The 280,564-nt window shown below is 39.2% G+C and overlaps 4 protein-coding genes and 2 pseudogenes across 7 annotated transcripts; 4 read left to right on the top strand and 2 right to left on the bottom strand.

Annotated features, from left to right (window-relative positions):
• Positions 1-50,466: 50,466 nt before the first annotated feature.
• On the bottom strand, positions 50,467-106,083 carry HELLS (helicase, lymphoid specific). 3 transcript variants are annotated; one of them, XM_053585706.1, is made up of 22 exons: positions 105,960-106,083; positions 105,430-105,551; positions 99,789-99,911; positions 95,655-95,711; positions 92,142-92,178; positions 91,994-92,058; positions 87,282-87,323; positions 82,994-83,221; positions 81,548-81,730; positions 80,832-80,975; positions 77,932-78,128; positions 74,629-74,725; positions 71,647-71,808; positions 69,011-69,150; positions 68,673-68,811; positions 66,456-66,539; positions 66,259-66,378; positions 64,115-64,231; positions 63,491-63,650; positions 59,127-59,223; positions 58,969-59,045; positions 50,467-51,043 (listed from the first exon to the last, which is right to left on the bottom strand). In XM_053585706.1, exons 1-22 carry the CDS (start codon positions 105,988-105,990, stop codon positions 50,949-50,951), a joined length of 2,517 nt encoding a protein of 838 aa, XP_053441681.1. In that variant the 5' UTR covers positions 105,991-106,083; the 3' UTR covers positions 50,467-50,948. The 3 variants fall into 3 exon arrangements, with proteins under 3 accessions (XP_053441681.1, XP_053441682.1, XP_053441683.1); XM_053585707.1 differs by lacking the exon at positions 99,789-99,911; XM_053585708.1 differs by lacking the exons at positions 87,282-87,323; positions 91,994-92,058; positions 92,142-92,178; ... (2 more) ...; positions 105,430-105,551; positions 105,960-106,083 and adding an exon at positions 86,043-86,076.
• A 4,243-nt stretch (positions 106,084-110,326) lies between these two features.
• Positions 110,327-110,978, top strand: LOC128581110 (lymphoid-specific helicase-like). Its single transcript, XM_053583506.1, has 2 exons — positions 110,327-110,456; positions 110,811-110,978. Exons 1-2 carry the CDS (start codon positions 110,340-110,342, stop codon positions 110,976-110,978), a joined length of 285 nt encoding a protein of 94 aa, XP_053439481.1. The 5' UTR covers positions 110,327-110,339.
• A 15,166-nt stretch (positions 110,979-126,144) lies between these two features.
• On the top strand, positions 126,145-145,747 carry LOC128581537 (cytochrome P450 2C42-like; annotated as a pseudogene).
• Positions 145,748-153,526: 7,779 nt separating this feature from the next.
• TBC1D12 (TBC1 domain family member 12) lies at positions 153,527-270,247 on the bottom strand. Of its 2 annotated transcripts, XM_053585230.1 has the most exons (13): positions 268,776-270,247; positions 223,098-223,221; positions 209,093-209,208; positions 192,569-192,651; positions 187,463-187,580; positions 184,344-184,450; positions 176,736-176,816; positions 172,974-173,062; positions 172,011-172,082; positions 164,544-164,672; positions 163,918-164,027; positions 157,445-157,703; positions 153,527-155,579 (listed from the first exon to the last, which is right to left on the bottom strand). In XM_053585230.1, exons 1-13 carry the CDS (start codon positions 269,720-269,722, stop codon positions 155,514-155,516), a joined length of 2,301 nt encoding a protein of 766 aa, XP_053441205.1. In that variant the 5' UTR covers positions 269,723-270,247; the 3' UTR covers positions 153,527-155,513. The 2 variants fall into 2 exon arrangements, with proteins under 2 accessions (XP_053441205.1, XP_053441206.1); XM_053585231.1 differs by lacking the exons at positions 209,093-209,208; positions 223,098-223,221; positions 268,776-270,247 and adding an exon at positions 208,626-208,709.
• Positions 205,256-205,720, top strand: LOC128581898 (ubiquitin-like; annotated as a pseudogene).
• An 8,703-nt stretch (positions 270,248-278,950) lies between the features above and the next one.
• On the top strand, positions 278,951-279,654 carry LOC128581900 (40S ribosomal protein S24-like). Its single transcript, XM_053585232.1, has one exon. The coding sequence runs from the start codon at positions 278,966-278,968 to the stop codon at positions 279,320-279,322; it is 357 nt and encodes a 118-aa protein (XP_053441207.1). The 5' UTR covers positions 278,951-278,965; the 3' UTR covers positions 279,323-279,654.
• Positions 279,655-280,564: the final 910 nt, after the last annotated feature.

Here is a 280,564-nt window from a genome sequence, read left to right as displayed (position 1 = left end):
ATTGTGCTTTAGTTTGTATTTTTCTAATGATGTTTAAGTTGAGCATTTTTCATATGCTTATTTGCCATCAATATGTCTTCTTGGGTAAGGTGCCTGTTCAGACCATTGGCTTATTTTTTAATTGGTTATCTGATTTCTTTTTTTATTATTATTTTTTATTAAATCATACACACATAGATCATGTATACATGAATGCATTTATGGGGTACAATGTGCTGATTTTCATATAGAATTAGGAATGCTTACATCACTCTCATCTCATTTACTCAGTTATTATGTTAAGACATTTATACTCTATACTAATAGATCCAACATGTACCCTTGCATTATGCACCATAGGGTTATCTGATTTCTTATCACTTATCTTTAAGTATTCTTTATATATTTTGGATATATATACATCCTTTATCAGATGTATCTTCCTCAATTACAGTAGAATCTTTGTGATTTGACCACCCAAGGAATTGTAACAAATCAAGATGGTGGACTAGAAATACCTCCTCACTGGCAATTCTCTGTGCAAATCAGGTAGGGGGATTCCAGCCACTTCTTACCAAACTACTTCATGGAAAAAACCGTATTGCCAAGTCAAAGAGAGATAGTGAGGGACTCCAGAAGACCAAGAGATGGGGAGAGGCAGAAAGCCGCTGTGAGTGAGCTGGCATTCCAGGAACAAAGACTGCATGCTGGCTCCAGAGGGATTAAACCAGTGGGAGCCTCTTCCCCATCCCCTACATGGCACTCCAAAGGGTAGGCCAATTGTGATAAGTCTGAGCTTCAGGAGCATTCATCCCTCCCGGCAAAGGGTCTGGTAATTAATCAAGAAAGTGAAGGCAAGATGGCGAACTAGGAAGACAGTCAGGCCGAGTTCTTCTAAGCAACTGAGAAACGAGTTAGTTTGGCAGTTTGGAGTGATCATTTTGCCTGGAGCTATGGTTCAGGGTGCGCTGGGAGCCAGCAAGGTGCTGGTTGCTGTATGTGAACTGGAACAGGGATACAGAGATCTGACAGCTAGGCAAGTCTTGCCACAAGCCACAGCTGGGGAGGTACAGGATGTGGTGAAGCCTTTTTTGCAGCTTTGGGTTCTCGGGGAAAGCGCATGGAGCATGGAGCGGATTGCCTGCAGTATACAGCAGCCAGATTTGAGGGCTGACTGGAGTGGATTTGCCACCTGATTAGCAGCAGTAGAGATGGCCAGTCTGGGAAGGTCCTGATAGCAAGGGGTCGGCTATTATGGCAAGGTCATGAGAAGGTCATGCGCCAGGCCCCCTACAGGAAGATAGCCATTTTGGTTCCACCTCCTAAGATCAGTCCCCTAGTCATGATAGGCTCAGGGACTCTAGCACCCAATAAGAACTGTTGTCTATGGGCTTGGTGAGACCAGCCTTTGAACAGGATTCAGGAGAGATCTGAGTTCCCAACTGGGCAGAACCTAACTGCTGAAGAAATAATCAGGTTATCGCTGTGGACATTTAAGTTGGGGGTCTGGTATATGCCTGAGTTCTAGAGAGAGGTTATCAGCTGTGCTGTCTGACCCTTAAGACTACAGCACCACCTGCTGTCCCAGCAATATATTGCAACACAAACATTTTCCTACTAAAGTTGGACCCTCCCACCATACATATGTGTGTGTGTATATATACACATATATATGTATATAGGCATATATATGTATACCTATGTACATACATATCCATAGGCTTTATGTATATAGGTATATATAATTATTCTTTTATTTTTTATTTTTTCTTCTTTTAGTATTTTCTTTTCTTTTTTTTTTTTTTTTGTTTATTTGTGGGTTGTTTATTTAGGGTTCCTTAGAGCTTTACAATATTTTCTATTGATGTATTTTGTTTCTTGTTTATTTGCATGGTTGGCTCTTTCCTTAATTTCTATTTTTACTTTCATCAAGAGCAAGGGCTCCTGTATTTTTTGGTTACAGTATTGTAGCCTAATTTATTCCCTTTCCATATTTCACTGCAGTACATTCTCTCTTTGGACAGAGACTCTTCTACCTCTCTCATCTCTCCCACAGTAATTGGCTCTGCAACAGCTAAGCTATCCTTCCCTTTTTCTTGTCTTTCTCCTTTCTTTCATTACTCCACTTCCCTCTCACTCCTCTATTAAATACAATGGTATTTTTAATTTTCTCTATCTATTCTTATCTTAATATTTTTCTATTTTCTTTTCTTTCTTTCTTTCTTTCTTTCTTTCTTTCTTTCTTTCTTTCTTTCTTTCTTTCTTTCTTTCTTTTTTCTTTTCTTTTTCTTTTTTTTTTCTGAGAGCTGAGGGGAACAGCTAAGAGATCTTTATACCTCTGGCCCTAGGAAGATAATATTGGTAAGACCACACTGCAGAATTATTCCATTTTGTTTTCATTATTACTTAATTTTTCCTTGGTGTCTAATGTTTTTTTCTCTTTTTCATCCCCTCTTAGTCTTGCCAGAGGAAGAGTCTGGTTCCACTCAGGCAGGTAAGGACTGCCTGATATTGAGAAACCCTCCCAGTCCAGCACCCTCAAAACCCTTGAGTTACAAGTGGGGCCTTGGCACCATCCTGATAAATACCATTTATTCATCACTCTCAGCCTTTTTTCCTGACCACCTTCTCTCTGGTTCTCCAAGTTTTCTTTTATTCCTTTTCTTTCGTCTGTTATTCCTCCTTCCCTTTTTTTTACTTTTCTTCTTTTCTTTTCTTTTCTTTTCTTTTATTCTTTCATTATTTTTTACTCTTTCTTTTCCCACTGTTTCTCCCTGCCTTTCTCCTTACCTTTCTCCTCATTTTGGCCTCACACCAAGAGGTCTCTTCATCACATAAACTCTGAAAAAGGTAATTTGAAGCAAAGGAGAAACTTAGAAGGAAAAAGATGCACAAAGAGGTGAACAAAAATAAAACACACATGAGGAGGAACCAACATAAAAATTCAGGCACCATGAAAAATCAAAATAGAGCCATTCCCCCAAGGGACCATGAGGCAGCTTTTACAGAAGACTTGTCCTATAAAGAATTAATGGACCTGACAGAAAGAGAATTTAAAATATGGATGACTAAAAAAAAAAAATAAATAAAATAAAATAAAATATGGATGACTAAGACAATAAATGGAATTGATGAGAAAATAGAAAGAACCAAAAACCAGATGAGAGATACATAGAATATAGAAAAGACATGGATGGGCTTAAGGAAATGAAGGAGACAATCAATGAATGTAAAGAAGCAACAGAAAGTATCAAAAATAGATTAGACCACAGAGAAGAGAAAACATCAGAGTTAGAGGATAAAGTCTGAATTAACACAGGTAGTTATAGAGTCAGAAAAGAAGAGAGAGAAAGCAGAGCAGGTGCTTAGAGAACTATGAGACTCCATGAAACACTCAAACATATGGATAATAGGAATCCCTCAAGGGGAAGAAGATTGTCCCAAAAGTATGGAAGCCCAAAAGTATGAAGACTATCATAAATGAAAACTTCCCAAGTTTTACTGAAGATCCTCAGATCCTCACACACTCCTTTCAGATGAATATCAAACCCTGGGTCATCTCAACTCTAACAGAGTGTCTTCAAGACACATTGCAATGAACCCATCCAAAGTCAAGATGGAGAAAATACTGCAAGCATCTAGGAGTAAGTGCCAATTAACCTATAAGGGCAAAGCCCTTAGGATGATAGCAGACTCTTTTTTTTTTTATTTTTATTTTTTTATTTATTTATTTTTTTTTGTAGAGACAGAGTCTCACTCTATGGCCCTCGGTAGAGTGCCGTGGCCCCACACAGCTCACAGCAACCTCCAACTCCTGGGCTCAAGCGATTCTCTTGCCTCAGCCTCCCAAGTAGCTGGGACCACAGGCGCCCGCCACAACGCCCGGCTATTTTTTGGTTGCAGTTCGGCCGGGGCTGGGTTTGAACCTGCCACCCTCGGTATATGGGGCCAGCACCTTACCGACTGAGCCACAGGCGCCGCCCAATAGCAGACTCTTCAACTGAAATTTTTCAAGCCAGAAGAGCATGGTCATCCACTTTCAACATTCTTAAATAAATAATTTTCAGCCCAGAATCCTGTATCCTGCTAAACTTAGCATCAAAATTGATGAAGAACTCAAATCTCTTGCAGATATACAAGCACTAAGGAAATTTGACACAATAAGACCAGCTCTACAGGCAATATTTAGACCTATTCTCAATATTGAACACCACAATAGACCACCACCAAGGTAAACACCAGGAAGCCAAAGGCCAGAGCTTAGCTTCCACAATGGCACAAAGGATAAAACTACACAACAAACTATCTCATAATAAGATGAATACAGGAGGGGAGGGAAGGGGGAAGGTTGGGTAGAGGGAGGGTAATTGATGCGACCACACCTACAGTGCATCTTACAAGGGTATATGTGAAACTTACTAAATGTAGAATATAAATGTCTTAATACAATAACTAAGAAAATTCCATGAAGGCTATGTTAACCAGTTTGATGAAAATATTTCAAATTGTATATAAAACCAGCACATTGTACCCCATGATTGCATTAATGTACACAGCTATGATTCAATAAAAAAATAAATAATAAGATGAACACATTTCCTCCACACTTATTGATACTCTCAATAACTGTCAATAGATTGAATTCCCCACTCAAGAGGCACAGGGTGTCTACTTGGATAAAAACAAAATAAGCCATCCATATGCTGTCTCCAGGAGACATACCTAGCCCTGAACCTAGTCCTGAAAGACAAATCAAGATTCAGGGTTAATGGATGGAAAACAGTGTTTCAAGCATGTGGAAATCAGAAGAAAGGAAGGGTTTCAATCTTATTCTCAGACACAAGCAGATTCAAAGCAACTTTAGTTAAGAAAGACAAAGATGGACACTTCATACTGGTTAAAGGAATAATACAACAAAAAGATATCTCAATTTTAAACAGTTATGCACCTAACTTAAATGCTTCCAGATTTATAAAACAGACCTTGAGGGGTCTGAGCAATATGATATCCTATAATACCTTAATAGTCAGGGACTTCAAGGCCCCTCTGACAGAACTGGACGGATCCTCTAAACAGAAACTAAACAGCAATACAAAGAACTTAAATGTGACCCTAGAACAAATGAGATAAATAGACATATACAGAACACACCATCCCAAATCAAAAGAATATACCTTTTTCTCACCAGCTCATGACACACACTGGAAAATAGATCACATCCTAGGATACAAATCAAATCTCAACAAAATTCAAGGAATAGAAAGTATACCATGTCTCTTCTCACACCAAAAGGCTACAAAGGTGAAGCTCAACTCCAATAGAAATGTTCATCCTCCCACAAACTCTTAGAATCTAAACAACCTTATTCTGAATGATTGTTGGGTTCAGAAAGAAATAGAAGAGGATATGTTAATCTCTTCAAACATAACAATGAAGACACAAGTTAACAAAACCTCTGGGATACAGCAAAAGCACTCCTGAGAGGAAAATTTACTGTGCTAGATGCCTACCATCAAAAAACAAAAAGTGAGCACATCAGCACTCACAAACTATCTTATGGAATTGGAAAAAGAAGAACAATCTTACCCTAAACCCAGCAGAAGAAAAGAAATATCCAGAATTAAATCAGAGATTAATGAAATTAAAAACAAAAAAAAATCATTCAGAAAATTAACAAAACAAAAAGTTGGTTTTTATAAAAAGTAAATACAATACATAAAACTTTGGCAAGACTAACTAGAAACAGAAAAGTAAAATCTCTGGTAACCTCAATTAGAAATGATAAAGGGGAAATAACAGCAGATGCCACAGAGATACAAGAGATTATCTATGAATACTAAAAGAAACTCTATGCCCAGAAATTTGACAATGTGAAGAAAATGTATCAATATTTGGAATTACACCCTCTCCCTAGACATAGCCAGGAAGAAACAGATGTCCTGAACAGACCAATTTTAAGCAATGAGATCAAAGAAATAATAACAAATCTCCCAACAAAACAATGAGCTAGTCTGGATGGCTTCACACCAAAATTCTATAAAACCTTCAGAGAGGAGCTTATTCCCATACTGCAGAAATTATTCCAAAAAATTGAAGAGGAAGGAATCTTCCCCCAAACACATTCTGTAAAGCAAGCATAACCCTGATACCAAAACCAGGAAAAGAACTTCAGACCAATTTCACTAATGAATATAGATGCAAAAATTCTCAACCAAATCCTAGCCAATACACCACAGTTTCTTACCAAAAAAGTCATACATCATGATCATGTAGACTTCATCCCAAGGCTGGTTTAACATACACAAGTCCATAAACATAGTTCATCATATCAACAGAAGCAAAAAAACCATGTGATCCTCTCAATAGATGCAGAAAAAGCATTTGATTAAAAAGGATCCAGCATCCTTTTAAATTAGAATACTGAAGACTATAGGCATTGGCAGCACATTTCTTAAACTGATCAAAGCCATCTACAACAAACCCATAGCTAATATTTTACTGAATAGAGTAAAACTGAAAACTTTTCCACTTAGAACTGGAACCAGACAAGGTTGTCCTCTATAGCCTCTACAGTCCAACATAGTGCTGAAAGTTCTAGCCAATAAAATCAGGCAAGAGAAGGTAATAAAGGGCATACAAATGGGAGCAGAGGAGGTCAAACTCTCCGTCTTTGCTGACTATATGATCTTATACTTAGAGAGCCCCAAAGACTCAACCCCAAGACTCCTGGAAGTGATCAAAAAAATAACGTAATGTCTTAGGATATAAAATCAACGTCCACAAGTCAGTAGCCCCTGTATACACCAATAATACCCAAATTGAAAAATTAATTAAGGACACAATCCCCTTCAAAGTAGCTTCAAAGAAAATGAAATACCTAGGAATATACCTAACAAAAGAGGTGTCAGACCTCTATAAAGAAAATTACAAAACCCTAAGAAAAGAAATAGCAGAAAATATTAACAAATGGAAGAACATATCATGCTCATGGCTGGGAAGAATCACATTATTAAAATGTCTATACTTCCCAAAGAAATCTACAGATTCAATGCAATCCCTATTAAAAATACCAACATCATACTTTCAAGACTTGGAAAAGATAATTCTTCATTTTGTATGGAATCAGAAAAAACCTCATCTAGCTAAGGCAATTCTTACTAATAAAAACAATGCTGGGGTCATCAGCCTACCAGACTTTAGGCTATACTACAAGGCCATAGGGATAAAAACAGCATGGTATTGGCACAAAAATAGAGATGTAGACATCTGAAACCAAATAGAAAACCATGAGATGAAACTAACTTCATACAGCTACCTAATCTTTGATAAACCAAACAAGAACATACATTGTGGAAAAGAATCCCTATTCAATAAATGGTGCTGGGATAACTGAATATTCACATGTAAAAGATTGAAACTGGATCTGCACCTCTTACTTACAAAAATTGAGTCATGGTGGTAAAAAAGATTAAAATCTAAGATATGAGATGATAAAAATTCCTCATTAAAGCATGAGCAAAACTCTAGAGGATATCAGCCTGGGGAAAGATTTTTATAAAGAAAATGGCATCAGCAATGGCAACATCAACAAAAAGAAATAAATGGAATTTAATTAAGCTAATAGGCTTCTATACAACTAAGGACACAACAATCAAAGCAAAGATACAAACTTCGGAATGGGAAATGATATTTGCATGTTACAAATCTGACAAAGGATTGATAACTAGAATCTATAGAAAATTCAATCAAATAAAAAAAAATGCCATCTCCCACTGGGCAAGAGACATGAACAGAATCTTCTCTGAAGAAGGCAGGTGAATAGCCAAAACACACATGAAAAAATGCTCATTGTCCCTAATCATCAGAGAAATGCAAATCAAAACCACCCTGAGATATCACCTAACCCCAGTGACAGTAGCCCACATCACAGAATCACAAAGCTGCAAATGTTAGTGCTAATGTAGAGAGAAGGGAACCCTTTAAAACTGTTGGTGGGATTGCAAAGTCATACAGCCTAATGGAGAGTAGTATGGAGAATCCTCAAAGACCTGAATGTAGACATTCCATCTGATCCCACAATTCCATTACCAGGAATCTAACCAGAAGAAAATAAATCATTTTGTCACAGGACATTTGCTTTAGAATGTTTATTGCTGTCCAGTTCACAATTGCCAAGTCATGGAAGTAAACCAAGGGCCCATCAACCCATGAAGGGATTAATAAAGTGTGGTATATGTATACCAGGGAATACCAGCCATTAAAAAGGTATGACTTTGTATCTTTCGTATTTACCTATATGGAGGCAAAACACATTCTTCTTAATAAAGTATCACAGGAATGGAAATGCAAGTATTCAATGTACTCAATACTAATATGAATCTATGGAAAAACAACTACTCACCCATAGGGGAAAATAACATAAGTATATTCAAATGGGGGAGGTGGAGGAGAGAAAGAGGAAAGAAGGGAAGGGAGCAGGATTGGTAAGCTGTCACCTGAAGGAAACATTATGAGGGTGCACAGCACACATAGTGGTCAGCATGGAGGTTCTACTGTATTTCTGCCAGGCTCTGAATTCTGTTATGACCTTGACAGCATTTTTTGCAGAGTAGAAATTTTTGATTTTAATAAAATCCAGCTTATAGATTCTTTCTTTCATGAGTTATACCTTTCTTGTTATATTTCAAGAACTATTTATTCCTATGTTTATGGGTCATTGGTCTTTCTTCCTTTGAGAAGCTTCTGCTCATGTCCTTTCCCCACTTTTTAGTAAAATTGTTTTCTTGATGATTTGCCTTAGCACTTTGCAAATTCTTGATATTAGCCCTTTATCAGAAGTGTAGTTTATGAATATTTTCTCCCATCTTATAGGTTGTCTATTTGCTCTGTTGATTATTTCCTTAGCTGTAGAGAAGTTTTTAATTTAATCTAGCCTTATTTACTAATTTTTGTTGTCACCATAATTGACTTTGGGGTCTTAGTCATAAATTCTTGACCTAGGTCAATATCTTAAAGAGTTTTTCCCACATTTTCCTCTAGAATTATTATGGTTTTATGCTCTAGACATAAGTCTTTTATCCATCTGGAATTAATTTCTGTGACTGGTGGGAGATAGGGACCTTGTTTCATTCTTCTGTATGTGGCTATCCAATTTTCCCAGTACCATTTATCGAACACAGCTTCTTTTCGCCAGTGTATAATGTTGTCTCTTTTGTTAAAGATTAGTTTGCCATAGGTAGATGATTTCATATGGGGGTTGTCTGTTCTCTTCTATGGTATATGTCTCTAGTTTGATAACAATACCATGCTGTTTTGATTAATATAGCCTTGTAATATATTTTGAAGTCTAATAAGGTGATGGCTGTAGATTTCTTCTTTTTTGTTTATGATTTCTCTAGCTATTCAGGTTATTTTCTGGTTCCAAACAAAGCATAGAATAATATTTTCTAGATCTGTGTGGTATGATATCAATAATTTGATAGGGATTGCATTGAATTTTTAAATCACTTTGGGTAGCATGGGCATTTTAAAAATGTTGATATTCATAAGCATGGTATGTTTTTCCATTTCCTTGTATCCTCTGTGATTTCTTTCCCCTGAATTTTATAGTTCTCATTATAGAGATCTTTTACCTCCTTGGTTAAGTATATTCATAGGTATTTTGTTTTCTTTGTAGCTATTGACAATGGTATTGAGTCCTGGAGTTGACTCTTGGCTTGACTATTATTAGTATATAGAAATGCTACTAGCTTATGTATACAGATTTTGCATCCTGAGACTTTGCTAAATTTATTTATCAATTCCAGGAGACCCTTAGTAAAATCTTTGGGTTTTCAAGATACAAGACGAAACTGTCAGCAAAGAGTGACAGTTTGAATTCCTCTTCTACAAATTAGATACCATTAATTTTCTTCTCTTGCCTGCTTGCAACTGATACCTCAGGTGATGATGCAAAACATCATCCATGAATACTGTTATAAATCTTTATATGCACAAACTAGTGTGTATAGGGGAAATGTACAACCTCCCAAGATTCAACAAGAAATAGAACTCCTGAACTGACCAATAATGAGCAGTGAGATTGAAACAGTAATAAAAATCCTCTCAAGAATCATTAACTCAGAGTTCCAGAGAATAGTGGGTAACCTGCAGAGAGAGATATTAATGATTTACTCTTATCTGGCTTTTCCCTTGACCTGAAATAGGGAATTTATAATTCCTTTAATTTTTTTTTTCCACACAGGCAAGTATGGGTGAACACTAGTCTGGAAGACAAATTGTAATAAAAACATTTGTGTAGCACATTAAAAAAAACTCCCGACAGCAACAACCAGAAAAAGTCCTGAAGTACATGAATTCACAGCTTATTTGTATCAGACCTACAAAGAAGACTCGGTATCTATAATACAGAAATTATTCCATAATATGGAATAGGAAGAAATCCTCTCCAAATAAGTACACAAAGCCAGTGTAAGAACACAACAATAAAAGAAAAGTATAAACCCATGTCCCTGATCAATATAGATGAAAAAAATCCTCTATAAATACTTGCACACTGAATTCAACAGCACATAAAAAAAAAAAAATCCAACAGGACAAAGTCTACTTCATCCCAGAGATGCAAGAATGGTTCAACATATGTAAATAAATAAACGTGATTCACCGCATAAACAAAAGCAAAAACAAAACCATATAATCATCCTAATAGATTCAGGGAAAACAGCTGACAAAATCCAGCATATTTTCAAAGAACTCTCAAAAAACTGGGCATGGAAGAAATATATCGCAATATGATAAAAGCCATATATGACAAACCCATTGCCAACATCATACTGAATAGGGAAAAGTTGAGAGCATTCTCCCTAAGAACTGGAACAACACAAAGATGCCCACTGTCACCACTTCTTTTCAACATAATGCTAGAAGTCCCAACCAGAGTAAGTTTGTGTTTATTTTCTAAAAGCAAGTAAACTCTTTTACATAACCATAATAAAAATCTCAGGAATAGATAAGTAATAGTAAAGTTTTAGGGCCATCTAATCTAATTTCACTTCTATTCATGGTTCAACCAGAAGTCCTTATTTAGTTTAAAGTCCAGTTCACATTTTTCAACTAGTTGTCATGTCTTCTTAGTCAACCACATCCCAGAACAATTCTTCAGTCTTTCTTTGACCTCCTTAACAGTGTCACTTCTGATGTGTATAGGCAAAGGTTTTGCAAAATGCTGTGAATTCTCATTGCATCCCAACGGGTGCAACAATTTCAATTCACCTGCGACTCTTTGGTTTATAATGTGACCAGTCTTTGAGGTGAATTTCCTATTCTTTTCAGAGTGGACATTTTCCCCATTGATGGAAACAATAGAAAGCGTTTTAGTCTTATTCTCTTTTCTTTCCAGTGCTCATCCTGAAAATTCTTCTTTAATTGTAATAGGTTGGGGTGAAGGTACCCACACACACACAAAAAAAAAAAACACAAACAACAACAAACATAGGTAGTTCAAATGCACAGCCATGATTGAGATCACTGAAGTAAATCATATGATGTAAGATAACTACTCAAAATTCTGGATTCCCAGATAATTACCAGTTGGCCATTTATGACTTTTTTAAATTAAATCATAGCTGTGTACATTAATGCAATCATGGGGTTTTATATACCATTTGACATATTTTCATCACACTGGTTAACATAGCCTTCCTGGCATTTTCTTAGTTATTGTGTTAAGACATTTATCCTCTACATTACCCTCCCTGTCCCCATCCTCCCCCCACACCTCCCCTCCCTTTCCATTTATGACTTTGAGGGTAATCAGTTATTTCTTTGACTATGAATAAAATGTATGTACGTACAACATTAGGAGACTTTGCCCTCAATAATGGAAGCCTTTTACATATTTAATAAACATTATTTTTTTGGTTGGAGTTTTGTTTGGTTGTTTCATTTTTTTTGAGACAGAGTCTCACTTTGTCATACTCAGTAAAGTGCCATGCATCATAGCTCACAGCAACCTCAAACTCTTGGGTTCAAGCAATCCTCTTGCCTCAGCCTCCCACTGGATGATGGGCAACTGCCACAATGCCCAGCTATTTTTAGTGATGGGGTCTGGTTCTTGCTTAGGCTGGTCTTGAACTACTGAGAGCACAAGCAATCCACCCACCTTAGCCTTTCAGAGTACTAGAATTATATGCGTGAGCCACTATGCCCAGCCTTGATAAACCTTATTAACATTACAAATACTTAAACATAAAATATCTAACAACTCTTACACCTTTAATGACAAGACATACATCAACTTAATTAGATAAATAAATTGAAATGCCTTTCACCATTAAGCTAAAAAGTACTAGAAAACAAAGATTTTTTTAAAATAGGAGAAGAGAGACTCTGGGAGACAAGAAGATGTGTCAGCGCTTCACAGCTCATGGCAGAATAGGGATTTGAGCTGAGATCTAAAGTCCACTGTGGTGCATTATCACTTATGCCAGAGCTGCCTGGAGAAAAATCTTACCAAAATAAAATAAACCCTAATATATTAGTTAATCTGAGTACACAGCGCATTTTCTCTGTTCATAACGTAACAGGCTTCTCATTAAACAGAGCCTCTTATATGATTCCAAGTATAATAGGACAAGAAGAAATAAAATGTAGAGTTTCCACTTTTCATCACAGCAGAAGTGAAAATTGCTCAGCACAATTAAAGGAGGAGCCAAACATTTAGTGATAGGGGCTTGCATTATGGCTTCTCAACCTCCCAGTCACCTACAGACACAGCTGCTTCTGTTGGATTTTATCTGTCATTGTTAGAAATAATAGAATAGGATAATACACATCAAGAAAGGAAAATTATAACAGCCTCCCTGCAACAGGGCATGGTGAGTCTGGGGAGATAAGATTCCAGGCATCTCTGGCTGGTGGGATCTGCCTATAATCATCCCTTTGAGGATACAGGGAGTCAGCAAGGGACTTCTGGACCCCAAGAGAGAACAAAAACAGTGGAAAACTGGCAAGTGATTGTGTGTGTCTGATTGAACTAATCCCGCCGGCAGCCTTAAGTACAAGCAGCAGTGAGACTTCAAACCGGAAAGGCCTCACCTGTGAACTGTTTAGGTGTTTTTGGACTTGGCACTCAGTTGAACTGCCTTTGGGGAGAGCTTGAGCAGGAGTGCAGAGAACTTTGGGCATTGTCTAGGGCCCCAGACTGAGCCGCTGAGCCAGACGGAGCCAATAGTGTTCAGCTGTGGGCCGCAGGGAGCCATTGTGAGAGAACTGCCCTGGCAAGCTCCGCCCTCAGGGTCACAGAGCAAGGATCAGGTGGGAGCTAGTAATCTAGTGACTGAGAGGCCTAAAGGTGGGGAATGAGCTGACTTACAGCCTTAACCCTCAGGGGCAGAGTGAGACCGGTTTTGGTACACTGGAGCCTCGGGCTGTTGTCCTGGGTAGAGTGCCGTGGTGTCACAGCTCATAGCAACCTCAAACTCCTGGGCTTGGCACCACTTGGACCTCCATAAGAGCTGCACCACGACCCCGGATCTGCGATCCGAGCCCGCCGGGCCTCCTCATGCCCTGACCAGGAACTGCAGGAGCCAGCAACCCTGCGTCCTCCCTCCTGTACCCTCCCTGCCTCCAAACCGGCCTGCTGGTCTGGCCAGGGACTCTAGTAGCTGCGTGCCCTACAGAGCCCTCCCTGCCTCTGCACAGAGCCCTTCTTCTGGCCAGAGACAGCTGGAGCCTTGGGCTCTCTGTGCCAAAGTCACTGGGTTCCAGGAGCTCCCAGAATGTGCACACCACCTCCCGCCCTGTTGCTGGATCCAGGTGTGTCACACTCAGGGGCTGCTTCCACAACCACAACTCCCTGGCTGGGGCATTCCCAGAGGAACTACACAGGGCCACTCCCTACAAAGATCCAGCAACAATAGAGTGATCCCGCTGGGGTCTAATCATAGAGAGACACCTCCCAAACTCTGAGGACGGCCAGAGGCAACAGTGAAAAACAATCATGAGGTGAATTCAACAGAAAAACTCTGGCAATATGAATAGTCAGAGTAGAACTCCCACAAGGATCAATGGGGCAGACACAACACAAGATCCCATGCACAAACAAATAGCTGAGATGTCAGAAATCGAACTCAGAATCTGGATAGCAAATAAGATCGAATTAGAATTCCAAGCTGTAATCCAAAAGATATCTCAACAATTCAACAAATTCAAAGACCAAATGACCAAAGGTTTTGACACGTTGAGATAAGATGTTACAGCCCTCAAAGATCTGAGAAACACAGTAGAATCCCTAAGTAACAGAATGGAGAAAGCAGAAGAAAGGATTTCTGACATTGAAGACAAAGCTTTCGAACGCTCCCAAACTCTCAAAGAGGAAGAGAAATGGAGGGCAAAAACAGATCACTCTCTCAGAAAGCTCTGGGATAATTCAAAGAAAATCAATATTTGTCTTATAGGTATCCCAGAAAGCGAAGAAGTGGCTTCACAAGGCACAGAGTCTCTTCTCCATGAGATTAGGAAGGAGAACTTTCCAGACATGTCAAGAGATTCTGAAATTAAGATAGCAGACAGTTTCAGAACTCCAGCACAACTCAACCCAAATAACACATCCCCCAGACACATCATAATCAACTTCACTAAAGTTAATATGAAGGAGAAAATTCTGAAAGCAGCCAGACGAAAGAAAACCATCACCTACAAGGGCAAAAATATTAGAATAACTGCAGATCTCTCTGCTGAAACCTTTCAGGCTGGAAGAGGATGGTCATCGACTTTTAATCTCCTAAAACAAAATAACTTTCAAACCAGGATCCTGCACCCAGATAAACTGAGTTTCATTTATGATGGAGAAATTAAATACTTCAATGACATTCACATGTTGAAGAAATTTGCCATAACTAAACCACCTCTCCAGGATATTCTCAGACCTATCCTCCATAAAGACCAGCGTAATCCTCCACCACAAAAGTAAACCCACCCAGAAAATTTTAATCAAATTCCAACTTCCACAATCTCAAAAGGATTGTAAATGTCCACCGGACTCTCGAAAGGCTTATCAATATTCTCAATTAATGTGACTGGTTTAAATTGTCCTCTAAAGAGGCACAGGTTGGCTGACTGGATACAAAACCTCAAGCCAGATATCTGCTGCATACAAGAATCGCATCTTACATTAACAGACAAATTTAGACTCAAGGAGAAGGGATGGTCATCTATACTCCAGGCAAATGGAAAGCAGAAAAAAGCAGGCGTTGCAATCCTATTTGCAGACGCAATAGGCTTTAAACCAACCGAAATAAGGAAGGATAAGGATGGACACTTCATATTTGTTAAAGGGAATACTCAATATGATAAGATTTCAATTATTAATATTTATGCACACAACCAGAATGCACCTCAATTTATAAGAGAAACTCTGACAGACATGAGCAACTCGATTTCCTCCACTTCCATAGTAGTTGGAGATTTTAACACCTGTTTAGCAGCGCTGGATAGATCCTCCAAAAAGAAGCTAAGCAAAGAAATTTTAGATTTAAATTTAACCATTCAACATCTGGACTTAACAGACATCTACAGAAAATTTCATCCCACAAAACTGAACACACATTGTTCTCATCAGCCAAGAGAACATACTCCAAAATCGACCACATCCTAGGCCACAAATCTAACCTCAGCATATTTTAAAAAATAGAAATTATTCCTTGCATCTTCTCAGACCATCATGGAATAAAAGTTGAACTCAATAACAAGAGGAATCTGCATACCCATACAAAAACCTTATGCTGAAGGATAGATGGGTTATAGACGAGATTAAGAAGGAAATCACCAAATTTTTGGAAGAAAACAACAATCAAGACACGAATCACCAGAACCTCTAGGATACTGCAAAGGCAGTCCTAAGAGGGAAATTAATAGCACTGCAAGCCTTCCTCAAGAAAACGAAAGAGAGGAAGTTAATAACTTAATGAGACATCTCAAGCAACTGGAGAAGGAAGAACACTCCAACCCCAAAGCCAGCAGAAGAAAAGAAATAACCAAAATTAGAGCAGAATTAAATGAAATTGAAAACAAAAGAATTATACAACAGATCAATAAATCCAAAAGTTGGTTTTTTGAAAAGATCAATAAAATAGATAAACCTTTGGCCAACCTAAGCAGGAAAAAAAGAGTAAAATCCCTAATTTCATCAATCAGAAATGGTAATGATGAAATAACAACAGACTCCTCAGAAATTCAAAAAATCCTTAATGAATACTACAAGAAACTCTACTCTCAGAAATATGAAAATCTGAAAGAAATTGACCAATACCTGGAAGTACACCACCTACCAAGACTTAGCCAGAATGATGTGGAAATGTTCAACAGGCCTATATCAAGTTCTGAAATAGCATCAACTATACAAAATCTCTCTAAAAAGAAAAGCCCAGGACCAGATGGCTTTACGTCAGAATTCTACCAAACCTTTAAAGAAGAACTAGTACCGATATTACTAAACCTCTTCCAAAATATAGAAAAAGAAGGAATATTACCCAACACATTCTACGAAGCAAACATCACCTTGATCCCCAAACCAAGGGAAAGACCCAACAAGAAAAGAAAATTATAGACCAATATCACTAATGAATATTGATGCTGAAGTACTCAATAAGATCCTAACAAACAGAATCAAACAACACATCAAAAAAAATTATACACCACGAATAAGTGGGATTTATCCCAAGGTCTCAAGGCTGGTTCAATATACATAAATCTATAAATGTAATTCAGCACATAAACAAACTAAAAAATAAGGAACATATGATTCTTTCAACTGATGTAGAAAAAGCTTTTGATAATATCCAGCATTTCTTCATGATCAGAACACTTAAGAAAATTGGTATAGAAAGGACATTACTTTTTCTTTTTTTTTTTTTTTTGTAGAGACAGAGTCTCACTTTATGGCCCTCGGTAGAGTGCCGTAGCATCACACAGCTCACAGCAACCTCCAACTCCTGGGATTAAGCAATTCTTTTACCTCAGCCTCCTGAGCAGCTGGGACTACAGGCCCGCCACAATGCCCAGCTATTTTTTGGTTGCAGTTCAGCCGGGGCTGGGTTTGAACCCGCCACCCTCGGTATATGGGGCCAGCGCCTTACCGACTGAGCCACAGGCGCCACCAGAAAGGACATTTCTTAAACTAATAGAGGCCACCTATTAGTTTGCACCTAGAGCAAACCCACAGCCAATATTGTATTGAATGGAGTTAAATTGAAACAATTTTCACTTAGATCAGGAACCAGGCAAGGTTGCCCATTGTCTCCATTGCTCTTTAACATTGTAATGGATGTTTTAGCCATTGCAATTAGGGAAGAAAAGGTGATCAAGGGTATCCACATAGGGTCAGAAGAGATTGAACTTTCACTCTTCACAGATGATATGATCATATATCTGAAAAACACTAGGGATTCTACTACAAAACTTTTAGAAGTGATCAAGGAATTCAGCAATGTCTCAGGCTACAAAATCAACACCCATAAATCTGTAGCCTTTATATATACCCACAATAACCAAGCCAAAAAAACAGTTAAGGACTCTATTCCTTTCACAGTAGTGCCAAAGAAGATGAAATATTTGGGAGTATACCTAACAAATGACATGAAAGATCTCTACAAAGAGAACTATGAAACTTTAAGAAAAGAAATAGCTGAAGATGTTAACAAATGGAAAAACATACCATGCTCATGGCTGGGAAGAATCAACATTGTTAAAATGTGTATACTACCCAAAACAATATATAATTTTAATGCAATTCCTATTAAAGCTCCATTGTCTTATTTTAAAGGTCTTGAAAAAAAATAATACTTCATTTTATATGGAATCAGAAAAAATCTGGAATAGCCAAAACATTACTCAGCAATAAAAACACAGCAAGAGGAATCATGCGACCAAACCTGAGATTGTACTATAAATCGATAGTGATCAAAACAGCATGGTATTGGCACAAAAACAGAGAAGTAGATGTCTGGAACAGAATAGAGAACTAAGAGATGAATCCAGCTACTTACTGCTATTTGATCTTTGACAAGCCAATTAAAAACATTCAGTGGGGAAAAGATTCCCTATTTAACAAATGGTGCTGGGTGACCTGGCAACCTGTAGAAGATTGAAACTGGACCCACACCTTTCACCATTAACTAAGATAGACTCTCACTGGATAAAAGATTTAAACTTAAGACATGAAACTATAAAAATACTTGAAGAAAGTGCAGGGAAAACTCTTCAAGGAATCAGCCTGGGTGAATATTTTATGAGGAGGACTCCCCAGGCAATTGAAGCAGTATCAAAAATACACTACTGGGACCTGATCAAACTGAAAAGCTTCTGCACAGCCAAGAACATAGTAAGCAAAGCAAGCAGACAGCCCTCAGAATGGGAGAAAATATTTGCAGGTTATACCTCCAATAAAGGTCTAATAACCAGAATCCACAGAGAACTCAAACGTACTAGCAAGAAAAGAACACGTGATCCCATCTCAGGTGGGCAAGGAACTTGAAGAGAAACTTCTCTAATGAAGACAGACGCAAGATCTACAAACACATGAAAAAAAGCTCATCATCCTTAATCATCAGAGAAATGCAAATCAAAACGACTTTGAGATCACCTAACCCCAGTAAGAGTAGCCCACATAACAAAATCCCCAAACCAGAGATGTTGGCGTGGATGTGGAGAAAAGGGCACACTTCTACACTGCTGGTGGGAATGTACACTAATTCGTTCCTTCTGGAAGGATGTTTGGAGAATACTTAGAGACCTAAAAATAGACCTGCCATTCGATCCTATAATTCCTTTTCTAGGTTTATACCCAGAAGACCAAAAATCACAATATAACAAAGACATCTGTACCAGAATGTTTATTGCAGCCCAATTCATAATTGCTAAGTCATGGAAGAAGCCCAAGTGCCCATCAACCCACGAATGGATGAGCAAATTGTGGTACATGTATACCATGGAATATTAGGCAGTCTTATGGAGACTTTACCTCTTTCATGTTTACATGGATGAAGCTGGAACATATTCTTCTTAGCAAAGTATCTCAGGAATGGAAGAAAAAGTATCCAATGTACTCAGCCCTACTATGAAACTACTTTATGGCTTTAATATGAAAGCTATAATCCAGTTATAACCTAAGAATATGGGGAAGAGACAGAGGGAGGGAGGGGGGAGAATGGGCAGAGGGAGAGTGATTGGTGGGATTACACCTACGGTGCATCTTACAAGGGTGCATGTGAAATTTAGTAAATGTAGAATATAAATGTTTTAACACAATAACTAAGAAAATGCCAGGAAGGCTATGATAACCAGTGTGATGAAAATACGTCAAATGGTCTATAAAACCAGCACATTGTGCCCCATGATTGCATTAATGTACACAGCTATGATTTAATAATAATAAAATACAAAAAAAAAAAAACCTCTTTCAAATAAATGTTTAAAAGTATCATTTGGGACCAGGCATGGTGGCCCACACCTATAATCTGAGCACTTTGGGAGACCGAGGTGGGATGATCACTTGAGCCTAGGGGTTCAAGACCAGCCTGGACAACATAGCATAACTCCATCTCCACATAAAATAGAAAAATTAGCTGGGAATGGTGGCTTGCACCTGTAATTCCAACTACTCAGAAGGCTGAGCCAGGAGGTTTACTTGAGCTCAGGAGTTTCAGGATGCAGGAACTCTGATCAAACCACTATAGCCTCGCTGACAGAGCAAGACCTTGTCTCTAAAATAAAAGTATCATTTTTTTAATTTTCCAAAATATATATATACATATATACACATATATACACATGTATATATATTTATAACATTTCATGTAAATATTAACATATTGTTAAAGAATTATCAGTGAGTTTGATTATGTTGTACTCACATTATTGGCTGTAATATAAAATCAATAGCACTACATTATAATATCTTTCTCAAATGAATATGTGTGTATATATATTGTAATGGAAATATGTATGTATATATCTAGATGTTAATCTGCACCTGTTTATCTGCATCCATGCAATCTACCATACTTAACACTTAATACTTAATACATCAGTATGTAACTCCCAAGAACAAAGATTTTCTCCCACATAACAATACTAGCATTCAAACTCAAGGACTTATCTTTTTATTTATTTATTTATTTATTTTGGTAGAGACAGAGTCTTACTTTATGGCCCTCAGTAGAGTGCCATGGCATCACACAGCTCACAGCAACCTCCAACTCCTGGGCTTAGGCGATTCTCCTGCCTCAGCCTCCCGAGTAGCTGGGACTACAGGCACCCGCCACAACGCCCAGCTATTTTTTGGTTGCATTTCAGCCGGGGCTGGGTTTGAACCCGCCACCCTCGGTATATGGGGCCAGCACCTTACCGACTGAGCCACAGGCGCCGCCCAAGGATTATCATTGATACAATAATATTACCTAACAGCCCATAATTAAATTTCACAGTTATGCTAAAATACCTTTTATAGCTTTTTTGGGTGGACTTTTTGTAGTAGAATAAAAAAACAAAAGCCTGAATTTGGTCATCTTGTCCCTTTAATCCCCCTTAATTAAGATCAGTTTCTTTTCCTTTGTTTCACTTCAATATTTGACAGTTTTGAAGAGTCTAGTCCTCTTGTCATATAAAATGTTGCTAGTTTTGTTTTATGTGTTTTCTTTTTATTGCTGAGGTTCCATTTTTTGTATGAAACTAATAAAAATATGTATGACATGGTACTTTAAGACATTAATGTGCTAGTTTTGTTTTATGTGTTTTCTTGGAGATTAGATTCCAGGTATAGGGCGGCACCTGTGGCTCAAGGAGTAGGGCGCCGGTCCCATATGCCGGAGGTGGCGGGTTCAAACCTAGCCCTGGCCAAAAACAAACAAACAAACAAAAAAAAATGTATCAAACTGTTTATAAAACCAGTGTATGGTGCCCCATGATCGCATTAATGTACACAGCTATGATTTAATATTAATTTAAAAAGAGAGAGAGAGAATGGATTAAAAAAAAAAAGATTCCAGGTATACATTTTTTGCATGAAAATTATATTGGTGGTGTTATTATGTATGTCCCGCTGCATCACATGTGTGTTCCATACTTCATAAGGGGTGTTGGCCAGATCTTTTTATTGCTGAGGTTCCATTTTTCACATGAAACTAATAAAAATATCTATGACATGGTGTTTTAAGACATTGTGAATATCAGTTTCCAAAATAATTCACCCAACAGTTTTAACATTAATTGATGATCCTTTTCTGATTCAATAATCTACCTGAATTGTTGGAAAATTATGAGTTTTCTAATTTTATCATTCCTTCTGTATTTTTTAGGGAGGATATATCTATAATGAAGAGTGATCTCGTAGTTTTAAATTGAAAGAAACATATTGCATCTCAATGATAAGCACTAAATAGATAGTAGTGTATCTAGCCCAGAAATAATATTTAGTTAAATCAGACAGTTTGTTTATCCATTCCTGGGCTTTTGTACAATCATTAATTTAAAAGTGTCTATTTCAATTCTTAACTTCTAGATGCCAATTAAGAATTCAAGCTAGACCTCCCATTTGATCCTGCAATCCCATTACTGGGCATCTACCCAGAAGGAAAAAAATCCTTTTATCATAAGGACACTTGTACTAGATTGTTTATTGCACCTCGATTTACAATCACCAAAATGTGGAAATGTCTACCCTGTGGGGTTTGAGAAATCAGTGGAGGCCTCCAGTTGTATCAGCATTGTAATTAACATCTCATACCCCAGAAGACCACCTGTTGCCCAGACAATATTCAACAAGATATATATATATACTGCTTTGTTTTTGGTTGCTTTTTTGTTGTTGTTGTTTTGTTTTGTTGTTTGTTTTTTGTTTATTTTGATGTTGTTGTTTCTTTGTTTTTTAATTTCAACCTTTTCTGTACAGATTTTTTCTTTTCTTTCTCCAGTTTTCTAGTATAAATACAATTTCCCATTGCTGCCTTTTCCAATAACTAGAACTTCATTTTTGCTAGTGTTTCTACCCCTATTATTTGTTTTTTCACCCAATTTTATTCTGTGAAGTTTTCTGTTTGCTTGTTTTGTTTTATTTATAGCATTTTTGTCTTTCCTCTCTACTTCATAGAGGTGTGGTACTGTGTCTGATCAGGTCAGCAAAGAGCTGCTGACCTCAAGGGAACCACCCAACTGGGCACCCGCAGAGGTTTTTTTTTTTTAAGGTTGTGCTAAGTAGCCTACTATACACCTATATTGCTCTGTCTCCCTCTTTCTGTGCCTCTTTTCTCTTTGTCAATATTCCCTATTACCCACTCCCTCTCCTTTCTCTATTTTCTTTTCCTTCTTCCTTTTCTTTTTCTTTCTTTTATCCATTCTTCCTCTTCAAACTTCTCATACTTCTGGTCCTGTACCAAAAGAGCAAGAGAAAGTGAAAGGAAAATTAGGGCAAGGAAACTGATAAAAGAAATCACTCATGAGGAAAAATCAGCAGAAAATTCCTGGCAACAGGAAGATCCAGTCCACAGCAATCCCTCCAAGGGACCATGAGGTAGCTACTGCAGAGGATTCCACCTACAAAGAAATGTTAGGAATGACAGAAAGGGAATTTAGAATACACATGATGAAAACAATGAAGGAAATGATGGAAACAATGAAGGAAACTGCTGATAAAGTGGAAAATAACCAAAAGGAAATCGAAAAACAGAATCAAATAAGAGATGAATGTTATGAAGAATATAAAAGGATATAGCAGAACAGAAGGAACTGAAGCAGTCAATTAGGGAACTTAAAGATGTTATAGAAAGTATCAGCAACAGGTTACTCCATGCAAAACAAAGAATTTTGGAGGTAGAGAACAAAGTTCTTGAGATAACTCAGATAGTTAAAGAGGCAGAAAAGAAGAGAGAGAAAGCAGAACGTTCACTGACAGAATTATGGGACTTTATGAAGCATTCAAACACAAGTTATAGGAATCCCAAAAGGGGAAGAGGAATGCCCTAGGGGAATGGAAACCATACTAGAGAATATTATAAATGAAAATTTCCCAAATATCACCAAAGATATCACACACTCCTTTCAGAGGGATATCGGACCCCAGGTCACCTCAACTCTAACCGAGCTTCTCCAAGACACATTGTGATGAACCTGTCCAAAGTCAAGACAAAAGAAAAGATTCTGCAAGCTGCCAGGAGTAAGTGCCAGTTGACCTACAGGGGCAAATCCATCAGAGTGACTGCAGACTTCTCTAATGAAACTTTCCAAGCAAGAAGACAATGGTCACCTACCTTTAATCTACTTAAACAGAATAATTTCCAGCCCAGAATTCAATATCCTGCTAAGCTAAGCTTTAAAATTGACAGAGAAATCAAATCATTTACTGATATACAAACATTGAGGAAATTTGTCAAAACAAGACCAGCTCTACAGGAAATACTTCAACCTGTTCTACACACTGCTCATCACAATGGATCAGCAGCAAAGTAAGAATTCAGAAATTAAAGGACAGAACCTAACTTCCACACTGATGCAAAAAATAAGACTAAGCAATGGACTCTCACAAAATAAGATGAATAGAACACTATCACACTTATCAACTATCTCAATAAATGTTAATGGCTTGAATTCCCCACTGAAGAGACATAGATTGGCTGACTAGATTAAAAAAACACAAGTCATCCATTTGTTGTCTGCAAGAAACACACATGGCTTCAAAAGACAAATTAAAACTCTGAGTCAAGGGTAGGAAGACAATTTTTCAGGCAAATGGAATTCAGAAGAAAAGAGGAGTTGCAATCTCATTCTCAGTTACACGTGGATTTAAAGCAACTAAAGTCAAAAAAGACAAAGATGTCACTTTATATTGGTCAAGGGAAAAATACAACAAGAAGACATTTCATTTCTAAATATTTATGCACCCAATTTAAATGCTCCCAGAGTCTTGAAACAGACCTTACTCAGTCTGAGCAATATGATATCCGATAATACCATAATAACATAATAAAGAGGGGACTTTAACACCCCTCTTACAGAGCTGCACAGATCCTCTAAACAGAAATTAAACAAAGATATAAGAGATTTAAAAGAGACCCTAGAACAACTGTGCTTCATAGACCCATATAGAACACTCCATCCCAAAGATAAAGAATACACATTCTTCTCATCACCCCACGGAACATTCTCCAAAATTGATCACATCCTGGGACACAAAACAAATATCAACAGAATCAAAAGAATTGAAATTTTACCTTGTATCTTCTCAGACTATAAGGCACTAAGGTGGAACTCAACTCTAACAAAAACATTTGACCCCACACAAAGACATGGAAACTAAACAATCTTCTGTTGAATAAAAGATGGGTGCAGGAAGAAATAAAACAGGAAATTATTAACTTCCTTGAGCATAACAACAATGAAGACACAAGATACCAAAACCTGTGGGATACTGCAAAAGCTGTTTTGAGAGGAAAATTTATTGCTTTAGATGCCTACATTTGAAAAACAGAAAGAGAGTGCATCAACAAACTCACAAGCCATCTTATGGAGTTGGAAAAAGAAAAACTATCTAAGCCTAAACTCAGTAGAAGAAAAGAAATCTCCAAAATCAAATCAGAGATCAATGAAATTGAAAACAAAAGAATCATTCAGAAAATTAATGAAACAAGGAGTTGGTTTTTTGAAAAAAACTAATAAAATAGATAAACCATTGGCCAGACTAATGAGAAATAGAAAAGTAAAATCTCTAGTAACCTCAATCAGAAATGATAAAGGGGAAATAACAACTGATCCCACAGAGATACAAGAGATCATCTCTGAATACTATCAGAAACTGTATGCCCAGAAATTTGACATTGTGAAGGAAATGGATCAATATTTGGAATCACACCCTCTCCCTAAACTTAGCCAGGAAGAAATAGAGCTCCTAAACAGACCAATTTCAAGCACTGACATTAAAGAAACAATAAAATATCTTCCAACCAAAAAATGCCCTGGTCCAGATGGCTTCACACCAGAATTCTATCAATCCTTCAAGGAAGAGCTTATTCCTGTACTGCAGAAATTATTCCAAAATATCAAGGAAGAAGGAATCTTCCCCCAACATATTCTATGAAGCAAACATCACCCTGATACCAAAACCAGGAAAAGGCCCAAACAAAAAGGAGAATTTCAGACCAATCTCACTCACGAATATAGATGCAAAAATTCTCAACAAAATCCTAGCCAATAGATTACAGCTTATCATCAAAAAAGTCGTACATCATGATCAAGTAGGTTTCATTCCAGGGATGCAAGGCTGATTTAACATACGCAAGTCCATAAATGTTATCCACTATATTAATAGAGGCAAAAATAAAGATCATACAGTCCTCTCAATAGATGCAGAAAAAGCATTCAATAAAATCCAGCATCCTTTTCTAATTAGAACACTGAAGAGTATAGGCATAGGTGGCACATTTCTAAAATTGACTGAAGCTATCTGTGACAAACGCACAGCTAATATTTTACTGAATGGAGTAAAACTGAAAGCTTTTCCTGTTAAAACTGGAACCAGACAAGGTTGTCCTCTGTACCCTTACTATTCAACATAGTGTTGGAAGTTTTAGCCAATACGATTAGGCAAGACAAGGAAATAAAGGGAATCCAAATGGGAGCAGAGGAGGTCAAACTGTCCCTCTTTGCCAACGACATGATCTTATATTTAGAGAATCACAAAGACTCAACAAGACTCCTAGAAGTCATCAAAAAATACAGTAATGTATCAGGATATAAAATCAATGTCCACAAGTCAGTAGCCTTTGTATATGCCAATAACAGTCAAGATGAGAAGATAATTAAGGACATAACTCCCTTCGCCATAGTTTCAAAGAAAATGAAATACCTAGGTGTATACCTAACAAAGGAGGTGAAGGACCTCTGTAAAGAAAATTATGAAATCCTCAGAAAGGAAATAGCAGAGGACTTTAACAAATACCATGCTCATGGCTGGGAAGAATCAACATTGTTAAAATGTCTATACTTCCCAAAGCAATCTACCTATTCAATACCATTCCTGTTAAAATACCAACATCGTACACTCAAGATTTGCAAAAAATGATTCTGCATTTTGTATGGAACCAGAAAAAAACCTGTATAGTTAAGGCAGTTCTTAGTAATAAAAATAAAGCTGGGAGCATCACCATACCAGATTTTAGGCTGTACTACAAAGCCACAGTGCTCAAGACAGCATGGTACTGGCACAAAAAGAGAGACATAGACACTTGGAGTCAAATAGAAAACCAGGAAATGAAACTAACATCTTACAACCACCTAATCTTTGATAAACCAAACAAGAACATACCTTGGGGAAAAGACTCCCTATTCAATAAATGGTGTTGGGAGAACTGGATATTCACATGTAAAAGACTGAAACTGTACCCACACCTTTCTCCACTCACAAAAATTGATTCAAGATGGATAAAGGACTTAAATTTAAGGCATGAAACAATAAAAATCCTCCAAGAAAGCATAGGAAAAACACTGGAAGATATTGGCCTGGGGAAAGACTTCATGAAGAAGACTGCCATGGCAATTGCAACAACAACAAAAATAAACAAATGGGACTTTGTTAAACTGAAAAGCTTTTGTACAGCTAAGGAGACAACAACCAAAGCAAATAGACAACCTACACAATGGGAAAGGATATTTTCATATTTTGAATCAGACAAAAGCTTGATAACTAGGATCTATAGAGAATTCAAATTAATCCACATGAAAAAGCCAACAATCACATATATCAATGCCAAGAGACAGGAATAGAACCTTCTCTAAAGAAGACAGACAAATGGCTAACAAACATATGAAAAAATGTTCATCATCCCTTCCTATTAGAGAAATGCAAATCAAAACTACCATGAGATACCATCTAACCCCAGCGAGAATGGCCCACATCACAAAATCTCAAAACAGCAGATGCTGGCATGGATGTGAAGAGAAGGGAACACTTTTAAACTGCTAGTGGGATTGCAAACTAGTACAACCTTTATGGAAGAAAGTATGGAGAAACCTCAAGTACTCAAGCTGGACCTCCCATTTGATCTTCCAATCCCATTACTGGGAATCTACACAGAAGGAAATAAATCCTTTTTTTTTTTTTTTTTTTTGTAGAGACAGAGTCTCACTGTACCGCCCTCGGGTAGAGTGCCGTGGCGTCACACGGCTCACAGCAACCTCTAACTCTTGGGCTTACGCGATTCTCTTGCCTCAGCCTCCCGAGTAGCTGGGACTACAGGCACCCGCCACAACGCCCGGCTATTTTTTTGTTGCAGTTTGGCAGGGGCTGGGTTTGAACCCACCACCCTCGGCATATGGGGCCGGCTCCCTACTCACTGAGCCACAGGCACCGCCCGGAAATAAATCCTTTTATCATAAAGACACTTGCACTAGACTGTTTATTGCAGCTCAATTTACAATCCCCAAAATGTGGAAACAGCCTAAATGCCCACCAACCCAGGAATGGATTAACATGCTGTGGTATATGTACACCATGGAATATTATTCATCCATTAAAAAGAATGGAGACTTTACATCCTTTGTATTAACTTGGATGGAAGTGGAAGACATTATTCTTGGTAAAGCATCACAATAATGGAGAAGCATGAATCCTATGTACTCAATTTTGATATGAGGACAATTAATGACAATTAAGGTCACAATGGGGGTTGGGGAAGGGGAGAGCAGAGAGAGAAAGAAGGAGGGAGGGTTGGAGAAAGGAAGAACAGAGAGAGGGAAGGAGGGAGGGGGTGGGGCCTTGGTGTGTGCCACACTTTTGGGTGGCAAGACACGATTGCAAGAGGGATTTTGCCTAACAAATGTAATCGGTGTAATCTGGTTTATTGTACCCTCAATTAATCCCCAACAATAAAAAAAAAAAAATTTGTAAGGTAAAGGCTGGGCACCTGTAATCCTAGCACTTTGGGAGGCGGAGGCAGGTGCATTGCTTCAGCTCAGGAGTTTGACACCAGCCTGAGCAAGAGCAAGACCTTGTCACTAAAAAATAGCCAGGTATTGTGGCAGGTGCCTGTAGTCCCAGCTGCTTGGGAGGCTGAGGCAAGAGGATTGCTTGAGCTCAAGCAAGAGTTTCTGTGAGCTATGACACCATGGCACTCTACCAAGGGTAACAAAGTAAGACTCTGTCTCAAAAAAAAAAAAAAATCTTGTAAGGTAAGTGAACAACCTGCAGCCACATGGAGCAAATGATTACAATTGACACACCCAATAGAGAACACAGCCCTGAGAACAAAAGCTGAGGAGACAGTATCCTTGGAAAATTGAGACATTTAAAAATGCACATGTAGGGCAGCACCTGTGGCTCAAAGGAGTAGGGTGCTGGCCCCATATGCCAGAGGTGGCAGGTTCCAACCCAGCACCAGCCAAAACCTATTAAAAAAAAAATGCACATGTATACTAAGAAAGTTGAAGACCAGGCGTGGTGGCTCACACCTGTAATCCTACCACTCTGGGAGGCTGAGGTGGGTGGGCTGCTTCAACTCAGGATTTCAAGATCAGCCTGAGCAAAGGTGAGACCCCACATCTCTACTAAAAGTAGAAAAACTAGCCAGGCTTTGTAGTGCCCCCTTGTGTTGGAAGCTGACCTCCTGGGAGGCAAGGACCCCAGTTTTGAGGAACTGCATTTGAGTCAAGGACTAAATGCAACCTGGCCCTAGCTGTTTCCTGTTATGGCTGGTTCCTGAACCAGATTAGAATGGAGCCATGCCCTTTTGGTCAACACAGAGTGCTGAGAATGCTATTTTGCTCTTAGGCTTTTTTTTTTTTTTTTTTTTTTTGCAGTTTTTGGCCAGGGCTGGGTTTGAACCTGCCACCTCTGGCATATGGAGCTGGCACCCTACTCCGTTGAGCCACATGTGCCGCCCTCTTAGGCTGCTTTTAATCAAGTTATACAATTATGACAAAATCATGCCTTCAAGCTACTGTATATAAAAGCTGTACAATAAAGTTGAGGTTGCCTTTCCTATTGAGGAAAGGTCCTCCTGATCCTGCAATTTTTTGTTTCTCTTCCCATCCTGTACTGGTCTACTCCTGGGTTTTCCTAATAACCTTCCCAGGCTGGTTCCCAGCAGGTGGCACCCCAAACAGGGACCCTAGGAATACTGACCCTGTGGGACACTCTAAAAGAGTTGTTTTGCAGTTCTGTGGTTGACTGATAGGTGAGTCCTTAACGTGAGATAGGTTATATACTTCTGAATATTTAGGTAATTGGGGTGGAGGGGTGGGGGGTGCACTGTTTGTCAGGAGTAAAGCATGGGACAATCTGGGTCAAAGGACAGGGGTTTGTATTTGCAAGTGTTAAAGTCTATGCTCACAGCTTGCAGAGCCCAGGTGCACTCATCAATTGTAACATTTTTTTGCAGCTTGTGCAAGAGGTTATGTCCTTGGTTCCCTGAGGAGAGAACTGTTAACCAGGATACGTAGGCTAAAGTTGGGTCCCCTTTGAGAGCTTATTACACTGCTTGAGGGCCTGTATCCCCTTCAAAAGGATTCCCATTGAAACTTTTACCATCTATAGTTTGGTAAAGGATTGCCTGGACCTGAAACCTGAGGTTGAGCGCATAAGTCCCCTCCAGTGCACTCCCTCTGCGCCCGCTCTCCGTGATTGGGATGCCTCTGATTTTCTCCCTAAAGAAGATCCTCTGTCTCTAGAGGAAGTGCAACAGCTTGAGGAAAAAGACACTTTATATCATGAGAAGGAAGAACAGCCTCCTGGAGACGAAAATTATAGTGATGATTTTGAGGGAGTGCCTACCAAGGATTTGATTAAAGCTTTCACAGCCTTACAGGCTGCCTTTAAGAAAAAGGAGTGGGATGGCTCCATGTTCCCTCCCTCTACAGGTCCCATTGTTCCATCCACTCCCCTGGCTCCTGCAGCACCTGTTACCCCAGCTTCTGCAGTTTTTGCTCCTTCTGCTCCAGCTCCTTCCCCTCAAGCAACTTCCCCTTTGCCCGGAGCTGAGGATTCCCCAATGGCTTCCCCTTCTGCTACTCCATTGCAGCAAGCTTTGCATTTGGCCTGTGAAGCCGGGGAGGATATGTCTGGCTTCCACACTTTTCCTATTCTTGTGGGCCTCACCCCAGGCCCATCAAACAATCAGGGCAGTTACCCACTACCAGGGGGAGACAGTCCTTTCTCAACAGTCCCCACTCCCCAGAAAGGCAGTGAATCTCTTTCTAGAGCAAGTCCCGGCTCCACAGGACGGGACCTCAGTTCCACCACCCACTATGTATTAACCCCAGAGCTAGGACCTCAGAGAATTCCCACAGGAATTTTTGGTCCCCTCTCTGAGGGCACTGTGAGACTTCTGCTTGGGTACAGCATCTCGACCATACGGGGGCTCCAAGTTCTCCCTGGAGTCATTGACTCTGATTTTTAAGGTGAAATCAAAGTTAGGCCTACAGCCCCTCATGGTATTGTGTCTTGTTATTCCAGAAGAACTCATTGCTCAGCTTATTCTTGTGCCTTTTCAAAAATGTGGACAGGTTCAGAAGGGAGGGAGCAGAGGATCTGAGGGCTTCGGGTTCTCCGATGCCTATTGGGTCAGAGCTATTTCTCAGGAACACCCCCAACTCACGCTTACTATTCAAGGCTGTTCTTTCCCAGGTATCCTTGATACTGGGGCAGATACTTCAGTCATGTCAAAGCAAGATTGGGCTTCAGCCTGGCCTTTGACCCCATCCATGACTCAGTTGCAGGGAATAGGTATGGGTCGAAATCCCCTTCAAAGATCTGCCCTCCTTACTTGGACCAACCCAGAAGTTAATTGTGGTACTTTCCAACCTTTTGTGCTGGAATACTTCTGTGCAATTTATGGGGGAAGGGATGTTCTTAAAACAATTGGGAGTGCTGCTTGTCAGCCCAAATGAAACTGTACCTCATTTGATGCTTAAACTAGGTTTTAATCCCCTATCAGGGTTGGGTAAACATGCTCAGGGAATAACCCAGCCTTTGCAACTGCAACCATGGCCCCCATGCCAGGGCCTCGGTTTTGAGCATTTTCCTTCAGGCCACTGATTGAGGCTGCTAATCTGACTGCGGATCCTGGTATATGGAAAACATCTGCCCCAGTCTGGGTAGGTCAGTGCCTTTGACTCAAGAGAAGCTTCAGGCAGCCAAAACATTGGTACAAGAACAAGTGGACCTTGGTCACATTGAGCCCTCTAATAGCCCTTGGAATACTCCAATTTTCATTAAGAAAAAATCAGGAAAATGGAGGCTGCTACAGGACCTCCGTGCAGTTAATGCTATTATGGATGTAATGGGAGCTTTGCAGCCCGGATTACCATCTTCTGTTGCTGTCCCTAATCCTTGGCCTGCTTAGGTAATTGATCTTAAGGATTGCTTTTTTACTATTTCTCTTGTGCCCCAGGATTGCTTTTAGCCTCCCATTTGTTAATTTTCAACAGCCTATGCATCGTTTTCAGTGGCATGTTTTGCCGCAGGGAATGGCTAACAGTCCCACTCTTTGCCAGAAATTTGTAGCTCAAATTCTTTCCCTCCTCCCGCAGCAGTATCCACAGGTTTACTGTATTCACTACATGGATGACAATCTTTTATCTCATCCTTCCTGAGACATCTTAGATAAAATCCTGAGTCATTTAACTCATCGTTTTGCTCAGCATAATTTGATTGTAGCCCCTGAAAAAATTCAACAGACTTATCCCTTGGATTACTTGGGCATGAAAGTTTTCCAAAGTACTGTGCAGCCTCAATGTCTTGTGTTGGATACCTCCTGTCTGCAGACTTTGAATGATTTTCAAAAACTCTTAGGTGACATTAACTGGCTGCACCCATCGCTCCATATCACAACTCATGAATTAATTCCTTTATTTGACATTTTACAGGGGGACCCCTTTCCCAATTCTCCCCACTCTCTCACTTCTTCACGGCATGTGCTTAGAAAGAAAAAGATAGGGAGTTATTGGGAGCTGACCTCTTGGGAGGAAAGGACCCCCAGTTTTGAGGAACTGAATTTGAGTCAAGGACTGAATGTGTTAGGTAACTGCCCTAGAGAAAACCCCTATCCCAGAAAGCCCCTCCTTGCTATCTACAAAGTTACAGCTCCATTACCCACTGAAAATTTCAAACTTATGGCCTCCCCCCACCAGAGCAGTAACTCCTTATTGGCTATTCAACCATACCCTCACCAGTCTAAGACTTCCCCTAAACGAACTTATATAAGAGTGCACTTTTCTTTGTTCTCTCTTTCCTCACTCCTCCTTGGTGTTGTCTTGCAACATCCCCCCACTCACCAATAAAGACCTTTCATACAAGCCTTGGTGGTCTATGAGATCTCTGCCGGTCAAGTGCAATCCCCCCTTTCATCTGGTGTCAGAAGCAGGAGGAAATTAGGGAACGCTCCCAAGGGTAGCTAATACCCCTTCCACGGGGGCTTTTAGCTCCTGGGGACTCCCTATCCCCTTTCAACACTCCTGACGCTCACCACGTATTGGCTTATGTCCATACTGGCACCTGTAGTCCCAGCTATTCAGGAGGCTGAGGCAAGAGAATCAAATGAGCCCAAGACTTTGAGGTTGCTGTGAGCTATAACGCCACAGCACTCTACTGGGGCAACAAAGTAAGACTGTGTCAAAAAAAAGAAAAGAAAAAAACTGGGGGAGAGAAGGAGGAAGGTAAGAAGAAAGGAAGTTTTACACTACCAGAAATCAAGACTTATTATATAGCTAAACAATAGGTGATAGAACATGCGGATTTTTGACTTGTGAAAATAGCAACATGATCTCCTCAATTATGGAGAAAGGAAGAGCAGAGAGAGGGAGGGAGGGAGGTGAGGCCTTGGTGTGTGCCACACCTTTTGGGGACAAGACGTCATTGCAAGAGGGACTTTGCCTAACAAATGCAATCAGTGTAATCTGGTTTATTGTACCCTCAATGAATCCCCAACAATAAAAAAAAAAAAAAATCATGTCTTGCCCCCATAAAGTGTGACACACACCAAGGTCCCACCCCCCTCCTTCTGTCCCTCTTTCTGCTTTTCATCCCCCCCATAACCTTAATTGTCATTAATTGTCCTCATATCAAAATTGAGTACATAGGATTCATGCTTCTCCATTCTTGTGACGCTTTACTAAGAATAATGTCTTCCACTTCCATCCAGGTTAATACGAAGGATGTAAAGTCTCCACTTTTTTTTAATGGCTGAATAGACATGATTGCAAGAGGGACTTTACCTAACAATTGCAATCAGTGTAACCTGGTTTATTGTACCCTCAATGAATCCCCAACAATAAAAAAAAAAAAAAAAAATTTAAGTCGGGCGGCGCCTGTGGCTCAGTCGGTAGGGCGCCGGCCCCATATGCCGAGGGTGGCGGGTTCAAATCCGGCCCCGGCCAAACTGCAACCAAAAAATAGCCGGGCGTTGTGGCGGGCGCCTGTAGTCCCAGCTACTCGGGAGGCTGAGGCAGGAGAATCGCTTAAGCCCAGGAGTTGGAGGTTGCTGTGAGCTGTGTGAGGCCACGGCACTCTACCGAGGGCCATAAAGTAAGACTCTGTCTCTACAAAAAAAAAAAAAAAAAAAAAAAAAAATTAAGTCACACATATTAAAAAAAAAAAAATCATTATACAAGATATAAAAGGCATTAACCGTAAAGGAAATAAAAGGGTAGATTTCATTGCATTAAAATTAAAAGTGTCCGGCTCAGTGCCTGTAGCTCAACGACTAGCACTCTGGCCACATACACTGGGGGCTGGTGGGTTCAAACCTGGCCTGGTCCTGCCCAACAACAATGACAACTACAACAAAAAAAACAGCTGGGTGTTGTGGCTGGTACTTGTAGTCCCAGCTACTCGGGAGGCTGAGGCAAGAGAATCACTTAAGCCCAAGAGTTTGAGGTTGCTGTGAGCTGTGATGCCACCACACCCTACTGAGGGTAACTTAGTGAAACTCTGTCTCAAAAGAAAAAAAAAAATTAAAAGTGTCTGTATGTATGTACATATGTACCAGGGTAAAAATATAATTATTTTTATAGCAGCATTTTTCACAATAGCCAAAAAACGAGAAATAACCCACACATGTATCAACTGTAATAAAAATAAACTTTTATGGGTGGCACCTATGCCTCAGTGGGCAGGGCGCCTGTCCCATATACCGAGGGTGGTTGGTTCGAACCTGACTCTGGCCAAACTGCAACAAACAATATCCAGGAGGAATACAGCAGCGTCGCAGGTTACAAAATCAACACTCATAAATTTGTAGCTTTAATATATACCAACAATAGTCAAGCTGAAAAAACCATCAAGGACTCTATTCAGTTCACAGTAGTGCCATAGAAGTTGAAATATTTGGTAGTTTACCTAACAAAGAACAAGAAAGATCTCTATAAAGAGAGCTATGAAACTCTAAGAAATAGCTGAAGGTGCTAACAAATTGAAAAACATACCATGCTCATGGCTGGGAAGAATCAACATTGTTAAAATGTCCATACTACCCAAAGCAATATACAATTTTAATGCAATCCCTATTAAAGCTCCACTGTCATAGTTTAAAGATTTCGAAAAAATAATACTTCGTTTTATATGGAATCAGAAAAACCCTTGAATAACCAAGACATTACTCAGAAATAAAAACAAAGCAGGAGGAATTATGCTTCCACACCTCAGACAATACTATAAGTCAATAGTGATCAAAACCACATGGTACTGGCACAAAAACAGAGAGGTAGATGTATGGAACAGAATAGAGAACAGAGAGATGAACCCAGCTACTTACCATTATTTGATCTTTAACAATCCAGTTAAAAACATACAGCAGGGGAAAAGATTCCCTACTTAACAAATGGTGTTGGGTGAACTGGCTGGAGACCTGTAGAAGACAAACTGGACCCACACCTTTCACCATTAACTAAGATAGACTCTCACTGGATTAAAGATTTAAACTTAAGACATGAAACTATAAAAATATTAGAAGAAAGTACAGGGAAAACTCTTGAAGAAATCAGCCTGAGTGAATATTTTATGAGGAGGACACCCCCCGCCAGGGGCAATTAAAGCAGCATCAAAACTACACTACTGGGACCTGATCAAACTAAAAAGCTTCTGCACAGCCAAGAACACAGTAAGTAAAGCAAGCAAAGAGCCCTCAGAAAACAAAGGTTTAATAACCAGAATCCACATAAACCTCAAATGTACTAGCAAGAAAAGAACAAGTGATCCCATCTCAGGCTGGGCAAGGGACTTGAAGAGAAACTTCTCTGAAGACAGGAGCACAGCCCGCAGACATATGAAAAAATGCTCAGCATCCTTAATCATCAGAGAAATGCAAATCAAAACTACTTTGAGATATCATCTAACTCCAGTAAAATTAACCCACATCCCAAAATCCCCAAATCAGAAATGTTGGCGTGGATGTGGAGAAAAGGGAACAGTTCTACATTGGTGGTGGGAATGCAAACTAATACGTTCCTTTTGGAAAGATGTTTGGAGATCACTTAAGAGATCTAAAAATAGACCTGCCATTAGATCCTACAGTTCCTCCACTAGGTATATATTCAGAAGACAGAAAATCACATTGTAACAAAGATATTTGTACCAGAATGTTTACTACAGCCCAATTCATAATTGCTAAGTCATGGAAGAAGCCCAAGTGCCCATCAACCCATGAATGGATCAATGAAGTGTGATATATGTACACCATAGAGTAGTATGCAGCCTTAAGGAAAGATGGAGACTTTACCTCTTTCATGTTTACATGGATGGAGCTGGAACATATTCTTCTTAGCAAGTATCTCAAGAATGGAAGAAAGAGTATCCAATGTACTAAGTCCTATTATGAAACTAGTTTATAGCTTTCAGATGAAAGCTATAACCCAATTATAGCCCAAGAATATGCGGAAGAGGGAAAGGGAGAGTAGGGGAGGGAGAGTAATTGGTGGGACCACACCTACAGTGCATCTTACAAGGGTATATGTGAAATTTACTAAATGTAGAATATAAATGTCTTAACACACACCAAAAACAGACAAACAAACAAACAAACAAAAAAAAACAATTAGCTGGGTGTAGGATAATATTTAGAAATAAACTTATCCTACATCAAGCACACAAAGTAAATTCAGTGAGTTTAAAATGACATGCTTTTCTTCCAGAGGCTTAGAACCCCCTGGGTTACTCAGAGTTAGGCTTTTTTGGAATTGTAAAATTCCTTAGGCCTTTTCTCTGAAGCACTACACCCCATGAAGCCTGAGATCCAAGGGCATGCCACCCTTCCTCAGAGATACGGGCCAGAGGGTTGACATATGTTAACAACATATTGTCAGAGGTCTATAGGTGCTCTGCCCTGAGGGAAAGACACAGTCGTTACTTCATACCGAGTAAACTGAGGGAATGCTTGAAGATATTCTTCTATTAACTCTGTTCCCCTATGGCTGCTTTTGTCTTTGTGCCCTGCTCAGAAAACTAGTCACTGTTTAGAGGAAGGGATTTACTACACAAGTGGTTGCATTGATATGATAAATATTTCCTTTCAAGTTAAATTACAGATATGTAAAAAAGATAAAATGATGGAACTAATAGATAATAGATTGGTGTGTACGTGACTGGAAGAGTATAAAACTTAAACTTGGAATAAAGAACTTTGCTATATGCCATCCCACAGTGTATAGTCTGTTTGACTTAACAATTACAGGAGCGAGTTTACACCTACAGCAAAGCTGCTGCTCGTTCGAGTCTCCGGTCACGCAACACTGGGGGTTGTGGCAGGCGCCTATAGTCCTAGGTACTTGGGAGGCTGAGGCAAGAAAATCACCTAAGCCCAGGAGTTGGAGGTTGCTGTGAGCTGTGATGGCACAGCCCTGTAATGAGGGCAATAAAGTGAAATTCTGTCTCAAAAAAATAAATAAACTTTTCTATAATCAATGAATACTCTACAGCCATGAAAATTAACAAGCTTGAGATACAAGAAACAACTTGGAAGAATTTGAAAAACATAATGTTGACACAAAAAACAAATACAAAAAAATTGCAAACTACATTGTTTTATTTACATAAAGGCTATTACAGGCTGAATTATGCCCCCTAAAAATCACATTAAATCCCAAACCCTGGTACCTCAGAATGTAAGTAATTTTTATCAAGTCTTTACTGCTGCTCATGACCCTACTCTATTTTATCAGATCCAAAATTGTGCTGTTCTACACACCTGGCACAGTTTCACAGGGAGACAGTCACTTTGTCCTCACCATTCCTCTGGGTCCCTGACCCACCATTCCCTACACTGTCTTTGTTCTTCAGTCCCTCATACAAGCTAACATAGCAGTGTTGGCTGGGGGGCAGGTGGGAATGCAACTGGGGTCCAGAACACAAAACCTCTGTCCTGGAACTGCTCATTAGTGGTCCCCACATGCCTGTTCCCGGGCGCAAGGCTCAGATGGAGACCCGGAGCTGAAGGGACGTTAAGGCACTGCGCCCAGGACATGAGCCGCTGAGCCCAAGGGGCTACCTCGGGGCCTTCAGGAGCCTCAGAAGGCCAAGGTACCCCCAGCTCTGACCCCTGTGCCTGTGATGGTTTGAAGCCTTTAAAAGTAGAAACAAATGCTTCTGCCTTTTTGAGGAACTGAAGGATAACAAAGTTATCAGAAGGTTCAGAAGAAAGCACTGGATTCAAAAGAGTGGAAGATAAAGCCATGGTTATAAAACACCACCCAGACAAACGGTAAGCAGCTGGTGAACCAATAAAAGTAGGAGATAAGGACTACTTCCCTTGCCTAAGTCAGGCTTGTGAAATGTTACCTGATACAGGGAAAAGACTAGCTAACACTGAGGCCCCCTCTTTGGATGACCGAGTTCCTTCTGAAAGAGAAGCAACGGACAGTTGTTCAAAGTGTTTCACCCTGTGTTTTGAAAGAACTTGCAGATGGTCAAATTTAAAAATTTGCTGCACAGCCAAGAACACAGTAAGTAAAGCAAGCAAACAGCCCTCAGAATGGGAGAGGATATTTGCAGGTTATGTCTCCGACAAAGGTTTAATAACCAGAATCCACAGAGAACTCAAACGTACTAGCAAGAAAAGAACAAGTGATCCCATCGCAGGTTGGGCAAGAGACTTGAAGAGAAACTTCTCTGAAGACAGGCGTGCAGCCTACAGACATATGAAAAAATGCTCATCATCTTTAATCATCAGAGAAATGCAAATCAAAACTACTTTGAGATATCATCTAACTCCAGTAAGATTAGCCTAAATCACAAAATCCCAAGACCAAAGATGTTGGCGTGGATGTGGAGAAAAGGGGACACTTTTGCACTGCTGGTGGGAATGCAAATTAATACATTTCTTTTGGAAAGATGTTTGGAGAACACTTAGAGATCTAAAAATAGACCTGCCATTCAATCCTATAATTCCTCTACTAGGCATATACCCAGAAGACCAAAAATCACATCATAACAAAGATGATGTGGCTCAGTGAGCAGGGCGCCAGCCCCATATACCAAGGGTGGCGGGTTCAAACCCGGCCCCGGCCAAACTGCAACAAAAAAATAGCCAGGCATTGTGGCGGGTGCCTGTAGTCCCAGCTACTCGGGAGGCTGAGGCAGGAGAATCGCCTAAGCCCAGGAGTTGGAGGTTGCTGTGAGCTGTGTGATGCCATGGCACTCTACCGAGGGCAATAAAGTGAAACTCTGTCTCTACAGAAAAAAAAACAAAAAAAACAAAGATACTTGTACCACAATGTTTATTGCAGCCCAATTCATAATTGCTAAGTCATGGAAAAAGCCCAAGTGCCCATTGGCCCACAAACGGACGAGCAAACTGTGGTACATGTACACCATGGAATATTATGCAGCCTTAAAGAAAGATGGAGACTTTACCTCTTTTATGTTTACACGGATGGAGCTAGAACATATTCTTCTTAGCAACGTATCTCAGAAATGGAAGAAAAAGTATCCAATGTACTTAGCCCTAGTATGAAGCTAACTTATAGCTTTCACATGAAGGCTACAACCCAACTATAGCACAAGACTATGAGGAAAGGGCCACTGAAGGGGAAGGGAGGGGGGAGGCTAGACTGGAGGGAGGATAACTGGTGGGGCCACACTTCCAGTGCATCTTAGAATGGGTACAGGCGAAACTTACTAAAGTCAGAATACAAATGTCTACATACAATAACTAAGAAAATGCCATGAAGGCTACATTGAACAGTTTGATAAGAATATTTCAGATTGTATATGAAACCAGCACATTGTACCCCTGGACTGCACTAATGTACACAGCTATGATTTAACAATAAAAAAAATCCTTAAAAAAAATAAGAAAATAAATTTTAAATTAAAAAAATATTTTTGATATTAGCAATATATTAGAGGAGATAAAGAATAATCTGGCTTTAACTCCTACAAAAGGAAAAACTAAACCACAAATGAGTGAAAATATAGGATATATTAAATAGTCATGAGCAAAGTAATCTGTAAGTCTTCTAGTTAAAATTGAAATAATGTTATTTATGAGATATAGCTAAACAAAATGACATAGGCCAAAAAATATCTCTGGAAAGAGCTAAGAAAACATCTTGTTATCTGGGGAATGTAAGCCCTTCTAAATTATTAGACATTGGGAGGGTATTTGGGGGGACCTCACTTAATTAAGTACATGATGCAATGGTACATTGCAAAACTATTAAGAAATGAGTATAATTGTGATGAATGTGTTACTTAGTTCAATGTAAACATTTCACATTGTATATTGAAGCAGTACCCTGAACCCCATAAGTGCATCAACGTACAAAGTTACGACTTAATAAAAAATAATTTAAAAAAATTAGACACTGGGTGGCGCCTGTGGCTCAGTCGGTAAGGCGCCAGCCCCACATACCGAGGGTGGCGGGTTCAAACCCGGCCCCGGCCAAACTGCAACCAAAAAATAGCTGGGCGTTGTGGCAGGCACCTGTAGTCCCAGTTACTCAGGAGGCTGAGGCAAGAGAATCGCTTAAGCCCAGGAGTTGGAGGTTTCTGTCAGCTGTGTGAGGCCACGGCACTCTACCGAGGGCCATAAAGTGAGACTCTGTCTCTACAAAAATAAAATAATATAAAAAAATTAGACATTAAAATGAGACCACAATCTTATCCTACTCCCCACTTTGAGCTATATATTCATCCCTTGAAACTAACATAAGTTGCTGGTCAATTAACCTAACAATGCTGTACCAGACACTATAACTCACACCCTCTAGCTTAATAATGTATAGCCCATCATAATCAATGTTATTTTTGCAAACCATTAACAATTAATGAACAACTTTGTATCATCCCATTTCTGGTCTACCATTTTTGCCTTTAAAAACCTGCCTTTAGTATATATACATAATTTCATATGTATATAAAATTACAGGCAGTTTATAGGCATATGAAGTCAAAATTCATTTAAGGGTAGACTTAAAATACACAGTTATTAAGGGCTGGAAGTAGTGGTGGTCTCAGGCCCACAGGAAAAACATTATTCCTACGATCAGAAATAGGAGGCTCCCTAAGGAGACTTCTCTGCCTTGAGGCCCACAGCATGATGTTAGGACAGAGCCTAGAAAGTACTTTGGACTCTGATGCCTAAAGAAAGGAAGGCTTCAGTAATGTCTCCACCTCCTAGATACATGAGCAACTGTGTTAACAAGAGGTTTGACCCAAATATTGGGCACTTTTTCTGTATTTTGCCCTTTACTAAGACCATAAAAAGACCAAGTTGCAAGCATCAGTCGGGTACAGGAATATGGGGATTCTAACACATACGCTTCTCAGAAAGTAATAAATCAAGCAACAACAACAAAAAAAGGCAAATACATTGATTTGGGTAAAATGTATTAAACAGGAAAACATTAATTTATAGAGAAATTTACCTTCAATAATCAGGAAATATAATATATTCAAGTGCAAATGGAAACATTCACAAAATTGACAAGGTACAGACTACAAAGAAGCATCAATATATTCTAAGAAGTTGACAACATATAAACCATGTTCTCTAACCACAATAGAGAAAGCAATAAAAAGAGACACTTTAAAAATTAATACAGCTACAATTAAAACTCTAAGAAATCCTTGCATTAAAGAGGAAATCATGAAAGATGTTAGAAAACATAAATAACAATGAAATCTACCAGCCAAAACTTATAGGATACGTTTAAAGGATTAGATCAGTGGTTCTCAACCTTCCTAATGCCATGCCCTTCATTACAGTTCCCGTGGGTCGCGACCCACAGGTTGAGAACTGCTGAATTACAGAAAAAAAGTCTATCTTTTGTTAGAAAACAATAAACACTGAAAGGAAATTAGGCATTTAAGATATTGCTTACTTTAGACCAAACACAAAGAAACAACAAAGAAAAAATTTTAAGAGGAAGGTAGAAATCAGCTGAATACAGTAAAGATTTAACAAAATTAAAAGCTGATTCTTAATAGCCGGGCGTTGTGGCGGGCGCCTGTAGTCCCAGCTGCTCGGGAGGCTGAGGCAAGAGAATCACGTAATCCCAAGAGCTGGAGGTTGCTGTGAGCAGTGTGACGCCACGGCACTCTACCGAGGGCAGTAAAGTGAGACTCTGTCTCTACAAAAAAAAAAAAAAAAGCTGATTCTTACAGATTAATGATAGGCAGGATTCTGAGAAGACTGACCAAAAGAGAAACAGAGAAGATGCAGAAAAGTAAAATGGAACAAATGCAAAATTTAAATAAGATGCACTTAACAACAATCAGAATGACAAAAATTAGTAAGGTAAACGAAGTACTGGCAAGGATGTGAGGAAATAAGATACTCAGTACCGCTGGTGGAGGTATAAAATCATACAACAATTCTGAAAAACCACCTGGAGTAATTATTGAAATTATGCCAGAGAAATCCTTGGACAGATCTATAGTGAAATAAGTAAAATGTGGTGGATAAATATTGAAGAACTAAATATATGGACAGAAATATGGACACATTTAAAATATAGTCAGTGAAAAAAGTAAACATACATAATGGAACCTCATATCCTATACTCATGCAGATTTCAAACATTTGTATTTGAACTCCTTTACCTTTTAAAAATTACTGAAGATCCCTCAAAACTTTTATTTATGTGTATTGATCAAATACTCACCATTTTAGGAATTACAGCTGTAAACCTTTGAAATATACAAATGCTCTTTCCGTTAGCCATCAGAGCAATGTCACCACCTATCATGTAATATCTGGAAAACTCCACTGTACACTTGTGAGAATGAAAAAAAGGCAAATGTCATAGTGCTATTAGAAAAAAAATTTTGATATCACATATTCCCTTGAAAGGATCTTGAGGGCTTCAGATCACATTTTGAAGAGCTGTGTCCTACACTAATCCAGGTATACATTAACTGTTTTCTTTCTGCCTGTGACATTTGCTTACAGCAAGTTTCAAATTCATGGTAATAGACATTTTGCAGCAATACTGAATCTTACAAGCACTGTGTAAAGCATTTTTTTACACATACTATTCCTCACAATGATTTGAGAAGTATTGTTGTTCCCCTACAGGTAATCAAGCTAAGGCTCAAAGAGGTTAATTAATTTCCCAAAAGTCACATAGGTAAATCGAAAAAGAATGAGGATTTGGTTCCAGATCTGATTCTGTGGTGCATGCCCTTAATCACAAAATTACATTGCTTCTTGTGATTCGTATTTCTGTAACTTGTAGACAGAAGACATTAAGAAGTGAGGTTCATGGAGAGCAGTAATGTGGGCTACTGTCCAAAGTTAAGATTTCATTTTCCTACTATAACTATGCCTCCAGCACTGGTTTGACTTGCTGGCTACAGCTTTTACTGCTATAGAGTGGCCTTCTTCCCATAGACCAGACTCTGGCTATTGTGAAAGATAGTCTAATCATCCTCTAAAGCAAGCATGAGACAATTTTCACATCCTCTCTTATTTAATATGCAAAAGAACCCCCAAAGCAAGACAAGGTTATCACATGAATAAACAGATTTACATAGGTCCCTTACCCAAGTTCAAACATGAGATAGAGCAATAACTGAAATCCAATCTTCCTATTACATGCCATAAGGAAACTTGTGTCCTCTCCCCACCCCCTGAAATTTTCCAACCAAATGTCGAAAGCATTTAGGAAGGTCCACTTTCTCTGGATGACAATTGAGTTCCTCACTTGACATGTTCAAGCCTAATATTTTGATCCTGGAAGCCAGGAATATGCCTCAAAAATGCAGGCACATGTTTACAGTAGAAGTCAGAGAAATGAAACTTGGGCAAAAGGAGAATTCTTCTCCCCTTCAGAGAAATAAATCAGATGATGCCATTGTCCAAGGAATGAACAGTTATAATTGGTATTTGGAGGCATGTTTCAAGCATAGCAAAATGATTCTATGGTTTGAATACTGACTCTCCTGCTTTAGCACTTTCTTCAGCAGTTCACTAAAATTACTATTAATAAAAATGTAGTGGTAGCAGTACTTTTCATTTACTGACCATTCATTGGCAGACACTACATAATACCATGTACTTTATGTAGATAGTATCATTCACCTGTACCTTTGAGGCATTATTGAACTTACTATTGTCCTTTTATGCATTATCCCACTTAAACCCCACATCCCTGAGATCCAAGTTACTACTATTTACCTAATTTCTGAAATTTGTAATTGCCAGGGCCAGGTCTTACCTACCATACTATATTATGGAACTAAATTTATACAACTATGAGGAAATCACAAAAATACATTGCTCTGACAGCCAAAAAAACACTTCATTTATTAAAAGTACAGTGGTGGTTAAGTATCCTCGCCTAAGAGAAGTTGTTCAAAAGCTACGCTCAGTTCTGTATAATAGCAGATGTAATTTCAAAGGTGTGGGCCGCCTTAATTGCAGAGGTAGAGGCTGCTTTTTCGGGGACATGTTTGTACCTTGAAATTCATTCCCATCTGATTGTTGGTTATTACAACTCAACGCTGCTTAAAAATGGCATGTTTCCAAGAATTATGAGGCTGGCACAGGGCTCATGCCTGTAATCCCAGCACTTTTTGAGGCCAAGGTAAGAAGATCACTTGACACTTGAGCCCAGGAGTCCCAGACCAGCCTGGGAAATATAGCGAGGCCTTGTTTCTACAAAAAAGAAAAAAACTAATTATGGAGATCTTCACTAGGGATGAAGAAATAGCCATGTCAAGATACGTGTACACATACTCTACCTTAAGCTGTTTCCAACACACTTCATACGATTGGGTCAGTCACTTTACCTGATTTGTCCGGCAAAACGCAGGCCTTATACATCTGAAACTATTTAGTCACATTTAAATATTATAGATAAATACAAACTTTCTTCCTTCAATACATTGGTAATTTTACTTTCTATTTTATTGGTAAAACATCATTCATTGTTCCTTTGTAGATCTGCTTTCTCTAGGAACTTTGTTAAGATTGTCTGTGAGGCCGGGCGTGGTGGCTCACTCCTATAGTCCCAGGGCTGTGGGAGGCCGAGGTGGGTGGATTGCCAGAGCTCAGAGGTTCGAGACCAGTATGAGCAGCAGTGAGCCACAGTAAGACCCCGTCTCTACTAACATCAAAAACAGCGGGACAGAGCATCGCCAGAGGAAGAAGAAAATGAACAACAACAAAAAAAAAGAGTACTTCAAATGAAGAAGAATAAACAAGCAAGCTGAAATTAAAAAAAAAAAAAAAGATTGTCTTTGATGCTCTTATTAGCATTGTAATACATCCAAGCATAAGGCTTTATCTGTTCTGCTTAGCCCTTGATAAACTAATATAATGATGTCTTAGATTTTAATTCTGTAACTGAGGATTTTTAATCCAATCTGCTAACTTGTTTTAACCTCATTCCTGCCTTACTTAGAACATGCTGTCATATGTGGTGACAAAACAGGCACAAACCCCTATCTTTTGGACATTATGAGAGGCTAACAGATTAGTAAGAGTGGGATATTTTGTGAGGGAGATCAGGGACATTCGTTATGAAGTAAAATGTGAGCTGAGACCTGAATGGCAAGGAGCCAACCATGCAAGTATCTAAGGAACCGATACTTTGACCAAATATTAAGTCTAGACAATAATGATCAATATTGATTTATAAAGATTATCTTGGAGTTAGAGCCCGGCATGGTGGCTCACGCCTGTAATCCTAGCACTCAGGGAGGCCGAAACAGGTGCATTGCACGAGCTCACAAGTTCAAAACCAGCCTGAGCAAAAGTAAGACCCGGTCTCTAAAAATAGCCAGGTGTTATGGCAGGCACCTATAGTCCCAGCTACTCTGGAGGCTGACACAAGAGATTGGATTGAGCCCAAGAGTTTAAGGTTGCTATGAGCTGTGACATTACAGAACTCTACTGAAGGTGAAAAGTGAGACTCTGCCTCAAAAAGAAAAAAAAAAAAAGATTATCTTGCAGTTGCTGGTGCCTTTCTTCAGATTTGCTCAGACCTAAACTTCCCAATCATCTCCTTCCAAAAAAGGATCCAAGCTCTTTTGTACCAATTTTCTCTTACATCCTAGTACTAGTATGAAGAGGAATCAATGGGAACAATGGAGAAACAGGTAGGAGAACAGAAACAGGGTAAAGTAAAGCCTTTTGCCATCCCCTGCTTTGAAATTATTTTTTAGAATTTCAGTTTTTTTGCTTACACTTGACAAACTATACTTAAAATACTACGTGTTGTAATGTAGTCCTACTGAGCACCTCTAGGACATGAGTTAAGTAACACTGCCAAACTAATGGCAATTAGACACAATAAGAACATTATCTTTCTCTGATTTGGGGCCCATTGCTCATTGAGTAGGGCCACATTTGAACACAATAATTAAGAAAATGCCATGAAGGCTAAGTTAACCAGTTCGGTGAAAATATTTCAGATTGTATATGGAACCAGCACATTGTACCTTATGATTGCATTATTGTACACAGCTATGGTTTAATAAAAAAAAAATAAATAAATAAAAAATCATTTTTATTTTGGGTGGCGCCTGTGGCTCAAAGGAGTTGGGCGCCGGCCCCATATGCCAGAGGTGGTGGGTTCAAACCCAGCCCCGGCCAAAAAAAAATCATTTTTATTTTTAATTAAACCTGCCTGTTTAACTGAGACTTTAACATGATTTAACTAAGTTAGAGATGTAAAGTTTGTATCCTAGACAAGCGTTACTAGATTTCATCAAGCAGTTAACATCTTTTCTGAATGTAGTAGCAACAGCAAACCAAATTATGAAAATAAGTGATTCCAAAGAAATGAAACCCAAAGAAACCCTTTAGTCTTACTCATAAGCCCATGGGCTTGATTTTTGTTAGCAAATTTCATGCCAAAGTATTAAAAATTAGTTATTCCTAGGTGAAGGACACACCTACAACTCAGACTTTAACCTACAAAAGCAAACTGCATAACCTAATCATATGTAACCCCATATTAATCTGGAAAAAAACACACATAAAAACCACAAATAAACAAAAACTACTTATATTATTTGTGAGACGTACAGGCTAATACAGCAATAAAATCATAAAAACTTCAGTCTTTAGTACATTCACTTGAAGTTCAAAACTAAAATAATTCAACAAAAGAATATGAAATTTAAAACTATCAGAGACACTTATTTAACGTGCTTAATATAAACATTAAGCTTTGTAGGCTTCTTATAAATTATTACCTTTACTATTCCTTCGTATGTATCTTATACCCTATTATACCTTCTTAGCTCAGGTCTGTAATCACAGCACTTTGGGAGATCAAGGTGGGAGGACTGCTTGAGCAAAGAGTTCAAGTCCACTCTGGGCAACACAGACATAGACCCCATCTCTACAAAAAATTAAAAAACTGGACGGCCATGGTGGTGTACACCTATAGTCCCAGCTACTATGTTGGCTGAGATGGATCACTTGAGCCCAGGGATTTGAGGGGACAGTCAATGATGATTGCATTATTGCACTCCACCCTGGGTGACTGAGACCCTGTCTCAAAAACAAGAAAAAAAAATAAAAGTATTACCTTAAATCACTAAGACTGAAAAATCTTTTATAACACTTAAGACATTAGTATAACATTCCATCAAAAACATTTGCTTGAGGCCGGGCACAGTGCTCATGCCTGTAATCCTAACACTCTGGCAGGGCAAGGCGGGTGGATTACCTGAGCTCACAGGTTTGAGATCAGCCTGAGCAAGGGCGAGATCCTGCCTCTAAAACTACCAGGCGCTGTGGCGGGCGCCTGTGGTCCCAGCTACTCAGGAGGCTGAGGGCAAGAGAATCGCGTAAGCCCAAGAGTTAGAGGTTGCTGTGAGCCATGTGACGCCACAGCACTCTACCGAGGGCTGTACAGTGAGACTCTGTCTCTACAAAAAAAAAAAAAAAAAAAGGGAAGCTCATATTAAAGCAAGTCCTTGCTTCAAAGGACTGGAAATCAAAGTTGACTGCTTCGCCGCAATACCAGAACCTCTAAAGACAAGGGAGTAACTTTCAAAATTCTGAAGAGAAAATTATTTCTGATCTAAAAACCTCAAACTGAAACTATCCATTAATGTAACAGAAGAAAAACACCATCAGATTCACAAGTTCTCAAAAAACTCACCTCCCTTGAACGCTTTTCTCAGGAAAACATTGGACAACATGATTGACCAAAATGAAGGAATAAATCAAAATAGAGGCAGACATGAAATCCAGTAAACAGTGATTCCAAAACAAGAAGTGGCCAGTAGGAGTACCCAGGAGGATGGCAAAGGGAAGATTCCAGATTGAATCTCTTCTACAATCCAGGCTAAAGAATGCTTGGGGTAAGGGGTAGGGATGGGGAAGTTTACTACTGAATCACCTGATCTGTTTGAACATACTGAGAGATTTATACTTCTGGGGAGTCTGGATATAAATTACTGATAGGTAAAAAAGAGAACTAAAACTTCAGAGGGGAAAAGCTGTACAAGAGTGAAAACACAATCAAAGCAATAGCATGATTATCTAAAGGGTAATGCATGTACTTACACGGTCATAATTATAGTAATCACTGATATACATACACTAAAAAAAGTAGGAGACCATTATTACATTTTGAAGTAGGGAGAAGTGGAGGGAGTCCAGACGTATTTGGAAAACAGAGAATGACACCAAGAGAACTTGCTGCAAACAACTGGAGTAGCCATTTATTGAACATGGAGAATGCAAAAGAAGCAATTTTGGATAGAGAAGATCAAAAGTTCAGGTTGGAGATAGTTCAAGTTTTCAGGCACCAAGCAAGCAGTTGGAAACGCAAACTTGGGAGTTCTGGACAAAGGTTCTAGCTAGAGGTATAAATTGGAATGATTAGTACAGTTGGTATTAAAGAAATGAGGTAAAACCATCAGAGAGTCCCAAACCCTGCTTAGACATTCCAATGTTTAAGGGTCAGGGATATAAAAATCAGCAAAGGAGACTTAAAAGTAGGAAGAAAATCCAGGCAAATGTGCTTGCTCCAAGCAAAGTAAAGAAATTGCTTCATGGAGAAGAGTCAACAACTATAGGAAATGCTGCTGAAAGATCAAATAAAATGAGGTCAGTGAGGATGCTGGAGACTTTAATTCCAAATGACTAATAAAGATAAAAACCTTACCAAAATGGGTTCAGTAAAAAATGGAGATCTAACTAAGAACAATGAACACAAACAACATTTTTAAGGGGTTTTACTAGTAAAGGAAAGAAATGAGACTTTTCAGTAGGCCCCAGCTGGGACAGATAATATATCCACAGCAACAAGGAAAGATGGGCTCAGCGCCTGTACCTCAGCGGCTAGGGCGCCAGCCACATACACCAGAGATGGTGGGTTCATATACAGCCTGGGCCTGCCAAACAACAACAACTACAACCAAAAAATAGCTGGGTGTTGTGGTGGGCGCCTGTAGTCCCAGCTACTTACTTGGGAGGCTGAGGAAGAGAATCGCCTAAGCCTGAGTTTGAGGTTGCTGTGAGCTGTGAGGCTACAGCACTCTACTGAGGGTGACAACGTGAGACTCTGTCTCAAAAAAAAAAAAAAAGAAGGAAAGATATATCTGTGACTGGGCAGTTTTTTTTTTTAATGAAAGGATTTTTTTTTTTTTTAAATGAAGGATACAGACACTTGCTCCTAGGTTTACAGATACAGGAGTGACTATTTTTCAAAATTCTTTTCTGATTGTTTCTATTTCTTAGTGCAACAGGAAGCAAGGTGAGTGAGGCGGTATTGGAGGTGTAATTAATGACAGATGAAGCTATTAAACACTTATTTAGGACAATATAAGCAAACAGACTAGGAAAATTTGGTACAACTTATAAGCAAGTCTAGTCAGCACACCCGTACCACCAAATAAACACTTTCCATTTAAAAAATTAAAAAACCTGGCTCGGCACCTGCAGCTCAAGCAGCTAAGATGCCAGACACATACACCAGACCTGGCAGGTTTGAATCCAGCCAGAGCCTCCCAAACAACAACAGCTACAACCAAAAAATGGCCAGGCATTGTGGCGGTGCCTGTAGTCCCAGCTACTTGGGATGTTGAGGCAAGAGAATCGCTTGAGCCCAGGAGTTGAAGGTTGCTGTGAGCCATGACGCTACAGCACCCTACCCAGGGCAGCAGCTTGAGGCTGTGTCTCAAAAAATAATAAATAAACATGTTCTGTAGTCTGTTCTTTTCTGTGATCAAATGTTCTACCAAAGTTTGTTTGTTTTTTTGAGACAGAGTCTTATTATGGCACCCTCGACAGAGTACCATTGCATCACAGCTCACAGCAACCTCAAACTCTTGGGCTCAAGCAATTCTCTTGCCTCAGCCTCCCAAGTAGCTGGGACTATAGGCACCCACCACAATGCCCGGCTATTTTCTTGTTGCAGTTGTCATTGCTGTTTAGCTGGCCAGGGCCGGCCTCGAACCCACCAGCCTCAGTGCATGTGGCTGGCGCCAGGCCACTACCAAAGTATTTTTCTTCCGAGAAGTAGTTCCATTATCCTATGGCACAGATGATTTGAACTACAGTTGAGCATCCAGACAAGAGTAACATTCTCCATAAGAGAAACAACCAGCACAGAAATGTATTGTTCAGGGAGCATTTCCTCTCTTTAAGGTACAATCAGAATTTCTGTGGCATAGTCTGATATCCCTTCATACAGGGCTTAAACTTTGCCCTTTAGGGATTTTATGTTCCATGCATTTTTTTCACAACTTATATTCCTACGTCTCATTTTCTTCTCCTTATTTATGCTATTATAAACTTTCAGGGTCCCTACTCTTTTATCCTGCACAATACACTACCATGTCCAAGTTCTGGTCTTTTATTAAGACCCTCCAGTTTCTTCCAGACAAAGAAAGTGTTAGCCCAATATCCAGTTGAAATCTTTATATGACATATGCAAATAGTACTAGTGAATGAAACCAAGACAGTATAATAGTATTCAGTCTGAATGCAAGTCTTTTGCTATTAGTTCATTTAAGTTATTACTTTCCTAAAAAAAAATTTCGTGAGATCATCTCATAATAAACATTTATTTGGTAAACTATCTTCTAGAATTAGATTTTAAAATCAAACAATTTCTTACTTAAAGAACAAAGCACAATCCCAATCTCCTCCCATCAAAAGCCTATTCCATAACTGAAGCACCAAAAGCCCATAAACTGATCACTAAAAGAAAGGAGGGAAAGGACACTTACTAAACTTCCACAGGAAGACTGTGTAAATCTGGAAGTGGGTAAGTACATATCGGCTTGCACTCAAGTGTACTACCCAGTCTTAAAAATTAACTGAAAATATAAACTTAATATGGATATTTCTCTGTTCTTAATAAGGCTCAGAAAATTACTCCCTATTAAGTATGCAATGGTTCTAGTTACATCGCATAAACTGATATGATTAAAAAAAAGTAAAGCTGATGATGTGGATTTCCACATCAGTATTGGTAAATCATTAGGTATAAACAGTAACTTTTAAAAGCCATTCTTTAGCTCCAATTTAAAACAAACATTCAGGACTGGAATCTTCAGGATTTTCTAGTATCTTGAATATCCCCATTTTCTCTTTGACTGGTCTTGAGGCATTCATTTGATCTAAGAAAAAAAAAAAAATTTTTTTAATATTTTTGAAATATTTGAAAAGAAATCATAAAAGAAATTTCCAATATGATGTTATAAGAAGCAAGTCATCTATCCAGGATTTAAAAATCTCTCAGTAACATGGAGCACTCTCTTCCCTAATCAGTAAGATTAGCAAAACCAAAAAGGTACTCCTCTGTTCCTACTTGGATGACTACAATAAGCCTTTACAAAACTCATAATCTGAATCGTAAGTTTAGTTATCAAAATCGCTTCCACTAAATTTATGGTAAGATTCACTACTTACAGAGCAATAAACATAACACCAATCTGAATTATATTCTTAGAAATTTTTTTTTTTTTAGAAAGAGTCTCACTTTGTTGCCCTTGTTAAGGTGCTATGGTATAACAGCTCACAGCAAACTCAAAACTCCTGGGCTCAAGCTAGTCCCTTGACTCAGCCTCCCAAGTGGCTGGGATTACAGGTGTCCAACACAATGCCCGGCTATATTTTAGAGACAGCATATTGCTCTAGCTCAGGCTAGTCTCCAATTCATGAGCTCAGGCAATCCACCCGCCTCGGCCTCCCAAATGCTGGTACTACAGGCATGAGCCACTATGCTTAGCCCTCAAAGAAATATTTAAAAACAGTGGTTCTCAACCTGTGGGTCACAACGCACAGGAACTGTATTAAAGGGTTGCAGCATTAGGAAGGTTGAGAACCACTGGTTTAAAAGAAAGCCCAATCATGGTTTTTTAAAAGCCAAGAAGCAAAAACACCATGTAAGTTTCCTTCATAAACACTTAAAATCATCGCTCACATGTAGACTTTTACATTGTTGTCAATAAAACAGCTATGGAATAAAGTCTGTACTGATTTTAACTTGTATAATTCGTATTTTTTAATTTCAAATTAATATGCAGGTACAATCTATTAAGTCACAATGTTTGCATCTGTCAGGTAAAGTGCCTGTTGTAGTTGTGACCTGCTCCCAGGAAGTGTGCCATATACCCTTACATTGTGCCCACTGGGTGGGGACACACCAATCCCCCCAACTTGAATTTTTTCTTGTGTGGGAATGTATTAGTTCATATACTGGTTTTGAGTACATTGGATACTTGCTTTTCCATTTTTGTGATACTTTACTGAGAAGAAATGTGTTTCAACTCCATCAAGGTTAATACAAAGACCTAAAGTCTCCATCTTTTTTATGGCTGAATAGTATCCCGTGGTATACATATACCACAGTTTATTAATCCAGTCTTGTTAACTTGTATAATTCTGATTTTTTTTTTTTTGAGACAGAGTCTCAAGCTGTCAACCTGGATAGAGGTTGTCATAGCTCATAGAAACCTCAAACTCTTGGGCTTAAGCACAGCCTCCCAAATACCTGGGACTACAGGTGCCTGGCACAATGCCCAGCTATTATTTTTGTTGCAGTTGTCATTGTTGTTTTAGCTGGCCTAGGCCAGGTTTGAACCTGCCAGCCTCAGTGTATGTGGCCAGCGCCCTACCGACTCAGCAACGGGTGCCGCCCCATCATTCTGATTTCTAATCATATGTGTATGTTCTTTGACATTTCTTTCTCCTGCTAATAGTCTGCTTTTATGTTGTTTATTGTTACTGTTGTTTTTGTTTTTTTTGAGACAGTCCCTCACTCTGTAGACTCTGTCACCCTGGATAGTGTGCCATAGTGTATCATAGTTGACAGCAATCTCAAACTCCTGGGCTAAAGCGATCCTCTTGCCTCAGCCTCCTGAGTAGCTGGGACTATCCAACCCACAATGATGCCTGGCTAATTTTTTTCTACTTTTAGTAGAGACAGGGGTTGGTCTCAAGCTCCTGAGCTCAAGGGATTCACCTGCCAATCTTCACCTCACAGAGTGCGAAGATTACAGGTGTGAACCACCACACCCAGCCTAGTTGATTCATTTTTCAGTAGATATGGGGTCTCACTCTTGGTCAGCCAGCTGTTGAACTCCCCAACTTAAGCAATTCTCCAACCTTGGCCTCCCTCCGTAGAGTGCTGTAATGTGACAGCTCACAGCAACTTCAAACTCTTGGGCTTAAGCGATTCTCTTGCCTCAGCCTCCCAAGTAGCTGGGACTACAGGCACCCGCCACAAACCCAGGCTGTTTTTTGTTGTTGTTGTTTTTGTAGTTGTCATTGCAGAACTGGGCCAGATCTGAACCTGCCAGCCCCAGTGTATGTAGCTGATGCCCTAACCACTTGGCTACAGGTGCAAAGCCCACCAGGCGTTTTCTTGTTGATTTTTACTTATCTTGTGTCTGTTAGATATTACAAATATTGTTCAAGGTTTTGTCTCTCACATGTTTATGATGTATCTGATTTAAAGATGACTTATTATTAATGTAATAAAAATATACAGATCTTTTCATATAATTTGTGAGTTTTATAACATAAAGAAGTCTTCCCTAATCCTGAAGTCATAAATAATTTTCCCATCTAATTTAAAATTTTTGAATACACGCTTAAATTGTTAATTTATCTAAGATGTGTTGGTAAGTAAGTACAATATAGGGTGAGGAGTATCTAAGTTGATTTTCCCCCTTTTGATTACTAATTACCTAGCATCACGTATTAACAGAAATTTCCCTTCTCTGGTTTAAAATGCCATTTTTGTCATTTACCAATTTTCCATTAAAGTTTGATCGCCTTTCTAGGTTTCCATATTGTACAACTATTCAATTTATATTATGTGCCAATTCACTGAATTGGCTGAAACTCTCACTGAAACTGTTTTTTTTTTTTTGAGACACAGTCTCACTTTGTTGCCCTTGGTAGAGTGCCAAGGTGTCACAGATCACAACAACCTTAAACTCTTGGGCTCAAATAATTCTCCTGCCTTAGCCTCCCAAGTAGCTGGGACTATAGGTGCCCACCACAACACCCAGCTATTTCTTTATTGTAGTTGTCACTGTGGCTTAGCAGGCCTGAGGCAGGTTCAAATCCACCTGACCCAGTGTATGTGGCCAGAGCCATAGCCACTATGCTACAGGCGTCAAGCTAACTGAAACTTTATAGGAAGACTTAACATTTGGCATACATTATCTTGTTCTTCAAAAGTGTCTAGGTTCTTGACCCTTCATTCTGCTATACTATTCATACTAGAGGATGGGTATGGTGGCTCACAGCTGTAATCTCAGCACTCTGGGAGGCCCAAACATGTACACTGCCTGAGCTCACGCGTTCTAGACCAAGCCTGAGAAAGGGCAAGATCATGTCTCCAAAAATAGCCAGATATTGTGACTGGCCTATAGTCACTGCTACTCAGGAGTCTGAGGCAAGAGGATCACTGGAGCTCAAGAGTTTGAGGTTGCTACGGGCTATGACACTAGGGCACTCTACTAAGGGTAACAAAGTGAGACTCTATCTCAAAAAAGAAAAAATCATACTACGATTTTAATTAGAAGAGCAATGCAAGGAATTTTAGTTTGGGAACGTTGACTTATTTTTTACATTCAATGTTCATAAACATAAATAGTTAAATCTGTACATTGTACATTTATTCAGACTTTCTGTTAAATGTCCTTCAGTGTCTCATAATTTGTCTCAGCAAATACAAGCATTTTAGACTCTGATTTATTATTCCTCTAACCTGATTTTATTATCCTATCGTATGAGTTAGGACCTCTTTCGACACTGCACAATTTCAGTGGGAGTTAGAGATATTGTCCTGGATTTTAGTAGTCATTTCCTAGATGAATGCTTTTTATTAGAAGGACTTTCTTTTCTATATCTAGTTTTAAGAACGAGGAAGATAACTATAATGTTATCTCAAGTGAGTTGGGAGTATCCAAAGAGGTATTCATACATTTCTGAATTTAATTAATATGAATCATACTAGTATTTTCAGATGTTAAGTTATCCTTATATACTGTTAAATCATTTGTTTGTTTATTTTTGAGACACAGCCTTACTCTGTCACCTTGGGATTGAGTGCTGTAGCATCATCACAACTCACAGCAACCTCAAACTCTTAGGCTCAAATGATCCTCTTGTCTCAGCTTCAGGGACTAAAGATGACTGCCGCAACAGCCAGCTAGTTTTTCTATTTTTAGTAGAGATGGGGATCTCACTCTTGTTTAGGCTGGCCTCTCAGCTACCTCCTCAGCTCAAGCAATCCAACCACCTCGGGTTCCCAGAGTGCTAGGATTATAAGCATGAGCCACCTCACCTGGCTAATTCTAAATTTAATTAATGTGAATCATACTAATATTTTCAGAAGTTTGGCTAGGCACCTGTAGCACAGTGGTTACAGTGCCAGCCACATACACAGAGGCTGGCGGATTCGAGCCCAGCCCAGGCAAGCTAAACAACAATGACAACTTCAACAAGAAAATAGCCAGGAGTTGAGGGGGGCACCTGTAGTCCCAGCTACTTGGAAGGCTGAGGCAAAATAATTGATTGAGCCCAAGAGTTTAAGGTTGCTGTGAGCTGTGATACCACAGCACTCTACCAAGGGCGACACAGTAAAACTTTGTCTCAAAAAAAAAAAAAAAAAAAAAAAAAAAAATATATATATATATATATATATATATATAGAGAGAGAGAGAGAGAGAGAGAGAGAGAGAGAGAGAAAGAGAGAGAGAGATGTTAACCTATCCTTACATACCTTTGCACACTATGGCTTTTTAATTGATAATATATTTAGGATTTAACTATAATGATTTATTTCTATTTTTCCCTAAACTGTTTCAAAGCTAAAATTCAAATAAATATACAAATAATCCAGAATACCCAAATAATCTTGAAAGAAACAAAAGCAAAGAAATTATATTTCCCACAAAGCTACATAAATCAAGTCAGTGTGGTGTCAGCATAGGATTAAACAGACAGAATTGAGAATTCAGACATAAATCTGTATATTCATGATGAATTTGTTTTCAACAAATATGACAAGTTAATCAAATATAGAAAGGATCATCTTTTTAACAAATTAATACTGACATGCAGAGAAAAGTGAATTTTGAACCTTACTTCATACTCCACACAAAAATAAAGAAATCACAGACCTCAGTATAAGAGGTGAAACCAGAAAACTCTATGACCTTGGATTAGGCAGATTATTTATAAATGACACCGAAGTGATAGAAATAAATTGTTAAAACTGGACTTAGTCAAAATGTAGAACTTTTTGCTTTTCAAAAGACACTAACAAAATGAAAAGACAAAATAAAAATAAACCAAACATGAAGAAAAATAAATTTCTTTTTTTTTTGCAGTTTTTGGCCTGGGCTGGGTTTGAACCCCCTCTGCATATGGGGCCGGCGCCCTACCCCTTTGAGCCACAGGCACCGCCTGAAAAATAAATTTCTTCTTAAAATTAAGAAAGACAAGGGCGGCGCCTGTGGCTCAGTGAGTAGGGCGCAGGCCCCATATACCGAGGGTGGCGGGTTCAAACCCGGCCCCGGCCAAACTGCAACAAAAAAACAGCCGGGCGTTGTGGCGGGCGCCTGTAGTCCCAGTTGCTCGGGAGGCTGAGGCCAGAGAATTACTTAAGCCCAGGAGCCGGAGGTTGCTGTGAGCTGTGTGACGCCACGGCACTCTACCGAGGGCGACAAAGTGAAACTCTGTCTCTACAAAAAAAAAAAAAAATTAAGAAAGACAAACCAGACTAAATGAAAACATGTGCAAAACATGTTTATTTTGGATACACCTGTATCCAGAATGTATTGAAAAATTCTTTCTATTCAACAACACATTAGCTCAACTTAAAGATGAACTACATTATCAGAAAATAAATTGATGACATCATGCCACTGAACCCAGTGGTGTGCTGACAAATGTTTAATAATCAGTTCTCAAAATACATGGGTTTATAATTTTTGCCTATTTCTGTGATACAAATATTCTCATCATCCACAATTTCATGCTACCAACATACTGTCACTGAATACAAGTGTGAAAAGACAACATGATTATATAGTATTTCCACCATACAGATAAAATAGACATACAACCAACAAGAAAACAGTAACATATGTTGTAAAATAATTAGATACTGATGAATTTTAAATATTATCTGTTTTGAAAGTAACTTCTGATCACCACTGTAGATATCAATCTCAATCAATTCATTACAAATATTCTAAAATTAATTTTATTGATAGATAAAAGGAATTTATCCTGAGTCTCCATTATCTTAGGGTAATGGAAGAATAAGGGAGAGTTCTTTCATAACTCTAGCTATTAATGAATAACAGTAGAAGGATATCACCATTTTGTAATCCTTAAGGAAATAAAGGTTCTAAGCAACCATCACCAACAAATAGGTGCTAAAAATCATCAGGTTAAGCAAAAGTTGACAAAAAAACTCTTTAAAATTAATATCCGATGGAATCTGTTTAATCTCAATTCAGTAGAAATAAGAAACTCAGACATGATATGCCTCGTGGTATGATATAAAGTAAGAACAAAGCACTAGAATTCTGGATTGAGATATAGAACTTAACTCTAAGTCTATAGAGTTATTTACAAAAGAGTTATTTGCCACATTATAGAAAATATATAAACTGAGGAGCAAGTTAAAGAACAATGAGGGAGGTTAAGCGCCCATAGCACAGGGGTTATGGCACCAGCCACATGCACCAAGGCTGACGGGTCCGAACCCAGCCCAGGCCAGCGGAACAAGGATGACAACTGCAACAAGAAAACAGCCTGGAGCTGTGGTAGGCACCTGTAGTCCCAGCTACTTGGGAGGCTTAGGCAAGAGAATAACTTAAGCGCAAGAAGTTTAGGTTGCTGTAAGCTGTGATGCCACCACACTCTACCAACGGCAACACAGTAACACTCTGGCTCAAAAAAAAAAAAGGGCTCAGAGCATATAGCCCAGCGGCTAGAGCACCAGCCACATAAAAAGAATAGGGGAGTTCAATAATTAAGCCATTTTCTTTTTCTTTTTGAGACACAGTCTCACTATGTTAGCCTCAGCAGATTAAGAGTGAGGTAGCGTCATAGCTCACAGCAACCGCAAACTCTTGGGCTTAAGCAATTCTCCTGCCTCAGCCTCCAAAGTAGCTGAGACTACAGGCACCCACCATAACGCCGGCTATTTTTTGTTATTGTTTAGCAGGCCTGGGCCAGGTTGGAACCTACCAGCTCCAGTGATGGTGGCCAGTGCCCTAACCACTGAGGTACAGGCACAAAGCCTAAGTAAGCCATTTACTAGGGAAAATAGCCCCCTTTTTCCAAAAAATCAATGGCATAGAAAAACAAAAGGAGGTATTAAAGGGAAATGTAACAATCAATGCAACCGATGCTTTCATCAATTGATTTGATCATGACTCAAATAGTAAAAACATTTCACACACTTATGGCAATCTGAATACAGATGGGTATTAGAAGAACTTAAGACATTAGCCTCAATTCTCTTAAATATAATAACAGCATAGGCTCGGCACCTGTAGCTCAAGCGGCTAGGGTGCTAGCCACATACACAGAGGTGGCGGGTTGGAGCCCACCCCGGGCCTGCCAAACAGCAATGACAACTACAGCCAAAAAATAGCCGGGCGTTGTGGCAAGCGCCTATAGTCCCAACTACTTGGGAGGCTGAGGCAGGAGAATCACTTAAGCCCAAAGAGTTTGAAGTTGCTGTGAGCTGTGACACTACTGAACTCTACGGAGAGTAACATAGTGAGACTCTATCTCAAAGTACATAAATATATGACAGCATAGTGGTGATGTTTAAAAACATCATCTCAGTAAAAAATGTATAATAAACTATGGGCAAAACATCATAATGCCTGAGATTTGTTTTAATACTGACAAAATTAAAATGGCAATGAAACAAGTTGGCTAAATGTTGTGAACTATTGTGGCTGACCAGACTGCTTTATAAATAAGGGGTTAACCACACTATTCCATGTACGTGTATTTTTCAGTTTCCATTAAAACCAAAAAACAGTATGATACCTACCAATGAGATCACTTCGATCTAATAACAATTCCAGATCTTTATCACTAATGACCTTCTCTCTTGATCCTTTTACTTCCCTATAAACAATAAAAACATTCAAGTCTATAAGAATAAATCAAAACTATAAATCACATCTTTCTAAAATTAAGATATCTTACCTTTCATAATCCCTAGATTTTAATAATTCCATTAATTCTTTAGGATCTAAGAAATTCTTAGACTGATTTAATCCAGACTGACCACCTTTGAAATGATCTAGAAAAAAATTAAAAGAAATTCAAAACATTAAAATTTCTTTTAAAACTGTAACACAATATACTACAAACCAATCAGAATGTTTTACATTAAAAAGGATAGAAAACAATAAGGCATCAATAAGAAAGAAAAGTAAGTGAAGCTATTAGACACTGTTGGTAGGAGTGGAAAACAGTTGTGTCCACTTGGAAAAAGGTTTGGTAATCTCCAATAAACACATACCCTCTTCCTCCTAAGACAAAGGACAAATAAATATATTACATCTGCAGAGTTCTGCACAGAGCAACTGACTGACTCATAGTTAATAGAATCTTGAAATAAACACCCATCAACAGGTGAATGGATAACTATTCAGCAATTAAAAAAAAATCATAGTACAAACAGCAAATATGTGGCCAAGCGTGATGCCTCACACCTATAATCCTAGCACTCTGAGGGGCCAAGGCTAATGGATTGCTTGACATCATGAGTTCGAGACCAGCCTAAGCAAGAACAAGACACTGTCTCCAAAAAGTAGCCTGGCATTGTGGCAGCGCCTGTAGTCCCAGCTACTTGGGAGGCTGAGGCAAGAGGATTCCTTAAGTCTAAGAGTTTGAGGTTGCTGTGAGCTGTGATGCCAGAGCACTCTACCAGGGGCGATAAAGTGAGACTGTCACAAAAAGAAACCATATATTATTCTGAAAACATGTTAACAAAGTAGCTGAAGAATATATACAAAAGAATGAATAGGCAAAGAAAAAACTATCATACATGATAAAAATCAGAATACTTGCTGCTTTCTAGTGAGGGTCAGGGGAGAAAAGAAATGACTTTTAAGAGTACATTCAAAAAGTTTAGCTTAATCTACATTATTACACACTCGTCAAAATTCATACTGTGGTATACTTCAGATTTGTGCATTTTATCATATGTGTCTTGTATCGCTATTAAAATTATGAGCATTACAAAAATTCTTTTAAGAGCAGGGCCCATAGCTCAGTGGGTAGGGGGCCAGCCACAACACCGAGGTTGGCAGGTTTGACCCTGGCCCAGGCCAGCTAAACAATGACAAATGCAAGAAAAAAAAAAAAATAGCCAGGCCTTGTGGTGGGCCCCTATACACCCAGCTGTTTGGGAGGCTGAGGCAAGAGAATTGCTTAAGCCCAAGAGTTTGAGGTTGCCGTGAGCTGTGATGTTACAGCACTCTACCCAGGGCAATAACTTGAGACTGTCTCAGAAAGAAAAAAAAAATCCTTTCAAGGTTTCTGCAAAATTAACCTCTAAAAATAAAATTTAGGAAAATAAAACTATGCATAAACGTTATCTAAACTTAAACTACATTCAATATTTAAGCAAAATATACTTTAATTTATCATTTAATTCCTAAAAGAGCACAAGTAAAAATGTTTTAGCTTACAGAAAATCTACTTAGGACAAGGCTTATTTTTCTCCCAATGCAAATTCCATCTATCATATAACCTGAATGTTCCATCAAGTCAAATTATAGTAGAACCTGTCACTTGATCACTCAAGGGACTGTAACAAACTTGTCAACATATGAAGGCAATCAACATAAGGAATTAGGCCTACCGTATTGATACATACATATGGCTCGTGTCTAGTCTATGAATATTAGGTCAACTTAAAGAGATGATCAATGTAGGAGTAGTCAACTATAGAGTTTCTAATGTATTTTTTTGGTTTTTTTTTTTTTGAAACCATCTCACTCTGTTGGCCTTGGTCGAGTGCCATGGCATCACGGTTCATAGCAACCTCAAAATCTTGGGCTTAAGCAATTCTCTTGCCTGAGCCTCCCAAGTAGTGGGGACTAAAGGCGCCTGCCACAACACCGGCTTATTTTTTGTTGCAGTTGTTGTGTAGCAGGCCCACCCAGGGTTTGAACCCACAGACCTCACTCAGTGTACGTGGCTGGCACGCTAACCACTAAGCTATGGGAACTGAGCCAACACTCAACTGTATTTTTGTCTAAACCCTAACCCAGTATTTCCTCAAATCCAGATATCTTTAAGAAAGTATTTGCAAGCCAAAGACTAAAGAAATAAATTGGTAGTGACTTCCATCATTTTTAACATTATTATCATGCTCCTATTTCTCCACAGGCTTAATGACTTACACATTGGTAATTTTCAACTTTCTTCAGGTAGCTATGAAGCCACTTATTTAAATATAATTTTTCTTCTAATTATTATTCTCTAATAATTAAATTTATTATAAATAAATTTTCTAAATTTTCTACTAATTATCTTCTTTGTTTTTTTTTAGAGACAGGTTCTCTCTGTCACCCAAGATGAGTACAATACCACAATTACAGCTCACTATAACCTTCAATTCCAGGGCTCAAGTGATCCTGTCAACTCACCCTCCCCAGTAGCTAGGGTTGCAGGTACATACCACAATGCCTGCCTAATTTTTAAATTTTTATAAAGACAAAGTATCACTATGTTGCCCAAGCTAGTCTCAAATTTCTGGCCTCAAGCAATCCTCCAACCATGACCTGCCCAAGTGCTCGGCTTATTATATGCCTGAGCTAACCCAAACCAGAATTTTATGTTGAATGAACAGAAATAGAACTTCTCCAAGGAATCTTAGGAAACATAGCATAAAACACCTCACCTACTTCAATTCTCCTCATCAGAATCTTTTCTAAATTAGTAACACTGTATTCTGGTTCAGCGCCCATAGCTCAGTGGCAAGAACGCCAGCCACATACACCAGGGCTGGCAGGTTCAAACCCAGCCCAGGCCTGCTAAACAACAATGACAACTGCAACCAAAAAATAGCTGGGTGTTGTGGTGGGCAACTGTAGTCCCAGCTACTTGAGAGGCTGAGATAAGAGAATCGCTTAAGCCCAAGAGTCTGAGGTTGCTGTGAAGCCATGGCACTTTACCTAGAAAAACATAGTGAGACTGTCTCAGAAAACAAAAACAAAAACAAACAAAATATATATATAGGCTCAGTGACTATACTCAGGGGCTAGGGCACCAGCCACATACACTAAAGTCGGCGGGTTCGAAACTAGCCTGGGCCTGTCAAACAACAAAGACTACAACCAAAAAATAGCCAGGCATTGTGGCGGGTGCCTGTAGTCCCAGCTACTTGGGATGCTGAGGCAAGAGAATCATTTAAGCACAAGAGTTTGGGGTTGCTGTGAGCTGTGACGTCACAGCACTCTACCAAGGACGACATAGTGAGACTCTGTCTCAAAAAAAAAAAAAAAAAAAAAAAAAGGCTTGGCACCTGTAGCACAGTGGTTACAGCGCCAGCCACATACACACAGACTTGTGGGTTGGAACCCAACCCAGGCCAGCTAAACAACGACAAGTGCAACAAAAAAACAGCTGGGCATTGTGGCAGGTGCCTGTAGTCCCAGCTACTTGGGAGGCTGAGAAAAGAGAACTCTACCAAGGACGACATAGTAAGATTCTGTCTCAAAATAAATCAACGAATAAATAAATAAATTAATTAATTAAAATAAAAACACTGTGTTCTTAACTATTGAAAGGGAACTCTGTGGTCAAACGTTTTTTGGAACAATGGGGTTCAACCAAATAAATATATATATGTATATTCCCCCCCACCCCACCCAAGACAGTCTCTCTTTGTCACTGGAGGTACAGTGCTATGGTGTCTTAGCTCACAGCAACCTCAAACTCTTGGGTTCAAGTGATCCTCTTGCCTTAGCCTCCCAAGTACCTGGGACTACAGGGGCCTGACACAATGCTCAGCTATTGTTTAGAAATGAGGTCTCGCTCAAGCTTAGGCTGGTCTCAAACCTGTGAGCTCAGTACAAGCCACCCGCCTAGTCCTCCCAAGTGTTGGGATTACAGGCGTGAGCCACAGCGCCTGGCATAAAAAGATACTTTTAATGGACTACTTCAATATACTGTTAATACTCTAAATTTAACATACTGAACTTGTAAGATGTTTAGAAGTTTTTAAAAACTTTTGGCAGGCCAATCTCTTATCGAAAATATGCTTTCATATCATGCCAAATTCCCTATGACAGTTTAGGATATTTAGCCTTAAAATGATCCCTGACCCTTTATTCTCTTCCCCTCTCTTCCTTATCCACACTCACTAATATTCTTTATTTTAGTGTATGTAAAAAACTAAACTAAGTTAGGTTTAGCCCCAAATTCCCCACAGCCTATTTAAATCATGCCATTCACAAGCTGCACTAACTTCTTTTATGAGGAAAATAAGTTATAAAAATTCATAACACATAATGGATAACTAAAACAAAAAATACCACATAAGGGTTATTTACTTTTATGGATGATCAACTTTTCCAGTTTTCGTTTAGCAGCTGCTCTTTCCACAATTTTCTGATCGATAGTATTTACTGTAACAAGGCGATACACAACAACGGGCTTTGTTTGGCCAATTCTATGACATCTATCTTGGGCCTGAAGATCAGACTGGGGGTTCTCAAAATTCAAAAGAAAAATGACACTCAACAGTATTAGGTTAGAATTAACTTAAACCTACATAGGTAAAGTCAACATGCATAGCTGAATACAACTTTTTAATCAAGGTGACTTAATTAGACTCCTAGAGTAGCTTAACAGATTGTTAGCATTCCATATACCCTTGACAATCATAAGGAAAATTTTTACACACTGCAAGCAGAAAACTTGATAAAGAAATGATTCTTAGCTGAAAATGAATTATCGTCTCAGTATCTACAAATAAAATTACAATGTATATAAGGAAAGATTAAAAATTCAGAATGGATGGGCGGCGCCTGTGGCTCAGCGGGTAGGGCGCCGGTCCCATATGCCGGAGGTGGCGGGTTCAAACCCAGCCCCGGCCAAAAAAAAAAAAAAAAAAAAATTCAGAATGGAAATATAATCAGCATTTCAAAACTTACTATGCTACGTTTCCAACTTACCCAATCACTATCATAAATGATAACTGTATCAGCTGCAGTCAAATTTATGCCCAGGCCACCAGCTCGAGTACTCACTAAGAAGATAAACACTTCTGGATCTGAGTTGAAGTTGTGCATCTAAAAGCAAAATGAATATAAACAGAATAAACAAAGAAACTAACTTTAACCAGTAAAACTGAAAGAAAACATTGTCTTTAATTAAAACTATCCAGGAGGGCAAGGAATCGTATAGATACGCATAACAATTATTAATAAAATCTGTGTTTGTGTTAAATTTATTTTCTAACCAGCTATTTTATTAAAGAGCTTAATTTTGTTAAAAACTATACATCACAAGCATGTTTAAATATGAAAGTCTACACTTAAAAAATGATGAGGAGATCAGCAGTAATTGCCTTGGAGATAGGATGGGGGGAACAAGCACCGAAGGCTTTCTAGGCCGGTGGCAATGTTCTACATTTTGATAAAGGGTTTGAGATACATTTAACAAATGCATTTGTCAAAACTCAACAAATGGGGTGGTGCATTGAAACCCAGCCCTGGCCAAACGCCGCCGCCGCCGCCAACAACAACAACAACAAAAATCAACAAATGCATACTTTATTTACTTTAGGATATGTAAATTTCACCACAAAAGATAAAATATGTTAACGTCATCAGAGAAAATGGTATCGATTATAATTTATTTTGAAATGCATCAAAAATATGGATAAAATGTTGAATAGTCACAGCAATGCTATTATCACAGGTATGTGAATTTTATTTATTTATTTATTTATTTTTGTTTTTGATTTATTTATTTATTTATTTTTGTTTTTGAGACTATGAGTCTCAAGCTGTCACCCTGGGCAGAGTGCCGTGACATCATAGCTCACAGCAACCTCACTCTTGGGCTTAAGCAATACCCTTGCCTCAGCCTCCCAAGTAGTTAGGACTACAGGCACTGCCACCAACACCCGGCTATGGTTTTTGGTGGTGTTGTTGCAGTTGTCATTATTGTTTTAGCTGGTCTGGGCAGGGCTCAAACCTGCCAGCCTCGGTGTATGTGGCCAAAACCTTACCCAAGGAGCTACAGACGCCACCCACACAGGTATGGGATTTTAAATAGTACAGTCAAGGCCAGGCATGGTGGCTCACACCTATAATTCTATCACTCTAGCACGTGGAAGGATTACTGAAGGTCAGGAGTTAGAGACCTGATCTAAAGCGAGACCCCATCTCTACTAAAAATAGAAAAATTAGCTCCACACTATGGCACCTGTACTCCCAGCTACTCCAGAGGCTGAAGTAGGATGATTGCTTGACCCCAGGAATTTTGTAGTTGCTGAGAGTTTGGCTGAGGCCAGGGTGACAGAGCGAGACTCAATTTTTCTCTCTCTCTCAAGAAAAAAAAAAAAAAAGAAAGAAAAAGTACAGTCAAATGTTAAAGGTAGATTTTAGGAAGACTGACGGGTTGCTAACTAACATTCTTTGAACTATGCTCATGTTTGAAACTTTTGTAATAAAATAAAAGGAGTAGGTCAGTCAAAAAATTTCCTATTATCACAATATTTTTACAGCGATGATTAAGTATTGAGGATTAAGTGAAAAAAATTGTTATATATAAACATATATATTTTTATTATCATATTATATAAGGTTCACCCACAGATACCTATTTGAGAATCAAACATTAAGATCTATTAGTATTATGGCTTGGTGCCCGTAGCACAGTGGGTATGGCACCAGTCATATACACTGAGCCTGGCGGGTTCGAATCCGGTCCGGGCCAGCTAAACAACAATGACAACTACAACAAAAAAATAGCTGAGCGATGTGGCGGGAGCCTGTAGTCCCAGCTCCTTGGGAGGCTGAGGCAAGAGAATCACTTAAGCCCAAGAGTTTGAGGTTGCTGTGAGCTGTGATGTCACAGCACTCTACCAAGGGAAACATAGTAAAACCCTGTCTCAAGTGAAAAAAAAAAAAAAAAGAAAAAAGAAAAAGATCTATTAGTACTAAATCAAAATGGTTGTTCATGATTCTACCACCAAACTTTTGGCCATTCCTATCTTATTAATTTGTGGTTCTATTTTTAATACTATTTGAGAAATTAAGATATAAATTACAAAGTAAGAGTTTGGTGTGTGATACATAAGTAGTCTTACATGTTTTTCTCTCTCTGAGTACGACATGGACCCATCGAGCCTGCTAAAGTTGAAATTTCTATGATGGCAGTAATCCATCAAAATGTCCAACATCCTTGTCATTTGTGAAAAAAGCAGCACCTGGAATTTAAGTATGTCTTAGTATCTATACTGATTAATAAAAAGCAATTAATCAAAATTCCAATCAAAAGTACCACCTTGTGACCTCTTTTCTTTAGTTCTGGCAGCATTCGATCCAAAATTAAGAATTTCCCAGAATTTGTTACCAATTCTTCATCAACCTTAAAAATATACCAGGAAAGAGAAAACTGTCACTCACTAGAATTAGTAATCAATTGCTTTGTCAAGACAAAAGCCAGTTGAACAGTTAGTTTAGTTCTCAATGACAAGTCACTGTAAGACTTTAAAACTATGCAGCCCAATGCATAACAGCCAACACATGGAAACAGTCCAAGTGCCCATGGACCCATGGATGGATTAACAAATTATGGTATATGTACACTGTGGAATACTATGCAGCCATAAAAAGGATGGAGACTTCACATCTTTTGTGTTTACCTGGATGGAGCTGGAACATATTCTTCTTAGTAAAGTATCTCAAGAATGGAATAAAAAGTATCCAATGTACTCAATACTACTATGAAATCAATATATAATCACCTACCTACACATTCATATGAATGGCAAAACATAACTATAGTCCAGAAAGTAGAAGGGAAGAGGAAAGAGAGGAGAGGGGATATGGGCAAGGGAGGACATTTTGGGGGACCTCACCTGATGTGCATGAAGCAATGGTACATTTCACAACTATTAAGAAATGAGTATAACTATGATGGATGTGTTACTTAGTTCAATGTAAGCATTTCATATTGTATATCTAAGCAGTACGCTGAAATCCATAAATGCATCAATGTACAAAGTTATGATTTAATAAAAAATAAAAAGAAAAATAAACTTAAAAACTGAACTTAATCTTTTAAAAACAGTTATTTTTCAAAGGACAATTTAGAATGTAATACAAATTAAAAAAAAAATTAAATGCAAGTATATAACAGTGTTTTTATCCTCCACATTCCTCTCAAAGGTTTTATATAAAAGAATAGGAAGTTCAAAGTCAGAGTGCAGATATTGAGGTTTATTGTACTTATTTACAACTAAGTAAACTCTAAAGATGAAAACTGCTGGTAGAAATCTTAGTATAAATTAAAGAAAACACAGGCGCTTATAAGCAATTCAGTTAGTGTGAAAATTTTCACCTTCTGGTTAAATTATCTTGTCAGAGAGGTATCTTCATTTGAACAGTAAAGTTTTCTTTCTTTCTTTTTTTTTTTTGAGACAGAGCCTCAAGCTGTCACCCCGTGTAGAGTACTGTGACATCACAGCTCACAGCAACCTCCAACTCCTGGGCTCAAGCGATTCTCCTGCCTCTGCCTCCCAAGTAGTTGGGACTACAGGCACCTGCCACAATGCCCGGCTATTTTCTTTTTTTTTTGTTTTGGTTGCAGCCATCATTGTTGTTTGGCGGGCCCAGGCTGGATTTGAACCCGCCAGCTCAGGTGTATGTGGCTGGCGCCTTAGCCAGGTGAGCCACAGACCCCGAGCCTGAGCAATAAAGTTTCATCCTGTTCCTTACTTGAATAGAGTATTAAAGGAATGGTTCTCAAATGGAGGCAAACCCCACGGGAACATATGACAGTAGCTGGAAACATTTCAGGTTGTCCTAACTAAAGAAAGTGGATACTACTGGCATCTAGTTAGTAGAGGATAGAGATGCTGCTAAATGTCCTAAGTACATAGGACATTACCTCCTAAGAACGAATTACCTGGTCCAAAATGTCAATACTATCAGAGGTAGAAATCTTGTTGTAAACTACAATGAAATGAGGGTTATTGAGGGTTACTAACAACTGAGTGATTTTTATACTATGTTATTTCTCTACCCAAGAAAGCAATTCCATTCACTTACTCTGAAAGCCCCCAATTAAATATCAACTTTTTGGTTTTCTTCTGTGGCTTTTTGGCGAGATTTAAGCAATGAGCAGCCAGGTTGATTTTGACAAGCTGAATATTAACTAAAAGGAATACTGAAAAGGTTAAAACTACCTTTAAAATACAGTAAGTAAATATACAGAGTAAAAATCAATTGCTTTACTATTAATTTTCAGCTGTTCACATAAAATGTGTAATTAAAAATATGAGCTGCACATAGAAAGTGGCCATCATGCTAACCTTCATATAGTTCCCTGAATTTTGGGGGTAAAGATTGTCTCAGCTTATGGCAGGACAATAATATCCACAAGGCAAACAGCACAATATTTACTTTCAATAATACTAATCCAACCAAACAAAATAACTTTCCTGCAATACAAAAAAGGCACAGAAATAAGAATTGTAACTTACTCAATGATACTTACCTTAAACTCTTGTGTAATAGGGTCTATAGGATACTCAATCAAATATGGATGATTACAGCATTTACGAAGTAGCATCATTATATTCTGCAGCTTCAGATTAACTTCAGATTCTACAGGGATATTCACTTCCACAACGGTTCTACCAAAAACATTTAGTGCATGTAAATGAGAAATCCTAAAAACACCACACTTAAAGAATACTTGAACAATTAAATTTATTTTTGCAGTTTTTGGCCGGGGCCGGGTTTGAACCTGCCACCTCCGGTATATTGGGCTGGCACCCTACTCCTTTGAGGCACAGGTGACGCCCTCAATTAAATTTATTTTTAAACTGATACCTTTCTTGGTCCACCTCTGTCTGTATCTGACTAATCAATTTTTCCAATTCATTAGGGAAATCATCTACTTTGCTGTAATTTATTGGTTTTCTAGTTCGCCGTTTTGGTCGCCCAGTAGGACTTAGTTCAACTGTTTCTTTCTAAAAGAAAACAAATTTCAAAAATATGTGTTTAAGAAGCTATATTTTTAGGCTCTAAATAAGCAAAATAAGATATAATACCTTAATGTAAAAAATTATTTTCTAACACAAAGAAAAAATAACTTTGTCTCTCACAAAATTAGTCATTACCAACTGCATAGTATCAAGGATATGCAATCTGTAGTCAAATACAAATGATGCATGAAATTTGGATTAACGCTGATGACAATATTTGAAAGTGAAAATAAATGCCTTCAGATCTCAGTAGAAATAATTAAAAGTATATAAAAAATTAAGGGTATAAGAGGTGAGGCGAGGTGGCTCACGTCTATAATCCTAGCACTTGGGAGGCCAAGGCAGGTGGATTCACTGAGCTCATGGGTTCGAGAGCAGACTGAGCAAAAGGGAGACCCCGTCTCTAAAAATATCCAGGTATTGTGGCGGGAACCTGTAGTCCCAGCTACTTGGGAGGCTGAGGCAAGAGAATATTGCTTGAGCTTAAGAGTTTGAGGTTGCTGTGAGCTATGATGCCAGGCAATAAAGTCAGGCTCTATCTCAAAAAAAAATTAAGGGTATATAAAACTGTCTTGGTTTATATAAATGGATTGAATGGCTTAAAGCTGAAATAAGCTCCCAAAATTTGCCTTCTACAAGGGTCTTTCTATAGACTAGTGTAGTACTGGATAGAATTCCTCACAATAAGCAACTACTACAAGTTTTGTTTGAGACAGGGCCTAAGTTACCTACATCAGAGCAACCTTAAATTCCTGGGTTTCAAGCAATACTCCTGCCTCCGCCTCTGAAGTAATTGAAACTGTACAGGCACCTGCCACAATGCCTGGCTTCTTTTTCCTCTTTTTAGTAGAGAAGGGGTCTTGCTCTTGTTCAGGCTGATCTCGAACTCCTGAGTTCAAGCTTCGACCTCCCAAAGTGCTAGGATTACACTAGCACTAGATGTGAGCCACCATGCCCAGCCATCTGCTGTAAGTATCTAAGCCAGTGGTTCTCAACCTGTGGGTCAAGACCCACAGGAACTGTATTAAAGGGCCATGCCATTAGGAGGGTTGAGAACCACTGACTAAGCTAAAAAACCAGATCTTTGCTTTAATTATAATTAATATTAAAAGGGGAGAAGAGATTCTAATGGTCATACTATACAGAAATACATAACCATTAAGTATTTTGAAAAAATACAAGTCCATAGTATACAGTCAAAAGACAAGAGACATTTAAACAAAAATTTAAAGATTCCAGCTCGGTGCCTAAAGCTCAGTAAGGCACCCACCACATACACTGAGGCTGGTAGGTTCAAGCCCTGCCTGGGCCTGCTAAACAACAACTAAAACAACAACAATAAAATAGCTGGGCGTTGTGATGAGCGGAGAATCGCTTAAACCCAAGACTTTGAGGTTGTGAGCTATAATGCCATGGCACTCTACCGAGATTGAGAAAGTAAGACTCTTGTCTCAAAAAAAGAAACTAAAGATTTACTAATCTTCATTTATATAATTACATCCTACCTACATCTCATATATTTCTTCCATACAGAGTATTCTATTAATACTTTTGGCTAAGAATGACATCCTATGAAGAAATTATACAGGGTGGCGTCTGTGGCTCAAAGGAGTAGGGCGCCAGCCCCATATGCTGGAGGTGGTGGGTTCAAACCCAGCCCCGGCCAAAAACTGCGAGTAAAAAAAAAAGAAATACAGGTTGAATATCCCTAACCCAAAAATCAAAAAGCTCTTCTAATGAGCATTTTCTTTGAGCATAATGTCAGCTCTCAACATGTTAAGTTTAGGGGTAGTGGACATTATAGATTTGGGATGATCTATTTGGAGGGCATTCATTTAGTAGTTGGTCAGCTCTCAAAACAGTGATTCTCAAAAAAAAAGTGATTCTAAACTAATTGTGTGCTTGTTAAAAAATGCCATTTGTAAATCCAATCTCAAGCAGAATGATGAGGATTATTCTGGCAAAGAAAATAATTTTTTTTTTTTTTTTTGGAGAAAGTCTCACTATGTCGCCCTAGGTAGAATGCCATGGCATCACAACTCACAACAACCTCAAACTCTTGGGCTTAAGCAATTCTTTTGCCCCAGCCTCCCAAGTAGCTGGGACTACAGGTGCCTGCCACAACGCCCAGCTACCTTCTTGTTGCTGCTATCATTGTTGGTTAGCTAGCCTACGCTGGGCTCGAACCAGCCACCCTCAGTGTATATGTGCCTTGCGCTGTAACCACTGTACTACGAGCGCTGAGCCAGGAACTAAATTTTTAACAAGCATTCCAGATAACTATAGCAATAACACAAACCATTATATAAATTTTAGCAGGACCACTTAACACCTTGTACTACTGTCCTTATACCTTATACTTCAGTCAGAAATTTACCCAATAAATCCCCCAAACAGGTAAGCAGTCATAGGACTGAACTCCAAGCATAAAATTTGATAAGTCAAGTCTCATTTACAGTATATTTCAAAGCCACACTCTACCTCACTGGATCCAAACATGCTTGCAATTGTGCGGTTCACAATGGCTGTATAAAAGATCTCTTGTTTCTGTGACAGTGGTGCATAAACAACTACTTCTCGTTTAGGAGGAACTTCAAGAGCAACATCAGATTTCAGTCTTCTTAGTAAAAACGGTGTCAGAATCTAAAATGTAAACATGAAGAAACATACGCATATTAAAAAAAAAAATAGCTGGGCATTGTGGCAGGTGCCTGTAGTCCCAGCTCTTTGGGGGGCTGAGGCAAGAGAATCATTTGAGCCCAAGAGTTTGAGGTTGCTGTGAGCCAGGATGCCACATCACTCTACTGAGGGTGACAAAGCAAGATTCAATCTCAAAAAAAAAAAAAAATTTTTTTAAAGTTTCTTGTAATGTGAAGAGGGCTTTATATAAACGCTCTCTGACATCCCCTTTAAGTACTAAATTCTATAAATTCTCATTGTCTTGACTCTATACTTAAATTTCCTTAAATACTGAGGATAATCATGCCATCCCAAAACACTTCTCTTTCCTAATAAATCATTTTCCCACAATTTTCCACTCTAGGACACCTAAAAGCCTCCAGAAGAACTACTGGTCTTGGCCTCCCAGAGTACTAGGATTAGAAGTGTTGAGTCACCACACTGGCCCTGTAAAACACCTTAAAATTCATATGAATGTTGAGTGAACAAGTATTTCCATACAATTTTTGTGGATATCTATTTTATATAAGTCATTTCTGAAGTGTTACTTGACTACGTGTTAAAAGCCTCTATGTTACTTCTTTCCCCTATCTTTTTCAGAGACAGGATCTAGCTCTGTCGCCCAGTCTAAAGTACAGCGACCTCATCACACCTCACTGCAGCCCCAAATTCCTGAGTTCAAGCGATCCTTCTGCCTCAGTCCCTAGTCTAACTGGGATCATAGGCATGTACCACCAGAGTCCTCTAATTTTTCCAGAGATGAGGTCTTGCTCTTACTCAGCTCAATCAACTCCTGGCCTCCCAAAGTGCTATGATTAAAAAAGTGCCATGAAGGCGGCGCCTGTGGCTCAGTGAGTAGGGTGCCGGCCCCATATGCCAAGGGTGGCATGTTCAAACCCAGCCCCTGCCAAACTGCAACAAAAAAAATAGCCGGGCGTTGTGGCGGGCGCCTGTAGTCCCAGCTACTTGGGAGGCTGAGGCAAGAGAATCACGTAAGCCCAAGAGTTAGAGGTTGCTGTGAGCCATGTGACGCCACGGCACTCTACCAGAGGGCGGTAGAGTGAGACTCTGTCTCTACAAAAAAAAAAAAAAAACCTAAAAAAGTGCTATGATTATAGGTAAGAGCCAATGTGTCCTGCCCATGTGTAAACCTTTTTAATCAAGAAATCCTACTAAAAATTCTTCCCTAAGGAAATAGCTAGAAATAGACAAATACGTAGTTATAAGAGGAGATACTACAATTTGTTTAGGATAGAGGGAAATTTTGAAATAAGAAAGGACAGACATAATTATTACTTATACAATGAGACTAAGCAGCTATTAAAAACCACTGAGTTAAATCTACATGCAGCAAGGCAGAGTGGTGCATGACTGTGGTCCTAGCAACTTAGGAGGCTGAGGTAAGATGTACTCCTCCAGCAAAAGAAACTGCATGTATTAAAAAGGAAATAATTTTTTGATTATTTTTTAAAAGATTATTTAAGGAATAATTTTATTTTCTGAAAAGTTTTTTCCCAGCCAGGCATAATGGCTCAAGCCTATAATCCTAGCACTTTGGGAGGTCAAGGAAAGAGGATCACTTGAGATCAAGAATTGGAGTCCAGCCCAAGCAAGACCAAGACCCCATCTCTACTGAAAAAAAGAAAAGAAAAAAAAAGAAAAAGAAAAAAAAAAAACTAGCCAGGTATAGTGGCAGGGGCCTATAGTCCCAGTTACTCAGGAGGCTGAGGCAAGACGACCAGTTTAAGCCTGGGAGTTTGAAGTTGCTATAGTAGGCTGAGGCCAGGGCACTCTAGCCTAGGCAATTGAGACTGTCTCTCAAAAAAAAAAAAAAGCTTTTTTTTCCCTCATAAAATACAGATACAACACATTATACGTTTGCACAAAGAAAAGGGTCTGGAACGACATATGATACAACATATGATTCAGTATATACTGCCAGGAAATATTGGTGGGAGATAAAGTGATAGCTTTTTTTTTGTGGTTTTTGGCTGAGGCTGGGTTTGAACCCACCACCTCTAGCATATGGGACTGGCGCCCTATCCCTTTGAGCCACAGGTGCCGCCCAAAGTGATAGCTTTTTAAGGCTCACTTGCCTAGGAGATCTTTGACAGATGTTTATCTGAAGTAAAGAAAGGTAAAATGGGATAATAACTACAGGAAGGAACAAACAAGAATAGATTATTCACCTGCCACACAAGGATATAAATCACACGATAGTACCATTGGCAAACATTGCATAAAAGCCACACATTTTCTTTCTTTCCTTTTTCTTTTTTGGAGATAGTTTTACTTTGTTGTCTTCAATAGTGTCATGGTATCATAGCTCATTGCAACCTCAAACTCTTGGGCTCAAGTGATTCTCTTGCCTCAGCCTCACGAGCAGCTGGGACTATAGGTGCCTGCCACAACGCCCGGCTATTTTTAGAGACAAGGTCTCCCTCTGGCTCAGGCAATCCACCTGCCTCAGCCTTCCAGAGTGCTAGGATTACAGGTGTGAGCCACTACACCCAGCCAAAACCATACATTTTCATTGGTCAATAAAACATGAGCAAAAGTGGTAAAATGAGTTTACTATACAAATAGAGCAAAATTTAAGTAAGCATTTGAGTTCCACCATAAAACCACATGACCTCTGGGAGTGGGGATAGGGCAGGGTAATCACTTAAATTTGGGGATAACCCTCATTTCTCAAATCTCTACTATAAAGGGATCAAAAGGTAATCACTAGGGTTATTTATTCTATGAGCCTATAATAAGCACAAATTAAAAAACAGTCAAAACCTGGTGTAGCATATGCAAAATGTTCTGTTCTCTTTCCTTAGAAATAATATCTTCAGCAGTTTCAGAAAGACTGGTGATGTCAAACCAAGACTCAAAGCTAGAAAAAAAGAAAAATGGTTACCTGTTAACCTATTAAATAAAATCAACTATATTTACATGGTACACATTTATAATTTATATAATCTGGGATATTGAAGCATGTGATATTGTACCAAATCCTTAGAAGCAATTTTTTAATTACAACAAAACATTCAAACAAGAAAGAAAAATTGAAAATATATTTTTAATCAATAATCAAAAACTTTGATCTTAAAGGTGACAATCTTCTGGTTTATAAATAATTACCATAATCTTACAATAGTAGAAAAAACAAAGATTAAGGTACATTATTTTATGAAACATTTCAAGTTACAGAAATGAAAATTCTTTCTGAAAACTAAGGACATACAGTTTGTCTCTAAATATGATCTACTACAACAAATGTTTTAAAGTTCTATATATAGTAATATGTAACTTGATAATAACTACTATATATTCTTCATTTGTTTTTCAAAGTTTAAAAACCTATTAAAATGGATGGGGTATGCACACCTATAATCCTAGCACTGTGGGAGGCCAAAGCAGGGTTATTGTTTAGGCTCAGGAGTCAGAGATGAGCCTCAGCAAGTGTGAAACTCCGTCTCTACTAAAAATAGAAAATGCACTAGCCACGCTTTGTGGTCCATGCCTGTAGTCCCAGCTACTCAGGAAGCTGAGGAAAGATCACTTGAGCCCAACAATTTAAGGATCCTGTGAGCTATAATGGTCCCATGGCACTCAATCCCAGGGCAACAGAGAGACTCTCTCTCTTTAAAAAAAAAAAGGCAGTGCCTATGGCTCAAAGGAGGAGGGCGTTGGCATGGCCCCATATGCCGGAGGTGGCGGGTTCAAACCCAGCCCCGGCCAAAAACTGCAAACAAACAAAAAAAAATCTACTGAAATGAGTAGTTAGGCCAAATGTGTGATAGCTCATGCTAGTAATACCAGCACCTTGGCAGGCCAAGGCAGGAGGATCTGAGGCCAAGAGTTCAAGACAAGCCTGGGCAACACAGCAAGGCCCTGTCCTCTACAAAAAATAAAAAAATTAGTCAGGTATGGTGATGTGTGCCTGCACTCTCAGCTATTCAGGAGGCAGAGGTGGAAGAACAGCTCAAGCCCAGGAGTTCAAGGGTGCTACTGCAATCCAGCCTAGAAGACAGAGCAAGACGGGGCTCTAAAAATAATAATAAAAAAATAAAAATAATAAATGAGCAATTATATATAAAAGCATACAGAATCTATTATATACTATGTAACAATATGTTCTGAATAAATCCAATTGTGAAAAATATGAATAACATTTATGCACTAGTTACTACATACAACAGGTATTCCCAAACTTTGATCATCCAAAACATGTTTCAAAAAATTCAGATTTCCAGGTGGGCGCAGTGGCTCACACTGGTAATCCTAGCACTCTGGGAAGTTGAGGTATTAGGATCACTTGAGCTCAGGAATTAGTGAGAAGTCTCAGTAAGAGCAAGACCCTGTCTGAACTAAAAATAGAAAAAATTAGCCAGGCATTATGGCAGGTGCCTATATTCCTAGCTACTCAGGAGACTAAGGCAGCAGTTTGAGGTTGCTGTGAGCTAGGCCAATGCAAAGGCCCTCAAGCATAGGAAACAGAGTAAGACTCTGTCTCAAAAAAAAAAAAAAAAAAGATTCCCCACTCCTATCTCTCTTTTTTTTTTTTTTTGTAGAGACAGAGTCTCACTTTATGGCCCTCGGTAAAGTGCCGTGGCCTCACACAGCTCACAGCAACCTCCAACTCCTGGGCTTAAGCGATTCTCTTGCCTCAGCCTCCTGAGTAGCTGGGACTACAGGCGCCCACCACAACGCCCAGCTATTTTTTGGTTGCAGTTTAGCCGGGGCCAGGTTTGAACCTGCCACCCTCAGTATATGGGGCCGCGCCTTACTAACTGAGCCACAGGCACCACCCACCCACTCCTATCTCAATATTCTCACTCAGTAGGTCTGAGTAGAATCTAGAAATTCAATAACCAGATTAAGAATACATTCTTTTTTTTTTTGGTTTTTGGCCAGGGCTAGGTTTGAACCCGCCACCTCTGGCATATGGGACCGGAGCCCTACTCCTTGAGCCACAGGCGCTGCCCAAGAATACATTCTTAAAATAAAACATTATTTCCCATATCCAATTAGCATTCTTCCTTCACTAATACCAAAGTAAGTATTAATCCTTTGGTCCCAGTTTTGTATTTCCAATTTATTTATGTTAACATTATCTCCCCTTCTACTCTAAGGATACTAATTATTTTCTGAAAATTACTTATGCCTTTTGGTTTTTGAAGCTAAGATTCAAACAGTTTCTAGAATAAGAAGCAATAGGTTGAAATTGGGAGACCCTGGTTTTTAATTTTGACTCTGGTGCTTATCAGTCATACTTTGTAACAAGTATACAACTTAGGTTTTCTTTTCTATAAGAAACATTTAACCGCTCTATACCCGTGGGTTGTTTTGTGAGAATAAAATTGAGAAGAATCAATCAGAAAATGTTTTACAAAATTAAGACATAAAAGAGTCTTACTATAAAAATATTTCTCAATGTAGCACTTAGTCAATGCAAAGGTAATATTTTTTTTTGAGACAGAATCTATGTCACCCTCAGTAGAATGCTATGGCATCACAGCTCACAGCAACCTCAAACTCTTAGGCTTAAGAAATTCTCTTGTCTAGCCAGGCATTGTGGCGGGCGCCTGTAGTCCCAGCTACTCGGGAGGCTGAGGCAAGAGAATTGCTTAAGCCCAGGAGTTGGAGGTTGCTGTGAGCTGTGTGAGGCCACTGCACACTACCGAGGGCCATAAAGTGAGACTCTGTCTCTACAAAAAAAAAAAAAAAATTCTCTTGTCTAGGACTCCCAAGTAGCCGGGACTACAGACACCCACCACAACGCCCAGCTATTTTTTTTTTTCTGTTGTAGTTGTCATTGTTGTTTAGCAGCCCCAAGCCAGGTTTGAACTGGCCAGCCCAGGTCTATGTGGCTGGTGCCCTAGCCACTGAGCTATAGGTGCCAAGTCACAAAGGTAATCTTTTTATTTATCTGGTCTCACACAACTTTATGTCAAAAGCAGGATATACAAAATACACTACAAAGAATCTGAAAAAAAAATTAATCATTGTAATTCAGCTTCTAGAAGAGATTAATTTTAAAAGTACAGACTTTTAAGTTTTAAAATATATAAAACAATTAAATACTGCCTCACCTACCTTTTCAAGTCATCAAATACATCTGGCAACAAAAAGTTTAGCAAAGACCAAAGTTCTGACAAATTGTTTTGTAAGGGAGTACCAGTCAAAAGAAGTTTGTTATCAGCATTGAATCGTTTTAACTCCCTGATTAGACGGCACTTCATATTCTTAATCCTGTGTCCTTCGTCTACTATTAAGTATTTCCAGTAGCAATGCTAGAAAAGTAATTGAGATCTTCTTAGTAAAGTAACACAAAATATTTTAGGAGAGGCAAGAACACTAATATGAAGCCAGGAACAATCTAATACACACCCACATAAGAGAAAACCTCAAATCAATTCAAGGTGGGGACAGAGGAACAAGGGACCTGGGAGAAGCAAGGAGGGGAAGGGAGGAGAATGGGTATGCTCCCACTTAATGGGCACAATGTTAGGGTATGTGGCACACCTCTTGGGGATGGGACACCAATACATAAATATAAGAGGGACTCTACCTAACAAATGCAAACAAATTAACCTGAAATAATAATTAAAATATTTAAAAAAGAAAAAGAAATGAAAAAAAATTTTTTTAAATAATCTCAAAAAAGTTTACCTAAAAACAGTTACAAAAATAAAACCTCTTTTATGAGGGAATGATGCTGAACTTTATCAAATGTCATTTCAGTACGTATTTAAGACAACCATATTTTCCTTTGATCAACTAATGAAATAAAGATTCCTGAAACAGGGATATATTTGTATTCCTGAAATAAACTCACTATCGCTGGAATAACCTGAAAATACTTGAAGTTCTTCTGCTATTATGTATTTAAGAGGTCCCCATTCATACCTTTAGTCAAAGCAGTTGGCAGCTTTCCTTTCCAATGTTTTATAAGTCTTGTTATTACAGTTACACTAGATTAGTAAAAATCTAAAGCTTTCATTACTACTCTGAAACATTAAATAGCATTAGAATCTTCATTCTTAGGCAGGTGTGGTGGCTCACTATAATCCTAATACGGTGGGAGAATCCCTTGAGGTCAAGGGTTCATGAGTTTGAAACAAGCCTGAGTAAAGCAAGACCTTGCCTGTACTAAAAATAGAAAAACAAGCCAGGCATGGTATTGCACCTGTCGTCCCAGCAACAGCAGAGGCTGAGGCAGCACGATAGCTTGAACCCAGGAGTTTGAGACTGCTATGAGCCAGGTCCAGGTCATGCTGCTCTAACCCAGGCAACAGACTGAGACTGTCAAAAAAAAAAAAAAAAAAACCACACACACAAAACAAAACTTCTTTTTCAATGAATACGGAAAGGAAAAAAGAAAACCCAAGGAAACAAATGATGAGGAATAATAAAAAACAAATTAGCAAGTAGATTAATATACTTCTGCTCCCACTCAGTCACAGCAGCCCTGGAATCCCATACTTCCATTACCTCTTAAAACTAAGATCCTTGGGGCAGCACCTGTAGTTCAGTGGTAGAGCACCAGCCACATACACAGAGGCTGGCGGGTTTGAGCCCGGCCTGGGCCTGCTAAACAATGACAACTGCAATCAAATAAAAAACAGCTGGATGTTGTGGTGGGAGCCTGTAGTCCCAGCTATTTGGGAAGCTGAGGCAAGAGGATGGCTTAAGCCCAAGAGTTTGTGGTTGCTGTGAGCTGTGACGGTATAGCACTCTATGGAAGGCAACATTATGAGACTCTGTCTCTCAAAAAAAAAAAAAAAAGCTAAGATCCTTGAAATGATTAGCATAAACTCAGTGAAAGGGAAACCAAGACAGATTCTAGCCACTGGCAAATAGAATGGACAAGGAAGCTTAATTATTTCAATATGGGTTAGGTAGGGAAGGCAAAATTATCTGAAGGGTCTTCACATTCTATTACTGAGTAGAAAATGGAAGTTACAAAAAAGAATGTATAGTATGATCCTATATATAAATTATAGGTATGTAAATTATACATCTATGTTAACAGCAGTTATTTAGTATGAAAGTAATAATAATGATTCTCAGGTAGAATTACTGTGCTTTTATATCTTTCTGTATACTACCATTTTCTACAATTAGTACTTACTACTTTTACTGTAAAGAAATAGTTTTGGCACTTTTTAATGCCACACATATTGAGAAACATTTTTCTAAATTCCTCAGTTAAGATTCTTACCATCATATTCCAAAGTTCCACCAGCAACAACACTAGTGACAAACACTGATGATTATGCTAGCCATAATCACTCCACTTATGACCTATGTGGTTTGATTTTATGTTGAACCCATTATTTGCCTCATTCCATACAAGCAATAAAGACCTAAAGGGACTGCTCCCAGCAGAGATCTTAGCAGTAAGAGAAAGGAAAAACCAAGTTGTAAAGAATTACATGTGTAATACGGGGAGCAGTATGAAAAAGTTCAAGACATCAATACATGAATCAAAAGAAGACATGAGAGAAGGTCAATTTTCCAATTGCACTGTACCTTTGGCATTAATAATAAGTAACTAGAACATCGAGAAAAAGATATGAAAATATTACCACATAGTATCAAAAGACAATCTAAAAGTAACCTGACTTCAGGTAGTCTCTTCTTATTTGATTAAAATAAATACAATATATAGGTACATTCTATGGACTCAAAGCACATGTCACAAATATATCTGCAATACATCATCTATGACTGGCTGATTCTAAGACATTTAAACTATTATATAATATCAGAAGTCAAAATGCTATATGCTTTAATTTTATTGTTAAACAGACTACAGCCTTCATCCCAAAGTTTCTGTTAACATAAGCTTCCAATTTTTAAAGGAATAAGCATTATGTAATTTATTGCTTCAACCAAAAATATAATTAAACAAATGCTACTGGATGGAGAGAAGGCTATATCAATTAAAAATATTTTTATATTACAAAAAAACCAATGAAGACCATTTGTACCTGTAATGCATTTCGGTCTCTCATGGCTATTTCAAATGATGTAATTACCACAGGATGAATCTGCAGTGTCCCATGTCGTTTGTGAATATTCCTTACCAATTTTCGACGTTCCTCCTGGGTTCCATGATATAACATAGTAGGGATCTAAAAAATTTTATATTGATTTATAACTTTTGTAACAAAATATAAATATTGGTGATATATGAAGTATATCATTTTTCAGACAAAAAGAAACTTTAGTTTTATCAAATTTACCAAATTTTATTAATAATTAGTCAAGCAATTCTAACAAATCATTGGACTACCGTGGGAAAAAACCATACAAACAAGTAAAAGGAGAGATGTGAAACTATTTCTGGAATATATAATTCTTAAAAGGCCAAATACGTAGAGAAGATAAATAACATGCATAGGGGAAAATGTAACATTTAAGAATAAGCAGAATTTAAAAAGAAAAATTTTATGTAAGTCTGTCTCAGGTAAATCAAAATGTCCAATGCACAGAAAATCATCTAGGAACATTTAAAGGAAGATGACTACTTCTTCTATATAGATTTAAAGTAGGGTACTGCTTATACTGAATAAATCAAGTCAGATAAGAGTATTTATGCAAAAATTAATATAATTATATAACAAAGTCTAAAATTTAATTCCTACAACAATAAAACAGAATAAAACACATAACACAATATTCTTAACGTAAGGAAACATCTTACTTCTGGTGTAAATCTTTTGAACTCAGCCATCCAGTTAGGAAGTGTAGACAGAGGGCCACACACAAGAAAAGGTCCAGGTACTCCTCTCTGAATCATCAATGCAATTGTAGCAATGCACTGAACTGTCTTTCCCAATCCCATTTCATCTGCTAAAATGCCATTAATTCCATTTTCCCAAAGCATCTGGACAAAATAATGCATACTATATTTAAATTCCAATGTAAATACATACTGAGTTTATTGCAATTGTTTATTTCTCATTAAAATCAGACTTAAATATGACAACTACAATGGTTTATTACTTATTAAAATTATTCTCAAAGATGACAATTAGGATGAGACCATAAATTATAACAAGACTTGTGGCAAGTATTTCTCAAACCCATAAAAGTATTGGAAGCTTTTTTTTTTTTTTTTTGTAGAGGCAGAGTCTCACTTTATGGCCCTCGGTAGAGTGCCGTGGCCTCACACAGCTCACAGCAACCTCCAACTCCTGGGCTTAAGCGATTCTCTTGCCTCAGCCTCCCGAGTAGCTGGGACTACAGGGGCCCGCCACAATGCCCGGCTATATTTTTTTGTTGTCGTTGTTGCAGTTCAGCTGGGGCCGGGTTTGAACCCGCCACCCTTGGTATATGGGGCCGGCACCCTACTGACTGAGCCACAGGCGCCGCCCAAGGAAGCTTTTAACAATGTAACTTTTTTTTTTTGAGACGGAGTCCCACTTTTTTTGCCCCCCCCCCCCCCCCCCCGTAGAGTGCCATGGTGACACAACTCACAGCAGCCTCAAACTCTTGGGCTCAAAGGATTCTCTTGTGGGCGGCGCCTGTGGCTCAGTGAGTAAGGCGCTGGCCCCATATGCCGAGGGTGGCGGGTTCAAACCCAGCCCCAGCCACACTGCAACAAAAAAATAGCCGGGTGCTGTGGCGGGCGCCTGTAGTCCCAGCTGCTCAGGAGGCTGAGGCAAGAGAATCACTTACGCCCAGGAGCTGGAGGTTGCTGTGAGCTGTGTGAGGCCACAGCACTCTACCGAGGGCCATAAAGTGAGACTCTGTCTCTACAAAAAAAAAAAAAAAGGATTCTCTTGTCTCAGTCTCCCAAGTAGCTGTGACTATAGGGACCTGCCACAACACCTAGCTTATTTTTAGAGACAAGGTCTCACGCTGGCTCAAGCTGATCTTGAACTTGTAAGCTCATGCAATCCACCGACCTCAGTCTCCCAAAGTGCTAGGACTGGGCCACCACACTATGGGCCACCGCGCCCAGCAAAATAACTTTCAATTTTAAAAATTTACTGAGGGTAAATAAATCAGAAAATAAGTATATATACACAAATATTTTATGTGTAATAATGAAACATAAAATGAACAACTCAAACTGTGGTAATTGCACTACTATGGTATTATAGAAATGAACTAATATTTTGTATTAAAAATAACAATTCATTACCCTAAGCCACTCCATGCCTTCTACTTGGTACCACCGCATCACTCCTCCTGTGAAGTGCTTTGGCTGTTGAAAGGGTATTGGCTGTCCATTACACTTCCGAACTGGGTCAAAAAAGAATTTAGCATTCTGCCTAACAGTTTGAGATACTCTATCTTTAATTATACTATTTGAGTCTTTATTTTTCTGAAGATCTTCTACACAGAGACTAGTAGAGGAGGAGTTTTCATGCTGTAAAGAAAAAAGTTAAATTAGACGTTTGGTACAAAATGCCAATGTATATACACACACACACACACATTCACACATTTCCCAGAAAATAAATAATCACCATCACATGGAGAACTAAGACCATGTCTGGATTAAAAACCTGGCAACATCTCCATTCCCCTATTAAAGCAAATCCATTTAAAAATGAAAATAACGGGCCCAGCTCAGTGGCTCACGCCTATAAACCCAGCACTCCAGGAGGCCAAGGTAGGTGGATTATCTGAGCTCACAGATTGAAGACCAGCCTAAGGCAGAGCAAGACCCCACCTCTAAAAATAGGTGCTGTAGTAGTCCCAGCTACTGAGGAGGCTGAGGCAAGAAAACTGCTTGAGCCTAGGAATTAGAGGTTGCTGTGAGCTGCTATCCCACTACACTCTACCAAGGGCAACAAAGTAAGACCCTATCTCAAAAAAAAAAAAGAAAAGAACAACAAACTTCTTAGAGTATCCCTTAAAGACTAAAATCATCACCAGGCATATACTCTGGAAATGACCATTAGAACTGTACTTCTCAGCCAGGCATGGTGGCTCACACCTATAATCCCAGCACTCTGGGAGGCCAAGGCAGGTGGATTGCTTCAGCTCATGAATTTGAGACCAGCCTGAGCAAAAAGCGAAACCCCGACTCTTCTAAAATAGAAAAACTGAGGCAAGAGGATCACTTGAGCCCAAGTTGGAGGTTGCTGTGAGCTATTATGCCACGGCACTCTACTCAGGACTATAGCTTGAGACTCTGTCTCAAAAAAAAAAAAAAAAAAACAACTGCACTTCTCAAACCTCTAATATTCTCCTCCTCAAGAATTTATTAAACTATTTTAATAATTTCCTCTGCCCAAAGCAAGGATAACTACCAAGGAAAAGAAGAAAAAAAATTTTCCTTTCAATGAATATAAAATCATATATTTTCATCTAAGTAATTATTTTCAGTGCAGGAAAAAGGGCACTCAGTACCAACTCAGACCACTGGGAAACTTTACTGGTTCTAGACATCTATAACTCTAGTTTAAGAATGTGCAGGGCGGCGCCAGTGGCTCAAAAAGGTAGGGCGCTGTCCCCATCTGCCGGAGGTGGCAGGTTCAAACCCAGTCCCGGCCAGAAACTGCAAAAAAAAATGTGCAAACTGGGCCTAGTGCAGTGGTACATACCTGTAGTACCAGACACTTAGAAGGCTGAGACAGGAGGATCCCCTGAGCTCAGCAGTTTGAGACAAGTCTAAGCAGGAGTGAGACTCCATTTCTACTACAAACAGAAAAATTAGCCAGGCTTTGTGGTGGGCACCTGTCATGCCAGCTACTGAGGAACTGAGGCAAGAGGGTCCCTTAAACCCAGGAGTTGCTGGGTTTGGTATGAACTAGGTGGATACCTTTGCCCTGTAGCCTGAACAACAGAGTGAGACTCTGTCTCCAGAAACAAAAACAAAAATAAAACCTGACATAAAATACAGTACAGAATAAGAACTTATATTTAAAAAACTTATTATCAACAATAAAAAGGTAAGTAAACCAATAAATAAATGGGCAAAAGATACGAAAAGGTACCTTAACAAAATAAAAATAAAACACACGAACCATTAAGAATATAATAATACAGCCTATATCCCTAGTAATTAAAAAAATGTAACATAAAACCACATAAGATATCATTTCTCATTGAGTTTAAAATGACTAACAACATCCTACAATGGAATTTTCATACTCTGCTGACAAAAGAATAAAATAGTGTTTTTACTTTGGGCCAAGATTACCAGCCAGGCACAGTGGCTCATGCCTGTCACCCGGGCACTCTGGGAGGCCAAGGTAGGTGGACTGCTTTAGCTCATGAGTTCAAGACCAGCATGAGCAAGAATGAGACCCATCTCTACTAAAATTAGAAATAAACTAGCCAGGTGTTATGGTGGGATGCCTACAGTCCCAGCTACTTAAAAGGCTGAGGCAAAAGAATTGCTTGAGCCCAGGAGTTTGAAATTGCTGTGAGCTATGACCCTGGGCACTCTACTCAGGACACAGAGTGAGACTAGGTCTCAAAAAATAAAAATAAAAATAAAATAAATTACCATATGACCCAACAATTCCATTCCTAGATATATAGGTAAGAAATACAAAACCATACCCACACGGACTTATATGCAAATATTAGTAACAGCCTTACTCATAAATGTCAAACTGGAAACAATCTAAAAATGCCCATCAGTTAAGAGGATGGATAAAGAAAATTATAATTTTCTTTTGCTTTTTTGTTTGTTTGTTTTGGAGACAGAGTCTCACTATGTTGTCCTCGGTAGAGTGCTGTAACATCATAGCTCACAGCAACCTCAAACTCTTGGACTTAAGCAATTCCCTTGCCTCAGCTTCCCAAGTAACTGGAACTACAGGCACCCACCACAATGCCCAGCTATTTTTTTTTCTTTTGGTTGCAGTTGTCATCATTGTTCAGCTCGCCCAGACAGGGTTCAAACCCACCAGCCTCAATGTATGTGGCTGGCGCCGTAAATACTATGCTAGGGGTGCCACGCCAGAAAATTATAATTTTCATTCAAAAGAATATTACTCTAGGGTGGCACCTGAGACTCAAGGAGTAGGGCACTGGCCCCATATACCTGGGGTGCCAGGTTCGAACCCAGCCCTGGCCAAAAACTGCAAAAAAAAAAAAATAGAGTATTACTCTGCAGGGCGACACCTGTGGCTCAGTGGATGGGGTGGGGTGCTGGTCCCATGTACCGAGGGTGGTTGGGTCCCGGCCAAACTGCAACAACAACAAAAAAAGCCAGGCATTGTGGCGGGCACCTGTAGTCCCAGCTACTGCAAGAGAATCTCCTAAGCCCAGGAGTAGGAGGTTCTGTGAGCTGTGTGACACCATGGCACTCTACTGAGGACGATAAAGTAAGACTCTGTCTCTACCAAAAAAAAATACATATATATATTACTCTGCAATAAAAAGAAAACTAACATACTCAACAACATACAAGAACATTATAAACACATTAAGTGAAAAGGAAGAAATAAACTAACCTGTAAGGGATGTGCAAAAGTGGTCTCCTCCAGGTTTGGGAGCAGAGAAATTGGAAAGGTGTACGAGGCACCCTTCTACCACATTGGAAATGTTCTATTTATGCTTTGATGTGGATAGTGATTACACAGGCATATGCATGTGTCAAAATTTATTAAAATGAACACTTAAGAGCTATTCATTTCTTATTTACTGCTTCTATGTAAATTATGAAATGTAGCCAAAATTCCATAGTAAATCACAGCAGAAGTTTAGAAAAATCCAACTACATGTTATAAAAATAAGCATACTTAATCTTATATTTATACTTAATAGATTATAGTTACAATCACAAGCCAATCCTTATATGAACAAAGAATAAAAATCAAGTCACTTTTATGATATAAATTTTAGACAAAATTATATCACGGCCAAATAGAGTATGTCTCATTTTCTAAACATGACATCAATTTTTCCAAGGGCCTAGAAATCTTAGATAAATAAATTACTTGAAGTTCATATCCATTAGTGAATATTTTCATGTCACAGGTGTTGTTTCCCTATACAACTCTGTAATTCCAGAGACTTGGACAATGAATACCCAGATAACAAGGAACCACTCTACATAAAGTGAAGAGAAGAGAGAAGGTTCAGAAATCAAGCCCTTCTAAAACAGAACTAAAGAAAATCTTTAGGGCCAATAACAACATTAAGACATCTCTTATAGCTTCCACAAAACTAACTGTATATATCCACATGGCATAAATACATGTGTCATTCCTAGACTCACAAGTTAGCATCATTACTAGACCCATAAATTAATATGTACACAAATAGGAACATGCAGAAGAACATCTAAAATTAATGCATAAGAAAGAATGTTAAGGAAATGGACAAAGTGCCTACATAGGTATTTTTTTTTAAAGCAAAGAAATGGGATAGTGAGAAAAATGTACACTGGTAATTAAAAGAAAAAGGCCCAGTGATCAGGTGGCAAACTAACTTCAAAATTTAATAACCTATTGTAAATTTCTTACCTCACTCTCCTTTTTATTTTTTTTAGCCACAGACAAAATTTCCTAGAAAATCCAGAAAACAGAGTAAATTAATAATGTATCAAGTTTTTCTATTTATTTATTTAAAAAACATTTCTTTTAGGAGAATTTGCCCCTAAGACGGTAGGTGCAAGGAGCTATGAAAATGTCACCTGCACTCTAGCTGGGGCAACAGAGTGAGACTGAAACAAAATCTTTATAATTCAAAAACAAAGACATAGTGAAGAGGGAAAGGAAAAGTATAGAAGGGATAATTTGGAGAAGTAAAATCCACCATGGCACACAATATTCAATTGGTGACACAATCCATAAATCTATAAATGCACTCAAAGATTTAGAGATTCTTTTTTTTTTTTTCTTCTCTTGAAGACAAGAGTTCACTTGGTCAACCTTGGTAGAGTGCTATGGTGTCATAGCTCACAGCAACCTCTAACTCTTGGGCGCAAGCAATTCTCTTGCCTGAGCCTCCCAAGTAGCTGGGACTACAGGTGCCTGCCAACACCCAGCTATTTTTAGAGGTGAGGTCTCGCTTACTCAGGCTGGTCTTGAACCCATGAGCTCAGGCAATCAACCCACCTCGGGCTCCCACAGTGCTAGGATTACAGGCGTGAGCCACCTTTCCTAGCCCTCCCTGTTGTTCTTATGATAGCATCAAACTCCTGACCATGCTTACCTCTACAGCTTCACTCTTTCACTTATGAACTGGAGCCAAGTGGAATTTCAAGTTTTTTGAACTTACCAGGCTCTCTTGACTCTGAACAGTTGTTCAAGACTATTATTTCTTCTTAGAACATTCCCTCACTATCTTCCCTATCCCTGGCTGTTTCTCTATCGATACTTTTACCTTTAAGTGATTTAGCTTTTATCCCTCAAGTCTCAACACAGAGATCAGTTCCTAGATCAAAACTTTCCTGAACCTGATACCTAAGTTAAAAGCCTCTATATGCTGCCCATAGCACCCAATATTCCAATTTAATAGACTACTCAGGCTGGGCACCTATAGCTCAAGAGGCTAAGATGCCAACCATACACACCAGAGCTGGCGGGTTTCATTCCAGCCCAGGCCTGCCAAATGACAATGACAACCACAATCAAAAAACAGCCAGGCATTGTGGCAGGTGCCTGTGGTCTCAGCTACTTGGGAGGCTGAGGCAAGAGAATCACTTAAGCCCAGGAGTTGGAAGGTGCTATGAGCCGTGATTCCACAGCACTCTACCCGGGGTAACAGCTTGAGGCTCTGTCTCAAAACAACAACAAAAATAGACTACTTAATTTTATATTTTTCTCACTGGATAAAGACGTAGGCAAAAACACTATTTACCCTTCTCTACTTCCATCCACTTATAACAGTTCATCCATAGCTGTTATTTCACAACCATTTGATGAATTAAATGAACAGCTGCATGACTGGCTAAACTACACAAGGCACATTAACAGTGCTTTTCAAACTGCAAATTGAATGAGTACCATAATCAACTTCAGATTCTCCTATTATTTTTAAACGAAAAAATAGTATCAGAGTAGAGGAAAAATTGTGCAAAGCTGTGTCATAAAGACCTAAACAGGCTTAGCGCCCGTAGTATAGTGGTTACAGAACCAGCCACATACATTAAGGCTGGCGGGTTCGAACCCAGCCCAGGATAGCTAAAACAACAACTGCAACAAAAAATAGCCAGGTGTTGTGGCAGGCACCTGTAGTCCCAGCTACTTGGAAGACTGAGGCAAGAGAGTCGCTTAAATCCAAGAATTGGAGGTTGCTGTGAGCTGTGATGCTACAGCACTCTACCAGGAGCAACAAAGTGAGATGCTCAAAAAAAAAAAAAAAAGATCTAAACAGTTGGATTTCAGGTAAAATATAGTAGGCAGTAAGGCCAGGCTTTTTTTTTTTTGTTTGTTTGTTTAATGTTAAGAATCTGGGGCCAGGTGCAGTGGTTCACACCTGTAATCCCAGCACTCTGGGAGGCCGAGGTGGGTGGATTGCTTCAGCTCATAAGTTCAAGACCAGCCTGAGCAAAAAGTGAGACCCTCGTCTCTACTAAAAATAGAAATACTGAGGCAAGAGGATCGCTAGAGCCCATGAGTTGGAGGTTGCTGCACTCTAGCCAGGGTGACAGCTTGAGATTCTGTCTCAAAAAAAAAAATTAGAAAAAGAGGATTATGACACACAGGCTGGGCCTGGTGGTTCATGCCTGTAATCTCAGCACTCTTGACAGGCAGAGGTGGGCGGATCCACTGAGCTCAAGTTTTTGAGACCAGGATGAGCTAAGCTGGGCGAGATCCCATCTCTAAAAATAGCTAAGCTTTGTGGCAGGTGCCTGTAGTCCCAGCTATTGGCAAGGCTGAGGCAAGAGAACTGCTTAAGCCCACAAATTTGAGGTTGCTGTGAACTGTGATGCCACAGCACTCTACTGAGGGCAACAAAGTGACATTCTGTCTCTAAAAAGAAAAAAACGTGACACATTAAAATCATGCTTAGGAAACACTTAAGGTTTGTTAGAACTGAAGATGTTCTTTAATTTATTACTATTTTATGAGGAAACAAGTGACAAAAACAATCTGGTTGTTATAACAAGTAAATAATTTCAATTTCCTACAGACTTCAACAAGGAATAACAAAGTTCATAAGTCAACATTGGGGGTTATGAAATGATACATAATAACAACAATTTCTCTCTCTTCTTCTTCTTCTTTTTTTTTTTTTGTAAGAGACAGAGTCTTACTTTGTTGCCCTCAGTAGAGTGCTGCAGCATCACAGCTCACATCAACCTCCAACTCCTGGGCTTAGATGATTCTCTTGCCTCAGCCTCCCCAGTAGCTGGGACCACAGGTGCACGCCACAATGCCAAGCTATTTTTTGTTGCAGTTTGGCTGGGGCCAGGTTTGAACCTACCACCCTCAGTTATGAGGCCAGCACCCTACGCACTGAGCCAAAGGCACCGCTGATAAATAACAATTTCTGATTAGGCCAAGCTCAGACGCTTTTAACAGTCTGTGCCATCTTCTTCCCTAAAATATTTCTCTGATCTGGTCACATGGCATCTTCACTCCTCACATCCACCCCCATCCCAAATATATTCTAATTCTTAGCAGTATGTCTCCACACAATGTTCTCTAAAATAGAAGTCTCTACTCTCTTTTCTCTGCCCTGAGTTCCTAACACAGTGCTATGAAAGTGTACTAGGTACTTAATAAAACACATGACGACTGGGAAAGTCAAAGCTACTACTAACATCTGTCTAACCTGAATAACATAACCAGGTAAAGATAAAATTCAATCTGCCATTCAAAAAAGTAATAGGGGGCCGGGAGTGGTGACTCAAGCCTGTAATCCTAGCACTCGGGGAAATAGAGGCAGGTAGACTGCCTAAGCTCACAGGTTCAAGAACAGCCTGAGCCAGAGCAAGACCCCATCTCTAAAAACAGCCAGACGCTGTGGCGGGCACCTATAGTCCCAGCTGCTTGGGAGGCTGAGGCAAGAGAATTGCTTAAGCCCAAGAGTTTGAGGTTGCTGTGAGCTATGATACCATAGCACTCTAGGGAAGGCAACAAAGTGAAATTGTCTCCAAGGAACAAAAAAAAAAAAATAGCAGGGCGTTATGGTAGGCATCTGTAGTCCCAGCTACTGTGAGACTAAGGCAGGAAGACTGCTTGAACCCAGGAGTTTGAGGCTGCTGTGAGCTATGATGTACAGTAATCTACCAAGGATAACAAAGTGAGACTCTATTTAAAAAAATAAAAATAAAAAGATAATGGAAAAGTCTATATTTCATATCCAGGCAGGCGAATCATTTGAAGCCAGGAGTTCAAGACCAACCTGAACTAGAAACAGCAAGATCGCATCTCTATAAAAAATACTAATAGAAAACTTAAGCACTATGAGAGGCCCAGATCCAACCTAGCTGGGTGCTGTGGTAGGTGCCTGTAGTCCCAGCTACTTGGCAGGTTGAGACCAGAGAATCACTTGAGCCCAGGAGTTTGAGGTTGCTGTGAGCTATGACGCCACAGCACTCTACCAAGGGCAACATAATGAGACTCTGTCTCAAAAAAAAAAAAAGAAAGAAAGAAAAAGAAAAAGAAAACTTAAGACAGGTAAGTGGAAGCACCTATAGTCCCAGGGCTTGGGAGGTGGGGCAGGACTGCTTTAGCCCAAAAGTTTCAGGTAGCAGTCACCTGTTATGATACCACTGCACTCTGGCTTGGACAACAGAGTGAGACTCTGCTGAGAAAAAAAAAGGTCTATGAAGGTTAAGATGACCTTAGTGTCAGATTTAGTCTGAAATCCACTAAAAGGATTGAATGATGGCTCACACCCATTAATACCAGCACTCTGGGAGGCCGAGGTGGGTGGATCACTTGAATTCAAGAGTTCGAGACCAGCCTGAACAAGAGCAAGATCCCTTCTCTAAAAAACAGCCAGGTACTGTGGCAGGCGCCTATAGTCCCAGCTACTTGGGAGGCTGAGGCAAGAGGACTGCTTGAGCCCATGAGTTTGAGATTGCTATCAGCTTTGATGCCTGACACTCTACCCAGGACAACAGAGTAAGACTCTATCTCAAATAAATAAATACATAAATAAAGTCCACTAAAGGTTAGTAGATAGCGTCAAACTTTGACTAGCGTTCCTATAAATGACATGGTACTAAATGAAAAGATTTATGTGATGTGATAAATAACTTTAAGGTGGTTCCATTTACCTCTTTTGACATGACCTCTGAAATATTGTATGACTCATCTTCTCTTCCTCTTTTCTTTCTTGTGACTATAAAAAAAGTTTCATATTTGATAACAAGTAAAATGGAAATACAAGTACATATTCTTCAAAATTAGAATAAGGAAATTTACCTGGATTCTCTTCACTTGCAACAATTGAGTTTTTGCCCTACAAAACAAGTATTTAGAATATTGGTTTTAGTAAGGACATTTATGTATTATACATTAAAAGGTACTGATTAACTTCAGAGCAATGAAAGTTCCTTGCAGTCGAACTACATCCACAATTCTACAATATTATGCTTAGCTACATGTAATCATTTTCTGTATTTCCCTAAGTTACCATGTTTCTAGCTTTTTCGCAAAGGTTTACTGTCCCTTTTTTCCCCCCATTTAAGAAGAGAAATTTCAAAATCAAATGTATGTATTTTTATTTAGGAAGGCCATGTACATCTTCTTCTACTGCACATTTATGCTAAAGATATTCAATGGGTAGGGTACTGAAGCAGCATAGTGAGTAAAATTTATAAGTTACATATAACTGAAAGGGTGGTGCCTGTGGCTCAGTGAGTAGGGCTCCAGCCCTATATACTGAGAGTAGCGGGTTCGAGCCCAGCCCCAGCCAAAATGCAACAAAAAATAGCTGGGCGTTGTGGCAGGCACCTGTAATTCCAGGTACTTGGGAGCCTGAGGCAAGAGAATCGCCTAAGCCCAAGAGCTAGAGGTTGCTGTGAGCTGTGTGACGTCACGGTACTCTACCCAGGGCAACAGCTTGAGGGTCTGTCTCAAAAAAATAAAATAAATATATAACTGAAAGCAGAAATAAAAGAGAATAATGACTGAAAAATAGTGGGGAGGGTAGAACAAAGAAGATGTTAAAAAAAGTTTCAGAATAAGAGCTGGTAAAGCACTATATCAAGAATAGATGGGGATTCACACTATAATCCTAGCAATTCTGGGAGGCCAAGGCAGGTGGATCACTGGAGCTCAGAAGTTCCAGACCAGCCTAAGCAAGATCAAGACCCTGTCTCTACTAAAAATAGAAAACCTACTATGGCAGGCACATGTAGTCTCAGCTACTTGGGAGGCGGAGCAAGAGGTTCACCTGAGTCCAAGAGTTTGAGCTTGTGGGCAGCGCCTGTAGCTCAAGGAGTAGGGCGCCAGTCCCACATGCCGGAGGAGGTGGATTCAAACCCAGCCCTGGCCAAAAACCACAAAAAAAAAAAAAAAAAAGTTTGAGCTTGTAAGCTATGATGCCATGAACTCTACACATGACAACAGAGTAAAACTGTCTCAAAATTAAAAAGAAAAAAAAAAAACAAACAAAGATGGGGCTGCTGTGGTGGCTCATACTTGTAATCCCAGCACTATGGGAGGCCCCAGTCGAAGATCACTTGAGGCCCCAAGTTTAAGACCAGCCTGAGTAACAGTGAGACCCCATCTCTACAAAATGTTTAAAAATTAGCCAGGCACAGTGGCACATACCTGTAGTCCTAGCTACATGGGAGGATATTATTGTTTTGTTTTGTGTTTTGAGACAGAGTCTCACTATGTTTCCCTTGGTAGAATGCCGTGGCGTCACAGCTTGCAGTAACCTCAAACTCTTGGGCTCAAGCAATTCTCTTACCTAGGCCTCCCAAGTAGCTAGAACTACAGGCACTCACCACAATGCCCAGCTATTTTTTGGTTGTAGTTGTCATTGTTTTCTGGCAAGTCTGGACTGGATTCGAACTCACCAGCTCCAGTGTATGTGGCTGGCGCCCTAGCCTCTGAGCCACAGGCGCCAAGCCTACATGTGAGGTTTAGGTGGGAGATTGCTTGAGCCGGGAGTTGGAGGCTGCAGGGAGCAATGAGAACACCACCGTACTCCAGCCTGGGAAACAGAGCAAGATGCCTTCTCTTGAGGGAAAAAAGAAAAAAAAAGATGGGTCGAGTACATTGACTAAAATATATAATCCTGGCACTCTGGGAGGCTGAGGCAAGTGGACTGCATCCTGAGCTGAGGAGTTTGAGGCCAGCCTGAGCAAGAGTGAGACACCATCTCTACTAAAAATAGAAAAAACTAGCCAGGTACTATGGCAGGTACCTGTAGTCCCAGCTACTCAGGAGGCTAAGGAAAGTGGATTCTTCAAGCCCGAGAGTTTGAGGTTGCTGTGAGTAATAATGCCACATCATCTACCCAGGGCCAGTGTACCTATAAATGACATATGGTACTAAATGAAAAAAATCTTACAGAGTATGACTCTGCCTCCAAAAAAAGAAAAAGATGGACTAAATAGACAGGTATGAGGAATCATAATGACAAAATAATTAAACATGCAAAAAAAATTTAAAAACTTTTTTAAAGTTACTTTTTTAAGTTACAGGCCAGGTGCAGTGGTTCACATCTGTAGTCCTACCACTCTGGGAAGCAGAAGACCGCTTGCTCTCAGGAAGTGGAACCCAGCCTGAGCAAGAATAAGACCTCGGTATCTACTAAAATTAGAAAAATTAGCCTGGCACGGTGGTGCACACCTATAGTCTCAGCTACTTGGGAGTCTAAAGCAGGAAGTTTGCCAAGTGCAGGGGTTTGAAGTTGCTGTGAGCAAGGACTATGCCAGAACTCTAGCCCAGGAGATACAGTGACACCCAAATGAATGAAACAAAATAAGAAAGCACAAAAATACAAACAACTTAATAAGTAGACCATGAATAGAACATGTTTGAGATATGTATGAGAACTGGAACCAGGCATAAAACACCATATTTAACCTCTGCTGGGAATGTGTATACTGGAAGACTCAAACTTTCTACAGCTCTACAAATAAAGATATCTATGAATGATCACAAAAGCACCAGAAATATTAATTTGGGGGTTACAAATAAATTTTAGTCAGTAAGCAAATTCATAATTACAAAATCTGCGAATAATGAGGGCTGACTGTTCTTTATTTTATTCTGTCAGCTTCTCTATATGTAAAATGGGACAAATAACAGTATCTCTGTTTTGAGAATTAAAGAAGAGAACACATATAGAACAATATCTAACATATAGTAAATCCTCAATAAATGTGATCTTTATTATTTCTCTTTTCACTAGAACCTACTTGTTCATTATGGGTTCTACAAAAGCTGGTCACTTATAAAATGCCTTGAAATTAACATTCCCATTTTGTTTCTAAATAAAAAAGTCAAATGTTGGGTGGCACCTGTGGTTCAGTGAGTAGGCCGCCAGTCCCATATACCAAGGGTGGCGGGTTTGATCCCAGCCCCAGCCAAAATGCAACAAAAAAATAGCCGGGTGTTGTGGCAGGTGCCTGTAGTCACCTGAGCCCAAGAGCTGGAGGTTGCTGTGAGCTGTGACACCACAGCACTCTACCGAATGTGACAAAGTAACACTGTGTCTCTAAAAAATAAAAATAGTCGAATTTTGTCATGATGAAAAATAGTACCCAGAAAAGAAAATTGAAAGTGTCATAGTTTGGCTCTCCTTCCATTTTTTCAATACAGAAAGACAGATCTTACTCATTTCTACGCAGCATGTAACATGGATAGATTATCAAATAAAGAAGTTAATATTAAATAAATGATCAAAAAGTCAGAAGAATACAAAAATTAATTCCATATTTAAGTAACATAATAAAATATTCTGGCTTGTTACATTACCTTTGTAACTTTTAAGGATCCCTTTTTTCTCTCTAACTTCTCTTTTTTCTTCTGTTCCTGAAAGGTAATTTTTCTTAAGTATTCAAGTAGAAAATGTAACACAATAAATATGCATCTCAGCTCTCAAATAACTTATATTTACAATGAAAAAACTATAGTATATATATTTAAAAAACAAAGTATTTATTCTTCAAGCTCTTATGAAGTAACAGGAAAAAGATTTTATCTCCTGGATTAAACTAAAATCCAGATAAAATTTATTCAACAGTGGTTTTTAGCAGCAAAGGACAGTGAACACTGACAAAAAGAAACAAATGAGGTCAATCTTCTGACTGCCCAACTTACTACATGAATGCAATTTCTAAGCACAAATATAATAGAAGGAGTCATAACAGAGCTTAACAGTCTGAGATAAAGAGACAATTCAAAACTGAAGAGCAGCTGGCATTTCCAGGGTCAGCGTCAAGCACCAAAGAGGACAGAGCTGCACAAAGAAAGCTATCAGGCAGAACACTGATAAATACATGAATGTAAGAAAATCAAGGCCAAGAGAAAAGCCACCAGAAAGAAGCAGGTAGAATAATCTTTCATTCTCTAAGGCTAAAGTCCCCAACCACTGGGCCAAAGACAGGTACTGGTCCATGGCCTAGGAACTGGTCCATGGCCTAGGAACTGGGCCACACAGCTGGAGGTGGGCAAGGGAGCAAAGCTTCATGGCTCACACCACCACCTCAGCTCTGCCCCTTGACAGATAACCAGAAGCAGCAATCCTGCTGTAAACTCTGTGTGCTAGGATCTAGGTTGCTTTCTCCTTATAAGAAACTAATGCCTGATTGATTATCAGAGGTGGAGATATAATGCATATGAATCATCTCAGAACCATCCATCCTCACCCTATCCCTGGTGTCAAAAAGATTGGGGAGCGCTGCTCTAAGATATCAGGAATAAGGAATACATCATAATCCCTCCACTAGAATACGAAGCCCTTCTATCATACAGGGCATCAAGTATTCAGAAAGAGAAACAAGTTATTCTTAAACTAAAAGCTAAAAGCAAGCTCAGTGCCTATAGTTCAGCAGTTATAGCACTGGCCACATACACCAGGGCTGGTGGGTTCAAACCCGGCAAGTGCCTGCCAAACAATAAAAATTACAAAAAAAAAAAAAAAAAAAAAGCCAGGTGTTTACTTCGGAGCTGAGGCAAGAGAATCGATTAAGCCCAAGAGTTTGGTTGCTGTGAGCTATGATGCCACAGCACTCTACCAAGTGTGACACAGTGAGACTCTGTCTCAAAAATAAATAAATAAAAGCTAAAAGCTGTTCCAGACATAACCTAACACATTCTAAAAGCAAGACACGAAAGGATTCAAACCATTTCTAAGAGGTGGTGAAAAGAGTATTTGCCTTATAACTCATTAAACTGTTTTCCCAGGTTTTTTTTTTTTTTTGGAGACAGAATCTCACTGTCACCCTCAGTAGAGTGCCATGGCATCATAGCTCAAACGATTCTCTTTCCTCAGCCTCCCAAGTAGCTGGGACTACAGGTGCCCACCACAACGCCCGGCTATTTTTAGAAATGAGGTCTCCCTCTGGCTTAGGTTGGTCTCAAACCACCTACCTCTGCCTCCCACAGTACTAGGATTACAGGAGTGAGCCACCACACCCACCCTCTCAGTTGTTTAATTTTATCATATTAATGATTGAAAAGGATTCAAACAAAGACAAAGGGGGATTTGACAAATGTTAAATACGAGTGATGGGGATTTATCGGGGATCCAGGGATTTATCATAGTCTCTCAATTTACAAGATTATTATTATTTTTTTCCAGATAAAGTCTTACTATGTCGCCTCAGCCTTCCAAGTAGCTGGGACTACAAACAGCTGCCACAACGCCCAGCTGTTTTTTTGTTGCATTTGTCATTGTTGTTTAGCTGGCCCGGGCAGGGTTCAAACCTGCCAGCCTCAGTGCATGTGGCTGGTGTCATACCCACTGTGCTACGGGCACCAAGCCAATTTACAAGACTTTTTATTTTATTTTTTTTTTTTTACAAGACTTTTTAAATCTTCATATACTCTAGTGGAAAGACAATACATACAATAAATGATATGATAAGTCAAATAATAAGTGCAATGGGAAGAACAGGAAAAGGAGTATTAGCAACGTTATTAAGGTTATGAGGGCAGGTTTCACCTAGATAACACTTAAGTCAAGGCTTGAAGTTGATGAAGCCAATCAGCAGTTACCCAAGAGAAGAGGGTTCCAGGCAGAAACAGCAAGGGTTCAAAGGCAGGAAACATACCAGGAAAGAGGTCTGAAAGGTTATTAGGTTGAGGAAGGTAGCCAAATTGGTTTGAGACAATATCATGACTTTGACTCATCAAACAAACAATAGAAGGCAGTGAAACATGAGTTTTCCAAGGAAAAATATATATAAGAAAAAAATTTATTACCTAGCAAATACATCTTTCAAAATGAAAAAAAAATGAAGACTTCCAGACATATGAAAGCTAAAAAAAGCTATCACTAACAGAATACACAAATGAAGCTCGGTGCCTATAGCTCAGCAGCTAAGAGCTGGCAGGTTCAAATCCAGCTCGGGCCCGCCAAACAACAATGACAACTACAACCAAAAAATAGCCAGGCGTTGTGGTGGGCGCCTGTAAGTCCCAGCTACTTGGGAGTCTGAGGCAAGAGAATTGCTTAAGCCCAAGAGTTTGAGGTTGCTATGTGCTGTGGAATCAGCACAAGACCCAGGGCGACAGCTCTGTGTTAAAAAAAAAAAAATACACAAATGAATTTGTAAAAGCAAAACTTATCAAGGGCTACCACAGGATATAAGTATAGGGAGGGGAAGAATGAAGGAGAAGAATTAAAAATGAGTAGTAAGGAGGCTAAGGATCACTCAAGTCCAGGAATATGTGATTACAGTGATTATGATTATGATTGAGCCACTGGACCCACCCTAGGCAACAGAGTGAGACCTTGTCTTTAAAACAAAACAAAACAACAAAAAAAAAACTATTTGGGCTCGGCACCCGTAGCACGGTGGTTACAGCACCAGCCACATACACCAAGGGTTATGGGTTCGAAACCAGCCAGACTAACTAAACAACGACAACTGCAACAAGACATAGCCAGGCATTGTGGCAGGTGCCTGTAGACCCAGCTACAGGCTAAGGCAAGAGAATCGCTTAAGCCCAAGAGTTGGAGGTTGCTGTGAGTTGTGAAGTCATGACACTCTACCAAGGGTAACATAGTGAGAATCTGTCTCAAAAAAAAAAAAACTGTTTGAAAGGCAGGAAAATGGAGGAGGGGAAGAAAAAAATAAGTAAGTAAGTAAGTAAATAAATAAATAAATAAGGACAAGAATATTTTAGAGTTGATGGGTATGTTTGTTAAAACTCGTGTCAAAACTTATAAAATCAGGCCAGGTGCAGTGGCTCATGCCTATAATCCTAGCAATCTGGGAGGCCAGGGCAAGAGGATTCCTTGAGCTCAGGAGTTTGAGACCTGCCTGAGCAAGAGCCATACCCCGTCTCTTCTAAAAATAAGGAAAAAAATTAGCTGGGGATTGTTGCGGGTGCCTGGAGTCCCAGCTACTTGGGAGGGTGAAGGAGGAGGATTGTTTGAGCCCAGGAGTTTGAGGTTTGTGTGAGCTAGGCTGATGCCAGAACACTTTAAGCCTGGGCAAAATTGTAAGACTCTGTATCAAAAAAAAAAAAAAAAAAAAAACCCTTATAAAACTATAGATTTTAGAAGGGCGCCAGCCCCATATGCCAGAGGTGGCGGGTTCAAACCCAGCCCTGGCCAAAACCTGCAACAACAACAACAAAAAAAAAACTATAGATTTTAAATATGTGCATTTTAGGATAGGTCAATTATACCTTAATAAACACTATTTTGGTTTTTTTGAGACCAAGTCTCACTATACTGCCCTCAGTGAAGTGCTATGGTATCATAGCTCACAGTAACCTCAAACTGGGCATGGTGGCTCACGCCTGGGGTGATGGAACTTTATCTGGTCAAAATTCATCAAACTATTAACTAAAATCTATGCATTTTATTATATGTAATTTATACGTCTATAAAGCTTCCTTAAAAACATTTAGCTACAGTAAATCATATATACATACCTCTAATTGTTGCTGTTCCATTTTAGTTAATAAAAATTTGGAGTAGATATTGCTTTTTTCAAGCAAATGTTGAAGTCTACGGTAACGAAGTTCTGTGGACTCTCTATCCCAAGTCATGTGAGCCTATCCAAAGAGACAATGTCCATAATTATTAGTTTTCTGAGATATATTAACTCTTTTCATAATGTTTAATTCTTTGTGTTTAAGATATTTCCTGTAATGAATAGGAGAAAAAAGATTCTCACAAGATTAAATTCATTTATATAAGATTGTTTATTTTTCAAACAAAAAGCTAGAGCAAATAACTGGGGGGGAAAGAGGTTCTCGAGTTCAACAATCTGGTAGATGTAGTTTGGATATTAAAATACTGTAATATCAGATAGACATATGGTTCCTGGCATCCGCTGAAGTCTATTTTGAATTAAATGTCAGGAAATAAACATTTAATTAAAGTTGGATTTAAGTTTTTAAACAACCAAATGCTATCAGAAAACAAATCTTTATATAACAGTTTTTATCTCATTGGCCAGGGACTACAACATCTATTTTTTTTTTTTTTTTTGTAGAGACAGAGTCTCACTGTACCGCCCTTGGGTAGAGTGCCGTGGCGTCACACGGCTCACAGAAACCTCTAACTCTTGGTGATTCTCTTGCTTCAGCCTCCCAAGCAGCTGGGACTACAGGCGCCCGCCACAACGCCCGGCTATTTTTCTGTTGTGGTTTGGCCGAACCCGCCACCCTCGTCATATGGGGCCAGCGCCCTTCTCACTGAGCCACAGGCACCGCCCTACAACATCTATTTTTATAATTTTAAAACTGCTGTTGAAGTATTCAATACGCTAATCTGGTAATTTCTTATAAGCTTAACTCTCCTCTTCCAGTACTAGGTGCTCCCCAGAGCTGTGCCTTTATCCTTTAGCTTTTACTCTGATAGTTCTAATATTTCATTTCTGTATACCTTCTAATTACAAACCTCTGATTTCTATATTAATTTTATACAACATTTATTTAGTGATCACTTGTTAAGTCAAAAAAAAAAAAAACCCTAAAACATCACTGTATATTGGCTTATATTTTCCTAAATATTTACCGTCACTCTAGCTTTCTTTCAAAATACAATAAGGTGTCTAAGAATAAACCTAACAAAAGTAATACATGAATGGTACAGAAAAATGTCAAAAAATACATGAATCATCCATAAATCCTACCTATACAGCTAATTCCTATTAATATCTTCTTGAACTCTTATTTACAGTTCTTTTATGACAGATTTCGTTTACTATTATCAATATACTACTATGATTACAACAGGTAATGAATCAGTGAATGAATGAGGGAAAGACACTGAGGGTAGAAACTTCCTAATGTCTACCCTATTATCTTCCCCAAGACTAATCCCAGATTTTTTGGAGGGACAAAACTGTACTTTAGCGTACATAGACTAAGATCCATTTTCCTCTTACCTCTCTAGGAAATCACACTCCAACCCCTCTCTCCCCTACCTCACAGACAATAAAGCAACTCTTAAGTCTTTTAGACTAACAATGACTTCTTTTAAAAGAAAATGTAGGTGAAGTCAAAGAAAATTAACTGTAGCAAATGAAAGTCAAAGTCATTCTCCAGGATCCTCACAAAGTAAATGCTTCTCACTAAGGAATTCAAGCTAGCTCTTCCTCTCTTAAATACTTTTAAATATTTGCGCATAAATACTGTATTCAACCCAAAGAAAAGAATGCTTTACTTCTGTACAATGAGTTTTTTAGCCTCCAAAGATATGTTTATTAATCTCAAAGGGACTTTGAAAATTACTTAGAATTTTCTAAAATCACCTAGACAGTCACTTTTTATAAGGTTCAAATGCAAAAAATAATCAAAATCTTTCAGTATATCTGTATATAAAGACAATCTAATTAATATTTAACAGCAAGGGACCTAAATATTATGTTTTAGCAAATTACCCAATTGTATTAGGAAGACTGAAAAGAGCTACCTAATTTTTTAATGGAAGGACTGAACAGAGATTAAAATATTACTCTTTAGGTTCTATGATGCACAGGTATTAAAGAAAAGTTAGCAATACTAAACTTAACCTTCAACAGTAACAATTCAAATAAATTTAAGACTGCAAAATGTTTGTTCACAAGCTTTAAAATGTCATTTTGACCTCCTAACAGAGGTCATTTTGATTCCTAGTTCCTTTCAGCGGCAAATACACACAATACTAAAGAATTGTTTCTTCCCTGCCACTAATGCCTCTTAGAAATACACTGTTGTCACACCTCTGGCTTATCTTTCTTTAAATGGTATTTCCCTACTCTTCACTGGTACAGTAAGAAGCAGAAGATATGTTACTCAAGATGAAGATTACTGTATCACTCTTACAACATTTCAAGTTGATTCTGTTCTGTACACTTGCCCCAGAAGCCATATTTTACTAAGCTAGTAACCTTATTTTATTACATTTATATAACCTTACATATATTTTATATTACCAAATATTCTTTGATCGTAGCTATTCAATAACCTTTACTGATTGCCTACTATGTGCTAGGTAAACAGCCTACAAAAACAAGAGGAAATGATGCATTCTCAAGAAACAAAATGAGAAAAAAATCAAATAATAGTAAGTACTTGTTACTTAATAACAAGTACTGTATAACAAAGTACTATGGGAATTCAAATAATAAGTTCTATTAATTCACATCTTCCCTGAAGCAAAAAGGGTTAGTTAACACTGGCTTATCATCAGATTACCTCAACAGACTATGGTCAACAATAATCAGTAATAACAAAACAGCATTACTGGAGTCAAAGTATAGCACTGTAGTTAACTGTGAATTCTGGCAGGGTGCACTGGCTCACGCTTATAAACCCACCACTCTGGGAGGCAGTAGAGGGAGGATTGCTAGAGCTCAGAAATACAAGCCCAGCCTGAGCAAGTGAGAGATCCCATCTCTACTAAAAATAAAAAGCTAACCAGGTGCGGTGGCTGGGGCCTGTAGTCCCAGCTACCTAGGAGGTCCATGCAAGAGGATTGCTCCAGCCCAAGACTTTGAGGTTGCTGTGAGCCTATGACACCAGGGAACTCTACCCAGGGCAACAGAGTCAGACTCTCTCCAAAAAAAAGATGAAAAAAAAAAGGCTCGGTGCCTGTAGCTCAATGGCTAAGCTGCCAGCCACATACACTGGAGCTGGTGGGTTAGACCCAAGCAGGGGCCTGCTAAACAACAATGACAACTACAATCAAAAAATAGCCAGACATTATGGCAGGCACCTATAGTCCCAGCTACTTGGGAGGCTGAGGCAAGAGAATCGCTAAGCCAAGAGTTTGAGGTTGCTGTGAGCCGTGACACCATCGTACTCTACAGAGGGCAACATAGTGAGACTCTGTCTCAAAAAAAAAAAAAAAAGGGGGGGGGCGCGGCGGCGCCTGTGGCTCAAAGGACTAGGGCGCCGGCCCCAGGCCCCAGATGCCAGAGGCAGCGGGTTCAAACCCAGCCCCGGCCAAAAACTGGGGGGGGGTGTGTGCAGGGACAAACCTGTGAATTCTAGAACCACAAGGCCTATACTGACATGTTGGTTCTGCCATTTAGTAACTGTAGGATTGCCCCCCCAGCCTCTAGGTGTGTCAGGTTCGCCATCAGCAAGATAAAGTGACTAACAGAACCTAATTCATTCACAGAATATATCAGTAATAACAGTTTATACTAGTGGGCAGCACCTGTGGCTCAAAGGAGTAGGGCACCAGCCCCACATACGGGAGGTGGCAGGTTCCAACCTGGGCCCCGCCAAAAACTGCAAAAAAATAAAAATAATTAAAAAAAAATAACAGTTTATACTAGTAATTAAACTAGGAAGTTTAGTAATAATAAGATTAATAAGCAATATGGGGCGGCGCCTGTGGCTCAGTGGTTAGGGCGCCGGCCCCATATACGGAGGGTGGTGGGTTCAAGCCCAGCCCCGGACAAACTGCAACAAAAAAAGTAGCCGGGTGTTGTGGTGGACGCCTGTGGTCCCAGCTACTCGGGAGGCTGAGGCAGGAGAATCGCCTAAGCCCAGGAGTTGGAGGTTGCTGTGAGTTGTGTGATGCCACAGCCCTCTACCGAGGGCAATAAAGTGAGACTCTGCCTCTACAAAAAAAAAAAAGCAATATCTACTTCATAGAACAAGAATTCAACAGGAACTCAGAACAACACATGACTCGTAATAAATGCTCATGAAGTACTACTAACAATGCTGACAAATCATTGTTGTTGACATAAAATAGAGAATTAATAGATTCATTACCTATTTCCTACCTTAAGTGGACTTTACAATCATGTTGGGTTGATTCAATATTAAATTAATGTGTATATCATGAGAGAACCATCAAGGTTGAGGACACAGTTCAAATTTGACTTCTACACTTACTGTGTGACTGACTGCCTCAGTTTCTTCGTTGTAAATGAGGATAATAAAACAACCTATATATGGGCGGCGCCTGTGGCTCAGTCGGTAAGGCACCGGCCCCATATACCGAGGGTGGCGGGTTCAAACCCGGCCCGGCCAAACTGCAACCAAAAAATAGCCGGGCATTGTGGCGGGTGCCTGTAGTCCCAGCTACTAGGGAGGCTGAGGCAAGAGAATCGCTTAAGCCCAGGAGTTGGAGGTTGCTGTGAGCTGTGTGAGGCCACGGCGCTCTACCAAGTGCCATAAAGTGAGACTCTTGTCTCTACAAAAAAAAAAAAAAAAAAAAAACCTATATCATAATATTAGTAAAGCTAAATAAATTAATACAACACAAGAAAATCACTTATTAGGCAGTATTTAAGAGAGAGCTTTCAGTCCTTTTCTTGAATATTCAAAAATTAATCAGCAGGGAGAGATGTTAGAATATCCTCAAAATTTTCCGGTTAGAAATTGTTTTTAGCAATTAACAAAATACAAGAATACCACAAGTACAGTAATTTTTCACTGAAAAAATACACCACATTTTTAGCTTAATAATCTTCTTTAGCGGGCGGCACCTCTGGCTCAAGGGAGTAGGGTGCCAAACCCATACACCAGAAGTGGAGGGTTCAAAACTCAGCACCTGCCAAAAACTCCAAAAAAAAAAAAAAGAATCTTCTTTAGCAATGAATAGGCCAAGGAACCAAAAAATAAGAAATAAGAAAGTTGATCAGTCAGGTGGCAAACAGCACCAAACCGGAAGGAAATCATTAGATCTGAATTCCATTCCAGTCTTTGACTGACAGTAACTTCTACTACTCTCAAGTATATTACTAGAGGTTTTAGAGATTCGTTTTTGCCATCAGGCATCCATTTATAGTACTAATTTGAAAAAAAAAAAATGACAAAAGAAAAAAATATTGACTTTGAAGGAACTGTAACGGCTTACTATACAAGCGACAAGCAAATTGAAATGCTCAATTAAAGAGATGAAACCACTTTATACTACCAAGACGACATCTCATGGAACCTTATTCAAAGCACGTGCCGGGGTTTCTCAAAGACAGTAACTATAACATACAAAAAAGATAAATAACAAATCTGTTTTTAAGTTTATGGAAAAGCCGATAGTGAACAGAAGAGGCCAAACCACACCTCCTGGAAAGCTTCTGGTTATGACCAGCTTTAATGAAGAATTTGATTCCTAAATTACCTTTGCTAGCATCTTCCGCTCTCTCTCAAGTCCAGCAGCCTCGAGCTGTTCCTCCTCTTCTATCATGGCCGGGGTAATCACCGCAGCCTCTGGTTGTTCAACCATTTCTGAGGCTGGGGGCCCTAAGAAAGGAGAAGCCTTTCAAACTGCAGTGTTTTGAAATTACCAACTACTCAATTCTGACATTAAACAACTTTCTTCCCTCCCGAGACGCATCAGAAGCTGAAGTTGAGCCTCATGGGGACGCCAGCATCACCTCAGAAGACATCCCAGGTCCTCACAACGTCACGTTGCCTGGACCCCAGATTTACAAATCCGGATGCTCGGGAAAATGCACTTCCCCGTGCAAAATCTTTCATATCATGCAAGTAAGTTTGACTGTGGTGTTCTCCACGCACGTCTCCATAGTTTCTCACCCCTCTAGTCCTCCTCAGTCCCAGCCCGGGCTCGGCTCCCTCTCCCAAGGATCCAAGCTGCCTTCTCCAGCCCCGAACGCCGCCGCCCGCGCCTGGGGGAAGGTTCTCACTCACCGCTGCTGCTCGGAGGCCGCTCCGCGGGCATTTCTGGACACTCACGCGGGAAACGGGTACCCCGGTCTCAGTGCCTGCAACACGCCGCGGCAATTCCTCACAGGCACAGCCGGCCCAACCTCCTCACCAAATACCCTGCCAGGGAAAAACGCGCGCTTCTTCTTCGCGGGAAAATTCCGTCATCTCGCGATACCTCACGCTCCCCGCCAGCCCTTCGGCCCCGGCGGCGCGAGATTTGGCTTAGTGGGCGGTTTTCCTCAGGACCTTGGTATGGAGACTGTGAGCGTTTGCTTGGGAATCTAGGTTAGAGAAACTGTATTCTGCTAAAGAATTCAGCCTTTGATTATCTCTGTGATAATGGGCGAGTTTGCCTACCTACTCTGAGTTTAACGACCTACTACGTTAGAAGCACTTTTAACAATTTGATAGGCAACTTCTCACGCTGATGTGACCGAACCGCGCCCAACCGATGATCCTTTTTGTAGGAAAGATAAAGAGTTTCCAGGTGAGATGTCCGAAAAACAAATATTGCTACCCTTGCCGTGAGCAGTTCGCATTATGAGCGAAATCCCCCGAAATGACCCAGAGGAGGGTTCTTTGGGGGGCAGAATGGGAGAGAGAAGGAACTGGAAATTAGGATTATAGCAGGGTTCCATACAGTTGTTCAGAATAAAGGAGAGCTGAGAGAGATAAACCAAGTGGAGTTTCCAGCAGAAGAGGTTCAGGATTCAAATAGAGCAATAATTAGAGAAGGGGCTGCAGTAGAGAGTGGGGCTTTTCTTTGTTTGGTTTTCACTTCAGTTTTTAACCCTAGCTTTTCTAGTCTGTAATACTTTTCACCTACGTATTTCCTTTTGCCTTCCTCTCCTCCCAGCCACCGCCAGTCTCTCGGAATTTATGATGTACCTGCCATGTAAACTACTAGCCTCCTTCATTTTCACTCCCACAACTTTAATGATTGTATCGGTACAAAATTTTTTTTTGTATTTCAAATTAATACGAGGGCACACCTTTTTAGATTACATTGTTACTTCCAAAAAGAGCCTCTCACCATGTGCACATTAGGTGAGATCTGGCCACTTGCACTCCCTCCTTCTGCCAGTCGTCCTCCGCTCCTTCCCCTGCCTCCGTACTAAACAATATTTGTTTTATTCTTCGTGTGAGCATGTAATTGTTTACATTGGATAATTACACTGAATATTTTTCCATTCTGGCGATACTTTACTAAGAAGAATGTTTACTCTAGTCAGGTAAATGTAAAAGATGTTAAGGGAGGGCGCGATGGCTCACTCCTGTAATCCCAGCACTCCGGGAGGCTGAGCCCGGTGGATTGCCTGAACCAGAGTGCGACCCCCGTCTCTAAAAATAGCTGGGCGTTGAGGCGGGCGCCTGTAGTCCCAGCTACCGGAGAGGCGAAACAAGAGAATCGCTTGAGCCCAAGAGTTTGAGTTTGCTGTAGCTGTGATGCCAGGGCACTTACTGAGGCAACAAATTGAGACTGTCCTACAAAAAAAATAAGAACAAGGTGGGTGGCTCCCGCCTCTACTCCTAGCCCTCTGGGAGGCCAAGGCGGATGGATTGCTGCAGCTGACAAATTCGAGACCTGCTTGAGCAAAAGTGAGACCCTGTCTCTACTAAAAAATAGAAAAACCAAAGCAAAAGGATCTCTTGAGCCCGAGTTGGAGATTGCTGTGAGCTATGACACCATGGCACTCTACCCTGGGTGATAGGCTTGAGACTCTGTCTCAAAAAAAAAAATATCTTCTGGCTTGAAACTGAAGTCCAAACACAAGCATTCACAGCCTTTTACAATCTGCAAAGGTTTTAATCAAGTAAATATTTCCTTTCTCAAGTTTCTTAAGGATATAGATTCTAAAACTAAAAGCCTTTGTATTTTAAAAAAATGTCTTTGGATTTATGTAGTAATCAAAGTATGTCCTCGACTCTCAAAACTGATTGTCAACATTGCCTAGACCAGAAGAATTAAAAGCTTTGCTTTCTGCTTTTGTAATACCATTGTGCACAGTGTTATGCCTGGAGATAAAAAATGAGAACATAGATATCCCACTGCTGTCATACTCATTCGTTCATACATTTATTTCAGACAGGGTATCGCTCTGTCACCCAAACTGGATGGCAGCAGCACTAGGTATTAATAACATAGATCAGTGCAACCATGACTTTCTGGGAACAAGCAATCTTCCTGCCTCAGCCCCTCCCAGGAGCTCGGACCACAGGCATGCACCACCATGCTTAGTGATTTTTTTTGAGACAGACTCTCACTTTGTCACCCTGGGTAGAGTACAGTTCACAGCAATCTCAAACTCTTGAGCTCTCCCAATTCTCTTGCCTCAGCCTCCCAAGTTGCTGGGACTACAGGCTCCTGCCACATCGCCTGCTATTTTTTTTTTTTTTTTTTTGTGGTTGTCGTTGTTTAGCTGGCCCAGGCTGGATTCGAACCCACCAGGCTCTGTGTATGTGGCTGGCACCGTAACACTGTGCTACGGGCACCAAGCCATAGTACTAATAGATCTTAATGTTTGATTCTCAAATATGTATCTGTGGGTGAACCTTATATAACATAATTTTTTTATATATTTATAAAAAATATATATGTTTATATATAACATAAATATATATTTTTCACTTAATCATCGCTTAATACTTAATCATCACTGTAAGAATATTGTGATAATAGGAAATTTTTTGTCTGACCTACTCCTGTTCCTGACATTTTTTTATGAAAGTTTCAAACATGTAGCAAATTTCAAAGAATGTTAGTTAGCAACCTGTTAGTCTTCCTAAAATCTACCTTTAACATTTGACTGTACTTTTCTTTTCTTTTGAGAGAGAAAAATTGAGTCCCCCTCTGTCACCCTGGCGTCAGCCCAACTCAGCAACACCAAAACTCCTGGGGTCAAGCAATTATTCTGCTTTAGCCTCTGGAGTAGCTGGAACTACAGGTGCCATAGCGTGGAGCTAATTTTTCTATTTTTAGTAGAGATAGGGTCTCGCTCTAGATCAGGTCTTTAACTCCAAATCCTGACCTTGAGTCATCCTTCCACATGCCAGAGTGATAGAATTACAGGTGTGAGCCACCATGCCTGGCCTTGACTGCACTATTTAAAATCACATACCTGTGTGAGCGGCGCCTGTAGCTCAATGGGTAGAGCATTGGCCACCTACACTGAGGCTGGCAGGTTTGAACCGGCCCGGACCAGCTAAAACAACAATGAAAACTGCAACAACAACACCAAAAACCTTAGCTGGGTGTTGTGGCGGTGCCTGTAGTCCCAGGTACTTGGGAGGCTGAGGCAAGGGAATTGCTTAAGCCCAAGAGTCTGAGATTACTGTGAGCTATGATGCTACGGCACTCTGCCCAGGGTGACAGCTTGGGACTCAGTCTCAAAAAAATAAATAAATAAAGTAAAATTCACATACCTGTGATAATAGCATTGCTCTGACCATTCAACATTTCATCCACATTTTTGATGCATTTCAAAATAAATTATAATTGATACCATTTTCTCAGATGACATTAACATATTTTATCTTTTCTGGTGAAATTTACATATTCTAAAGTAAATAAAGTATGCATTTGTTGATTTTTTGTTGTTGTTGGAGTTTGGCCGGGGTTGGGTTTGAACCCACCACCCTGGGTATATGGGGCCAGCGCCTTACCCACTGAGCCACAGGCACCAGCCCGTTTGTTGAGTTTTGACAAATGCATTTGTTAAATGTATCCCAAACCCCTTATCAAAATGTAAAACATTGCCACCGGTCTAGAAAGCCTTCGGTGCTTGTTCCCACCATCCTATCTCCAAGACAATTACTGCTGATATCATCATTTTTTAATTGTAGACTTTCATATTTAAACATGGTTGTGATGTATAGTTTTTAACAAAATTAAGCTCTTTAATATAGCTGATTAGAAAATAAAGTTAACACGAACACAGATTTTAGTAATAATTGTTATGTATATCTATACGATTCCTTGCCCTCCTGGATAGTTTTATATGATTCCTTGCCCTCCCGGATAGTTTTAATTAAAGCCAATGTTTTCTTTCAGTTTTACTGGTTTAAGTTAGTTTCTTTGTTTATTCTGTTTATATTCATTTTCCTTTTATTTATTTATTTTTTTTGTAGCCCTCAGTAGAGTGCCGTGGCCTCACACAGCTCACGGCAACCTCCAACTCATGGGCTTAAGCAATTCTCTTGCCTCAGCCTCCCAAGTAGCTGGGACTATAGGCGCCCGCCACAACGCCCGGCTATTTTTTGGTTGCAGTTTGGCTGGGGCCGGGTTTGAACCCGCCACCCTCGGCATATGGGGCCGGCGCCCTACCAACTGAGCCACAGGCGCCACCCTCATTTTGCTTTTAGATGCACAACTTCAACTCAGATCCAGAAGTGTTTATCTTCTTAGTGAGTACTCGAGCTGGTGGCCTGGGCATAAATTTGACTGCAGCTGATACAGTTATCATTTATGATAGTGATTGGGTAAGTTGGAAACGTAGCAAAGTAAGTTTTGAAATGCTGATTATATTTCCATTCTGAATTTTTAATCTTTCCTTATATACATTGTAATTTTATTTGTAGATATTGAGACGATAATTCATTTTCAGCTAAGAATCATTTCTTTATCAAGTTTTCTGCTTGCAGTGTGTAAAAATTTTCCTTATGATTGTCAAGGGTATATGGAATGCTAACAATCTGTTAAGCTACTCTAGAAGTCTAATTAAGTCACCTTGATTAAAAAGTTGTATTCAGTTATGCATGTTGACTTTACCTATGTAGGTTTAAGTTTATTCTAACCTAATACTGTTGAGTGTCATTTTTCTTTTGAATTTTGAGAACCCCCAGTCTGATCTTCAGGCCCAAGATAGATGTCATAGAATTGGCCAAACAAAGCCCGTTGTTGTGTATCGCCTTGTTACAGCAAATACTATCGATCAGAAAATTGTGGAAAGAGCAGCTGCTAAACGAAAACTGGAAAAGTTGATCATCCATAAAAGTAAATAACCCTTATGTGGTATTTTTTGTTTTAGTTATCCATTATGTGTTATGAATTTTTTTTTTTTTTTTTTATTGTTGGGGATTCATTGAGGGTACAATAAGCCAGGTTACACTGATTGCAATTGTTAGATAAAGTCCCTCTTGCAATCATGTCTTGCCCCCATAAAGTGTGACACACACCAAGGCCCCACCCACCTCCCTCCTTCCCTCTTTCTGTTTCCCCCCCCATAACCATAATTATCATTAATTGTCCTCATATCAAAATTGAGTACATAGGATTCATGCTTCTCCATTCTTGTGATGCTTTACTAAGAATAATGTCTTCCACTTCCATCCAGGTTAATACGAAGGATGTAAAGTCTCCATTTTTTTTAATGGCTGAATAGTATTCCATGGTATACATATACCACAGCTTGTTAATCCATTCCTGGGTTGGTGGGCATTTAGGCTGTTTCCACATTTTGGCGATTGTAAATTGAGCTGCAATAAAGAGTCTAGTACAAGTGTCCTTATGATAAAAGGATTTCTTTCCTTCTGGGTAGATGCCCAGTAATGGGATTGCAGGATCAAATGGGAGGTCTAGCTTGAGTGCTTTGAGGTTTCTCCATACTTCCTTCCAGAAAGGTTGTACTAGTTTGCAGTCCCACCAGCAGTGTAAAAGTGTTCCCTTCTCTCCACATCCACGCCAGCATCTGCAGTTTTGTGATTTTGTGATGTGGGCCATTCTCACTGAGGTTAGATGATATCTCAGGGTTGTTTTGATTTGCATTTCTCTAATATATAGAGATGATGAACATTTTTTCATGTGTTTGTTAGCCATTCGTCTGTCATCTTTAGAGAAAGTTCTATTCATGTCTCTTGCCCATTGATCTAAGGGATTGTTGGCTTTTTTCATGTGGATTAATTTGAGTTCTCTATAGATCCTAGTTATCAAGCTTCTGTCTGATTGAAAATATGCAAATATCCTTTCCCATTGTGTAGGTTGTCTCTTTGCTTTGGTTATTGTCTCCTTAGCTGTACAGAAGCTTTTCAGTTTAATGAAGTCCCATTTGTTTATTTTTGTTGTTGTTGCGATTGCCATGGCAGTCTTCTTCATGAAGTCTTTCCCAAGGCCGGTATCTTCCAGTGTTTTTCCTATGCTTTCTTGGAGGATTTTTATTGTTTCATGCCTTAAATTTAAGTCCTTTATCCATCTTGAATCAATTTTTGTGAGTGGGGAAAGGTGTGGGTCCAGTTTCAGTCTTTTACATGTAGACATCCAGTTCTCCCAACACCATTTATTGAATAGGGAGTCTTTCCCCCAAGGTATGTTCTTGTTTGGTTTATCAAAGATTAGCTAGTTGTAAGATGTTAGTTTCATTTCTTGGTTTTCAATGCGATTCCAAGTGTCAATGTCTCTGTTTTTGTTCCAGTACCATGCTGTCTTGAGCACTATGGCTTTGTAGTACAGACTAAAATCTGGTATGCTGATGCCCCCAGCTTTATTTTTGTTACAGAGAACTGCCTTAGCTATATGGGGTTTTTTCCGGTTCCATACAAAATGCAGAATCATTTTTTCGAAATCTTGAAAGTACAATGTTGGTATTTTGATAGGAATGGCATTGAATAGGTAGATTGCTTTGGGAAGTATAGACATTTTAACAATGTTGATTCTTCCCATCCATGAGCATGGTATGTTCTTCCATTTGTTAATATCCTCTGCTATTTCCTTTCTGAGGAGTTCATAGTTTTCTTTATAGAGGTCCTTCACCTCCTTCGTTAGGTATATTCCTAGGTATTTCATTTTCTTTGAAACTATGGTGAAGGGAGTTGTGTCCTTAATTAGCTTCTCATCTTGACTGTTATTGGTGTACACAAAGGCTACTGACTTGTGGACATTGATTTTATATCCTGAAACACTACTGTATTTTTTGATGACTTCTAGGAGTCTTGTGGTTCAGTCTTTGTGGTTCTCTAAGTATAAGATCATGTCGTCAGCAAAGAGGGAGAGTTTGACCTCTTCTGCTCCCATTTGGATTCCCTTGATTTCCTTGTCTTGCCTAATTGTATTGGCTAGAACTTCCAGCACTACGTTGAATAGTAAAGGTGACAGAGGACAACCTTGTCTGGTTCCAGTTCTAAGAGGAAAAGCTTTCAGTTTTACTCCATTCAGTAAAATATTGGCTGTGGGTTTGTCATAGATAGCTTCAATCAGTTTTAGAAATGTGCCACCTATGCCTATACTCTTCAGTGTTCTAATTAGAAAAGGATGCTGGATTTTATCAAATGCTTTTTCTGCATCTATTGAGAGGATCATGTGATCTTTATTTTTGCCTCTGTTAATATGGTGGATAACGTTTATAGACTTGCGTATGTAAAACCAGCCTTGCATCCCTGGGATGAAGCCTACTTGATCATGATGAATGACTTTTTTGATGATAAGCTGTAATCTATTGGCTAGGATTTTGTTGAGAATTTTTCCATCTATATTCATGAGTGAGATTGGTCTGAAATTCTCCTTTTTGTTTGGGTCTTTTCCTGGTTTTGGTATCAGGGTGATGTTTGCTTCATAGAATGTGTTGGGGAAGATTCCTTCTTCCTCAATTTTTTGGAATAATTTCTGCAGTACAGGAATAAGCTCTTCCTTGAAGGTTTGATAGAATTCTGGAGTGAAGCCATCTGGACCAGGGCATTTTTTGGTTGGAAGCTTTTTTATTGTTTCTTTGATCTCAGTGCTTGAAATTGGTCTGTTCAGGAGCTCTGTTTCTTCCTGGCTGAGTCTAGGGAGAGGGTGTGATTCCAAATATTGATCCATTTCTTTCACATTGTCAAATTTCTGGGCATAGAGTTTCTGGTAGTATTCAGAGATGATCTCTTGTATCTCTGTGGGATCAGTTGTTATTTCCCCTTTATCATTTCTGATTGATGTTAGTAGAGATTTTACTTTTCTATTCCTCGTTAGTCTGGCCAATGGTTTATCTATTTTTATTTATTTTTTCAAAAAACCACCTCCTCGTTTCATTAATTTTCTGAATGATTCTTTTGTTTTCAATTTCATTGATCTCTGATTTGATTTTGGATATTTCTTTTCTTCTACTGAGTTTAGGCTTAGATTGTTCTTCTTTTTCCAATTCCATAAGATCTCTTGTGAGATTGTTGATGTGCTCTCTTTCTGTTTTTCGAATGTAGGCATCTAAAGCGATGAATTTTCCTCTCAAAACTGCTTTTGCAGTATCCCACAGGTTTTGGTAGCTTGTGTCTTCATTGTTGTTATGCTCAAGGAAGTTAATGATTTCCTGTTTTATTTCTTCCTGCACCCATCAGGAAGATTGTTTTAATTTCCATGCCTTTCGGTGGGGTGGAGCATTTTTGTTAGAGTTGAGTTCCACCTTTAGTACCTTATGGTCTGAGAAGATACAAGGTAAAATTTCAATTCTTTTGATTCTGTTGATATTTGTTTTGTGTCCCAGGATATGATCAATTTTGGAGAATGTTCCATGGGGTGATGAGAAGAATGTATATTCTTTATCTTTGGGATGGAGTGTTCTATATGCGTCTATCAAGCACAGGTGTTCTAGGGTCTCATTTAAATCTCTTATATCCTTGTTTAATTTCTGTTTAGAGGATCTGTCCAGCTCTGTAAGAGGAGTGTTAAGGTCCCCTGTTATTATGGTATTATCAGATATCATATTGCTCAGACTGAGTAAGGTCTGTTTCAAGAATCTGGGAGCATTTAAATTGGGTGCATAGATATTTAGAATTGAAATGTCTTCTTGTTGTATTTTTCCCTTGACCAATATAAAGTGACCATCTTTGTCTTTTTTGAGTTTAGTTGCTTTAAATCCACATGTATCTGAAAATAAGATTACAAGTCCTCTTTTCTTCTGAATTCCATTTGCCTGAAAAATTGTCTTCCAACCTTTGACTCGGAGCTTTAATTTGTCTTTTGAAGCCAGGTGTGTTTCTTGCAGACCGCAGATGGATGGCTTGTGTTTTTTAATCCAGTCAACCAATCTATGTCTCTTCAGTGGGGAATTCAAGCCATTAACATTTATGGAGATAATTGATAAGTGTGGTAGTATTCTATTCGTCTTATTTTGTGAGAGTCCATTGCTTAGTTTTATCTTTTGCATCAGTGTGGAGGTTAGGTTCTGACCTTTAATTTCTGAGTTCTTACTTTGCTGCTGATCCATTGTGGTGGTCAGTGTGCAGAACAGGTTGAAGTTTTTCCTGTAGAGCTGGTCTTGTTGTGGCGAATTTCCTCAATGTTTGTATATCCGTAAATGATTTGATTTCTCCGCCAATTTTGAAGCTTAGCTTAGCAGGGTACAGAATTCTGGGCTGGAAATTGTTCTGTTTAAGTAGATTAAAGGTAGATGACCATTGTCTCCTTGCTTGGAAAGTTTCATTAGAGAAGTCTGCGGTCACTCTGATGGATTTGCCCCTGTAGGTCAACTGGCGCTTACTCCTGGCAGCTTGCAGAATCTTTTCTTTTGTCTTGACTTTGGACAGGTTCATCACAATGTGTCTTGGAGAAGCTTGGTTAGAGTTGAGGCGACCTGGGGTCCGATAGCCCTCTGAAAGCAGTGTGTCAGAATCTTTGGTGATATTTGGGAAATTTTCTTTTATAATATTCTCTAGTATGGCTTCCATTCTTCTGGGGCATTCTTCTTCCCCTTCTGGGATTCCTATAACTCGTATGTTGGAACGCTTCATAAAGTCCCATAATTCTGACAGTGAATGTTCTGCTTTCTCTCTCTTCTTTTCTGCCTCTTTTACTATCTGAGTTATCTCAAAAACTTTGTCTTCTACCTCTGAAATTCTTTCTTCTGCATGGTCTAACCTGTTGCTGATATTTTCCATTGCATCTTTAAGTTCCCTGATTGACTGTTTCATTTCCTTCAGCTCTGCTATATCCTTTTTATATTCTTCATATCGTTCATCTCTTATTGGATTCTGTTTTTGTATTTCCTTTTGGTTATTTTCCACTTTATTAGCAGTTTCGTTCATTGTTTCCATCATTTCTTTCATTGTTTTCAACATGTGTATTTTAAATTCCCTTTCTGTCATTCCTAACATTTCTGTATAGGTGGAATCCTCTGCTGTAGCTACCTCATGGTCCCTTGGCGGGGTTGTTCTGGACTGGTTCTTCATGTTGCCTGGAGTTTTCTGCTGATTCTTCCTCATGAGTGATTTCTTTTATCTGTTTCCTTGCCCTAATTTTCCTTTCACTTCCCCTTGCTCTTTAAGTTCTCGTGCCTGTGGACTAAGGGTTACAGGAGCAGAAGGGTGAGAAGGTTGAAGAGCAAAAAAGAGATGAAAGAAAGGAGGACCGAGTGATAAGAAAAAAAAAAAAGAAAAATAGAGAAATGGGAGGGGGTGGGTAAAAGGAATATTGACAAAAAGAAGAGAGGCACAGAAAGAGGGAGACAGAGCAATATAGGTGTACAGTAGGGTACTTTGATACAACCTTAAAAAATAAACCACCTTCTGGGGGTGCCCAGTTGGGTGGTTCCCTTGAAGTCAGCAGCTCTTTGCTAACCTGATCAGACACAGTACTCCACCTCCACCAAGTAGAGAGGAAAGACAAAAATGCTATAAATCAAACCAAAACAAGCAAACAGAAAACTTTACGGGATAAAATTGGCTGGAAAAACCAAATAATAGCGGTAGAAACACTAACAAAAATGAAGTTCTAATTATTGAAATAGGCAGCAATGGGAAATTATAATTAAACTAGAAAAATTGAGAAAGAAAAAGGATCTGTATGGAAAAGGTTGAACTTGAAAAACAAAACAACAATCAACAAGATCAAAATAAACAAAAAAAAACAACCAAACCAAAAAAAAAAAAAAAAAACACAACCAAAAACAAAGCAGTATGTATGTGTTATTGAATATTGTCTGGGCAACACGTGGTCTTCTGGGGTATGAGATGTTAATCACAGTTCTGATAGTACTGGTGGCTGCTAGTTTCTCAAACCCCAGCAGGTGGACACCCTAAATCTCTCTTCAGCCCACTTAAAAGGCACTTTGAGCTTGTTCACTTGCTGAGCAGAAGCTTTCCCAGGGAAGTGCTTGTTGCTGGAATCACTGCTGAAGTGGCTATCCACTTACCCTGTGTGCCAAAACTGGTCTCCCTCTGCCCCAGAGGGTTAGGGCTGCAAGGCAGCTCAGACCCCACCCTGAGGCTACTTGGTCACTGGGTTACCAGCTCCCACCCAATTCCAGCTCTGCGACCCTGAGGGCAGAGCTTGCTGGGGCAGATCGCTCACAATGGCTGCCTGTGACCCAGAGCCAAACACTATTAGCTCCGTCTGGCTCAGCGGCTCAGACTGGGGCCCTAGACAAAGGCCAAAGTTCTCCGCACTCCCGCTCAGGCTCTCCCCAAGGCAGTTCAGCTGAGTGCCAAGTCCAAAGACACCAAAACAGTTCACAGGTAAGGCCTCTCTGGTTTGCAGTCTCGCTGCTACTGAACTTACAGTTGCGGGCGGGTTTAGACGGATTGAACACACGCGATCACTTGCCGGTTTTCCACTGTTTTAGTCCTCCTCTTGGGGTCCAGAAGTCTCTCGCTGACTCCCTGTATCCTCTTAGGGGTGATGATAGGCAGATCCCACCAGCCAGAGATGCCTGGAGTCCTATCTCCCCAGACTCACGGTGCCCAGATGCAAGGAAGCTGTTACTCGGCTGCCATCTTGCTCCGCCTCTGTGTTATGAATTTTTATAACTTACTTTCCTCATAAAAGAAGTTAGTGCAGCTTGTGAATGGCATGATTTAAATAGGCTGTGGGGAATTTGGGGCTAAACCTAACTTAGTTTAGTTTTTTACATACACTAAAATAAAGAATATTAGTGAGTGTAGATAAGGAAGAGAGGGGAAGAGAATAAAGGGTCAGGGATAATTTTAAGGCTAAAGATCCTAAACTGTCATAGGGAATTTGGCGTGATATGAAAGCATATTTTCGATAAGAGATTGGCCTGCCAAAAGTTTTTTAAAAACTTCTAAACATCTTACAAGTTCAGTATGTTAAATTTAGAGTATTAAAAGTATATTGAAGTAGTGCATTAAAAATATCTTTTTATGCCAGGCGCTGTGGCTCACGCCTGTAATCCCAGCACTTGGGAGGACTAGGCGGGTGGATTGCCCTGAGCTCACAGGTTTGAGACCAGCCTAAGCTTGAGCGAGACCTCATTTCTAAACAATAGCTGAGCATTGTGTCAGGCCCCTATAGTCCCAGGTACTTGGGAGGCTGAAGCAAGAGGATCACTTGAACCCAAGAGTTTGAAGTTGCTGTGAGCTAAGACACCATAGCACTGTACCTCCAGTGACAAAGAGAGATTGTTTTGGGGGTGGGGAGGAATGTGTATATACATACATACATATATATATATTTACTTGGTTGAACCCCACTGTTTCAAAAACTGTTTGACCACAGAGTTCCCTTTCAATAGTTAAGAACACAGTGTTTTTATTTTAATTAATTTACTTATTTATATATTTCTTAGTTTATTTATTTTGAGACAGAATCTCACTGTGTTGTCCTTGGTAGAGTGCTGTGGAGTCACAGCTCACAGCAACCTCAAACTCTTGGGCTCAAGCAGGTCTCTGTCTCACGTAGCTGGGACTACAGGCACCTGCCACAATGCCCAGCTATTTTTTTGTTGCAGTTGTCATGTTGTTTAGCTGGCCTGGGCTGGGTTGCAACCCACAAGTCTGGGTGGATGTGGCCGGCACCATAACCACTGTGCTACAGGTGCCAAGCCTATTTTTATTTTTTTTGAGACAGAGTCTCACTATGTCACCCTCACTAGAGTGCTGTGGTATGACAGCTCACAACAACCCAAAAGTTTTGGGCTTAAATGATTCTCTTGCCTCAGCATCCCAAGTAGCTGGGACTACAGGCACACGCCACAATGCCTGGCTATTTTTTGGTTGTAGTCTGTCGTTTGACAGGCCCAGGCTAGGTTTGAACCTGCCGACTTTAGTTATGTGGCTGGCGCCCTAGCTGCTGAGTATAGGCACTGAGCCTATATATATTTTTTTAGTTTGTTTTTGTTTTTTGAGACAGTCTCACTTTGTTTCTCTAGGTAGAGTGCCATGACTTCACAGCAACCTCAGACTCTTGGGGTTAAGCGATTCTCTTGCCTCAGTCTCCCAAGTAGCTGGGACTACAGGTGCCCACCACAACGCCCAGCTATTTTTTGGTTGGAGTTGTCATTGTTGTTTAGCAGGCCTGGGCCGGGTTTGAACTCGCCAGCCCTGGTGTATGTGGCTGGTGTCCTAGTCACTGAGCTATGGGCACTGAACTAGAATACAGTGTTTTTAATTTAGAAAAGATTCTGATGAGGAGGAAAATTGAAGTAGGTGAGGTGTTTTATGCTATGTTTCCTGATATTCCTTGGAGAAGTTCTACTTCTATTCATTCAACATAAAATTCTGGGCTGGGTTGGCTCAGGCGTATAATAAGCCCAGCACTTTGGGAGGTCATGGTTGGAGGATTGCTTGAGGCCAGAAATTTGAGACTAGCCTGGGCAACATAGTGATACTTAGTCTTTATAAAAATTTAAAAATTAGGCAGGCATTGTGGCACACACCTGCAACCCTAGCTACTGGGGAGGGTGAGTTGACAGGATCACTTGAGCCCTGGAATTGAAGGTTATAGTGAGCTGTAATTGTGCTATTGTACTCATCTTGGGTGACAGAGAGAAACTGTCTCTAAAAAAAAAAAGAAGATAATTAGTAGAAAATTTAGAAAATTTATTCTATAAGAAATGTAATTATCAGAGAATAATAATTAGAAGAAAAATATATTTGAATAAATGGCTTCATAGCTACCTGAAGAAAGTTGAAAATTACCAATGTGTAAGTCATCAAGCCTATGGAGAAATAGGAGCATGATAATAGTGTTAAAAATGGTGGAAGTCACAATTTATTTCTTTAGTCTTTGGCTTGCAAATACTTTCTTAAGATATCTGGATTTGAGGAAATACTGGGTTAGGATTTAGACAAAAATACAGTAGAGTGTTGGCTCGGCTCCCATAGCTTAGTGGTTAGCGTGCCAGCCACATACACTGAGGCCCGTGGGTTCAAAACTTGGCTGGGACTGCTACACAACAACAATTACAACAAGAGAATAGCCGGTGTTGTGGTGGGCACCTGTAGTCCCCGCTACTTGGGAGGCTGAGGCAAGAGAATTGCTTGAGCCCAAGATTTTGAGGTTGCTGTGAGCTGTGATGCAATGGCACTCTATCAAGGGCGACATAATAAGACTCTGTCACAAAAAAACAAACAAACAAACATTGGTAGAACATTTGATTAAAGAAAAGAACAGACTACAGAACATGTTTGTTTATTATTATTATTTTTTTTTTTGTAGAGACAGAGTCTCACTGTACCGCCCTCGGGTAGAGTGCCGTGGCGTCACACAGCTCACAGCAACCTCTACTCTTGGGCTTACATGATTCTCTTGCCTCAGCCTCCCGAGCAGCTGGGACTACAGGTGCCCGCCACAACGCCCGGCTACTTTTTTTTTTTTTGCAGTTTGGCCGGGGCTGGGTTTGAACCCGCCACCCTTGGCATATGGGGCCGGCGCCCTACTCACTGAGCCACAGGCACCGCCCTGTTTATTATTTTTTGAGACACAGCTTCAAGCTGTCGCCCTGGGTAGAGTGCGGTAGCGTCATAGCTCACAGCAACCTTCAACTCCTGGGCTCAAGCCATTCTCTTACCTCAACCTCCCAAGTAGCTGGGACTACAGGCACCCGCCACAAAGCCCGGCCATTTTTTGGTTGTAGCTGTCATTGTTGTTTGGGAGACTCGGGCTGGATTCAAACCTACCAGCTCTGGTGTATGTGTCTGGAGTCTTAGATGCTTGAGCCGCAGGCGCTGAGCCAGGTTTTTTTTTATTTTTTAAATGAAAAGTGTTGAGTGGGGCGGCGCCTGTGGCTCAGTGAGTAGGGCGTCGGCCCCATATGCCGAGGGTGGCCGGTTCAAACCCAGCCCCGGCCAAACTGCAACCAAAAAGTAGCCGGGCGTTGTGGCGGGCGCCTGTAGTCCCAGCTGCTCTGGAGGCTGAGGCAGGAGAATCGCCTAAGCCCAGGAGTTGGAGGTTGCTGTGAGCTGTGTGATGCCACGGCACTCTACCGAGGGCAATAAAGTGAAACTCTGTCTCTACAAAAAAAAAAAAAAAAAGAAAGAAAAGTGTTGAGTGGCGCCTGTGGCTCAGTGAGTAGGGCGCCAGCCCCATATACTGAAGGTGGAGGTTCAAACCCAGCCCTGGTCAAACTGCAACAACAAAAAAAATAGCCGGGCGTTGTGGCGGGTGCCTACACTCCCAGCTACTCGAGAGGCTGAGGCAAGAGAATCACCTAAGCCTAAGAGCTGGAGGTTGCTGTGAGCTATAACATCATAGCACTCTACTGAGGGTGACAAAGTGAGACTCTGTCTCTAAAAAAAAAACACAATAAAAATAATAAATGAAAAGTGTTTATTGGTGGTACAGGTGTGCTGATTAGACTTGCTTATAAGTTGTACCAAATTTTCCTAGTCTGTTCGCTTATATTGTCCTAAATGAGTGTTTAATAGCTTCATCTGTCATTAATTACACCTCCAATACCTCCTCACTCACCTTGCTTCCTGTTGCACTAAGAAATAGAAACAATCAGAAAAGAATTTTGAAAATTGTCACTCCTGTATCTGTAAACCTAGGAGCATGTGTCTATGTATCCTTAATTTAAAAAAAAAAAAAACTGCCCAGTCACAGATATATCTTTCCTTTTTTTTTTTTTGAGACAGAGTCTCACTTTGTTACCCTCAATAGAGTGCTGTGGCCTCACAGCTCATAGCAACCTCAAACTCAGGCTTAAGCGATTCTCTTTCTCAGTCTCCCACGTAGCTGGGACTGTAGGCACCCGCCACAACGCCCAGCTATTTTTTGGTTGTAGTTGTCATTGTTGTTTGGCAGGCCCAGGCTGTATATGAACCCACCATCTCTGGTGTATGTGGCTGGCGCCCTAGCCGCTGAGGTACAGGCGCTGAGCCCATCTTTCCTTGTTGCTGTGGATATATTATCTGTTCTAGCTGGGGCCTACTGAAAAGTCTCATTTCTTTCCTTTACTAGTAAAACCCCTTAAAAATGTTGTTTGTGTTCATTGTTCTTAGTTAGATCTCCATTTTTTACTGAACCCATTTTGGTAAGGTTTTTATCTTTATTAGTCATTTGGAATTAAAGTCTCCAGCATCCTCACTGACCTCATTTTATTTGATCTTTCAGCAGCATTTCCTATAGTTGTTGACTCTTCTCCATGAAGCAATTTCTTTAGTTTGCTTGGAGCAAGCACATTTGCCTGGATTTTCTTCCTACTTTTAGGTCTCCTTTGCTGGTTTTTATATCCCTGACCCTTAAACATTGGAATGTCTAAGCAGGGTTTGGGACTCTCTGATGGTTTTACCTCATTTCTTTAATACCAACTGTACTAATCATTCCAATTTATACCTCTAGCTAGAACCTTTGTCCAGAACTCCCAAGTTTGCATTTCCAACTGCTTGCTTGGTGCCTGAAAACTTGAACTATCTCCAACCTGAACTTTTGATCTTCTCTATCCAAAATTGCTTCTTTTGCATTCTCCATGTTCAATAAATGGCTACTCCAGTTGTTTGCAGCAAGTTCTCTTGGTGTCATTCTCTGTTTTCCAAATACGTCTGGACTCCCTCCACTTCTCCCTACTTCAAAATGTAATAATGGTCCCCTACTTTTTTTAGTGTATGTATATCAGTGATTACTATAATTATGACCGTGTAAGTACATGCATTACCCTTTAGATAATCATGCTATTGCTTTGATTATGTTTTCACTCTTGTACAGCTTTTCCCCTCTGAAGTTTTAGTTCTCTTTTTTACCTATCAGTAATTTATATCCAGACTCCCCAGAAGTATAAATCTCTCAGTATGTTCAAACAGATCAGGTGATTCAGTAGTAAACTTCCCCATCCCTACCCCTTACCCCAAGCATTCTTTAGCCTGGATTGTAGAAGAGATTCAATCTGGAATCTTCCCTTTGCCATCCTCCTAGGTACTCCTACTGGCCACTTCTTGTTTTGGAATCACTGTTTACTGGATTTCATGTCTGCCTCTATTTTGATTTATTCCTTCATTTTGGTCAATCATGTTGTCCAATGTTTTCCTGAGAAAAGCGTTCAAGGGAGGTGAGTTTTTTGAGAACTTGTGAATCTGATGTGTTTTTGTTCTGTTACATTCATGGATACAGTTTGAGGTTTTAGATCAGAAATAATTTTCTCTTCAGAATTTTGAAAGTTGCTCCGTTGTCTTTAGAGGTTCTGGTATTGTGGCAAAGCAGTCAACTTTGATTTCCAGTCCTTTGATGCAAGGACTTGCTTTAATATGAGCTTCTTTTTTTTTTTTTTTTTTTTTTTTTGTAGAGACAGAGTTTCACTTCCTTGCCCTCAGTAGAGTGCCATGGCGTCACACAGCTCACAGCAACCTCCAACTCCTGGGCTTAGGCGATTCTCCTGCCTCAGCCTCCCGAGTAGCTGGGACTACAGGCGCCCGCCACAACGCCCGGCTATTTTTCTGTTGCAGTTTGGCCAGGGCTGGGTTTGAACCCGCCACCCTCGGTATATGGGGCCGGCGCCCTGCTCACTGAGCCACAGGCGCCGCCCTAATATGAGCTTCTAATATGTCTTTCTCTTCTGTGTCTAGTATGTCTTTGTTTTCTGACATGTCACAATGATACACTGTTCATGTGGATCAGTTTTGGTCTGTTTTACTCTGTGGTAGAAGCTCCATCTGAAAATGTATGTCTTAATTCTTGGAAGTTTGCTTGAATTATTTCTTTGAGAATTTTGTCTTCTAATTGTTTGGTTTTCTCTGGCTAGAACTTTTTAAAAGATCCTCCCCTGGGAAACCCGCCATCCTCCCATAGTCTTGTTTCTTTAAACGATTATTCCCTTTTTTTAGTTTATTCTGTCTTTTATTTTAGATGGTTGTTTGAATACCATGGGATCAACTACTGTTTCTAAGAGCAGAGGGCCAAAAACCTCTTTCAGTTCCATGTATTATTCTGTCAACAGGTGGATTTTTAGGCTTTTTTTTTTTGGGGCCCTCCAATTGTCTGTAGATCTTTTTTGAGAGAGAAGTCCTCTAGTGTCTTGTCCTTTGTGGTTACTTTGCTAGTTTTTTTTTTTTTTTTTTTTTTTTGAGACAGAGTCTCATTATGTTGCCCTCAGTAGAGTGCTTTGACGTCACAGCTTACAGCAATCTCAAACTCTTGGCTTAAGTGATTCTCTTGCCTTTGCCTCCCAAGTAGCTGGGACTACGGGCGCCTGCCGCAACTCACAGCTATATTTTTGTTGCAATTGTCATTGTGGTTTAGCAGGCCTTGGCTGGGTTTGAACACGCCAGCCTGGATGTATGTGGCCGGTGCCCTACCCACTGAGCTATGGGCGCCACCCTAGTTCTCTTTTTTGATGAGGAGAGAAAGGGAATTGAACATCTTTTCACATTATAGACTTCCTAGTATTCTATATATCTGGATTCCAGTTGTCTTCCAGTGTAAGAGAGAATTAATCACATTACAAGGAGATAGGGAGCCTTGAGGTTTAACTGAGACTTCCAGTTCTTCACTCTGCTGAGACAGTTGCCACACAGGCAGGTATTTTTGAGTTCCCAAATTCTTGTGTTGTCATCTGTTGTTTTGGGTGTTTAATGCCCCTTTCATCCTTCTACTGTCATTTTAGTTTCCATGTTTTAGCAAAGGACAGGGGAACAGATGTCATGGACTAATTTAGTGATACTGAAACAAGTGCTCCCTGCTTTGTCTTACATGGAAAATTATTCTCAAAATAGGCCTTGTTCCTACAACTTGATCAAATGATGAAAAATACTTCATTAGCTTTTTTGTTTAGTGAGTCATTATTCCGTATTATTAGACAGTCATTAAATGTTCTTAGAAGTGTGGAGAAAGTAGCATTGAACATTTCCAAGAAAAAAATTTGTTTTTTCTTTTTCTTCCTTTTTTAGACATTGTTTTACTTTGCTGTCCTGGTTAGAGTGCATGGCATTATCATAGCTCACTGTAATCTCAAACTCTTGATCCTCCTGCCTTAGCCTCCTGAGTAGCTGGGACCACAGGCGCCCGCCACAGCGCCTGGTAGTTTTAGAGGCAGGGTCTCGCCCTTGCTCAGGCTGATCTCAAACCTGTGAGCTCAGGTAATCCACCCGCCTTGCCCTACCAGAGTGTTAGGATTACAGGCATGAGCACTGTGCCCAGCCTCAAGCAAATGTTTTTGATGGAATGTTATACTAATGTCTTAGGTGTTATAAAAGATTTTTTAGTCTTAGTGATTTAAGGTAATACTTTTTTTATTTTTTTTCTTGTTTTTGAGACAAGGTCTCAGTCAACCTGGGTGGAGTGCAATAATCTAATCATCATTGACTGTCCCCTCAAATCCCTGGGCTCAAGTGATCCATCTCAGCCAACACAGTAGCTGGGACTATAGGTGTACACCACCATGGCCATCCAGTTTTTTAATTTTTTGTAGAGATGGGGTCTATCTCTGTGTTGCCCAGAGTGGACTTGAACTCTTTGCTCAAGCAGTCCTCCCACCTTGATCTCCCAAAGTGCTGTGATTACAGACCTGAGCTAAGAAGGTATAATAGGGTATAAGAAGATACATACGAAGGAATAGTAAAGGTAATAATTTATAAGAAGCCTACAAAGCTTAATGTTTATATTAAGCACGTTAAATAAGTGTCTCTGATAGTTTTAAATTTCATATTCTTTTGTTGAATTATTTTAGTTTTGAACTTCAAGTTAATGTACCGAAGATTGAAGTTTTTAAGATTTTATTGTATTAGCCTGTACATCTCACAAATGATATAAGTATTTTTTGTTTATTTGTGGTTTGTTTTTTTTGTTTGTTTTTTATTGTTGGGGATTCATTGAGGGTACAATAAGCCAGGTTACACTGATTGCAATTGTTAGGTAAAGTCCCTCTTACAATCATGTCTTGCCCCCATAAAGTGTGACACACAGCAAGGCCCCACCCCCTCCCTCCATCCCTCTTTCTGCTTTTCCTCCCCCCCCATAACCTTAATTGTCATTAATTGTCCTCATATCAAAATTGAGTACATAGGATTCATGCTTCTCCATTCTTGTGATGCTTTACTAAGAATAATGTCTTCCACGTCCATCCAGGTTAATACAAAGAATGTAAAGTCTCCATTTTTTTTAATGGCTGAATAGTATTCCATGGTATACATATACCACAGCTTGTTAATCCATTTGTGGGTTGGTGGGCAGTTAGGCTGTTTCCACATTTTGGCGATTGTAAATTGAGCTGCAATAAAGAGTCTAGAACAAGTGTCCTTATGATAAAAGGATTTTTTTCCTTCTGGGTAGATGCCCAGTAATGGGATTGCAGGATCAAATGGGAGGTCTAGCTTGAGTGCTTTGAGGTTTCTCCATACTTCCTTCCAGAAAGGTTATACTAGTTTGCAGTCCCACCAGCAGTGTAAAAGTGTTCCCTTCTCTCCACATCCACGCCAGCATCTGCAGTTTTGAGATTTTGTGTTATTTGTGGTTTTTATGTGTGTTTTGTTTTTTCCAGATTAATATGGGGTTACATATGATTAGGTTATGCAGTTTGCTTTTGTAGGTTAAAGTCTGAGTTGTAGGTGTGTCCTTCACCTAGGAATAACTAATTTTTAATACTTTGGCATGAAATATGCTAACAAAAATCAAGCCCATGGGCTTATGAGTAAGACTAAAGGGTTTCTTTGGCTTTCATGTCTTTGGAATCACTTATTTTCATAATTTGGTTTGCTGTTGCTGCTACATTCAGAAAAGACGTTAACTGCTTGATGAAATCTAGTAACGCTTGTCTAGGATACACACTTTATATCCCTAACTTAGTTAAATCATGTTAAAGTCTCAGTTAAACAGGCAGGTTTAATTAAAAATAAAAATGATTTTTTTTTTTTTTGGCCGGGGCTGGGTTTGAACCCGCCACCTCCAGCATATGGGGCCAGCGCCCTACTCCTTTGAGCCACAGGCGCCATTACAATTCAGCTTTCTTTTGGTTGCTGTAAACCTTTGATTTTTCTCTGGAGTTTTGTCAAAGTTGATTCTGTTTTGCTTTATTTTGTTGTATTTTTTGTAGAGAGACAGGCTCTTGGAAGCGTCTGCTGTGTATTTTTTTGCTGACATCACTCTGTAAGGTGAATGGTTGGACACCACAGTCCTGTCCAGATCTTAGCATAGCATCATGGAAACATCAGAAAAAGATAGCTGATGTCTGTATTTTATAGACAGGAAAACAAATGCCAGAATACAGAGCTGGAATCAAATCTCAAAACTCCCTTTCCAGGCAATACTTTGGTGACTTCCCAAAGCCTGTGTATAGTTCTCAATGCCAATCCAAGGCCTTGTTACAAAGCTCCCGTTACCCATGGGCTTGTCCTCCAGTCAGCACCTAGAGATCCATTCATCATATTACGTGGCAGAAGTATCCTGTTTAGCATATCAGGGGAGATAATGTTTGATAAACTCTGTGTAATGTAGGGGTAGGTGATGGTACAGCTGGAATCCTAGTTGATGAGGTAGCCAGTGTTAGGATGGTAAAATGGTTGCATTTGGTTGTGTATGAACCATAAACAAACACTACAATTTTCCCTTTTCTGAGCTGGTATTTCTTTTACTCTGCCTAAGAAATAATTATGTGATTGTACAGAAGTAACCTTACTTCTGGTACACAGCTACTTATCCATAAAATGCTGAATTGGTATTTTATCCCCATTTTAAAGTAATGATTCTCTTACTGAGGCTGCTTGCTAGTCATAGAAATAGCAGGGAGTGGCTTTGTGGTCTATTTCAGGTTGCACAAACTTCTTTAACCTTTATCCTCATTTACAAAATATGAATCCATGTCATTCTACATTTCAATGTTGGAGGGAAGAATTAATGTAAAATATAAGAGAATTCACATGAAGATGCTTTAATACTCTAAAAATAATGTGTGAGTACAACCACAATCAGTGTAACCCAATTCTTTGTGCCCTCCATGAATCCCAAACAATAAAAAAAATAATAATAATGTGTGAGTATGGAAAATTATTGCCATCTTTGATTGTCTGGTCAGAATTTTCTCCCTTAGATCTATCAGCATAGAGGATTACTTTTATGTACAATCAAATGGTTCTTCTAAAGAGGAAAATCAGTTTTTATTTACCTCTGTTTTAAACCAGCAGTTAATATATGATATATATGTCTTCCACATATGTTTAACTTAATAACTTTTTTTTAATCTTCAAGGTCTGCAATAATATGCCTGCTCTGATTAATTATCTCCCAGGAAGTCATAACAAATTAGTTAAAAATTTTGCTTACATTAAAAGTTATAGGTGGCGCCTGTGGCTCAACAGAGTAAGGCACCAGCCCCATATGCCGGAGGTGGCGGGTTCAAACCCAGCCCCAGCCAAAACTGAAAAAAAACAAAAATTTTCAAAAGTTATGTTTTGGAGAATGTAAAAGAACATCAGGAATCCCTGGACGTTAACAATCCTCAAGTCTTCCTTGATTGTTTCTTGGTCAAAATGGCACAGGTGAGTTGTTATTTGTTTGCCTGCATTTTGTGGTTCATTGAGCAGTCTTTCTGTTTGAGGATGCTTAAATAGTCATGCAAGAAATGCTTGACAGGTACTTTAAAATACCTATTGTGTACTTAATCAAGAGCAGGGTAGTGGATTTCAGATGGGTAGAATGATGTGATGGGAGATTCAGAAGCATGTGGTGGCAAATGCGGTGAAGAGATGAAGGAGAGAAGCCCCATTGAATGGAACCAAACATGAATAGGTCTGTAAGCTGTAATGCTGAAAGTTCATATGGAGAGTTTTCATGTGCTCAGTAATATGTATAAGCTAGAACAAGAATAGAAAACATAATTATGGGCGGCGCCTGTGGCTCAGTCGGTAAGGTGCCGGCCCCATATACCCAGGGTGGCGGGTTCAAGCCCGGCCCCGGCCAAACTGCAACCAAAAAATAGCCGGGCGTTGTGGTGGGCACCTGTAGTCCCAGCTACTCGGGAGGCTGAGGCAAGAGAATCGCTTAAGCCCAGGAGTTGGAGGTTGCTGTGAGCTGTGTGAGGCCACGGCACTCTACCGAGGGCCATAAAGTGAGACTCTGGCTCTACAAAAAAAAAAAACATAATTATTAGGGAAAATTATCCTAGGAATTTTGTAGAATAATCTGTATGATGAGAATGAAATTCTCATGATCCCTTGGGATTGCTCTGTTCTGGTTTTTCGTGTTGCCAGGATTTTTCTGCTTTTTCTTCCTCATGAGTGTTTTACTTTTTGTCTGTGTCTTTCCCTACTTTTGCTTTTACTTCCTCCTACTCTTTTAAGTTACCATGTCTCTGACCTAAGAGATTAAAGTGTCCGTTTGGTATATGACTAAAGGGAAGAGAAGAGTGAAGAGCAAAAAAGGATAAAATATTTAAAAAAAGAAAAGAGAAAGGAAAGGGTGGGGGACTAAAAGGGAAGATTGTTAAAAAGAAGAGAGGAACACAGAGAGAGAGACAGGAGTAATAGTGGTGTACAGGAGTGTACTTTGACCCACACCCAGAAGTCCCAACCTCTGGGGGGCTGATTGGGTGTATCCCTTGAGGTCAGGAGCTCTTTGCCAGCCTAATCAGACACAAGACCCCACCTCCACTCAATGAAGAAGAAAACCAAAATACTGTAAATCAAAACAAAACAAACAAAAAACCTTAATGGATAAAATTGGGGGAAAAAAAATTAGTAGGGCAGAAAAACTAGCAAAAATGAAACCCTTATTATTCATGAAGGAAACAATGAAAAATTATAATTATACAAGAAAAAAGAAAAATCTAGGGGGAAAGCTTGAAAAAAATTAAAAATATATATATATTGTTATATATTGCCTGGAAACTGGTGATCTGATGAATGAGATTTTCATCACAACACTGGTGCAGCTGTATAAGATGGAGACTGGAAGCCTCTGTCTTGCTGAGACCTGGTCCTGTTTTCCTGACTTCTTTGCCTTCAGTGCGTGCAGGGTTGGGAACCTGCAGCTCTCCTCACACAGCTTAATAGATTCGCCTTGGCTTTGACCTTTCCAAACTGTGTCCCTTGGCCATGTAGTGCTTTCCCAGGAAAGCATGTGTCACTCAGATCTCCCCAGAAGCAGCTGCCCTGCTTATCAGCGGTGCCAGAACTGGCTTTGTACTAGGACCCTGAGGGCCAAGTCTGCAAGGTAGCTTTCCCACAATGGCTTTGCCCAGCCTGCTGCAGAACAATGAAAGCTTCACTCTGCCTGGTGGCTCAGTCTTAGCCCCTGGGCTTTGTTCAAAATCATTCCCTCACTGGCTAGCTCAAGCCCTCCCAAAGTAACTTAATCAAGTTCCCAGGTCCAGGAAAAAAAAACAAAAAACAACAACAACAAAAACATCAGGGCAGCTATTTTCTGTCTGTAAACTGCCACACTGCCAGCTCTGCTTGCATACAAGTGCTTGCCCTTGAGTGCTTCTCCACTGCTTCTGTCTTCCTCTTGGGGTCCTGAAGTCTCCTGCTGCCTTCCTGTGCCCCCAAAGGGATGTTTCTGGGCAGAGTCCACAAGCCAGAGGTACCTGAAGACTTTTTTCCCTTGTCTCACCACATAGCTGCAAAGAAGCTGTGTGTAGTGCACACCATTTTAACAATATTGATAATAATCTGTGAGCATCTTTTCATTGTTTTTTACATTCTTTTCAGTCTCTTTCATTGATATTTTATAGATTGCATTATAGGCTCTTTCACTTGTTTACTCCTAGGTATTTTATTTTATTTGTGTCTTTTGTAAATGGGATTACTCTCTTGGTGTCTTATGTAGATTGTTTACTGTTGGCATATAGAAATGCTACTGATTTTTGTATAATGATTTTGTATCCTGCCACTTTACTGAATTTCTTTACAGTTCCGATAGTTTTTTTTTTTTTTTTTGAGGAGTCTTCAGGTTTTTCAAGTCTACATATAAAATCATATCATCTTCAGGGTGGCGCCTGTGGCTCAGTGAGTAGGGCGCCAACCCCATATGCCGAGGGTGGCGGGTTCAAACCCAGCCCCGGCCAAACTGCAACCAAAAAATAGCCGGGCGTTGTGGCGGGCGCCTGTAGTCCCAGCTGCTCGGGAGGCTGAGGCAAGAGAATCGCCTAAGCCCAGGAGTTAAGAGGTTGCTGTGAGCCGTGTGACGCCACGGCACTCTACCCGAGGGCGGTACAGTGAGACTCTGTCTCTACAAAAAAAAAAAAAATCATATCATCTTCAAATGAGGATAATTTGAACTTCTTTCCTTTCTCAATTTGGATGCCCTTTATTTCTTTCTCTTGCCTTATTTCGCTAGCTAGAACTCCCAGTACTATGCTGAATGATAGTGGTGAAAGTGGGCATCCTTGTCTTATTCTAGATCTTAGAGGAAAGGCTTTCAGGTTTCACCATTCAGTATAATATTCTGTGGGTTTGTCATATAACTTCAGTCAGGTTTAGGTGAGTTCTTTCTATACCTAGTTTTTTGAGAGTTTTTCAATCATTAAGTGATGCTGAATTTTACTGAATGCTTTTTCAGCATCTATTGATACGATCACATGGTTTTTGTCTGTCTTTCTGTTTGTATGATGTATCACATTGATTTGTGTAAGTTGACTCATCTTTGCATCCTTGGGATCCCACTTGATCATGATGAATAATCTTTTTTTTTTTTGTAGAGACAGAGTCTCACTTTATCGCCCTCGGTAGAGTGCCGTGGCATCACACAGCTCACAGCAACCTCCAACTCCTGGGCTCAAGCGATTCTCTTGCCTCAGCCTCCCGAGTAGCTGGGACTACAGGCGCCCGCCACAATGCCCAGCTATTTTTTTTTGGTTGCAGTTTGGCCGGGGCCGGGTTTGAACCTGCCACCCTCCGTATATGGGGCCGGCGCCTTACCGACTGAGCCACAGGCGCCGCCCTGGATAATCTTTTTAATCTTTTGTTGAATTCTGTTTGCTAATATTTTGTTGAGGGCTTTTACATCTATATTCATTAGAGATATTGCCCTGTAATTTTCTTTATTTAATAGTGTCTTTCTCTGTTTTTGGTGTCAGGGTGACAGGTCTCATAGAATGAGTTTGGGAGTATTCCTTTCTTGATTTTTTTTGGAATAGTTTAAGTAGGATTGGTATTAGTTTTTCTTTGAATGATTAGTAAAATTCAGCAGGTCTGCAAATTTTCTTTCATGGGAGAATTTTTATTATTGCTTTTACCTTGTTACTTGTTACTGGTTAATTCAGGTTTTGGATTTCTTCCTGGGTTAATCTTGGTAGATTGTATATGCCTAGGATTTTATCCATTTCTTTTAGGTTTTCTATATAGTTGCCATAGTAGTGTCTAATCATCCTTTGGATCTCTGCAGTATCAATTTCAATATTTCTTTATCATCTCCTGTTTTATTTATCTGGGTCTTTTCTCTTTTTTTTTCTTAGTCTGGCTAATGGTGTCTTAGTTTTGTTTTTATCTTTTCAAAAAAACAAACATTTTCTCTCATTGTTTTTTTTGTATTTCTTTGTTTAATTTTAGTTAACCGCTCTGATCTTATTTCTTCTATTAATTTTGAGTGTGTTTGGCTCTCATTTCTCTAATTCTCTAAGATGTATTGTTAGGTTGTTTATTTGAAACTTTTCTACTTTTTTGCTGCAGGCCTTTATTGCTGTAAACTTTTCTCTTATTACTGGTTTCCTATATGTTATAGATTTTGGTATGTTGTGTGTTCATTTTCACTTGTTTCAAAAAATTTTTTAATTTCCCTGTTAACCTCTTTATTAACTCCTTTGTTATTCAGGAGAATATTGTTTAATTTCCATGTGTTTGTATAGTTTTGTTTTTTTTTGAGACAGAGTCTCAAGCTGTCACTCTGGGTAGAGTGCTATGGTATCATAGCTCCCAGCAACCTCAAACTCTTGGGCGTAAGCAATTCTCTTGCCTCAGTCTCCTAAGTAGCTGGGACTACAGGAGCCCGCCACAATGCTGGGCTATTTTTTTGGTTGCAGTTGTCATTGTTTAGCTGGCCTGGGCCAGGTTCAAATCCACCATCCTCGGTGTATGTGTCTGGTGCCCTACTCACTGAGCTACAGGCACCGCTCAGTTTTTAATATTCTTCCTGTTAGTGATTTCTTGTTTTATTCTCTTGCAATAAGTTAAAATGCTTGGTATGATTTCAATTTTTTTTATTTTTTTTAAACATTTTAAGACATGTTTTGTGGCCTAACATATGGCCTGTCCTTGAGAATAATCCATGAGCTGAGGAGAACATGTATTTTGGAGCTGTTGGATAAAATGCTCTGTAAATATTTATTAGGTTCATTTGTTCTACAGTGCAGATTAAGCCCAGTGTTTCTTTGTTGATTTTCTATCAGGATGATTTATCCAATGATGAAAGTGAAATTTGAGGTCTGCAACAATTACTATATTGGGGTCTATCTCTTTAACTCTGATAATATTTGCTTATATATCAGGGTGCTCCGTGGTTGGGTGCAAATATCTTTAGAATTGTATTCCCTTGCTGAATTGACCCTTTTATCACTATATAATGGCCTTCTTTGTCTCTTTCTAGGGTATTTGTCTTGAAATTGATTTTATCTGAGAAAAGTACAGCTACTGCTATTATTTTTTTTTGTTTCCATCTGTATAGAATATCTTTTTTGATACCTTTCTTTTCAGTCTATGGGTTTCTTTATAGATAATACATATTTCTTGCAGACAACATATAGTTGGCTTTTGTGTGTTTTTTTTAACCATCAGCCACTCTATGAGGTCAGACAGTTAAGTTTGAGCAGAACAAGTGCTACATACTTCATTACTGAATGTCACTATGATCACCTTTGAAGTACTCCCCTTGGGAAGCTATGCCACAAACTCCAGTACCCAGTCCACACTTAAAAGCAATTTTTGTAGGCTGAGTTTGTGAACTTGATTGTCATAACTCATATGATGACAGCACTGATGGCCATTCCAGAAAAAGAGCTTCAAAATTGTTGGCCCAGTTAAGTCCATGGTGCTTAATTCTTAGATGCTCAATTGTTGGCCACATACACCCAGGCCTGCGGTTTGAACCCAGCCCAGGCCAGCTAAGTAACAATGAGAACTGCAAAATAAAAACACCTGAGAGTTGTGGCGGCCGCCTGTAGTCCCAGCTACTTGAGAGGCTGAGGCAAGAGAATCGCTTAAGCCCAATGGTTTGAGGTTGCTATGAGCTGTGACGCCCAGGCACTCTACCTAGGGCGACATAGTGAGACTCTGTCTCACCAAAAAAAAAAAAAAAAGCAAAAAGCAGTTTGCAGAGTATGGTAGCACTTCTTATCTGGGGAGAAACTGGGATCTTTGAGTGTTAGCCCTTTACTTGCCTCAATATCAGGGGATACAGCCCAAGATGTGCTTGGGCACCTGTATAATATCAGAAATTTTTCTGAGGTCTAGAGAGACTCTTCCTAGTTCTTTCTGCTTCAGAGTTAGCTAATTAAGGCCTAATTGTGTTGAACCTTAGAGTTGGGGCGTTATATATGTGTCCTAAACCATCTTGTTCTTATGGAGAAGCAGGGTGTTGGAGGGCCCCTCATGCCTGTATGATGTGGAGCCCAGGGCAGAGTCACTGCCCAAGTGTGCTACATCTTTTTATTCCCCCCCCATTTTTTTGAGACAGAGTCTCACTTTCTTGCCCTCATTAGAGTGCCATGGCATCATAGTTCATAGAAACCTCAACTCTTGGGCTCTAGCGATTCTCTTGCTTCAACCTCCCAAGTAGCTGGAACTACAGAAGCCCATCATAACATATGGCTATTTTTAGAGACGAGGTCTTCCTCTGGCTCAGGCTGGTCTCAAACCTGTGAGCTCGGGCAATCCACCCGCCTCAGCCTCCCAAGTGCTGGGATTACAGGCATGAACCACTGCACCTGGCCTTTTTATTCCCTGTTGATGTGGACATTTTATCAGGTTCTCAGTGTATAGAAGTTTCTCCCCCCCATTTTTAACTTTCCCTCAGAAGGAATTGATCCATGAATAGATGCTTATGGAGCCTCCTATTCCACAATGTTGTTATTGTTACACTCTTAGAATGGGAACTCTTGATTTTTGACTTGTAACATCTTTAAAGATATGTCTTTAATTTACTCATTTTTATCAGTTAATATTGTATGTGTATACAAATAAGGGAAAATTCAATTAACAGCATCTTAAAGATATGTTGTGTTTCTTTATTTCACTTTCAAGGAGTTGCACGTTGGGCATCCAGAACTAGTAATCAGAACTTTAATCATTCTGGAACCAAATGCTTGCCATTTTTCATTTTCACACTTAATACCCAAGCCTTCATCTTGATGCTCAAATATTCATGTTCCAAGTTGATGTGTACACTACTGCCTCCTTTATATAAAGTTTTGAGTAAGAAGAAGGAAAGGCAGGAATGCCATCATCAGCGCCCTGATTATGGGTCATTGGCAAAAATATGCTTCATGGCTAACATAGCTGCAAGAAAAACTGGGAAATGGAATTTTTTTTTTTTTTTTGTAGAGACAGAGTCTCACTTTATGGCCCTTGGTAGAGTGAGTGCTGTGGCCTCACACAGCTCACAGCAACCTCCAACTCCTGGGCTTAAGCGATTCTCTTGCCTCAGCCTCCCGAGTAGCTGGGACTACAGGCGCCCACCACAACGCCCGGCTATTTTTTGGTTTGCAGTTTGGCCAGGGCTGGGTTTGAACCCGCCACCCTCGGTATATGGGGCCGGCGCCTTACCGACTGAGCCACAGGCGCCGCCCGGGAAATGGAATTTTTAAGCAAACAAGGGATAAGTGGACATAGGAAAATGAGGACTAGGTCATCTAAACTACATTCTCTACCGTACTGGTTTTGCCATAACAGTTGTCATAGTCTGAGTACTGTAATCTTAGTTTCTAAATTTGCTCGTCTTTGGCACAACTTGATTTTTTTTATTCATTATTCTTAAATATGCTGCTAAACTTTTTTGAAGTAATTAAATAATCAAATAAATTTTAGGAAAAACAAAATCCACAGTCCGAATTTACTACTGAAAACTTACTGGCCACTGTAACTGACATGTTTGGAGCTGGAACGGAGACAACAAGCAGCATGCTGAGATACGGTCTGTTGCTCCTGCTGAAGTACCCAGAGGTCACAGGTATGACCACAGAATGAGCAGGTGAATTTCAGAAAAGATGTTGGGAAGACTCAGTACCTGTCTCCTTCTGTAAGGAAGTGTTTTTTGTTTTTTTTTTTTTAGAGTAGTTTTATTATTAAAATTTCTGTGACACTGGGTATAAGTTGTCCAAATATGATGGAGGGATAAAAATAAGACAAATTTTGACAACAGGAATGAGTGACTGATAGAAATGAAGACAGTGTGAACAGTAGCAAAAGTGATAAAGCTTTAGACTTGAGTGACAAAATATTCTGGTTAAAGTGTCTGGATTTCATGAGCACAGATTTGTAGCAGGCACAGGCATCATGAAGTAGCCTAGGATGTATGTCTTTTGTCTTAAGGACAGGCCACTTTTTTTTTTTGAGATGAGCAGAAATTTTATTTCACCAGTACCCATGAATACAAAATTCTGTTTTCAACCAGAGTAGAGCTCTTTGTTTTTTTTTATTAACTCATAGCTGTGCACATTGATGCATTTATGGGATACAATGTGCTGATTTGATATACAATGTGGAATGCTTACATCAAATTCATTAACATAACCATCACCTCACTTACTTATTTGTTGTGGAAAGACATTTATACTCTATTCTTAATAGTTTTGAAATGTACCATTGCACTGTGCACATTAGGTGAGGTCTCACCAAATACCCTCCCTTCTCCTGGCATCCCCCCTCCTCTCCCCTATCCCTCCTCTTCCCTCCTTCTTTTTGGACTATAGTTGTGTTTCATTATTTGTATGAGTGTGTAGGTGATTATATATTGGTTTCATAATAGTATTGAGTACATTGGATACTTTTTCTTCCATTCTTGAGATACTTTACTAGGAAGCATATGTTCCAGCTCCCTCCAGGTAAACATAGAGCAGAGCACTTTGAATGGTAGGTATGTTCTTATGGATCTAGTTCTAAAAATGTAGCATTTTAATGCTGGAGCAGGAAAGATGGAAACTCTATTTATTGAAGCTTATAGTGAATGTTCTAGAAATTTGAGGAGATGGCCTTATACTATTTCTATTATCTGGACAGCATTTTTAAAGTTTGGATATATTATAAAAGTTTGCACTATTTAGGTAAAAAGATGTGCCTAAGGAGTATTATTACTATAGAAATATGAATCAAGAAAAATATTATTTGCCAATATAGAATTTTCTCAGGGACAACATTTTTATCTTTTATAAACAACTTTTCTATTTCAGTGTTTTATATTATTTGCCCATGAGCATATTCTGGATCTTAATAGCATATTAGCTACACACATTATGTTTTTCTGGGTCAAGATCCCATTGAAATGATGATAAATTAATTACAAATGAGAATTACTCCTCTTTAAGTTGAAGTAGGGGAGTATTGGAAGGAGCCGTCAAGTCTTGAACACACTTCTGAGACATAGAGCAGAGATAGAGATGATAACCAATTTAGCAGAGAGTGTGGGTTAAACCTAAATATCTTAAGAGGAAGAGTTGTCATGAAACAGCAAGCCAATTTGTGTGCCTGCAGTCTCCACAAGGCTCAGTATTTAAACAGCAAAGACCCAAAGAAGGTAGAGGGGGAATGAGGTGGAAAATAGGGATCTCCTTTACCCAGGCTCCATTTGCATGATTCCATTTTTCAGGTATCATTTTTTTTTTTAAGGTAACTTTTTATTCCTGTAAAAGGGACATCAGATAGAGACAGGGAAAGAGTGAGGGGCACAGCTGAGAAGAAGGCTTAAGGGAGGGTCCATTTGAACTCTGAGGCCATCAGCTCCTTTCTCCACCTTGTTTCTAAAATTGAGCAGCCAGATGTAAACTCCAGAGAATGAATAGCACCAGTGCAAAACCAGTGGAAAGAGCCTTCCTTCCTTCCTTCCTTCCTCTCTCCCTCCCTCCCTCCCTCCCTCCCTTCCTCCCTTCCTTTCTTGCTTCCTTCCTTCCTCCCTTCCTCCCTTCCTCCCTTCCTCCCTCCCTCTTTTTCTTTCTATCTTATCTTTGAATAGAAAATTCTCACCAAGGCTGGGCACCCTTACCTCAGTGGTTAGGGCGCCAGCCACATGCACCAGGGCTGGTGGGTTTGAACCTGGCCTAGGCCTGCTAAACAAAAAAATAGCTGGGCATTGTGGTGGGCATCTGTAGTCCCAGCTTCTAAGGAGATGAGGCAAAAGAATCTCTTGAGCCTGAGAGTTTGAGGTTGCCGTGGGTTGTGATGCTATGGCACTCTACAGAGGGCAACAAAGTGAGATTCTGTCTCAATAAAAAAAAAAGAACATTCTCACCAAATGCACAGCAAAGTGAATGAAACAAAAGCATCCACCTAAGACTTGTAGGGCCATAAAATTATTTTAGAACACCAGCACAAATAAAGGAAAACCGCCTGAGATAAATCAGGTCATATATAAAGGATTAAGAATCAGTGTGGCATTAGAATTCTCAAGAGCAGCTGTCATCTTGGGTGTTTACAGGTAGAGAAAATTTTCGGACTTGCACAATGGCAAAAAAATTTTACCCTGTGTTTTTACTTTCTGAGAAAGATAGTAGGGCATATGTTTCACCCAAATACTTGAAACCAAGCTCGAGAAGTCATGGCTGCAGGAATCAGGGTTGTTCATGCACAAGGTTGGAAGTGTCAGGGAGGCTTCTGGCCTTCAGACCTAGAAAACAAATACTTCAGAATGGACCAGGGGATAATGCACATGTGAGAGGAGACACTGAGAACAAGAGAAAAGTGATTGATTTTGATTTTTTTGGTATTTAGGGGTTTGAAACATTCCTGAGCATTAGTGGTAATTCTTAATTGGCATCTAGAAGTTAAGAATTGAAATAGACACTTTTAAGTTCATGAATGTACAAAAGCCCAGGAATAGATAAACAAGCTGTGGTACATGTATACCATGGATTACTATTCAGCCATTAAGAAAAAAAAAAAAAAAGGAGACTTTACAGCCTTTGTATTAACCTGGATGGAGGTGGAGCACATTCTTCTTAGTAAAGCATCACAAGAATGGAGAAGCATGAATCCTATGTATTCAATTTTGATATGAGGACAATTAATGACATGGTGGAGGGTGGGGGAATGGGAGAGCAGAGAGAGAGGGAAGGAGGGAGGAGGGTGGCATCTTGGTGTGTGACACACCTTTTGGGGGCAAGGCACAATTGTAAGAGGGACTTTACCCAACAAATGCAATCAGTGTAACCTGGTTTCTTGTACCCTCAATGAATCCCCAACAATAAAAAATAAAAAAGATGAAATACAATTATAGTTGTCCTATATGTGATCAATGTTTATGAAGTCATAAAGGTCCTAACAATGAGTGTTAATATAAGACAATCATGATATAAATACACAGAGTAACTAGAGTGTGTTTGTGAGTGGGTGTGTGTTTAGAATGTTTCCAGGAGACTGCCTTTGGGAAGTGTGTGATGATAAGAGATGACACTGCAAGTTGCAAATACACACACACATACACAACACACAAACACATACATACATACATATAGATCTGTAGTGGAATTCATTTTTTAAAACATTGTATATTATTTAAATTGAAATTAATTTTTTGATTTTTTTCTTTGTAAGCACAGTAATATTTTGAGTCTATAATGCACTAAATAGTTATATTTGGAATCACTTTACCATTTCTATTTGTATTGATTATCCTGTATGCTAATATGCAAGTAACTACAGATTTATCTTAATTGTTAGCTTGTAGGAGAGTTATATGTATGTGTAATGTGGCAATTTTCTCTAGTGTACTCTTGGCTCTATAATTACGTATAACAGTGTTAGGGCACCTTCATAATGCTGCATGTAACCCTGAATTGCTACAACAAAAGTGGCATTTTTGTCATTTCCATGATTTATAACTTGTTTCTTTTTTTAACTTCAAAATATTAATTAAGGGAGTATAATTTTTGTCATATGGATATCTTGAATAATGCTTAAGTCAGGGCTTTTGGTGTTCCTGTTATTAGAATTGTGTTCTTTGTACCCAACAGGTAAATTTTTATCCCACTGTCACCCTCTCTTATTTTCTCATGTCCTTTATATCACTTTGTGCTGTGTGTACCCAGTTTTTAGCTCCCACTTATTAGTGAAAGCATGTTTTTGTTTTTCCATTCCTTAGATACCACTTAGGATAATGGTCTCCAGTTCCATCATAGTTGCTGCAAATGACATTGTTTCATTCCTTTTTATGGCTGAGTAAAACTCCATATATATACATGCATACATGTATATATGTATACATGTTTTAAGTAAGGAAAAAACTATATTACAATTGCAATATTCAATATATACCAACAACAAAAGATGAATACCAGTCACATTGAGCCCCTCTTGTAATGCAGTAGTCAAATGTGACTTCAGTGTTACAAATTTAGTACAGTTTTTTCCTTTCCTAAAATGTATATACATTTTTCGCACCTTATTTGTGCATATGTATGTATCACATTTTCTTTATCTGCTCATCAAGTGATGAGCAGTGCAGATGTCTTTTTGTTAAACTGACTTCATTTCCTCTGGGTAGATACCTAGCAGTAGAATTGGTAGATTGAACTGTAGGACTACACTTATTTCTTTGAGGAATTTTCTTACTGGTTTCCATCAAGGTTGTACTAATTTACAGTCTCACTGACAGCATGTAAGTTTCCTTTCTTTTTGCAGCCACACCAGAATTCGTTGGTTTTTGACTTTGTAATAATGGCCACTCTGATGCGGGTAAAGTGGTATCTTGTTGTAGTTTTAATTTGCATTTCCTTGATGATTAGTGATGTTGAGCATCTTTTCATTTTTCTGTTGGCCATTTGTCTATTTTCTTTCCAAAACTTCTATTTATATCTTTTGCCCAATTTTTGGTGGGTTTTTTTTCTGCTTTGTTTGAGTTCTTTGTAGATTCTGGATATTAGACTTTTGTTGGATGTATAGTTTGCAAATATTTTCTTCAATTCTGTAGGTTGTCTACACTCTATTGATTATTTTCTTAGCTGTGCAGAATTTTTAAAATTAAGTCCCACTTATTTATTTTTTGTTTCTGTTGTTGTCTTTGGAGTATTGGTCATAAATTCTTTGCCTAGACAAATGTCTAGAAGAGTTTTTCCTATGTTTTCTTCTAAAATTTTTATACTTTCATGCCTTACATTTAAGTCTTTTATCAATCTTGAATTAATCTTTGTGTGTGGTATGAGATAAGCAGCATGTCTCATTCTTTTGCACTTTCCAGTTTTTCCAGAACCATTTATTGAGAAGAGCTTCCTTTTTTCATTGTATTTTGTTGTCTGTTATTTGTGTCTTATCAGCTAAAGTCCGGGAAGAGATTGACCGTGTGGTTGGAAGACACTGGAGTCCCTGCACGCAGGAAAGAACGGCATGCCCTACACAGATGCCATGGTGCATGAGATCCAGAGATACATTGACCTCATTCCCACCAACCTCCCTCATGCGGTGACCCGTGACGTTAAGTTTAGAAATTACCTGATCCTCAAGGTAAACTTATGTCTCCTTTATTGCACTTAAGTACTCTTAAAATTCCATATTTACAGTATGGTCCCCAAACTCTGCCAGTACAAGATAAGAGAAGTACAAAACTCAGATGTGTAACAGCTTGATGGACTTTGTGCTATTTTCAGTTTGGAGCGATAAAGCTTTATAACAGGGCTTGGTATCTGGCAATGTGTGTTTACCAAGTTTGTTCTGCCTCTTTAATTTTTTTTTGGCTATTATTAGCCTTTTAAACTTTCAAATTGGCGTAGGGCCTGTAGCTCAAGCGGCTAAGGTGCCAGCCACATACACTGGAGCTGGCGGGTTCGAATCCAGCCCGAGCCTGCCAAAACAACAATGACAACTAAAACCAAAAAAAAATTAAAAATAACTGGATATTGTGGTGGGCGCCTGTAGTTCCAGCTACTTGGGAGGCTGAGGCAAGAGGATTGCTTAACCCAAAAGTTTGAGGTTGCTGTGAGCAGTGGCACCAGGGCACTCTACCCAGGGTGATAGCTTGAGACTCTGTCTCAAAAAAAAAGTAAATAAACTTTCAAATAAATGTTAAAAGTATCATTTGGGGCCAGGCATGGTGGCCAACACCTGTAATCTCAGCACTTTGGGAGGCCGAGGTGGGATGATCCCTTGAGCCTTAGGGGTTCAAGACCAGCTGGAGCAACATAGCAAAACTCCATCTCTACATAAAGCAGAAAAATTAGCTGGAATGGTGGCTTGCACCTGTAATTCCAACTACTCAGGAGGCTGAGGCAGGAGGTTTCCTTGAGCCCAGGAGTTCAGGATGCAGGGACCTCTGATCACACCACTGCACTATAGCCTGGCTGACAGAGCAAGACCTTGTCTCTAAAAAAAAAAAAAAAAAAGTATCATTTTGTTAATTTCCCAAAACATATATATATATATATACACATATATATATTTCTTATTTATAACATTTCATGTAAATATTAACACGTTGTTAAAGAATTATCAATGAGTTTGATTATGTTGTACTCCTCACATTATTGGCCATAATATAAAATTAATAGCACTACATTATAATATCTTTCTCAAATGAATATGTGTGTGTATATATTGTAATGGATATATGTATGTATATATCTAGATGTTAATCTACCTGTTCATCTGCATCCATGCAATCTACCATACTTAACACTTAAATACATCAGTATGTAACTCCCAACAACAAAGATTTTCTTCCACATAACAATACTAGCATTCAAACTCAAGGACTTATCATTGATACAATAATATTATTAATAGCCTATAATTAAATTACACAGTTATGCTAAAATACCTTTTATAGCTTTTTTGGGTGGACTTTTTGTAATAGAATCAAAAAAGAAGCCTGTAATTTGGTCATCTTGTCCCGTTAGTCCCCCTTAATTAAGATCGGTTTCTTTTCCTTTGTTTCACTTCAATTTATTGACAGTTTTGAAGAGTCCAGATCTCTTGTCATATAAAATGTTGCTAGTTTTGTTTTATGTGTTTTCTTGGAGATTAGATTCTAGGTATACATTTTTTGCATGAAAATTATATTGCTGGTGTTATTATGTATGTCCCGCTGCATCACATGTGTGTTCCATATTTAGTAAGGGAGGTTGGCCAGATCTTTTTATTGCTGAGGTTCTGTTTTTCATATGAAACTAATAAAAATATCTATGACATGGTACTTTAAGATGTTGTGAATATCAGTTTCCAAAATAATTCACCCAACAGTTTTAATATTAATTGATGATCCTTCCCTGAATCAATAATCTACCTGAATTATTGGAAAATTATGAGTTTTCTAATTTTATCATTTCTTCTGTATTTTTTAGGGAGGATATATCTATAATGAAGAGTGGTCTCATAGTTTTAAATCGAAAGAAACATATTGCATCTCAATGATAAGCACTAAATAGATGGTAGTGTATCAGCCCAGAAATAACTTTTAGTTAAATCAGACCTTCATTTAAAAAAGTCCTGTGAGGGTGGTGCCTGTGGCTCAAGGAGTAGGGCTCCAGTCCCATATGCTGGAGGTGGCAGGTTCAAACCCAGCCCCGGCCAAAAAAAAAAAACCACACACACACACACAAAAAAAAAAAAATAGAAAAAAAAAAAAAAAAGGCCTATGAACAGTTCCACATGCTCTTGATGCTTGAAGATTCATCAGGGGCTTCTGTTTTAAACCATAATTCATATGTTAGGTATGTGAGAACTGAAGTGACTGGGACTGATAATATTGTAAGCGTGGTGATAAACAGAGGGATTCAGAAAGGTTTCCTCCGAGGTACCCACATGCTCAGGACTTTAAATTATTAGAAGGCAGCATCTCTTGCTGAGATCACTGCTCTTGGCCTTAAACTCATCCCTGCTTGTTACTCGGTGTTTCTGGCTAGATGTCACTACTCTTTGGATCTGGGTTTCCAAAATATCAAAGAGTTTGCACTGGGTGATTTTTGTCATTTCTTTAACTTTTTGATTTCTTTATATCTCAGTTTATCTGTTCTGTTATTTCCAGGGCACAATTATAATAGCTTCACTGTCTTCTGCAGTGCACGATGACAAGGAATTGCCCAACCCAGAAATCTTTGACCCAGGCCACTTTCTGGATGAGAGTGGCAACTTTAGGAAAAGTGATTACTTTATGCCTTTCTCAGCAGGTAATAGAAATTCACTTACAGTTGTACCAAGCTGAGCTACATCTTGTACCGTATCTCCTCCAGGGTCTGGTAGAATTCCTTTGTGCAAGATCAATAGCACCTCTCCCTATGGCCTTCTGATGTCCCTGCATATGACACATCCTCATTATTGGGTCAGATTAGTGGGGCTTTGGGGAGTTGATCCAGTTTTCCAAACTGAGAAATCTAGCTGGTAGGTTGATTGAATTCTGTCTCTAGATATATTGCTGAGGTACCCAACAGCTCCTCTTAGAGGGTGAAACTCATTTAGACTTACCTCACCCACTGTGAGAAAGGTTTCTAACTGCACAACTTTGAGTGTTTCCTTTGTGGTATCCCTCACAAGATTCTATAGCCTAAGGAGATCATAGAGATCATAAAGACAGAATGACATAAGACACAGGTGTTGAAGTGCTTCTTAGACAAATCAGTATGAGATAAAGCTCTAAAATTCAAGTTGTTTTGGAGACAGATGAAGAGTGAATATGCTGAGACTAGAGGATAGAAAAATGGAAGGAGTGGTATGAAATGTCAGAATGTGAAGGATCAGGTCAACACCATTTGGACATTATTCCATAGGAGAGACAAGGGAGCCACTTAAAGTTTTAAAGTGAGGAAGTGACATGTTTAGACACATACTTTTCAAAGTATGCTAGGGAGAAAAATCTTTGGCTGAATGTCAGGCAAGAGGTATGAAGAGAAACTCAGTGTATGAGTCTCCTCCTCAGCCCTTCTCCTTCAATCCACTGGACAAGAAATGTGAGAGTCTATTTTTAGAAGAAGGTTGTTGGAAAGTTCAAATGTCCCCAAATCAGTTATAAAGTGAGAATATTCAGTGAAGTACATGGTATAGAGCTTATCTTCCATAAATTATTTACTGAATGTATGGTACCTAGTCAAGTAAGATATGAGGTGGGTAGTAAGTGTATCTATCCTCCATCCTTCTGTGTCTAACTGTCCTTCCAGCCATTCTGTCTTTGATTCACCCGTCTATTCAATCATTCATCAGATAGCTACTGCATAGTTTTTGTGACAGTTCACAATATAGTGTTAAAGGATCAAATCCTCTATGTTTTTTAATTTCAGGAAAACGAATGTGTTTGGGAGAGGGCCTGGCCCAAATGGAGCTTTTTTTATTTCTTACTACCATTTTACAGAATTTTACCCTGAAATCTCTGGTTGACGCAGAGGACATTGACACCATCCCAGTTGCCAGTGGACTTGGCCATGTGCCACCCTCATACAAGCTCTGCTTCATTCGTGTCTGAAAAAGGGCAGATCATCTGGCAGATGCTGTGTTGTTCACAGCTCCCCTCTGGGGCATTGATCTCCTCCTTCTCACTTTGGAAATGCCTTCTCTGACCTCTCTCACATCTCCCCATTCCTTTAAGATCCAGTGAACATCTGTCCTCCTCCAACCCAATGAGAGCTTTTTGAGTCATTGCACCAATATATGTGCTATTTCCTATACTCTATAATATATGGCCAGAACATATGCTAATATTTACCCAGTACTGAATTGTTAATATGATATCACTATAAAACAGAAACATGATAAGTGTATGACATTCAGAGCCATTTCTCCTTGATATGTTCTAAATAAAAGGCATTATTGTTTGCTGAATCAGTTTTCAGATTTCTTTTTTTTGTGCATAATGCAAGTGAGAAATGAAAAAAATAAGAATGTCAAGAGGCCTTGCTGGTTCTTATACTGATAAGCACAGAGTGGGACAAAAAGGAAGTATTTGGGGAAGTTTTTTTGGCTGGGCATCACTGTGAGTTACTGGAGGTTTGGATTTGAAACAGAAAAACTATGTCCGAGAACAGCTATAGCTTGTAGGGTTATGGTAGGATGATCAGCTACAGGAGGAATGAATATTAAGTGTTAAAGTTTATGCCCTGCTTTTCTGTTACTGTGAACATAAGGTAAATACAGTAGAATCTCCATACTTGACCACCTCCCTACATTGACCACCTCGTTAAGTTGATTTGATTTTCATTGACTGGACATACAGCACATGTACATATCAGAACAATAGGCCTGGTTCCTTATTTTGACCACCTCTATATGTTAACCAGTTTGTTACAGTCCCTTGGGTGGTCAGTGTACAGAGGTTCTACTATATTTGGAATTTTTTTTACTTTGTATTGATATAGATCAAGTTGAATATATGCTTTCATATTCCTAGTCAGGTTCATGATTGTTATTTGTCCTTTTTGAACAAGAATAAAGTCCATATTAACCTCACAAAGGTTATTTTTCTAATAATTTTTTTCTTCACATATTTTTAATGCTGTGGTCCTATAATCACCAGCATTGCATCATCTCTAAAGCTTAGACAACTGACTTTCTTGTACACATCACATTCTAGTCAGTTTTGTCCTTCCTTCTTTCTTGAGTGTTTAAAATGAGAAGTGCCATCACCCATTAATCTTTCTCCAGCTTATCTCCAAGAGAAAGCCAAATTTATGCTTGGTGTGCATTTCTAAGGCAACACATGTATATAGATTGACCTATAGACATATGTGTATGCAGCAACATGCAATCACATAAAACATATTATATAGGGGCAGAAGCAAGATGGCCAACTGGAGCCAGCTCTCCACAGAGGCTCCCATACAGAAGGAGAGTTAAAGGACAGAAGTTTAGCAAGTAAACTGATGGTTTGGAGCTGAGCAAAGAGAGAATGTTGAAGAACGCACATCAACCCTGCTGAGGTAAGCTGCGACCCCAAGGATACAAACAAAAGGTACAAAATCCATCACAAAGCAGGTGGGAGTCCCTTCCCCCATGAGAATGGCTCGCAGTATACTTTCTACAAACAAGTGAGCAGAGTTCAAACATCCTCCCATTTTATCCCACAGGAGAGACCTTTTAAAAACCGGACCTCCTTCCCCTACTATAGGGTGCCATGGCACTCTCCTACCAGGTATAAAACTGTGTATATTCTCTACCTGCAATTCTGAACTCCCAGCATTCCCTCCACTCTCACCCTGAGGTCTGGAAGCCTGTCCCCCATGGAGTCGAGATTCTTGGGCATTTTCTCAAGAGGTGTGGACAGGGCATGGGCTGTTGCAGGCCTGTGCTGATTTTGCGGCCCAGGGGTAAGGAGAAACGGTGGACTGAAGGAACCATACGGGAAAGGAAGAGGCGGTGCTTCCCGGCACAGAGCAGCAGTTGCAGCAACAGGAACAATAGGGCTCACACCCCTGGGGATATTTTGGAAAGTCATTCCCTGTCTCTCTGGGCAAGCAGAGGAAGCTGGGCATCTTCTCCGGTGGCAGACACTGGCAGAGCAGATCTGGGATGGTAATGCAGACCCTGTGAGCAAAGGGTATGCCTGAGGCAGTACCGGCCTGGGTAGAGTATAGTGGGATGAATTGAAGACGCATGCACAGAGACGGCCTACTCCCAGGGTGGGGCTGAGCTAGAGGACTGCTTTAGTGAGCACACACAGAGATGGCATACTCCCAGGGTGGGGCTAAGACAGAGGACTGCTTTAGTGAGCCTAAGAAACACCCGGCCCTCAGGGGATCATAGCTGAGACAAAGGGAGTTAGGCCAAGGCTGGGACTCCGAGCCAAGTGTGACCTCTAACTGCTCCTGCCCCAACACAGACTGCAGGGGAAACAGAAACACCAGCTCTGGGCAGCAGCACAGACTGGGGTGGAGTCTCTGTTTCTGTGAACTCAAAACAGCACCTGGTCTGCAGGGGAATATAACCAGGACAGAATCACAAATTCTGTGTAAATATAAGTGTCAGCAACATCAATCAGGGATGGGGCTGGAAATGAGTGAACCACCCCAGCTTCCATTAACCACCTGAGGTTGTCAGGCTTCAGCTTCCCCTGCCAGATGGAGGCAGAGAGTGGAGGCCTGGCTGAGGAGACATAAGATTGCTCTGTGACTTTGGGTCATAGCCCTGCGGGTTAGCAGTGACTGGGTGTGACAGAGGTGCAAGGTGGGGAGGAGGCATCAACCTTCCCAAACTAATTCATTTGTTGTGGGGAGGCCTTCTGACCCCATGGAGCACCAGAATGAGTCATACTGGAGCTGCCAGCAGACCTGTGCTATCTAGTTGCCAGAGATCTTTTGCATTCCCTCACTTGAGACTGGGTACTGACTGGGACAACTGATTTGGATCTCTCGGACTGGACCAATCACCCAAGGACTATCCATAGTGTAGTCCTTATCCATATCCATAGTATCCATATCCATACTACCCTGGGTATGTGGTTGTGGGAAGGTTTGATTTTCCTTTTGCAGTTGTTGCCCGTGGGGGGAGAGGTAACTTAATTTCTGGGATTTCTCCACAACTGAGACTTCAACCCAGAGTAACTAATTCACTAGGGTAGGACAGAGACCAGTTAAAAACAAGACAGAGAGACTTAGCCCCACTACACCAAGTAAGTCCCCAGTGTCTCAGGCTGTAGCACTGTACAGGTCTTTGGAAAGCTCTAGGGGAAAAGGTATAAGACATCAGTCCCAGCCTTGGGCAAAGGGCTGGTTAATCACTACTCCAGGAACCCCCCAACCCAACTTCACCTTATCAGCTCATCTAGCCAAACGGCGTAAAATAATCATGGGGCGAAATCAGTGGAAAAACTCTGGTAACATGAATAACCAGAGTAGATCAACTCACCCTTGGAATGATATGGCGGACACAACTGAAGATTTCATTCATAGACAAATGGCTGAGATGTCAGAAATCAAATTAAGAGTTTGGATTGCAAAGATTAATAGAATGGAGGTAAAGTTGGAATTAGAAATTCAAGGAACATTTCAATAGTTGTCTCAAGAATTAAATAAATTCAAAGACAAAATCACCAAAGATTTTGATACACTGAGACAAGAATTTGCAGCCCTCAAAGATCTGAGAAATACAGTAGAATCCCTCAGTAACAGAATGGAGCAAACAGAAGAAAGGATTTCTGACATTGAAGACAAAGCTTTTGAACACTCCCAAGCACTCAAAGAGGAAGAGAAATGGACAGCAAAAAACGGATCATTCTCTCAGAGAGCTTTGGGATAATTTGAAGAAAACTAATATTTGCCTCATAGGAATTCCTGAAGGTGATGAAGTTGTTTCGCAAAGCACAAAGGGCCTTTTTCATGAGATTATGAAGGAGAACTTTCCAGACATGCCAAGAGATTCTGAAATTCAGATAGACAGTTTCAGAACCCCAGCACGACTCAACCCAAGTAAGACAACCCCCAGGCACAACATAATTAACTTCACTAAAGTTAATATGAAGGAGAAAATTATGAAGGCAACCAGACATAAGAAAACCCCTGCCTCTATAAGGGGAAGAAGATTAGAATGACTGTAGATCTCTCTGCTGAAACCTTTCAAGCCAGAAGAGGGTGGTCATCAACTTTTAATCTCCTAAAACTAACTTTCAACCCAGGATCCTGTATCCAGCTAAACTGAGTTTCATTTATGATGGAGAAATGACATTCACACGTTGAATAAATTTGCCATAACTAAACCAGCTCTTCAGGATATTCTCAGACCTATCCTCCATAATGACCAGAACAATCCTCCACCACAAAAGTAAACTCACTCAGAAACTTTTGATCAAATTCCAACTTCCACAGTGGCAAAGGGATTAAAAATGTCCACTGGACTTTCGAAAAACTTGATACCCAAAATTCTACAAGGCTTATCAATATTTACAATTAATGCGAATGGCTTAAATTGTCCTCTAAAGAGGCACAGTTTAGTTGACTGGATACAAAAACTCAGGCCAGATACCTGCTGCATACAAGAATCTCACCTTACCTTAAAAGATAAATACAGACTTAGGGTGAAGGGATGGTCATCTATATTCCAGGCAAATGGAAATCAGAAAAAAGCAGATGTTGCAATTTTATTTGTAGATACAACAGGCTTTAAAACAACAAAAATAAGGAAAGATAAGGATGGTTACTTCATATTTGTTAAGGGCAACACTCAATATGATGAGATTTCAATTATTAATATTTATGCACGCAACCAGAATGCACCTCAGTTTATAAGATAGACTCTAACAGACGTGAGCAACTTGATTTCCTCCAGCTCCATAATAGTGATTTTAACACTCCTTTGGCAGTGTTGGATAGATCCTCCAATAAGAAGCTAAGCATAGAAATTTTAGATTTAAACTTAATCATCCAACATTTGGATTTAACAGACATCTATAGAACATTTCATCCTAACAAAACAGAATACACATTCTTCTCATCAGTCCACAGAACATACTCCAAAATTGATCACATCTTAGGTCACAAGTCTAACATCAGCAAATTTAAAAGAATAGAAATTATTCCTTGCATCTTCTCAGACCATCATGGAATAAAAGTTGAACTCAGTAACAACAGGAATCTGCATACTCATACAAAAACATGGAAACTAACCTTATGATGAATGATAGATAGCTGGGTCATAGATGAGATTAAGAAGGAAATTACCAAATTTTTGGAACAAAATGATAATCTGGAAAACACCAGGGACTCTACTACAAAACTCTGAGAAGTGATCAAGGAACACAGCAGCATCTCAGGTTACAAAATCAGCACTAATAAAACTGTAACCTTTAAATATACCAACAATAGTCAAACTGGAAAAATAGTCAAGGACCCTATTCCATTCATAGTAGTATCAAAGAAGATGAAATATTTGGGAGTTTACCTAATATTTGGGAGTTTACCTAACAAAGGATGTGAAAGATTTCTATAAAGAGAACTATGAAACTCTAAGAAAAGAAATAGCTGAAGATGCTAACAAATGGAAAAACACACCATGCTCATGGCTGGGAAGAATCAACATTGTTAAAATGTCCATACTACCCAAAGCAACATAAAATTTTAATGCAATCCCTATTAAAGCTCCATTGTCATACTTTCTTTTTTTTTTTTTTTTTTGCAGTTTTTGTCTGAGGCTGGGTTTGAACCCACCACCTCTGGCATATGGGGCCAGTGCCCTACTCCTCTGAGCCACAGGTGCCGCCCATCATTTTTTTTTTTTTTTGAGACAGAGCCTCAAGCTGTTGCCCTGGGTAGTGTGCGTGGCATAACAGCTCACAGCAACCTCCAACTCCTGGGCTCAAGCAATTCTCCTGCCTCTGCCTCCCAAGTAGCTGGGACTACAGGTGCCCACCACAATGCCTGGCTATTTTTTGGTTACATCTGTCATTGTTGTTTGGCAGGCTCAGGTTGGATTTGAACCCGCCAGCTCAGATGTATGTGGCTGGTACCTTAGCTGCTTGAGCCACAGGTGCCGAGCCTCCACTGTCATACTTTAAAGATCTTGAAAAAATAATACTTCATTTTTTATGGAATTAGAAAAACCCTCGAATAGCTAAGCCAAGACATTACTCAGAAATAAAAACAAAGCAGAAGGAATTACACTACCAGACCTCAGACTATAGTATAAATCGATAGTGATCAAAACAGCATGGTACTGGCACAAAAACAGAAAGGTGGATGTATGGAACAGAACAGTGAATCAAGAGATGAACCCAGCTACTTACTGTTATTTGATTTTGAGAAGCCAATTAAAAACATTAAGTGGGGAAAAGATTCCCTATTTAACAAATGGTGCTGAGTGAACTGCCTGGTTACCTACAGAAGACTTGAAACTGGACCCACACTTTTCACCGTTAACTAAAATAGACTCTCACTGGATTAAAGATTTAAACTTAAGACATGAAACTATAAAAATACTAGAAGAGAGTGCAGGGAAAACTCTTGAAGAAATTGGCCTGGGCGAATATTTTATGAGGTGGACCCCCCTGGGCAATTGAAGCAGAATCAAAACTACACTACTGCGACCTGATCAAACTAAAAAGCTTCTGCACAGCCAAGAACACAGTCTGCAAGCAGACAGAATGGGAGAAGATATTTGCAAGTTATGTCTCTGACAAAGGTTTAATAACCAGAATCCACAGAGAACTCAAACATATTAGCAAGAAAAGAGCAAGTGATCATATTTCAGGCTGAGCAAGGGACTTGAAGAGAAACTTCTATGAAGAAGACAGGGGCATGGCATACAGATATATGAAAAAATGCTCATCATCCTTAATCATCAGAGAAATGCAAATCAAAACTACTTTGAGATATCATCTAACTCCAGTAAGATTAGCCCACATCACAAAATCCCCAAACCATAAATGTTGGTGTGGATGTGGAAAAAAGGGAACACTTCTACATTGGTGGTGGGAATGCAAACTAATACATTCCTTTTGGGAAAATGTTTGGAGAACACTTAGAGATCTAAAAATAGACGTGCCATTCGATCCTACAATTCCTCCACTAAGTATATATCCAGAAGACCAAAAATCACATTATAACAAAGATATTTGTACCAGAATGTTTACTGCAGCCCAATTCATAATTGCTGTATCCTCCCACCTCGGCCTCTCCCAAAGAGCCAAGATTACAGATGTGAGCCACTGCACTCTGCCTGCTGTCATTTACATTTTTATTACAAAAATGATTTTTCAAACACATTGCAATAATACAAAAGTGATTTTACCTTAATTTTTTTTTGTTTGTTTGTTAGACAGAGTCTCACTATGTTGCTCTTGGTAGAGTGCCATGGTGTCACAGCTCACAACAACCTCAAACTCGGGTTTTAAGTGATTCTCTTGCTTCAACCTTCGAAGTAGCTGGGATTACAGGTGCCCTCCACGGCGCCTGGCTATTTTGTGTTCTACTTGTCATTGTTGTTCAGCAGGCGCGGGCCAGGTTCGAACCCACCAGCCCCAGTTTGTGTGACCAGCGCCCTACCCACTGAGCTACGGACTCCGCCATGGAAGTTGTTTTTAATTGAAAATATGCTTTGGGTGGCTCCTGTGGCTCAAAGAGTAGGGTGCCAACCCCATATACTGGAGGTGCCAGGTTCAAACTCGGCCCCGGCCAAAAATTGCAAAAAAAAATACATATGCTTTAACAACCAAAAAAAAAACCTGTCATACATTGAACCACATGAATACATACTGCTTGTAGACCAGGTTCAAGGGAAGGCAGACTGTAACATTAATATTTTAGCTGCCAGTATTGCCAGTCACAAGGGGCTGAAGGCCTTGTGCACCCCATGGAAGACAAATTTGGCCAACAAAAATAGTATTCCTTTCTCAAGATGTGGTTAAATAAACCAGATTTCCCCAAAGTAATAAAAACTCACTTCAAGTAATCTGCTTACATTTTATTTACATAGTAATCATTACAAGTGGTTTTTAGTGAATTTCCTATATTTACATTTTATATATACATTTATACTTGAAAAGTAAAGAAACTGTACAATAAAAAAATGAGAAAAAAATACACTAACTCAGGAAACAAATACATAAAAGGTTAAATTTAGGCAGGTAGTAATAACCTCAATGAAATTACCACCAGAGGTTACATTCCCTCTATCAGGAACACCAACACCAAAGAAGGAGTTACCAGAGTTAAAAGGTCATTCTAAAACTTCTTAAGACAGTGGACACTCTCTCAATATTTTATTATACCACTAGTTTCCACTAACCAAACCCCTAAGTAGGAGTTAACCTTTTGAGGGTTCCACTAGTAGTCCTTAGGCTAGAATGATCCATGTGGTAAAAATATATGGGAACCTCTGGTCCCACACTCCTAACAAGTCACTACACTAACAAGGATCTTGGCCTTATTAGTTTGAAGACGGTATATCATTAGCAGAAATAGTGTTCTTAAATGTTGTTTCAAATCAAACTGCAACATTAAAACACACTTTAAATCTATTATTAACAAAATGGCATGTTATACAGGTATCTCTCATAATACTCAAGTGATTTAAGTTCAAAAAGTAAACATATTATAATAACTTTAATGCCAATTTCCCTGTGATTAATAATTTCTTTATCCACAATGCTATCAGTTAGATTCAGAAAAAAAGTTAACTTTACCTTTTTCTTTTACTCTTATTTCCATTGATTAGAAAAAATTATGCATAGTGTTTTACAAGTCACAGACTTAGCTATATATTAAGATTTCAAATTTCAAACTGGAGTCAACAAATATTGTTTCTAGAGATGGAGGAATTTTAACTAAAAAATTTAAAGCTTCCCCAAATGGCATGCTATTTAAGAACTCTCAGGAGTTCTTTCGCTCTTACCAGTGAAAGAACCTCATTTATATTTTTGGATGTACTCCCAAAATCAAGTCTTCATTCCACTAAAGTGCAAAGAACTTTCCTTTTACAAGTGATTTAGTGCTCTTAATGTTAAATTACTAGATGAACAATTTGTTAGAATAGAACCAGAAAAGCTAAAACTCTTTTGAATGATAGGAATTCCTTAAGGAAGAGAAAAAATTCCCTTCAAAAACAAATAGACATAGTATTGTGGAAAAATACCTAAACAAACACACAATCTTCCACCAATATTTCTAGTTCTCAGACAACCCAAATTTGCCCCAACCTATGAATGAAGACAAGCATCCCAGTGACTTAAATAATTTACAACCACAGTTGCTTATTGTTGGTTTACAATGTCTTCAAAAGGTCGGAACTGGAGATAATATAATATCTGTAATAAAGTATTTTGGAAGTCAAAGTATTTAACAATCCTACTGTAACCTCCAAAATGTCTTGTGGTAATTGTTACAAAAGAAAAGATGTAAAAATCTGAAGTATCTCTAAAACTATTTAAAAAATTTATTGCATTAAACTGTTCACTCCAAATTATGGAGTATCAATAAGCCATTTAAGTTTTTTCCTTTGAAAAATGGCTCTCCTTATAAAATACTTTTTTATTAATACTGTCAATAAGTTATTTTCATTTACTTCAGCCATGGAATTTTTTTTTTTTTTGCAGTTTTTTGCCGGGGCTGGGTTTGAACCCGCCACCTCTGGCATATGGGGCCGGTGCCCTACTCCTTTGAGCCACAGGCACCGCCCAGCCATGGAATTTTAAATTGGCAGTTTCCACCTCTTGATTTCTCCAACATTTTATTTTTGATTTTTATTTTAAAATAATTCTTGTTATTTTTATTTATTTATTATTTATTTCAAATTAATATGAGGGTACAAATTTGTAGGTTACAAGATAGGAGTGTATGTTCTCACTTCTAAGATTTCTCCAACATTTTCTTCCATGCCTTTTACAAAGGAAACAAAAAACTTCTTTCTCAAAAACTTTTTTTATATTTCAGTCAGTTTTGAAGATTAGCTTTTTAGAGCAGGACTGTTCTTGTCTCCTTCTTTAATATCCTTCATTACTGATGCAAAGACCTGGAAATTATATAAAATAGAGATTAATCCTCAAAACTACCACCTACATTAAAGGGTTTTTTTTTTTTTTTTTGAGACAGACTCTCAAGCTGTTGCCCTGGGTAGAGTGCCCTGGCATCATAGCTCACAGCAACCTCTAACTCTTAGACTCAAGCAATCCTCTTGCCTTAGTTTTTCTATTTTAGTAGACATGGGGATCTCACTTTTTTGCCCAGGCTGGTCTCAAACTTGTGAACTCAACCTGTCCACCTGCCTTAGCTTCCCAGAGTGGAAGGATTACAGGCGTGAGCCACCTCAGTAGGCCCATTAAAGACATTTAAGTAAGGCCAGGCGGTGGCTCACGCCTGTAATGCTGGCACTCTGGGAGCCAGAGGCAGGTGGATTGCTTGAGCTCACAAGTATAAAAGCACCCTGAGCCAGAGCGAGACCTCACTGCTAAAAGTAGCCAGGCATTGTGGTGGGCACCTGTAGTCCTAGCTACTCAGGAGGCTGAGGCAAAAGAATTGCTTGAGCCCAAGAATTTGAGGTTGCTGTGAGCTGTGACGCTACGGCACTCTACCAAGGCTGACAAAGTGACACTCTGTCTCAAAAAGGAAAAGAAAAGACATTTAAATAACTATAGTTATAAAAATGAAAAAATTTTAGTATACTTAGCCCTGCCCCTTGAAAGACTGCCTTTTTCAAGTCCTCTTATTCTTTTAAATCCAATTTTCTAGACTATGATTAAATGTCATCATTTGCTAAATACTCTAAAATTACTATTTGAAAACAAGACTTTTTTTGATGAATATTCCTACATCTCATTTCATAAGCAACAAATGCCAATTCTGTTGTTCATGGATTAAGGGATGTCTTTTATGTCACTTCACTTAGACTGCTCATGTTTTCCCTAATAAGATTAAGCATATAAAAGCCAAGATCATACATTATCTATTCTTTCTACTGCATATCCTTAGTACAGAGCAGGTATTTATTATTAAAACTACTGTCCAGGTAGGTATTCTTCCCTTCTTTCTTTGGGTGCCACACCCTTCTCTTGCTTCTTCCTACCTCTCACCCCTCCCTTCTCTCCTACTCCCTTGCTCTCTGCTCACTTCCCTCTCTCTAATATAAAGTAAACTTATACTTGTATATCTTAACAAAAAATGCTATTTATTTCAAATACTGAAGTAATAACTGCTCTGGCAAATAAATGACTATTGTGGTTGTACTTCACTAAACTATTACTGACCTTATACAAAAATATTACTGACCTTATACAAAAATAAAGCCCTAGGTTTACATAGTTGAGAAGGGTGCAATCTGTTTCAAACTCTGGCTTTTTGAAATCAAAGGTTTTTTTTAAAGATACATGTTTTTTAATTTAAGCATTACATTTGAAAAATGCACAGCATTTTTTCATTATTCAGACATCAAGGTACAAAAACACAAGGCAGCCATAAAATTTGTGTGCAATTTAAAATAGTTATCTATTTTTTAAAAATGTACATGAACTTTTTTTTTTTTTTTTGAGATAGAGTCTCACTATGTCACCCTCAGAAGAGTGCCATGGCATTATAGCTCACGGCAACCTCAAACTCTTGGGCTCAAGTGATTCTCTTGCCTCAGCCTCCCAAGTAGCTGGGACTACAGGCGCCGGCCACAACACTGGCTATTTTTTGGTTGTAGTTGTCCTTATTTGGCAGGCCCGGGCTAGGTTCGAACCTGCCACCTCCGGTGTACGTGGCTGGCGCCCTAGCCACTGAGCTACTGGCGCTGAGCCAAAAATGCACATGAACTTTATGGCCACCCTGTATATAACATTTTTATAAGAAGCAACTAATTACTTTAATACATTTATTACCAACAGAAAAATGCCACTCTACCTGAGTCCATTTTTTGGTGCTATTCTGCATCTGAATGGCTGCAATACAGCTGAATAGCTTTTCTGATGTGATATCTTCTGGTAATTTAGTTAGAAACTGTGCTATATGAATGAAGTCCATCTGTAGGAGAATATCTTCATATAATCGAAGGATTCCTAATCCAGTCCTAAATAAAAATTCTTCCCCATCTCTGCAAAATACATCCCAGACTCGACAGGCCAGATCAAGTGGTAGTGATTTGCTATATAGTGTGAAGATCCTAAAAATAGGGGGGAAATGGTCATTGAAATTTTTCATTCACTGATTCATTTACTCAGCATTTCTATAGGAAACAAACAGTGCTTAATTTGGGATAAAAAGGCAAATAAACTGTGGCTTCTTCCCTCAAATTTAGGTACTGAGAAAACTAATAAATAGCAAAATTAAGTGAATTTACAACCTTACACAGAGGAAAAGCCTAATACAAACTAGAGTAGCAGAACAACCTAGTAGTTATGGGTATGGGCTCTGAAACCAGAATGCCTGAGTTTGAACTTGTCGCTTATTGAGCAAGACACTGATCCTCACTATGCCTCAGCTTCTTCATTAATAAACTAAAGATAATATTACCTACCTCTCAGGATTGTTTTGAAAATTAAAGCAGTTAATAAAGAGTTTAGAACAGTGTTTGGCATATAAGAAATGCTCAGTACAAGTTATTGTATAACAAACTCAAGTACCATTGTTTAGTAATCTAATACTAACCCATTAAATCTGACCTCTCTTTTCTCTTCCCTTTCCACAAATATCCATTTTTTGTTTTTCCCCCTCTTCTAAGCTTTACTTACTCCTCCTTTTGAAGCATGTATACTTTCCAACAGAATCACCAAAATGGGTTTTTCCATTCTTTCTGACAACGTCTGATCATGTAATTCTTTCTCTCTCTCTCTCTTTTTTTTTTTGTAGAGTCTCACTTTATCATCCTTGGTAGAGTGCCGTGGCATCCCACAGCTCACAGCAACCTCCAACTCCTGGGCTTAGGCAATTCTGTTGCCTCAGCCTCCCGAGTAGCTGGGACTACAGGTGCCCGCCACAACACCCAGCTATTTTTTTGTTGCAGTTTGGCCAGGGCAGGGTTTGAACCCGTCACTCTCAGTATATGGGGCCGGCACCCTACTCACTGAGCCACAGGCGCCACCCTGACCATGTAATTCTTTATCCAGTGATGCTGTGGGAGGCATTCTGGTTGGGGAAGTGGAAAGAATAGGTGCTAGAGGACTTGTCTTGAAATTGCCTTGGCAAAAAAGGTACAGTTTTTTACACTGTGTGTTTATTTGAAGTACAGCTGATGGAATTCGAGGAAGGGAACGAAAAATAAAACCCTTTAGTACTGCCACTTAATCATTCCTATCTTATGAAAATGATTCTGGGATTTGTATATAATAAGCTCAACAGAGGTGGTTAAAGTCCATTTTTATTTCTTAAATTATAAAACCCATATTTAGGCCAGGGGCAGTGGCTCACACCTGAATTCTAATGCACTCTGGGAGGCCAAGGTGGGTGGAATGCCTGAGTTCACAGGTTTGAGACCAGCCTGAGCCGGAGAAAGACTTCGCCTCTAAAAATAGCTGGGCATTGTGGCAGGCACCTGTAGTCCCAGCTACTTGGGAGGCTGAGAGAAGAGAATTGCTTTAGCCCAGGAGTTTGAGGTTGCTGTGAGCTATGATGCCACCGCACTGGAGAGGAGAGGGGGGAGCACAGCAACAAAGTGAGACTCTGTCTCAAAAAAAAAAAAAAAAAAAAAATTTTTTTTTTAAATAAAAGAAAGCCCAAACAAGTAGGAAGACATATTTGATCGATGTCATTATTTTTCTACATTAAAGTTTAATATCATTTATATGAAATGTACTTTGTGTCAGAGTTAGTTGCTGTTTCTTTATTATGCTGAACATAAGAGCTTATGTTACTTGTGATAGTGCTTCTTTACTGAGGGCTTTATATTGTTTCTTTTTATTTTGAGGCTTTGTCTAGCTTTCTAGCAAAAGAATGGCACCTCTTTAGGTATATGGGTATGATTTAATATAGAAAATATAATATTTCTAGGCTTGGCACCTGTAGCACAGTGGTTATGGTGCCAGCCATGTACAGGGAAGCTGGAGGGTTCAAACCCAGCCCGGACCAGCTAAACAACAATGACAACCACAGGCAGCGCCTGTGGCTCAGTGGGTAGGGCGCCAGCCCCATATACCAAGGGTGGTGGGTTCAATCCCAGCCCTGGCCAAATTGCAATGAAAAAATAGCTGGGCATTGTGGTGAGCACCTGTAGTCCCAGCTACTCAGGAGGCTGAGGCAAGAGAATGGCCTAAGCCCATGAGTTGGAGGTTGCTGTGAGCTGTGACGCTATGGTACTCCACTGAGGACGATAAAATGAGACTCTGTCTCTTAAAAAAAACACAAAAAAACAATGACAACCACAGCAAAAAATAGCTGGGTGTTGTGGTGGGTGCCTGTAGTCCCAGCTACTAGGAAGTTGAGGCAAGAAAAACACTTAAGCCCAGGAGTTTGAGTTTGCTCTGACCTGTGACACCACAGCACTCCACTGAGGGAAACATAATGAGACTCTGTCTCAAAAAAATAAAGTATTTCTTTATTAAAGCTTAATATCATTTACATGAAACTCACTAGTTTTGAATGATTAAAATTTAAAGTTTACATATGTCATATGTACTCTTAACCTTTTTTTTTTTTTTTTTAAAGTCAGAGTCTCACTCCATCATCCTGAGTAGAGTGCTGTAGGGTCAGAGCTCACAGCAACCTCACACTTTGGAGTTCAGGTGATCCGCTTGCCTACAGCCACCTGCCACGATGCCTGGCTAGTTCTTCTATTTTTAGTAGAGATGGGGTGTTGCTCTTGCCCAGGCTGGTCTCAAACTCCTGAGCTCAGGCAATTCACCCGCCTCAGCCTCTCAGAATTGTAAGATTACAGGTGTGAGCCACCTCACCCAGCCTATATCGTATCTTATTTTCAAAAAAATATTTATTTATTAGAGAAAAGGTCTTGCTCTGTCACCAGGCTGGAGTGCAATGGCATGATCGTAGTTCCCTGAAGCCTCCAAATTTTTGGCTTAAGTGATTTGCCCACCTCATAATTTTTTTAAAATTTCTTGTAGAGACAGGGTCTCATTATGTTGCTCAGGCAGGTCTCAGACTCCTGGGCTTAAGTGATTCTCCTGCATTGGCCTCCCAAAGTGCTAGGATTGTAAGTAAATTACCGTGCAGGCCAATACCTATCTGCAGATCCATTTCTTTCACAAAATTCACCCACCATTCTATTTTTTTTTTTTTCTTTTTTAGAGTTTTGCTATGTCACCCTCGGTAGAGTGCCATGCATCACAGCTCACAGCAACCTCAAACTCTTGGGCTTAAGCAATTCTCTTGCCTAAGCCTCCAAAGTAGCTGGGACTACAGGCGCCTGCCACAACACCTGGCTGTTTTTTGTTGTTGCTGTTGTTGTCATTGTTGTTTAGCAGTCCTGGGAGGGTTCAAACCCACTCGCCCCAGTACAAGTGGCCAGCGTCCTACCCACTGAGCAAAAGGCCTGGAGCCTCACCCACCAAAATGAACTGGCTACTGCTTGCCAAGCAAATCCTTCAAGTTAAAACAGAAGATCCTGAATTGTAATGATAATGATAGGACATTAGCAACTAAATAGGCATCATTCTTTTGCCAGAAAGCTGGACAAAGCCTCAAAATAAAAAGGAACAATGTAAAGCCCTCAGTGAAGAAACACTACCACAAGTATCATAAGCTCTTATGTTCAGCGTAATAAAGGAATAGCAACTAACTCTGAAACCAAGTTACTAGGCATTGATTAAGAAAATGTGTAAAAGGGATGCAAGGCTGGTTTAACATACGCAAGTCCATAAACGTTATCCACCATATTAACAGAGGCAAAAATAAAGATCACATGATCCTCTCAATAGATGCAGAAAAAGCATTTGATAAAATCCAGCATCCTTTTCTAATTAGAACACTGAAGAGTATAGGCATAGGTGGCACATTTCTAAAACTGATTGAAGCTATCTATGACAAACCCACAGCCAATATTTTACTGAATGGAGTAAAACTGAAAGCTTTTCCTCTTAGAACTGGAACCAGACAAGGTTGTCCTCTGTCACCTTTACTATTCAACATGGTGCTGGAAGTTCTAGCCAATACAATTAGGCAAGACAAGGAAATAAAGGGAATCCAAATGGGAGCAGAGGAGGTCAAACTCTCCCTCTTTGCTGACGACATGATCTTATACTTAGAGAACCCCAAAGACTCAACCACAAGACTCCTAGAAGTCATCAAAAAATACAGTAATGTTTCAGGATATAAAATCAATGTCCACAAGTCAGTAGCCTTTGTATACACCAATAACAGTCAAGATGAGAAGCTAATTAAGGACACAACTCCCTTCACCATAGTTTCAAAGAAAATGAAATACCTAGGAATATACCTAACGAAGGAGGTGAAGGACCTCTACCTCTATAAAGAAAACTATGAACTCCTCAGAAAGGAAATAGCAGAGGATATTAACAAATGGAAGAACATACCATGCTCATGGATGGGAAGAATCAACAGTTAAAATGTCTATACTTCCCAAAGCAATCTACCTATTCAATGCCATTCCTATCAAAGTACCTACATCGTACTTTCGAGATTTGGAAAACATGATTCTGCGTTTTGTATGGAACCGGAAAAAAACCCGTATAGCTAAGGCAGTTCTCTGTAACAAAAATAAAGCTGGGGGCATCAGCATACCAGATTTTAGTCTGTACTACAAAGCCATAGTGGTCAAGACAGCATGGTACTGGCACAAAAACAGAGACATAGACACTTGGAATCGAATTGAACACCAAGAAATGAAACTAACATCTTACAACCACCTAATCTTCGATAAACCAAACAAGAACTTACCTTGGGGGAAAGACTCCCTATTCAATAAATGGTGTTGGGAGAACTGGATGTCTACATGTAAAAGACTGAAACTGGACCCACACCTTTCCCCACTCACAAAAATTGATTCAAGATGGATAAAGGACTTAAATTTAAGGCATGAAACAATAAAAATCCTCCAAGAAACCATAGGAAAAACACTGGAAGATATTGGCCTGGGGGAAGACTTCATGAAGAAGACTGCCATGGCAATTGCAACAACAACAAAAATAAACAAATGGGACTTCATTAAACTGAAAAGCTTCTGTACAGCTAAGGAGACAATAACCAAAGCAAAGAGACAACCCACACAATGGGAAAGGATATTTGCATATTTTCAATCAGACAAAAGCTTGATAACCAGAATCTATAGAGAACTCAAATTAATCCACATGAAAAAAGCCAACAATCCCTTATATCAATGGGCAAGAGACATGAACAGAACTTTCTCTAAAGACGACAGACGAATGGCTAACAAACACATGAAAAAATGTTCATCATCTCTATATATTAGAGAAATGCAAATCAAAACATCCCTGAGATATCATCTAACCCCGGTGAGAATGGCCCACATCACAAAATCTCAAAACTGCAGATGCTGGCGTGGATGTGGAGAGAAGGGAACACTTTTACACTGCTGGTGGGACTGCAAACTAGTACAACCTTTCTGGAAGGAAGTATGGAGAAACCTCAAAGCACTCAAGCTAGACCTCCCATTTGATCCTGCAATCCCATTACTGGGCATCTACCCAGAAGGAAAAAAATCCTTTTATCATAAGGACACTTGTACTAGACTGTTTATTGCAGCTCAATTTACAATCGCCAAAATGTGGAAACAGCCTAAATGCCCACCAACCCAGGAATGGATTAACAAGCTGTGGTATATGTATACCATGGAATACTATTCAGCCATTAAAAAAAATGGAGACTTTACATCCTTCGTATTAACCTGGATGGAAGTGGAAGACATTATTCTTAGTAAAGCATCACAAGAATGGAGAAGCATGAATCCTATGTACTCAATCTTGATATGAGGACAATTAATGACAATTAAGGTTATGGGGGGGAAGCAGAAAGAGGGATGGAGGGAGGGGGTGGGGCCTTAGTGTGTGTCACACTTTATGGGGGCAAGACATGATTGCAAGAGGGACTTTACCTAACAATTGCAATCAGTGTAACTGGCTTATTGTACCCTCAATGAATCCCCAACAATAAAAAAAAAAAAAAAAAAAAAAAAAATGTATAAAACACCTTCATTACAACTCAAAATATAGATATTATTTCCATTTTACAGATGAAAAACTAAATAAAAACTGATTTGAGATTCTGATTCCAATCTAGAGTCCGTGCTCTGAATCAAATGCATTCCCACAAAAATGTGGAAGTTTTTCTGTTTGCAAGGAAGATTCTTTATATGTATAATCCAGTACATGAGATTTATTCTAGTTCCTAAAACATAAAAATTGTACTTTATTTCCATTTCATTATTATATCTTCTGTATATTAGGACTTACCAATCAATCAAGTATATATCTGGTGTAAGACTGTAAGACTTGAAATGAAGAAATAGTTTGGAGAGATTTTCTTCAAAGAATACTTCAAAAGCTGCAAAATATTTCAACATCTATAGGTAGAAAAATTAATAAAATTATGAAAGAGTAAACTCTAGAAATCAAGAAATTAAATCCTTACATGTTAACAGAATATCTTGCTAATTTAAGCACTTTTTTTCTTTAAAGACAAGAGTCTCACTTTATCGCCCTCCATAGAGTGCCATTATGTCACAGCTCACAGCAACCTCCAACTCCTAGGCTTAGGTGATTTTTTTGCCTCAGCCTCAGAGTAGCTGGGACTACAGGCGCCTGCCACAATGTCCGGTTATTTTTTGTTGCTGTTTGGCAGGGGCCGGGTTCAAACCCACCACCCTCGGTATATGGGGGCGGCGCCCTACCCACTGAGCCACAGGTGCAGCCCAATTAAGCACCTTTTTGACTCTTGAAGCATTCAGAAACTATAATACAATAAAAAGTTTGTATTAGATCAAATAATCTTGGTCTTCTCATTATTGCTTTTTACTCTAAGAGGGTATTCAGACTATAAAAACATAAAGGAAAACACTATCCATTCCAAATGTTCATACCATACTATGATCCACACGAAAAAAGGCCAACTGGCATGGCTTATTCAGGAGATTTGCAAATGCAATGAAGGCATCTGCCTCTTCCAAATTGAGAATGAGGACTGCTGCAATGAAGGACATCCCTTGGACCTTCAAAGGGAAAAGAAGTTGGTCAAAATGGATTTACAGTAGTAATTCCATACATTTTGTTGTATTCCCCCCCAAAATTACCAAGAGACACTACAAAGTAGAATTAACCAGGCTTTCTTTTGTTTCTTGCCAGCAAAGGTACACACAGAGAGCCCTTAATAATTATAAAATCTCCTTAATTTTACATTTCTTTCTTTCTTTTTTTTTTTGAGACAGAGTCTCAGCTATTACCCTAGGTAGAGTGCTGTAGCATCACAGCTCACAGCAACCTCAAACTCTTGGGCTTAAGCGATTCTCTTGCCTCAGCCTTCCAAGTAGCTGGGACTACAGGCGCCCAGCACAGTGCTTGGCTATTTTTTTTTTTTTTGTAGTTGTTACTGTTGTTTGGCAGGCCTAGGAGGGTTCAAGCTCACCCGCTCTGGTGTACGTGGCTGGCACCCTAGCAGCTGAGCTATAGGCGCTGAGCCAATTTTACATTTCTTGTTCACATGGTGTGGTTTAAAAAAATATTAGGGAAAATTTTTAAAATTTTAAATACATCAGCTTTTACTTGCTACAAAAGCCTATGTCAATGTACTACCTATCTAGTTTTCATTTTCTCTGTCTGAATTCTTTAAAAAATACAATAAGAATCACAAAGTGTAATGAAAATAAAGTTATTGTTTTCATTACTATAACACATATGAGTGAAAAATGAGGAATTAAGAATAAAAGAGATCTATGAGATGTGCTGCTAAAATTCCAAGAAAGGGCTTGGCACCCTTAGCTCCGTGGTTAGGGTACCAGTCACATACACCGGGGCTGGTGGATTCGAGCCTAGCCCAGGCCTGCTAAACAATGACAACTACAACAAAAAAACAGCCGGGCATTGTGGCAGTCACCCTGTAGTCCCAGCTACTTGGGAGGCTGACGAAAGAGAATTGCTTAAGCCCAAGGGTTTAAGGTTGCTGTGAGCTGTGATGCCACAGCACACTACCCCGGGTGACACAGTAAGACTCTGTCTCAAAAAATAAAAATAACTAAAAATAATTAAAAAAAAAAAAATTCCAAGAAAGGACAGGTTGTGGGAAGCTGGAAATGCAGGAGAAAAAATTAGGAAAAAACCATTCTAAGATGGAAAAGAAGCATGAGTAAAGATACAGAAATGGAACAATAGGACCAGCTCAGCCAGATCATTTATGATGGGAATAAAAGGAGATAGATGAGAAAAAATAGGATGTGTTTATATTGTGAAAGGCCTTGAGTAAAAGGCTAAGCTGTGTAGATGTTTGCTTCTGAGTTACTGATAGCTACTGTACATTTCTTTAATTAAAAAAAAATCATCAAGCACTTAACTCTGATAGAGGTTTGGATAATGGACTTACACAGAGAGACAACTAAGAATAACTATAGTGATACCTCTGTTTCTTCTTCGCAGCCAAATATTTTAAATGGGCTGCCTACAGTCTCTACTTTCTCAGCTCTTTTTACACTTTAACACACTTCAATATGGATTTCACTACATTACGATACTATCTTGAAGTTTCCCTTGCCAACATGACCAATAATACTTGTTGTAAAACCCCGTGGCACTATTCTACCCTCTTAGCAGCATTCCTTTAACTTCTGCGATCCACTATTCCTTGTTTTCATCCTAGTTCTCTGGCTTCTTCTGAACACCCTTGCAGACTCCACAGTAATTGCCTATTTGATTTTCTAGAATATAAGCTCCATGAGGTTAAAGATTAGAGTAGGTATAATAATTACACTCCACAAATATAAATCCTTTCCCCAGAACCTGTGAAAAATGTTGCTGTATGTGCAAAGGGGACTTTGCAGTTTTGATTAACTTAGGATCCTGAGATGGGAAGATTATCTTCAATTATCTAGGAGCCTGAAGTAATTATCACAAAGGTACTTATAAATGAAAGGGGGGGAGGCAATAGAGTTAAAAGGACATGAAGACGCTACATTGCTAACTTTGAAGATGGAGATAGAAGGCCATGAGCCAAGGAACACAGGCAGTCTGTCGAGAAGATGGAAAAGGAAAGGAAATGGGTTCTTAGACCTCCAGAAGAAATACAGCTCTGCCAATACCTTGACTTGAATCTACTAAAATCTATTTCAGACTTCTGACCTCCAGATGAGTAGGATAATAAACCTGTATTATTTGAATACACTAAGTTTGTAGTAATTTGTTACAGCAATGATAGGAAACTAATAGACCATGTCTGTTCACGATTATATTCTTAGTACCGTAATATATGCTGAATAAATAAAAGGGGCAAAGTGTTAACCAACCATCTACAATAGAATGGTAGCAAAGCAAATAGTAAGTAGAAGGGATTAAAACTATATTTAATTGACTCTAAGATGCTGTTTATTATGTTTTCTTTGTTGTTGTTGAGACAGTCTCACTCTGTTACGCAGGCATCAGCCTAGCTCAGCAACCTCAAACTCCTGGGTTCAAGCAATCCTCCTGACTCAGCCCCCACCCCTACCCACTTGTAGCTGAGACTACAGGCACCTGCCACAACACATGGCTCATTTTTCTCCATTTTTAGTAAAAATAGGGTATCATTCTTGCTCAGACTGGTCTTAAACTCCTGAGCTCAAGTGATCCTCCCCCCTTAGCCTCCCAAAGCACTAAGATTACAAGTATGAGCCACCACACCAGGACTAAGATGCTGTTTATTGTGACATCATTATTTTATACACCATTTTTTTTTCTTTTGAGACAGAGTCTCAGCTGTCACCCTGGGTAGAGCGCCATGGCATCGCAGCTCAAAGCAACCTCAAACTCTTGGGCTTAAGTGATTCTCTTGCCTCAGCCTCCCAAGTAGCTGAGACTACAGGCACCCACCACAACGCCCGGCTATTTTGTTGTTGTTGTTGTAGTTGTCGTTGTTGTTTGGTGGGCCTGGGCGGGATTCGAATCCACCAGCTCCGGTGTATGTGGCTGGCACCCTAGCTGTGTGAGCTACAGGCACCAAGCCTATAGATCATTTTTAGAAATCTTGCCACTTAAGCAATGAGATAATATTTTATTACTAATAAATTTTATTTAGGCATATGTATAAAGCTATTTATAGCTTCTTCAGATTTAGCAAATATAACTCTTATGCATATATGGAAGAAACAAGAAAAACAAAGTAATTTCTTCAATTTTATTGGAGTCAAATTCTTCTGAACATTCTGTATTACTTAACCAACTCCTGGAGTGATACAGTAAAAAGGACACTTCCCCCCACCCCCTTACTGGATTTCCTGGAGAAAAGGACACATTGTTTATATGATATTCCTGTCAAAAATGTTTAACTTGAATCTAATCATGAGAAAAATAATCAGACAAATACAAGTTAAGCCTCATTCTGCAAACAACTAGGCTTAACACTTCAAAAATGTCATTTATGACAGGTAGAAAGACTGAGGAAGTACAGATTACTACAGAATTTACTAGATTAAGGAGACTAAAGAGATATAACTACTAAACGTCACACATGACCCTGATTGGATTTTGAAAGGGGGAATATTACTGCAACTTTTCTATTCACTTGAAGTTGTTCAAAACAATAATGTAAGTAATAAAAAAAAACCACAAACAACATAAAGGCACCTATAATGGACCATTTGGGTTAAGAAATAATACTTTATCAGTTGAAGCACCCGTGTAACCCATCCACTTTCTGTCATTTGAAGTTTTTCTCTCTTCTTCTATACCTGGCTAAGATATGGAAGAGGTCATCTACTCAGATTCCCCATTCTTTGTTATCTTTGCAGACATACAGACTTTTCTTATTTGGAAGGATTTATTGGTAGTAACTACAGAGAAAGAGAACTATAACAAAAAATAAATGGGAATAATGATATGAAGCTTACAAAGTTCCTAGTAATATGTGATTCTTGGTCTCCAGTTTCTGGCTCCTCCTGAGATATTAGGAAATTTAAATGTTTTCTCACTACCACTTTGATAATACACTTACCCTATTGGCTCAGTTCACTGTAAGTGCCAGAAGATACAATCCAGGCAAAATAATAGCTACCTCCTTGCTTAAAAAGAGAAAGTTTGTATCAGACAGGTTAACACTCAAGACTCACCCAGAACTGCTTGCTCTATCCAGAAGCATCTATAACCATTTCCTTAGCATGGAAAGCTAACAGGATTCAACCAACTAAACAGTGGTGGTCTTAAACTGAATGAGCAAACCCTGGAGATACATAAAGACTTTCCAAAGTACACTGTCAAGAATAACTTAAAGAAGCTCGGTGCCTTAGCTCAGCATCTAGGGTCTGGGGGATTTGAACCTGGCCCGGGTCTGCCAAACAACAATGACAACTAAAACAACAACAACAACAAAAAAATAGCCGGGTGTTGTGGTGGGCACTTGTAGTCCCAGCTACTTGGGAGGCTGAGGTAAGAGAATCACTTAAGCCCAAGAGTTTGAGGTTGCTGTGAGCTATGATGCCACCGCACTCTACCGAGAGCGACATAATAAGACTATCTCAAAAACAAACAAAAAAATAACTTAAAGAGAATTTATTCCCAGATTCTTAATTTACATATATATTTTTTTCTTTTTTTTTGGAGAGGCAGAGTCTCACTTCTGGCCCTCGGTAGAGTGCCGTGGCCTCACACAGCTCACAGCAACCTCCAACTTCTGGGCTTAAGCGATTCCCTTGCCTCAGCCACCCAAGTAGCTGGGACTACAGGCACCCGCCACACTGCCCGGCTATTTTTTGGTTGCAGTTTGGCTGGGGCCGGGTTGGCACCCACCACCCTCGGTATATGGGGCCGGCGCCTTACCGACTGAGCCACAGGCGCCACCCTACATATATATTTTTTTCTAAACATGCTCTTTCTGAGAACATCACTGCCATTCACAGTGAAAAGTGAAAGTTATAGTTCTTAACCATTACAAAACTTAATAGGAATTACTGTGAAGTATGCAAGGTATAACCAAGGGATAATTCTAAATACTGGTTGGAGAAAGCTTCTGGCTTCTAGTCATATTATTGATACATGACTATATAAGACTGAGTGCCATTATATGAAAAAATAGAGATGAGTACTGATAATTTTGTGTCCTCATCGCTTCTGTACCACACTTATTGTACAGCCCTTGAAGGAGAGTTCCAGGAGAACAAATAAAGAGAACAGCAAAAGCAATACAGTTTGGTGACTGTGTTCTTTTGAATACAGTATAACTGGAATGTGAACCAAGTTTACCAAATTTTTCAAGAATAAAACCCACAGATAAAACTTGTGCATAACTTACAGATTTAGCATGTGTTATTAATTAGCATAGTTAACTTATTTTTTTAAATCATGACATAAAATCTTTAATATAATATAGTCTGCACTATTCTTACAATGTAAGTCTGATTTAGCTAATTGGTTATATGGTAGTCATTTTATATAAATACAATGGCCTAATAGTAATCACTTCAGCAGCACATATACAATGACCTAATAAATAGGCAGCTGGCAGGGGGGAGAAAAAAAAAAGAATATATATATATGTTTTTTTCTATGCCAAGCATGGTGGCTCACGCCTGTGATCCTAACACTCCGGGAGGCTGAGGCTGATGGATTACCTGAGCTCATGGGTTCGAGACCAGCCTGAGCCAGAGGGAGACCTCATCTCTAAAAATAGCCGGGCGTTGTGGCAGGAGCCTGTAGTCCCTGCTACTTGGGAGGCTGAGGTATGAGAATCACTTAGGCCCAAGAGTTTGACATTGCTGTAAGCTGTGATGCCACGACACTCTACCCAGGGCGACAGAATAGGACTCTGTATCAAAAAAAAAAAAAAAAAAAAAAAATTAATAAATAAAAGCAAAAGAAAAAAAATCTAGGCTAAAATGTCAGTAATAGATTATTTTGGTTAGTCTCAATAAAGGCCTTGGTATACTATAGTTTCTAGAAACTGAGAAAGGGAATGATTCTAATAACTGGTAACGTTGTTTTGCAAGTCAAATGATTAAGTCTTCTGTTTTCGATGAAATTGAAGGAGAACCTAATTGAGTTATCTGACATAATTTTAAAAATGTTTTTCTTTTTGCATTTATTATTTATCTAATTTCTCAAATGAACATGTTGTTTTCATCAGTTGTTTACTGATAATTATAACAACACAAATCAGAAAAAGAAAATTTAACATTTAGAATGTGTATAAGATCACTTCTTGGCCTTTTGACTAAGATCAAGTGTAGAATGTGTATGAAAAATAAAACAAATTAAAAATTTTAATTCATTTACGTATTTGTAGCACAAGAACAATAAGGTGATCACTAGAAGACTTTTGAACCAAAAATATATTTTTTTTCCAGAAAATAAAATTTTCTGGAAAAAATGAAATAGAAATAACCCCTTCTTGTCTCCAGTTTGACTTTCCATAGTTTTAGTTATCTATGGTTGGTCTTCATCCAAAAATACTAAATGGCAAATTCCAGAAATAAATAAGTCATAAGTTTTAAACTGCACACCTTTCTGAATAGGGTAATAAAATTTGGAGCTGCCCCATTCCATTCTGCCCAGAACATCCTGCCTATCCTGCCCATCCTGCCCAGGCATCCTGCTGCGGTGGGCACCTGTAGTCCCAGCTACTTGGGAGGCTGGGCCAAGAGAATCACTTGAGCCCAAGAGTCTGAGGTTGCTGTGAGCTGTGACGCCACTGCACTCTACCTAAGGAACAGAGTAAGACTCTGTCTCAAAAAAAAGAAAAGAAAGAAAGAAAAGAAAAGAAGTATTAACTTAGGAGGACAAAGAAAATGGAAAATGACATAAGCAGTAAATAATGTCAATAGCATTTTAGAAATTTTAATTTAAGTAAGTGGAGAATGTTGAAACAAAAATATCTCCACGGGAGGAATCCAATAATTAGCAAGCCAATTCAGCCATAAACTCCTGGAAGGCTCAGGAACTGGAAGTTACCAGGTACCTCTGAAATTGGAAGGGTAGGGCTAAAATAGGATTTGGTTGAAAGTCTGAAAAAGGAGCAAATCTCCTCTCCTATCCAGATGCCTATCCTTCTCTTAATCTGGCAGAAGATACATGGTTTATTCTCTGGAATTACAGTCAGGGAAAAAAAGAGGATTAGGGGATAAGACACCACGTGATAGCAGAGGTGTTAAATAAAAGTTTTCAAAATTACATGGTGAAGTTCTCCACAGTTCTCCCAGAAAGCTGGCAGCCAGTCAAATAATTTCCTGGCAAGTGATAAAAAGATTCCTCTCTGGCTAAGCCAATAAGCCCCAAATTCATAAAGATACAGACATTTGGGAGCTAATACAACATAAGATGTTTTGATAAGAGTAGAGATATGTTTATACTAAAAAAAACAAATTTAAACAAATACTTACATAACCAACATCAGGTCTGTAACATGTATATGCCCCTAAGATACTATGTAAGACATCGTGATATGGACCACCCTTAGGAGAGAAAAATGAAATTTGAAACTATACAAATAATTTTCTCTAACTTAATTCTCATATAACATGTTAATAACTATAGCATTTCCCAAATGACTGGCTTTAAGATATTTAATAATTGACAAAAATATTCTAAATGCATTCTGCCAAGATATTTTCTGAATGGGAAATATTTAATTCAGAACACAAAAAGCCATATAAATTCATTTGATGGATACAAGCTACATAATTTGCAAACAATTTTAAAGTCTTCTAGATCTCCTAAGAGTGTGATGACTACAGACTGCTTCATTTTATATGCCAGTGTCAGCAAGAAAAAACCATCAAGCTATACTAAGTTGTATTAATAATTTATTAACAGTACAAATTGTCATCTATTTTCTATCAATCTAAGGATACTGGAATTCTATGTATAAAGACGACTCAAATATAAAATACATATAAAATATAGTCGTTTTTCACAAAGTATAAGTAAGCAACTTCATAATAGTGTCTGTACAAAAAAAAGTTATTTCTTCCTATTTCAATGGTAATTCTAAAAAAATTTTAGTTTTATGACTAAGTTCTTTATATTTTAACAGTTAACAAAAGATTAACACAAATATCTTATAGAATAAAAAGCAAAGAAATTCACCATAATAAAAATTCATCAAGAACCTACTAATAAAAGGTATTACATGCTATGTTAACTATAATGTATTCCGGTCAGTGGAATAAAATAATAGAAATTCTTTTAAATTGTTCCTATTTTTATGTTTTTTATATTAAGACCTCCAATTTTTCTAGTTTTTCCTTCTTATAATAAAAATAATAGGTATGCATTTAGAGAATTTGTTCCATTGGACATTAGAAGATGTTTTTTAAGTATTACAGCTGGCTAGAAACCCTCACCTTCTGAAAGATGTAGAGAGATGGAAATGTACGGGATATGTCCAACTTAATTAACTCCAGACTGGCCTCTCGATCAGCAATAGATACACCTGCATTTGCCAAGCAGATAAAATTTAAATGATCACTTGGCTGTAACAAGTTCAGTTTTATAAACAGAATGATCACATAGCATATGTGCTATTTAAGGAAAGTTAAAAACTGAAAATCAAGAAATTACAAGAAATGTCACATGGCTTTTGTTAGATCTTATGAAGAAAATATCTATTCGTTTATCACATTTGTCAGAAAATTATATGGTGAAGGATTTCTGCTTCCAGTTTTTGTAGAAAACAGAGGTAAAACATCATTCCCATCGTAACAACTAGGAAAAGAAATACAAATATCACATTTAAAAAAAAAATCAGAGAGCTCCAGATATAGAGAGATCTAGAGGATTTAAATTCCAGAAAGAAAAGATCCTTTCTGAGGTAAGTGGATATGACAGTGGCTGTTTTCTTTCTAGAGACATCTGCCAAGTCTGGGCATGGGCTTAGAATCAAGCTTCGCATAGATAAAGGTACTCTGCCGGGGGAAAAGAGAAACCAGAAGACCTTTTCATGGCCAAATAAAATTAAAGTGATAGTAATCTGGTGATCTGAAGGTATATCTGGTTTTCCCCTTTGAGACTTTTCTGTGTGCCGGCCAGGCTGGAAAGGGAGAATGAAATCACCCAAGTCACATGATTCTTAGGAGAGTGTCTCACTAGATCAGCAGTTCTCAACCTGTGAGTCATGACCCCTTTGTAACAATGAAAATACATCCTGCATATCATATATTTACATTACAATTCATAACAGTAGCAAAATTACAGTTATGGTAACCTTACTTTATGAAGTAGCAACGAAAATAATTTTATGGTTGGGGGTCACCACAACATGAGGAACTGTATTAAAGGGTTGCGGCATTAGGAGACATTAGGCAGGTTGAGAACCATTGCACTAGATAGAGATGCTTATAATCAAAATAGGACAATTCTGGGGGGCACCCATAGCTCAGTAGTTAGGCGCCGGGAACATGCTCCAGGGCTTGTAGGTTTGAACCTGGCCTGGGCCTGCTAAATAAAAAAATGGCTTGGCGCCCGCAGCTCAATGAGTAGGGCACCAGCCACATACACCAAGGCTGGTGGGTTCGAGCCCAGCCTGCACTTACTAAACAACAATGACAACTGTAACCAAAAATAGCCGGGCATTGTGGCAGGCACCTGTATTAGTGCCAGCTACTTGGGAGTCTGAGGGAAGAGAATCACTTGAGCCCAAGAATTTGAGGTTCGTGTAGCTATGATGCCACGGCACTCTACCAAGGGTGACAAAGTGAGACTCTGTCTCAATTTAAAAAAAAGGACAATTCTTCCCAAACCTGATATAAACTAAATCTATTTCAAGCTACAACCTTGCCAAACCTAGCTCAATTACTGATTTAATTGAGGTGATAAACTGTAATCCAACTGCCTCAAGTGTGCTTCTTTGGCAAAAGAAACCTCTGCATATGCATGTTATAAAAATGTCTGGCGTACATTTTTAAAATGTAAGATATGCAAAAAAGCAGGAAAATGTGACTTATAAGCAAAGAGAAAACCAGCAGTAGAAGCAGATCTGCAGATAATGAAGTACTAGAATTAACAGATAAGAACATTATTATAAGACAAAAGAAGAAAAAATGAAGAAAATGTATGGGATAGAAAGATGAAAACTTTCAACAAAGAAATCAAATTTATAAAAAGAACAAAGTTCATCTTCTAGAATTACAAATATCTAAAATTAAAAACTCATTAGACAGATTTAATAGTAGACTGGACAGAGCAGAAGAAAGTATTAGTGAACTTGATCACAGATCAATAAAAATCATCGAAACTGAACCACAGAAAGAAAAAAAAATTTTTTTAAGTATGTTAAGAGGCTTATGAAACATTGTTAAATAGCCTAGCATACATATAAACTGGAGTCTTAGAAGAATAAATGAGATAAGAAGCAATATTTGAAAAGATAATGGCCAAAAAGCTAAATTACAACTGCAAATTATAAACATTTAGGAAATAAAACTAATTTAAATAGAACACTGCTTCTGTTTGGATCTGTCCATAACATTCAATGTATTTCTACTGAAGTGCAACCATCATCATTTATTCATAATAAAGTGTTTCAAAAGTGAATGTTCATAATTTTAACTCTTATAATTTTAATGTTTCATAAAAATAAATTTTAAAAGAATGATGAAATGGCTGATGCCCTGCCAATATAAAGCTTCTACATCTTCACCTGCTGTACACTTTTAGTTCTCCACTAAAAGCTGACATATCTAACAGGCCTCGGGATGATACTTAGACTCTAAGTCAAGTCCTCTCTCTAATCTTAGTCTATTTTCTTCACCAAAATCTTTACCTTTCTAAAACATAAAAAGGAGCTTTCAAATTATTTAGCAGAGTTGTTTATACTGAGAGAAAAGCACTATGAGATACATACCTATTCTCCCTCCAAAGCTGTGTTCATTTTAGAGTTTTACTTATAGGCAAGAAAAGAGGTTTGCTTTCTATGAAGTTTAACAAATATGGAAAAGTAACTAGCAAAAATAGGCCCCCATTATTCAAGGAGAATAAATGGTTAAATACATTTATCTAAATTTAATAAACCATGAAAACAAGAAAAGTGTTCCTGTTTTCTCCAAAATGTTTAGTTAAAAAAAAGATAAGGGTAGGGCGGCGCCTGTGGCTCAGTGAGTAGAGCGCCGGCCCCGTATGCTGGGGGTTCGGACCCAGCCCCAGCCAAACTGCCAAAAGAAAAATAGCCGGGCGTTGTGGCGCGCACCTGTAGTCCCAGCTGCTCGGGAGGCTGAGGCAAGAGAATCGCGTAAGCCCAAGAGTTAGCGGTTGCTGTGAGCTGTGTGATGCCACGGCACTCTACCCGAGGCAGTACAGTGAGACTCTGTCTCTACAAAAAAAAAAAAAAAAAAAAAAGATGAGGGTGGAGGGAAAAGATGGGTCTACGGGTCAGTTAAATGAACAAAGGATAAGGCATAATAAGAATTAATAAATAAGGCCAGGCACAGTGGCTCATGCCTGGAATCCCAGCACTCTGGGAGGCTGATGTGGGTAGATGGCCTGAAATCACAGGTTGGAGACCAGCCTGAGCCAGACTAAGACCTCGTCTCTAAAAATAGCTAAGCATTGTGGCAGGTGCTTGTAGCCCCAGCTACTTGGGAGCCTGGGGCAAGAGAATCACTTAAGCCCAAAAGTTTGAGGTTGCTGTGAGCTATGACGTCACAGCACTCTATGGAAGGCAACAAAGTGAGACTCTGTCTCAAAAAAAAAAAAAAAAGAATTATAAATAATATACTAGAGAGTGAATAGAAGTCAGTGGGTGCAGAAAAGATAAGTGAGCTGTAAAGGTAATGTATCTTAAAGTAAAGTAAAAGCTTGGCCTAAAAATATTTCATTCCACTAGCCTTACTGTTGTGATTAAAATCCTGGGCTCTGGAGTCCAACAAACCTATGTGTATATCCCAGCTTGCCTGCTTACAAGTTATTTAGCTACTCTAGGCCTTAATTTCCTCTTACCTAATTCGAAATAATATCACCTACTGAAACAGTTAAAATTAAATGAGATGATGTATGTAAAACATAACTACAGATCCTGACACATGGTACAATCTCATGCTATCATCCTCAGTAGCTAAATTTTCATCCTAAAATTCTTATTTAAAACAAACAAACAAAAAAAAAAAACATACCTTCTGTATCATTCTCTGAACTTGTTTCACTGAAGCTTTTCCACCGTTCTTTTGCTCTTGAAAGGAAGATTTCATAAAGTTCTGGGAGGAAAAAAAGAACAAAAATTCATAAGTAAAAGAAATGAAATACATTCACAAATTCTTATTTTTATTCTTTATCCATTATAGGTCAGGTATCTCTGAGGCTGGTATCAAAAAAGTGGAAAACTGAAGTACCCGATTCCACCAAAACTATCCAGTATACAACCAGCAAATAAAAACTAATGCAGAGTGATCATTAAAGTAGCTACAATATAGAATGTATGTATGAGACAGAAGAGAGGCTTCTACTAAAGGGATATTATTGTAGAACAGCAGAAACATGATTTTAGGAGTCAGTCAGCTAGATTCAAATTCCAGCTCAGCCACTTACTACCTATGGAACTTCAAAAAAGTTACTTAACCACTCTGGAACTTGGCTTTCTTCATCTGTAAAGTGGAGAAAACAACACCTGTTCATAGGGTTACTAATGCTTATGTAAAGCTCCTGGTATCCTTTCGCCCCTCAATAAATGGAAGCTTTTGCTTTTTTTCTTTCCTGAAACTGGTTGCTCCACCTATATTTCATACAGATTTAGTCTAAGAAGCAACATACAAAAATATCTACCCCTATTTTTTTTAACTCAAGAGTCCAGTCACTGTACTTCTATATGTATGACCTCATAACTTCAACAAAAGAAGTGATTAAGAAATTTTTTTTCTCAGTTCTTGAATTTTAATTGGCTTTACTTTGTAATTCAGCATTACAAATATTTGAAATGACATGAAAATAGTAGATTTCAGGGACTGAAGAAAAGCAAAAAATATTTTTTGCCCAAACATTGACATTTATATATTGTCCAAAATATAGAACATTCTGGGGACCAAGAGCTGTATTTCTTGCCCAAACACCAACATTTATATATTGTCCAAAATGCAGAACATTTGGGGGGCTAAGTGCCTCTTCTGCCAGTAGTTTGGAAGACTGAGGTGGAGAGGATCACTTGAGCCCAGGAGTTTGAGACTAGCCTGAGTAACATAGCAAGACCACCATCTATACCAAAAAAAATTTTTTAGGCCGGGCGCAGTGGCTCAAGCCTGTAATCCCAGTACTTGGGAGGCTGAGTCAGGTGGATTGCTTCAGCTCATGAGTTAGAGCCTGAGCCAGAGAGAGATCCCCGTCTCTAAAAAATAATCGGGCATTGTGGTGGACACCTGTAGTCCCATACATTTGGGAGGCTGAGGCAAGAGAATCGCTTAAGCCCAAGAGGTTGCTGTGAGCTGTGACACCACCACACTCAACCAAGGGCGACAAACACCTTCTGGGGGCAAGACATGATTGCAAGAGGGACTTTACCTAACAAATGCAATCAGTGTAACCTGGCTTATTGTACCCTCAATGAATCCCCAACAATAAAAAAAAAAAATTTTTTTTTTTTTTAAATTGCCAGGCATGGTGGCACATATCTTGGAAAGCTGAAGAAAGATTGCTTGAGCCTAAGAGTTCAAGGCTGCAGTGAGCTATGATCATGCTATTGCACTCCAGTCTGGGTAACAGAGCAAGACCCTGTCTCTTAAAAAAAGCAATCAAAACATTTTTGCTTCAATTAATTCTTTTAAAAATCTTGTTTGTAAGGGTAATACCTAAGCATAGCTGTAAAAAATTCAAACCATACAAAATAGTATAGAGTAAAAAATAAATTCCCTCCCCTCAGATGCGAATGTGCTTACCAGAGCTCTCAAAAGTGAAAATACACATGCACAAATATGTGTGTGTACGTACACACATCCTCTTTTTATTTTTTATTTTTTGCAGTTCTACTTGTAATTCTTTTAGGAACCTTTATACTATTTTCCATAGCATCTATATTTTATATTCCCACTACCAGTGCACTAGGGTTCAAATTCCTCCACTCCCTAGCCAACACTCATTACTTTCTTTTTCCTTGATAATGTCCATCATAAGACACATCCTCTTTTTTAAAAATGCAAAGTGACAACAACATATTACATGCTCTGGTGTGTATCTTACTTTGTTACAATGCAGGTTTTTCCATTTTATTAGATAACAGACTTACTCTTTTTCTGTTTAACAACTGCATAGCATTCCAATGTATAACTATATCATAATAATTATTCTTATATTGCCAAGAATCAGATCACTATTAGCAGACTAGATTGTGTATATTTCAAACAGACTCTCCCTATTGTAATCTCTTCTCCCCTCTATTCACTTTTCATTACTACTTAATGATTTATAAAGAAGAAAGTAAAACAAAAAAAAACTATCAAACTTAAAATTCCTATTATTCTGCCCAAATCCATCAATGGTTTTATAGAAGAGGTGAATAAAATTTTAAATATTTATACATACAATTATTTGGGGCTTATCAGGCATCTAATTGTGTATAAATATACTTTTTTATTGCAAGCTGTTCTAAGCCAGTCAGTCAGCTTCATTATTCTACCCAAATTTTAAAACTGCCTTTCAAAAAGAAAAGCTGATAAGACAAGTCCACTACTTTTGAAAGTCACAGAATTGATCCAGTAATAAAAGTGTGTAATGCAGGTTAAAACATCAAATAACATCTCTCCAGGTAACATTTATAGTGCTTGTCTCTAAAAAGAAGACCTGCACCTCAGTTCAATTCCATACTTGGCTCCTCATGTCACACTTAATTCGACTCTACAAAGGGGGAGCTTAAAGCAGGCGTAAAGATGGTACACATCAGACTTGAACCGAGAATATTCTGATTTCAGCATGTTCCGCCTTCTGATCTTGCAACATTGATATCATATATACTCTCAGCAAAATGCATTTTTCACTCTAATGTTACATTAGCACAAATGACTGTCAGAAAAAACCTTTGAGATAGTTAATAATTTTACCCTCATTTTACAGAGGAAGAAAAGTAAGACTTCTAGATGTTAAGTAATTTGCCCAAGGTAGCAAACCTAACATATACAGTGGAACAAATATTTGAACCACATTTGAGCGACTTTAGTTAGAGTCCTTACTCTTAGCTCCTATTACTAGTACTTATAATGTTCGTGATTAAGACAAATGCAACAGGAGTAAAAATTACCAAATTCAGCCAAAAGTAAAGAAGACTATTAAAAATAAAATTCAACCAAAATTTAGCATCTTGAGCCAGCATGGTGGCTCATGCCTATAATCAAATCCTAGCACTATGGTGGCCAAGGCAGAAGGATCACTTGAGGCAGGAGTTGGAAGCAGTCTGAGCACAAGAAAGGCCCTGTCTCTACCAAAAGTAGAAATAACAGGCAGGTGTGAAGGTGTGCACCTACAGTCCCAGCTGCCCAGGAGACCGAGGCAGGAAGATCACTTGACTCTAGGAGTTTGAGGTTGCAGTGAGCTATGATGATACCACTGCACTTTGTTTGGGACAACAGAGTGAGACTCTGTCTCAAAAAATATTTTTCTTGAAATTTCCACCACTAATGAAAAGAAGAGAATCAACACATATCCCATTCCTGAATACGTATACGTTTAGTGAAGAAAACCTAAAATTACTTTGAAAGTAAATGATCCAGTTGTTATAAAACTTTATAAATTTCAAGCTCCAGAAATTTGTGACCTTTTGATTACAGTGTCACAAACATTAACACCAATTTAACCAATATTTTAATGTCTAAGTCATCAAGACACCTTGCATTCTAAAGTCAGTTATCAATAAAAAGAAACACTGTAAGCAAAATTTCAAATAACCACCAATACCTCATTACCCTATCTGTATAAAACTGATTTATACAATTTTTTTTTTTTTTTGAGACAGAGTCTATGTCTCCCTCAGTAGGGTGCTATGGCATCACAGCTCACAGCAACCTTAAACTCTTGGGCTTAAGCAAGTCTCTTGCCTCAGCCTCCCAAGTAGCTGGGACTACAGGCACCCACCACAACACCAGGCTATTTTTTTTTTTTGGTTGTAGTTGTCACTGTTGTTTGGCAGACCTGGGCTGGGTTCGAACCCACAGCTCCTGTGTATGTGACTGGCACCTTAGCTGCTGAGATAATAGGTGCTGAGCCTGATTCATAAGATTTTACAATTATAATGCTTTAAAATTCTTTTTTTTTGACACAGAGCCTCAAGCTACCGCCCTGGGTAGAGTGCCATAGCGTCACAGCTTACAGCAACCTCCATCTCCTGGGCTTAAGTGATTCTCTTGCCTCAGCCTCCCAAGTAGCTGGGACTACAGGCACCGCCACAATGCCTGGCTAATTTTTTGGTTGTAGTTGTCATTGTTTGGCAGGCCCAGGCCAGATCCGAACCTGCCAGCTCTGGTGTACATGGCTGGTGCCTTGCCGCTTGAGCTACAGGTGCCACCTAAAATTCTTAATATTAAAGATATTCAAAATCTAACTGAAAGTTGTGGTTATAATATAAAAACATTTTCTTTTAATCTGTTCCGAATGGAGAAGACAAAAGGAACCTTGGTTTATATTTGTTTTTCTTTTTTGAGACAGAGCCTCAAGCTGTCTCCCTGGGTAGAGAGCTGTGGCATCACAGCTCACAGCAACTCCAACTCCTGGGCTCAAGCTATTTTCCTGCCTCCACCTCCCAGGTAGCTGGGACTAAAGGTGCCTGCCACATGCCCAGCTATTTTTTGGTTGCAGCTGTCATTGTTGTTTGGCAGCCCGGGCTGGATTTGAACCCGCCAGCTCAGGTGTATGTGGTTGGCACCTTAGCCACTTGAGCCACAGGCACCAAGCCCTTTGGTTTATATTTGGAAAAAACAGTTAACTTATGTAAAATCTCTTAATCTTTTCTTTTTTTTTTTTTTTGAGACAAAGTCTCACTCTGTTGCCCTGGGGGGAGTGCTGTGGCATCACAGCTCACAGCGACCTCAGACTCCTGGGCTCAAGCCATCCTCTTGCCTCAGTTTTACAAGTAGCTGGACCTATAGGCACCTACCACGCTGCCCAGCTAGTTTTTCTATTTTTAGTAGAGTCAGGGTCTTACCCTTGTTCAGGCTGGTCTTGAACGCCTGAGTTTAAGCAATCCACCTGCATTGGCCTCCCAGAGTCCTAGAATTACAGACGTGAGCTACCTTGCCTTTTTTTTTTTTTTTTGAGACTAAGTCTTGCTTGCCTGGGTTAGAGTGCCATGGCATCAGCCTAGCTTACAGAAACATCAAACTCCTGGGTTCAAGCAATCCTCCTACCTTAGCCTCCCAAGTAGCTGGAACTACAGGTGCCTGCCAACTTTTTCTATTTTTCTTTTTTTTTTTTTTTTTTGGTTTTTGGCCAGGGGTAGGTTTGAACCCACCACCTCCGGCATATGGGACCGGCGCCCTACTCCTTGAGCCACAAGCGCCGCCCAACTTTTTCTATTTTTAATAGAGATGGGGGTGGTCTCGCTCTTGCTCAGGCTGGTCTAGAACTCCTGAGGTCAAAGGATCCTCCTGCCTTGGCCTCCCTGAGTGCTAGGATTACACGTATAAGCCACCGAGCCTAGCCTTAAGCCTTCCTTTAAATTCAATTTCTAAAAGTTTTTTCAAAAGTTCTTTTAAAACAACATGCTCATTACAGGACACTTGTGAAAATCAATTCACAAAATTATACATAATCATAATATCCAAGATTGGCATCATTTTTATAACTTAAAGATAAACATTTTGGGTTTTGTTATAATTCTATCTAATTATATATGTATAATGTTTATTGCTGCAATGAACATTCTTGTAAAAAAAAACCCGATTATTTCCTTAGAGTCAATTATGAGAACTAGAATAGGTCAAAAGTTATCTTTGAGACTTTTGGTATATATTTCCAAGTTATTTTCAGTCATACCCCATATGGGTAATTCTCATTCACTTTAATACTTTTAATATGAGGGATGAAAAACTACTTTGATGTTGCTTTAACATATATGTCTCTGATTTGGCTATCACAAGGAAAATGGTTAAATGAATTACAGTACAGCCAAACTGTGAAATACAACATAGGTATACGACGTCTGAGGTAGACTTGTATGTACTGACATAGAGGGATGTTCAATAGAGTATAGTGTAAACTAAGCAAGCCACAGAATTGTCTTATGGCATTAATCTGGGGGGGGGGAAGAATAAAGAAAAAGAAAAAGAAAAGCCTTAAAAACTATTATATGTAGATGGATACTTTTTTATGTACATAAGTACATTAAAAAAAATATCTGAGAGAATACAGACCAAATTGCTAACAGTGCTTACAGCAGGTTTGAGAATAGGAGTTTGGGTGAAAGAGTGGAAGAGTCTTGTACTTTACTACTTTTTGTATTTTTTTTTTTTTTTCAAAAAATTAGGAAGAAAAAATTTAGAGGTAACACTGACAATATATTATTTCTATTGTACTAGAGTCCCTAAGGCATTCTCTAGTAACTTTGCACAGCATTAACATTACCACTCAGATCAATTCAGCATTTTCATGAGCTATTTATTTTCCACTATTTGATACTATCTTAATTTTTTTCAACTTTCTTTAAAGAGAGGTGTCAGGCTATATTGCCCAGGCTGGCTTCATATTCTTTGCTTCAAGTGATCCACAGCCTACAGAATAACTGGGATTATAGGTGAACACCATCGCACCCAGCAATATTATCCTAATTTTATTAATTTTTTAAACATTAATCAAAACTAGCCTATATTATTACTATTATCTATCAAGGTTTTAAGCAGCTTAAGAAAATAAGACAACTCTTTGAAACTCATCTTTTTCTATCTTTTAAACTATAAGATGTTTAAATTTTAAAAAATCTGAATGGACTGGTTTAGGTAAAGAAGTTAAAAAAAAAATTCTAGTCTTCCTCTAATATTTACTTTTTTTTTGAGACAAGAGTCTTAAGCTATTGCCCTGGGTACAGTGCCGTGGCATCACAGCTCACAGCAACCGCCTACTCTTGGGCTCAAGCGATCCTCTTGCCTCAGTTTTCTTTCTTTCTTTTTTTTTTTTCTATTTTTAGTATAGACGGGGTCTCACTCTTGCTCAGGTTGGTCTCAAAGTTGTGAGCTCAAGCAATCCACCCACTCGGCCACCCACAGTGCTAGGATTACAAGGCATGAGCCACCACGCCTGGCTACATTTTGTTTTTTTTTTTAGTAAAAAGGAAGTGTTTTCACAATTAAAATGCTTTCTTTTTTCTTGTATATATTTATTCATTCACTAGAATCCAAGAAGTTTAGTATTTGGATTCTAACAATATTACTGATAGTTGCCAACTAAAGGAAAAACCACCAGGCATCGTGGATCATATATGTGGTTCTAGATACTTAAGAGGCTGAGGTGGGAGGATCACTTATGTCCAGGAGTTCAAGGTTGCAGTGAGCTATGACTATGTGACTACACTCCAAAGTGGGCAACATGAAGAAAGACTCTGTCTCAAAAAATTAATTAATTAAAAACCACAAATCTTATTTATAAAGTATAATAACTTACTTAATAAACCATAACAGGTTTTGGGGGGATGAAGCATGCTCTTAAAAATGACATTACATGTGGTAATGCCTTTGTAAATGGCCACTCTACTAATGTGCTTTTTAACTCTGGAGATGGCTATTTGTATGTATGGGAGTAACTGAACATGGAATACAAACCAGGAGTGATATTTAGTTCATTTCCTACAGCTAGACTCCAAACTTTCCCACGAACACTAGGGGGCAATCCCTGCCACCACAATTCTCGAACTCTTCTTGTACTATGCCTAGAATTAAAGGAGGAGAAAAAAGGAGAAAGTTACTTTTCATACCAAAAATACTAATTGCATGATGGTTTACCTAGTCTATGGCCAAGTGATCAAATGATTTTTAAGAATATAGAAAATGATATATGCAATACATTCTTTCCTTTGAGTTCAAGTTTGCAGACAAAAAAAGCCTACAAATACATAATACCCCCAAAGGCAGACGATAGTAATATAAAGCAAACTGGTTTCTATAAATGCCACTTACACCAAGGATACAATAAGAGAATCAGAAATATGTGGACAATTATTAAAAAAACAGGATAAAAGGGAGCTGATATGTGATGCAGATTCAGTACCAAAAAACAAAACCATTGAGAATTTATTATATAGGTAAGGCTCTAAGGAGCAGTGAATTCCACTCAAAGAGTGTGGGCTTTAAAGTCAGATGGAACTGAGTTCAAATCTAGTTTAACCCTTCACTAATTGTATAACCTTGGGCAAATCACTTAACCTCTCTGACCCTGAGTTTCCCTATATGATAAATGGGAGTAAAAATAGATATACCTTATAAAAGTTGTAAGAATCAACTGCAATTACTTATGTAAGGAGTCTAATATGTGTCACATTATGCCAATATTCAACAAATTCCCAATGTACATTGTACATCAGGCATTGCAGAAGATATCACCAACTCTCCGGTCCAGAGAGAACAGAAAGCATATACAAAAGTATTACCAGAACATAAAAGGCAATATAAAGAAAGAAATTCTGTCATTTGTGATAACATGGAGGAACCTGGAGGACAGCATGCTAAGTGAAGTAAAATAGGCACAGAAAAACAAATACATGATCTCCATATGTAGAGTCCAAAAATGTTGAGCTGGCCAGGCCCGGTGGCTCATGTCTGTGATCCTAGCACTCAGGGAGGCCGAGGAGGGTGGATTGCTTGAGCTCAGGAGTTTAAGACCAGCCTGAGCAAGAGCAAGACTCCGTCTCTACTAAAAATAGAAAAACTAACCAGGCATCATGGCAGGCACCTGTATCCCAGCTACTCAGGAGACTGAGGCAAGAGGATCACTTGAGCCAGGAGTTTGAGGTTTGCTGTGAGCTATGATGCCACAGCACTCTACCTAGAGTGACAGAGCAAGACTCTAACTCAAAACAAAACAACAACAAAAAGAATAACTACAGTGGCACCCATAGCTCAGTGGGTAGGGCACCAGCCACACACACCAAGGTGGTGGGTTTGAACCCAGCCAGGGCAGCTAAAAAACAATGACAACTGCAATAAAAAAAAAAAAAAAAGCCAGGGCTTAATGCCTGTGGCTGAAGCGGCTAAAGCGCCAGCCACATACTTCTGAGCTGGCGGGTTCGAATCCAGCCCAGGACCACCAAACATCAATGATGGCTGCAACCAAAAACATAGCCGAGCGTTGTGGCAGGCGCCTGTAATCCTACCTACTGGGGAGGCGGAGGCAGGAGAATGGCTTGAGCCACAGCACTCTACCCAGGGCGACAGTCTGAGGCTGTGTCTCAAAAAAAAAAAAAAAAAGAGAAAAAAATAGCCAGGTGGTGTGGCCGGCGCCTGTAATCTCAGCTACTTGGGAGGCTGAGGCCAAGAGAATCTCACTTAAGCCCAAGAGTTTGAGGTTGCCATGAGTTGTGATGCCACAGCCCTCTACCCAGGGCCACATAGTGAGACTCTGTCTCAAAAAAAAAAAAAAACAAGAATGGTAACTATAATCAATAATAATATTTGCTTGGTGCCTGTAGCTCAGTGAGTAGGGCACCAGCCACACACACCGAAGCTGGCAGGTTCAAGCCCAGCTCCAGCCTGTTAAACAACAATGACAACTGCAACAAAAAAATAGCCAGGCATTGTGGCAGGTACCTGTAGTCCCAGCTACTCGAGAGGCTAAGACAAGAGAACTGTTTAAGCCCATGAGTTTGAGGTTGCTGTGAGCTGTGACACCACACCACCCCACCAAGAGCAACATTGTGAGACTCTGTCTCAAAAAAGAAAATAAATAATAATAATAATAATGTAGTATATATTTCAAAACTGGTAAATGAGTAGATTTCACTTACAAAACATAGTAATGTTGAGGGGATGGATTTGTTAATTAGCTTGATTTAATCATTCCACAATGTAAACATTATACCCCATAAATGTATACAATTGTATAAATATAGACAATTATTATTTACCAATTAAAAAAAGATGTTGGCTAAGAAGTAAAAATAAATAAAAGGCAAGATAAAGCAAGAGGATATTAGTTTCAAAGTATGATGATGGGACGTTTACATAAAGGAAAGATTATATGTAATATATTTTATTGATTGTGAGAAGCATTTAAGTATCAATAAATGTACCTTACAACACATGTACTTATTTGAGACAGAGTCTCACTGTGTTGCCCTCTATAGAGTGCCATATTGTCACAGCTCACAGCAACCTCAAATTCTTGGGCTTAAGGGATTATCTTGCCTCAGTCTCCCAGGTAGCTGGGACCATAGGCACTCGCCACAGCACCTGGCTATTTTTGCTGTTGTTGAAGTTGTAATTGTTGTTTAGCAGGATGGGCCTGGGTTGAAACCTGCTGGCCCTGGTGTATGTGGCCAGCGTCCTAACCACTGAGCTATAGGCGCCCAGCCCACATGTACAAATTTAATATTTTCTTTCAAAAACTCTGCTTCTACATCAATAAAGCATCTTACAACTAATGGTATGTTAGAAGTTAAAAAATACTGTAACTGTAAAGTTTCAATCAACTAGCATTTGAGTTGGCTCTCAAAGGATAGATAATATTTTGATAGGCATAGGGAATGGTCAGTAAGGGATGAAGGTATGAGAGCCTGAGGGATTTATAAAAGCAAAGGCATAGAGATAAGCATACAAATTTTCATACCATAGATGAATATTATAATTTAGTCAAAGCAAAAGATACACACTGGAAAGTAATAATACTGAATTGGAAACATGAGATCTCTGGTGACAAACTAGAATTCAGGAACGGTCTGCTTACTTACATTACTTCCCAGTTGGGTAAAATTTCATTGATCCAAATTACCATTGCACTTGCAATATTTTCTTCTTGTTTAAATCGTTCTTTCATTATTCTTTTTCTTTTATGTGCTTCTTTAATTTCTGTTTTAAACAAACAAGAATTATTTTAATGCAAATGAGCTATATCAAAATCCCCTTACCATCTACCTAACTCTACAAAAGAGGCTTTCTTATAAAAGAATATTCAAATAAGGAAGGAAGGAAAGGAGGGAGAGAGAGGAAAGGGGGAAAAGAAAAGGAAATGAACTCAATTAACATACTTATCTTCTCTTTTTTTTCTCAAGAGATAGAGTCTAGCCATGTTACCCAGACTGGTCTCAAACTCCTGGGTTCAAGTAATCCTCCCACCTCTGCCTCTCAGGTAGCTGGTACTATAGGCATGTGCCACCTTGCCCAGCCATTAACATAATTTAAAAATAATGTCTCCTAATCTATTAAAAAAATAAATGGAATACAAGCCAGAAAAATCACATAAGCATAATATTTCTATCTGTATTTAATCTATAAATCTATTTGTTTTTTGGATTTTTTTTGAGACAGAGTCTCACTTTGTCACCCTTGGTAGAGTGCCGTAATGTCACAGCTCACAGCAACCTCCAACTCCTGGGCTCAAGCCATTCTCTTGCCTCTGCCTCCCAAGTAGCTGGGAGTATGCCCCAATGCCCAGCTATTTTTTTTTTGTTGTTGTTGCAGTTGTCATTGTTGTCTGGCAGGCCCAGGCCGGGTTCAAACCCGCCAGCCCCGTGTATGTGGCCAGTGCCCTAACTGCTGAGCTACAGGTGCTGAGCCTGAAGTGATATTTGTCATGCATTAACTAGGTAAAAAATAAACAACTATGAGCAACTAACCAATACATGGGGTTTTTAATTTCCTGACATAAATCACATGACATCAAAAAAATGATTTTGCCAGTGAAACTTTTTTTTTTTTTTTTGTGAGACAGCATCTCACTATATCACCCTTGGTAGAATGCCGTGGCATCACAGCTCACAGCAACCTCATACTCTTGGGCTTAAGCGATTCTCGTCTCAGCCTCCCAAGTAGTTGGGACTACAGGCGCCCACCACAACGCCCAGCTATTTTTTTGTTGCAGTAGTTGTTGTTGTTATTTGGCAGGCCTGGGCTGGGTTCGAAGCTGCTAGCCCGGGTTGTATGTGGCCAGCACCCTAACCACTGAGCTATAGGCGCCAAGCCTGGTGACACTATTAGTATATGAACACATTTGATACGGTGTTTCATTTTTCTAATTGGATTGAAATTTTTAAAATTCCAACAAACATGTATATTAACAACTCATCTCCGGAAATCAGAAGTCATAATTTCAGAACAAGAGATGCCTCAAATATAGAGAGAAGTGAATTACAAAGAAAAAAAACTTTGTATATATAATTTTGGAACCAGTAAGGATGTAAGAGATCAACCAGCCAAACTGTTTTCAAATTATATTTCATACATGCCTCTGAAACTCTCTTGAGGGGCAAGCAGGAGCCCAAGTAAGCAGCTCCACTTTCTTTTATTTTTTATTTTTTTGGGTGTGTTTAGATTCTATGTCAGATTTCTTAGGAGGAAATTCTATTGCTTTGGGGCAGCACCTGTGGCTCAGTGAGTAGGGCACCAGCCCCATGTACTGAGGGTGGCGGGTTCAAACCCAGCCCCAGCCGAGCTGCAACAAAAAATAGCTGGGCATTGTGGTGGGTGCCTGTAGTCCCAGCTACTTGGGAGGCTGAGGCAAGAGAATCACCTAAGCCCAGGAGTCGGAAGTTGCTGTGAGCTGTGATGCCATGGCACTCTACCAAGGGCAATAATGTGAGACTCTGTCTCTAAAAAAAAAAAAGAAAGAAAGAAAGAAAGAAAATTCTATTGCTTTTCAATGTCCACAAGTCAGTAGCCTTTGTGTACACCAATAACAGTCGAGATGAGAAGCTAATTAAGGACACAACTCCCTTCACCATAGTTTCAAAGAAAATGAAATACCTAGGAGTATACCTAACGAAGGAGGTGAAGGACCTCTATAAAGAAAACTATGAAATCCTCAGAAAGGAAATAGCAGAGGATATTAACAAATGGAAAAACATACCATGCTCATGGATGGGAAGAATCAACATTATTAAAATGTCTATACTTCCCAAAGCAATCTACCTATTCAATGCCATTCCTATCAAAATACCAACATCGTACTTTCAAGATTTCGAAAAAATGATTCTGCATTTTGTATGGAACCGGAAAAAACCCCGTATAGCTAAGGCAGTTCTCTGTAACAAAAATAAAGCTGGGGGCATCAGCATACTAGATTTTAGTCTGTAGTACAAAGCCATAGTGGTGAAGACAGCATGGTACTGGCACAAAAACAGAAACATAGACACTTGGAATCGAATTGAAAACCAAGAAATGAAACTAACATTTTACAACCACCTAATCTTTGATAAACCAAACAAGAACATACCTTGGGGGAAAGACTCCCTATTCAATAAATGGTGTTGGGAGAACTGGATGTCTACATGTAAAAGACTGAAACTGGACCCACACCTTTCCCCACTCACAAAAATTGATTCAAGATGGATAAAGGACTTAAATTTAGGGCATGAAACAATAAAAATCCTCCAAGAAACCATAGGAAAAACACTGGAAGATACTGGCCTGGGGAAAGACTTCATGAAGAAGACTGCCACGACAATTGCAACAACAACAAAAATAAACAAATGGGACTTCATTAAACTGAAAAGCTTCTGTACAGCTAAGGAGACAATAACCAAAGCAAAGAGACAACCTACACAATGGGAAAGGATATTTGCATATTTTCAATCAGACAAATGCTTGATAACTAGGATCTATAGAGAACTCAAATTAATCCACATGAAAAAAGCCAACAATCCCATATATCAATGGGCAAGAGACATGAATAGAACTTTCTCTAAAGACGACAGACGAATGGCTAACAAACACATGAAAAAATGTTCATCATCTCTATATATTAGAGAAATGCAAATCAAAACAACCCTGAGATATCATCTAACCCCAGTGAGAATGGCCCACATCACAAAATCTCAAAACTGCAGATGCTGGCGTGGATGTGGAGAGAAGGGAACACTTTTACACTGCTGGTGGGACTGCAAACTAGTACAACCTTTCTGGAAGGAAGTATGGAGAAACCTCAAAGCACTCAAGCTAGACCTCCCATTTGATCCTGCAATCCCATTACTGGGCATCTACCCAGAAGGAAAGAAATCCTTTTATCATAAGGACACTTGTACTAGACTGTTTCTTGCAGCTCAATTTACAATCGCCAAAATGTGGAAACAGCCTAAATGCCCACCAACCCAGGAATGGATTAACAAGCTGTGGTATATGTATACCATGGAATACTATTCAGCCATTAAAAAAAATGGAGACTTTACATTCTTCGTATTAACCTGGATGGACGTGGAAGACATTATTCTTAGTAAAGCATCACAAGAATGGAGAAGCATGAATCCTATGTACTCAAATTTTGATATGAGGACAATTAATGACAATTATGGTTATGGGGGTGGGAACAGAAAGAGGGAATGAGGGAGAGGGGTGAGGCCTTGGTGTGTGTCACACTTTATGGGGGCAAGACATGATTGCAAGAAGGACTTTACCTAACAATTGCAATCAGTATAACCTGGCTTATTGTACCCTCAATGAATCCCCAACAATAAAAAAAAAAAAAAAATGAAAATTCTATTGCTTTGAAAAAAAAAGTGTTCAAATACAAACATTAGATAACCTAAATCTTTGTGCCCTAAATCAACCTGAAACAATTTTTAAAAGTAAATAAATAAAATAAATAAATAAAATTTTTAAAGAAATGTTGACGGAGAGGCTTGAAAGCCCTGATCAAGTCCACTGGCCTCCCATACTTTACAGATGAGAAATCTAACACAAGGCCTATTCAGAGTATTATTACATCCTGGTAGTAACAAATGGGGCTAAAGCTATGGCTTTCTAAACTCAATTCACATTGTCTGCAGGTGTGCGTGTGACAGTCTCACACTACTGCCCAGGCTACAGTAGTCTGGAATCAACCTAGCTCACAGCAATTTCAAACTCCTGGGCTCAAGTGATCTTCGTGGCTCAGCCTCCCAAGTAGTTGGAATTACAGGTGCCTGCTACAACACCCAGCTAATTTTTCTGTTTTTAGTAGAGATGGGGTCTTATTTTTTTCTTCCCCCTGAGACAGAGTCTCACTATGTCACCCTCTGTAAAGTGCTGTAGTGTCATAGCTCACAGCAACCTCAAACTCTTGGGCTTAAGTGATTCTCTTGCCTTAACCTCTCAAGTAGCTGGGACTACAGGCACCCACCATAACACTGGGCTATTTTTTTGTTGCAGTTGTTTATCTGGCCTGGGCCGGGTCCGAACCCACCACCCTCAGTGTATGTGGCTGCTGCCATAACCATTGTGCTTCAGGCACCAAGCCAGGGGTCTTATTTTTGCTAAGACTGGTCTTAAACTCCTGAGCTCAAGTGATCCTCCCACCTCGGCCTCCCAGAGTACAAGGATTATAGGCATGAGCCACCACATGTAGCTTCTTATGTCATTTTTCAATTTTTGATTGGAGAAGAGAATGAATAAATATGTGAATTTATACACATGAGAATATACATTCATGTGCCCGATCAAATGACACAATTGGGATTCTGGGGAGACTTTGTAAGTCATGAAAGCACGTTTTAGTTTCAAATCATATTCTCACAGTCATTTAAGTTAAACTTATTAAATTATAAAATTATAAAAAATCAAAAGTATAAACACTGTAAAAAGTGAAATTCAAGAATAAATTCATGAATATTATCTTCATTTATAAATTAAGATAGTAGTAGTATAAGTTTTATGACTATAATTTCAAAATTCCTATTAGTTTTGTAAAAGTACTTGCAGAAAATCTATGATTTTGTTGTATCATTTTATTCCTCCTAAGGACAAACCTAATTATAAAAATAGTAGGGAAAAATAAGAATCAATATCATCCTGAAGACAGACTTTATCAATTTCATCTTGTTGAAATCAGAAAATTAACTGTACCATTTTAGAGTTAAATTTTATACCTCGTTTTTTAGCCTCGGCCACCATTTCATCATATTCTTGTCGGTGACGTAAAGCTTCTTCCATAGATTTGGCAGGAAGATTTCTGGAAAAAAAACAAAACAACTTAAGACAACATTTAACAGATTAACTTTTAAACTTACTAATTCCTTTCTTTTTACAGCCAGATATAAAGAATTTCTACCTTAACCTTCTTATTTTATATATTAAGAAAGCGAAAGACTCAAAGGAATTCTGCATTTTAGAAAAGAATCAGAATCCAGGTGGCTAGTATTAATGTTTGTGTATATTTATATGTCGTGTGTATATAAGCATAGATATATAGTTAAACAATTCAGATTTCAGTTAGTAATTTAGGTTATCTGTTAAATCTATTTACTAGAATTTTCTTTTTTAAAAACAAACTTTTCTGAGGTACAATTTACGTACAATAAAACGAATAAACATTTTAAGAGTAGTATGATGAGTTTTGGCAAATCAATATACCTGTGCAACCAACACATCAATCGAGATACAGAACGTTCCCATCACTGCAAGAAGTTTCCTTGCGACCCCTCAATATTTACCCACCTCACACAATTACTCTCTGATTCCTATTACTATAGTTTGTTCTCTTTTAAAGAATTTTACATAGACCTTAGTGTCTATCTTCTTTTGCTCAGCAGATTTTTGAAATTCATTCATGTTATATTACAAATATGTTCCTTATAATTATTATTATTCCATTTAACCATATGGATAGGCATTGGGTCATTTCCAGATGCGGTTTTTATGAATAAAACTATTATAAACATTAACATTAATCTTTGTGTGAGCATTTGCTTTCATTTCTCTTGCATAAATATCAGGAGTAGAATTCTTGAGTCATTTGGTCATTTGTAACAAACTGCCAAAGTACTTTCCATTTATTAGAGTTTTAAGACAGTGTTCTAGACGGAAGCTGAGGACCAAAGCGGGTCCCTTGGTTCCATCAGCCTTCAAACCCATTGAAAAAACAAAAAGACAATGTTCTAACTAAAAATTTGACAACTATTAATCTTCTACATGTCTACAGAAGTTTCCTCTTATTCTTGGAAGATATGTTCCAAGACCACCAATGGATGACTGAAAGCTCAGATTTTACTGAGGCCTATGTATACATATGTACGATGTTTTTTCCTATACATACATTATCTATGATAAAGTTTAAGTTAATCCAGCACATGCTGCCATCAATTGGAAGGCGTTTTCTGTTTATGTCTTCTCCTCACAAATATAATGCCCTTTCCATTTTTTTTCTCTGAGATGTCCAACCTTTTTTTTTTCTCTGCCTCAAAGTGGAAGAATTAAGAGTTGCCTTGGGCCATACATTAGATACACAAACCCTAATAACAGTTGATGAGCAAAAGAAAAGGTCCATGTATAGTTTTTCAGATATTCAATACCACAAATAAGCAAAATAGTCCTCACATAATTAGTACACAGCCCACAGACCACAGGTTGGACACCCCTGAACTAAGGATTATCACACACTCTGACCCTAGCTTTTGAAGTTTGTGCTGCGAAATCAAAACTAGCATGAATTTCTTTTTCATCCTTCACAATTTTACAGATAGAAGATTTGTCCTTACGGATCTTAGCAACCTCAGCACGTGATCTTTTTTCCTTATTAAGTTTTAAACTTATTAAATTTAAGTTTTTAATACTTTACAGCTTCTCTTTAGCATTTTCAAATTATCAGCATCACTTCTCTTGAGAGATGGGACCATTATTAGGTAAAATAAGGGTTACTGGGACACAAGCAGCACTACAACACTACAACAGTTGATCTAACAACCAAGAAGGCTACTAAGTGAATACTAGGTGGATAGCACTAAATAAAAGGAATGTTTCATGTCCTTGGTGGGACAGAGGACAGTGTGAGATTTCATTATACTACTCAGAATATTACTCAATTTTAAAATTCTAAATTGTTTATTTCTATAATTTTCCATTTAATATTTTCAAACCACAGTAGACCACAGGTAACTGAAACTGCAGAAAGCAAAAGTTATCATGGGAGAAGGGCTACTATACTACATTGTGGTTTACCAAATCAGTGGCTTCATAGTCAGTAATTTAGATAGATGAAAATGAAATACATTTGTATATTACCACTTATCCAGATATAATAATGCTAGTTTTAGGAATCATTTTTTTAAACTTTCAAATTATACACTCCAGCTCTTCTAAAGTTAGATTCATCAGGTATGTAGTAAGAGATAGGAATAAAGGTTAAGACTTCTGCTTCAGGCCATAATGGAATAAAAGAAACTGAGTTTACCCTCTTTCTTTAGATAATTAGAAAAGGGCTGGCGTGGTGGCTCACGTCTGTAATCCTAGCACTCTGGGAGGCCGAGGAGGGTGGATTTCCCGAGCTCAGGAGTTCAAGACCAGCCTAAGCCAGAGCAAGACCTTGTCTCTAAAAATAGCTGGGCATTGTAGTGGGTACCTATAGTCCCAGCTACTTGGAAGACTGAGACAAGAAAATCGCTTGAGCCCAAGAGTTTGAGGTTGCTGAGCTGTGACGCCACAGCTCTCTAACAAAGGTAACAAAGTGAGACTCTGTCTCAAAAAATAAATAATACATAAATAAATAAATGGAAAAAATATGTTAAACTACTGTTTTCAAACAATGAATAATAGGCAGCACAAGACAGTAAGTAATGTGTAGAAATGAAGCAACCCTACAAGTACCTGACTTTACTGCCTAGAAGTTCCAGGTCTCAGTGGTGAAAGGGATTACCTAGGTCCATCAGTCCTCTCCTGAGCTGAAGTAAACAGTTTGGAGTTGGGGGAGCAGGGTCCAAGACAGCTAGAATTTGCAGATCAGAGAACCAGAAAGAAGAGGGCTGTAGATGAGTCCTCTCAAGTCTTTTGCTGAGTACTGATCTGCATGTGTGTGATTAAATTATGGCCGGGGAAAGAACACCAGAAAAAAATAGGACATTCTCAAAGAGCATAGGGGACCAACCAGAGTGGAAAGACCTAATATTTAAGAGTATCAAGTACAGTTCATATAAGGAACTCCCTCATCTACAGTAATAGGAGACCAACCAGAGAGGAAAGACATAGCATTTATAGTATCAAGTACAGTCCTTAGAATGGGCTGCCTCATCTATGGTCATACCATCCTATACATGCCAGATCCCATCTGAGCTCGGGACAAGGAGCTTTCAAAAGAAGGCAAGAAGCCTTTATTTGCAGTGAAGGCAAATTAGCCCTACAATAAAGTCTATTCTGGAACCATTCTAACAAAGATTAGATCAAACCCATTCCAAATAACTGCCTATCAGACTAAAGGTAAAAAAATATTTAAAAGAACATACATACACAAAAAATGTCCAGGCTGGGTGTGGTGGCTCCTGCCTTTAATCCTAGCATTCTGGGCTGCTGAGGCAGGTGGATTGCTTGAGTTCAGGAGTTCAAGACCAGCCTAAGCAAGAGTGAGAGCCCATCTCTAACTAAAAATAAAGAAAACTCAGGTATGGTGGCTATGCCTGTAGGTCTAGCTACTTGAGAGGCCAAGGCAAGAGGATTGCTAAAGACCAAAAGCTTGAGGTGGCTGTGAGCTATGACATCACAGCATTCTATGCAGGACAACAGAGTAATACTCTGTCTCTAAAAAAAAAAAAAGAAAAAGAAGCTGGGCGTTGTGGCAGGCGCCTGTAGTCCCAGCTACTCGGGAGGCTGAGGCAAGAGAATCGCTTAAGCCCAGGAGTTGGAGGTTGCTGTGAGCTCTGTGATGCCACGGCACTCTACCGAGGGCCATAAAGTGAGACTCTGTCTCTACAAAAAAAAAAAGAAAAAGAAAAAAATTCTATGTAAGAGAAATCTAAAAAATATATATTCAGGTTAGCACTCACCCAATGTTGCATCAATGCTGTGCTAATTGGAATGTTACACTTATTTTGATTTTCTAACTGATGCTTTCATTGGAGCACTTTCACACATTCAATTATTCTCATTTATCTTTTATTAAATTAAATTGTTTAATTTAATTAATTGTTCCAACAGCCAAGCCACTAAAGCCTAATGTTTTCCCAATGACTAATGACATAATGTAAGTGGCCCTTCTCAAAACACATTATTTTTGGGCGACGCCTGTGGCTCAAAGGAGTAGGATGCTGGCCCCATATGCCGGAGGTAGTGGGTTCAAACCTAGCCCCGGCCAAAAACTGCAAAAAAAACCCCCAAAACCACATTATTTCTTTTTTCTTTTTTTGGTTGGGACAGAGTCTCACTATGTTGCCCTTGGTAGAGGGCTAAAACACATTATTTCTTTTTCCTTTTTGGTTGGGACAGAGTCTCAATGTTGTCCTTGGTAGAGGGCTGTAGCGTCACAGCTCACAGCAACCTCAAACTCTTGGGCTTAAGCAATTCTCTCGCATCAGCCTCCCAAGTAGCTGGGACTACAGGCGTCCATCACAATACCCAGCTATCTTTTTTGTTGCAGTTATCATTGTTGTTCTAGCCAGGTTCGAATCCGCCAGCCTCGTTGTATGTGGCCAGCACCCTACTCACTGAGCTCCAGGGGCCACCCTCCAAACACATGACTTTTACTTTTGTTTCCATTATAATCACCTTTCTCTTCAGGCTGATCTGTACTTACAGTAAACTTTCACTTTGGAAGAATAGTAATACGGGTGAATACAGACTCACAAAGTCAAAAAACTTAAAAGTGCTGCTATGCATTAAGTGATGGTATAAACAATGAGACTAGCTGTTAACATAAAGAAGATTCTTCAATAAACTGCTTATGCCATGTGGGTTTGTTTACATGTATAGAAGTAACTAGTTCCTTAATTATTAATTTAATTATTATAAACTATCCTTATGGGAAGCCTGTTCATAAATATAGAATGCCATAAGTGGGTCAACTATAAGCAAGGGACTACCTATAATTTCAACTTTCAAGTCTTCTTATCTAAGAAATACATTTCATAAGGCTATAGCTACCACAGATAGTGAGTCCGTTGATGAATCTGGGCAAAGTAAATTGAAAACCTTCTGAAAAAGATTCACTATTCTTTTATTTATTTATTTAGAGACACAGTCTCACTATGTCACTCTCAGTAGACTGCTATGGCGTCATAGCTCACAGCAACCTCAAACTCTTGGGCTTAAGCGATTCTCTTTCCTCAGCCTTCCAAGTAGCTGAGACTACAGGTGCCTACAGGAATTTGGAAGAAGTTGATTCTAACTCTCATGGATGACTTGAAGGGTTCAAGACTTCAATGGGGGAGGTTAATTGTAGATATGGCAGAAATTGTAAACCCTACAAAGTGGTTTCTTGAGACGCAATCTATTCCTGGTAAAGATGCTGTGAACTGTTGAAATAACAAAAATGACTTAGAATATTACATAAACTTAGTTGATAAAGTAGTGGTAGCGTGTGAGAGGATGGACTCCAATTGTTTTTTTAGAGACAGAGTCTCACTTTATCGCCCTGGGTAGAGTGCCGTGGCATCACATCTCACAGCAACCTCCAGCTCCTGGGCTTAGGCGATTCTCTTGCCTCAGCCTCCCGAGTAGCTGGGACTACCGGTGCCCGCCACAATGCCCAGGTATTTTTTTGTTGCAGTTTGGCCAGGGCCGGATTCAAACCCACCACCCTTGGTATATGGGGCCAGTGCCCTACCCACTGAGCCACAGGCGTCACCCCAACTTTTTTTTTTTTTTTGAGACAGTCTCACTTTGTTGCTTGGGCTAGAGTGCCATGGCAACAGCCTAGCTCACAGTAACCTCAAACTCCTGGGGTCAAGCGATCTTCCTGACTCAGTCTCCTGAGTAGCTGAGACTACAGGTGTGTGCCACAAAACCTGGATCATTTTTCTATATTTTTAGTAAAGACAGGATCTCACTCTTACTCAGGCTGGTCTCAAACTCCTAACCTCAAGTAATTCTCTTGCCTCGGTCTCCCAGAGTGCTAGGGTTACAGGCTTGAAACCACCATACCTGGCCATGGACCCCAATTTTAAAAGCAATTATATCAAACAGCATCAGATACTACAGAGAAATCCTTTATGAAAGGAACAGTTAATCAATGTGGCAAACTTCTTTTTAAAAAAAAAAATTGCCACAGCTACCCTAACCTTCAGCAACCTCCACCCTAATCATCCACATTAAGGCAAAACCATTCACCAGCAAAAAGATAACTCAATAAAGGCTCACATGATTATCAGCATTTTGTAGCAATATTTTTAATTAAGATACATACAATTTTTAGATAATGCTATTTCATACCTAATAGACTGTTATGTATAGTGTAAACATAACTTCTATATGTACTGGAAAACCAAACAATTCAAGTGACTCACTTTATTATTATATTCACTTTATGGCAGTGGTCTGGAACCAAACCCACAATATTTCCAAGGCATATCTATGAATGTGTACACACAAAAAAGGTAGAAGAAAGCATGAATGTAAGGAGAAGAGAAAACTCAAATAAAATTTTCACAGATAGTACACAGCTATGATTTAACAATTAAAAAAAATTTTTCACAGATATAAAATGCAATTTTGTTTGGTTTTTTTGAGACAGAGCCTCACTCTCGCGCCCTGCATAGAGTGATGTGATGTCATCATAGTTCACAGAAACCTCAATCTCTTGGGCTCAGGTGATCCTCTTGCCTCAGCCCCACAAGTAGTTAGGACTACAGGCACCTGCCACAATGCCTGGCTAGTTTTTCTATTTCTTGTAGAAACAGAGTCTAACTCTTTCTCAGGCTGGTCTCAAACTCCTGAGCTCAAGCAATCCACTGGCCTCAGCTTCCCAGAGTGCTAGGATTAAAGACATGAGCCACCATGCCCAGCCAAGAAAGTACAATTTCTAAAATGAAAAACACACAAGATGGGAATTACACACTACAGAAGAACAAAAATCAGTGAACTTGAAAATATAATAGAAAACTATACAAAATGAAATATACAGAATAAAAAGTTGAAATTTAAAACAGAGTTAGAGTACCTAATGTACTATAGCACATGTAACAATATCAAGCAACATTTTTTTTTAAAACAGAGTCTCACTTGGTCATCCTTGGTAGAGTACTGTGATGTCATAGCTCACAGCAACCTCAAACTTGTGGGCTCAAGTAATTCTCTTGCCTCAGCCTCCCAGGTAGCTGGGACTATAGGTGCCTGCCACAACATCCAGCTATTTTTTAGAGATGGGGCCTCATTCCTGCTCAGGCTGGTCTCTAACTCCTAAGCTCAGGCAATCTACCTGCCTCGGCCTCCCAGAGTGGTATGAGCCCCTGTGCCCAGCCAAGCGACATATGTTTAATTGGCATCTCAGGAGAAAGCGTGATGAGGGCAGAACAAAAAATACTTGACAAAACAAAAGTTAAAATTTTTCTAAAGTTTACAGCAAACTATAAGTTCAAAAATTACTTTAAGCTCAATGAACCCCAAGCAGAAGGAACACGAAGTAATCTACAAAGCATATTATAATAAAATTGAGGAAAATCAAAGGTAGAAAAAAAATCTTAAAAGCACTCAAAAAGAAGAATTCACTATCAAAACACTAACACTGGGCAGCGCCTGTGGCTCAAAGGAGTAGGGCGCCAGCCCCATATACAGGAGGTGGCAGATTCAAACCCAGCCCTGGCCAAAAACTGCAAACAAAACAAAACAGAAAAAAACAAAACATTTACACTATAAAAAATGTTAACAACAACAACAAAAAAAACATTTTAAGCCAAAGGAAAATGGTAAGTGTACCACATGAAAATCTGCAATAATAAAGAGAACACAGTCCTTGGTGTGATCTAACCAGAGAGATTAGCAAAATACCTATACTGAATACTCATAATGAACCACTAATAAGAAGCAAGGAGCTGGATGACTATGTATATAATAATGTTGAACATTTTTTGAAAACTAACAAATATAATAAGATAGGCTGGTTGCTCTTAATGTAGCTAGAGACCTTTGAGAAAAATTAAGACCTTTGAGGAAAATCAAATTGAGGAAAATCAAAGGGCCAGATCATTTATGTAAGAGAATGAAACTAAACTATGCTTATGCATAAAGATCACAGATTTTTAGTAAACATAAAACTATCTCAAAATCACAGTCATAAAAGCCTAGTTAAAATTAGTATGGTTCCTTTTTTCACATGTGACTGTTCAATGACAATTCACATCTCTGCTTTTCTAGACAGTTTCCTGAACTATCCTGACCTACTCCTGACAGAAGACACAGACTAGCATATAGCCTATTATATGCTCATTAGTCATGAGCATCACATCTTAGTATAAAATGATTTGCAAAGAGTTATGAAACTTTTTTTTTTTTTTTTGAGACAGAGTCTCACTCTGTCACTCTTGGCTAGCATGCTATGGCATCGGCCTAGCTCACAACAACCTCAAACTCCTGGGTTCGAGCAATCCTCCTGCCTCAGCCTTCTGAGTAGCTAAGACTATAGGCTCCTACCATAATGCCTAGCTAATTTTTTCTATTTTTACTAAGTCTGGTCTTGAATTCCTGAGCTCAAACAATCCTTCCACCTCCACCTCCCAGATGCTAGGATTACAGGCATGAGCCACCATGCCCAGCCTAGGAAATGGAACTTTGGGGGTATATCAGATTTTTCATTGTAGTTTCCTTTTTTTGAAAACAAGTTTTCAAAATAAACATATACATTCTCTTAAAACAAAATAATAAATAACTGGCTTATTAATTATTCTTAGTGTGACCTTCTCCAAAATAATCATACATGAAAAAACCCTCGTATTTTGAGACATAACTACATAGTGTTCAATAAATATGGTCCAAAGTTGAATGGAGCACATGGTAAATATCCTATCAATCTCTGACAATTTGAAGAGAGCTGAGCTTCAGTAACTAGATGCTATACAGTGTATAAAGCATAAAAGCAAATATGTAGATAGAAGTTTTTATGGTTCCTTCCAAAAATCATAATCTGTAGTCATCTGGAAAAGTAAATAAAAAGCAGGGGTTTAAAACTGGCCTGGAAAAGAGCTAGACTCTGCCTCTACAAAAAAATTTAAAAATTAGCTTGGCAAAATGCCCCATGCGTAGCTACTCAGGAGGCTTAGGTAGAAGTATTGTTTGAGCTCAGGAGTTTGAGGTTGCAATCAGCTATGATTAAGTCACCACACTCTAGCCCAGGCAACAAAGTTGAGACTGTTTTTTCCAAAAAAATATAATTCTTACCTCTTATGGAAATTAGTTATGGAGTCAAGAAAAGAAACCACTGATGAATATCTAAGATGGCAAATGTTGAATATATGATAATGAACATTTGCTGCTTTTCAAAGGTATCATATAAAAGCCCATATTTTACTTTGTGTGTGTGTGTGTGTGACAGAGTCACACTCAGTGGCCCTGGGGTTGAGTGCCATGGGAACATAGCTCACAGCAACCTCAAACTCTTGGGCTCAAGCAATTCTCTTGCCTCAGCCTCCCAAGTTGTTAGGACTACAGGTGCCCACCACAACGCCCGGCTACTTTTTTTTTTTTCTTTTCAGACAGAGTCTCACTTTGTCAATCTTGGTAGAGTGCTATGGTGTCACAGCTCACAGCAACCTCCAGCTCTTGGGCTTAGGTAAGTAGCTGGGACTACAGGCACTAGCCACAATACCTGGCTATTTTTTGTTATTGTTGCAATTTGGCCGGGGCCAGGTTCGAACCCACCACCCTCAGTATATGGGGCCGGTGCCCTACTCACTGAGCCACAGGCGCCGCCCCCATATTTTACTTTTTATCACCTGTCACTTGTACCTTTCAGGATTTCTATTTTGTTTGGTTCTAAAGGGTCTAGTAATTTAATAAAGAGGCTAGAAGAGAAAAGAAGGTATCTTTGGTGGTTTTTAAAAAAATAGTGCTATAAGCATAAAGGATTTAAAAAAAAATAAAAGAAGCTCACAGCAATACATCAGCTCATTTGAACATTCCTAGCTTCTTCAAGGCTTTCCCTTGATTTTGAGGTAGATTAGAACAGGACCAAGCAGAGAGAAAACAAAATTTACAAAGGGATGAAATTATAAAAATTACTGTATTTTAAATCTTCTAAATGAAGGCAGGGAGGGTGGATCACATCTGTAATCCTACCTAGTATTCTGGGAAGCCAAGGTGGATGAACTCCATGAGCTCAGGAGCTCAAGACCAGCTTGAGCAACAGTAAGATCCCGTCTCTAAAAACAGTCAGACATTGTGGTGAGCGCCTGTAGTCCCAGCTACTTGGGAGGCTGAAGCAAGAGGATCACTTGAGTTCAAGAGTTTGTGGTTGCTGTGAGCTATGTGTGACACTGTCTCAAAAAAAAAAAAAAAAAAAAAAAAAACCCGGCCAAACTGCAACAAGAAAAAATAGCTGGGTGTTATGGCAGGCGCCTGTAGTCCCAGCTGCTTGGGAGGCTGAGGCAAAAGAATCACGTAAGCCCAAGAGTTGGAGGTTGCTGTGAGCCAGGTGATGTCATGGCACTCTACCCAAGGGCGGTACACTGAGACTTGTCTCTACAAAAAAAAAAAAAAAAAAGAAAGAAAAGAAAAGAAATCCTCTAAATGAGACTTCAGATGATGAAATGCTATAATTGGTAAAGGAAAGTTTTAAGCTGGGCACAGTGACTCACACCTGTAATCCTAGCACTCTGGGAAGTCGAGACAGGTGGATTGCTAGAGGTCAAGGGTTCCAGACCAGCTGGAGTCAGAGCAAGACCCCATCTCTAAAAAAAAAAAAACAAAAAAATTAGCCAAGTGTTGTGGCAGACCCCTGTAGTCCCAGCTACTAAGCAGGCTGAGACAAGAGGATCACTTGAGCCCAAGAGTTGGAGGTTGCTGTAAGCTATGATGGCACAGCACTTTACTGAGGGCAACAAAGTGAGACTCTGTCTTAAAAAAAAAAACAAAAAAAGAAGAAAAGTTTCAACTACAAAAACCTATAAAGTAAATGATTCTGGATGCTCCTGCAAATTATAGAGACTGATAAAGAAAAAAATAGCACCAATTTATAAACTCCCACTGGAGAGGGAAACTCCTCCTCTCTTCATTATCACTTCGACCTCTGAAAGAGAAAGTTTCCAACATCAATCCCACAATGAGAAATGAATTCTGCTTTTTCCTCCACCTCCCTCACCGACATCACTTTATAGGTGAAAATAACATTAACAGCAGTTAAGACTCAAAGGCAATGCAGGCCATCTTGAACCTGCTTCTATTCATAAATAGAAGAAATTTGCAGATAACTCAGGTCTCCACTCCAGCTTCTCAAAGACCATCACTAGACAGAAATTAGCTGGCCCAAATCTGCTAGAGTATTCTAGGGGAGATAAAATAGAAAGTACCACGTAGGGCTCGGCGCCTGTGGCTCAAGCAGCTAAGGCACCAGCCACATACACCTAAGCTGGCAGGTTCAAATCCAGCCTGGGGCCCACCAAACAACAATGACGGCTGCGACCAAAAAATAGCCGGGCGTTATGGCAGGCGCCTGTGGTCCCAGCTACTTGGGAGGAGGAGGCAGGAGAATCGCTTGAGCCCAGGAGTTGGAGGTTGCTGTGAGTTGTGATGACACAGCATTCTACCTAGGGCGACAGCTTGAGGCTCTGTCTTAAAAAAATAAATAAAAAATAAATAAATAAAAAGAAAGTACCACTTAGTACTCAGGTTGTATCTACGTATTCCTATCTGTGTATTTTTCCTACATCTGGTTTTATCCTCAATAAAACTGAAGTTTTTATTCTCCTATGTTCTGCATATCTATTTTTCAACTGATTAAAATAGAAGGAGGAATAAGCAAGTAAGTACCTCCATATTCCAACACCATGTAGAGACTTTGTTCATTGGCTTAATCAGATAAATGTAAGTCACAAAAATCACTACCCCCCAAAAAAATCTCCTTCAAATTTAAAAAGGTGAGTAAAAATTAATCACAGCATCTCAGTTCAGTGGAACGGTAGAGATCAAATTCAATCTATATTACAGATGTGCAAACACAGAGAAACAGAATAAAAGCTACAAGGCCAGGTGCAGTGGCTCACTCCTGCAATCCAGCTCTCTGGGAGGCCAACGCAGGTGGATTGCCTGAGTTCATGGGTTCGAGACCAGCCTGAGCCAGAGCAAGACCTCGTCTCTAAATATAGCTGGGTATCGTGGCAGGCGCCTGTATTCCAACTCCTTGGGAGGCTGAGGCAAGAGAATCACTTAAGCCCAAGAGTTTGAGGTTACTATGAGCTATGATACCAAGGCACTCTACCAAGGGTGACAAAGAGAAACTCTATCTCAAATAAAATAAAATAAAATAAAATAAAGGGTGGTGCCTGTAGCTCAGTGGGTAGGGCGCCAGCCACATACACCGAGACTGGAGGGTTCAAAAACAGCCCGGGCAAGCTAAAATAACAATGACAATGGCAAAAAAAAATAGCTGGGCATTGTGGGGGCACCAGTGATCCCAGCTACTTGGGAGGCTGAGGCAAGAGAATCACTTCAGCCCAAGAGTTTGAGGTTGCTGTGAGCTGTGATGCCATAGTAGTCTACCCAGGGTGAGAGGTTGAGACTCTGTCTCAAAAAAAAAAAAAAAAAAAGGAATAAAAGCTATAATGTTTATTATAATTAACATATTAATCTCATGTAGTTCAATAGCAGAAATGAAAAAACCAAGTACTACTTTTTCTTTTCAATGAGGCAACCGAGCTGCAGACACAGAGATGCAGAACTTTGTGAAGACCCTGACGGGCAAGACCATCACCCTTGAGGTCGAGCCCAGTGACACCATTGAGAATGTCGAAGCCAAAATCCGAGATAAGGAGGGCATTCCACCTGACCAGCAGCATCTGATATTTGCAGGCAAACAGCTTGAGGATGGCCGCACTCTTTCAGATTACAACATCCAGAAAGAGTCTACCCTGCACCTGGTGCTTCGTCTGAGAGGTGGCATCATTGAGCCTTCCCTCCACTAGCTTGCCCAGAAGTACAACTGCGACAAGATGATCTGCTGCAAATGTTATGCTCGCTTGCACCCCCGTGCTGTCAACTGCCACAAGAAGTGTGGCCACACCAACAATCTGCGCCCCAAGAAGAAGGTCAAATAAGGCCTCTTCTCCACAGGGCAGCCTCCTGCCCAATCCCCATGGCCCTGGAGCCTCAATAAAGTTACCCTTTCATTGACTGGAACAGTAAAAAAAAAAAAAGAAAAGAAAAAACCAAGTACTTTTTCAGCTGTTTATACATTTACACTGAGTTCTTACGTTATTGTGACTACCATAGTATTTCCTTTTTTTCTTTTTTTTTTGAGAGTCTCACTTTGTTGCCTTCAATAGAGTGCCATAGCGTCACAGTTCACAGCAACCTCAAACTCTTGGGCTTAAGGGATTCTCTTACCTCAGCCTCCCAAGTAGCTGGGACTACAGGCACCTGCACAACACCTGGCTATTTTTTGTTACAGTTGTCATTGTTGTTTAGCTGGCCCAGGCCAGGTTCAAACCCGCCACCCTCAGTGTATGCAGTTGGCGCGGTGACCACTGTGCTACAGGGGCCTAGCTGACTACCATATTATTTCAAGCCAATTTCTTTGAACATTATTTCAAGGAATAATGCAAATTCGTGCAAATTACAAGTTTGAAGTAGGTATCACTGAAGGTTAGAGAAGTCATCAATGCTTTGATGAAAAGATAAAATCTAATCCTTAAAGGAGTGTGTATGTGAGAAATAGAAATAATATGAAAGCATTTCAAGTTAGGGGATAAACATGAGCAAGAAGGCAGAACCTAAAGAGACAGGTGTAATGCAAGGCAGACTATGGTGTAAAGAAATATTTTTGTCCCAAACACTGTCTAGAACAGAACTTTTCGTGTGATATTTTCAGAACTTTTCGTGTGATATTTTCTGGGAAGAAATGAACATTCCTGGTAAAAAGTATAATCCATTTTGGATGAATTTTTAACAAGCTTAAGGAAGTTCTTCTGGGAACTTAGTTACCTACCTACTCTACTGACAGTCAACAGTCAAAGATTTTTAACCAGATCTTTTGTTGGGCTTGGCGCCCATAGCTCAGTGAGTAAGGCACTGGCCACATACACCAAGGCTGGTGGGTTTGAGCCGGCCCAGGCCTGCTAAACAACAATGATAATTGCAACCAAAAAATAGCTGGGTGTTGTGGTGAGTGCCAATAGTCCCAGCTACTTGGGAGGCTGAGGCAAGAGAATCTTGCTTAAGCCCAGGAGTTTGAGGTTGCTGTGAACTATGATGCTACAGCACTCTACTGAGGGCAACAGCTTGAGACTCTGTCTCAAAAAAAAAAACTTTTCTTGCTTATCTAACCACTTTTGTTTGCTTATAAATGTCTCTATGCAGAAAGGAATCTTCGAATTGGCCTGGTTCATTTTTCTCCCTGGCAGCAAGTTTGAAATAAAATTTTGACATGTTCTCGTAAGTAAATTTCTAAAAAGTTTATTTTTTTTTCTGAGACAGAGTCTCACTATGTCACCCTTGGTAGAATGCCATGGTGTCACAGCTCACAGCAATCTCAAACTCTTGGGCTTATGTGATTCTCTTGCCTCTGCCTTCCAAGTAGCTGGAACTATAGGTGCCCGCCACAACACCTGGCTATTTTTTGTTGCAGTTGTCTTGCTTAGCTGGCCTGGGGCCTGGTTCAAACCTGCCAGCCTCGGTGCATGTGGCCGACACTGTAACCATTGTGCTATGGACACCAAGCCTAAAAAGCTTTTTTTGAAAGAATGAATGAATATAAACATACACATCAAAAGCTAAAATAGGAGTATCAGAATCATAATTCTTTACATGAAGGAATATAACCAGAACAAAAAAATAGGATACTTAATATGTCTAGCTTTTCTTCTCTTGCAATGTCAAGAAAATATTCTACCCTCCTATTTGGTTCCAGATTGTTATGTTCATCAAGTTATACAGGTGAAAAAAGTACAGAACAGAAAAATGACAAAAAAGGCTAGGCATTTTCACTCTCGGGGGAAAAAACAGATTTCTAGTAAAGGCCAAAAGGTGTTTAGAACCAAGTTATCTTGTTTTAGGGAAGGTGTGTATTGTTTAATAATGAATAAGACAATTTTGAAGAAGAGCAGTGTTGAGGAAAATACAAAGAAGGGTGAAGATAGGAACAGAATAATTTAAGATATTTTTCTGAGTATTAAGAATGTATTCTTTTTTGATATTAAAAATAAAATTCAGTGCGTAGTGCCTGTGGCTCAGTGGTTAGGGCACCCGCCCCATATACCGAGGGTGGCAGGTTTGAACCCGGCCCCGGCCAAACTGCAACAAAAAATAGCCGGGCGTTGTGGTGGGTGCCTTGTAGTCCCAGCTACTTGGGAGGTTGAGGCAAGAGAATCTCCTAAGCCCAGGAGTTAGAAGTTGCTATGAGCTGTGACACCACGGCACTTTACGGAGGGTGACAAAGTAAAACTCTGTCTCAAAAAATAAAATAAAATAAAAATAAAATTTAGTACTTTAAATATTTTTTTTTAAGAGATGATAGTCTCACTCTGTTACCTAGGCTGAAGTACAGTGGCATCATCATAGTTCACTGGAGCCTGGAACTCCTGGGTTCAAGTGATGTTCCTACCTCAGCCTCTTGAGTAGTTTGGACTACAGGTACATACCACTTACACCTAGACTTATTTTATTTTATTTATGTTGTTATGTTATGTTATTTTAAGTTGAGATGGAGTCTTACTATGCTGTCCAAGCTGATCTCAAACTGGGTTCAAGTGATCCTCCCACCTCAACCACCCAAAGTGCTGGGATTACAGACATGAGTCACCACACCTGGCCAAGAATGTATTCTTTCTTAATAATAACAATAAGCCAACTGGTGACATTCAGAAATGATTAATACATAGTTTAAAGGATAAGTACATATTAATTGTCAAAAATGGAAAATTAATTGCCCTATCATGTTAAGATAAGGACAGAGGGTTAAAATAGAAACAGACATAAAAATCCAATATTTTATGTTTCATATACTGGCTCATGAAGACTTCTAGAAAATATGCGTAAGGACTAAACATCAACAATAGATACTCTACAAGACACAGCAGCACTCACCTGTCATCCTGGCTATTTAGGAGGATGAGGTGGATCACCTGAGCTCAGGAGTCCCAAGACAAGCCAGAGCAACAGAGTGAGATCCCATCTCTTAAAAAAAAAAAAAAACAAAAAACCTAAGAACAACATATTTTCCTCTATTAAGATTAGGAAACATTGAGTAGGAATTAAAAAAAAAATTTTTTTGGCTGGGCATGGTGGTTTACACCTGTAGTCCCAGCCACATGGGGTAGCTGAAGCAGGAAGATGCTGGAGACTAGGAGGCTGAGTTGCCAATGAGCTACAATGGCACTCTAGCCTGGGTGACACAGCATCGAAAACAATTTTTTCTTTAAAAATAAATCCCTTATCTTTACATATATATATATGTATAAACATATATATATTGTATATATATATATACATATATATATATATGTTTATATATATATATAAACAGTGATCCTGATGATCACTAAAATACTTACGATGGTCGATCCTCAAGAATCAGGGCAGTAGTAGAAAGTGGCTCAAATTCAAAATTCTTACGTCTTAAAGACTGAGGTGGTGGTTTAGAGGTCCTCCCTGTCCGGGCTTCATATTCCTGGAGTAGATAAAATCATACTTTATGCAACAGAGATTGATCCAATTTTCAGTTTGTATTATTAAATCTTATATCATTAAGGATCTTATGCTATAATAGGGCATATATACAATTCATATATTTTTTCTTTTTTTTTCTCACTGCTGTACGATATCGGATACAATTCATATGTTAACTTGGTGAAAATATGAGGCAGACAAAAAATAAGTCAAGGTTTTTTTCCCTGAAGCAACCTAAATTATTAATTTATACTACATACAAAGTACCAAAATATATTAAAAGATGGAAAGGCACTAGATTAATTAGTAAGATTTTAGAGACACTCTTTAGTGCCTTCCATGGTTTTCAGCTATCCAAGTTTAGCTTTGAATAATCTGCAAACAGATAAAGCTACTTTCTAAACCTTCAATTTGATCAATGATGGAAATGTTAAAACAAGATACACACAATCCCATTGTACTGTTCTGATGCTCTCTCTCAATAGTAACATTGAACTTCTAATCAAATGATGGTTTAGATTTCAATCATATATCTACTTACTCTAAATTTAAACAATATTTCATTGATACATCTTATCAAAAATATGGGCAAAGAAGGCCATGCACGGTAGCTTATGTCTGTAATCCTAGCACTTTGGGAGGCCAAGGTGAGAGGATCACTTGAGCCTAGGAGGTCAAGACCACCCTAGGCAAAAAGGCAAGACCTCTATGTCTACAAAAATTAAAAAAAAAAAAAAAAATTAGCTAGAGGCCACAAGCGGTGGCTCATGCCTGTAATCCTAGCACTTTGGGGGGCCAAGGCAGATGGATCACCTGAGCAAGATTTGAGATCCCATCTCTAAAAAATAACTGGGCCCTGTGGCATGCACCTGTAGTCCCAGCTACTTAAGAGGCTGAGGCAAGAGGATCACCTGAGCCTAAGACTTTGAGCTGTGAGCTACGTTGCTGTGAGCTACAATGCCATGGCACTCTACCAAGGACAATACAGTGAGACTCTGTCTCAAAAAAAAAAAAAAAAAAATTAGCTAGACATGGTGATGCAGGCCTATTACCCCAGCTACTCACGAGGCTAAGACAAGAGGATTGCTCAAGCCCAGGACTTTGAGGTTGCTGTGAGCTATGATGATGCCATGGTACTCCACTAAGAGGAAGAAAGGAAGGGAAAAGGAAAGGAAAGGAAAAAGAAAAGGAAAGGAAAAGGAAGGGAAGGAAGGAAAAGAAAAGAAAAAAGGAGAAGAAATAAAATTCAAGGTATGGGATCAAGGGGTCTGTATTCTTTTTTTTTTTTTTTTTTGTAGAGACAGAGTCTCACTTTATGGCCCTCGGTAGAGTGCCGTGGCCTCACACAGCTCACAGCAACCTGCAAGTCCTGGGCTTAAGCGATTCTCTTGCCTCAGCCTCCCGAGTAGCTGGGACTACAGGTGCCTGCCACAACACCCGGCTATTTTTTGGTTGCAGTTTGGCCGGGGCCGGGTTTGAACCCGCCACCCTCAGTATATAGGGCCGGGGCCAGCACCTTACCGACTGAGCCACAGGCGCCACCCAGGGGGTCTGTATTCTTAACAAATTGCTTAGGTAGCTTTAGTAATCCCACTGTGTCTGAGAATTAGAATCATAGATTACTACAATTAACTCTTAATGTCCTTGTCCATAAGTCCACTATTCTACCCCTCCTTTCTTGAACAAAGAGTTCAATCCATTTACATTATTGAAAGAACTGATAAGTGGGGTAGATTTCTGTTCATCCTGTTGATTAGAACTTTCACTGCTTTGTTTTACTTTGAGCCACTGTGGTATCTGGGCTCTGAACTTTAGCATTTGGGTGGTTTTACACTGATGGGTTTCTATTGTGCTGATCGCTGTATAATGCTGGTCTGAGTCCATTGTGCTTCCTGCAAAGCAGGTCATTTTGATAAATTCCCTCAGCATTTAGAAATCTGAAAAAGTATTTCTCCCTCTTATAAGAAACTTATTTTTGCAGGATATAAAATTCTAGGCTGGCCATTATTCTGTTTGAGAAGACTGAGAACTGGGCCCAGTCCCTTCTGGCTTTTTTTTTCTTTTTTTAGAGACAGAGTCTCACTTTGTCGCCCTCAGTACAGTGCCACGGCGTCACAGATCACAGCAACCTACAACTCTTGGGCTTAGGCAATTCTCTTACCTTAGCTTCCTGAGTAGCTGGGACTCCAGGCACCTGCTACAACGCCCGGCTATCCTTCTGGCTTGTAAAGTCTCAGTTGAGAAATTTGTCTGATGAGTTTTTTCCTTTGTTAAGTTACCTGATGTTTTCACCTTATGATTTGTAGGAGTTCCTCTTTCATGTTAACTTTGGCCAGTCTGATGATGATAAATCATGGTTTTTGCCTCTTGGAGATGAATCTCCCAGGAGTTCATTGTGTTTCTAGTACTGGATGGCCTAAATTTCTAGTAAGACCTGGGGAATTTTCCTCAGGTATTCTTTCAAATAGGTTTTCTAGCCCTTGTGTATTTTCCTCTTCACCCTCAGGAATGCCTATATTCTTATGTTGGGTATCTTTTTATAAGCCCATATTTCTTGTAGGCTTTGTTCATTCCTCTTAGTTCTATGTTATTTCTCTGTGACCGACTTGTTTGATTAGAAGGTATTATCTTCTAGCTCTAAAATTCCTTTTTTTTGGAGACAAAGTCTCATTATGTCGCCCTCGATAGAGTGCCATAGTGTCACGGCAACCTCAAACTGCTGGGCTTGGGCTTGGCACCTATAGCTCAGCGGCTAGGGTGCCAGTCACATATACTGGAGCAGGTGGGTTTGAATCCAGCTGGGGCCTGCTAAACAACAATGACAACTACTACCAAAATATAGCTGGGCATTGTGGCCAGCGCCTGTAGTCCCAGCTACTTGGGAGGCTGAGGCAAGAGCATCACTTAAGCCCAACAGTTTGAGGTTGCTGTGAGCTGTGACGCCACAACACTCTACCCAGGGCAACAGTTTGAGACTGTCTCAAAAAAAAAAAAAAAAAAAAAAGTTGAAAAATTGAAAACTCTTGGGCGTAAGCCATTCTCTTGCCTCAGCCTTCCAAGAAGCTAGGACTACAGGCACCTGCCACAATGCCTGGCTATTTTTTTGTTGCAGTTGTCTTGTTGTTTAGCTGGCCCAGGCCAGTTTCGAACCTGCCAGCCTCGATGTATGCGGCTGGTGCCATAACCACTGTGGGTGCTGAGCCATCTGAAATTCTTTCTTTTGCCTGATCTAGCCTGTTCTTAAGGCTTGCCACTGTGTCAATTTGCATTTTGTTGAGTGACTTTTTCAATTGCAGAATCTGGGTTTGATTTTCTTTTTAATTTTTTTGTTTTTTTTTTGAGACAGAGTCTCACTATGTGTCCCTCAGTCGAGTACCATGGCATCACAGCTCATAGCAACCTTAAACTCTTGGGCTTAAGTTATTCTCTTGCCTCAGCCTTCCAAGTTGCTGGGATTACAGGCGCCTGCTACAACACCCAGCTATTTTGTTGTTGTTGCCGCTGTCATTGCTGTTCAGCTGGCCCAGGCCAGGTTTGAACCTGCCAACCTCAGTGCACGTGGCTGGTGCCTTAACCACTGTGCTATGGGCGCTGAGCCTTAATTTAATTTTTTTAGTAAAGTTTTTATTCATTTCTTGCAGTTTGTATTGGGTTTCTTTGTATTGGGTTTCTATTTTCTCCTATATTTCACCAAGCTTCCTTACATTCCATATCCAAAATTTTTATCAGTCATTTCAATATTCTTCTTTTGGTTGGTTTCCACTGGCACACAGTTATGGTCTTCTGGGGGTATTCTTTTACTCTGATTTTTCATGTTTCCAGAGTTCTTCTGCTGATTCCCTGTTTTCTTTTTTTTAAATCTTATTTTTTCTTTTATTTGTTTAATTGACATAATAATGTACATGTATAATACACATTTATGGGGTAAACAGTGATATTTCAATATATATATAGTGATCAGATCAAGGTAATTAGCATATCCATCATCTCGAATATTTATGATTTCCTTGTATTGGGAACATCAATATCTTTCTTTTAGTTATTTGGAACTATATATTATTGTTAACAGTAGTCATCCTATAGTATTACAAAACACTGAAACTTTATTCATCCTGTCTAGCTATAACTTCATATCCTTTAACAAATCTCTCCCTACCCCTCCGTTCCCCCTATCCCTTCTAGCCTCGTAGCTAGCCTTTGTTCTACTTTTTACTTCTATGAAATCAACCTTTTTTATGAGTGAGAACAACTGGTGTTTAACTTCCTGTTCCTGGTTTATTTCACTTAACATCTCTTCCAGTCACATTCATGTTGTTGTCAATGTCAGGATTTATTTCTTGTTAAGTATTCCTCTGTGTGTGTGTGTGTGAGAGAGAGAGAGAGAGAGAGAAACTACATTTTTCTTTATCCATTCATCTATTGTTAGACACCAGGATTGATTTGATATCCTGGTTACTGGGTGCAGATGTCTCCCTGATATACTGATTTCCATTCTTTTGGATAAATGCTCCGTAGTGGGATTGCTGGATCCCCACTGTTTTCTAATTTAGCTTCCATAATACTGCCAGATTTATTTTTCTAATATGTGAATTTTATATCTCAGTACCTTATTTAAAGGTATTTTGTATAAAACTATATTCTATAACCTTGTGCCTAATGATCCTTTACCATCTACCCAATCCCTAATATACTGGCCTATTAACTAAACAGATCGTGGTCATTCAAATTTTGTTCATTCCATTTCCTCTGTCTAGAACGGTTTTCCCCATCCTATCTGCCTGCTGAATTGTTACTAATAAACTTAGAAACACAACTCACATGCCATCTTTGAGCAGAATAAATTGCTCTTTCAACTGTATTCTCAGATGCTGTTTGCAACTCTACTATAGCACTCACCACACAATATTGTAACTATACGTGAATCTCTCCCCTTCTCTTCCTCACTCCTGGCAATTATACTGGAATAACTCAATAGATAACTTTATTTATATACCAGAAAACTAAATAATATGCATTACATTATACAAAGTCAATGTTTTTTGAGTAAAGTATGCATTCGCTGAAATGAAAGCCAGAAAACCTAAAGAATAATCCAGGATCAATCAAGAATTTTGCCCTTCAAGTTCTGCTACAGAAAAGGTATGGCACTTACTAACGTAAGGTCACACACACACTGAATTGGGAGCAGACTGGTATTCTACTACACTCAGCTGCACTGGGCTCTGCAGCTAAAGAGATCCACCAGAAAGACAGTGTACTGGAAGGGAAATATGTGAAAAGATCAGACTGGATTCAAAAGGAGAATGGTCGGAGTTTCTAAATAACTTCTCAAAGTAATAAAATATGAGATCTGAGAAGAAGAAAGAATAAAAGCTTCTTTTCCCACGACTAGGAGAAAGACTATCTAATATCTACTGTGACATATATCCACTAACTGACTCAACTCTGAGTTTCAATGGACTGACCCTTAAAGGGGTTAGTGTTAAACACATTAGTAAGTAAACCCTTCTATTTCTATATGCTGTGAGGAATAGAGAGCCAAAGTAATGTTTCAGAAACAGGAGAAACTTCCTGAATGAACATCTCTACCATCTTAAGATCATGTCTGCCCAAGATAAAGGGACTTTCTCACAACAAGTTGATCCAAGAGCCAGGGAAACCATCATGTTCGGGGCAGAGAAGGTTTAGTGAACCACAATGTATTTATTGATTCTAAATTGTATTCCTTAATTGGTGAATTAGGAGACACGAAACCCATCCCATATTTTGAACTTAATTGAAACCTTGGAGCAAAGCATTTCACTACTCTCTGGACTATAGGAGTAGCTTAGTAATCTTCATTTTGGCAAAGTTATTAGCACACTTTTGTTTAGTCAGAAGTCTACCATAATATACAGGCCTGAGATAAAGACAGAATAAATAAAAGTTTGAAGATAACTTTTGTACTCAAACTCTATTCATGTAATCAAATAACAGGTACTCAAAGTACTTTCAAACTGTAACCCCTTTCCAAGTCTGTTTCAATAAAAACCTTACTTCTGAGAACTTTTTTTTATTCTTTTAGTTTGCTTCAGTTTAAGTTTGAGGGTCATACTTCTTTCCTTTTCCAGAAGCACAGGCCCAGAACTATTGTGAGATCCTCTCTCAGTCTTTAGATCACAAAATTAACTTTTGTGAAATCCATTTATTCACACATAAACTGTGAATAAAGAACACAAATGCAACTGGAAAGATAATTATTCCCTACCTTTCCAAGGTGACAATAGGTACAGTAAATAAAGATGAAAATAAAACACACAAGGGTAAAACAATTTAAAAAACTTTCAACAATAAATTCTGAATGTAGTCTAGCCCCTCCACAATTTAACAACAAGAAGGAAGTACTTATTTTTGGAATAGTCAAATTTTATAGCAAGAGTATATATATTTAAGCATAGTTAAGACCAATGAACTTGTTTTCAAATGTTCTGATACTACACATACCAATAAAGTCAAACCAGAAAATCAAACTCTAACACATGCAAAGTGTTTTATATTTAACTACTACTCAGAAAGCACATGTGTGCTAGACCCTTTCATAATATTATTCTTCATGCAGTAAAAAAAAATTCAAATTCAAAGGCTTACCTGAGAAGAATGACCTATTTATTCTTTTAGACCATTTGAAGCACTCAGATTAAGAAAGCAGTTTGGATCTTTTTTCTTTTTTTTGAGACAGAGTCTCAAGCTATCGCTCTGGGTAGAGTGCCATGGAGTCATCACAGCTCACAACAACCTCCAACTCTTGGGCTTAAGAGATCCTCTTGCCTCAGTTTTTCTATATTTTTAGTAGAGACAGGGTCTCACTCTTGCTCAGGCTGGTCTTCAACTCATGAGCTCAAGCAATCCACCCACTTGGCCTCCCAGAGTGCTAGGATTATAGGTGTGAGCCACCGGGCCTGCCCATCAATATGGCCTGGCCATCAGTTAATATCTTATAAGTTTTTTTTCTTACCTGTCAAAAGTTATGTGAAAGTGATTATTCAACTACTTAACTAAAACCCCACTCACAAAACAGCATATGTGCTGCTATAAAACTTGAACTACACCTAAGACTACAATCTCATTTTCACATTAAAAGATACCTATATAAATTGCAAAAAGAGATCACTTTTGACTGAAAGACTGTCAGGTTGACATAAATAGTTTATACTCAATTTAGTATTCAATTGCATAATTATACATAACATGGGTCATTTGAAATCATTTTCACTTGTAGTTTGGAGTTCGTAAGCCAATTATTTAGCTGCATTACAACTTTACCTATTATTTGAGAAAAAACTAAAACCCAATTGAACTACAATATAACTGAAATACTATTTATAATTAACAAACGCAATTTTTAACATGGTTTGCCAACTGGTTTAAAAGGCCACAAGCAAGAATTTCACATCTGCAAGATAACACATTGATCGTCTTCAAAAAATAATGCTATAAATATATTTGCCATTGGAAATTGATCAAGTTAAAGGTCAAACTTCAGTTTGACTTTGCTATTATCCTAAATTTTTAAAAATGTTTCTTTACTGTAAACACGGAAGGCACTAAAATCAATCAGAACTTTCATAAAGGGGCTGGGGGCAGTGGCTCACGCCTGTCATCCAAGCACTCTGGGAGGCAAGGCAGGTGGATTGACTGAGCTTGAGACTAACATAAACAAGAGTGAGACCTCATCTCTGCTAAAAATAGAAAAACTGGCTGGGCATTGTGGGAGGTGCCTATAGGCCCAGCTACTTGGGAAGCTAAGGCAAGAATATTGCTTCAGCCCAAGAATTTGAAATTTCTGTGAGCTATGAAGGCATAGCACTCTACCAAGGGTGACAAAGTGAGACTGTCTCAGAAAAAAAAAAAAAAAAAATCTTTCATAAAGGTTACCATAGAAATAAATTTTAAAAAATATTTTACTAAAAATAGCTTTCACTTGCCAACAACTTCATATATATCTGAAAAGCTACAGGTACAAATCATGTAAAGGTAAATTACATAATATGGCACAATTTTGTTCTTGAAATACGTTCCAGAAAAAAAATACGATAATACCATGTATGTATAATATATACATGTAAAAATAATTATGTTTTCCATCTAAAAATGAATTTTATATTTTTACCATTTTTTTTATTGTTGGGGATTCATTGAGAGTACAAAGATCCAGGTCACACTAATTGCACAAAAAATGAATTCTAAAAGACAAAAAAATGTGAAGGGAATGTAAAATGAGATATATGATACCATTATGTTTTATATTTCATAAAGAATATAATCATGTACCATTTATGTTATTAATAATTCACAGCAAAGAAAGTTTATAAATTAAATCTTTTTTTGTTTATATATTTTATTTTATTTTATTTTTTTTATTGTTGGGGATTCATTGTGGGTACAATAAGCCAGGTTACACTGATTGCAATTGTTAGGTAAAGTCCCTCTTGCAATCATGTCTTGCCCCAATAAAGTGTGACACACACTAATTAATCTTCCTATTTACTTGTGTTAATCTTACAGATGTCTTTTGCTTAAATAAAAATAATTCTGGCCAAATGACCTAAGCATACTTATATTTAAGAATATAGCAATTCACTGGAGGTTGCTGTGAGCCATGACACCATAGTACTCTACCGAGGGTGACAAAGTAACACTCTGTCTCTAAAAAAAAAAAAACAAGAATACAGCAATTCAGCTGGGCCCAGAGGCTCACGCCTATAATCCTAGCACTCTGGGAGGCCAAGATAGGTGGATTGCCTGAGCTCTGTTGTTCCAGACCGGCCTGAGCAAGACAGAGACCCCATCTCTACTAAAAAGGAAAAACTAAGGCAAGAATATCGCTTAAGCACAAGAGTCTGAAGTTACTGTGAACTATGATGTCACGGCAGTCTACCAAGGGCAACAAAGTGAGACTCTATCTCAAAAAAGGAAAAAAAAAAAAAAGAATATAGCAACTCAGCCAGACGTAGTGGGATGCACCTGTAGTCCCAACCACTCAGAAAGCCTGAACCCAGGAGTTCAAGCCTAGGCAACGCAGAAAAATCTCTAAAAAATAAATGATTAACTAATTAAAAATAATAAAATAATAACTTCTTTCTGAATGCTTACTTTAAAAATTATTATTCAGGCTCAGTGCCTGTAGCTCAAGCAGCTAGGGTGCCAGCCACATACACTGGAGCTGGCAGGTTTGAATCCCGGGCCTACTAAACAACAATGACAACTACAACCAAAAAGTAGCCGGGCATTAATGGTGGGCGCCTGTAGTCCCAGCTACTTGGGAGGCTGAGGCAAGAGAATCACTTAAGCCCAAGAGTTTGAGGTTGCTGTGAGCTGTACCGCTGAGGCACTCTACCAAGGGTAATAGCTTGAAACTGTGTCTCAAAAATATATATATATATATTATTATTCATTGAATAATAATCTCCCAAAAAAATCTTAACAGTTTTACCACTCAAAAAGTAAATGAGGCAATTTTAGGAAGCTCCAAGAAATTTTATTTATTTATATTTATTTTTATTTATTTATTTGTTTTTTGAGAGAGAGTCTTACCATGTCGCCCTTGGTGGAGTGCTGTGGCATCATAGCACAAAGCAACCTCAAACTCCTGGGCTTAAGCAATTCTCTTGCCTCAGCCTCCCAAGTAGCTAGGACTACAGGCGCCCGCCACAATGCCTGGCTATTTTTGTTGTTGTTGTTGTTGCAGTTGTCATTGTTGTTTAGCTGGCCCAGCCTGGGCTCGAACCTGCCAGATTCGGTGCATGCAGCTGGTGCCATAACCACAGTGCTATGGGTACCAAGCCAGAAATTTATTTTGATCTTAATATTTTTAACACTACTTCATTTCTTCAAACTATTTTACACCTTAATTACTAAGTAGCTCTTCATTTCCTACAACATTAATAGCTTAAGAACCCTATCCTAAAAAGATGGGGGTATGCATCCTAACATTCTTCATGGCTTTACTGATATCTTCGTTTTTGATTTCTGATTCCAAACATTGATTTGAAAGGAGTAGGTGAAGAATCTCAAATACAATTTTTTTCAAGACAGAGTCTTACTCTGTCACCCTGGGTAGAGTGCTGTGGCATTATTATAGCTCACAGCAACCTCAAACTCTTGGACTCCAGTGATCTTCCTGCCTCGGCTTCCCAAGTAACTGAGACTACAGACACCACCACAATGCCTTGCTAGTTTTTCTATTTTTAGTAGAGATAGGGTCTCTCTTTTGCTCAGGCTGGTCTCAAATTCCTGAGCTCAAGCAATCTACCTGCCTCAATCTCCCAAAGTGCAATGATTACATTGCCACCATGCTTGGTTCACAAATACAATTTTATATTCATAATGTTTTACAAAGTTCAAAAATCAAGACTGTGGAAAAATGTTTTCAAGTTGAAACAGAGACATAAGGTTATAAATTTACTATTACTATAAAAGGAAAATCATGACCACTTTGAAAATGACAACTGCTGGGAATAAGACAGCAAAGTTAGGGCGGCGCCTGTGGCTCAGTGAGTAGGGCGCTGGCCCCATATACCGAGGGTGGTGGGTTCAAACCCAGCCCCGGCCAAACTGCAACAAAAAAATAGCCGGGCGTTGTGGCGGGCGCCTGTAGTCCCAGCTGCTCGGGAGGCGAATCGCTTAAGCCCAGGAGTTAGAGGTTGCTGTGAGCTGTGTGAGGCCACAGCACTCTACCCGAGGGCGGTACAGTGAGACTCTGTCTCTACAAAAAAAAAAATAATAATAAAAAAAAAAAGACAGCAAAGTTAGACAAATGGGGAATAAAAGACACACAGATGGGGAATAGAAAGTGAGAGGCAGAAACATGTTCCATCACGTGCCAAAAGTGAAAGGTACTGTAAGGTGGAAAAGGTAAAAGGAATAATGACTTGAGTATCCATAACACCTCCCAGAAAACAAACAGAACCACAAAAATGGCACCAAAATGTACATTAGTACCTACACGTTGCTGGAAAGCTCAAAAATTGAAATAAGTGACTAGGGGAAATCATCATTTGTAAAAGGACAGAGAAAGGGTTGTAGAGGACACAAATTACATTGCAATCCCACTCCTTCTTTTCATATAAAAAAGAGCTATTCCTTTCCTGGCCAGTCATCAAATTTTCAGACTATATAAAATATTAAAAAAGAGAGTATGACACCATAGCTGTCCAAAATGAAAATAGCAGATTAAAGGCATACATCATATTGGTAAAAATAATTATCCAACCAGTAAGGTAGAGACTTAAGATAAGAAAATATCACAGAACATTAGTTCATATGAAGATATAAAAAGATATGCACGTGTACATTTTAGGTAAACTATCATAAAAGGTCAGTAATACCTGTACAGACCTTCAGTAGCAAGACTACCGTTTTACCTCTAGAGGGCGAACTTGGTCTTCTGGAAATACTCCAGATAAGAGACGCTATTACAAAAAGCAAAGGAGCTAAAATTTAAGATGTCACAATGGCAGAGGTTCCCAACATTTTTTGGAACAATGCCCTTAAGGCTCAGTACTGGTAGTTCAGTGATTAGGGCGCTGGCTACATGCACTGGTGGGTTCGAACTGGCCAGGGCCTGCTAAAACAACAATGACAACAATAACAACAACAACAAAAAAATAGCTGGGCATTGTGGCAGGCGCCACAGGTAGTACCAGCTACCTGAGAGGCTGAAGAAAGAGAATGGCTTAAGCCCAGGAGTTTGAGGTAGCTATGAGCTGTGATTTCACTGCACTCTACTGAGGGCTATATAGTGAGACTCTGTCTCAAAAAAGAAAAATTCCCTTAAAATCTCAGTAATTTTTTCATGGCAACCTCTAAACCAAAAGAAATACCAAATGGTTCTGTTTAATAAGTAGCTAAGTGCGAACAATTTAATAAAAATTTACATCCTAACAGTAACTACTTAATGTTGGAACTATGTGCTATTTCAAATTAACAGTCCCCATGCACCACATTGGAAAAAAAGCAAAGGGGCTCAGTGCCCTTAGCTCAGTGGTTAGGGTGCCGGCCACATACACCAGGGCTGGTGGGTTCAAACCTGCCAGGGCCTGCTAAACAACAATGACAACAATACAAAAAAATAGCTGGCATTGTGGCAGGCTACTATAGTCCCAGCTACTTGGGAGGCTGAGGCAAGAGAATGGCTTAAGGCCAAGAGTTTGAGTTTGCTGTGAGCTGTGATGCTACCACACTCTACTGAGGAAGACATAGTGAGACAGCACACAGTTTGAAATCATGCATTTTAAATACCAGTAGATAAAACTAGTTACTATTTTAATTACGTATAAATAAAATTAACTTTAATAATGGTTTTGTTGTATCTATCTACTCTTTTTGTCATTTATTTTTTATTTGTATATATTCATAGGGTCCAAGTGTAATTTTGTTACATTAATATGTTGCTTTGTGAATTTAGGGCCCTCAGCACACACATCACTGAAGCAACACACATTTTACCCACCCAGCAACCTTCCATCATCTACCATCACCCCAGTAATGTTTTTAAAGCTCTAAAAATTATTACCTGGAAAACCATTTTTTCTTTTAAGCAATGAAGAAATACTACTAAATCTTTAAAAGAAGATACTTTTTACAATTTGATGATGATAATTGTCCTAACATGGGTTATTTTTATAAATGCTCATTGTGTTAATTCTGGTAAACTATAATTGAGAAGGATAAAAACAGGAAATTTATTATGTATCTCCTTTTGAGCAATAACTTCTCTGAACTTAAATACTGCAGATTAATCCAGTCTCAATGTTTCCCATTCTCACTAATCTAATACTGAGGAGCAGAAATTTAAGAGTCAAATAAGATCAGAAATCTTAAGAATTCAAGAATACAGAGTGGCATAGTAGCTCACACCTGTAATCCTAGCACTTTGAGAGGCCAAGGCAGAAGGATCATTTGAGGCCAGGAGTTTGAGACTAGCATGGGCAACTGAGTGAGACCCCCATCACTATTTTAAAAAATTGTTTTAAAATTAGCTGGCTATGTGTTGGTGCATGCCTATAGTATCAGCCACTTGGAAGGCTAAGGCTGAAAGATTACCTGAGTCCAGGAGTTTGTGGCTATAGTCAGCTATGTGGCATACTGAACTCTAGCCTAGGTGACAGACAGAAACCCTGTCTCTTAAAAATAAAATACACACATACACACACTTCTTACTTATTAATTTGTCTTTGGTTTAGGCAGAATACCAGAAAAGTGACAAAGGACAGAGTTGGGCTGGGTGTGGTGGCTCATGCTTGTAATCCTAACTCTCTGGAAAGCTGAAGCAGGTGGATCACTTGAGCTCAGGAGTTCGAGACCAGCCTGAGCAAGAGTGAGACCTCATCTCTACTAAAAATGAAAAACTGAGGCAAGGGGATCACATGAGCCCAAGAATTTGAGGTTGCTGTGAGCTACAATGCTACAGCACTCTACTGAGGGCGAAAAAGTGAGACTGTCTCAGAAAAAAAAAAAAGGAAAGAGTTGAACCTGATAGTCTACTTAGTTTTTGTCTTTTACTATCCTATCAGTTCACACAACTTCTTATATTCATAAAATCTGCGCAATTGGCAAATGCTACCAAGTTCAACTGGAAATCGAATATGTGGTAAGAGTGATTACCTAAGTTTTTTTTTTAAAGCTATTCAAAGAATAACTGGAAAAGAAAATCAATGTTCTCTTAATTTTTACAACCATTTAAAGATAATAGAAAAGATATGGCCTATTTTTATAAAACAAAAAAGGGTTACTATAAAAATCTATAATCCTCAAAGTTTTTATCTAGAAAATAAGAATAATATAGTTAATTATCAGAAAAGAATGTTTGAAAACCTAGCGCAAACTACAAATGGCTACATTAGTACTTACCTGTTGAATGATTTTGGAAGTTTTCTGAAGATTCTCTCTGGGAGGAACTTTGCCAAATAATTTCCAACCAGGAGCACTATGGACAACTGATTTGAGTTCCTTTGTCCTTTTTGGAAAAAGATTTCTGAAACACAGAAAAGTGACATGACTTTTGTTTTTTCTAACCAGAGAGATATTTAACTGTATTCCCTCCTCCCCTTGAGATAAGATCTCTGTTTCCCAGGCATCATCATAGCTCACAGCAACCTCAAACTCCTGGGCTCAAGTGATCCTCCCGCCTCAGCCTTCTGAGTAGATAGGACTTCAGGCACATGCCACCATGCCTGGTTAATTTTTGTATTTTCTGTAGAGAGTACTATGGTGCTCAGGCTGGTCTCAAACTCCTGACCTCAAGCTATCTTCCCACCTTAGCCTCAAAAAGTGCTAGGATTATAGGCATGAGCTTTAATACCTCACCAAAGTTTAACAGTAAACTTTAAAGTACGCTTATATAGAGAGGTTTTAGAAAAATCATCAGTAGAAATACTAAAGAGACAAACAGAAGAAAAATGATAGCCAAAAATAAAAAATACATATTTTATTTAAGCCTACTACAAAGCATAGTAGAACCAACAATTCATGTATGATGATAAAATTCAAGAATTTGAGAACATAAAAGTTTAAACCATAAAAAATAGCTAAAGGATTAAGTAATACAATACTTGGTTTAATAACAAAATCTATTATAGGCGGTCCTCAGTTTACAAATGAGATAGGTTCTATAGGTTTGTTCTTAAGTTGAATTTGTACAGAGGTTGGAACAAGTATATTTACCTATTACCTGTAATAGCCTCCATTCATAAGTACAAGTCATACATCATCGGATGTTTATAACTCGGTGAATTACTGTAAGAGCCTATTTTCATAAGTATGAGTTACATGTAAGTCAGATGTTTATAACTCAGACTCACTGGTAGGTGCTAAAAAAGGAATCTGCAGGCTTAAAAGAAAAGCTATTTTAAAAATTGGAAAAATATTACTTGCAGTAATAATTTGTCATTTGCAAAATAAAAGTGCATCTACTAATCCCCATTTCTCTAACATGTATATATATAATTTGTTTTTCCTAGAACAGCTATTTATTGACTCTTGAATAGTAAGTGTTCATCTTATACGTAACCAATGAAGAAAGAATCTCTCACTGAAAAGAAAAACCTAAAAAGATATATCCATAGGAATTTTTACCTATCATCCCTATGCCATAACCAACCAAATTAAGTACCTTTTTGTACATGTAAGCAGGGATGATATTCAAAATATGTACTCATTAAAATAGCATGACCAGGGCACAATGGACCAATTAAAAAAGGTATTGATGAAGCCAGGAGCAGTGTCACACCTATAATCCTAGCACTCTGGGAAGCCCAGGCCAGTGGATTACCTGAGCCCACAAGTTGAAAACCAGCCTGAGCTAGAGTGAGACCCCATCTCGCCTGTAGTCCCAGCTACTTTGGAGACTGAGGCAGGAGGATTACTTGAGCCCAAGAGTTTGAGGTTTTTGTGAGCGAAAGATGCCGTGGCACTCTATCAAGGGTGACCAAGTGAGACTCTGTCTCAAAAAAAAAAAGAAAAGGTATTGATGAATTTGAATAAACTTCATCCCTTCAACCCTTTCTATAAGCTATAATATAAATATTAAGGCCGGGTGTGGGGCTCACACAGATAACCCCAGCACTATGGGAGGCCGAGGCAGACAGATTGCCCGAGCTCAGGAGTTCACTACCAGTCTGAGCCAGAGCGAGACCTTGGCTCTGAAAGTAGCTAGGTGTTGTGGTGAGCGCTTGTATTCCTAGCTGCTTGGGAGGCTAAGGCAAGAGAATCTCTCTTTTTTTTTTTTTTTCCTTTTGTGTTTTTTTTGGCCGGGGCTGGGTTTGAACCCGCCACCTCCGGCATATGGGACCAGCACCCTACTCCTTGAGCCACAGGCGCCACCCGGCAAGAGAATCTCTTAAGCCCAAGAGTCCGAGATTACTGTGAGCTATTACACTATGGCACTCTATCCGGGGCAATAAAGTCAGACTCTTATCTCAAAAAAAAAAAAAAGGAAAATCTTAAATTCACACATACAATTAGAAGTAGTTCCAAATCAGTTAAAGTCCAAAATAACTAGGTTTATTTATATTCAAAATACCATATAAATGTATCTTAAAAATACATTATAGTGATAACAGGAAATACATTTTTAATGAATAAGGTTAGGGGAATTCTAGACAAAAATGTGAGCTAATCAGTAACAAAATAAACACTATTTCCTTAGGTGTGCAATGGAAACAAATATTTGACAATAGAGTAATTTCTACTAAGATACCCTGAAGGTTTTATCTCAGAGACCATGCACAGTGACATAAGATTAATAAAAGAGGCCAGGCACAGTGGCTCACGCCTGTAATCCTATCACTCTGGGAGGCTGAGTGAGCAGATTGATTGAGTTCAGGAGTTTGAGATCAGTCTGAGCAAGAGTGAGGCCCTATTTTTAAAAAATGCATTAAAAAACTTAAAATTTTATGTTAATGGGCACACAAAGTACAACAATGTAGTCTGCATCAATAAAAATATGGAGAAGGGAAGATAAATAGTATCTCCACTGAATACATAGTAGCAGAGTGTTTCTACACCAATTAAAACTAATTTGACATTATTTAAACTTGGCTTTTAGAGGTTTAAGGTATTAATTGTAATCCATGAGGTGATGTGAGAAATCACTAAAAGTACATACAAAAGTAAAGAATAAAGGAATCAAAATAGTATACTACAAAATTTCAACTACAAAAAAAGATAATAGAGAAATTGAGGAACAAAAAAAATACCTAATATACAGAAAACAAATAGCTAAATGGCAGAAGTAAATCCTCACACCTCGGCAATTAATTTAAATGTAAATGCATTAAAGTTTCCAATAAAAAGAATTCATACAGCAATAACAAAAATAAATAAATGGGACTTTTTTTGAGACACAGTCTCACTATGTTGCCCTCAGTAGAGTGCTGTGGCATCACAGCTCACAGCAATCTCAAACTCTAGGGCTCAAGCAATTCTCTTGCCTCAGCCTCCCGAGTAGCTGGAACTACAGACGCCTACCACATGTCTGGCTGTTTTTTTGTTATAGTTGTTGATGTTTGGCAGGCCTGGGCCAGGTTTAAACCTGCTAGCCCCAGTGTATGTGGCTGGTGCCCCAGCCGCTGAGCTACAGGCACCGAGCCCTTTTTTTCTTTTTTTTTTTTTTTTTATGACAGAGTCTCATTTTGTTGCCCTTGGTAGAGTGCCATGGTGTCATAGCTTGCAGCAACCTCAAACTCTTGGGTTTAAGCCATTCTCTTGCCTCAGCCTCCCAAAGGAGCTGGAACTACAGGTGTCTGCCACAATGCCCAGCTATTTTTTTCTTGCAGTTGTCGTTGTTTAGCTGACCCAGGCTAGGTTCGAACCTACCAGCCTTGGTGTATGTGGTTGGCGCTGTATGCTACGGGTGCTGAGCCATGCCTGGCTATTTTTAGAGATGAGGTCTCACTCTGGCTCAGGCTGTTAACAAACCTATGAGCTCAGGCAATCCACCGGCCTTGGCCTCCCAGAGTGCTAGGATTACAGTCATGAACCACTGTGCATGACCCAGATAAATGGGACTTGATTAAATTAAAATGCTTTTGTATAGCAAGGAAACAAACAACAGAGCCAACAGACAACCTACAAAATGGGAAAAAATATTCACAGTCTATACATCTGACAAAGGGCTAATATGCAGAATCTATAAAGAATGCAAACAAACCAGTCAGAAAAACAGAAACAACTCCATTATAAAGTTGGAAAAAAGATAAGAAGAGAAGCTTCCCCCCACGCACACCAAAAAATAGACAAATGGCCAAGAAACATGAAAAAATTCTCAGCATCACTAATCATCAGGGAAATACAAGTTAAAACTACTTTATCCCAATCAAAATGCCTGTTATTAAAATGTCCAAAAAAAAAAAATAGATGTTGGTGTGAGTGCAGAGAGAATGGAACTTATATACTGTTGATGGAGATGTGTCAAAGAACTAAAAGTAGACCTCCCATTTAATCCACCAATCCCACTACAGAATTCTGGGTATCTACAGAAAAGGAAAATAAGTAATTTTATCAAAAAGATATCTGCACTCATATCCTTGTTGAAGCACAATTCACAATCACAAAGATGTATAATAACCTAAGTGTCCATCAATTCATAAGAAGACTAACAAAATATAATATATATGATATATACCATGGAATGTTATTCATCTGTGTAAAAGAAATGAATTAATATCTTTTGAAGCAACTTAGATGGAAATGGAGACCAGTATTCTAAGTGAAGTATCTCAAGATTGGAAAAACAAATACCATGGGTGGCGCCTGTGGCTCAGTGGGTAGGGTGCTGGCCCCATATACTGAGGGTGGTGGGTTCAAGCCCAGCCCCGGCCAAACTGCAACAAAAAAATAGCCAGGTGTTGTGGCAGACGCCTGTAGTCTCAGCTATTCGGGAGGCTGAGGCAAGAGAATTGCCTAAGCCCAGGAGTTGGAGGTTGCTGTGAGCTGTGTGACGCCACGGCACTCTATCGAGGGCGATAAACTAAGACTCTGACTCTACAAAAAAAAAAAAAAAAAGGGAAAAACAAATACCATATGCACTCTCTAATAATTTGGAACTAATTAATGGGCACACATAGGGACAGACACAAGTCATTGGAAATCAAGAAAAGGGAAGAGAAGAAAGGTAAAAACCTACCTAACAGGTACAATTAGCACTATTCAGGTGATGGTCATACTAACAGCCCTGACTTAAGCATTACAAAAGCTATCCATGTAACAAAAACATTGGTACCCCCTTCATATTTTGAAATTAAAAACAAAGAAAAATAAAAAAAGATAGTTCAGCAGACTGGATTAAAAACATGATCCATTTATATGTTATCTACAAAAGACTCATTTTAGATACAAAAAAATTGCAAGCAAAAAGATAGAAAATTATATTAAAAGCAAATAGTAACTAAAAAAGAACTGAGTTGGCTATGTTGCTGACAGATAAAATAGACTTTCAGTCAAAAATAGGTTACATAAGATAAAAGAGAATATTGTGTACTGGACTAAAATATTCTATCCAGCAAAAGAATATAATAATTATAAACTATTTTACACACCTAACAGACACCCAAAATGTATGAAGCAAAAATAGAATTAAAGGAAGACATAGTCCTACAACAGTATCAGATACATCGATACTCTACTTTCAATAATGGATAGAGGCTCGGCACCCGTAGCACAGTGGTTGTAGCATCAGCCACATGCACCAAGCCTGGCAGGTTCAAGCCCAGCCCGGGCCAGCTAAACAATGACAACTGCAACAAAAAAAATGGCTGGGTGTTGTAGTGGGCGCCTGTGGTCCCAGCTACTTGGGAGGCAAGGGCAAGAGAATCACTTAAGCCCAAGAGTTTGAGGTTGCTGTGAGCTGTGATGCCACAGCACTGTACTGAGGGCAACATAGTGAGACTCTGTCTCAAAAAAAAAAAATAATAATAATAATGGTATATAGAATAACCAAATTGATCAAGAAAGTGAAAGTGTAAGACTTGAACACCACTGAAAATAAATTACCCCTAACAGATACATACGGAGCACATGACACAACCACAGTAAAATACAGCTTGCTCAAGTGCCCATGGAACATTCTCCACCACAGACCCTACATTAATGCATAACCAAGTCTTAATAAATTTGACAAGACAAAAACCTACAAAGGAATGAAAACCACAGTGGAATGAAATAAGAAATGAATAACAAAACGAATGAGTTAAAAAAGAAATCACAAGGTAAACCAGAAAATGAATTGAACCAGAAACACAACATACCAAAACATATGGGATTCAGTGAAAGCAGTGCTAAAAGGGAAATTTATAGATGTAAACACCTAGTTTTATAAAAAAAAAATCCTCATACCAATAACCTAACTGCACACATTAAGGCACAAGAAAAAGGCCAGGTTTCATGGCTGATGCCTATAAACCTAGAACTTTCAGAGACCCAAGGTAGAAGAATCACTTGAAGTCAAGAGTTCAGGACCAGCCTCAGCACAACAGCAAGACCTTGTCTCCACAAAAAAATACAATAATTAGCGAGGTGTGGTGGTGCATGCATGTACTCTCAGCTATTTGAGAGGCCAAGGCAGGAGGATTGCTTGAACCCAGGATTTTGAGGCAACGGTGAGCTCTGATGAACTCTAGGCCAGGTAAGAGGGTAAGACCCTATTGCAAAAAAAAAAAGAAAAAGAAACTAGAAAAAGAACAAACTAAGCTCATAGCTCCAGGAAAGAAGGAATAAACAATAGAGTAGATATAAATAAAATAAAGAATAGAAAAACAATAAAGAATATCAGGTAGCATTACAGCTCACAGCAACTTCCAACTCCTGGGCTCAAGCAAATCTCTTGCCTCCACCTCCCAAGTAGCTGGGACTGCAGGTGTCCGCCACAACACCCGGCTATTTTTTGGTTGGAGCCGTCATTGTTGTTTGGCGGCCTGGGGTGGATTTGAACTGGCCAGCTTAAGGTGTCACTTTTGCTCTGGCTGGTTTCGAACCTGACTTCAAGCAATCCTTCTGCCACTGCCTCCCAAAGTGCTAGGATTAAAGGCATGAGCTACTGCACCCAGCACATCGGGGGTCGGAGCAACATGGCAGCCAAGTAACAGCTTCCCTGCAACTGGGCAAAGTGAGTCTGGGGAGATAAGATTCCAGGCATCTCTGGATGGTGAGATCTGCCTACAATCATCTCTTAGAGGATACAGGGAGTCAGCAAGGGACTTCTGGACCCCAAGAGGAGGACAAAAACAGTGGAAAACCGGCAAGTGGTTGTGTGTGTTCGATTGACCTAATCCCGCCGGTAGCTGTAAGTACAAGCAGCAGTGAGACTGCAAGTCGGAAAGGCCTTACCTGTGAACTGATTCGGTGTTTTTGGACTTGACACTCAGTTGAACTGCCTTGGGGAGAGCTTGAGCAGGAGTGTGGAGAACTTTGGGCATTGTCTAGGGCCCCAGACTGGGCCGCTGAACCAAACGGAGCTAATAGTGTTGGGCTATGGGGCGCAGGGAGCCACTGTGAGAGAACTGCCCCAGCAAGCTCCGCCCTCAGAGTCCCAGAGCAAGGATCGGGCGGGAGCTAATAACCTAGTGACTGAGCAGCCTACAGGCAGGGACTGAGCTGCCTTACAGCCTTAACCCTCAGGGGCAGATTTTTGGTACACTGGAGCCTCGGGCTGTTGCCCTAGGTATAGTGCCAAGGCATTACAGCTCATAGCAACCTCAAACTCCTAGGCTTGGTGCCACCTGGACATCAGTAAGAGCTACGACGCGACCCCTGACGCGCGACCCACGCCCGCTGGGCCTGTGCATGCCCTGACCAGGAATTGCAGGAGCCATGCAACCCTGCATCATCCCTCCTGTACCCTCCCTGCCTCCACACTGGCCTGCTCGTCTGGGCAGGAACTCTGGTAGCCGCATGCCCTCCAGAGCCCTCCCTGCCTCTGCGCCCTCCCTTCTCCTGGCCAGAGACTGCTGGAGCCTTGGATTCTCTGTGCCAAAGTCACTGGGCACCAGGCACTCCCAGAACCGTGCACACCACCTCCCGCCATGTTGCTGAATCCGAGTGTGTCACATTCCGGAGCTGCTCCCACAACCATAACTCCCTGGCTGGGGCAGCCCCAGAGGAACTACACAAGGTCACTCCCTACAAAGATCCAGCAACAATAAAGTGATCCCACTGGGGTCTAATTTTGGAGAGACACCTCCCCAACTCTGAGGACGGCCAGAGGCAATGGTGAAAAACAATCATGAGGCGAAATCAACAGAAAAACTCTGGCAATATGAATAATCAGAGTAGATTAACTCCCCCAAGGATCAATGGGGCAGACACAGCATAGGATCCCTATTTGAACAAATAGCTGAGATGTTAGAAATCGAATTCAGAATCTGGATAGCAAACAAGACGAATTAGAATTCCAAGCAGTAACCCAAAAGATATCTCAAGAATTCAACAAATTCAAAGACCAAATGACCAAAGATTTTGACACATTGAGACAAGATGTTGCAGCCCTCAAAGATCTGAGAAACACAGTAGAATCACTCAGTAATAGAATGGAGCAAGCAGAAGAAAAGATTTCTGACATTGAAGACAAAGTTTTCAAATGCTCCAAAACTCTCAAAGAGGAGGAGAAATGGAGGGCAAAAACACATCACTCTCTCAGAGACCACTGAGATAATTTGAAGAAAACCAATATTCCTCTTATAGGGATTCCTGAAAGCGATGAAGTGGCTTCATAAGGCAAAGAGTCTCTTCTCCATGAGATTATGAAGGAGAACTTACCAGACATGCCAAGAGACTCTGAAATTCAGAAAGCAATTTCAGAACTCCAGCACGACTCAACCCAAATAAGACATCCCCCAAACACATCATAATCAATTTCACTAAAATTAATATGAAGGAGAAAATTCTGAAAGAAGCCAGACGAAAGAAAACTATCACCTACAAGGGCAAGAATATTAGAATAACTGCAGATCTCTCTGCTGAAACCTTTCACGCTAGAAGAGGATGGTCATCGACTTTTAATCTCCTTAAACAAAATAACTTTCAACCCAGGATCCTGTACCCAGCTAAACTGAGTTTCATTTATGACGGAGAAATTAAATACTTCAATGACATTCACATGTTGAAGAAATTTGCCATAACTAAACCAGCTCTCCAGGATATTCTCAGACCTGTCCTCCATAAAGACCAGCATAAAAGTAAACCGACCCAGAAAATTTTGATCAAATTCTAACTTCCAAAGTCGCAAAAAGATTAAAAATGTCCACCGGTCTCTAGAAAGGCTTATCAATATTATCAGTTAATGTGAATGGTTTAAATTGTCCTCGAAAGAGGCACAGGTTGGCTGACTGGATACAAAAACTCAAGCCAGATATCTGCTGCATACAAGAATTGCATCTTACATTAAAAGACAAAGTTAGACTCAAGGTGAAGGGAGGGTCATCTATACTCCAGGCAAATGGAAAGCAGAAAAAAGCAGGCATTGCAATCCTATTCGCAGACACAATACGCTTTAAACCAACCGAAATAAGGAAGGATAAGGATGGATACTTCATATTATTTAAAGGTAATGCTCAATATGATGAGATTTCGATTATTAATATTTATGCACCCAACCAGAACGCACCTCAATTTATAAGAGAAACTCTAAACAGACATGAGCAACTCGATTTCCTCCACTTCCATAGTAGTTGGAGATTTTAACACCCCTTTAGCAGTGCTGGATAGATCCTCCAAAAAGAAGTTAAGCAAAGAAATTTTAGATTTAAACTTTACCATTCAACATCTGGACTTAACAGACATCTACAGAACATTTCATCCTAACAAAACTGAATACACATTCTTCTCATCAGCCCACGGAACATACTCCAAAATCGACCACATCCTAGGCCAGAAATCTAACCTCAGCAAATTTTAAAAAATAGAAATTATTCCTTGCATCTTCTCAGACCATAATGGAATAAAAGTTGAACTCAATAACAACAGGAACCTGCATACCCATACAAAAACATGGGCGTTAAACAACCTTATGCTGAAGGATAGATGGGTTATAGACGAGATTAAGAAGGAAATCACCGGGCGGCACCTGTAGCTCAGTCGGTAAGGCGCCGGCCCCATATACCGAGGGTGGCGGGTTCAAACCCGGCCCCTGCCAAACTGCAACCAAAAAAAAAAAAAAAAAATAGCCGGGCGTTGTGGTGGGCGCCTGTAGTCCCAGCTACTCGGGAGGCTGAGGCAAGAGAATCGCTTAAGCCCAGGAGTTGGAGGTTGCTGTGAGCTGTGTGAGGCCACGGCACTCTACCGAGGGCCATAAAGTGAGACTCTGTCTCTACAAAAAAAAAAGAAGGAAATCACCAAATTTTTGGAACACAACAACAATCAAGACACGAATTACCAGAACCTCTGGGATACTGCAAAAGAAGTACTAAGAGGGAAATTTATAGCACTGCAAGCCTTCCTCAAGAAAACAGAAAGAGAGCAAGTTAATAACTTAATGGGACATCTCAAGCAATTGGACAAGGAAGAACACTCCAACCCCAAACCCAGCAGAAGAAAAGAAATTACCAAAATCAGAGCAGAATTAAATGAAATTGAAAACAAAAGAATTATACAACAGATCAATAAATCCAAAAGTTGGTTTTTTGAAAAGATCAATAAAATAGATAAACCTTTGGCCAACCTAACCAGGAAAAAAAGAGTAAAATCCCTAATTTCATCAATCAGAAATGGTAACGATGAAATAACAACAGACCCCTCAGAAATTCAAAAAATCCTTAACGAATACTACAAGAAACTCTACTCTCAGAAATATGAAAATCTGAAAGAAATTGACCAATACCTGGAAGTACACCACCTACCAAGACTTAGCCAGAATGAAGTGGAAATGTTGAACAGGCCTATATCAAGTTCTGAAATAGCATCAACTATACAAAATCTCCCTAAAAAGAAAAGCCCAGGACCTGACGGCTTTATGTCAGAATTCTACCAAACCTTTAAAGAACTAATACCTATATTACTAAACCTCTTCCAAAATATAGAAAAAGAAGGAATATTACCCAACACATTCTATGAAGCAAACATCACCTTGATCCCCAAACCAAGGGAAAGACCCAAAAGAAAAGAAAATTATAGACCAATATCACTAATGAATATTGATGCTAAAATACTCAATAAGATCCTAACAAACAGAATCCAACAAAACATCAAAAAAATTATACACCACGACCAACTGGGATTTATCCCAGGGTCTCAAGGCTGGTTCAATATATGTAAATCTATAAATGTAATTCAGCACATAAACAAACTAAAAAATAAAGACCATATGATTCTCTCAATTGACACAGAAAAAGCTTTTCATAATATCCAGCATCCTTTCATGATCAGAACACTTAAGAAAATTGGTATAGAAGGGACATTTCTTAAACTAATAGAGGCCATCTACAGCAAACCCACAGCCAATATCGTACTGAATGGAGCTAAATTGAAATCATTTCCACTTAGATCAGGAACCAGGCAAGGTTGCCCATTGTCTCCATTGCAATTAGGGAAGAAAAGGCGATCAAGGGTATCCACATAGGGTCAGAAGAGATCAAACTTTCACTCTTCGCAGATGATATGATCATATATCTGGAAAACACTGGGGATTCTACTACAAAACTTTTAGAAGTGATCAAGGAATATAGCAATGTCTCAGGTTACAGAAACAATACCCATAAATCTGTAGCCTTTATATATACCAACAATAACCAAGCTGAAAAAACAGTCAAGGACTCTATTCCTTTCACAGTAGTGCCAAAGAAGATGAAATATTTGGGAGTATAGCTAACAAAGGACGTGAAAGATCTCTACAAAGAGAACTATGAAACTTTAAGAAAAGAAATAGCTGAAGATGTTAACAAATGGAAAAACATACCATGCTCATAGCTGGGAAGAATCAACATTATTAAAATGTCTATACTACACAAAGCAATATATAATTTTAATGCAATTCCTATTAAAGCTCCATTGTCATATTTTAAAGATCTTGAAAAAATAATACTTCATTTTATATGGAATCAGAAAGAACCTCTAATAGCCAAAATAAAAACATAGAAGGAGGAATCACGCTACCAGACCTGAGACTGCACTATAAATCCATAGTGATCAAAACAGCATGGTACTGGCACAAAAACCGAGAAGCAAATGCCTGGAACAGAATAGAGAACCAAGAGATGAATCCAGCTACTTACCGTTATTTGATCTTTGACAAGCCAATTAAAAACATTCAATGGGGAAAAGATTCCCTATTTAACAAATGGTGCTGGGTGAACTGGCTGGCAACCTGTAGAAGATTGAAACTGGACCCACACCTTTCACCATTAACTAAGATAGACTCTCACTGGATAAAAGATTTAAACTTAAGACATGAAACTATAAAAATACTTGAAGAAAGTGCAGGGAAAACTCTTGAAGGAATAGGCTTGGGTGAATATTTTATGAGGAAGACTCCCCAGGCAATTGAAGCAGTATCAAAAATATACTACTGGGACCTGATCAAACTGAAAAGCTTCTGCACAGCCAAGAACATAGTTAAGTAAAGCCAGCAGACAACCCTCAGAATGGGAGAAAATATTTGCAGGTTATGCCTCCAATAAAGGTATAATAAACAGAATCCACAGAGAACTCAAACATATTAGCAAAAAAAGAACACGTGACCCCATCTCAGGGTGGGCAAGGAACTTGAAGAGAAACTTCTCTAAAGAAGACAGACACACAATTTACAAACACATGAAAAAAAGCGCATCATCCTTAATCATCAGAGAAATGCAAATCAAAACTACTTTGAGATATCACCTAACCCCAGTAAGAGTAGCCCACATAACAAAATCCCAAAACCAGAGATGTTGGCGTGGATGTGGAGAAAAGGGCACACTTCTACACTGCTGGTGGGAATGTACACTAATACGTTCCTTCTGGAAGGATGTTTGGAGAATACTTAGAGACCTAAAAATAGACCTGCCATTCGATCCTATAATTCCTTTACTTGGTTTATACCCAGAAGACCAAAAATCACAATATACTAAAGATATCTGTACCAGAATGTTTATTGCAGCCCAATTCATAATTGCTAAGTCATGGAAGAAGCCCAAGTGCCCATCGACCCACGAATGGTCTAGCAAATTTTGGTACATGTATACCATGGAATATTAGGCAGCCTTAAAGAAAGAAGGAGACTTTACCTCTTTCATGTTTATGTGGATGGAGCTGGAACATATTCTTCTTAGCAAAGTATCTCAGGAATGGAAGAAAAAGTATCCAATGTACTCAGCCCTACTATGAAGCTAAATTATAGCTTTCACGTGAAGGTTACAATCCAACTATAGCACAAGACTATGAGGAAAGGGCCAAGGAAGGGAAAGGGAGGGGGAGGTTAGGGTGGAAGAAGGGTAATGGGTGGGGCCACACCTATTTAGAATGGTGCATCTTAGAATGGATACAGGCGAAACTTCCTAAAGGCAGAATACAAATGTCTACATACAATAACTAAGAAAATGCCATGAAGGCTACGTTGAACAGTTTGATGAGAGTATTTCAGATTGTATATGAAACCACATTGTACTCCTTGATTGCACTAATGTACACAGCTATGATTTAACAATAAAAAAAAAAACCAAAAACTCGAGGCGGAGCAAGATGGCGGCCGAGTAACAGCTTCCTTGCATCTGGGCACCATGAGTCTGGAGAGATAGGACTCCAGGCATCTCTGGCTGGTGGGATCTGCCTATCATCACCCCTATGAGGATACAGGGAGTCAGCGAGAGACTTCTGGACCCCAAGAAGAGGACTAAAACAGTGGAAAAATGGCAAGTGGTTGCCTGTGTTCAATCCGTCTAAACCCACCCGCAACTGTAAGTACAGTAGCAGCGAGACTGCAAACCAGAAAGGCTTTACCTGTGAACTGTTTTGGTGTCTTTGGACTTGGCACTCAGTTGAACTGCCTTGGGGAGAGCCTGAGTGGGAGTGCGGAGAACTTTGGCCGTTGTCTAGGGCCCCAGTCTGAGACGCTGAGTCAGACGGAGCTAATAGTGTTTGGCTGTGGGTCACAGGGAGCCAATGTGAGTGATCTGCCCCGGCAAGCTCCACCCTCAGGGTCGCAGAGCTAGAATCGGTTGGGAGCTGGTAACCCAGCGACCAAGTAGCCTAAGGGTGGGGTCTGAGCCGCCTTGCAACCCTAACCCTCAGGGGCAGAGTGAGACCGGTTTTGGCACACTGGGTAAGTGGATAGCCACTTCAGCAGTGATTCCAGCAAGAAGCACTTTACTGGGAAAGCTTCTGCTCAGCAAGTTTACAAGTTCAAAGTGCCTTTTAAGTGGGCTGAAGAGACATTTAGGGTGTCTACCTGCTGGGGTTTGAGAAATCAGCACCCTCCAGTCGTATCAGAACTGTGATTAACATCTCATACCCCAGAAGACCACGTGTTGCCCAGACAATATTCAATAACATATACAAACTGCTTTGTTTTTGGTTGTGTTTTTTTTCTCTTTTTTTTTTTTTGTTTGGTTGTTTTTTTTTGGTTTATTTTGACGTTGTTGATGTTCTTTTGTTTTTTAATTTCAATCTTTTCCATACAGATCCTTTTTCTTCCTCAATTTTTCTAGTTTAATTATAATTTCCCATTCCTGCCTTTTTTAATAACTAGAACTTCATTTTTGCTAGTGTTTCTACCGCTATTATTTGCTTTTTCACCCAATTTTATCCCCGTAAAGTATTCTGTTTGCTCGTTTTGGTTTGATTTATAGCATTTTTGTCTTTCCTCTCTACTTGGTGCAGCTGGGGTACTGTGTCTGATCAGGTTAGCAAAGAGCTGCTGACCTCAAGGGAACCACCCAACTGGGCACCCCCAGAAGGTGGGGTTTTTTTAAGGTTGTGTCAAAGTACCCTACTGTACACCTGTATTGCTCTGTCTCCCTCTTACTGTGCCTCTCTTCTTTTTGTCAATATTCCTTATACCCACCCCCTCTCCTTTCTCTATTTTTCTTTTTTTCCTTATCACTCGGTCCTCCTTTCTTTCATCCCTTTTTTGCTTTTCAACCTTCTCACCCTTCTGGTCCTGTACCCCTTAGTCCACAGGCACAAGAACTTAAAGAGCAAGAGGAAGTGAAAGGAAAATTAGGGCAAGGAAACAGATAAAAGAAATCACTCATGAGGAAGAATCAGCAGAAAACTCCAGGCAACATGAAGAACCAGTCCAGAACAACCCCATCAAGGGACCATGAGGTAGCTACTGCAGATGATTCTACCTGCAAAGAAATGTTAGGAATGACAGAAAGGGAATTTAGAATACACATTTTGTAAACAATGAAAGAAATGATGGAAACAATGAAGGAAATTGCTAATAAAGTGGAAAATAACCAAAAGGAAATCCAAAAACAGAATCAAATAAGAGATGAACAATATGAAGAATATAAAATGGATATAGCAGAGCTGAAGGAACTGAAACAGTCAATTAGGGAACTTAAAGATGCAATGGAAAGTATCAGCAACAAGTTAGACCATGCAAAAGAAAGAATTTCAGAGGTAGAAGACAAAGTTCTTGAGATAACTCAGACAGTAAAAGAGGCAGAAAAGAAGAGAGAGAAAGCAGAACGTTCACTGTCAGAATTATGGGACTTTATGAAGCGTTCCAACATACGAGTTATAGGAATTCCAGAAGGGGAAGAAGAATGCCCCAGAGGAATGGAAGCCATACTAGAGAATATTATAAAAGAAAATTTCCCAAATATCACCAAAGATTCTGACACACTGCTTTCAGAGGGATATCGGACCCCAGGTCGCCTCAACTCTAACCGAGCTTCTGCAAGACACATTGTGATGAACCTGTCCAAAGTCAAGACAAAAGAAAAGATTCTGCAAGCTGCCAGGAGTAAGCGCCAGTTGACCTACAGGGGCAAATCCATCAGAGTGACCGCAGACTTCTCTAATGAAACTTTCCAAGCAAGAAGACAATGGTCATCTACCTTTAATCTACTTAAACAGAACAATTTTCAGCCCAGAATTCTGTACCCTGCTAAGCTAAGCATCAAAATTGACGGAGAAATCAAATCATTTACGGATATACAAACATTGAGGAAATTCGCCACAACAAGACCGGCTCAACAGGAAATACTTCAACCTGTTCTGCACACTGACCACCACAATGGATCAGCAGCAAAGTAAGAACTCAGAAATTAAAGGACAGAACCTAACCTCCACACTGATGCAAAAGATAAAACTAAGCAATGGACTCTCACAAAATAAGACGAACAGAATACTACCACACTTATCAATTATCTCAATAAATGTTAATGGCTTGAATTCCCCACAAAAGAGACATAGTCTCTTAGAGTCCAGGCTGACTGGACTAAAAAACACAAGCCATCCATTTGCTATCTGCAAGAAACACACCTGGCTTCAAAAGACAAATTAAAGCTCCGAGTCAAGGGTTGGAAGACAATTTTTCAGGCAAATGGAATTCAGAAGAAAAGAGGAGTTGCGATCTTATTTTCAGATACACGTGGATTTAAAGCAACTAAAGTCAAATAAAGACAAAGATGGTCACTTTATATTGGTCAAGGGAAAACTACAAGAAGACATTTCAATTCTAAATATTTATGCACCCAATTTAAATGCTCCCAGATTCTTGAAGCAGACCTTACTCAGTCTGAGCAATATGATATCTGATAATGCCATAATAACAGGGTACTTTAACACTCCTCTTACAGAGCTGGACAGATCCTCTAAACAGAAATTAAACAAAGATATAAGAGATTTAAATGAGACCCTAGAACAACTGTGCTTGATAGATGCATATAGAACACTCCACCCCAAAGATAAAGAATATACATTCTTCTCATCACCCCATGGAACATTCTCCAAAATTGATCACATCCTGGGACACAAAACAAATATCAACAGAATCAAAAGAATTGAAATTTTACCTTGTATCTTTTCAGACCATAAGGCACTAAAGGTGGAACTCAACTCTAACAAAAATGCTCGACCCCACCCAAAGGCATGGAAATTAAACATTCTTCTGTTGAATAACAGATGGGTGAAAGAAGAAATAAAACAGAAAATCATTAACTTCCTTGAGCATAACAACAATGAAGACACAAGCTACCAAAACCTGTGGGATACTGCAAAAGCAGTTTTGAGAGGAAAATTCATCGCTTTAGATGCCTACATACAAAAAACAGAAAGAGAGCGCATCAACAATCTGACAAGAGATCTTATGGAATTGGAAAAAGAAGAACAATCTAAGCCTAAACTCAGTAGAAGAAAAGAAATATCCAAAATCAAATCAGAGATCAATGAAATTGAAAACAAAAGAATCATTCAGAAAATTAATGAAACAAGGAGTTGGTTTTTTGAAAAAATAAATAAAATAGATAAACCATTGGCCAGACTAACGAGGAATAGAAAAGTAAAATCTCTAGTAACCTCAATCAGAAATGATAAAGGGGAAATAACAACTGATCCCACAGAGATACAAGAGATCATCTCTGAATACTACCAGAAACTCTATGCCCAGGAATTTGACAATGTGACGGAAATGGATCAATATTTCGAATCATACCCTCTCCCTAGACTTAGCCAAGAAGAAACAGACCTCCTGAACAGACCAATTTCAAGCACTGAGATTAAAGAAACAATAAAAAAGCTTCCAACCAAAAAATGCCCTGGTCCAGATGGCTTCACTCCAGAATTCTATCAAACCTTCAAGGAAGAGCTTATTCCTGTACTGCAGAAATTATTCCAAAAAATTGAGGAAGAAGGAATCTTCCCCAACACAGTCTATGAAGCAAACATCACCCTGATACCAAAACCAGGAAAAGACCCAAACAAAAAGGAGAATTTCAGACCAATCTCACTCATGAACATATATGCAAAAATTCTCAACAAAATGCTAGCCAATAGATTACAGCTTATCATCAAAAAAGTCATTCATCATGATCAAGTAGGCTTCATCTCAGGGATGCAAGGCTGGTTTACAATATGCAAGTCCATAAACGTTATCCACCATATTAACAGAGGCAAAAATAAAGATCACATGATCCTCTCAATAGATGCAGAAAAAGCATTTGATAAAATCCGCATCCTTTTCTAATTAGAACACTGAAGAGTATAGGCATAGATGGCACATTTCTAAAACTGATTGAAGCTATCTATGACAAACCCACAGCTAATATTTTACTGAATGGAGTAAAACTGAAAGCTTTTCCTCTTAGAACTGGAACCAGACAAGGTTGTCCTCTGTCACCTTTACTATTCAACATGGTGCTGGAAGTTCTAGCCAATACAATTAGGCAAGACAAGGAAATAAAGGGAATCCAAATGGGAGCAGAGGAGGTCAAACTCTCCCTCTTTGCTGACGACATGATCTTATACTTAGAGAACCCCAAAGACTCAACTACAAGACTCCTAGAAGTCATCAAAAAATACAGTAATGTTTCAGGATATAAAATCAATGTCCACAAGTCAGTAGCCTTTGTATACACCAATAACAGTCAAGATGAGAAGCTAATTAAGGACACAACTCCCTTCACCATAGTTTCAAAGAAAATGAAATACCTAGTAATATACCTAACGAAGGAGGTGAAGGACCTCTTTAAAGAAAACTATGAAATCCTCGGAAAGGAAATAGCAGAGGATATTAACAAATGGAAGAACATACCATGCTCATGGATGGGAAGAATCAACATTGTTAAAATGTCTATACTTCCCAAAGCAATCTACCTATTCAATGCCATTCCTATCAAATACCAACATCGTACTTTCAAGATTTGGGAAAAATGATTCTGCGTTTTGTATGGAACCAGAAAAAACCCTGTACAGCTAAGGCAGTTCTTAGTAACAAAAATAAAGCTGGGGGCATCAGCATACCAGATTTTAGTCTGTACTACAAAGCCATAGTGGCCAAGACAGCATGGTACTGGCACAAAAACAGAGACATAGACACTTGGAATCGAATTGAAAACCAAGAAATGAAACTAACATCTTACAACCACCTAATCTTCGATCAACCAAACAAGAACATACCTTGGGGGAAAGACTCCCTATTCAATAAATGGTGTTGGGAGAACTGGATGTCTACATGTAAAAGACTGAAACTGGACCCACACCTTTCCCCACTCACAAAAATTGATTCAAAATGGATAAAGGACTTGAATTTAAGACATGAAACAATAAAAATCCTCAAAGAAAGCATAGGAAAAACACTGGAAGATATTGGCCTGGGGAAAGACTTCATGAAGAAGACTGCCATGACAATTGCAACAACAAAAATAAACAAATGGGACTTCATTAAACAGAAAAGCTTCTGTACAGCTAAGGAGACAATAACCAAAGCAAAGAGACAACCTACACAATGGGAAAGGATATTTGCATATTTTCAATCAGACAAATGCTTGATAACTAGGATCTATAGAGAACTCAAATTAATCCACATGAAAAAAGCCAACAATCCCTTATATCAATGGGCAAGAGACATGAATAGAACTTTCTCTAAAGACGACAGACGAATGGCTAACAAACACATGAAAAAATGTTCATCATCTCTATATATTAGAGAAATGCAAATCAAAACAACCCTGAGATATCATCTAACCCCAGTGAGAATGGCCTACATCACAAAATCTCAAAGCTGCAGATGCTGGCGTGGATGTGGAGAGAAGGGAACACTTTTACACTGCTGGTGGGACTGCAAACTAGTACAACCTTTCTGGAAGGAAGTATGGAGAAACCTCAAAGCACTCAAGCTAGACCTCCCATTTGATCCTGCAATCCCATTACTGGGCATCTACCCAGAAGGAAAAAAATCCTTTTATCATAAGGACACTTGTACTAGACTGTTTATTGCAGCTCAATTTACAATCGCCAAAATGTGGAAACAGCCTAACTGCCCACCAACCCACGAATGGATTAACAAGCTGTGGTATATGTATACCATGGAATACTATTCAGCCATTAAAAAAATGGAGACTTTACATCCTTCGTATTAACCTGGATGGAAGTGGAAGACATTATTCTCAGTAAAGCATCACAAGAATGGAGAAGCATGAATCCTATGTACTCAGTTTTGATATGAGGACAATTAATGACAATTAAGGTTATGGGGGGGGGAAGCAGAAAGAGGGACGGAGGGAGGGGGGCGGGGCCTTAGTGTGTGTCACACTTTATGGGGGCAAGACATGATTGCAAGAGGGACTTTACCTAACAGTTACAATCAGTGTAACTGGCTTATTGTGCCCTCAATGAATCCCCAACAATAAAAAAAGCAAAAAAAAAAACCAAAAACTAAAGTCTCAAAACTGCTGGCTCACCACCTGCGGTTCAAGCAGCTAAGAAGCCAGCCACATAAACCAGAGCTGGCAGGTTTGAATCCAGCCCAGGCCTGCCAAACAACAATGACAACTACAACCAAAAAACAGCCAGGTGTTGTGGCAGGCACCTGTGGTCCCAGTTACTTGGGAGGCTGAGGCAAGAGAATCGCTTAATCCCAGGAGTTGGAGGTTGCTGTGAGCTGTGATGCCACGGCACTCTACCCAGGGCGATAGCTTGAGGCTGTCTGAAAATAAATAAATAAATAAAACTGCAGATGCTGTTGTGGATGTGGAGAGAAGGAAACACTTTTACAGTGCTGCTGGGACTAGCTAATGTAACCTTTTTGGATGGAAGTATGGAGAATCCTCAAAGAACTCAAATTAGACCTCCCATTTGATCATGCAATCCCATTACTAGGCATCTACCCAGAAGAAAAAAAGTCCTTTTATGATAAGGACATTTGCACCAGACTGTTTATCACAGCTCAATTTACAACCCCCAAAATGTGGAAACAGCCTAAATGCCCACCAACCCAGGAATGGATTAACAAGCTGTGGTATATGTACACCATGGAGTACTATTCAGCCATTAAAAAGATGAAGACTTTACATCTTTTGTATTAACCTGGATGGAAGAGGAACACATTCTTCTTAGTAAAGCATCACAAGAATGGAGAAGCAAGAATAAAGACAGTAGATGAGCTAATACAAGGGGTGGGATAGGGGAATGAGGGATGGAGGAGAGGGGACAAGAGAGGGGGGTGGACGGTCATGGTGTATGGCACACCTCTTGGGAGTGGGATACAATTATAAAAGGGACTCTATCTAACAAATGCAATCAGTATAACCTAATTCTTTGTACCTTCAATGAATCTTAAACAATAAAAAAAAATTTTTTTTAAAAGAAAGAAAAAAAAATATATCAATAAGACCAAAAACTGGTCCTCTGAGAAAACTGATAAAATTGATAAACCTTTACTTAGACTGGCTAAAAAAGGGGAGAGAAGAATCAAATTACTAAAGCAGAAATCCAAGTAGGGCCATTACTACTCAATTTACAGAAATAAAAAGGATTATAAGAGAACACTATGAATAGTTAATTCACAAATCTGATAACTTAAAGAAGTGGAAAAATTCCTGGATACACAGAGTACCAAAACTGACTCAAAATAAAACAAGAAAACTGAATAGACCTATAGGTAAGGAGACTGACTCAGTAATCAAGGCTCCCAACAAAGAAAATCTGAGGACCAAATTGATTCAATGGTAAAATCTACCAAAAATGTAAAGCAGGGATGTCCAATCTGCCACCTGTGGGCCCACTTGCTAATTTTGTGAGGACCTTTTTTGTTTATTTGAGGTGTCAAATATAAGGAAAAGTATACACGGATCTTTTTTTTTTTTTTCTAATCAGCTTTCATTAGTGTTTGTGTATTTACCGTGTGACCTGAGACAAAAGGATGCACATCCCTGCAAAGAATACCAACCCTTCCCAAACTCTTCCAAAACAGAGTAAGAGAGAATACTACCTAAGTCAAGAACAAAGCAAAGATCTACATTTTACCAATTCTATTCAACTTCAACACAGTACTAAAAGGTCTAGCTAGAGGAATTATGTGAGAAAATGACATAAATATCATTCAAATTGGAAAGGAAGTAAAATTATCTATGTTCACAGATGTATGGTTACATATGTAGAAAAATATTAAAATACAAGAAAAGATTATTAGAGCTAATAAGTGAATCCAGCAAAGATGCAGAATAACAAAATCAATACACAAAATTCTGTTATATTTCTATATACTAGCATTAACCCAAAAAAGAATTAAAACAATTCCATTTACAGTAGCACCAAAAAGAATAAAATATTCAGGAATAAATTTAAGCAAGTGAAGTATTTATGCAAAACCTACAAAATACTGCACAAAGAAATTATAAAGAACCATAGGGGAATTATTCTTGCAATTTCTATCAAGAAGAATCAAAAAATAAGACTCAAAAGTATTGATTTTTTAAAATTTGATAAAATAACCAACATAAAAATAAAAGACCTCTGTTCAAAAATCACTATACGCAAAGTAAAAAGACGCAAATTTGGAGGATAAATTCCAACACATATAAATGATAAAAATTAGTATACAGAAAATATAATGAATTCAAATTAATCATTTTCATAAAAGACGGTCTAATAGAAAAACATAAAAGCTATTAAAAGTTATTACAGAAAGAAGGAATATAAATGGCAAATGAAGAGATCAAAAGATATTTAAACTCATTAGTAATAAGGAAACTCAAAAATTAAAAACAGTATAACATTGTGTATATATATTAGATTGGCAAAAACTAAGAAACATGCTATGGTTAATATCAAGTTTAGATGGTGAGCTACACTGCTAGAAATTTAGATTCGTAGCTAGTAAAATTTGTTTCTAGCTCATAAAGGTGATAGCTGTGTAACCTGCCATCTAGCAATTACATTTCTAGCTACATACCCCATAGAAAGTCCTGGACACGTACACTAAGAAACATATATTAATATAAGAACATTTAGGACATTATTCAAATGAGCAAAATCCTTTTGACAATCCAAAAATCCATTGACAGAAGAACAGAAAACTTTACATATGGTATATTCTTAAATGTAATATTATTCCTCAGTGAAAGTAAACCAAAGCTGTATCCATCAACATGAATGAATCGTAAAAAGCAATGTTGAGTGCTATGGTCTACATGTTCCCCAAAATACATATGTTGAAAACTTAATACCCAGTGCATCAATGTTGGGTATTCTCAGAGCCCTCATGAATGGATTAATGTTGCTATAAAAAGGGCTCTGGGTGAGGTGCAATATCTCATTCCTATAATCCTAGTACTTGGGGAAGCCCAGGCAGGAGGATTGCTTGAGGTTGGGAGATGGAGATCAGCCTGAACAACTTAGCAATAATCCATCTCAATAAAAAATAAAATAGGCTCAGTGCCCGTGGCTCAAGCGGCTAAGGTACCAACCACATACACCTGAACTGGAGGGTTCAAATCCAGCCTGGACCCGCCAAACAACAATAATGGCTGCAACCTAAAAATAGCTGGGTGTTGTGGCGGGCTCCTGTAGTCCCAGTTATTTGGGAGGCTGAGGCAAGAGAATCACTTGAGCCCAATAGTTGGAGGTTGCTGTGAGCTGTTAGGCCATGGCACTCTACCCAGGGCAACAGCTTGAGGCTCTGTCTCAATAAATAAATAAATAAACAAATAAATAAATAAATAAAATAATTAGCCAGGCACAGTGGCAAGCATCTGTCATTCCAGCTACTACAGAGGCTGAAACAGGAGGATCACTTGAGCCCAGGAGTTTAAGGTTGTTGTGAGCTATGATCATGCCACGGCACTCAGACTAGCTGACAAGAGTGAGATCTTGCCTCAAAAAAAAAAAAAAAAGGATACGTTACACCTCCAAAATTAAAACCAAGGAATACTAATAACTTTGTTTTTTAAGCGACGTGGTCTCACTCTGTCACCCAGGCTAAAGTCCAGGAGTGCAACGATAGCTCACTGTAACCTGCCTCCAGCCTCCTGAGTACCAGGAACAATAGGCATATATATGCCACCACTGATGGTTAATTTTTGTATGTTTTGTAGAGATGAGATTCTCCCTATGTTGTTCAGGCTCATCTTGAACTCCTGAACTCAAGTGATCCTCCCACCTTGGCTCCTCAACATGTTAGGATTACAGGTGTGAGCCACTGCACCTGGCCAGAATACTAACTTCTTAAACCAAGTAACAGTAGGTCTTTTCATGGATATAGTCTCTGTAGAGCTTTCCTATGATCAGCAGGGATAAAAAGGGAAAAATAAATAACCTCCAAAATATTAATAAAAAGCCTAATTCAAATATATACTATAATACAACAATACAATCATAAGAAGCTCAGAATAAAGTTTAAATTCTCATTAAATCACAGCAAACAAACCAAAGATAAATATTTAAATTTATGTGGTCAATAAACTTTGGTTGCTATAAGAAATTTCAATAGGGGCGGTACCTGTGGCTCAGTGGGCAGGGCACCAGCCCCATATACCGAGGGTGGCAGGTTCAAACACGGCCCCAGCCAAACTGCAAGAACAACAAAAAAAATTGCTGGGCATTGTGGTGGGCGCCTGTAGTCCCAGCTACTCAGGAGGTTGAGGCAAGAGAATCACCTAGGCCCAAGAGTTGGAGGTTGCTGTGAGCTGTGTGAGGCCACAGCAATCTACTGAAGGCAATAAAGTGAGACTCTGTCTCTACAAAAAAAAAGAAAAGAAATTTCGATAAAAGAAATATGAGCCCACAGGTATCCAATTGCTAAATAAGGCCATCAGCTACTGTTTCACATTAATTTCTTATGTCACTAAGGAATTCTGGATTGTGTTTTCAGGTTATCCCCTACCACAAACACTATTTATAGTTTAATGTAGTAAAAAGAGTATATCAACAATGAAAAGTAATATCGACAATGAAAAGTAATTTTCAAATATTGTTACAAACATTGTATGTGGATCTGTATTTAAACAACATTCCAGATTCCATAGATTTTAGTCATCTTAGGAAGAGAAACTTCGCTTTTATTAAATCTTCAGGGGAAAATATAATGACTACACAACTAGGCCAAAAATATGTTGTTCTTCTCATATCCCATCTCTTGTTTTCCCAATCCATTGTTAGGGAGCTGGTGAAATCAAGATGCCAAAGCAGATAAAATGCGAGACTAGGTTCCTCCTTCTCACATTTTTCAAACTGAAGACAGAGATAGACACAGACAGACACATAGGCACTCTTCCCTGTCTCCTGTCTACCAAGAAATTCAAATTTAAATCAACGCTAAAGGCTACTTAGCAAAACAAACCAAATGTGTTCAAGTGCGCACATACAAGAGAGCAATTCTTTCTCTCAGGACTCTAGAGATAATGTCTGACTGTATGAATAAGATCTATATGACAGTGTTGGGGGAATGGGTCACTCTTATTCTATATTATTCATGTTTCAGGGAAGGGAAGAGAAGGACATTCCTAGCTTCTCTCTGCCCCTTATTCATCTCCACCTGAGGGGTTGAATTTTGGTTGTAGATATTGCTGCCCAACAATATCTACAGATATGAGAGAAGATACAGTCTGTTCTGCTCTCCTATTAGGGAGCCAAGTTAGCTCTGCATCTCTTTGGCCCCCCAATCCCAGGAAACATCTGCTGTGTAAGAGTAGTATTAGGAGGCCCACTTCAGCCACAAGTTGAAGCTATGCCTTTTGATCCACACTGTATCTGTATTAAAGTCGATGCTTTTAGGTTCCATTTGTGTTTCTTATATTTTTATTTGCTATTGATTCTGACTCAGACAAGCTGATAAAGAGGGTTATTAGTCTTCTCTAACAGTCAAGTTTTTATAAGTTGAAAAGTACCTTATCATTTCAGATATGCTGGAGATATTAAGAACTATGTGTTTCCATAGTTTCCAACTATGTATTGTATTCTTTTTTTCCCTCTGTGACACAGAGAACAGGATATGGTAGCATTAATCCATCTTTCCCTTTAAATCCTCCATCCCAATCAATACCATGTTCATATGTACAAATATCTTCATACAAAGAGACCCAAACACACTGCCTTCCACTCTCTTTACTAACTTGTATCCAATCTTTAGCAAAAAGTAATTAAGAAAATCAGTGGCAATAGTTAAGAGCAAGCACCGAGAATCAGTAGTTTAACGCTTCTTTATTGTTGAAAATATATGTATTAAAGGAAAAGAGGAATACAAGAAAAAAACTAATGTGAGGATAAGAAGAGACATGAGGGGGGGAAGCCTACTAATACAACCATTTCTCTGCCTTCTCCCTTGTGGTTTTTATAATATAGGTTGGTAGATAACTCTAGATCAGCGGTTCTCAACCTGTGGGTCGTGACCCACAGGAACTGTGTTAAAGGGCCACAGCATTAGGAAGGTTGAGAACCACTGCTCTAGATTGTTAATATCTGCTCTACATATCTATATATGTTTACATTTTGCCAAGATTTCATTTAACCACACACACAACAAAAGTTAGGAATGATATTAAAGTTAGACTATATTTTGTTAAAGGATGAAGCTAACCAAAAAAAGAGGCAAAAATTATTTATACCATGCAAATTCTCCACTCATGATTTCATAGATAACAGAATATCCAGTGCCCGGGTCTTTAAGAATTGGCAAACTCACTTACATATCTGAGACAAAGCATGATAAATCTCATAGTTTCTCAGACTCTGGAATTTGATGCTATAAAAAACCATGACTGCTTAATCCTGAATCCTGCCAACAATGTCAGTTCTAGAAAAAGAAAACACACTATTTTTGCTTAATGTTTACATCTATATGACTATTTCAACCTTTCATATTCATTAGATAAATTTTAATAATTATTTCAGTAGAGTAGTGCATTAAAAGGGATTAGAATTCTTGTCCTAATAGAGAAGAAGCCAACCTCAACAAAAGAGTAAAATCCGTTTAAAAAATTAAAAATCATGACCCGATCTTCAAACTCTGTCTCAAGAGAAGCTGGACTGCTGAAAACATGAACTTCCTGGATTTTACTTTCCCTGAAGAATAAAAGGCCAAAAAGAAAACATTATCTAGTGATCATGGAATGCCATAGATGACTCATAATTAATTCAAAAAAGCATAAGCATTGTCTCTTTAAAATTCAGTACTTTGGCTACCCTTGAGTACTGTGGATTAAAGAGCTGTCATGAAGATTACTTACATTCTTTCCAAACCTCAATCATTTTTCACTTGAAAAAGAATTTCAGCTGACTATATGCAAAAAAAGTACTTTTTTGCCAGATAACTTAGGCTTTTTATTTCCAAGAATTTCTTTTTTCAGACTGTTTCTGGATGTTGTCTTTGTCGTTATTATAAATCCTAAAAATTGAAAAAAAGAGAATTTTTATTTAATAAACACTACTTAACTAATCTAGATATTTTCAGATCAGAGCTATCAAAAAAAGAAAGAATTCAGTTTGTAAAAAAAAACAGAAATTATACAGCTGAATGTGAAAGTTATAATTTCTGATAATATTTTAGAGCTGCCAGGGACTTTAGAGAATATCCAAGTTGAAGTTTCTTTATCAAAAATCAATGAACCTACATGAATGGGTTAGTAGAGGTCTACAAATCTCCTCAAATTGTATGCACAATCTGAAGTATAAGATGTGTTTCCAAACACTTTTCTTGATCAGCTGTCAAATCTCCTAGGATTCAATGTGCCACTCCACCATTCCCAAGATAGACTGATAACTCCACAAAGTCCTTTCCACCGTCATACCACTAATAAGGATTTGAGATAGGAACCTTGCATCATTCCTTTTCTTTCTAATCACACTCACCTTGTTCATGTACTCCATACAATAATCAACAAGTAAGGTTTATAACTATCCTTAATCTAATCCATCCTATGTACTGCCAAAATGCTTTCATTTAAACAGTTCGAAATATAAAACATTTTCTTCTCCCTCCAGAATAAAGTCCAAGTGTATTTATGTTAGCAAGTTACTTTATGGTATGTCTTATTTCCCATGGTAAATAAATTTCATGCAAGATCTTCTTTTTTCATAGCAGGTGAGAACAAAATAGAATACAATTAAGGGTTAAAGAAAAAAGTAGTTATGGCTTGGCACTCGTAGCTCAGTGAGTAGGGCCCTGGCCACATACACTGAAGCTGCAGAGTTCAAGGCCAGCCTGGGCCTGCCAAGCAACAATGACAACTGCAACCAAAAAATAGCCAGGTGTTGTGGCAGGCACCTGTAGTCCCAGCTACTCGGGAAGCTGAGGCAAGAGAATCGCTTAAGCCCAAGAGTTAGAAGTTGCTATGAGCCATGACGCCATAGCACTCTACCGAGGGTGACACAGTAAGACTCTGCCTCAAAAAAAAGTAGTTATGAAAATAGTCTTGCTTTTATGCTACATACTTATTATTATAACATGTATAGAATGTTTCATGAGGAGAGTCTGTTCCTTTTTTTTTTTTTTTTGGGGGGACAGAGTATCACTTTGTCACCCTCGGTAGAGTGCCATGGTGTCCCAGCGCACAGAAACCTCCAACTCTTGGGCTTAGGTGATTCTTGTCTGAGCCTCCCAAGTAGCTGGGACTAACAGGCACTCATCACAACACCCGGCTATTTTTTTGTTGCATTTTGGCTGGGGCCGGGTTCAAACCCGCCACCCTCGGTATATGGGGCCGGCGCCCTACTCACTCAGCCACAGGCACGGCCCAGGACAGTCTGTTCCTTAAGCTCAATGGTAGTATCTAAGAAGAAAGGAAGAAACCACCAGAGGAAGAAAAGAGGAAGGATATAGGAAAGAACTTTTAGGACAAGCACACAAACAGTAATAAGGAACATCAGCAAAATATGGGTAAAATGTTCTAATTACCAGGAGGTAAGATATCTCAATATCTTTTAACATAACAACAGGACTGTCTACATTGTCACCTCATGGAATCTACAAGAAAGCTCCTAGTAAGTTAGTTAAGTAAGTTTAGCAGTGTTACAGGATAAAAGGTATAATGATAAAAATCAATCATATTTTTATATACTAGAAATGAATAGTTAGAAACTGAAAAAAAAAATTTTTTTTAAACAGAGTCTCACTTTACTGTCCTCGGTAGAGTGTGTGGCACCATGGCTCACAGCAACCTCAATCATTTGGGTTCAAGTGATTCTCTTTCCTCAGCCTCCTAAATAGCTGGAACTACAGGTGCCTGCCACAATACCTGGCTATTTTTAGAGACGAGGTCTTGATCTGGCTCAGGCTGGCCTCGAACCCATGAGCTCAGGCAATCCACCCGCCTCAGCCTCCCGAGTGCTAGGATTATAGGAATGAGCCACTGCACCTGGCCCAAAACTGAAATTTTTAAAAAACATATCATTTACAATAGCTCCAAAAATAATAAATATTTAGAAATAAATCTAAAATATGGCAGGATGTATATGCTGAAAACTTCAAAACGCTGATAAAGGAAACCAAAAAAGACTGATTGGAAAGCTCAACATAGTAAAGATGTCACTTCTCAAGTTAATTAACAAGGATTATATGCAGATAGAGACAATTTTAGAGCCAGGTATGGCTCATACCTATAATTCCAGAACTTTGAGAGGATTGAGCACAGGATTTTTATTTGCAGTTTTTGGCCAGGCTGGTTTTGAACCCACCACCTCCAGTATATGGGGCCAACGCCCTACTCCTTGAGCCACAGGCACCGTCCCATTGAACACAGGATTTTAAGACTAGCCTGGGCAACATACTGACACCTCCTCTCAACATAAATTTAAAAATTAGCTGGAATAGTGACACACACCTGTAGTCCCAGTTACTGGAGAGGCTGAGACAGGAGCATCACTTGAGCCCAAGAGTTAGCGGTTACAGTGAGCTACAACTGTACCACTGCACTCCAGCCTAAGTAACAGAGCAAAACCCTGACTAAAATAAAAATTAAAAAAAAAAGAATGAATAAAATAAAATAAAATTGACATGGAAAGGCAAAAGAAGGAGAATAGCCAGAACAATTTTGAAAGTTTATTTAGCTATTTTCTGCATTAAAGTGTGAGCTCTTAACACTTAGTTGAGTTTATGGGGGGAAAAAGGTGAGCTCTTGATGTCACATCTGTATTAGAAAATGAGCTCTGTATTCATCACTGTATCCCCAGTACTGCGCTTTCACACAAAAATGAAAATCAGCTATTTGGGGGGTCTAGAGAGAAAAATATACTTCTGTACTCAAACTTAGTTTAGTGGAGGAGTGCGGAGTCTAGTGAGCTATTATTTCCATGAAACTTTCTCCCCATAGGCCATTTCTTCCATAAATCATTCTCTTCTAATACTGTTTACTTTCTATCTTATGTAAGATAGAAATAATAATCATAATATTAGATAGAAATAATAATCATAATTATCTGAATACTACTTTTAAACTATAAATGCATTGGGAACAGGATTCAGATAACCTTTACAAGTCCTGCACTCAGTAATTATTTGATTTTTTAAACTGACATGAATAAAATGGACTGTTTTTATTTTGATGTATAGTTCTACAAGTTTTACCACATACATAGACTTGTGTAGCTACCACTGAAATTGAGATACAGAATAGTTTTTTCACCCCAAAAATCTTTTAGTAGTCATATCCTCCCCAAACTGCTGAAATAAGCCTAAAGATGGACTTGCAAACCAGATTCGGTGTCAGAGGCTTCCTCCATGTAATGAATTCTTTTATGTTACTTTGGCATCCATTTTGAATATAAGTTTAACTTTCCCATACCAAAGCTGGTCTCAGTCATCCTTGACACATTTTCCAATCCTATACTTTCTCCCAGTTCCTCAATGTTGGATATCCTGGTGATCACCTCCCTATGGGGCAGCTAGATACAACATACTTGACTGTCCTCACTGACTCTTAAACCCTACCTGGACTACCCAGATATGCCACAGTGACCATCTAGAACTATCACATGCTTACTTGAACCCATCAATAATATTTCTTTCTTTCTCCACAAGAAACCTGCCTGGATATTGCCCTGGACCCCAGCAAACGCTTTGGCCCAGAGCCCCACTCCTCCACAGCCTCTCCTGACACTAACCAACCTCCAACTGGCCTTCCCCCATACCATATACTGCCAGGTCCTATAGGTAATAAAGCCTTTATTCCATCTTGTGTCTCTTTTCTGATCACTGTTGGGGTAGTCTCCATTTTAAAATACCCATGCTCCCTGCTAGTTATCATACTATAACATTTCAATTCACATTTGTATCACTGGCCTCCACAGAAGGCTTAGCTCTGCTCTTTCTTTTCTTGTTAAATGAACAAAGGAGAATTTGGACAGATTAGAGAGGGTAAGAGGATGAAAGAAAACTCACCATGACTGGAAAAAACTATCAAGTACAAAAAGGAAAGAACAAAGCATTTCATTTCTTTGCCCCTCAATCTTTGATCCTTTTATATATGAAAGACTTAATTTTTTACTCAAGCATTAGAAGCTCTCCATAATTTGGACCCAAAGTATCCTATTTTTAACAACTAGGAAAAATATATAGTCATGCCTTAGTATCTATGGGGGACTGATTCTAGAACTTTCCTCAGATACCAAAATGCAAGATGCTCTAGACCAGCAGTTGTCAACCTGTGTGTCGCAACCCACAGGAACTATATTAAAGGACCACAGCATTAGGAAGGTTGAGAACCACTGCTCCAGACCCTTAAATAAAATGGTATATTATTTGCATATAAATTATGAACATCCTCCTGTATACTTTAAGTCATCTCTAGATTACATATAGTACCTAATACAATGTAAATATTTTGTAAATAGGTGTTACATGAATTTTTTAGTGGACAATTACCAGAAAATAATATCTGTACCTATTCAGTATAGGAGCAATTTTTTTCCTGAATATTTACAATCTATGAATGGCTGAATCCAAGATAGGAAGGGCAGACTAAAAGTGTTGTTGTTGAGACAGAGTGTCACTATGTCACCCTCGGTAGAGTGCCATGGTGTCACAGCTCACAGCAATCTCCAACTCTTGGGCTTAAGCACTTCTCTTACCACAATCCATGCATGTCGGTTAGTCCTTTATACATGGACTATCTTGCAAACATACTGGCAATTAAAGAGTTTTAGACTTTACTAAAATTAAATTAATATATCTTTTTTTTCTTTTTAATAGAGACAGAGTCTCACTTTATGGCCCTCTGTAGAGTGCCGTGGCCTCACACAGCTCACAGCAACCTCCAACTCCTGGGCTTAAGCGATTCTCTTGCCTCAGCCTCCCGAGCAGCTGGGACTACAGGCGCCCGCTATCCCTTGGTTGCAGCTTGGCTGGGGCCGGGTTCGAACCCGCCACCCTCGGCATATCAGGCTGGCGCCCCACTGACTGAGCCACAGGCGCCGCCCTAAATTAATATATCTTGACAGACAAGGAGATGACCAAATTTAAGGATGGCAGATTCCAAGTCTCTGGCTTAGTTTAATCCTTCAAAAGAGTATCAGAGATGAAATAAGTTTTACCTGTTTATACAAATTATTCAAAATATTTCATCAAACTGTTTGCTTTCCAAATAACATTCAAGGACTATCAATCTCTTTAATTGTAGGTGGTAAGCACATGGAGGAAGTAAAAAAAGTAAACAGGGGTACATAGTGTCAAGGGTTATTATGTAAGTTAAAAAGAAAGCAACTTAACAAAATATTTACCTTTAGCTTTATTTTATATTCCTTGTAATGCTTTTCAAAAGCAAATAATGTGAGCATTTTGTTTTTCTAACAAAACAAAAGTAACTGTTATAGGCCTTGAATAACAGTTAAATACAATTGAATTCTCTTAGTTGGCTTATGTTTCCTCTACATATTATATGTACAGATATTATAATATGTTTACTCTACAACTCCTCTCCAACAATCAATTCTTCAGTTCTTTTCTCCTTTTTTTGAGACAGAATCATACTATGTCACTCCTCGGTAGAGTGCCCATGGCATTATAGCTCACAGCAATCTCAAACTCTTGGGCTTAAGCGTCTCTTGTCTCAGTCTTCCAAGCAGCTGGGACCACAGGTGCCCACCACAACACCCAGCTATTTTTTGGTTCCAGCCACATAGTGAGACCCCTATCTTTGCAAAAAAAAAATTTAATTAGCTGGGTATGTCTGTAGTCCAAGCTGCTCAGGAGTCTTCGGTGGAAGGATCCCTTGAGCCCAAGAGTTTGAGGTTGCAGTGAGCTGTAATGGTGCTACTACACTGTATTCCAGCCTGGGCAACAGAGGGAGACCCTGTCTCTCTAAACAGAACAAAAACAAAAACTCACAATCATCAAAGTTTCCATGTACCACCACTCCTCATTGAAACCAATTGAAATTACTAGTTCTGTCAGGCAAATTTAGCCACAATGTTCCAGTAATTTTTGTCTCAGGTTTCTTCATTGTTGTTTGTTTGCTTGTTTTTGCCTCTGTTTTGATACTCTGGCTCACATGCCTTAGGGGCAATCATACTAATAAGTATCTGAAGTCCCAAAAAGTGCTGTTATTTCATGTATAATTCTGCATATGCTATTGTTACCTGTACTGTCAGCAGCCTCATTCCAATCCAAACCCTCCACATTAGTAAAACACTGTTTTCATGTTTTATCTACTGTAAAGAGTTCCCAAAGTTAATCACTTCTTCCTCAGTGTTCTGATGCATCCTCACACCATCTTTTAGAACACTAATATTTTAAGTAGATTTTATAGGACTCTCCCCATTTTAAGTTTTTTTGGTTTTGTTTTTGTTTTTGAAACAGAGTCTCACTCTGTCATCCTCGGGAGAGTGCCTTGGCATCATAGCTCACAGCAACAAACTCACTTGAGTGATTCTCTTGCCTTAGCCTCCCAAATAGCTGGGACTACAGGTGCCCACCACAATGCCCAAGTGTTTTTTATTTATTTATTCTTTTTTTTGTGGGGGGGGGGAGACAGAGCCTCAGGCTGTCACCCACGGTAGAGTGCTGTGGCATCATAGCTCACAGCAACCTCCAACTCCTAGGCTCAAGCGATTCTCCTGCCTCCGCCTCCCAAGTAGCTGGGACTACAGGCGCCCACCACAGACCTGGCTATTTATTTGGTTGCAGCCGTCATTGTTGTTTGGTGGGCCGAGGCTGGATTCGAACCCGCCAGGTTAGGTGTATATGGCTGGTGCCTTACCTGCTTGAGCCACAGGCGCTAAACCCAGCTGTTTTTTAGAGATGATTCTGAATCACAACAAATCATTTGCCCTAAACGCTGGCTTCAGAAAGTGTAGATGAAAACCAGATTTGTTAATTCTAAATAATACCCAATGTATTAGGGGTACCCGTATATCATAATATTTGTAAAAATATGAGAAAATAGCACATAATTTGATCTCAAAACTATCATATTTGGGACTGGGCATGGTGGCTCACGCCTATAATACTAGCAATCTAGGAGACCAAGGTAGGTGAACTGCTTGAGCTCTGGAGTTCAAGACCAGCCTGAGTGGCCAAGTGCGGTGGCTCCATGCCTATAGTTGGATGGACTGCCTGAGCTCATGAGTTCGAGTAAAAACTAGACACCCCTGCCTATACCCTGTCTCTACTAAAAATAGAAAAACTGAGGCAAGAGGATCGCTTATTAGTCCAAGAATTAGAGGTTGCTGTGAGGTATGACTCCATAGCACTCTACCAGGGAGACAGCTTGAGACTCTCTCAAAAAAAAAAAAACAAAAAAAAAAGACCAGCCTGAGCAAAAGTGAGACCCTGTTTCTACTAAAAACATGTCTGTAGTCCCAGCTACTCAGGCTGAGGAGAGAGGAGTGCTCAAGCTGGAGTTTGAGGTTGCTGTGAACTCTGATGCTACAGCACTCTATCCACAGTGACAGAGTAAGACTCTGCCTTAAAAAAAAAAACCTATCATATTCAGTTGCAAATTTTAAATGTTTTAATTTGGGCCTGGGGCGGTGGCTCACGCCTGTGATCCTTGCACTCTGGGAAGCTGAGTTGGGTGGACTGCCGGAGCTCACCAGTTTGATACCAGCCTGAGTAAAACGAAACACACACACACCCGTTTCTCTACTAAAAATAGAAAAACTGAGGCAAGAGGATCACTTGAGCCCAAGAATTGGAGGTTGCTGTGAGCTATGACACCACAGCACTCTACCCAGGGAGACAGCTTGAGACTGTCTAAAAATAAATAAATAAAATAAAATAAAATGTTTTCATTTGTGTGGGGTTAGACACAAGCAGAGAGAAACTTTTTAACAAAAAAAGTAACACAAAACTCAAATTAAAAAAATTGAAATGCCAAATTCAAAGGTTATTTAAACAACACATTATCAAGTTCACTCTTAAACTACCTCTAAGTAAAAGCATGACTGTAGCTTGGTTTCCTAATGTAATCTCTTAATTGTAGGAAAGAGCCTGCAAAAACTCAGTCACATGGGTTTCTCTCTTTTTCTTCTTTAGCCCACAAAAGTAAGTGCAAGAAAGGCTGAAGAAGCAAATTTTGAAAGGAAGAAAGCCATGTGCAGTGTGCAGAATTTTTTCTTAAAGGCATGTAAAAGAATAACAACTAACAACAGAAGGAAGGAAAATCAACACCTTTTTTGATAAACTATAAGTAAGAAAGTTTAGTAAAGTTAGGCTGCCACACAGAGAAGACCTGAAGAAAGTTTTACAAATTAAAGCTTTTCACAAAATGGACAAGCATGACTATCTAAACAATATAAAATGAAAATAAAAGACCTTTCACATTAGTAAGATTTAATTAGGCAGGGATAATTTTTCCGCCTAGTAGAGGTTATCAAAGTACTTCTATATTTGTGTTTTTATGTTTTCTCTTATATCTGTTTATGTTCATCAATTACCTAATACTTATGATCCAATTTTAAATCAATTAAGCAACATGATCTATAAAGATGTGTAGTACTTTTTTCAGTTAATACCATAAGAGACCTTGCCTAATTAACCAGGCATTTCAACGATTATAGTTTGGGAATTACCTTCTTTAGAATCACTTGGGGGTCTTCTTAAAAAGCTGGGATCCTCAGAGGACCCTATCCAAGATCTACAAAAGCAACAGTGGGGTCTCAAGGAATCTGCATTCTTAACAACGCTCCCCTGCCCCAACCAAGGTAATTTTAAACACCAAAGTTTAAGAATCACTGTGGTAGGGTCACAAGTAACTAGGAATACTCTTAGTGTAGCTAACGGAGTTCCCAAGGATAAATAAGCATTCTCAAAAAGGACACACTTTCCCTTTTGAATACATTTAGAGATGGATAACAGATGTATTGCCTCAAAATCTCCAAATGTTTCCACTCCTTCCCCAAACCTTCCTACCACAACACACTAAGCATAAAATGTATGAGTAAGCCAAGTTAAACATTTCATGAACTTAAACTAAAAACTTGGCTTTGCCTGTCTATAAAAGGTTCCTTAAAACAATAAAAGATACAAATATTTTAATCTTTCTCAACATTTTTTCCTTTCAGTTCCTTCTCAGATTTGCTTTTTAGTCAAAGCTTCGAGACTTCCGAAAATTTTATATTACTACACCAGAATCCATTTTAACATCCATATAATCCCCTGTATAAATTATGTTTAAAAATCTACTCCACAAATTGTATAATGTTTCCTCAAATAGTATGCAACAATTCACTCCAGTCTCTTCCTTTCTTCAAATCAGTGGATTTCAATGGTGGAGTTGGGAGAATATAGTGGTCTTGCTATAGTCTGAATAATAACACTTGAATCCTCATTATATTCCATATAATAAATATAAAACATTAAGAATATTATCTCATTTAACCCCCATGACAATCCCATGAGGTAGGTATTATTATTCCCATTTTATGGATGAGTTGCCTAAGGTCCAGAAGGTCCAAAATCACACTGCTAATAAACTAATTTAATCCCAGGCAGCCTTACCCCATATAAAGCATTTTTAACCACTATACTATCCTATAGTTTAAAGATGCCACCCAAGATTAAAATATTTAACTCCTCAATCCACTAAAACCTAGCTGATAATTGGAATCAACTGAGGACAACTCTCCAAAAATGCAAACTCACCTGCCAAAAGTTGCTCTCCTGAGGTTGTGAATTAGAGAATCTAATCTTATTAGATGTGCTTTTATGTGATTTAAGTATACCAAAGGCCAGAAATTACTGTACAAGTTCACCAAAGTAGAACACTGACAATCTTCAAAAAATAACTTATGGTTTGGACATTAAAGTCTGCAACTCCAATTAGTTGATTAACTAAAATTTACTTATTACCCTATTTTCTCTCCCTACCCCCCATCCTCGAGAAATTCTAAGGGAAAAAAAATAGATCTACCAGCTGCTCAGGAGGCTGAGGCAAAAGAATCGTGTAAGCCCAAGAGTTAGAGGTTGCTGTGAGCCGTGTGACGCCACGGCACTCTACCCGAAGGTGGTACAGTGAGACTCTGTCTCTACAAAAAAAAAAAAAAAAAAAATAGATCTAGAATTTGCTTAAAAAGATAATGATAAAGCTGCTAGTCTGTACCATCTACACATAAGAAAATAAACAAAGATCGCTGATATTTTTAGCATGATTACCCTAAGACAGCTGGACCTTTCCTAAAAGAAACATTCAAGGTATAATTTGGAGTTGAAGGGGATAGAGAGGACAGTTCTATCTCTGGCAATTCTCCAGTTTTACAGATTTAAAAAACCCTATTTTTGCCTTGGCACTGGTCGCTCAGTGGTTGATGCGCCAGCCACATACACTGAGGCAAATGGGTTCCCGGTCCAAGCCTGCTAAACAACAATGACAACTGCAACAGAAAAATAGCTGGGCATTGTGGTAGGCACCTGTAGTCCCACCTAGTTTGGAGGCTGAGGCGAGAGAATCACTTAAGCCCAAGAGTTTGAGGCTGCTGTGAGCTGTGATGCCACAGCATCCTACTGAGAGCGACATAGTGAGACTCAAAAAAAATAAATAAAACCTATTTTTTAAACTAGTTCACATTTGTAAATATTTAGCCAATATTCGAGGTCTACTACCATGTGTGCAACAGAATTGTGTAACATAATATCACAATATATTGGAAATGGAAGGAACTTTGCATCTTCTAATTTCATAGATAAGGAAACAGAAGTCCAGAAATACAGTGACTTGCCCAAGGTCACACAATGATCTAATAGCAGAAGGAGCTACCCAGGACAAAAGCCAAGTTTGTTCTCTTTCAAGAATAATATTTTCACTATGCCAAAAACTAAGTTTTTGTTCTTAACCTGTTGATAATTCAGGCCAGGCACAGTGGCTTACTCCTGTAATCCCAGCATTTGAAAGGCCAAGAGGTGGCTGGATCACTGGAGCTCATAGGTTCCAGACCAGTTTGAGCCAGAGCCAGACCTTGTCGCTAAAAATAGCTGGGCATTGTGGTAGGTGCCTGTAGTCCCAGCTACTTGGGAGGCTGAGGCAAGAGAATCACTTAACCCAGTGGTTCTCAACCTGTGGGTCGTGACCCACAGGAACTGCATTAAAGGGCCGCAGCATTAGGAAGGTTGAGAACTACTATAAGCCCAGGAGTTTGAGGTTGCTGTGAGTTATGACGCCATGGCCCCTCTACCAAGGAGTGACAAACTGAGACTCTGTCTTAAAAAAACAAACAAACAAAAAAAACTTACGATAATTCATGGAAATCAGCCTCATAACTTTAAGCCCTATGATTCAAGATCTATAATCTAGTTCTAATTCTTACATGAATAGCTGTGTAACTTTGGGCAAATAATTATAAAATAAAAATAAACATTGCCTTTCCTAGGTCACAGGAATACTTCAAGAACCAAAACCACAAACTTATGAAGAAAATACATACAAAACTAATTTTAGAAAAGTATGTAGCATTAAGACATACTTTCACATTTTTTTCCAGAGACAAATTGGTATTGGATGTTAAATGTTACAAACACTGCCCAGATAGTGTGCAATGAAAAGCTTTGAAAAATCATTGTTCTAAGTCGAACAACGTGTTACTGTGCCTAAATCATTTTCAATATTAAATTAATACCACTTTGCTAGATCATATCAAGTAAATAAAAGATTCTTCTGATAACAGCATAATTGGTTTTCTTTCTTTCCTTTTTTTTTATTAAATCATAGCTGTGTACATTAATGCGATCGTGGGGCACCATACACTGGTTTTATAGACCGTTTGACACATTTTCATCACACTGGTTAACATAGATCATTGGTTTTCCATAGAGTATTTAGGTATGAATAAAGTAATCCCTGAAGTTCCTCCCACTTAAAACATCTCTGATTTTACACAAATACTCCCCAAATAAAAACCTTTTAGTCAAAATTCCTGTCAAATAAAGTATGAAATTTAATTAATAGTATTGTACAAATGTTAGTTCCTTCATTATGACAAATATACCACCTAAATGTGATGTTAACAATAGAGGAACATAGCCGGGTGTTGTGGCGGGCGCCTGTAGTCCCAGCTACTCGGGAGGCTGAGGCAAGAGAATCACTTAAGCCCAGGAGTTGGAGGTTGCTGTGAGCTGTGTGAGGCCACGGCACTCTACCGAGGGCCATAAAGTGAGACTCTGCCTCTACAAAAAAAAAAAAAAAAAACAATAGAGGAACAGGTTGAGGGGTGTGAACAAACTTTCTGTACTATCTTAGCAACTTTTCTGTAAACCTAAAACTATTCAAAAACAAAAGATTTGTTAAAAAATAAATAAATAAATAAATCTATGCTCACTTTAGATAGTTTAGAAGATTTCTATCAAATAAATAACTCCAAGTAAAAAAGAGAGAGAGAAAAAAAAATAAATAACTCCAAGTTAATAGTCCACTTTGCTTATTGGGGTATACAGCAAAAATATTAATTTTACGTAGCACTTCAACATTTTTATATGTTTAAATGCTTAAATTTAAGCACTCAAGTTTGTGGAACTTTTAGTTCTACAAAAATTGAGAGTTTCCCAATACATTTTACCTAATTTGTATTCAGGTTATTACATTTCTTTTTTCTTTTTTTTTGGAAACAGATTCTTGCTCTGTCACCTAGGCAGGAAGGTGCAGTACTGTAAGCATAGCACACAGAAACCTCAAAATCCTAGACTCAAATGATCCTCCTGCTTCAGCCTCCTGAGTAGCTGGAACTACAGGCATTGCACCACGGCCAGTTAATTTTCTTATTTTTTGTAGAAACAGGGTAACACTAGTTGGTCTTTAACTCCTGGCCTCAAACTATCTTCCTGCCTTTCAAAGTGCTGAGATTACAGATGTGAGCCATTAGGCCTGACAAAACCATAAATTTCAAAGGTGAAGTCCTTGAACCAATACTAGATTTCTGATGCCTTAGTATAGATCCCAAGAGCGTTGTTTTTGTTTTGTTTTGTTCTGTTTCTAAGAAAACGCTATATCTGAGGTGAGGAAATGGGTCAAACACAGGGAAAAATTACAAAAAGTCTCCCAAGCCATTTGCTCCCCAATGTAATATTATAATGTTTGTTTCACCACGCTAAAATATCCTAACAGACCCTTGTCTTTGTTACGGAACAATTAATTATACATTATTTTCAGTGTTTCTACAATTTTAAGCATTTTAATTATATTCACACAGTTGGTCCTTGAACAACATGGGTTTGAACTCAATAGCATCTCCCTTCATTTCCCTTGTAAATAATTATGCCACAACCATATAAAGAGCTACTTGCTTTGGGGAGCTTTAAAAATCATTTAAAACTATCAGAAGTTTCATATTTTACCTTTTCTTTAATGAGTTGAAAAAGAGGAGTTTTTTCTTTTGAGAAACTGGTTTCGAAACTGTAATTTTAATTTTAGTTGTCTGAGAGGAATACATATCATGGAACAAATGAGGGAGCCCTATCAAATACAGGTCTATGATGGCTCAGTCAAGTGAACTGTAATTTTGTCACTAGTCCAAATCCTAGATGGAAAAAAGGATGTGGCTATTTTTGCTGTTTCCAAGAAACTTAAATTAAGGAAAATTATAACTGTAGAAATTAAAATTTTTCAGCATATTTAATAAGAATAAATATTTTCATCAATTTTCATATTGGGAAGAATGGAAACTATCAGGATATGAAATTTAAAAATTCACTAAAAAAGCCCTTAGTCTTCCCTGTTCAGCCCAACTGTTGTCAAAAGAGCTCTCTGAAAATAAGTTTTTACCACAACACTTAGGAAGTTTCAGAAGTCAAAAACTACAGTGAAATCTGCATAGATCTATATCTTTCATAACCTATAAAGTCAATTTTCTTTTCAAATGGAAAAATAATTTTCAATACATTCTTTCCTCCCTAGCTATGACCTTTAGGGCATACTAAATTTTTTTTTTTTGTAGAGACAGAGTTTCACTGTACCGCCCTCGGGTAGAGTGCCGTGGCGTCACACGGCTCACAGCAACCTCTAACTCTTGGGCTTACACGATTCTCTTGCCTCAGCCTCCCGAGCAGCTGGGACTACAGGTGCCCGCCACAACGCCCGGCTATTTTTTTTTGTTGCAGTTTGGCTGGGGCTGGGTTTGAACCCGCCACCTTCGGCATATGGGGCCGGCGCCCTACTCACTGAGCCACAGGCGCCGCCCGGGCATACTAAATTCTTATGATACATTGACAACTCTGTAAACAAATTATCAGCACTACTACCAGGAAACACAGCTGTGTGTTCCTATTTAAATAACTTTGCCAGTGCAATCCTAACAAGCCTCAAAAAAATATTAAATGGCCTAAAAACAAACAAAAAACTATGAAGTCTACCTATGTAAAAATAAAACATTGTAGTTTGAAAACAATGAATTTGTTTAAGGGACCCACAAAAATGGTTTAGAACTATTTTTCAAAAAGTAATACAGACCTTTGAAGAACAAAAGCTGGCCTGGAAACACAAGAGATTTAAAAAAAAATGTTTATTCTTCTTGTCTGCTGAGTTGGTAAACATGGGGGATAGTTATACCTATCAAGTATCTTTTATAGACAGACAAGAAAGTGTCAAGGATCTGAGGGAATGTTTCTTCTATGGCTCCCATAGCCAAAACACCATAAATAAAAAGAAATTTCCATGTAAAGCTGAAGCAAGCTCCCAACAAGGATTGAAAGAGAACTCACCTCATATGGAAGGTAAAGGAAAGCAGGAGTTAACCACCAAAGCTCTGCAAAATGAAAGCAGTCTCAATCTAAACAAATTCCTCTATCACTTCCATGATTTCTACAGTAGTCAATGAAGCTCCTGTAAATAATGTGTCTTAATTGAACATGACACTTTGTAGCAATAGATACTTTGCTGTAAAATATTCCCCCCTTTGTTAAAACAAACATAAAACTGCCTTTTTTTTTTTTGAGACAGTCTTACCCTGTTACCCTTGGTAGAGTGCTGTGGCATCACAGCTCACAGCGACCTCCAACTCTTGGGTTTAGGCAATTCTCTTGCCTCAGCCTTCCAAGTAGCTGGGACTACAGGCACCCGCCACAACGCCCAGCTATTTTTTGGTTGTAGTTGTCACTGTTGTTTGGCAGACTCAGGCAGGATTCAAACCTACCAGCTCTGGTGTATGTGGCTGGTGCCCTAGCTGCTGACCTACAGGTGCTGAGCCCATAAAACTGCTTTTAAAAAATGTTTCTTTAGGGGCAGCGCCTGTGGCTCAAAGGGGTAGGGCACTAGCCCCATATGCTGGAGGTGGCGGGTTCAAATCCAGCCCTGGCCAAAAACTGCAAAAAAAAAAAAAAATATTTCTTTAGCGGGGCGTTGTGGCAGGCACCTGTAGTCCCACCCACTTGGGAGGCTAAGGCCAGAGAATCGCCCAAGCTCAGGAGCTGAAGGTTGCTGTGCACTGTGACACCATGGCACTCTGCAGAGGGTGATAAAGTAAAACTCTGTCTCTAAAAAAAGAATTTTTTTTTTTTTAGGTTCGGTGCCCGCAGCACAGTGACAGCAGTTAGGGCACCAGCCACATACACTGAGGCTGGCAGGTTCGAATCCTGCCCTGGCCAGCCAAATACAATACTGACAACTACAACAACAGCAACAACAACGAATAGCTGGTAGATGCCGTGGCATCACAGCATCAGTTGTGGCCAGTGCCTATGGTTCCAGCTACTTGGGAGGCTGAGGCAAGAGAATCACTTAAGCCCAAGAGTTTGAGGTTGCTGTGCTCTACCAAGGGTGACACAGTGAGATTGTATCAAAAAAAATTGGGGGGGCGCGGCACCCATAGTTCAGTGGGTAGGGCGCAGGACACATACACTCCAGCTAGCGGGTTTGAACCTGGCTGTGGCCAGCTAAAACAACAACAACAACAACAACAACAAATAGCTGGGCGTTGTGGTGGGCGCCTCTAGTCCCAGCTACTTGGGAAGCTGAGGAAAGAGAATCAGTTAAGCCCAAGACTTTGAGGTTGCTGTTAGTGGTGATGCCACAGCACAGGAGGGAAGAACAGGTGAAAGAGAGTAATAAAGTGAAAAGAGGTTGTGATCTGCCACTTGCTAACTAAACTACCTTCTTTAGAAGAAGGGAGATTCCCCACCTTAAAACTTGAAATGAGAGTAGGGAATTGCACCCAAGAACAAAAATCCATCCCAGACAAGCCACTCCCAAAGACAGCCCTCACCTGGAGCTTCAGAGTTGAGAATGGCATTATGCATGGGGGAAGAAGGGAATCTTTTGGATTGTGTTGCTGGGATAAGAGTAATTTCTGATTAGTTTGCCTAAGGATGGAATATTTGTTCAAAATTATACTACCTAGCTAGGACAGTGTTGTACACCTGTAGTACTAGTTACTACAGGTGTTCAACACCATTTACTCTTGAGAGGCTGAAGTGAGAGGCTTGCTTGAGCTTGAGCTCAGGAGTCGGAGACTAGCCTGAGCAACACAGTGACTCTCTCTCTCAACAAAAAAACCCCACTACTTAGATAACAGTAAAAAAGAGAAAAAGGGGAGTCTACAAAAGTTGTCAAATCAAATCAATCTGAATATGGTTCTTCATACAAGTGCTAGGTACTGTAGATTCAGAGACAAATGTCATTCACTGCTTTTAAAGTCTTCAGAACCCACCAGTTAAGGTTTTAGCTAAATACTAAGAGAAAAACTGTGTCTCCAACTCTGACTTTTCCTGACAATGTCATATAAAGGAAGCAATGACTCCTATAGTCTTGACATTCAGATCTCAATTAGGAAAAATTAGGCTTAATTAACTCAACTTTAGGGCACCTAAGTTTTCTGACTTCAAATCCAGTGCTCTGATACATATAAATATGGCCATATGAATGTCACCCAGCTTTACTAACAAAAGTCTAATGCAAATTAAAAAATTAGATCAAAATTTCTGCTTACTACTAAATACTATGAAATTCTCCTGTATAAATGCCTGCCTTACTATTGTTCATAAATTGCAGTGCATATAAATAATATATGTCTTCAAACTTAATCCTCATTAGCCAGCACACCACCTCCAAGTCAGGGACCATTGTCTAAATCATCTCTATTTCCAATGTGTGATACAGAAAACACACTCAGCGTATACCAGTTGAATTTGTCATCTCCAAAGCCCTGGCCAGGTCTGATGATGACCTCAAAACATGACCAAGATAAGGCCAAGGCAGGTGGACTGCCTGCCTTTTCAAGGGTTTGAGAAGCCCGGGCATGAGCGAGACCCAGAGCGGCGCCTGTGGCTCAAAGGGGCAGGGCGCTGGTTCTATATGCCGGAGTTGGTGGGTTCAATCCCAGCCCTGGCCAAAAACCACACACACACTAAAAGAAAAAAAAAATAGCCAGGCATTGTGGCAGGCACCTGTAATCCCAGCTACTAGGGAGGCTGAGGTAAGAGAATTGCTTGAGCCCAAGAACTGTGAACTATGACAGCACCTCACTCCTATTAAGGGCGACAAAATTAAGACTCTGTCTCAAAAGAAAAAAAAAAAAAGACCAAGATAAATACAATAACCAACAATCACCCAAAGGCATATATTTAACTTGACATCTTTTTTAGAATACTGCCACTACAAACTGAAAATACATTTTTGCAATTGTACATACATAGATTTCACAACTATGTATTTGTTCTACTCGTAACTCAAAATTAGAATATCCCCCTCTAGATTTAAGAAACTTCATATTTGTAAATTTAAACAAGCAAAAAAACAAGTGATAATAATGTAGAAAAGGCACAAGAAATATCAATTACAATCAGAAATTTGTGTCCTTGTGTCTACAAATCTGCACAGGAATTGTTTAACCTTAAAACTTTAGCTGCAGAATTTGTTCTGGTCATAGTCAAGATCCCCAGAAAGGAAATGAAAACAGGAGACAGAGAATTCTAAAGGGAAAGTTTTAAAAGTTGGGAATATTTTCCTATTTGCCTGGAGATTTTTTTAAAGTGTGTCAAAATCGAACGCAAGAGAAACAGCTTTTCAGTAAAGTACATTAAGTACCTCCTGACTATTTCTTTGTTTAGTCTTATTAAGCCAACAAAGTTCCATTCTGAAATCTACAATGTCCAGGACCATAATTCAGTTCCAAGCATAGCAAGTCAAATCACAAAAGAAAAAAAAAAGTGGAGGCATAACTGGGAAAAGGAGAGAAAATTTTCCTATATAAAGCGCTTGTAGTAATTTGGCTTAAAAGGCTGGGATCGAATTCTGAACACCAAACTATCTGCGTTTTAATAAAGGCCACTGACACGAATGAAACACAACCACTTCTCATGTCAAGAACTCCCAAAACACCTGGATGGGTTTAGATTCCACGCAAATAAACAGATCTCCAAAATGACTTTCTTTCTCTTTCACAACCACAAGCGTACGCATACCACCACCGCACCAAGCCGAATCCTTGTGGTACAATTGGGGAAAAAAAAAAAAACTGGGACGAAGGTGGTTATCTCCTTTTCCGGAAGAGGCAGCTGCAGCTATGTCACTAGCAGGACGACCAGACGTGAATGCCAGGTACAGCCTCCTCCTGCAGGTAAAAGGAAAGACACGCTCTCCACTGAGCCGTCAATTCCTTCAGAAACACAAAGCGAACCCAGTTCTACTTCTCCCACTGACAAATCAAAGCTAAATCCTGACGCGTGCGGGGCCAGCGCGGGAACGGCCACCCAAGCGGCCAACACCAGCCGCTCTCCGCGAGCTCCCGGCTGCGACTGTGGCCCCGACCTTGCCCCGAGCCCCCGCGCAGTACCTGGCGAAGAAGTCAGCGAAGCCGCCGCTCCGTCGAGCCCGGGCCGAGGTCCCCGCCGGGCCCTGCTCCGTCGCTGGCGAGGACACCTGCGGCCCCACTAGCGGAAGGTGGTCGCCGGAGCTCTGGCGGCGGCTCACCTCATACGTGTTCCGAGAGTTCAAGTGAACGTCAGAAAAGCCGAGGCGCGGCTCCGCGTCCCCCCTAGTCCTCTGGGCCGAGGTGACCCGGGCCGCGCTCTCCTCGGAAGCCCCCGCGCCGGCTCCCGGCTGCTCTAAGTCTTCGCTACTGCTGCAGCCGCTGGCCAGACTGCTCCCCGAACCGCTGCCCGCGCCCTCGGGCTCCTCGGCGTCCGCCGCCACCAAGCAGCAGCTCCGCAGCGGGTCCTCCAGCGGCGCGGCCCAGTCAGACCGGCTTTCCGCTCCATCCGCATCCTCGTCGCCAGGCCCCTCCAGGCGGAGACGGCCGCAGGGGCGGCGGCGGCGCGACTCGCGGGCCAGTCCGCGAGCCTCTTCCAGGTCCTGACAGTCCCGGCCCGGCAGAAAGCCCGAGTCCCCGTTTGTCATGCCTCGGTGCCGCGGCGTGCGGGCATCTGCTGCCTCTCTGCCGCGGTGCTTGGAGCCCGAGCCCAGCAGGCAGGCGTCTGAGCGCAGGGCTGACGAGGGCGGCGGTGCGCGGGCCTGACCAGCGGACAGCGAACAGTAGCAGAGCCCCAGTTCCAGCTGTTCCCCAGCCGCCGCGAGGTAATGCTGGAGGACCTGCCGAGGCGGCGTCTCCTCCTCCTCTTCCTCCTCAGTTTCCTCCGCCAGCTCCACAGCGCCGACGCCTCCGCCAAAGCCGCCCGTGGCCCGGATCATCTTCCCGTCCTGGCCCCCAGGCTCCGGCGCCGGGACCGGGAGCAACTTGGCGTTTCTTCCCGAGGAGCCTCCAGCATCTTCCGGACCAACCATCTGGGGGCGGATGACCGCCGCCCAAGGAGACAGTGAAGGACTCCTCGGCGCAGGTTTGGCCGCAGAACAGCTCAGGGCGCTGGGGACGCGGCGACAGCCGCAGCAATGTTCCCAGACCCACCCCTCCCACCCGGGGCCGGGCAGTTGAGGGCGGGCGGGCACGAGCCTGGGCTCACGCACGCGCAAAAGTCGGACCTGCGGAGCTGCGACCTGGAGATTCCCCAACCATAGAGACGGAAGCTAGAGAGACGCAGGCAATCTGGGATCAGCCAGCTGGGCGGTGGGGGTTGGTTGGGCCGCTGCGAGCGTGTGGATTCCTACAGAAGCGCGGGCATTGCTCCTTTAGCAAAAATTCACTGGATGTACTTCATTTATGGAAGTCAGATACAGTACTGGATGTTAGCGTGAGTAAGTCATTCTAGGTCACCAGTCAGCTTTCTGATTTTTACATCCTTCTCTATCGCCACAGTTCCGGGCTACATGGCTTCATTAAAGATGGTCAACACCCTCCCTTCTCTATTTCATCTTCTACAACACTACCAAAGTTATCTTTCTTACTGAGCATCACCTTTCATGGCATTGCTCTGTTTAAAGATTTCCGTTATCTCCTAAGGAGGGAAAGGAAATGGAGTCAGGAAGAGAGGGACTATTGAAATACTTCCAGCGCCGTGCGATAATAGATTAAAATAGGATGATGACCACTGAATGTAAGTGTAGTACATCAAAGTAGAAATCACAAGACGTTATAACTGACCAGAAAGTGTGATAGGGAGGAACCAACAATTAACTACAAAGCTAGGAGGCTAAAGAAATAAGAAACTGAACTGGAAATAACTTCCCTAATAGTGGAAATACGTCTGATAAACTAAAAGACTGGAAATATCCAGCATAAAGTTCTAAAATTTGAGTTGGGGGTTAGGCTTGGACAGACAGAAGGAGGGGTCATCTGCATAATGCAACTAGGTGGGTGAATCAGGAGTGACATCTCCTAGAGAGAAGAAAGATGGAGTGGGGTAAAGACTCAAAGGTATTATTTTAGCACAAAGAACATTTCTTTATCTTTGTGTTTCAAGAGATTAAAGAGGCACCAGTTATAGGTACAATGAAACAGCAAAGAGACCGTTCATTCTAGAAGTATGTTAATGAAAATGAGGATAGAAATACGGAAATGGAGTAATAATCAGAAGAATCATTATTGACAATCATTTAAAATTTTTGATATAAAAACACATACATACATACACAAAAGTGAATAGAATATAAGAATAATTTTAAAATTCAATAAAAGAGACATCCGTGTGCCTACCACTCAGTTTAAGAAACTTGAGTGTCTTGTATAATGAACATTATTGAAGGTCTTAGGGAAGGAAGGACTAAGTCGTTAGGGCATAGTTAGCAATGCATTTATTATGATGCTCTTTCAAAAGGAAGAAATGACTACCAGGATACAGATGTAAAAGTTAATACAGGAAGAAAGAAAATATTTGCAAATGATATGCATGTATCTAATAAGGGTATAGTATCCAGAATATATAAAGAATTTACATAACTCAACAACCAAAACTAAAAATTGGGCAAAAGGTAGGAACAACCCAAATGTCCATCAACAGATGAATGGATAAACAATGTGTTATATCTACACAATGGAATATTACTCAGCTATAAAAAGGAAAGAGGTACTGATACATACTACATGTTGATAAATCTCAAAAATGTTATGTTAACATCGGGTACAGTGGTGTGCACCTCTAGTTTTCAGTCCCACCTGAGCCTCAACTGTATTAACTGTATTAACCTCAACTCCTTGAATATTAATGAGCATATAAAAGTATTAAATTAATATTTTCCTTAATCAAATATCTTGATTTATTAGGGAAATACAAATCAAAACTATGTTAAGGTAGCACTTCACATCCACTAGGATATCTATAATCAAAAAAATAGAAAATGCTGGTAGAAATATAAAATGGTAAAGTGACTGTGAAAAATAGTTTGGTTATTCCTCAATAAATTAATATAGAATTACCATAGGAGCCAGCAATTCCACTCTTAGGTATATGCTCACAATAATTAAAAAAAATTTTGGAATAAAAATGATTTACATGAATATTCACAGCAATACTATTCCTCACAACCAAAAGATAGGAACAACCCAAATGTCCATCAACAGATGAATGGATAAACAAAATATGTTATATCCACACGATGGAATATTACTCAGCCATAAAAAGGAAAGAGGTACTGATACATACTAAATGTTGATAAATCTCAAAAACATTATGTTAACATTGGGTATAGTGGTATGCACCTCTAGTTTCCAGCTACTCAGGAGGCTGAGACAGGAGAATCACTTGAGCCCAGAAGTTCAAGGCTGTAGCATACAATGATTGGGCCTGTGAACAACTACTGATCTCTAGCCTGGGCAACATAGCAAGATCCTATCTCTAAAAAAATCATTATTTTTGTTAAATAATGTTAAATCATTATTATGTTAAATCAAAGAACCCAGATACAATACACAATAAGTAGCACATTCTATAATTCCATTTCTATGAAACATCCAGAATAAGTCCATAGAGACAGAAAGGTGATTACCAATGGCTATCAGGGAGGAAAACAGAGAGTGCTTGCCTAATGGATATAGGGTTGCGGGGGGAGGGGTTAAATGGGACGGACATGAGAATGTTTTGAATCTAGATAGAAGTGGTGATTCCACAACATTGGGAGTGTACCAAATGCTATTGAATCACACACTTTTTTTTTTTTTTTTGTAGAGACAGTCTCACTGTACTGCCCTCAGGTAGAGTGCCGTGGCGTCACACGGCTCACAGCAACCTCTAACTCTTGGGCTTACGCGATTCTCTGCCTCAGCCTCCCCAGCAGCTGGGACTATAGGCACCCGCCACAACGCCTGGCTATTTTTTTTTGTTTGTTTGTTTTTTGTTTTTTGTTGCAGTTTGGCCGGGGCTGGGTTTGAACCCGCCACCTTCGGCATATGGGGCCGGCGCCCTACTCACTGAGCCACAGGCACCGCCCAAGAATCACACACTTTTAAATGGTTAATTTTGTTATACAATTTTCACCTCTATTTAAAATGTTTAACTTAACATAGGAAATATCTGGACATAAGGACAGTTATATGATGGTAATGATGAGCCTAGTACACTCTGAGAGGCCAAAGGGAAAGGATCACTTGAGGCCAGAAGTTCAAGACCAACCTGGCCTCCTCTCTACAAAAACAAATATTAGCTGGGCATGGTGGCACTTGCTTATAGTCCCATCTGAGTCTCAACTGTATTAACTGTATTAATCTCAACTCTTTGAGCCCAGGAGTTGAAGTTTGTTGTGAGTGATGATGATGCCACTGCACTCTAGCAAGGGTGACAGAGACCCTTTCTCAAAAAAAAAAAAAAAAAAAAAGATGAGAGTATCTGAAGGAGTCTAATTCTCAGCCTTTTGTCTTTTCAACCTTTATTTTCTTTGCCTAGAGAATTTAACCTACAATTTTCTTCCTGCCATCAAAATTTTCCTAACTTGTTAACTTATCCCCTTTCTAGATACCACTGTATTTATCCTATGAACTCATACTACTCTTAAACTCCAATTTTTCTAAATAGTTTATTTTGTTCATCTTCCTTTGCCATGGTTAATAGCAGCAAAAGTTTTAGGAACAGTAGACCATACCACCCTTTTTTCTCAATGCAGACTTCACAATGGAAATACATTTACATTTTCTAACTTTTTTTTTTTTTCAGAGACAGAGTCTCACTTTGTCGCCTCCAGTAGAGTGCTGTGGCATCACAGCTCACAGCAACCTCCAACTCCTGGGCCTAGGCGATTCTCTTGCCTCAGCCTCCCGAGTAGCTGGGACTACAGGTGCCCGCCACAATGCCCGGCCATTTTTTTTATTGCAGTTTGGCCGGGGCTGTGTTCGAACCAGCCACACTCAATATATGGGGACGCCCTACTCACTGAGCCACAGGTACCACCCTCTAACTTTTTTTTTGATTTATTTATTTGAGACAGAGTCTCACTATGTCGCCCTGAGAGCTGTGGCATCACAGCTCACAGCAACCTCACACTCTTGGGCTTAAGCCATTCTCTTGCCTCAGCCTCCCAAGTAGCTGGGACTACAGGTGCTTACTACAATGCCCAGCTATTTATATTTCTAACTTTGTAATAAAATGTAATACATAATAACTTAGAGGTTCTTGCTATGTTTCCCACCTTTCCACAATAAAAGTTTCAGTCTTATGTGGTGTATAACATCATATCCTATTTTTTTTTTTGTAGAGACAGAGTCTCACTTTATGGCCCTCCGTAGAGTGCCGTAGCCTCACACAGCACACAGCAACCTCCAACTCCTGGGCTTAAGCGATTCTCTTGCCTCAGCCTCCCGAGTAGCTGGGACTACAGGCGCCCGCCACAACGCCTGGCTATTTTTTGGTTGCAGTTTGGCCGGGGCCGGGTTTGAACCCGCCACCCTCGGTATATAGGGCCGGGGCCGGCGCCTTACCGACTGAGCCACAGGCGCCGCCCAAAAGAAAACTCCCTTAAAAGTTTTTGTGGTCCCTTAAAAGTTTGCCATTAATGTGGCTTGGTGAGCAGGGCGCTGGCCCCATATACCAATGGTGGTGGGTTCAAACCCAGCCCCAGCCAAACTGCAACAACAACAAAAAATAGCCGGGCGTTGTGGCAGGTGCCAGTAGTCCCAGCTACTGGGGAGGCTGAGGCAAGAGAATCACCTAAACCCAGGAGCTGGAGGTTGCTGTGAGCTGTGATGTCATAGCACTCTCTACCAAGGGTGATAAAGTGAGACTCTGTCTCTAAAAAAAAAAAAAAACAACTTATGAACCAGGCCAGGCATAGTGCCTCCTCATGCCTGTAATCCTAGCACTCCGGGAGACTCAAGAGGATTGTTCGAGCTCAGGAGTTTGAGACCAGCCTTAACAAGAGTGAGATCCCGTCTCTTCTACAAATAGAAAAACTAGCCAGGAGTTGTGGGTGCCTGTAGTCCCAGCTACCAGAAGACTGAGGCAGGAGGATTGCTTGAACCCAGGAGCTGAAGTTGCTGTGAGCTTTAATGATACCATTGCATTCAGAGTGAGATTCTTGTCTCAAAAAAAAAAAAAAGGAAAGAAAGAAAGAAAAGAAAAAACTTTTGATACCATATTCCATTACTAAAACTCTAGGCATAAATAATATATTCTGGTACATTCTTATAAATTAGATGAAACTGTTATAATGAGAGAAGATATTCTCAATCTTTGTAAAATGTTAATTAACTTAGTTAAACTAGGAAATATTAGTATACTTGGATTCTTACATTTTCTAAGAAAATTTGGCTTTCACAGAAATTCTCAAAATAAATATAATTGGACAGAGTCTACATGTATGACCTATTCCTTATTGATGTGTGAAATGTGTTACTATAATCCCATATTATTATTTTGTTATAGTTGTACTCAAGGAGTATACAAAGGCCTTAAACAAAAACCTCAAACAAAAGACCTCAAAGCTCTTTATATCTTTCTTTAATCTTCAACTTTTTTGTTTGTTTGTTTTTGCAGTTTTTGGCCAGGGCTGGGTTTGAACCCACCACCACTGGTATATGTGGCTGGCGCCCTACTCCTTGAGCCACAGGCACCGCCTTCAATCTTTTTCTTAATATACTGGATTCCTACATAGCATTCAAACATGGTTTTCCTTCTACAGTTTTAAATTACCACATACACTTAGAGCAATGTTTCTCAAACTTGGCTTTTATTAGAAACACTTAGAAAGTTTTTAAAAATACTGATGCCTGACCCCTACCCCACAACAATTAAGTAAATATCTCTGGAGAAGGAGCTCTGATTTTTCAGTAATCATTATATTCACCTTTCAACATTTTAAAAGAAATATTCTTTTTCTTTAGTTCCCATTGCCATATTGTCTCCATTTTCTTTCTTTCTTTTTTTTTTTTTTTTGCTCTATCTTTGGCAGGTTGTTCTAAGTACTCTTTTGAAAGGTTCTTCTTTCTTAATCCAAATGTAAGGGCTTCCTATTCTGTTAAGGCCAGAGACAAAAACCTTTTTCATGACCACAAGCCTCCATGGCCTATCCAGCCTCGTCACTTCTTTCCCAAACTCTCTAAACTTCAGTCTCGGTCTACTTTTCATTCTATCTGTATAGAGTCTATGGCTCAGCACCTGTAGCTCAGTGGCTAGGGCGCTAGCCACATACACCAGAGTTGGCGGGTTCGAATCCAGCTGGGGCCTGCTAAACAATGACAACTACAACCAAAAAGAAATAAATAACCCAGCGCCTGTAGTCCCACCTACTTGGGAGGCTGAGGCAAGAGACTCGCTTAAGCCCACGAGTTTGAGGTTGCTATGAGCTATGACACCACAGCACTCTACCTAGGGTGACAGCTTGAGACTCTGTCTCAAAAAAAAAAAAAGAACGTCTAGGATATTCTTCATGCATATTGGTCCCCATGACTGGAATAATCTTCCCCATCGTGTTGACCTGGCTAACTCCTACTCATTCTTCAGGACTCAGTTTGTTGGTTTTTATTTATTTTCTCTTTTTTAGAGATTGAGTCTCACTCTGTCACTTAGGCTGAAGTGCAGTGAGTATAGTGGCACAATGGTAGTTCACCGCAGCCTCAAACTCCTGGGCTTTGGTGATCCTCCTACCTCAGCCTCCCATATGGTAGCTAGGACTACAAGCACTTGCTCCACACTTGGCTAATGTTCAAATGTTTTGTAGAGACAGAGTCTCTATATGTTGCCCAGGCTAGTCCTAGACTTCTGGCCTAAAGCGATCCTCCCACCTCTACCTCACTCTCCCATAGTGCTGGGATTACAAGAGTGAGCCACACTATGCCTGGCCAGGACTCGGTTTTTTGTTTTTTTTTTTTGTAGAGACAGAGTCTCACTATACCACCCTCAGGTAGAGTGCCGTGGCGTCACACGGTTCACAGCAACCTCTATTCTTGGGCTTACGCGATTCTCTTGCCTCAGCCTCCCGAGCAGCTGGGACTACAGGCGCCCGCCACAACGCCCCGCTACAGGACTCGGTTTTAAGGTCACCTCCTCAGACCTAACTGCTTAGGTTCCTCTTCCATATATATGCTTTTATAGTCCCCTCCCCTTTTGTATTCAATATCATAACTAATTTTATAGACTTTTGGGCTAGCATGTATACTACAAAAACACACTACACTGCAAACTCTATTAGTGGAGGAAGTATGTCTGCTTTGTTCACTTTTTTGGTAATAACATCAGACACAGTGCCAGGTAGTAAATGTTTACTAAAGGAACATGTGAATAAATGAGTAAATAAAACTAGTATTAAAATATGTGTCTAGTCTCCAGGAAACTCTCAACTCAACAGATTAAGCTTATCTATGATCTTCAAGATCATGATTCAAAAACTGCCTTGCAGTGATTCCTATTGGTATTCTTTTTTTGAGATAGAGTTTCACTTTATTGCACCCTGATAGAGTACCAACTATCAGATGTACTCTACATGTATGACCTATTCCTTATTGATATGTGAAATGGTACACTGTCACAACTCACAGCAACCTCAGACTCTTGGCCTCAAGCGATTCTCTTGCCTCACTCTCCCAAGTAGCTGGGACTACAGGCACTCACCACAACACCTGGCTATTTTAGAGAGGGAGTCTCCCTCTGGCTCTGGTTGTTCTCTAACTCCTGAGCTTAGGCAATCCACCCACCTCAGCATCCCATAGTGCTAGGATTATAGGTGTGAGCCACCGTGCCCAGCCTTCCTATTGGTATTCTTGAACACAATTTTCAACATCGATGGGTAAACATGTAACTTAATTATTTATTTTATTACAGTATACACTATTGAAACCTAGAATTACCATAGGTTGTCCATAGCATATACTGATCTGAAAGGTGTGAATCTTTGACTATGAACAGATCCAATAAAAGCCCGATCATTCTGTCCTTTACAGACTGGATAACAAGATATGTAATAAGTTTGATATAAAATTCCAAAAGTTCCATGAAGCAGGGGAAATATACAATATTTTGTTAAATTATATGATTTGTTTTGCTACTGAAATCTTCAACTTTTGCAAATGGTTTAAATTCCACACATGCCTGGTAAAACCCCAGTTGGTAAGAGAGGTAACTAGGATTATAGTTAGATAACATGTATTGAAAGGGTGCATGCTGCAGATTAGTTCAGCAGAGTGAGATATGTGTGGGAAATGAATAATAGTAAGATCACAAGGCAGCTGCTGTTTGGTAAGCCATGGTGAGACAGCCACAAACCGAGACAGATGAAATGCTTTAAAAATGCACACTGATACTTTGCGAAAGCAAACCAATGCCACTTATCAGGAGGGATTGTAATTCTACTCCTGAGAATTTGTCATAAAGAAGCCATTACAAAGAATAAAATAAAAGCTATGGAAAGATGAGTACAGAAAAATGTTTAAGAGTTAAACATTAGAAATTACCTAAATAGGCATAATTTTGAAAATTATAATAGAAAAAATTATATATATGTGTGTATATATATATATGTGTCAGTGGAACATTATGTTAATATCATAATATTAAGATATTAAAGTGACAGAAATGCAGAAATATGGGGACATTTTATAAAATATTAAATAAAAAGTATAATTATGTAGTTGTATACCATAATTATAATGATTTATAAAACTGCATATCTAGCTTGATAAAGATCAAAAAGTATAGACAGGAAAGAGTGATTTTTAAAATTCTTTCTATACTTGTATATTTAAAAAATAGATTAAATAGTAACTCTTTGAAAGAATGCTCTGGAGTTCATTTCAAAATGCATGTCATAGCTATGGATTAAGAAGAAACAAGACATAATTATTTTTTATGCTGCAAGAAGCCAGTAAGCTACATGTGGAGGAAAAAGCACTTATGAGCTCACTTTTTTTTTTAGAGTAAGGTCTCCATCTTTTTTACAGCTGAATAGTGTCCTAAAATTTATTAATGGGTTGATGGACATTTAGGGTATTTCTACATCTTGGCAACTATAAATTGAGCTTCGATAAATCTATTGCAAATGTCCTTATGATAAAATGAATTTTTTTCTTCTGGATAGCTGCTTTGTAATGGGATTGCAGGATCAAGTGAAGGTCTATTTTGAATTCTTTGAGGATTCTCCATACTTCTTTCCAAAGAAGCTGTATTAATTTGTGGTCCCACCAATAGTGTATGAGCTCACATTTAAAAATTATAGATGTGCTCCCTGGCTGCTCGAGGATCGCCCGCCATCATGAATGATACAGTAACTATCCGGACCAGGAAGTTCATGACTAACCGACTACTTCAGAGGAAACAAATGGTCATTGATGTCCTTCACCCTGGGAAGGCAACAGTACGAAAGACAGAAATTAGAGAAAAACTAGCCAAAATGTACAAGACCACACCTGATGTCATCTTCATATTTGGATTCAGAACTCACTTTGGTGGTGGGAAGACAACGGGCTTTGGCATGATTTACGATTCTTTGGATTATGCAAAGGAAAATGAACCCAAACATAGACTTGCAAGGCATGGCCTTTACGAGAAGAAAAAGATATCAAAAAAGCAGTGAAAGGAACGCAAGAACAGAATGAAGAAAGTCAGGGGGACTGCAAAGGCTAATGTTGGTGCTGGCAAAAAGGCGAAGGACTAAAGACTCTACAGTGATGTTATCTGCAGCCATTGTATAGATGTTTTCACAAGGGGATTAATAAAGACTTTTCATGTGAAAAAAAAAATTATAGATGTGGTTCATACCCAGCCCTGGCCAAAAAAATAAATAAATAAATAAAAATAAAAATTATAGATGTGTCGGGCGGTGCCTGTGGCTTAGCAAGTAGGGCGCCAGCCCCATATGCCGAGGGTGGCGGGTTCAAACCCAGCCCCAGCCAAACTGCAACAAAAAAATAGCCAGGCATTGTGGTGGGCGCCTGTAGTTCCAGCTACTCAGGAGGCTGAGGCAAGAGAATCGCATAAGCCCAGAAGTTGGAGGTTGCTGTGAGCTGTAATGCCAGAGCACTCTACCGAGGGTGACAAAATGAGACTCTCTCTCTAAAAAAAAAAAAAAAAAAAAAAGGAATTATAGATGAGGACTGGATGCAGTGGCTTACGCCTCTTATTAGCCATTTTGATAGTAATATTTTTTTGTTTTATAACAGTGTTTATATACTGTTTCAATAAAATTTTATGTATATACTAAATATTTATGTATGTCTTTTGTTATTTTCTTAGGTAAATTTATTAGAAATGGAATTGATAGGGAAAATGATATAAACATACATTTTATTTTTTATTACATTTAAAAGCCAAGGACTTTGCATTTCTTTACATGTTTTTTTCTTATGCCCAGTTAAATCTCCTTTCTGTTCATTCACATCTCATCCATTCTCCCAAACTCATTTTTAAGTTCTTTTTTGTTTTTTTGAGACAGAGTCTCACTATGTCACCCTCAGTAGAGTGCCGTGGCATCACAGCTCACAGCAACCTCAAACTCTTGGGCTTAAGTGATTCTCTTGCCTCAGCCTCCCAAGTGGCTGGGACTACAAGCACCTGCCACAATGCCCGGCTATTTTTTCGTTGTAGTTGTCATTGTTGTTTGGCAGGCCCAGGCTGGGTTTGAACCTGCCAGCTCCGGTGCATGTGGCTGGCGCCCTAGCCGCTTGAGCCACAGGGCCAAGCCTTAAGTTCTATTTTCAAGATGACTTCATTGGGTCCTAAAATGCTCACTAACCTTCTGTATCTCTTATTACTCTATTTTTCATTTTGAAATAATTTGAGATTTAGAAAAACTTGCAAAAACAATACAAAGTGTTTC

Source organism: Nycticebus coucang, chromosome 3 (assembly GCF_027406575.1).
Source record: "Nycticebus coucang isolate mNycCou1 chromosome 3, mNycCou1.pri, whole genome shotgun sequence".
Taxonomy (NCBI): Eukaryota; Metazoa; Chordata; class Mammalia; order Primates; family Lorisidae; genus Nycticebus; species Nycticebus coucang.
Note: the sequence above shows the minus strand (reverse complement) of the source record. Positions and strands in the feature narration are given on the sequence as shown.

Bases quoted from the DNA above. Each gene is read 5' to 3' on its own strand.
- HELLS (XM_053585706.1), bottom strand. From the start codon at position 105,990: ATGCCCGCGGAGCGGCCTCCGAGCAGCAGCG. The intron at 71,809-74,628 runs GTTTTGACTGTT...TTTACATTTTAG, and splicing joins TTTTGCATATGCTACACCAG to ATTCTGACACCGTTTTTACT. The intron at 64,232-66,258 runs GTAAGACTACTT...TTTTGCTTTTAG, and splicing joins ACTCAGAGAGAGAAAAACAT to ATGCACAACTTCAACTCAGA.
- LOC128581110 (XM_053583506.1), top strand. From the start codon at position 110,340: ATGCACAACTTCAACTCAGATCCAGAAGTGTTTATCTTCTTAGTGAGT. The intron at 110,457-110,810 runs GTAAGTTGGAAA...TTGAATTTTGAG, and splicing joins TCATTTATGATAGTGATTGG to AACCCCCAGTCTGATCTTCA.
- TBC1D12 (XM_053585230.1), bottom strand. From the start codon at position 269,722: ATGGTTGGTCCGGAAGATGCTGGAGGCTCCTCGGGAAGAAACGCCAAG. The intron at 176,817-184,343 runs GTTTGTATTCCA...TTTTCCTCCCAG, and splicing joins TGAACTAAATATCACTCCTG to AACTTTATGAAATCTTCCTT. The intron at 173,063-176,735 runs GTATGTTTTTTT...TGGCAAATGCAG, and splicing joins TTCAGAGAATGATACAGAAG to GTGTATCTATTGCTGATCGA.
- LOC128581900 (XM_053585232.1), top strand. From the start codon at position 278,966: ATGTGCTCCCTGGCTGCTCGAGGATCGCCCGCCATCATGAATGATACA.